The 267,892-nt window shown below is 48.5% G+C and overlaps 3 protein-coding genes across 4 annotated transcripts; all 3 read right to left on the bottom strand.

The window, feature by feature from the left end:
- Nucleotides 1–2,467: 2,467 nt before the first annotated feature.
- NOL4L (nucleolar protein 4 like) lies at nucleotides 2,468–165,965 on the bottom strand. 2 transcript variants are annotated; one of them, XM_084854573.1, is made up of 11 exons: nucleotides 165,139–165,965; nucleotides 104,250–104,405; nucleotides 88,178–88,289; nucleotides 80,929–81,038; nucleotides 36,497–36,638; nucleotides 14,478–14,749; nucleotides 12,305–12,490; nucleotides 11,816–12,007; nucleotides 10,077–10,199; nucleotides 8,163–8,364; nucleotides 2,468–5,441 (listed from the first exon to the last, which is right to left on the bottom strand). In XM_084854573.1, exons 1-11 carry the CDS (start codon nucleotides 165,469–165,471, stop codon nucleotides 5,224–5,226), a joined length of 2,046 nt encoding a protein of 681 aa, XP_084710699.1. In that variant the 5' UTR covers nucleotides 165,472–165,965; the 3' UTR covers nucleotides 2,468–5,223. The 2 variants fall into 2 exon arrangements, with proteins under 2 accessions (XP_084710699.1, XP_084710701.1); XM_084854575.1 differs by lacking the exons at nucleotides 80,929–81,038; nucleotides 88,178–88,289; nucleotides 104,250–104,405; nucleotides 165,139–165,965 and adding an exon at nucleotides 62,568–62,693.
- Nucleotides 165,966–209,506: 43,541 nt separating this feature from the next.
- LOC146349063 (uncharacterized) lies at nucleotides 209,507–219,106 on the bottom strand. The gene is made up of 4 exons (XM_084851821.1): nucleotides 219,043–219,106; nucleotides 216,342–217,516; nucleotides 211,182–211,250; nucleotides 209,507–210,203 (listed from the first exon to the last, which is right to left on the bottom strand). Exons 1-2 carry the CDS (start codon nucleotides 219,104–219,106, stop codon nucleotides 216,582–216,584), a joined length of 999 nt encoding a protein of 332 aa, XP_084707947.1. The 3' UTR covers nucleotides 209,507–210,203; nucleotides 211,182–211,250; nucleotides 216,342–216,581.
- Nucleotides 219,107–236,993: 17,887 nt separating this feature from the next.
- On the bottom strand, nucleotides 236,994–248,827 carry COMMD7 (COMM domain containing 7). Its single transcript, XM_084854576.1, has 9 exons — nucleotides 248,691–248,827; nucleotides 245,746–245,799; nucleotides 244,794–244,896; nucleotides 244,321–244,377; nucleotides 244,200–244,237; nucleotides 242,012–242,102; nucleotides 241,840–241,889; nucleotides 240,414–240,462; nucleotides 236,994–238,652 (listed from the first exon to the last, which is right to left on the bottom strand). The coding sequence occupies exons 1-9, from the start codon at nucleotides 248,760–248,762 to the stop codon at nucleotides 238,576–238,578; spliced, it is 591 nt and encodes a 196-aa protein (XP_084710702.1). The 5' UTR covers nucleotides 248,763–248,827; the 3' UTR covers nucleotides 236,994–238,575.
- Nucleotides 248,828–267,892: the final 19,065 nt, after the last annotated feature.

Genomic DNA, 267,892 nt, shown 5'->3' on the forward strand with positions numbered 1-267,892 from the left:
GTTTAACCATGCACTGCATGAAGATACCCTTCCTTTTAAATAAGTGGTGGGAGCATAATATTCTTTTGCTGAGTTTACTCCAGCGTTTGGATCATCTGTGGCAAGGTGTTCTCTCCTCATGCTGCAGTTTTGTTTTATTCTTTGTAATAGTGGGGACTGCTGCTGATGGCAGGAATAGTAGACAGGACCCACCAGTTTAGATCTAGTAATGCCACTTCAACACTGTAGTTCACTTGCTTGTAAGTCACTGGTTCTGAGGCCCAGCCCAAGACAGGTTGCCTTAAGTAGGTGCACTGCATGAGCCGGTGTTCCGTGCTTTGTTGCTGAGGATTATGATATGGAGCATGCGAGTGTTTCGCCCTCGTCTGCTATTTGCACTGAAGATCCCACATCAATCTCAGATTCCACACTAGTTCACACAGGACCTCCAAAACCACCACCACCCTGAGTAGTTGCTGGAGCTGTGAAGTGAGGCTAGCCTTTTTTCAGCCAGTGGGTCTGGTCCCCCACCCCCTCCAACTACTCCAGCATCCAGAGTTCTCTGTCCCCTTCCAGTGGCAGAGATCCTTAGGAAAAGGCTAACTAGGCAGTAAGTCCTTCCTCTTGTGACAAAAAGCTATTCATAGAAATGGTTTCCTCCCGAGTGCTACCAACTACCCACGTGGCAGGTACTGTGAGGTACAACTTTGCAGGCTGCTGCCCAGGTGGGGACCATCTGTTGTACTTTGTTGTTCCATCCAGTTTATTGTGGCTGGTGTTAAACTGATGGACTGTGGGTTGAGGAAAAAGTTAATGCATGTGCGTGTGCCATACATAAGGCTGCAACTCCACCATGAGCTCCTGGGCATTTAAATGCATGCATATGCCCTCCTAAAACTGGCGGGTTACTGCAGTTTTGAACCCAGGTAAAATGGGCTGCCCTACTCCACAGGAGTGGCATGCTAGGTGTGTGGGAACAGTGGTGGGTTCTGCAGCCAGGATGGATGGGTTGGGCTGCTTTGCAGGCCTTCAGGTGAGAGTAGTCTGCAGGTGCCTGGGAGCCAAGGCAAAAAAGCCGCTGCAGCCATGGTCGAAGGTGTGAGATGCATTGTTTGTTATACAGTGTTTATTAAGTAGATTCAGTCTTATAATATGATATACAGACTCAACCCCCCCCACACACACATACTTATGAAATCAGTGCATTTAGCAAGTAATACCATGGATGGAAAGAACCGCTTGATTTAAACAGCTCATTGGTCTTTAAGTGAATGGGGACAAGGAGGTTGGCCTGTGCTACTCATTTCACAAACAGAACAGAATTAAGTTGCATCACGTAGAACAAACACACGTTCTAAGAATTAAAATATTAAGCCACATTTACTGGAAAAAGATCCACTGTTTATAACACAAAAGTATTCCATAGCACATGGAGGAGGAAGTGCCCATCTGCTTAGAAGAGCCACATGAAGTTGCATAGGTGCCTGTCAGGAAGGTCTTTTTAGAAGAATTCAACTGATTCAAGCAATAAAGTGTTACCTTCTCCAGCTGGTTTTAAGTGCCATTTGCTTCCTGTGTAGCGTCTAGGAAAATATGGGTGACTCTTGGGAGTTTTAAAGCACTGGACTCCTACCAGGCCAGGTTTGCATCTGCACTACAGGGCCAGTTCCTTGGCCTGCCTTCTTTCCTTGGTCATACCTTACAGCAGCCTCTGTCTCTTGTGCCTTGGTGATCAGGGAGCAGAAGCTAGTGAGCCACATAGTGAATCATCCTGTGAGTCAAATGGTGAGTGAAATCCTAGTTGTTTTCCTCTTTTCCTATGAGAGCTTGATGGTGAACTGGCCATAAGGAAAATAGGGGTGGCTTGTGTACAACCCCTTTTTCTTGCAGTACATCCTGGGAGCTGTTTGTGTGGTTTTTGTGTTCAGAGCTGAACGGGATACAGATTAGAGAGTGCGGCTTTACTAAGCAGATGAACAAGGGTGAGGTGTGTCTTCCTCGCCAAGAACAGGTCTTGCAGAACACAGAGGGGGGTGCTGGGAGTTCTGTACATGTAAACAGTACACTTTCACTGAGTCCAAAGTCAGGAGCAAAAAGTACAAAGGTTCACATTGGTCTTAGGTACATAGAGGTGAAGAACTGAGCTGTACAGCTCTGAAACAACAACCAAACCAAACTTTCTAAAGCACCACTAAATTATATAAAAATCAGACCATGGTCAGGATTGTAGTTGGTATTCTGGTGAAATTGCTAGGCTACCTTGTAAAAAGTTTTACAAAAAATTAGAAATCAAAATTTTATTTAACCCTCTGAGTTCAAAGCAGCATATCTTGTAAATGAACTGGTACTAAATTTATAGCCATCTAGGAGAGGAAAATGGCCCTCAGGGAGATGGGGTGGGTGGGGTAGGGTCATTTCTGCTTGGGATTTTTGGCCATTGGCCAAAATGCTGCTATGGGGAAGACGGGGGGGGCGGGGGGAGAAATACAGGGTGGAGATTTCTTCCTCGGTTTTTTTTTTTTTTTTAAAGAAGACCTGCCAACCCACAGCATTCTCCTTGGAGAATGGAGAACCCAGTGGATTCCATTCCTGCTCATGTGAACAGGAGAGCTGGCCTTTGGCATTAAGAAGGGTCCCTAGGATGTCCTGGGATGATTAGGGCTCTAGTTCACAAAAAGTGATCCAAATGTGAAGTAGTCACAGATGCTATCCTTGCCAGAGCTCCACACAACCCAGATGTGGGTTGTGAGCCCTAGTGGGCTTGCCGTTGGTCTCTTTAGCCCCTTATCAGTCTCAAATGTTCTACCAGTGGTTTAAAAATCAAAAGCAGCAACTTACACACATTAAGACAAGTTCCAAAGTGATCTAGTGAAGAGGACTCAAAAGTTACACAAAGGGACCTTTTACCTAAGCAGCCTGTTCTGTTGTAAGCCTCTGGGTAACCAGCCCCCCATCTCATGGCTATGTGTTCCTGGTGGTGCCTCCAGCAAACCAAAGGCTACGCACCAGGAATTGAACATCATCAGGATTTTAAGGACAGCGATTGTCTCTGCCACTCTTTAATGCTAAGATTTTCACAAAGGGGGTGCACAGTAAGGGTTTTGAACTAGGGCTGTTCCTTGCCAGTGCCTTGCACAACAATAAATATTTACACAAAAACGAAGTGGGAAGAGGAACAGCAGGCCAAGCACACCCAGGCTGTGGTTGGCTGAGAAGATCAAGTGAAAATGGGCTTGACAGGAGGCCCGTTAGCCAAAAGACTAATCCCAGCCTCCCTGAAACCCCTAGGATATCACTTTGTATATTCAAAATTAAGAAACTATAGGATGTGAACTAGGACCAGCAGTTCTCATATGCAGCAAAGCTCCACTGTCATAGGGGAACAGCCTGGTCATGAACATTGGCAATTACTAAAAACTTCCTCATGAGCGGCTCTGCAGTAGTTTGTGCCTGAGAACATATTTGTGTAAGATGTGGCTTAAAACTGATAGCCTGACCCCCCCCCCCCCCAGCAAATGTATGCAGAAGGAAATTCTGCTCAAACAAAATTTGCTTCCATGTAAGTGGGTTTTGGAATGGAGTGTTACATTTTCTCACCTTGTGGAACAAGGCAAACACAAGCTCTAAACAGCCACTCAGGGCAGGAAAGGGAATGGTCCAGCGCACCAATGCAAGTTGGCCTTGTCAAACTGGCCCTTAACAGAGGAGCTTCCAAAAAGCTGAGGATGGGGGCTGTCCCTTTCCCTGGTGAAGCTGGTGTGTTGGGGAGACTTGGGAGCAGTCAGAGTTGGCTAGCTATGAGTGGAGAGGAAGGGAAGAGAATTCATTCAGCTTGCCAGACTGGGGGATTTCTCATTGCTGCTGCTGCTGTTGAGAAGGTTGCATGGCTGGGTTTTGCTGCCTGAGCTCCCCCGTTCCTGATTTTAGCAGCGCTGGAAAATATTGCACTGAGCAAAAGCAAGTGCATTACATGGGTGGGGTGGGGGGAGTTTGAGGAGGAAAAAAGTGGCTCAGTCTCTTTCCACACTTCAGAAACTCAGCTGCTTGCAGCAGTGCTTTGCCTGTTGAGCTGCAAAATGCCTTCTTAAAAAACCTTACAGGAATGACAAACAGGAAGATCTGTTCTGCCTCCTTTTGTCTCACGCTACGCGGCCCTCCCCACTCCACACACTTCCCATTTGAGTGGTTAATGCAACGTTGACTTGAGCAAACTCCACCTAAAGACCACTGGGGGAGAGTTGCCACCTGCAACAAGGAAGAAGAACGGTCTGTTAGCTCAAGTGGCCCCTGAGGGTTAATGGTTGGACTCTCCCCCCCCCCCCATTGCTGCACCAGCAAGAGCTGATTCTGGGGGGAAACTACAATGCAGAGTGAGGTAGAGTGTGGAGGAGGAAGACCAGGCAGCTGCTTTTTTCTTGGGCTGAGAGGCTTTTCCTTTAAAGTGATCAGAGCAAGTCCTTCCGCCTAGACATGGCTGAGGCGGGTCTTATCTCTGAGCCAGGTGGACGCCCAGGATTGTTGGCAAAGGGCTGCTTGGCAAAAAGATGAGAAAAGCAACAGAAGGGGAGGCGTTCTGTAGCTGCCCAACCTTTTCTGCAAGCTCCAGAGCCTGCCTGGCAAATCTCATCATCCTGACCTCCAGCCACTGGGAGCAGAACAGTGGGACGGAATGTGTGACCATGTAGAATTAAACCTCTTCCTCCTCTGACAGACACAAAAAGTGGCAAACCTGTACAACTCAAGAATCCATTTTCAGAAAAAAAATAAATTAGGGTGGTAGGGAAGAGATCCTGGAAAGGAAGGGTCCATTTCTCAATAAATATGCAATTCCTAAGACATGGAAGAGGCAGGAGGGGGGTTGGAGGGGTGGGGGGTGGGAAGGAAGGTCTTGAAAAGGGCTCTACCACGGCTGGGTTCCACCAAGCAAATTCTGACTGTGCCTGAAGCGCCATCCCAGCCTGGCCTCCCTGCTCCTACTCCCCCAAACAACAGTTCTACATCTCTCCAGGCTGGGTGGAGTACTCCGGTGCAGGTAGGGTGAAAAGGGGCTCCTGGGCCCCAGGCTCCTCGTCGGAGAAGAAACAGATCTCTGTGGGTCCCACCTTACAAAAAGCAAAGGCCGGCGCCAGGCTGGTGGTGGTGGGCAGGCAGAGGAACAGCCAGTCCTGAGCAGATTATCAGAGAGAGCCTCGTGCGCATGGTGGGCAGTGTCTCCGGGTGCAGGAGCCCCAGGGAGGCGAGCAGTCAGTTCTGCTGTAAAATGAGGTTTTCCAGTTCATCTGCAGAGCGGAGGAGGAAGGCTGCAGACTCTCGGTAGCCAGCAATCAGCTGCCGCACCGCGCTGATCTCCGTGGGGCTCAGCTGGGCAGCTGGCACCCCCCTGTTCGTGCTATTGGCAGGGGTGGTGGGGGTGGGGGTGGTGGTGCTGGACACGCCACTTTTCATGCTGAGGTCAGTGGGGCCTGCAGGCAAAGAGGGAGAAGGTGGTCAGGAGAAACAAATGATGCTGGCAGAAGACCTGAAAATGAGCTGCCCATCCTTATGGGCTCAGCCCCAGAGAAGAGACTTCCACAGACGCAGGGGTCTCTGTCACTCATCAGCCTCTTTACAGCAGGGGCAGGCAGAAGCCCCTCAACCCACATCCTGGCAAAACCGCTTCAGTCCTTGAGCAAAAATCCAGTCATCGCCATCTTGTCTCAAGCACATGCAGTTTTCTCAAAGGCTCCAGAACTGGGCTGAAGGGTATGTCTACTGCAAGAGCTTGGGGGGGGGGGGGGGCGGCGCTGGAGAGTGGGGAAGAAAAACAAAGATGCTGCCTAGGTTGAGGTAGCCAACTGAAAATGCCAGATATTCTTCATAAAGGAGCAAGTTCTTTGTACTCACAGCTGTATGAGAGACTGGCTTCCTGAAACATGCACCTCTAGTCCGTAGGAACTTCCATCTGAGAGCTGACCTGTGGTCTGCCCTTGAACTACTCCCTGGAGCTCCAAAGAAGGCCCTGCCTTTCTTGTGGTGAGAGGACCAACATCTCATCTACAGCTGGGGGGAGAGTTTAAAGGACACCAGCGCAGAGATCAGGATGCCCCCCCTCCTATCCCACTGCCAACGCAAACACATTTGAAGCCACTCAGCTGCAAGCCTCTCCTCCCCCAACCCCACTCCCACCACCCGCTCTTGCAAGAGATCTTGTGGATGTAAGAACAGGAGCTGGTCCACTCTGGAAAGCAGATGCGCCATGGTGTTGGTACAGGTTTAATCTTCTCTTAAGAATCGAGCTCACGGGCAACAAATTCTGGTTTGAAACAGAATGGGCTGAACAGAGCGCTGAAACAAAAGCACTCTTCTTCTATGCTCCCCAGGTCATTTTTTTTGGCTTAAAAACAAAATACTGTGTTTTAAAAAAATAATTATCAGGTACTATATGGTTGCTTCAATGTATAATCAAACAATGCTTTAAACAAAACCAACCAAATGGGAACAACAGAAGGCAGAAAGCCCACCAGAAGAATTGGGGGGAGGGGGGCAAAGCTGACAAGGGAACCAGCAGGCACTGTGGAGGCAGGTGTATGCGCTGTTTGAAGAGGCTCCCCTCCCCCAGGAGAGGCAAAAGAAAACCAAGCTGGCTCCTGTATTCATGCACACTCCCTTCGCAGCATGGTTAATCCAGCAGCACGCAGGAGAGGAGTGTGTGGTATGCAAACTATTTTCACAAGCAATGCCTCATGGCTACTTTGAAAGACAATGCTCTGGACACTCAGGTAGGAGAACCAGCACATGGACCTAACCTGCTCAAACGTGGCTTTGCTGCAGGTGAACGTTTGATAAAGAGGAGGCAGAGAGGAGCCTTGTGTTCTGTGGAGCCAGTCAGTGCCAGGATGGGGGCTGAGGATGAGGGCGCAGTGCAGGCTTGGGGTCACGTCTCTGTATCCCTCCGCAGGGCCCCTCCTGTGCCAGTTCAGGAGTTAAAAGACGAGCAGGAGCCAAGCTCAGGGGCCAAAAAGTGGGGAGAGCCCTGGATGAGAGAAAGCAACCAAGGCAGGAGTCTGCCAAGGGGAATCTCTAAGCGGAGCCCCAAAGACAAAAGGCCTCAGGCCTCTCCGGCAGAGAAAGGACACATTCCCTCCCATATGGGGAGAGCACTTCAGGGCCTACAGTCTCCAGGGAGAAAAAGGCATCGCCCTGTTGTCTTGCTTGAGGGGATTAGACTTCCATGGTGGGAGCCCAGGGTGAGATTTTTCTTAAGGGTTAAGAAGCATTAGGAAGGGATGAGAACCATTAATCCCAGAAAGGCATCTTTCAGGACTCCAGAAACCACATCCTTCCAGTAAGGGCAAGCTGGGAGTCAGAGCCAACTAGGGAGCGCCTCACTCAGCCACTGGCCAATGCTGGGGAACTCGGAATACTTGTCACATGGGAAGACGAATTACCAAGTATCCCCTTCCATTCTCAGTATCAATGGGGCAACAAGTTTTGCTAGGGGGTTCATGGATTTGGGAGACTCGGTTTGTGCATGTGAACTAGAATCCACTTCATTGGATGTATGACGTCTTATCCTGCAGGTACATATACCCATGATGGTGTATGAGTATGACCCATGAGTAAACAATGATGTCAGAGGGAAATGAAATGCAGAAAGTACAGATAGGGACAACTGCCTTATTAACAGTAGCCACTAACAAAGAGCTCTTGCTGAGCTGAGCAACCCTGTGTGTGTGTGTGTGTGTGTGTGTCTACCTGCAGCTCAGGATAACACCTCTTGCACTGGATGAAGTGGACTCTAGTCCACAAAAGCTGGTGTCATAATCAATGTGTTGGTCGTTCAGGTGCCACAAGACTATGTGTGGTTCCTCCTGCAGCAGGAAATTGCATTCCTATGGGGAATCTAGAACTGCAGTGGCAGAAGCCCCCATGAATGGCAGATGCACAGGACAGGGTGGCAGGGTCAACAAATCAGCCTTGTGTCCTAATTTAAATAACTAACATTGACTTATCAGATCCAAAACCATTTTCCTAACTTAATTTTGCTTACGGTGAACCTGCCAGGCTTGGCTGCGGCCTAGACCTGCCCCGAAAGACACGGCTGGGGCCAAGCAGGAAGGCGGCCTAGTTACAGGAGGGGATGGGGTGTCCCTCACCCCCCACTGCTCCTGCAGCCCTGGCTGCCCTCAGCTGCTGCTGCTCACCATTGCTATGATTCCCTGCCTGGAGTGCAGACGTGGGCTGCAGGTTCCCTCCCAGGCTCCCATAGTTCCGATAACTGTAGTTCAGGCTCCCATTGATGTAGACAGGATCCTGGGAGAAGGAGGATGCTGGCAGTGAGTAGGATGAATGCGTGATGGCGGCTGAATCCCGGGAATGCTGCTTATCCAGAGCAACTGGCTCATCCTAGAGAGAGCAAAGGAAGCAAAGGGTTACACCAGCCGGCGGGACAGTCTGTGCCTGACCTCTCTGCACACTGACTGGCTGGGAGTCCAAGTCCCACCAGCCAATCAAGGCCGAGAAAGAGGATGCCCTTGAGGAACACGCCCAGAACCTGGATCTTCCCTCCAGATCACTCTTTCCAGACCTGGTGCCCTCCAGAGATGTTGGAACGCAACGCCCAGAATGCCCCAGCCAGGGCAGCCGGTTGGGAAAGGCTGCTCCAGATTACTGCCACCCTTGTTGGGTGCTCAGCCACTAATACAAAACGCAGCATCTGCTCTGTGGAAGCTGGAGGTCAACCAGAAAGATCAGCGGCCCACCTAGCCTGCCATCCTGTTTCCCACAATGGCCGGCCAGAGGCTCCCGGAAAGCCCCCAAGTCCGGCTCCATGGCAACAGCCCTCTCTTCCTCCTTGCCGGAATTTGGAGTCTGATAGCGCCGTCGTGGCGTGCAGTCCAGAGTCGCCATTGCTGTCCTCCTCCTCCACCACCAGCACCACGGGTTTGTCTAATCCCCTTTTAGAACCACCTAAGTGAGCAGCCATCCTCACAACCTGTGGCAGTGAGTTCCATAAGCGAATTAAGCACTGCTGAAAAGAGTTGTCTTTTTGCCTGTTCTCACCAATCTCATTGGTCATTCTAGTATTATGAGGGATGAAAACATCTCTCTATCCACGTTCTACGCAACATGGCATATTTTCAAAGTTTCTATCACGACCCACCCACGTTTCATCTTTTTTCTAATCTAAACCCCCTGGAATTTAGCCTTTCCTGGGAAAGATGGTGCTCCGGTACCCTGAACATTTTGGTCGCTGCTCTCTGCACTAAAATCTATTAAATTAAAATGAATTTACATATTATTATAACCTTTGTATAGGTTTTTTTCTCTTTTATTAATCATCAGAAATTATTGATACAATATAGGTCCCTTTTTGAGATATCAAAGCAAAATATTAAAGGAAGTTTAATATACCAAACTTACTGTTAAAAGTGGTTTTTTGCATTCCCTAGTACAACATGCACATTAGGCAAAACAGCCTCAGAACATTAAATGCGCATGCCCTTAACTCTTAGCCCATCAGATTTATGTTTGCCATCACTGACAAATCAACTTACGTTTCAGTTGATTAATCTTGTGATTACTTCAGTACAACCATGCAGCCCTGAGTCAAGTTGTGTGCGCATGGGGGGAGGGGGAGCTGTCTCTCTGTGTTAAGCCAAGCCAAGCCAAGCCAAGCCAGCAATACAGTTATCGCTGAGCCACGGGTCCTTCCCAGTGCAAGGCAACAAGCAACGAAAAGTGCTGAAGTCCCCACATCTCTGAGCACTGGGGGTCATGCCCAGCACTTCCCTCTGGCTCCCCACATTTCACCAGGCCTGCTCCCATGTTTTCAGGCTTCTCTTGAACAAACAGAGCCACCTCTTTTTGTAAGCGCAAGAAGATGCGCTTCCACGCTTCTGAGTGTGGGTACCGTTTTTGAGAGTAGACAGCCATAGGATGGAGGCAACGTGTCCTGTGCCATATGCACTCATCCCTTATGTCTCACTGCTACCTCTGGCTTACCTGTGAGGAGAGGCGAGAGTGGGTGCAGGTGTACACTGCAAGCAACGAGAGCTTTGTCACACCACCTTCAGGGTATGTAATTCTGTGCCCAGTGCCAAATGTTGCACCCATACCTGTGATGTCTGGTAGATTTCCAGCCGCATCCTCTTGGCTGCTTTCCGTGTCTCACTCTCGCAAGCAGCTGCCAGGATGTTCTCGGCCATGGCTGAGGTCAGGTGGGGTGGGGTGGGCCTGGTCTGAGGACACAGAGAGTCAGAAATGTTAGAAGCTGGAAAGCAAGGGGGAGAGTGGGCAGGCAGGAAGAGAGAGAAACAGGCACTGAGTTTATGCTGGCCCAGTCACAGGATCACAGAAGTCTGGAGTTGGAAGGGACCGTGGAGGTCTTCAGGTCCAACCCCCTGATCTTCAAGCAGGAATCTTCAAACGGACAAGCTGAAGGACAAGAACCGCCAGCCCAAGGGTGGAGCATTTATTTACTAACTTAAGCACAGTCAACAATGGAAATACCTAAGCCATAGAAGGGGAAAGAAAAATCAAAACAGCGCCAAAGCATGGCAGAACAAAAGGCCATAACAATATGCTGGAAAGCCAATGAGGAGCTGGCCACTCAGGCCCCCTGCGTGCTGCGATGGGGACAAGCTGGTCCCGCACCCCTGCCAACCAAACCCCTGGTGGTGGCAGAGCACACCACAGCAGGTGCTCATGTGGGAGAAGGCACTGCTTTAAGCATCCTGGCTATCACCCATTTAGTGCTTTAAAGGTGATAACCGCCACTTTGAATTGTGCCCAGAAACAGACTGGAAGCCGACGGAGATTAAGCAATGTCAGATTAAATGATGCGCTCCATAACACAGGCCCCAGCCAAAGCCAGAACTGCTGCACATTGCATCAGCTGAAGTTTCCATCAGTTTTCAAAGGCAGACCCAGGTGAAGCACGTGGCAGTAATCAAACCTGGGTGTGACCAAAGCATATCCAGCAGTGGCCAAATCTGCATTTTCTAGGAAAGGGGGATACACAAAAGCACTTCTGGGCACAGACACTGCCTGGCTAGCCAGGAGCAAAGCCAGGTCAAGAGGACTCCCAAGCTGTAAAACTGGTCCTCCAAGGGAAAGGCCACCCAGCCCAGAGCAAGCTTCACAGGCAACCCCAGATCAGCTCTCCTACTGACCAACAGTCCCTCTGTTTTGTCTGAATGGATTCTCAGCCCCCTGTACTGGTCCAGGATCCCCACAGGCTTCCCAGAATCAGAATTAGGTGTTGTCAGCATACTGGTGACACCAGGCCCCCAATCTCTGGGCAATTTCTCCCAGCAGCTTCACGGAGATTTGAAGAGCATGGTGGAAAAGATGGAATTGTGTGGGACCCTTAGGCCAATGCCCAAGGGGCCCAACAGAAGTTTCCCAGCACCACCTCCTGAAACCTTCCCTCCTGGTAAGACTGGAGCCACCGCAAAATGGTGCCCACTTCCAGCTGGGGGGCCCAGAAGGGCCTAATGGTCGACGATATCAAAAGTCACCAAGAGGTCCAACTTGAAAAACTTGCTTGCAAGAAGCGGGCTCTGCCCCAGTGACGTTCTATTCACAATCTATGTGGAATGGAATGATCTGTGGACAGAGACCTGGGTTGCAGTTCTACCTCTGCCTTCGCGAAATTGTGCGGCCAAGAAAAATGGAGTAACAAGGACATGCCACCCCACCGAATGGGTACAAGGACCTAGCCTAGGGTGGACCTAATCCTGAGGAACAGTGGCAACAGGTGCCAGGAGGGGGCCTTCAGCTCTGCTGGAGGGAAAGGAAATGCACAAAGAAACTGCAGTCAAAAGGCCAGCAGAGTAATGACGGGAAAACTCACCATTTCCATGCCGTTCTTCTTCATGCGGCGGCAGGATTTGAGGTAAGTGCGGATGCGTTTGCGAGCTCTTTCCTGGAACTCCGGGAACTGCCTGCTACAGGATTCGATGATGGCCTGGATTTTCTCTTTGGGCTGTTTGGAGATGGGAACCATGCGGTCCAGGTTCTCATCCACAAAAAGGCGTACAAACATCTGCAGAAATAACAAGGAACGCAGGACGCTGCCTTATGCCAGGCCAGATGATGAGTCTATCTTGGCCAGTACCAACAATGCTGGCTGGCAGCGGCTGCAAGGGCTTCCCATCACCTGCTGCTACCTGCTCTTTTTAGCTGGAGATGCCGGGGGCTGAACCCAGGACCTCCACTCCTGAGCTATGGTCCCCTCCGCTAGGGAAGGGTGAAGACAGGGGACGCTGCTGAGGCCACCCCTCTCCCCGCAGGACCACCCCCACGCCCCTGCCACGCCACGCCACAGGCTTGCTGCCCATACATTGAAGGCCTTCAGCCGCTCCGGGTCCATTCCTTCCGAGTCGTTCATCTTGTCATTGTCCTCGTGGTCGTCATGGTCGTCGTCCTCGTCATCAGCAGTGGGAGCCCTGCCAACAGTCAGGTCTTCAGGACAGCCGCTGACCTCGGTCTTGACAGAGTCGTAACTCCCAGAGCTGTATGGAGGCGACTGAAGGGCAAGACAGGGAATCACCACTTTGCACCCTCCTCCGCCCATCCACATCTGTCTTATTCAGCCTGCTGGGGACTTCAGATCTCTCCCTGGAGGCAGACTCCTCTCTCCTCCCTCTCCACCCCACATTTAAGTCTCTGTAGAGGGATGAGGAGACAATCCCCTTCAAGAATCCCATCAAAGGCTCTTGGATCATGTCTGCCTTACAAATGGGCAAAGCAATCCTGCCCCCTGCAGAAGCCCTCCCAGTACCACAACAGTGGCTATAGAGACATCCCATGCATGCCAAGAGAGGCAGAGTTGGAGAGAAAGGGCCCAATTCCTTGGAATAGCTCTTGCATAGCACTGGGCCATCTGACGTCCCCGCTCAGCGCCACCCTTTTCTCACCTTCCTGAAAAAGCCCCTTGACTCCTGAGTAAGAATATGAGACAAGAGCCCAGCTGGGTCAGAACAAAGGCCTCTCTAGTCCAGCATCCTGTTTCCCACAGTGGACAGCCAGATGCCCCACTGGGAAGCCCACAAGGAGGACATGGTGGCAAAAGCCCTCTCCTGCTGTTGCTCCTCTGTGACTGGTATGCAGAGGCACACTGCCTCATCCTGGAGCCATCATGACTAGTTGCCACTGATAGCTGTAGCCTCTATGAGTCAGTCTAATCAATCTCCTTTGGAAGCTGCCTCAGTTGGTTGCCATCACCACATCTCCTGGCAGCTAATTCCATAGTTTGTGTGGAGAGTCCACGCTGCCCACGCCAACTCCTCCCCACTCTTCTCCCACACTGAAATCTTCAAATCCAAACGATGTTCTCTGTTGTGCTCGCACAGGCCTACACTAGCTCGCTGATTTTGTTCTTAAAACACCACCTTTACCTGTACCTAGTCAGGGAACTTTGGGGCCAGCATATATTTCCTCCTTCCCCAAATTTTAGTTCTCCTTAGTTTAGGTTCATGTTGGTTGTTTTATTTGTTACATGTTAAACAAGTACCAATTATTGCAAGAAAAAAGTCATGCCTTCACCTGGGGTTGGGAACTGCAGTTCAAACAAAATTACGGATCTCTAACAGAGAGTTCTCAATACACTTGCAAAACTGCACATCCCACGACGTTTCTGGGAGACCAGTTTTGGTTTGCAGTGGAGATGGGCCCTTAAGCTGAGGAAGGAATCAGCGCTGGCTCGGCTGGCTCTTCTAAGCACCATCAGGCTGCCTCTGAACATGGCGGGTGCCAGTCAACTATCGTGACAACAGCCCTTGGAAGACCACGTCACCAAGAGAACAGAGCTACAGCAAATCCCAGGCATCTTGGCAGCAGGTTTCATAAGCAGAAGGCTACCTTGATGCATTTTGTGTGCCAGCAACCTCATCTATGAAAGCTCATGCCAAAGTCAACTTGTTAGTCTTCAAAGGTGCCCCAAGGGCCCTTTCTTGTTTATGCTCCAGATGGGCTCCTCTCCTGAAAATTGGGCCACCAACACAGCTTTTCACGAACAGCTCCAACCCCCCAGAAGGGGGGCGTCAGGCCCGGATCTCTCAGGGCCAGCTGCTCTGCTTCCCTTCTGCCCTAAGAGGAAATGTTTCTAGAGGTGGGTGGGGAGAGAAGAGGCACCCGATTTAGTAGTTTCCTGGCCTTGGCCCTACCACAGCTGGTGAGTGAGGGAGCACAAAGCCTCAGGCCTCCCCTAGGGCAGCCTGCCCCAACCTCCAAAGGTTAGACGACGACAACTCCCATCATCTCAAGCCTGCCTGGCCTCTGGGCATGACGGGAGTTGCCTGGAGGGCACCAGAGTGGGGCTGGATGCCCTGCGGCCTCCTCAGCAACCCCGCGGGCCCCCATTCCCTGATGGGCTGCCTGCTCTTGCCTCCGATGCATGCCACATTCTCCTCCTGCACCACGCCTTGGGAGCTCAGCCTTGTGGCAGCCCACAGCCATCTCGTGGCGGGCCCTCCCCTTTCCTCCCCTTTCCTCCCCTCCTTCCGCAGACACACCTCGGCTGTGCTTTTGGCCCCATACTTTGCACGGCTCCGCAGGCCGTCCGCACTACAACTGTCCGACGGGTAGGAGGGGGCGATGTGGGCAGGTGCCAGCTTGTCACACAAGTTGATGGGCTGGTCCTCCGACGAGGCGCTGAAATCCATGGGGGCAGCGGCTCCATTCCCGTTCATCTCTGGGTAGGTGGCATCCCCCTGAGTGCTGCTGGAGGTGGAGGGGTTCAGCGTGGAGGAGCCATTCCCACTGCAGCTCTCCGAAGAGGAATCATCTGCAGAGAGAAAGCTGCGTCACCTCAGAGCCCACAGGCCAGAACCTGCTGCAGCCCCAACGCTGCACTCCGCTTAGCAACAGGGAGGGTGGGGCAGTTCCTGCAGCATCCCACCCTGCGCCCCCCACAATCCCTCTGCAAAGGTGAGATACAGCCTGGCCTTTCCAGCAGGCAACCATCCTGAGCCCCTAGATGATAACAGCCATGCTGAATGAGGAAGCTGGGGCCAGTAAGAATGGCAAGAGTGGCCCTTCTCACCTGTGGGGGCAGTTAGGTGGGTGAGTAAACAAGAGAGGGCCTTTTCCAGAGTGGCCCCCACGCCTCTGGAGTAAGTTGCTATTGGGGGTCCACCAGGCTCATAACTGCAGGCTTTTCAGAAGGCCCTGAAGATTTACTAGTTTACTCTGGCCTTCCCCATCTATGTTTTATCAGACTGGGTTGTAGCTGAAGTTGTGTTGTAGGTTCTGTCTTGTGCTTGTGTTTGCTGTTTCTTGGAACGTTTCCTGTTTTTATTACCACATTGGTTTTTTTATTATATGAATGTTTTTATATGAATGTTATTGTTGTACACCGCTTTGGGAGGTCTCCTGTCCTGATAGGTGGCCTAGAAAGATTCTAAATAAAATTAATTAAATGCTGTGGGGCTAAGATGGTGGGCCACTGTGAGCCTGGAAGCTGCCAGGTCAGTCTTCAGCATCACAAACTCACTCTTCTCTCAGCATCAGCACCCACCCCACCAAAACTACAATGTGAGGATAATAATGCTGGCCTTCTTTCCAGATCAGCTGTCGGTTAGTGATATAATGTACACAGAGCACTTTTAAGACTTTAGGGCTGTAGTGAGTGTGGATGGCGCTTCTGGTCCTGCGCCCCGTCCGCCTGCCTTCAAATGCCAAAGCTCGGACTGCTGGTCCTTGGGAATATCATGTGCTAGCCAGCACCCATAGTGGATACCTCCACTGGGGAATTTCCCATTCTCCACCAGTTTTAAGCAAGGAGCGGCCCCCTCCTTCCAAAACGCAAGGGATGGCTGAGGATACATCCTTAAAAGATGAAACTCTAGAGAAGCTGGGGTGGGGGGTGGGTGACAGAGGTCAGAGGTCCCCACACGGGTGGCTGTGAAAGGGTGGTCTTGCTATGCTGGTGGGAATACTTAAGCCAAAGACGGAAAAGGAGATGAGTGCAATGAAAGAGGGATCTCTGCTTGTGGTGTGTACACCCGTTCCACGTTTATCTCTGGTAAACCAGTGTGGCAGGTTCTCTGTACTGTTACAAAACCTGAAAAACCTGTTTGACCAGACATGTCAGTGAAACAAAGAAATGTGCATCTCGGCCATGAAAGGAAGGGAAGCTTCTCTCCAAACACTTTCAGCACTCTTATAAAGTGGTCTCAGCTCTGGGACAATAGATTCTGAGGGTGGCACTTTATTTTTCTACAAGCCCGTCCTGCCCCTGGCTTTCCTCAATCAGCCTCTTGCTGGATCTGCTGTAACATGGTGTCCAAGTGTCGTATGTTTAAGGGGCGTGGAGGTGACCTGCTGCTGGTCTGCACGGGCCTGCCGGGAAGGTGGCAGCTCAAAGAAGAGGGCTGAGCATGCATGTGCCTGACGTGGGACCCCCGGGCTCTGGCAAGCACCCCTCTGGTCCACAGCAGGAGCTCTGGCTTGCTTTGTAACTCCAGTCCCAAAGTCATCATGTGGTCCTGGGCCAAGCCCTGCTCAGCTGCCGTTCCCCATCTGTTGAACGAGGCCAAGGCGAACTTCGCCTACCAACAGCCGCTGTTTGTGCTGCTTCTGGGGACAGCGCCAGACCTGCTCTCCCGAGTGACCCTGCCTTGCCTGCGGATGTCCCGCCACCTCCTCCTACCTCTCCCACCGTTGCCAGGCTCTGCTGCTCCCCTGGTTCCCATGGAGATCGCCTACATGTCTTGCCTCACCTCCCCCTGCCCCGACACTCATTTGTTCCAGCCCTGGCATCCATCATACAGAGCAGGTCTCTCCGTGCGCGCAAGCGCGGGGGCCGGATGCCATCTCACCCCTGCTGGCTCAGCCTCCTCACAAGCACGGCCCCCCAGCAGCCCTGTGAGCATGAGGCTGTGCCCTCCCTCCCCCTCAACCGCGGGGCTGTGTCTTGGGGCACCACAGAAGGGCTCACGCTTGAGGTCCCCCTCACACACCTTCACGCCTCAGGAAAGCGCCTTCTCCTTCCCCTCACAAGTGGAACTCAACTGGGAGACATTCCTGGCCTTCCGTTCTCCTGTCGTCCTCCTCTGACTCCAAGGAAGATGCAAACATGGGATGGTGTCGCTCGCCCTGTGCTTGTCCACTCTGGGGCCTCAAATATGGCGCTAGTGGGGAGACCTTTTTGACAACCACAGCCCTCGTCCAGGCCCCCCCACACACACACACATGCAGGGCAGAGCGTGCCGCAGGGCTGAGCAGGAGACATTTCAGCACACTCCCTCCCAGACCCAGCCCACCTTGCTGCCTTCTGTGCCACACTAAATCCTTGGTTTCACAAGGTGCTATGCGGAAAGAGAGGAAAGGGCCAAGGGCTTGCCGAAAGCTGCTTCCTGAGCAAACGGAGAACTGAGTGCCAAACAAAGGAGCTGCAGATGGCGGCCCTGAACTTCCTCTTGCCTGCTTCCTCGCCCGGGTGGCAGGACAATCGGGGTCAGGCTGCTGGAGGTGGAGACAGCCTGTGTCCTTATGACAGATGGGAGCTGGGGAGGAGGGGAGGAGGAGAGGTGCTACTGCTGCTCTCTTCTCCCTTCTGCCCTCCCCCCCACACCCCCCACACCCCGGCAATCTACAAGGAAGCTACAGAATGGCTTCCCTTGCCACGGCTCTCCAGTCCTTTGCAACACCCTCGCCCACCCCACCAGCCTGCAAACACAGAATGGGGCTACCCCGATTGAGACTCTGCTGCAGATGGAAGCTCCAACTCATTTCTTCCTCCTGTCCCAGTGCCCAACATCTTGTGTCTCCCACACCAATCATTCCCTCATAGCTGGCATCTTTGCCCAGCTGGCCTAACCCACTCACTGGCCTGATGCCACATTCCCCTGTACTCTGTGGTTTAAAGCAGGGGCCCCCAACACGGCACCTGTGAGCACCTCCAGTGGCGCCTGCAAAACTCTTCACTCCCTGCCCTCCCCAAAAACATTGTTTATAAAACACTGAAAAATGTTAGGCACCAGCTACTCCTTCCTGTTCCTGAACCTGCCAGTGATCCACCGTTCAACAGGCAGGACGCAAGGCAAAGGGGTAGAGGGGAGAGAAAGGGCAAGACTAGAGGCTAGAAGAGGGGAGAAACAGTGAGGGAAAGAGGTTGAGGAGGGGAGATAAAGAGCAAAGCTAGAGGCTGGGGAGAGAAAGAGAGCAAAGGGGAAAGGTCCCCCAGCCTCTAGCCTTGCTATTTCTCCCCCCTGCCCGCCCTCCACCAGCAGCAGCAGCAGCAGCTCTCGGCTAGCCAGGGCCCCACAACAGCCACTGTGTGACTGGCCACATCCTCCGTGGGAGCCATTTCGTGGTGGTGCCTACAGCAGTTTCTCACATTTCCAAATGTGCCCACAGCTCCAGAAAAGGTTGTGGACCCCTGGGTTAAAGGTAACTTAACTGGGCTAAGCAACCCTGACTGCACACTCCGACTGATGAAACAGAGCTGCTGACCTGACCCCTCATTCCTTCGGCCTGCAGCCACAAGGGCGGGGAGAGGAGAGAGACACAACTACGTCCAAGTCCAGAGGAGAGGATCATGGCTGCATGCTGCAAGAGAGTATTGTTTATAGCTAGCAATTCCCCAACCTGCCCCCCCGCCCCGAAGAAATCATCCTCTGGCAAAATTCTGCCCCGACAGACTTTCCTCAAGTAGCCTCAGGGTGACCCTTATGGGCATATACCCATTTTAGCACAACAGCCACCTTGTGAGAAAGGCTGAGAGATGGTGGCTCAACAACCAAGGTCACCTAGGGGACTTCACACCTGAGAAGAGAGTCTGATACCCCAATTAGTTGCACCAAAGCAGTTGCATCCATGCATTCCCAACTGAACCCCAAGATCCAGGATTTTGCTCCTCATCCCCAACCAAGAGGCCCATTAAGCCAGCAAGAGAAGGCAGCATCTGGGGCACACAAATGGAGGGAGCCCCCAAAGCCCTCTGATCAGACGACTCATGTAAGTAAGCCAAGCTACATGTCAAATGAAATCACATGATGGAGGTGTGTGTACAAATGTGGCATCCATTTCTCCAGCAGAAGGCAACAGGCTTGGTAGGCAAGGCTGTGGGGGAAAAGGGAAGGCCAGATGGTGGTGCCCCCAGAGGCAGAAAAAGACCACAGCCCCACAGAACCAGTTGTCAATGGAAAGAGACCATTGGCCCCAATTCTCTACGGTTACAGCAGGCCCTGGCATATCTATAGTGCACAGGAAGAAAACTAGCTCCATCACAGAAAGGCAGCGCCACTAGGACTGTGTTGGAGTTGCACCCTCCGCACCTGGGGCTGCCAGGATCCCTTCCTGAGTCACAGATGATGGGGGGAGAACCATCAGATGAGCCCCTCCACATCACGTGCCACATTGCCAGAGGCCCTGGCAGCATGCAGCTGCTTCAGGGACTGCCCCACCCACATCCCACCACTCCCCCAAACTGCTGCTCGGGGCTGCTTGCACAGCTGGGGGCTGCAGCTCCTCCTTAGAGCCTCTGAAGAGAGTCCGGCCACAAATCAGAGTCAGGAAGCCGCTGCCTCTACAATCTGGAGCATCCACATCCGCACTTATGCCTGGTAGGGAATCACAGATTAGAAAGAGTGTCTGTGGGGTCCAGTGTGGGGTGGAGGAGAGCCCCAGGCTCAGATCTCTCCTCAGCAAGGAAGAAGCTGCTTTTCAACCACCTTCTCTCACCCGTGTGCAAGCGAGTGAGATGGACAGAAGACACCACGCCAGGAGTTGAGGCTCTGCCCGCTTTGTCTACCTGCTCTGCCAGTTCTGGTTCCATGAAGGGCTGCCCCTTTCCGTTTGGGGCCCAGTGCCTGCTGGGACCCCTCCCCCTGATGTGCTGCATTGGGGGCAGACTTCCCCGGGGGGGGGGGGGAGCCAGGCTGACAGCTTGAGAGCCTTTCCCTCCCCCTGCTCAGCTCCCTCCTGGAGGCTCCCAGCTTTATCCAATGATGCCTCTCTGAAGGATTAAGGAGCATTATTCCTGGCGGCAGAGGCACGAGCTGCGCAGCCAGCCCAGGCATTGCCACAGCAACAGAGCCGCTCCTTCGTGCACAGCCAATGACAGGCCTCCCCTCGGGCCAATGGGAGGACGCGTGGGCTGCCTTGGGACTGCCCCTGCCTCCTTGGCTTCTCCGTGGATTAGCGGTGGCCCCCACGCTGCTGCCACCACTGCCAATGGGCCACCAAGAGCACGTGGTGGCAGCAGCTGTGGCTAACAGCATCACTCAACAGTTCACGCTCTGCGGCACAAGTTGCCAGAGGAGATTCCCTGGCACCCTTCCCTGCAGAGCTGGCTCACTCCACTGCCAGAAATAATCAGATATGGTGGGAAACTGCAGGGGTGGCGCATGGCAAGTTGCAAGCATCTCAGAAGCTATCATAGAAAAAGACCAAGGACAGAACTTGCTGGAAACGTCTCCTATGCAAGCCCCTCTTGAACGAAATGGGGTCTTTCCTCGCACTGCACCTTAAAGCCACAGCCCAGGTGTCAAAAATGGGGGGGAACAGATGCTCTGCTTTCCCACCCTTTCAATGCATACTTAGCACAGAAGGAGGGGCAGTCTTAAGCCATATTTTTGGCTGCATGGAACCAAGGGATGAGGGGATTAACTTTTCTAGATTAACTAACAATAGTTAACTGAAAGACCACCAGGTAGGATCCTGCTTTGCACACTGGCTTTTCAGACTGGCCTCTTCTCTCTTCACACATTGTTGTTATCATTTCTACAGCACCATTTAATGAATGTTTATACATCATTTATATAGCGGTACATAAACTAACACAAGCAAAAGAAAAGGTCTCTGCCCATAGGAGCTTACACTCTAAATTTAGACTAGGGGGTGGGGGAGAAAGGGGAGGGAAAGATAATGGGACAAATGTGATCTATGTTCCTAACCCGGTAAGGGGGGGGGGCTCTCAAATATTAATATAAGAACAAACTATTTAAATTTCTTTGATTTATTTATTTGATTTATTAGCCACCCATCTGGCCGGCTACCCGGCCACTCTAGGCTGCGTACAATACTAATAACATGAAATACAACGAATTTACATAATCAACTGAACAAAACAACATAGCAAAACAACACCACTCTAAAACACCCTAACCTACCCCAAATGACCGCCTGAACAGCCAGGTTTTTAAAGCCCAGTGGAAGCTCATCAAAGAGGGGGCATGGCGGAGGTCACTAGGGAGGGAATTCCACAGAGTGGGGGCCACCACAGAAAAGCCCCCCTCCCTAGTCCTCACCAGCCTAGCTGTCCTGACTGATGGGACAGACAGAAGGCCTTCCGAGGCTGATCTCGTTGAGCGGCATCCCTGCTGTTGCCAGAGGTGCTCCTTCAGATAGACTGGGCCAGAACCATATAGGGTTTTAAAGGTCAATGTCAACACCTTGAACTGGGCCCAGAAAACAACTGGTAACCAGGGCAACTCCTTCAGCACTGGAGTGATGTGGTCTCGCTGATGGCTGCCTTTAATCAGGCGGGCCGCTGCATTCTGCACCAACTGCAACTTCCGAACTGTCTTCAAGGGTAGCCCCACAAAGGGCACATTACAGTAGTCTAGGTGAGAGGAGACCAGGGCATGAACTACTGATGGGAGATGGTTAGGGAGATAGGGGCGCAGCCGCCATATCAGATCGAGTTGGTACAGTGCCGCCTGGCTCATGGCTGACACCTGAGCCTCCATGAACAGCTGGGAGTCTAAAATGATCCCCAGACTGCAGACCTCGTCTTTCAGGGGTAGTCGCACCTCATTAAACACCAGGTCAACAACCCCCAACCTCCCCTTGTCTACCACCAAAAGTACTTCAGTTTGTCGGGGTTCAGTTTCAACTTAGTCCTTTCCATCCAGCCACTCATGGACTCCAGACACTTGGACAGGGTTTCTACAGCCAACCTTGGCGAGGATTTAAATGAGAGGTAGAGTTGCGTGTCATCCACATATTGGTGACACTGCACCCCAAACCTCCTGATGATAGCCCTCAGTGGCTTCATATAGATGTTAAATAACATCGGGAAGAGAATAGAACCCTGTGGCACCCTGCAAGTGAGCAGCCAAGGGTCTGAAGTCCGCTCCCCTACAGCTACCCTCTGGTACCTGCCAGAGAGGAAGGAACGGGACCACCATAATACAGTGTCCCCTACGCCCAACCCCTTCAGGTGGTCCAGGAGGATACCATGGTCGACAGGAACAAAAACCTCTGAGAAGTCAAGGAGAACAAGGAAAGAGCATTCGCCCCTATCCAGAGCCCTTCCCATATCATCTACCAAGGTGACCAAGGCCGTTTCTGTCCCATGCCCATGCCTGAAGCCCAGCTGAAATGGATCCAGATAATTGGCCTGAAACTGCAAAGCCACCACCCGCTCAATCACTTTGCCCCCAAACGGCAGATTCGAGACCAGGCAAAAGTTGTTCAAGTCTTGGGGATCCAAGGAGGGCTTCTTTAACAGTGGTCTTATCACTGCCTCCTTGAGGGCTGATGGCATCACTCCTTCCTTGAGGCATTCACCACCACCTTGATCCCCTCCCTAAGTCTCTCCCTGCAGCTGATAATGAGCCAAAATGGGCAAGGATGGAGTAAGCAGGTGGTCGGCCTTAAGGATGAAAGCACCTTGTCCACTTCCTCAGAAGGATGAAGCTGGAACCGATCCCACACAACTTGTCTGCCACTGGCTGCCCCTGGTTTACTAACTGTATCCACAGTGCATGGAAGAGCACTCCTGATCCGGTCAATTTTATCTGCAAAGTGCTTTGCAAACTCATCACAGCAGGCCTTAGAATGCTCCATTGGTTCCGGAACAACTGGACCGACCAGGTTCTGGACCACTTGGAACAGTCTCCTGCGGCAGCACTCTGCAGACATAATAGAGGCAGCATAAAAATTCTTGTTTGCTGTTCTTATTGCCATGTGGTAGTCTGAAGCTACAGCTCTGTGTCCAATCGTCTTCAGAACAAGATTTCCGCCACTGGCGCTCTAGCTATCAAACCTCCGGCTTCAGAACTTGCAACTGTGGGGTGAACCATGGTGCAGTCTGAGCTCTATTACTTTTAAATAATGGTTTGTAATCCAGAATCCGGACCTTCTGGTTTGAAAGTGTACCGGGTTAAATGCTATATTCTAGCGCATGCACACAGAAACATACATCGCTCCCTCCCACAAAATAAGGAACATGTGCTAATCTACATAAGTTATTCATCTTGGGGAATGAGGCACTGAGCACTTCTTGAGCTGGGGTGAACACAAAGAACTCCAGCACTGGCTTTATCAGGGCTTATTATGGATTGCTGGGACCTGAACCTCTCTGTCATGGGTGCACTTTTTTCTCATCCATCCTCACGAGAGAAGATGGCCCACAGTCCTATATAAAGCCCAGCTCACCCACCACATCTCATCCAGTGTCTAACAGCGGCCAACCAGATGCCTCCAGGGAGCCCACAGCAGGGCATGGAAGCAACAGCTCTCCCACACTGCCTGCCTCCAGCACCTGGGATCCCAAAGGTACAATGCCTCTGAACTTGGAGGATCCACTTAGCTGTCATGCCTAAGAGCTGGTGACAGAGCTGTCCTCCATGAATTTGTCTAATCCTTTTTAAAATCCATCTAATCTAGTGGCCATCACCTCATGTCGTGCCACTGAATTCCATGAATTAATTATGTCTTGTGTGAAGAAGGACGTCCGTTTGTCTGTTTTGGATCTACAGCCGATCAATTTAATTGAGTTACTCCCAAGTACTTGATTTATGAGAGTGGCAGCAAAAGCATGTATCAGAACACCTGTGGCATTTTTTTTCCCTTTAAGGGAAATGGCACTTTTAGTGATGGGGGAGGGCTGTTTTAGAGCAACCCAGCAACCCAGGGGTGCCCCCAACTCAGCACTCCAAATCATGCCCTCCCCCAATGCACACACACTGCAAGGCAGCTCCTCATCCTACAGCCTTCAGGTGTGTTTAAAATTCAAGATGGGCTGGGAGGGGAGATTTTGAGTGCCTCCCAGCCTCATCTCTTTTTTAAAAAGGGGGCTGGGACGCCATGACACACATCCAGTGTAACATGTCATTACACCCGACTTCTTCCTTGGATGAGACCCAGAGCAATTCCTCTTGTGTGAAACAGCCCAGGGCCTCCTCCAGTACTAATTCCCCATCCAGCTCACAGGTAACCCCAATTTGGGGGTGGGGGACAACAGCAAGGATTCCTCAGGAACTACATTGAGGGCAACCTTGTTTTTTCACTGCCATTCCCAAGGTTTGGGAATGTTTGGACATGACTCAAGAGTGTGAATCCCCACCCTCCTGGTTCAACTTCTGCTTTGGAAGCTCTTCGGGATGTGGAGCACAGTAGTCTAAACATGTACTGGGTGGTCCGCACAATGGATCATCCCACATCTCCACCATGTAACTCACCGTGCTGGCAGTCACTTCTAGCTGCAAGGCTGCTTGGATGAGAAATCCTTGGGCAGGCAAGCAAGTGGTGAGGAACAGCAGCCCAGGACAACTGATGCCAAAGCAAAGATGTGCTCCGGGATATCCAGGCGGCCTACTCTGCCGCTCTAACAGCCCCCTGCCTCACCTACTCCCTGGGAAACCAGAAGTGCCTCTGTTGGTGAAACTCACTCTCTTTCTCGGCTGAGAGTATCAGAGGCAGGACACTCCAGAAACAAGAGCAACACGTTGGGACAAGCCAACAGTGGGCCCAAAGCTCTGTAGCAGAGCGCATGCTTTACATTCACAAGGTGCCGGGTTCAAACACTGCACCTCCAACACCCTTCCCCGCTTGCTTGGTTCCATCCATTCTGCCAAGCGGTGAAGACCATTGCTGCCACTCCCTGCAAACATTTTCTCAATTTCTGGCCAAGTGCAAAGGGTGGTGAAGCATTCTCTCCACAAGGTGTCGGAATGAGACTGCTGACTGGCTTATCCAGTGGCTACGTGGCAGGGTCGCCACGTGGTGAAGGCAGTCTTCTATTTGCCCACATTTGCACAAAGGCTGAGCAGCCGATGATGTGGTCCTGGGCAAAGAAGAGCACAGGAGTGGGGTTGATAATGAGAGCCAGGCTCAAGGATGCTTTAAACTGGACTCCTGCACTGAGGTGTGTGTGTGGGGGGGGATTGGACCCAATGGCCTAAATGGCCCCTTCCAACTCTACGATTCTATAAAATGGTCAGTCCACCTATGCTGAGTGAGGAACACCACAAGTCAGGATTTTTTCAAAGGAAAAGCAGTATATAAATATTGCTAATAAATAAAGCCCACACACCCATGAAGTCTAATCTACAAGGGTAAAGCCATGTGGTTACTCCACACACGGACAGGAGGAATAGGGTCAACATCTGAACTGCTGACCCGGAGAGAAAACTGCAATTCTGTGGGTTGAATACTAGTGTGCACAACTCCCACTTAAGGGGTCAGGATAGGGAGGGACAGTGAGCACGACTGAGCCAGCAGGGTTGTTCAAAACACTGCTAAAATCTCATATTGGCCTGGTCTGACTTTTTGGAAATAAAACATTAGCAGTTTCTCCCATAATCCTCTTTGGAAGCAGGTCCAAATACCAAAAGACACACTGCTGCCACTCCAGGGTTGTTGTGGAAGCAAAGGTGCTGTGATCCAAGGGGGAGAAGGAGCCCAGCCTTGTGCTGGGAGTTCCCTCCAACACCAGAGGCACCTGCGCTGCCCTGATGGGAGGTTTAGCACTGGAGGGGCTGGAACATCCCTCTTGTGCTCAAGGTGATGGCAGACACACGCCAGCGACAAAGTCCAACTTGACTTGGCCGGGGGGAGGAGGACGAGATCTGGCAGAGACATCCACATTGCAGCCCTGCCCTGCATGTGACACTGCTGGGAAAAACTGTGGAGGAGGCACAGCAAAATGGCTCTCGGAAGCCATGGAAATGGTGGCAAAGGGCAGGGGGACAGCAGTCATTCATTTTGCAAACTACTCGGGGATCGGCCTTTTGCTTTTGGAAGAGGCAGCTGGCTGCTTATCGTTTCTACAGTGCAGGATTTGCAGAGATCACGGAGGCTACGGGTGATCTCCAGCACCTGCTCCCAGACAGCAAGGGCTCAGGGTCTGGCTTGAAAGGAAAGGGGGTGGGGTGGGGGAGGGAAGCACATGGCCCTTGCAAGAGGAAAGTAAAATTATCTGTATGGAGCAAGTTGTTCCTCCTCCTGCTGTCCCTTCGCCAGCAGGGAAACAAAAACCTCTTTTGATTCCGGAGAACAATAAGCTTATACAAGAGCTCATGGCCCACTCATGGCCAAGGAAAACCCTGCAGTAGGACAACAGGCCCTCCCTCTGTGGCAGCCCCACCAATCACCACCCAAGGTTCTCAAGGGCTGCAGAAGAATCCACCAATCACCACTAAGGACTCTCTGGAGGGGGCTTCTTTCCAAGTATCTCACCTCGCCCCAAGCACCCCTGGAGGAATCTGGGCTTGGCACTGCCTGGGGTGGCCGGCAGACAAGCCTAACGAAAGATGGGTCACCATTTGCAGCCCAGACTCCTCAGGAGTTGCTCTGTCACCTCCGGCCAGTCCTCACTTCTGAAGGAAAGGGAAGTCACCCCTTTTCCACAGAAACAGTCTTCCTCCTGGCCTGGTTTAGGACTGTGCCTGGCTTGCAGCAGACCACCGGGAGCTTCCAAAGCATCCCACAGACATCTTACTGTAACAACAGCCAGCAAGATGTAAAATGCCATAAATTATTCACTGGCAGAAAGGATGAGAGCAGGAAGGAGGGAGGTGGTAAAGAATGCAGGCTCAGGGCAGGTTAGGGAAAGGAAATCTGGGGACCTCAAGGGGAGCCACAGGTGTGGGGGGGTTACGAGCTTTACCGAGAAGCATGAAAGATCCTTGCCAATAGTGGCTCTGACCACAAAGTTGCTGCCCCTGATTAATAGGTGGCAGCTGAAAAGACCCATTTCATCTAGGCCCCACCAGGGTGCCTTCCTTCAAGATGCTCCTGGACACCACAGGGCTGTCCAAGGTCCAGCTAAGGCTCCTTCCTGACTTCCTTTGCTAATGCAAACCTTGTTACATTGCAGACAAAATCCCAGCCCTCTCCCCCAATGAAAGCCTAAATACTCTGGGTGTCCTTATTGAGACAGAAAGCTGCTTATTGTGCCCCCAATGTGACTACCAGAGTCGGGAGGTGGGAGAGGGGACAAAAAACCACTGTCCTGGGGGCTACGCTCTGTGTGTGAAAGGTGCCTCCCTGCACCGGCCACCTCGCTGCCCATCCTTTCTTGCTGCCGGTGCTGGAGCCACCAAAGCGCACAGTGCCATGCTACTCAGAGGAGCGACGGAGGCTTTTCATTGGTGCAAGCAACAGACGCCTTCCTACCCACCCAGGGCCCTGACAGAGACTCCAGTTTTGCTCGGCTCCCTGAATGGCATAGCATGGCATGCCTCCCACCACCACCACCACACACACACACACACACACACACACACACACATATCCCCCAACCACACTGGAGCAAAAGTACAGTAATTCTCTCCTTTGTAAACTCAAGAGGTACTGAAGCTCAAGCAAGCTGAAAAACCACACCCTTTGTCCTGGAATCTCTTCGCCCTAATCTCAGAGGTGCAGGAACTAGCTGCACCTACTCAGTGGCAACAGAAATGAGTTTTACACATGCTCAAGGGTACTCTCATTCACCTTATTGCTTTCTTTGTTCCAGGACTGAGACCTGGTATTGAGAACAGGCTTGACGGCTGAGCCAGAAACCCTGCAACCACCCATTTCAGAAACTGAGCACAGCTTCCTGCTCACTATATAACCCCCAATACACACACACACTCACCCTTGGAGTTGTCTATATTCTGTACAGCACCTTGCATGCTATAGCTGCAAAATAACTCTCTTTTTTAAGCAGGGAGTTGAAAATACTGTAAACTGAATGAAGAATAATTTCCTTTAATGACAACTCGCAGCTCAATTTCTGGGCCCTTCATTCCCTCCTCATCCTCAAATGTACCAAAAAATCAGAATCCTTGGTGTAATTTATTTTGCTTCCATCGATCGGCAAGTTCTCAAAGAAAATATGATTGATTTACATAATGTATGTTTCCTCTAGGCCCAGAATATGCATACTGCGGGGCAGAATATACTTCGTGCTGCCTGGAACACGCTGAGGAATGTTCAGATTTCAATCAAGAGAAAGAGGCTGGATCAGGAGCAGCAGGGAGGCCTTGGCCCAGCCCAAGAGGAACAGCAACTGCTACTTCTCTTGAGTTAGCAGGAAGTGGTGAGGGAGCTCCACCCCCGCACTCCCTCCATGCTTTGGGAGATTGGACATTGCTTTTTCACTTGGTGAAAAAGACAGAACACTCTTGCTTGCTGGGGAAAGGCAGGCCTGCAACCACAGCAAGGAACCACGCCGTTGGTATTTCAGGACCTCAAAGAATCTCAGCCTGGGTCTTTGAAGATCCCACCGTTGCCGCTTCACCTGGCAGGGAACTGGGCCATTCACATGGAGCTCCTTCCCACGAGATCAGTCACTGTTCTTGCCCATCCCAACCCTGTTTCCTGTGCAACATGGCAAAATATGGCCATTCCTCTCTCCCCCTTTGACAAGATCTCTGGTCCCCTCCTGCCTTGACCTTTTCTCCTCTCTGGCCTTCTGTGGTCACACCTCAGCCCTCTCATCTCCATCCAAACGCCTGCCACCAAAACAATTTACCATTCAAACTGTGCAACTGTTAATTAATAATAACCAAATAGGAGCTATTAGAAGAATACCAGTTAAGAAGAGTGGAGGAGCCAAAATTCCTCTAGTCCTGTGCCTGGCTTCTAGGAAGACCACAGTCAGGGCATGAAGGCAATCACCCTGCCCCACGGTGTGCCCCCTGACAACAAGTCTTCAGAGGCAGACTGCTTCTTGTGCTTTCCTTTGTGCATTTCTGTCTTCCTTTAATTTTATATTTAAAGTTTGGTCTTATTTATTTTTTAAGAAAGATCAGTTGAGTACCATTTTGCACTATACACATAAACCAATTCTAATGATAATTGTTGAGAAACAGTTAAAGCTAACCAGCAGGAAGAAATGCCACAGGAGGGTTTCAAAGGAGCCATTTAGAGGAGGGGTGAGTTTGTGGGCTAGGTCAGGAGGCATTTCAGTGTATCTGGGGCATCAGCTATGTCCTTTCCTGGAGAGAGATGACCTGGCACCAACAAGGCATGCCCTAAAAACATCCAGGCTGAATTACCATCATGGATTGTGCTGTTGGGTTGTTTTAGGGTTCTGGGGTGGTTTGTTAACCATGGCAGCAACCCATCCTTGCTGGGTTCGGACAACACACTAAGCCGCGCCAGCAAGGGTAATTAAGCAAATCAGGCTGGAATGTGACCAGCACACACACTGTGGTTAAGAAGTCACCGTGGCTTCTTAACTGCCTGGCGAATGTGCGAACCAGCCCATTGTGACGGTACCCATGTCCCAATCCCTGCATCACCTGACATGAACTCTACCTGCCCTGCAGTCTTTTCCTAATGCCTTTTTGCTATCCTTCTGTGCCAGTCCATTAGCACTAATTGGCTCCCTTCTGCGGCTTTGAAGTTTTATAAGGATTCTTGCAGCAGGATGACACCTGGCCAAAGGCTTCCAGGCAGTTACATCACATGGGTTTTGTTTTGTTTTTCAGTTTGGGTCACCTATGCTCTCTAACACTGCATACAGACAATAGCTTTCTTAAGACTTAGAAGTGGTAGTGAAGGGCTGCCACATCCTACACTAATCTTTATTTTTTCTGCCCTGGTCTCTGATTTTGCAGGGGGGTAGAGCACTTCAAGCAGAACCTCCATGTTTGGAGGCAGGATGTACCTCTGAATATGAGGTGCTGGGTTTCCAGCTAATCACAATTAGAAGAAGGATGCTTGACTAGATGTACCTTGGGTGCGGTCCAGCAGGGAACTTTTCACTCTCAACATTGTCCCTTTCCTGCTATCAGTGCCTCCTTGGAGGAGAGTGTGGAGGAGAGACAAGGGAACCAGCTGTGAGCCATCTAGCCCCTTCATGAAGTGTTTGAACAAGGCAGCTGTGAGTGGCCTTGAAAGGGATGTCCCCTTTTGGTAATGCCACTTTCAAGGTTTGCCCAAGGGCAAGCACAGCACCCTACTTGACTTATGGATAATGAAGTGTTGAGGTGGTATTTTTCTTGAGGATCCCTGGTGAGAGGGGGGGAGGGGAGGGATAAAGGCAGGGGGGAACTGTGGGGGGAATGGGTTCTGAATGAGAGGCAGGCCAGTCTCCATCAGAGTCCATGTATTATTATTCTTTCTTTTGGTGTGGAGTTGGTGAAGGATGTAAGGATGTTTTGGGTTTAATGGGCTGGGAATAGGGCAAGACAAATGCACTTTAAGAATTTATAATTTTTATAAATTATGCACTGTACGGTGATATTGTGAGATTTGTGTTTTATACAGCAACTCTGGAGATATTTGTGGAAACTGTTTTCAGTTATTTATTTTTTGCTATTTTAGTAATGATAGGGTTATTGCCGTGAAATATATTATGTCTCAATTCTTTGAAATTTGTAGTTATGTCATGCCTTGCTTTGTTACTACGCTAGTTACTCCTTTTTGATGAAGTGTTTTTATTGGATGAATTATTTCCTGAATGGTAGCTATGAATTCTTATTCCATTTCTTTGAAGCACTGGCATGATGATGATCTATTATAGATTGTCGTTTTATTATTACTGTTACTTATGTTTGCTGTAAACTGCGTTGAGAGCCATTTTATTGTCCAAAGGTGGTGTAAAAAATAACATTGATTGATCCGATGTCCCCGAAGAAAGCCAAAAATAATAAATAAATAAATAAATAAATAAATAAATAATAATCAAATCAAATAAAAATAGTTCCCTGGAATGTTACGTGCACTAGGTATACAAAGCTGCCATATGACTTCGTAAGTCTGTTGCGACAGTGCATGTCACAGACATATTTCCCCAACCTAGTGCCCTCCAGATGTGTTGGGCTACAACTCCAAGCATCCCCACAACTGACGGCCATGCTGGTGCGGGGAGCTGGGAGCTGTAGTTCAGCATATCTGGAAGGCATCAGGCTGGAGAAGGCTGATCTAGATGAAGCTTTAAAAAAACAACCTATGTGAAAGCATATGCACTTATCCATATATGTAATTTTTTTTTTAGAACAGGAAAGGGAGGACACCAGCTGTGCAAGTTTACCACTCCCTTTGAGCGATGCTCTGCCATTCAAGAGCATTTGCTTTTCTTCCCTTAGGAGTAGAACTGGGTAGATCAAAAGCTGCTGACTATCCAGAATAATCAATTTCACTCCCTCCATTGGCTTGCATGGGAGTAGGAAAAACTACAGCAATTAGGACAGGAATGAGCAGCCGTTGCCTTTTCTACTAGGCTCCCCACACCCATTCCAAAAAAGTCACACTCTGAAAAACATCTGTTCACAAAAAGGAACAGCAAGTGAATTAATTTCATTAGTTAGGATCTGCCAGAGCTAGCGCTAGTGACAGACAGCATAATGCACTGGGATAAACAATTAAAAAAAATTCTAAACCAGTTGCAGACCGGCTCCAGGGATTGTGTTCGGGTGTGTGTTCTGTGGAGTAGCGATGTCACAGTCACTAGCCAACAGGCAGCCACCACAGCTGGCTTTTCCCTGGTGCATACTGAACTGCACCAAAAAGAACATTTCCCCCCACTCCACCGTTTGTTGGGGAAAGGGGCGGGGGGATGGGTTCAAGGGTAGCAATGGGAACCATTCCTTATAAAATAGTATGTCTTATCTTTATTCTATTGTCGGTTATTGTAGGCTGGCTAGCGACGGACTCCCCTCCACGTGCACAAAATTGCTCGAAGCCTCAAATCATGACAAGCCTCTGGTATGCCACAGAGACGGCTTTCCTTTATTCAGGGCCAGCTCGACTGCACCACCAGTCCAAGCAGTCACTTGGGGCGGCAATATGCTTATGGGTTACCAAAGCAGCACCAGTGTACTATCCAAGGAGAGCACCCCAGGACAGCCACGTCTTAGAAGATACTGGGGCACAACTCTCAGAGACTGACAGAGAGACCGGCAAAGTTCACACAATCTCACACCAGGTCCTTATCCACTAGCCCAACCCACCCAACGAGCACCAAACTGTAAGGCCTCCTATGGATTTCAGGACATCAGCCCCTCTCTCCAGATGTTCCCCCTCACCCTGCCCCACAGCTCTTCTTCCCACAACCACATCTACTCTCTGCTTTCACTTCTGCTTTTGGCAGGATCTTCACATTCTTTTGTCTCTGGTAAGCTCATTCTTGGATGAAAGCAATGCAGGTCTTGGCCTCCAAAGTCTTCTAGCCCCATTGGAGAACTAAATTGTGTTGCACTGTACCACCTGAAACTGAGTCAAACTGCAAGGGGCAATCCCTGCCTTGTCCCCAACTCCAAGCTCTTGTCACCTTCATCAGGAATGCTTGCCACAGTAAGTGGACTTATGGACTGCTGGATGTTCCTCCCACCATCCAGCGGTCCACAAATCTACTTGCCACCTTTTGCTCTAAGCCAGGACCCACTGGGCTGAGTGTAACCCCACCAGGGGATCAACAAACCTCCTGCTTTTGCTGGCTGCCTGGGGCTGCAGAAAGAGGAGAAGTTGTCATGCATCAGGAAGGCCACCATACGTGGCTCAGCACGTTAGGTCACGGGACTTGCAGGTCTGTCCTAAGCCTAGAGCTGCCAGCTGCTTCTGTTATTAATTTCATCAGCCATTCTATCAGTCTCTGGGCGACATATAAAATAAAAACAAACTTGGCTTGAAATTTCTTCAAGACCCCAACCGGCCTTTTGTCAGAAGCGGGAGGCTTTGGAACAAGCCTCGGTGTGGGCAGAGGCAGGAAGGGCTGTGCCCCAGCACCCTCCTCCCGTGGGCCCTGCCTAGGAGCAGTGCTCGGACAATAGGCTTTTCTTGCTCTAAACATAGGGAGGTTTTCTTCCTCCCCTCGCCCCTGGCTCACAGCAGCACAAACCAGTGCTGGGTGCTCCCGGGGACCAGGCGTTTCTTGTGGGGCTTCTGCAGCTGCCTCTGCACAGAGGCCCCTGGGGACAATGAAGGATTCAAGCACTCCAGGAAACCAGAACAAGAGTCAATCCAGTAACTCTGCCCAAATGCCATGGAGACGAACTTTGACCCACGCGCCTCAACTTCCACCCCCTTATTTACTCTCGAAAGCTAACAAGTTTTGCAGAGTTAACACAACACCTCCCCATCCCAGCTGGCTGCCTCCTACGCATCCCACACAGCTCACCTTTGACCCCTCTTAATTACCTGCACTCCCCTCCCCAAAGCAATTGGCCCTCCCCTCCCCGAACACACTTCCCTCCTAGAAACCATTCAAGCCACACCAAGCTGCAAGTCCCACATGGCATCTGTCCACACCCCCCAGGAATTGGTCCTTCCCCTCAGTGGCGATTGGGGAGGTTAGAGGAACTTCCTAAAGCAAAGCCAGTCATGCTCGGGACCCCACTGGACCCCTCAGTCCTGATGGGGAAGTCACAACTACGGCTGGGTCACAAGTGCCCATCAGAGTCTACCTTGCCCTGTAGGTGGGAAAATGCCACTGTATCCCTTCCACCTGTTCTTTCCAAGAAGCTGACGATGGAGGGGGGAAGATGCATAGCACAGAGCCTTCAAGGCATTTTTTTATTTTAACCAAGCAACTGCCAATGGAACCGAGGAGCAGGAGTTTTCGTTTTAAGACTAAGATCCTAGCTCTCATGAGAACAAAAGAAACATTACTGTGAAATATGTTCTACATGTGCAGGAAGTGCTTTTTTTAAAAAAATGCACATTTTAAAATCTCAAAGCTTGTAACTAAACCTTAACATTAATTTGGCATTTAATGGGCAAGAGTCCTTGGCAGGAGAAAAACCCTAAATCTCGCACAGCAACAGCAATCCAACCCAAACACAGCAGTTTGGCTTATGAAATCCCCAGACCTATCAAATTTGGCTAGTACCCTATCAGATCCTTGTTCTATCCAGAACAGTATAAGAGGCCAAGAAGGTAATTCGTAAACATCAGGCATAAACATTATTTGGAAATGTAGCAGCAAAATACAACCAATGTTGTGGTAGCTCACGGGGAGTAACAAGGCACTGGACATGGAGCTACTGCCGCTCAGCCTCTTTCCCTTTCTTCCTTGTAATGTTTAGCTACAGGCTGGGATTAGATGCTATGTTTGACACATGATGATCTATCCTGAGCTTGTGTTTTGGGGGTCCCCCCCTTTTTTAAAGAAATAGCAGCTGCAGGGGCTCCTGATCAGGACTGGGACTGCAACTTGCGCCACGGAGGGGGAGGTTGACTATGTTGTTTTCCCACCCAAATGTGCCTCTCCCCAGCTGGTATTTGCCCCTAAAGGTGGCACTTTGTGTATGGTGGGGGGGGGGGATTTTCTGTGGGGAAAAAGCACAAGGGAAGGGTCTGGCCAACCCACCCACTCCTTGCAAACCACAGTCCTGATCCGGACCAGGAACCCCACAGCTGCTATTTCTAAAACAAAACAGAACACAAGCCCAGAAGAGTGCGCCGAAGGCCAAAAGGTGTGCCATGCTGTCGCCATGCTGTGTGCTGCCCTGTCCCCATCTCACATCATCGGCTGTTGTAACACCTGGTCCCACCCTTAAAGGGTGGCTGGAGGGGGAATTCAGTAGAGACTTTCCAAGGGCTCACTCTCAGAATCATTTTTCCACGGCTACCTTGGCTACAGGGAACTGCCTCAGACCAAAGGGGCTTCCGGATGGACAGCTCCTAGCACCACTAATCAGAAGACATTGTGTGCCTATTCTGTATTTTCCTCCTTAATGGATTTTTTGTGGAAAGAAAGAAAAAAGACAAAAACAGTAATGGGAAAACACAGGAGGGTTACAAGCAGAAGACAATGTTGTTTGGCCCTCCGGTAAAATTCTGGAAACGAGGCAGGGTCATTGCCTGACAAACGCCTTGATTTGAAGCACCGCCAGTCAGGTCATCGGCCCACCTAGCCTGCTCTCCTGCCTACCCTGATTGGCAGTAGCTCTCCAGGTGCAGGAAGGGTCTTTCCCAGTCCTGCCATCTCAGGTTCTTTAGCCAGAGAAGACAGGGATTGGACCAGAAGTCCTCTGCCTACAAAGCACATGTTCCAGCCCTGAGCTATTAGCACTTTGCTGTGGAAGTCACTGGTCACTGCATTGCACTTTCCAGAATCGTGGACTCCAGCCACCAGAGATAACAATCACGCTACTGTTCACATCAAGGATGGCCATATTCTGTGTTCTTGTGGACTATTCTACTCTCCAGACAAGTCTGGAGGCCAGAACAACCCAACCCCCTCAAGGATGGCCAAATTCTGTAAGGAAGCTGGCAACATCTAGAATGCAGTAAGACAACATGCACCAGGGCAGTATGAAGTCATCAAACAGAGGGGTGGCCTAGGAACAAACATGCTTCCTCAAAGATGCCATGAGCTGACAGTTCAACAGTAGTATTTTGCTGGAGAGAGCAATGCCGTAACATCCATATGAAATCTACATGGTGTCTTGTATTTTTTTTTCTCCTAACAAATGAAATGGTCAGCAATACACATACACACACAGAGACCAATTAATCATATCCTGATTAACATTTGGTAGAGCTACTAGGGGCCAGATGAAGCTTGGTTTAGACAATGACTTCAGCTTGGCCTACATATAGGGAAGGACGAAGTGCTGTTTCACCTGGTGTGGATTGTACCACTTCAGGTGGAAGGTGGGGGAAATCACATTTTTAATACTCTACTGAATTTACTTTTGAAAAATCTCTGCAAGAAGAAAACTAACACATCAAGGAGCAGACTGGGTTAGAAGAGGCTCCCTCCTGCTGTGCTCATTTTCAACTGGCAGAGAGATCTTTACACAAGCGGGAACATTTAAATACGGCACCCCCTGAATGCAGCATGAAGTGGCACAGCCCACTGTGCCACCAACTCATATTGTTGCATGTGCATAGCAGACCTTAACTCGGAGTGGCAACCTTACTATTCTATGAGGGGGTTGGACGCGATGGTCTTACAGGCCCCTTCCAACCCTACTATTCTATGGTTCAGATATTGCTGGGGTGCCTGCCTCTCTCTCAACGCACTTTAAGCTCCAATTTACCCCTTCACCTAAATAAGTCAGAATTATTTTTTTAAAATGTGATTGTAATTGCAGGATAGGAGTTACTGAATTACCATCAGAGAAGGATTCAGGCTATGATGACATTGCTGCAAGGATGCCCTCCGTCACTGGCCTAGAGTCAGGCACATGACCAAAGAGCACTAATTTCATCAAGAGATGCAGAATTTGCATTTCCTACATGAGTGGTCAAGGGGTCAAAGGGCAGAGGGACCCATGCCCACTCCAGATGCCCACAGTCTCACGACCTCTGCCCTGTGAGCGGGGTACTTGATCGAAATGGTGCAGTGAAAGATCAGTGAGTTTTGAAGAGGATTTCCCTGCCCCATCTCCCCAAAAGGGCACAAACTGCCACTCACCATCCTCCTGGCTGGGGATATTCTGTGGGCTGCGCATCCCTTCCTCCTGGCTTGGGCTCAAACTGGAGTTAAGATGCTGGTCAGCTGACATCCATGTGGAGTCACTCATATCAAAGTCCTCACTGCTCACCGATGTCTCATCCTAGAGGTAGACAAGAAAGGGTTAAAAGATGCAAGAAAGGGAGGGGGTGAGGAAGCCGCTGCCTTTCTATCACCCCTCCCCCTCCTTTCCCCCAAATTGTGGCTCCAGACTTCCCCAACACAGCTCATTTCCCGCTGGGGCTTCCTGTTTGAAGACGTGAAGACGAGGAATGGCACAGACCATAATTAAGGACAATCAGACAAGGCCTGCTCCCAGGGACAGATGGCTTTTGCCCTGCCCAACATTCACCCCTATCTCCCTCCTCATGGCAGAGTGCCGCCTACACCAGCCCAGCCCTATGAGCCTATGCTGCTGGGGCACAGCTTGTACCCATATTGGCTAGTTCAACCGGCTCGGCTTAAATTAGTTACTAAAAGCAGGGAGCAGACAAGGGGATGCTTGTAGGAAGTTGGTGTGGAAGAAACACAAGCAGCTATGGACGGAGATCCCGATACACACACCACAATCAGGAGATTCTGGGTCTGGCCATTCTTTATAGTCTCCGCAGCCTTTTCCCCTGGCATACACAACACTCATGTCTAAGTCTTATCTTATTTATCCTCCCAACCACCCCAAAAGGCAGGTTAAGAAGGGGTGACCTGCACAAGGTCACCAGGGAGCTTCTCAGCCAAGTAAAGATTTGACTCCAGGATCTCCCATGTCTGAACACACCCTCCCGCCATTGCGTCTCCAACATTGTGCTTCTCTTCTGCATCCACTGTTTGTCCTCAGGGTGCCAGGGGATTCAAAGACGGCAGAAGAATGCAGGCCCTGCCCCAGAAGGCTCAGCAATGTCCAAGAGAGGGACAAGGATGTTTTAGGCCTATCTGGGTCAATGTATCAACATATAAATTTGAAAAATAGAGTAGAATGAATAAAGCAGGGAGAGGCGAGCATTCTGGGACTGATAGGCAAAGAAAATACATATTAAGAGAGCAATGCAGGTAAGGCACGGCTAAAGCATTAACAATGGTACCATGTTATATTTGGGGGCAGAGTAGAGGGAGGCAGACGTGGGGCATGACAAAAAAAGTATTTGCATTGCTGCTAGGTTTTATTCTGGTTGTACTGTTATATGCGGTTTTAAGCTTTCATTATTACATTATTTTATGCTGCGCTTTGTGGTTTTAATTTTTGTGAACCGCCCAGAGAGCTTCAGCTATTGGGTGGTATAGCAGTGCATTTTAAGACCTTTTGCAGCAAAGGGATTTGTGCCTTTGGTACACATGAGGAATACATAGTCTCATTTGTATTGCATGTCACCACAGTCGCTCAGTGTAGAATCAATGAACTGCCTAGAAATTGAAATGCTCCTAAGGACAAAATCACACTTGGCCTGAAAGCAGGTAGAGGGGTACAACCCACATCCATCCCCACCCTCAAGGCGCCCTTGAGAAGTGGGCCTCTGAGGCAGATATGGAGGGGAAACCCGTCCGTGCGTAACAAGAAGCTTGGCCCACAGTCCAGAGACAGGAATGGCAGAAAGTGGGATCACGAGGAGAAAAAGAAGGATCGCTGCCACCTCTGCCTGACTAGGTGATAAAGAAACCCTCAAATTGATAAGCAACATGGGGTGACAGTGTACAGTACATTCTGCACTCACACAGAAAACACACTTCACATCAATTCTGAAGCCCCAAAGCTGGAGAATGAACTTGGCACTCCAACACCACTATAATATAAATGGGGAACCTTGAGAGAAGAGCAGCTAAAGTAAAATTGGAAAATGCCTATAACATGCCCCCATTATAATGCTTTTAAAATCCAATTTAACAAATTATTTTTTCAGACACTTATACCAATATTTAATGCTATTTCCAGCTGCTCCAAGTGCTTCACATATGTTATCGCAGTAATCTTACAGCAACTCTGTAAGATAGGCTGGTATTACTACCGGGGGGGCGGGGAGAGATGGGGTGCACAGAGAGAGAGAGAGAGAGAGAGGGAGGGAGTGGTTTGCCTAAGGCAACCTAGCGAGTCAATGGCAGAGAGAAGATTTCAGTGGGGGCCGCTCTAGCACATTCTCCCACTTCAGGCATCTGACCAAGTGATCACTAGTCCACAAAAGCTTCTGCTGCAATACATCTATTAGCTTAAGGTGCCACTGGTCCTTGTTGGTTAAACCACAAACTTTCTCTACTTCTTTCTAGAGACAGAGGTAGTAAACTTTGTTCATGCTAAGTAACAGAATGCGACTCTCCCCACAATGGCCTGCAGGTGAAAGCGGTCCTATGTGATGAATTCTTTGCTGTATGTACACTGCTGCGGGAAAACAGCAAACACACAAAGTATAAATGGCAATACACCTCCTCCTTGCACATGTTGGGGAGCTGTGGGGCTCAAGGGGCATATGCATGGGTATTTATGAATGTCATTCACACTGTGCTGCTCCCACAAACCCAGGGTGAACCTGTGGCAAAAGCCCTTTGGTCTGGTCCTGCAAAATAGTTCTTACATTCTCATGACCAGAACACCTGTTCTCACGTTTTCATGTCCCCAAATCTTAACACAACCAGAGGCAGAAGAAATGTAGTGGGACAAGATTGGCCCCTTGCACTGTTAAAGCTTCCCAAAACCTCTGGATCTGTGAGGAGGAGGAGGAGAACAATTCATCTCACCAAAGAGAGACATCTTGCCAGGAATGACTCGGTACATGCAAACCTGTTCACTGCAAAGGTCTCCTGCACAAGCGCCATTGAAATTAACAAGAAGCGTGCACTTTCACATTCCCCGTTTATAGAATCATAGAATAGTAGGGCTGGAAGGGGCCTACAAGGCCATCAAGTCCAACCCCCTGCTCAGTGCAGGAATCCAAGTCACAGCATCCCCAACAGATCTCGTCTTGAATGCCTCCAGTGTGGGAGAGCCCGCTACCTCCCTAGGGAATGGGTTCCATTGTCGTATTGCTCTAACAGGAAGTTTTTCTTGATGTTCAGCCGGAATCTGGCTTCCTGTCACTTGAGCCATTCTTCCGTGTCCTGCACTCTGGGATGATGGAGAAGAGATCCTGGCCTTCCTGTCTGTGACAACCTTTCAAGTACTTGAAAAGCGCTATCATATCTCCCCTCAGTCTTCTCTTCTCAAGGCTAAACATGCCCAGTCTCTCTTCACAGGGCTTTGTTTCCAGTCCCCTGATCATCTTTGTTGCCTTTCTCTGAACTCTCTCCAGTTTGTCTGTATCCTTCTTAAAATGTGGTGCCCAGAACTGGACACAATACTCCAGGTGAGGCCTAACCAGTGCTGAGTAGAGGGGAACTAGTACTTCCTCAGATTTGGAAGCTATGCAGCCCAAAAGAGCATTGGTCTTTTTTGCAGCCACATCACATGGTTGGCTCATATTCAGCTTGCGATTGACAACAATTCCAAGATCCTTCTCACTTGTAGTGTTGTTGAGCCACGTATCGCCCATCTTGTAACTGTGCATTTGGTTTCTTTTTCCTAGGTGCAGAACTTGGCATTTATCCCTATTAAATTTCATTCTGTTGTTTTCCGCCCAGCACTCCAGTCTATCAAGATCACTTTGAATTTTGTTTCTGTCTTCCAAAGTATTAGCTATCCCGCCCAATTTTGTGTCATCTGCAGATCTGATCAGCGTTCCCTGCACTTCCTCCTCCAAGTCATTAATAAAAATGTTGAAGAGCACTGGGTCCAGGACTGAGCCCTGTGGTGCCCCGCTCGTTATTTCAATGGACTTATGCAAGAGAGGTAAATGTTGCTTTTTACCTTCTTCTTTTGGTACCACAGCAAATTGTTGTGGGTGCTTCCTGCTTATCTCTCGGCTGAACTATATTCCATCTATGGATTCTTAGTTGCTGGAAGCGGAGCAAACACACCCTCTCAAAGGTCGTGGAAAACCTTGCCTGGCATCTCCGCAGCACTTCCTATGGCATTGATCGCATTCCTGTCTCCCACTCCCGCCATCAAGAGGACATTCTCATGTACGCACACTCTCCCCCTCTCCCTCCTTCCTAACCTTCACTGTGCTTTAAGACACAGGCCTTGGATGGCTTCCAGAGCCGGAAAGGTCAGCCACAAGATTTCAAAATCATCAGCATCGCTATAAAGGCAGTTGTTGAGAGCCTGAATGAACGGAAAAGTGGGGGGACCCCTCCCTAAAAGGCCCCTGCGGCAAGGGCTGACAGAGCAGGACTCCATGCGATCCCCTGTTCCCAAGCATTCACTTCAATGGGTTTTCTGTCTTGCTTTTCCTTGCTGAAATGAGAGACAGACCACATCCCTAATCATGGGCTAGAGCCGATGCGCATATGAACTGAGACTTCTCTGCTCTGTCTGGCCTTGTCTTTGATTTAGAACAGTCTTTCAAACGCTGCACAAAAGGAAGAACAAGGCCACCACTGGCCCACCTAAATTCACAAACTGACATCTGACCACAGCCAGCCAGATGATCCAGTGAAGGTCCTAGGCTGGGCATGGGGACTGAACCCTGACTGTTAGCATCTGGTAGTCAGAGAGGTATGGTCTCTGCACATAGATATGCAGTCTCTTGACCATCAGAAGTCACCAATAAGCTAGCAGTCACCGATAAGCCCATCCTCCATTTATGTATCTAACCTGTTTTTAAAAGCAGTAAGCTGGTGGCTTTCTCAACATCCTGTGATAATGAGTTCCACAGGCAGAGCTGGAAAAATCCCAGGTTCTAGGTTACCTGGGCTAAAGGACTGATTTTAGCACCTATGAACCAACCCCTTCCAGCCCTAACCAAGGCTGCTGCCTAAAATCTGATATCATCTCCTTCAGAAAAATGAGTTCCGCAATCCCCTGCTATAAGTCATCCACGTACTGGGTAAGGAAATGCTTCCTTTTCACTTTCCTTCCATCTGCTGCCTATCCATTTCAGGAGGACACTCAAAGGCGGTGCATTTTATAAAGACATTTTTGCTCCCTATGTACTCTCTTTACACTAGTCACAGCTTTACAAGCCTACACCATATTCCACCCCATTTATCCCATAATGGGATAAATCCCATTCATAATCTGAAGTCTTTTTCACAACGAAAATTACAACCCACCCACCCCAACCCTAACTTTTGAGTTGTGTTTTCTGTGTCCATCCCTCTGGGGCAACAAGAACAAGAATACATAGTATTCTAATGGAGAAACACCATCTCCATTTTAATTTCCCATCCCATCCCATCCCATTCCAGACAATTCTTTCCAGAAACAATGAGGGTCTAGGGGCTTGGGCTCCCCTCCCCAAGCAGGCATCTTTGCTGTGGAAAGCAGCTCTGTTCCCCACCTCCCACTCACCCCTGTATTTTTATTGCAGACAAACATCTTCAGAGCAGGCCCAGGCACTCACTCTTCCTCTTCCTGTCCTGCTGGCTGCAGACAGACCTGCTCAAACAGGGCAGGAAGTGCTGGCTTCATCCTGCCTCCTTCCCCCACCCCAAATCCCCACTGAGATGCGCCCTGCAGGGAGTTTCCTGGAATTTATTGCTTCTGTACATAAGACTGCCTGGCTTATAAAAGTGGATGCAGAACACAATGACCTAAGGAAGCTCCTTCAGATTCATATTTGCATGAGGAACAGCCACTAACTAACCTGTGTAGACTTCCACAACAGAATCAGCACGTGTGGCCTGTTATGGAGCACAAAGACAACACAAAGGACTCTGCTCATGATGAGCACACTTTTTATTTTGGCAAACACAGGGCAAGATCAACAAGAGGGACGCACACAAGCTAAGATGTCAGGGACATTAATAAGAAATGGGTGAATTATACATGGTGTGGAGAAAGTGGATAGGGAGAATTTTTTCTCCCTCTCTCATAATTCTTGAATCCAAGGGGTCACCCCCTAAAGCCGATTGGTGGGAGATTCAGGACAGATAAAAGGAAGTCCTTCTTCACACAGCGCAGAGTCAAACTATGGAATTTGCTACCACAGGCTGTAGTGATGGCCACCGGTTTGGATGGCTTTAAAGGGGGACTGGACAAATTCATGGAGGATATCAAAAACTTCTACTCCTGACAGCTATAGGCTACCTCCAGTATGAGAGACACTATGCCTGTGTACACCAGTTGCTGGGAAACGTGGGCAGGAGGGTGCTGTTGCACTCGTGTCCTACTTGTAGGTTTCCCACAGGCAGCTGGTTGGCCACTGCAGGAACAGAATGTGGACTAGGTGGACCCTTCGTCTGATCCAGCAGGGCTCTTATATTTTCATGATCTGGCACACCTGGTTTAAATCCCTGTTCAGCCATGAATTTCCTGGGCAGTCATGGGCAAGAAAAAGTCTCTCCACCTCAGTCCCTTGTCCATAAAAATGGGAATAACAGCGCTGTGTGCATGCAACAATTCCATGAGAACACAAAGAAGTCCACAACTGGCATTGGCCTCTTATCCAGTTTCCAGAGAGTCTCGGCTTTATTTATTTTTTGAAGCAAATTCCTACCATTCTGGATGTAAAGACAGGTTTGAAAGTGTGTGGCCAGTGCATGATGAAATCTCAAGAGATGGGGGTGGAGCTGCACAAGGTTTCCTGTGGTCAGAGGTGGGGCTTCTGCACCCTGCATAGTTCCTTGCCCTCCTTAAGAGTTGCAAAACCAGAATAAATTATGCAAAAGAGAAATTATGCAAATGTGTCCAGTTTACACATGCTTATACAGGCTTCAGCATTCTGCATTTCTTGATGCAGACATTGCCCTGATAATACCAGCCTACCTCACAAAGGTATGAGAAGTGACTCTGCGTACTGGAAGTGCTACAGAAATCCATAATAAGGAACTCTGGCACAGTACCAGCAGCAACTTTTTCTGGTCTATACAAAACGATCCCATCCTGAATGCATACAGGAAACAGACGGGCACATTTTGCCCACCTCTTTCACTGCCAAACCCATAAACCTTAAGAACTTTAATTACTTCAGCCGTTCACATGATGCCCAACACTACAGCATCTGGGCTCTATTGGGACTTGCCCAGGTAGCTCTAATTACAGAATTAAGACCAAAGTAGACACAGTGGTGGCAAACCCATTCATCAGAATCCAGTTACCACTGAATTCCTCTAAAGTGGGGGAGGGATCGATTTGAAATGCAGCTCAGGAGGGTGGGAGAGAGATGCCAAATCTTTAGCCCACCTGTATCATGTCATTTCTGCCCCTGCTCACAAACACTTCTCTTCCACTGTTTTTCTCCTGGTGAACCACTAAGGCAATTCCCACCAAGAGAAAAATCATTGTGGAAATGTGACTTTGGGGAGAAAGTGTGTGTGTGTGAGAGAGGGGGGGGGAGAGAGAGAGAGCGCGCACGCACGCGCGTGCATTCAGCACACATACCCTCCCAGGCCATGACCATGCGTTATCAGAGTTCAGCACAGCATGTATCCTAACACACAGGTTATGGTACTGTACTGTGCAATTTGATTCTCTTGCTCTTACAGGGCTTCCAAAATCCATAGTCTCAAGATATATTGGGTTGAGAACGTAAGAAGAGCCCTGCTGGATCAGACCAAGGTCCATCTAGTCCAGCATTCTGTTCACACAGTAGCTAGCCGGCTGCCCATAGGAAACCCACAAGTAGGACATGAGTGCAACAGCACCCTCCCGCCCATGTTCCCCTGCAACTGGTGTACATAGGCTCACTGCCTCTGATACTGGAGGTAACATATAGCCATCAAAACTAGTAGCCATTGATAGCCTTCTCCTCCATCAATTTGAGACCTTAGCCTGAGACCTATCGCTCAGTCTAATCTACCTCGCAAGGTTGTTGTAAAGATAAAATGTTATAATTTATATCTATGGCACCTTTCAACCAAAAGAAATCCTCAAGGCACCTCACATAGGGTAAATTAATGGGGGGTGGGGACACACGACAACTGTGTGTGTCACCCTGAGCTCCTTGGAGGAAAGTTGAAACAAAAATGCAATCTATCATTTTTGGAATACAAATGCAATCAATCACTCAATCAGACAAACAAACATCAACCTCCACAGGTCCCTGGAGGCAGTACACAACTAGCAGAAGCCACCTTGTACTGAGTAGCTCACCCAGCTTACTTTCCATGCTTGCTGTAGGTATGTTCTAGAGGGAAAGGGTACCTACCCCATTTTCTGTGGGGTGCTTCTTATACAAACTTAAAGAAAGGCTAGAATAACACAAAGCCTGCACATCTGGTTCTCCTTTCAAAGCTGCGTGGGGGTGGGGTGGGGTGGGGACACAAGACCATGATGCAGACAGGGAGACACATACTGCGCGCCCACGGGCAAGCCCCATTCATCACCACCGGAAGAGCTGCCTTCTGTTGGAAACAGAAAGGACTGCATTGGAACTGGGACTCTTTGATTTCCTCCCTCACCCCAGTTGTGCCCTAGAGTGCCAAACCAGGAGCATGGGAAGCTCAGTCTTCTTAGCACGAGGCCCTGCACCTCTAGGTCACCTCCTGCCCTCAGTTGTTCTTACCCAGCAGCCAGCACAAGTCACTCCAGATCTTCTGGAATAGGGAGAGGATTAATCCAGAAGCGCCTCCTACTGCCCGTAATCAATCATAAAGCATTTCGACAGCGCTTAATAGTATTTTGCATTTATACAGCACTTCTGAATGTCCAAAGCACTTCACATACACTGTCTTGTTTTAATCCTTACAGTAACCCTGTAAACTGGGTCAGCTACTATCCCCATACTGTAAACGGAGAGGGCTGAGAGAGAGCAGCTTGCCCAAGGCTACCTAGTGAGCTCATGGTTGAGTCAGAGGCTTTCCAATTCCCCAGTTCAGCCTCCCCCAGAAGGAAAGATGGTATCATTAGGGGCATCCCCACACAATCACTCCACCATGAAGAGTGTGCAGCCCACACTGGTCCTGCTACTGCCCGCATCAGTCAAGCAAATGGGCAGAGATGAGCTTGGGCTCAAGATACGCAGGGCGTGGACCACAGGATTCAGATGTGCTGCGTAAGTCCCTATGTTCTCCAAAGAAAGGTTGGGTGCAGATGTGCCCCAAAATTCAAGGTCTTCACAAATATGCAAAGGCATGTTAACATTCCATTGGGGGAAAATAATTGCTACAAGCCCTGCAAAGCATCATCCACCGGGACTGGAAAAGTCCCAGAGGCCTATGCAATGCCTCTCCATCTGCTGATCAACACACATCCCAGCCTGGGCATCCTGGATCCCAAATAAATCACAGAAAGAGAGCCATCCTGGGGATGTGAACTTATGCAACTGGTGCTTGTCTAACCTGCTCTTAAAGGCTTCCAGAAACAGTGATCCCACCACACCCCAAGGCAAACACCACTCTGGCAGCTAGAAACCCTTTCCTAAAGTCCAGCCTAAATATTTTCTGTTGAGGTTTATGCTGAAAACTTTCAGCATCTTTTCCCCTCTGCAAAGGTGAGAGCCCTATTAGAATGGTCCAACCCCAGAGGTTAACGGATCCTAATGGTTTCCAGTGGGCTCTGGGGGATTTTTTGGTTGGCATGGCTGATGCTCTTGTTGAAGCCCTGGTCACTCTATGGGACACCGAATTGAGTCAGGTGGTTGACACAATCATTCCCAAATGCCCTCTCTCCCTTGTCAGAGCCAACTAGCCTAAGTATACCTTGGAAGCAGAGGGAAAGGAAGCAAGCGGGATGACAGCTGGAGCACAAACGGTGAAAGAGTATTGCACAATCCAACTGAACACAGGTTAGAGCTCATTATCAAGCCTACTTTGTGGTGGTGAGGATAGCAAAAAAGGAGTCTGTTTCCATCTCTATTGTATCTTTACAGTGTCGTCCAGCAGATCTGTTCTGGATGGTGAAGGGTGTATGATGACCTGTCCCTGAAAGGGAATTGGTCACTCCCTCGACAGCTTGCTGTGTCAAATTTGCATGACATTTGCAGGGTAAAATCTCCCATATCCAGCATGACTTGGACTCCATGGTTAGTGCAGTTCCATTAATAGAGGTATCCAGAACATTGTCTGGTCCAGTTGTATTGGATAAATTCCAGTTGCTTAGGCCCAGGGGTGAAGACAAGGTCCTTGGATAAGTTCGATCAATCACTTGTATGACCAACCACTTGTATGAATGAGTTTGACCAACCTCTTGCCCATCTTGGCTTGTTACACCTAATAAGGAGGGGATGGCCCAGTGGGTCCAGGAGATTATAAGTTCCTCCCTGAGAGAGGGAGCAGTACCAGCTTCTCTGGAAGAAGCAGAACTCCGACCATTCCTGAAGAAACCAAACTTGGACCCAGTCAGTTGCTAGCATTCCCTTCTTGGCCAAGGTCCTTGAGTGAGTGGTTGCTGATCAACTCCAGGCACTCTTGAATAAAGTTGATTTTCTAGATCAATCCAGCTTTAGGTGTGATTTTGGGACAGAAACTGCCTTGGTCACCCTGTGAGATGACTTTTGCCAAGAGAGAGACAGACAGACAGACGGACGGACGAACAGAGCGCAACCCTGATGTTTCTCTTGGATCTTTCAGTGGCTTTAAATACCATCAACCATGGTATCCTTCTGGATCAGGTGTCTAAGTTGGGGGCATTTTTTTTTTTGCAGTGGTTCCATTCCCACTTGGATGGCAGTTTCCAGGTGGTGGTACTGGCAGATTATTGCTCTGTTCCATGGCAATTACATCACAGGATTCCGCAGGCCTCGATTTTATCCCCCATACTATTTAGCATCTACACGATACTGCTGGGAGAGGTTAACCAAGGATGTAGATTGAGGTGTCATCAATATGCAGGTAACACCCAGCTTTACGTCTCTTTTTTGTCTAACTGTGATGAGGCAGTTAATGCCCTGAATCAGTGCCTGAGTAGGGTAATTATTGGATGAGAGCCAATAAATGGAAACTTAATCCAGGCAAGATAGAGACACCGTTTGTGAATGGTTCTGTTGAGAAGTGTTCACCCTGTTCTGGAGGCGGCTGCATGAAGGAGCAGGTGTGCAGTTTGGGGGGTGCTCCTGGATCCAACAATGTCACTTGAGGCATTGGCTAGAACTGCTTTTTATCAGCTTAGGTTGATATACCAGCTCTGATCTTATCTGGACAGAGATAGCCTGGTGATAGTAATCCATGCTCTATTAACCTCCTGGCTGGATTACTGCAATGTGTTATACCTGCGGGCTACCTTTGAAAATGGTTTCGAAACTTCAGCTTGTCCAAAATAGAGCTACTAACTGGGACTGGTCAATATGATCATGTGACATCAGGGCTTTTTCAGTTGCACTGGCTTCCTGACTATTTCTGGGCTCCGGCCACCACAAGTGTCGGTGTGGACCTTTAAAGCTCTAAACAGCTTGGGGCCAGAATACCAAAAGGAACATCTCCACCCACATTTACTGGCCTGGACTCTCAGGCCATCTTCAGAGGCCCTCCTCTGGGTACCCCACCAAATTAAATTTGGTGGGTGGCTACAACAGAGAGGGACCTTCTCAGCTGTGGCACTCGGCTTATGGAATGCTCTCCCAAAGGAGGCTTGCCTGGCGCCCACACGGTGACCTTTTAGCACCAGCCAAAGACATCCCTTTTTTCTCACGCATTTAAGATTCTAGATTTTATAGTCTAGATTTATCAGTAGAGCACTGGAATGGCTGCTTTTATATATTTTATTTTGTATTCCCTATGCCAATTACTGTTGTGTTTATTGCGTACTGTTCTTATTATTTTATCACGTAATCTGCCCAGATAACTTTTTGTTACTGAGTGGACCCAAAAAAATAATACATAAATAAATCCTTGGCTAAACCCACCCCACATTTGGATTTAACCAAACTACTGGCAGCTACCCCACGTAGCAAAGGCATCCAAAGCTCCCAGAAAATGCTTTGCAGGGGTGAGCTGCACAACTGAGAAATCAGCTACCAAACCCATCTCTCTGTGAGCCTCTTTGTTGTTTTCAGAAGCAGCCTGTCTCTACCAGCTAAGCTCTGCACTTGCCAACAGGCTCACCAGAGTGCTTATCATAGCCGGCAAGAGCCCATGCCAGGAAGATTCACTGTGAAGCCCTTCCTGTGCCAGCCACAACACCCGGCTGTGCCTTCTTCATGCCACAAGGATCCCCATGATAAAAGGCTCAGCCAGGAAGACGCCTGCACTGGACTCACAGTTGCCACCAGCTGTGTGGTAAAACAGGGGGACCCGAGTGAGATGAAGCACAGGTGCATGCAGACCATGGGAGCTGAAAGTGCATCAGCTGTGCATACCACCAACATCTCTTCAAACCTCTCATGTGGAGAAGTGTAGCTTTACCTCACAAGTAGGCAAAAATACACAAACCCTCCCCTACTCCCAAACATTAGACTGAAGAAATAGAAAATATATAAAAACAGAGAACTGCAGGCTCAGAAGTAACTCAGTAGATCATGCAGAGCAGCCCCCTGTCCAGAGAAAGGACATTCTTTGTCTGACCATCCTTGGCAGATGCAGGACCAACATTCTCTTAATATTCCACATCCTCCCTCAGCAGTGTATTCCAGCATAATAACTCTTGAAGTCAGAAGGTACTTCCTAATGTTTCACCAAACTCAACCTCCGTGTAATTTGAAAAAAAGACTTACGTTCACAAAATTTAATGGCTCACAATATTTTTATTTACTAGCCACTTGCCCAGACATGCCTGTGCTAGACAGTTGTCATGTGTTGATGGCTTGAAATAAATACAAGACCAGCTCGCTTTCTACTTACAAAGGTTTCCCTTCCTGGCTGTCTGGAGCCACTCTCACTTGTCACAGGCCACCACACAAACGTCTGTTCATAAGCCTGTTTAAAACCTTTGTTCCTTCTCTTATCCTCAGTAGATAAGTGAACAACTGTCTCTTCCCCATGCCTACCTGCAATCTCAGATCCTTTTTAAAATCTGAAAACTATCAACGTATGCCACACCGGCACACAAATACAAAAAAGCAGCTGGAATTTAGTTTAGATTTGAAATATTCCACCTTTCACCAGTTCTCTTCAAAGGCAAAAATCACAAGACCTGTCTGATGGTGGGGCCCTAGAACAACACAGTGACCAAAGTGTCCAGTGTTTGGGACTCCTTCACAAGACCATATTCTACATGTTTTCCACAAACCAGGGCCAGGGAACGTGGGAGAAGAAATACATCTTCCATCATGTGAATTGGTCCATTCTATCTGGCTGCCCCAGCTCTACTCACGGGCTGCTCAATCTAATCTGCCCCCCTCGACTTCCTTTCAGCTTGAGAGCCAGGCAGCTCTTTTCTTTTCCTCCCGGAGTTCTCAGGAGATTTCTCTCTGCTAATTCCTTCTTTCCTGTAAACAAACTACAAATGAAACTTTCATTAGAAAATAGAGCGCAAATCCATTACGGCTGCCCCTCTCTGGACTGGCCTCCTCAGCAACCACACCACGCCAGGGATGACACAGATGACAGCGACAGCAATGGCCCTAATCAGCTAGCACAACCTCTCGCCCGGCCTCTCCCAGCCTAAACTTCCTCCACCCTCTCCTCCAGTTCCCTCCCCCTTCCAGCTCATAGGAGAGATCCTCTCAGCCTGCAGTAAAGTTCCACTACTAACATTCAATAGACTGAAGGTTTAGGGTCATGGAATATTTACTCAGCTCCTTTTCCGAAAGAGCTACCAAACCCCTGGCAGGTACGTTCAGAAGGCAACACCCAAAGAATGAAGCAGGCACTCCTTGCACAACTCTGCATCCGCAAAGACACCTTGCACCTGCTCCGGCACGTCTCACCGGCCCAATATCCCCACCTGGTCCCACCTGTCACGACTGTGCGTTGCATTTGCAACACTCCCCTCCCACTATGGGAAAGAGCTTTATAAACATTTGTTAAGGCTTCCAGCTTTCATGAGAGCATAAAAGATAATGCAGACACAATGTATTTATTGACTGGTTCACTTTTTTGAAGGGGCCACTGGCAGTTCTGAAATTTAGAACCACAGACTATGCCTGGAATGTGCCCAAGGAAAACATCCTAACTTAGGATTTGCACTCCTCCATTTTTAGCCCTCAACTCCAACCACTCTTCTTTCTTTGGAAAACAGATCCCCCCCAAAACCACCCCGTGACACAGTTTTGCTACCAATGACAAGTTAGAGAGCTCTTGATGTAACCCTGCCTGGTTGGTGTAAGAAGCCAGCACTATCAATAACCTCATTCTTTTACAGACAGGGTCAGTTTCTCTAGCTTGTGTAAGATTCCAAAGTTGCCAACACCCTGGTCCATCTCCTTCCCCCACCCCAGAATACTAACACCATATCCTTCCAATTTTGGTGTTCAACTTTAATGCAACTAACCTTTGCATTGCCTATTTCACCATTAACAGCCCTTTTATGGAATAAAAACTGGGGGAGAGGAGGAGGGAAAGCACAGCCACACCAAGAATTTTACATTAGAGGGGGCTTGCTTTTCACTACTCCTAATACAGATTTCCTGCCACTCTGCCCTACACCTACCTGGGTCCACAACACCAATGAGGCTGGGCTGGACTGTGTCTGCACTGGAGCATCTCCAAAAGAAAAAATATTTGGGTGAAGATCCAAAGAGCTACTTTAAGTATGAGCAAGGGCTTCGGCACACCCAGTGCGATTTTAACTCTTTTTTTTGGCTTTGAATTAGATCACAGCCACAAGCTGCTTTGCTTGGACATCTCCTCAGTTTCAAAAGCAATTTTCCAAATGGCTCATGGGGGCAGCGGGGAGATGCTGTTCAAGATAGGTAAGCCAGAGCCTGGCCTTTGTTTTTAAATACACAGTCCTTTGTTGTGCAGCCTGTATGGTGTCCTCTATTTACAGTAAGCCCAAGTGTCCTCCACCCCTCCCCATTATAAGATTTTATTGTATTTATTGCCAGCAAGAGGTCCGCCATGTTTGACAGGCAGTATGTGTATATTATTAGTGGAAAGGCCACGGCCACAGCCTGAGCAAAGCACAGAGCCAGGCCTATTTTTCAAGACCTGGCTCTGCTCCCATTCTGACCATGGCCTCCCATCCTGGGGAAGGTGGGGATATACCCCCACACTTCCATTCTAAGTGTTGTGTTTCCTCCTTCCACCACCTGAACTTGACTCCTGGGTTTGGAGGAGGGAGAAATGTTCAAGAAAAATGTACCCACCCCAAAAGTCTGAAGCTGCCTTCAAAAAAGAAAGAAGGATCATAGAATCATAGAACAGTGGGGTTGGAAGGGGTCTATAAGACCATCGAGTCCAACCCCCTGCTCAGTGCGGGAATGCAAGTCAAGGCATCCCTGACAGATGGCTGTCCAGCCTCAGCTTGAATTTCTCTGGTGTGGGAGAGCACACTACCTCCCTAGGTAATGGGTTCCATTGTCGTATTGCTCTAACAGTCAGGAAGTTTCTCCTGATGTTCAGCCGGAATCTGGCTTCCTGTCACTTGAGCCCATGATTCCGTGTCCTGCATTCTGGGATGATCGAGAAGAGATCCTGGCCTTCCTCTTCATGGAAACCTTTCAAGTACTTGAAGAGTGCTCTCATATCCCCCTCGGTCTTCTCTTCTCAAGGCTAAGCATGCCCAGTTCTTTCAGTCTCTCTTCATAGGGCTTTGTTTCCAGTCCCCTGATCATCTTTGTTGCCTCCTCTAAACCCTCTCCAGCTTGTCTGCATCCTTCTTAAAGTGTGGTGCCCAGAACCGGGCACAGTACTCCAGATGAGGCCTAACCAGTGCTGAGTAGAGGGGGACTAGTACTTCCTGGGATTTGGAAGCTATACTTCTACTAATGCAGCCCAAAAGAGCATTGGCCTTTTTTGCAGCCACATCACATTGTTGGCTCATATTCCGTTTGTGATCGACAACAATTCCAAGATCCTTCTCGCTTGTGGTATTGTTGAGGCAAGTATCCCCCATCTTGTAACTGTGCATTTGGTTTCTTTTTCCTAGGTGCAGAACTTGGCATTTATCCCGATTAAATTTCATTCTGTTGTTTTCCGTCCAGCGCTCCAGTCTATCAAGATCACTTTGAATTCTGTTTCTGTCTTCCAGGGTATTAGCTCTCCCACCCAATTTTGTGTCATCTGCAAATTTGATCAGCATTCCCTGCACCTCCTCATCTAAGTCATTAATAAATAAGGAAGTCATTAATAAGGAGGAACACTGCTCCCTCTCAACAGGGTCCCTCTTCGTAGGTCATCTAATATCCCTCTCCCTCTCTCCCTCATAATACTAGAATCCAAAGGGGTCTTCCCATGAAGCTGATTGGTGGGAGATTCAGGACAGAGAAAAAGGAAATAGTTCTTTACACAGCGCATAGTTAAACTATGGAATTCGCTACCACAGGATGTAGTGATGGCCACCACTTTGGATGGCGTTAAAAGGGGGTTAGACAAATTCATGGGGAAGAAGGCTATCAATGGCTACTAGTCTTGATGGCTATGTGCGATCTCCAGTACCAGAGGCAGTGAGCCTGTGTACACCAGTTACTGGGGAACATGGGTGGGAAGGTGCTGTTGCACTCATGCCCTGCTTGCGGTTCCCTGGTCGACAGCTGGTAGGCCACTGTGTGAACAGAATGCTGGACTAGATGGACTCTTGGTCTGATCCAGCATGGCTCTTCTCATGTTCTTATATACTATCCGATTGTGCGGAAGCAGGATTGGCCCTGACTGCAACATTACCACCCAGCTGCTGTGCCTTAACTTTACCCACAGGAATGAACAGCAACTATCAGGCCCAGTCCAAGGCAGGTTGCTGCCTGCAGTTAGCCCTCACTGCTGCTACCCCACTTTTCATTGTTCTGGCTGCCTCCAACCTGATCTGTTTGGTTGCGCCCACTCACTCATCTTTTTGGCGCATATGCACACACGTCTCACTGCCGCTCCCACCCATCAGCTGGCTTCCACCTTGTGCAGCAACCGTGGGACACCTGCGAGAGGTCAGCTGAGATATCACAAGAACTCTGGGACTGCACCTGTGCAGGCAGGCACAGCCAGCTGGGTTGGCTGGCCAGCCAGCTGGCTGCCCAAGCACGTCAGGTGGGCAGGAGGCACACGAGTGAGAGAGCAGCCACTTCTTGGTCCTGCTGGCTGGCTGGCTGGCTGGCTGCCTGCATGGAGGGGGAGAGCGGCGCAATCTGCCACTCTTCCCATATTCCGCCACCTGATGCACCCACATCAGGCTGCTTCATGGTATGGCTGGCCCTGACAGCCATTCACCTATTAGGGAATAAATGCACTTGGGAATGGGGGTAAGCCTGCAACCCGGGCCTCACACATCCCAAGACACTGAAAAGCAATCCAGCTGCGTGTTAATCTGGACAGCCCACCTCATCCTCTGCAAAGCCCCACCCTATGTTCTGTTTCTTTCTTTTTTGAATATATTTTTTATTTTATCTTTATAAATGAAATAAACAATACCAAAATTACCAACAACCTGATCAATACTACAATTTCCCAATAATACAATATTCTGATGAGGACACCACAATAACAAAAAGAGAAGGAAAAAGGAAAAAAAAAGGAAAAGGGAGGAGGAAAGGAAGTGAAGTAAAAAGAAGATTCTTTCCCCTTCCCTCCCTCTCTCCCTCTCCCTCCCCTTTAAAGAATTAAGTTTTAACTCCAATACCCCCCGGCCTCCGATGCCATTCTATTTTAAAAACTATATAACCTTAACAATCTTACAGTTTAATAAACAACCTTACATTTCAATATCATATCATCAATATGATCCCTGTCCAAAAGTCTGGAGAATCATAGAATCCCTGTCCAAATGTCTGGAGATGGTGAGTAGCTGGATGGGGAGGAACAAGCTGAACCCTGATAAGACTGAGGTACTTCTGGTGTGAGACAAGAGGAGGCTGGGGGATGTTGACCTGGTGTTGAATGGGGTACAGCTACCCTTGAAAGACCAGGTCCGCAGCCTGGGGGTCATTTTGGACTCCCAGCTGTCCATGGAGGCTCAGGTGGCAGCTGTGAGCCGGACAGCACTGTATCAACTCCATCTGATATGGCGGCTGCGCCCCTTCCTTCCCGACCATCTGCTCCCATCGGTAGTACATGCCCTGGTCTCCTCTCGTTTAGACTACTGTAATGCGCTCTACATGGGGTTACCCTTGAAGACGGTTCGGAAGCTGCAGCTGGTACAGAACGCGGTGGCTCGCCTGATTAAAGGCAGCTGCCGGCGAGATCACTCCAGTGTTGAAGGAGTTGCACTGGTTACCAGTTGTTTTCCAGGCCAAATTCAAGGCGTTGGTTTTGACCTTTAAAACTCTATATGGTTCTGGCCCAGCCTATCTTAAGGAGCGCCTCTAGCAACACCAGACAGGCCGCTTAACAAGATCAGCCTCAGATGGCCTTCTCTCTGTCCCATCAGCCAGGACAGCTAGACTGGTGGGGACGAGGGAGAGAGCCTTTTCTGTGGTGGCCCCCACTCTGTGGAACTCCCTCCCTAGGGAACTCCGTCATGCCCCCTCTTTAATGAGCTTCCGCTGTGCATTAAAAACGTGGTTGGTCAGGCAGGCATTTGGGGTGGGTTAGGGTATTTTAGAAAATGTTTTTACTGTAGAATTTTATAGTTTGAAACTGTTTTATTATATACACTTTGTACATCGCCCAGAGTGGCTGGGTGACCAGCCAGATGGGCAATTAATAAATTTAATAAATAAATAAAAAAATCAATCTTATATCAAAGAAACAGGTCTACAATTCATTCCCAGGAGCCTATATTATTATTATTATTATTAATAATAATAATAATAATAATAATGGTGTTATATAATAATAAAACTTAATATAAACCTTCAACAGTCAGTAATGTATTTTATACTAGATATATAAGTACACAATATACCCTCAAACAATAAATTTAAATACAGCATGCCATATCTATTTTGAAATAAAAACCTAGGTTCTGTCTCTTGATCAGCCCAGAGTGTGTCCAAATGCTGGGAACTGGCTTTTAAATGTGAAATAACAACAAATATTTGGATAGCACTTTCAAGTATACATTATCTAGTAATGCTTAAACAACCCTAAAGTAGGTGAATATTATTATCTCCATATTACTGTTGGCAGGGGGGGGGGGGGCAGGGAGACAGAGTTAGGACCAAAGTAGAAGTGACACTAAATGTGTCAATTGCAATCATGTCCTTTTTCGGTTTGTTCAAATTAAGAGCAGGGGTGGGAGAGATCTAACCCATTCCTTCCCCCATTGTGATTCCAATAAAAAAGAGATTCCCTTGCATCTGCTATCAGCACATGGGGATCCTCCTCTGGCAAAGGCCATTTAGCAAGTTCATGGCAGAAGCAAAATTTGAACCAGGAACATCCTGGTTCATAGTTCAGTCTCTCAGCCACTACACTATGCCAGCTTTCTGGTGTACAATTGTATTTATGAAATGCATTAGCCACCATTACTAAAAATAGCACAAGGCAACATGCAATGTTTTTTAAAAATACAATACTAAGTTACCCGTGCCCCTTTATACACTGGTAACTTACAGGGGGTGGATATAGTCTTGAGGAAAGGGGAAGGAGAACTTGTGAAAATGAGTGAATAAGTAGATGTGCACAATCTAAGCATTTAGAAAGCTATTTTAAAACTCAATGCAGGAGGAGGGTGAGATGCAAACAACACTGCAAAAACACATTCCAACCTCTTCTGTAGGGTACTCGTTTTAGTGTTTAAAAACAAAAATGGGATAATACAAAGCAGCACTAGACAGGGTGTGGCCATCACAAGCTACGACAGTATACTCTAGACTAGAAGGCAAGGCAGAAGTTGGCCACTGTGGACACATCTTATATAATATTAACCAGAAGAGGAAAGCAACCTCAGGGAGTATTCCACCTCAACAGTGACCCACAACCCTCTTCTCCAAGTTACCAAGCATTAAACACAGCTGTGTGAGCATGCCTAGAAGGTGCTGAGCCACATTTGTCCTCAACTTAACTACTTCAGCCCACAGAAAAGCATTTTTAATGGAAAGGAAAACTCTTCTCCTTTGCAGTACGGGGGGGGGGGGGGGCAGTATTCCATCAATCAATATTGCACCTGCAAGTCCAACTGCATCACTGATGAAACCCAGTGGCCATACCCAAGGACCACACAAAAGGACAAAGGATGGTACCTGCTTTTATACCATACAAATCACTTGCAGTGAAAGCCATTCTGACAGGTTGGCTAATGTGTGCTGCTCTTCACAGCAAGCCCTACTCTCATAATGATCCATTGCATGAAACTGTACCCCTCTTGGGTGTAACAGGAGAGAAGCCGCTCAGGCACGTTGTACCAGCTAAGACATTAAAATATAAGAAATGGAGCTGGAAGCATTACTTGATTAATCAATTACAATACATTAGCTGCAGATGTATTTTAATCAGAGCTGTCAGCCCTAAAAGAATGTTCAGTGCTGATAGCCTTATTGGGAGAAAGGGGGGGGGAATGTTGCAAGAATCTACATTCAACCCTGGATTCAAACCATGCTTCTAAACTAAAATTTTTGAAAACAATATATGATATGCCTTTCATTTATTATACAGAAATAATCACTTCCATTAACTGATATGCTCAAAACACCACCTGTGCTGAGACAGAAGTTGCTGTTCTAATCAACTTAATATTAACGGGTGATTAATTACTTAAAAACAAGATTTTTTATTATTTGACTAACACCCCTTGATCCTGAACACTTTTACTTAAGAGACCCACTCATTGTAACTCATTTTATTTCCAAGTAAACATACTTACAGTACAATTCTCTGCACATGTCTATACAGAAGCACATCCTATTATGTTCAATGAGACCTACTCTCAGGTAAGGTTTACCTAAGATAAGACTTAGGGTTACACTGCCAGGTAAGCATGCTTGGAGTGAGATGCCTGAAAACTCCAAACCAATGGGCAGCCTCGACATATATTACACATATACACATAAGCTTCCTCAGTTTCCTGAAATATGGGGTGGAGGGGAAGAGAAGAGATCTAAATACATATACAGGCTTCACATGAACATCCTTGATATCTACTAGATTGTCTGTCACCCTCAGTTCCTGTTCTTTTCAAGATCTAAAAGAGACAGTTATTTAAACATGAGAGTGAATTCCATATGTTGCTGCTCCAGGCAAAAAAGAGCAAAGTCTATAGAAAAAGGGTTCCAAATTTATGCCTCCAGGCTTGTTTAAAAAGGACACTGTGGGAGGAAAAGCAGGGCTACACCAAGCAACTGAAAATTGCTTTCAGGTAAGCTTTTAAATGTCTATTTCTGCTTCATTGACTACGCTAAAGCCTTTGATTGTGTGGATCACAACAAACTGTGGCAAATTCTTAAAGTGATGGGAGTACCAGACCACCTTACCTGTCTCCTGAGAAACCTGTACGAGGGTCAAGAAGCAACAGTAAAAACCAGACATGGAACAACCGAGTGGTTCAAAATTGGGAAAGGAGTACGACAAGGCTGCATATTGTCACCCTGCTTATTTAACTTATATGCAGAGTACATCATGAGAAACGCCGGGTTGGATGAATCACAGGTTGGAATTAAGATTGCCGGGAGAAATATCAACAACCTCCAATATGCAGACGATACCACCCTAATGGCAGAAAGCGAAGAGGATCTAAAGAGCCTCTTGTTGAGGGTGAAAGAGGAGAGTGCAAAAGCTGGTTTGAAACTCAACATTAAAAAAATGAAGATCATGGCATCTGGCCCCATCACTTCCTGGCATATAGACGGGGAAGAAATGGAAGCTTTGACAGATTTTATTTTCTTGGGCTCCAAGATCACCGCAGACGGTGACTGTAGCCATGAAATTAAAAGACGCTTGCTCCTTGGAAGGAAAGCTATGGCAAACCTAGACAGCATAGTAAGAAGCAGAGACATCACCTTGCCGACAAAGATTCATATAATCAAAGCTATGGTTTTCCCAGTAGTAATGTATGGCTGTGAGAGCTGGACTATAAGGAAGGCTGAGCGCCGAAGAATCAATGCTTTCGAACTGTGGTGCTGGAGAAGACTCTTACGAGTCCCCTGGACTGCAAGGAGGTCAAATCAGTCCATCCTAAAGGAAATCAACCCTGAGTGCTCATTGGAAGGACAGATACTGAAGCTGAAGCTCAAATATTTTGGCCACCTAATGCGAAGAGAAAACTCCCTGGAAAAGACCCTGATGCTGGGAAAGACTGAAGGCAAAAGGAGAAGGGGACGGCAGAGGATGAGATGGCTAGATAGCATCACCGATGCAATGAATATGAACTTGAGCACGCTCCGGGAGAGAGCGCAGGACAGGAAGGCCTGGCGTGCTATGGTCCACGGGGTCACGAAGAGTCGGACATGACTGAACGACTGAACGACAACAACAAGCTTTTAAAAACACCTTTCCTGAAGCCAGTAAGCTTTGTGGAGCCTTCGGAGGCAGAAAACTGGCAGCCTGTTCCAAAGTCCATTAGAAAGCCAAGAAAGATGGATTCATTTATTTGGATTGCTAACCCCTCCACACCCCTCATGTTCAGAACAGATTACTTTATTAAAAAATCAGCTGAAAAACAATCAAGCAAAATAAGCCACATACAAAAAACCCATCCACACTCCACATTCAAGGCTTAACTATGGCCACCAAAAGCCAGCTCAGAAGCACATTGGACACTTGAAATGTGTTGAGCATTACACAAAAAGACCACACAACCTACCCAGAAGTGGCCCAGGCTTTGACATGTCACCAGGGGAAGGGAATCCTACAGATGTGGAGCACCAACTGAAAAGACCCCTTTATGTGCCCTCCTGTAGAAAGCTGGTTCTCAAGAGGGTGTCCTCGTAACATCTAAGACTGTGAGTCTATCCACACAATCTTTGCTACTATACACCAAGATACCATGCAGTCCAGTTAAGATTAGGATTAGCCTGAGTCCTCTGCCATAGATTCATCAGGTAGCATTGGGCAAATCACTATTACACAGTTTCTATTAACCATGTGATGAATTACAGCAGCAAACGCCTCACCTCACAGGACTTTTGTGATGAAATGGACTATAGACCACTAATGCTTATGCCATAATAAATTGTTTAAAATGTCATAACGTTCTTTATCGTAATATGAAGGCTACAATCCACACACTCCCCCGAAAAGTCCTGCAACTTCAAATGGACTTCTCTAAAGTAAACAGATCACTTGTAGCCAAAGACTGATTGAAATCCTACATGTGTCTTACACAGAAGTACATCCTATTGAATTCCCATAAATATGGGATTTATTTCCACATAACATGGCATAATCTTCACAGCACCTCTATAAATGAGAAAAAGGACACAACATATGCATTGTAGATTGGAGAGAATTAGTCTAAATCAAAGTGGCACTTGGTTCAAAACTACAGAGGAAGAAACTGATGAAGCCTGCTATGTTTCCTTCTTGGACGCACAGGAAAAAGGGGCTATTTGGTAATCAACACACGCCCTATCCTACTCCACCTTTACAGCCAATGGAAACAGTCCTTGCCATTCCAGGTCCAAACTCTCCCCTTTGCCCAACCTGTAACCTGCCAGCAGTCGGCTGTATGTTCAACCAAATATTCAGGGAAGAAACATTGCCAAGAAACTATTAACCAGTGACGCCAGTTCCATTGTTCACTCGCCCTGCAGGAAGTAAACATCTGGCCTGAGAAAAGGTTTCCAAAGGCAAAGAGAGAGGGGGGGAGAGAGAGATTTCACACTAAGAAAACTACTCTTAGCAACACATTATGTCATTCAAGGCTTTTTTTTGGAGAACTTTCTTACCCCCAGATAACCCATTCCTCAGACCCCCAACTAGGGAGTATTATCCTTCCTCTCCTGCACCAACCCTTTCTCTTCCCACCCACCACCCACCCCGGTCAGGCAGGCAAATCAAATCTTAAGAGCGTTTGCAACAGAGCTGGTGCCCAGAGGCTGCAGCCTGAAGCAGGGATTGACCCATAAAGCCTGGGGAGAAATCTATTTCCAGTCCAGCCCTCCCACCCCCACCCAAAAGGGAAGATCTGGAGAAGGAGCAGCAGCAGCAACACCGCCATGGTAGAGAAGAGATCCCTCCACCACCACCCCTCCTCCTCTCCAGGTGGAAAGGAGATGATGGAGGGGAGGCAAAGAAGGAGGGGGTGTCTCTCCTTGCGCCCAGGGTGGGAACGGGAAATCGATGCTGGTGAGGAGGAGCATCAGCTCCCAGGGCGAATTGATGGGTCTGGAGCTCCCCACTGATCCGCCTCCAGGGCCGCCTCCCCCCCACTTTCTTCTTTCTGAGCTTTTGTACTCTTCCGGGGAGGGGAAGCTGCTGGCGAGGGAAGGGAAAGAAGGAAGGACGTGCTAACCTTAACCTTTCTCCAGGCATCGGGCTCATTAGAGACGTTAATGAGAGGCCGTGGGGGGGGGGGAGATCTAGGTGCTGGAGGGGGGAGGGGGCGAGTCAGACCAGACGATTCGGTTTGGGCAGCTGACTGGGAAGGCGAGTCGGTAGGTCGATCAGTCGTGGGGGCCGGTCTGGAATCAGAACGCACGAGGGAGTTTTCAAAAACGGCGAGATTCTGCCCTCCTCCATCTCTCGGGCCAACGGGGCCCGGGGCCGGCCAAGCGCTCCGCGCGGCCCCTCACCGCCGGCATCACAGCTCCGCACGCCCCGTCCAACTCTCCCATAGCCCCTAAAGCACAAATCCGACGCGAGGACCCCACGCCGAACTCACTCCTTCCCTCCCTCACGCTGGCCAAAAAGCCAGTAAAATGTCAAGCCCTCCAGCCGGGCACACAACACCGGTTTTGCGCGTACACGCACACCATCCAGCGTCCAACTTGAGCACGCCCCCACCCGCAAGCTCGCACGAGGAATTGCGATGCACTACCGCTCATTCAGTGGATACACACGTTCCAGTGGGGCAGGTCCCTGGATCGTGTACACGCGCGCGCAACTCTCCCAGCAAGTACAGCAACCCTCATCAGACAAGTGACCATGCGTACACACGTATCACCCACTCCTACCAATAAACTCCTCGCAACTTCCCGGCTGGAGACAGGCGTATCAGGCCATTCTCCATTGTACACACGCAGCGCAGGCGTTACACGGAGCACCGACACGGCCACACACCAGCCCCTCCTCCCACTGCCCCCCCGCCTCCTGCCCTCCCTTTCCTGTACCAGTGCAACCTGTCAACAATCGCAGGACGCGCGGCTTGTCCACGAGTTCAGTCCGGTATTCACACGCCCCCTTCGCAACACTCTTCCTCGCCCCCCACCACCACTCCAAGCATCGCTGAACACTCTTCCTTCCACCTCTTACCGTTGATCCCCCTCCCACACGCCCCCCCACGTGCATTCCAAGCGCACCGTGGATGTGGCCCGTTGGCCAACTCCAAACGAACACACACAGGCACCCACACCCCTTCCTGGAGCGCGCTTCTCACCAATCGGATCTTAATTCCACCCCCCCCCCCAAGAATCTCAAGGAATTCCTGCAATGGCAGGCAAACAAAAGCCCCCCCCAAGGACGCGCCCCTCTAGCGGCAGACTCTGTTTAGTGCTCCCACAAACTTACCCCGCCCCTTCCAGAAGCGGGTCCACACGTGCCCACCCCCCGGTGGCCTGCCCACGCGCGGAGCCGCCCCCTAAAAAAGGGGCCCAGGAGCGTGAAGCACTTGGGCTGCAGGAAAGTGACTCGCGCGAGAGAAAGCGCGGAGGAGCCCCTTCAGCCCAGCGCGGCCACCTCCGGGGGTCTTTCATCCGCACGCCCAATTGTCGCGCGCGCGCCCCCCATCTCCGGCGGGGCTTTTCTCGCGCTCCTCCTCCTGGCACGCGCGCCCCCCTCTCGCCTCTGGCCCCCATGCCAGGCTCGCCCCGACCTGCCCCGTGCGACCCGCTCTGCACCCCGCAAGTTGACCCCCCCTCCAGCGCGCGCCCGATCGACCGGCTCCTCCTCGTCCGCTGGTGAAGCAGAAGCGGCCGGCGCGTCCAGGAGCGCCCGGCCCTCCTCCTCCTTCCCCTTCCCCGCGGCCGAGCTGGCCCGTCTGCTCTTGCCCCCTCCCGCCCCAGCCGTTGCCTACCTGCTGCGGGGCCGCTGCGGCGCCCGGGGCCCGCCGCCGGCCCGCGCCAGCCCTGGCCAGGAGAGAAGGGGGCGCTCCGGAGAAGGCTGACAGCCAGCTGCTGCCGCCCGAGGAGGAGCGCCCCGCCGGGAGGGGAGAGGAGAGGAGAGGAGGAGGGCTGGCACTGCGGAGCGCGTCACTCCCAGATCGGGCGCTGGGGGGGGGGGAGCCGGGGAAGAGAGAACGGGGGGGGCAGCCGGAGCCTCCTGCATGCACCCCGGGAGGGGGGAGGAGAGCCAGGAGGAGGAGCGCACGCCCTGTAGCGGACCAGAGATACACACACACACACACACCCCCCGAGCGCGCAAGGAAGCGAAAGCCAGAGGGAGCCGCTGTTTTGTGTCGCCGGAGGGTGGGGAGAAGGAAGGCGGGGGCCGGGGAGGGAGGGAGAGGAGCCCGTCCATTTTCTAAAGAGCGGCCTGGGGAAGGATGATGGAAGGCAGGTACGAGACATGCAGGAAGAGAAGCCTGCGCCCGGGAAAGGAGGAGACCGGCGCTCCTGCCAGATGAGCAGAGGCCTGCGCGCGCCTGCGCGCACAGAGAGAACCCAGGGGGCTCCTGAAGCGCCTCCACAGTCAGGTCCGTGCTTACTTGGAAGCATGTCTGGCTCAAGACAGTTGGGTGGACAAGGCAGGAAGCCCAAAAGGCCTTGCCCGCCTGCCCCGTATCTCTCTCGGGGCACGATCTCTTGTGCCCGCCTCAGTGGAGCGAATGGGAGCTCTCATTATTTCAAGGAGTCTTGCTGAGGAGCGCTTCTAGATGGATTGTGTCCCATGGGACCAGATCTGCTCATCTCCCAGTTTGCTGCATGTAGGTCACCTCTGTTTTGAGGGTGTTATCTTGGATGAGAGGCTGTGGCTTGCTTAAGGGCACCCAGGTGGTTGGATGAGGATTTGTTTTAACTACTGTTTCCACAGTATTTGTTTTAAAATAAGTTCATTTAAGTAAGACTTTCAACTTGCCACAAATCAGAGAGATGAAGCCTCTTCTTTATAAAGAAAGGTGAAACTGGGCAGTGCAATTTAAAGCAGGAACGAAGAACTCTTCTACACTACAATTTTTAATTTAATTTATATGCCTCTCAACAATCTTGGGGGACAGGGCTGAGCAGCTGTTAGACACACCTGGTACTTGCCAAAGAGCACCCAAGAGCTGAGCAGGGCTTTGAAACTGTATCTTGTTTGATCATCAAAATCCAACACTATCCACAGTACCACCCTGCTCTCCATTTTCCCAGTAACATGGAGACTTTCCCAAATCCATGCTTCTATTTCCTTGTGCACTGCACTTCCAGTATGTCTTCCACAAACAGATTACAGTTAAAAGGGCTGACTGCCTATTCAACAATAAATTAACTAACCGATTACGGGGGGGGGGGGGATTAAGAGCTGTAAAGTATTCATAAAAACATCATGACATATATAGTGTAACATTACTACAAAACTAGTATTTCTCTACTTTTTTCCATTTCCAACAGAACTCTGGAGGCAGTGTGAACAGATACCAAGTGATTCAGTATGGTAACATTCCAAGAGAACCGAAGAGCTTTCTCCAAGTTGGGTAGCAGAAGGATAGGCAATGGTCAATGTACATGCAAAGTACATGAGACAAAAACAGAGTGGCAAGGTTAACTTTGCTAAAATTAGTGGGTGGAAGGAGGAACACAGGAACTAGCACCAATATGCATTCCAGGGGAGGTGGAGAATCGTACCAGGAGACACAAAGCACTGTTGAACTATCAAGCAACTCTTGATTAAGGCGGTGACCGAGCAGGGAAACTGCACTTCTTCCAAAAATGCTGTACTTATGGGAGGAACCAACGGTACCTAGCAAGCAGTACCTAGCAAGCCTTTACAGCTGCCACTACCGAGGGGCACATGGGCTCAGATCAAAATGCCACTTTGTGCAAATTTATATAAATGATCCCATCACTCCAGAGCTTTTAATCACCCAACCTTTCTCTCCATGGCAATCTCTCCTCTGTGGTTGTTATACTGGCTGCCAAAAAGGTGTCTCTTCCACTGCCACCCAAAGGCATAACACTTGACTATGGTCACCCCAAGCCAAGAATTCAAAACCAACCCATTCAGGCAATTCTCACTTTAAAAAGGACTGAGCTCTGCATTCCAATATAAAATACCAAAAAGTTTTAAAGCCGCACAAACAGAACTGGTTTTTGGAAGCTGGGAGGCACCCATGACAGAAGTGGCAACAGTAAAAAGGTAAAGGTAAAGGTGTCCCCAACCAGTCGTGTCCGACTCTAGGGTGCGGTGCTCATCCCCGTTTCTAAGCTGAAGAGCCAGCGCTGTCCGAAGACGCTTCCGTGGTCATGTGGCCGGCATGACTGAACACCGAGGTGCACGGAACACTGTTACCTTTTCCGCCAAGGCAGCACTCGGGTCTCGAACTGCTGACCTGCCGACCTTCCAGTCTGCAGTTCAGCATCTTAACCACTAAGCCACCGCGGTCCCTTGTGCAAGCACCGGGTCATTACTGACCCCTAGAGGGACGCCGCTTGCGCTAGCATTTTTGTGGCAGACTGTAGCAGGGTGGTTTGCCATTGCCTTCCCCAGTTGTGACTACCTTTCCCCCCAGCAAGCTGGGTACTCATTTTACCGACCTCGGAAGGATGGAAGGCTGAGTCGACCTGAGCCGGCTACCTGTGACCCAGCTTCCGCTGGGATCGAAGTCAGGTCGTGGGGAGAGCTTTGGTTGCTATACAGCCGCCTACCACTCTGCGCCACACAAGGCTCTGTGGCAACAGTAGGCCCCCTTTGAAAGGAACTTTCTACAGTACCGTCAGTTCTGGCTAGCAATGCAATCTCCACCCTGCAGAACAGTTCCAGTTTTAAATGGGTGGGCATGGCAGCCCATAAAACAATTAAGTGCATCCTAAGCTTGAGAATCCAGACCCCCCACCCAAAAAAACATACACACAAACACCATTCCATAAGCCCTTGGAGTATTTGATTCCTAGTCCAAGTATTCATAATTCAAAGGAAGAAAAATACGGAGCTAAGCCCTGCTTGCTAACATCTAGAGTGAAAAATCTGGACATGGAGATGTGATAACTCTACACATGGTCAGACACACACTCCTGCCTGACAGGTGCATGGGGAAAAACAGTCAAAGCACGAGTAAAGAATTCAGGTTCTGAGCTCCTGCTTAAATTATGCATCATCTTCAGTATGTCCAGGCCTCTCCGGCCGTGGCTCTTTATTAAAAGCAGCCTTCCCTAACCTTGTGCCCTCCAAATGGGTTGAACTACAATTCTCGGTGTCCCCAGCCAGGTCTGGGGTTGGGGAGGCTGATTTAGAGTTACAGAAGCCTTGTGTCAAGTTCTCATAAACAGCAGATAAGGTGGCAGAAGGGCTGTACCACTCCAGGCTGTAGGTGCAGGCTCACATGATGGAACATTCCACTATACCAAATTAAATATCCCTGTACACATAAGACTGGTCGCCAGGGAGAAGGGCTCTAGCCTATCCTTCCTGACATACACATTTTATGAGGGTAGGAATTCCCTGCTCTTCAGCCCCACCCATGAAAGAGCATTCCATCATGCCAGCCTCAGCTGCAGTTTGAAGTGGTCCAGCCCAGACACAAGTCTACCACATGCTGTTTACAAGGGTAGGTCTAAAAATCTGTCCAGTCTACACCCATTGCCAAGAGGCAGGACCACCAATTCACCAGCTCCTCCCTCTCCCCATCTACCAGATCAAGCAGAGAACATGTGCACAGTAGAGAGGAGGACGCAGAGCGAATGCCTCTACACAACTCAAGCAAGGGAGCCAAGCCATGCTACTAGGGAAGACAAAACACACCCATGATGGCTGCATGGTACGACCTGAGGAAGAATTCCTCCCTGGCCCTGTAGACCATGAGCTTGAGCTTAACCCAGGGCTCCACAAAATGTTTGGCCCCAAGGGATGACTGCTGGGGCTGCACGTGAGTGCTCACATACACCCCATTCACACACACATATGCATCGCTAACCCATGCATGAGGTCTTCCCAACAGCTCCACGCTATCTAACATCCTGTTTCTAGTTCTGAAGCAGATACTGTAAACTTAATGATGCACAGACACAGTGTAGGTGTGTCCAGACTATCCGGGTCACTTCAACAAGCATAATTTCTAGTGGGGATGAACACAGGAGAACAGCTGTTCAAGCTTGGCTCACCAAATAATTGGGCCTTGAAGGACAAGAGTGAGGCAGTAAGACAAACAGACAGCACAGGGACCAGCACAGCAGAAGGCACAGTGACGAGAATGGGTGGAGGAGACAAAAGGGGCTGATGGTAAGAAATAAATCTGAGAGAAGGAATGTGAGGAGTGGAGGGGACATTAGCATAGCACTCGGGTGGAGGAAGAGATGGGTTGACTTGAGGAGTTGGGCAACACACTGCCTAGCAGTGCATTCATTCCTTGGTGCCAGAACCTACTAAGAGATCTGAGTTTCAGGCTGGGGAAGTCCAGACTGCCCACTTGCTTTCTGGCTGAGCTGCTATCTCCTGACAAATCTCGTTACAGGTTTTTACAAGCACCCTGCTGCCATTCTCCATGTTGCCACTGCTTCCTGCATACAGCTGTTCTCTACTTCAAATAGCAGCAGCCTCTTTCCAAGGTCTTTCCCAGCCCTACTAGCGGACATCCTTTATGATGGGAGATGCCAAGGAAAGAACCTGGGATCTTCTGCATGATCTCAGCATGTACCAACACTTTCCCCTTTGGCTTACTCTCACCAGCAGCAGCCCTGAACTGGATTCGTTGGCTGCATTTCTGGTTACTGGCCCTTTGTTGTTTCTAGGTTCTAACTGGCAATAGCCCACTCCCTTGGATATAGTGTCCAGCACAACGAGGAAGGAGCAACGGACTTCTTTTGTGCTTTATTTGGGGGTCAATTTTTCAACAGTTTGCACTGCAGAAAATTAAGAGCATAAGAGCAGCCTTGCCAGATCAGACAAAAGCTACATCTAGACCAGCATCCTGATCCCAACAGCAGCCTCTGGAGGCCCACAAGCAGGGAGGCTTCAAGGCAACAGAACCCCCACCCGCATCATTTTCCCCACCCCCTTTTACTTGGAGAACAGGAAGGCCTGGCGTGCTATGGTCCATGGGGTCACGAAGAGTTGGACACGACTTAACAACAACAATTCTGCCTCTGAATAAGAGTTCAGACCTCCATTTAACTATCATGGCTAATTTGTTTAATCCATTTTTGAAGCCCTCCAAGTAAAGGCAATCACCCATCTTCTGGTACTGTGTTCCATGTGAAGTACTTTGTGTTGTCTGTCCTGAATCTCCTGCCAATCAACTTATTGGGAGATTCCTAGTCTTAAGATGGAATGAGGGAGGGAGGAATGATAGCCTCGCTTTCTACATGCAAAGGGCCTGCACACTCCTGTTCACTAGCAGAGTGCTGGAATGCACAAAAGGTGCACTTGCCTTTTCGGTTTCCTCTTATTGGTTTCTGTAGACTCAAACATGAATTTTAAGGGACCTGCATATTTAAAAACAGGAAGTATGGGTCACCAGGGTGGGTGGGTGGGTGGAGGCTGAAGCAGGGACAAGAAGGAATTTTGCATGCATCACTGCAAATAGGTCATCTACAAACACAGTTCAGGATCCCCCAAATTGTTGTTCAGTCGTTCAGTCGTGTCCGACTATTTGTGACCCCATGGACCATAGCACGCCAGGCCTTCCTGTCCTGCGTTCTCTCCCGGAGTGTGCTCAAGTTCATATTCATTGCATCGGTGATGCTATCTAGCCATCTCATCCTCTGCCATCCCCTTCTCCTTTTGCCTTCAATCTTTCCCAGCATCAGGGTCTTTTCCAGAGAGTTTTCTCTTCGCATTAGGTGGCCAAAATATTTGAGCTTCAGCTTCAGTATCTGTCCTTCCAATGAGCACTCAGGGTTGATTTCCTTTAGGACTGACTGATTTGACCTCCTTGCAGTCCAGGGGACTCGTAAGAGTCTTCTCCAGCACCACAGTTCGAAAGCATCAATTCTTCGGCGCTCAGCCTTCCTTATAGTCCAGCTCTCACAGCCATACATTACTACTGGGAAAACCATAGCTATGATTAGATGGACATTTGTCGGCAAGGTGATGTCTCTGCTTCTTACTATGCTGTCTAGGTTTGCCATAGCTTTCCTCCCAAGGAGCAAGTGTCTTTTAATTTCATGGCTACAGTCACCGTCTGCGGTGATCCTGGAGCCCAAGAAAGTAAAATCTGTCACTGCTTCCATTTCTTCCCCTTCTATATGCCAGGAAGTGATGGGGCCAGGTGCCATGATCTTCGTTTTTTTAATGTTGAGTTTCAAACCAGCTTTTGCACTCTCCTCTTTCACCCTCAACAAGAGGCTCTTGAGATACTCTTCACTTTCTGCCATTAGGGTGGGATCGTCTGAATATCGGAGGTTGTTGATAATTCTCCCGGCAATCTTAATTCCGACCTGTGATTCATCCAACCCGGTGTTTCTCATTATGTACTCTGCATGTAAGTTAAATAAGCAGGGCGACAATATGCAGCCTTGTCGTACTCCTTTCCCAATTTTGAACCAATCGGTTGTTCCATGTCTGGTTCTTACTGTTGCTTCTTGACCCTCGTACAGGTTTCTCAGGAGACAGGTAAGGTGGTCTGGTACTCCCATCACTTTAAGAATTTGCCAGAGTTTGTTGTGATCCACACAATCGAAGGCTTTAGCGTGGTCAATGAAGCAGACATAGACGTTTTTCTGGAATTCTCTTGCTTTCTCCATGATCCAGTGATTGTTGGCGATTTGATCTCTAGTTCCTCTGCCTCTTCGAAACCCAGCTTGTACTTCCGGTAGTTCTCGGTTCGCATACTGCTGAAGCCTAGCTTGTAGGATTTTGAACATCACCTTGCTGGCATGTGAAATGAGCGCAATTGTGCGGTAGTTTGAACACCCTTTGGCATTGCCCTTCTTTGGAATTGGAATGTAAACTGACCTTTTCCAGTCTTGTGGCCACTGTTGAGTGTTCCAAATTTGTTGGCATATTGAGTGCAGCACTTTAACAGCATCATCTTTTAGGATTTTAAATAGCTCCGCTGGAATACTGTCATCTCCGCTAGCTTTGTTGTTACTAATGCTTCCTAAGGCCCACTTGACTTCACTCTCGAGGATGTCCGGCTCAAGTTCAGTGACCGCACTATCATGGCTATCAGGGACATTCAGATCTTTCCTGTATAGTTCTTCTGTGTATTCTTGCCACCTCTTCTTAATCTCATCTGCTTCTGTTAGGTCCCTGCCTTCTTTGTCCTTTATCATGCCCGTCTTTGCACAAAACGTTCCCTTGAGATCTCTGATTTTCTTGAAAAGATCTCTAGTCTTTCCCATTTTATTGTTTTCCTCGATTTCTTGGCATTGTTCATTTAAGAAGGCCTTCTTGTCTCTCCTTGCTATTCTCTGGAACTCTGCATTCAGTTGGATATATCTTCCCCTTTCTCCCTTGCTTTTCACTTCCCTTCTTTCGTCAGCTACTTGTAAAGCCTCATCAGACAGCCACTTGGCTTTCTTGCATTTCTTTTTCTTTGGGATGGATTGAGTTGCTACCTCCTGAACAATGTTATGGACCTCTGTCCATAGTTCCTCAGGCACTCTGTCTATCAGGTCTAATCCCTTAAATCTATTCCTAACCTCCACTGTATATTCATAAGGGATATGATTTAGGTCATACCTGAATGGTTTAGTGGTTTTCCCTACGTTCTTCAATTTAAGCTGAAATTTTGCGATAAGAAGCTCATGATCTGAGCCACAGTCAACTTCAGGTCGATTTCTAAGTGGTTTTAAAATTTAAACTTAAAAAAATTATTTTAATACAAGTATTTACAAAAACCGCAGATAGGAAGTGCTGTCTTAGAAGAAGCATTCCCTCCTATGCAAGAGAAAAAAGAATTCCTCTTCTAAAATGATACCTGCTACAAGATGTGCATCATCTACAAGCATCTTCTTTTTCTTTAGAACTTTATTCTCTCATACATACATTTATGCAGATTTAGGCTGCAATCTGAGACACGCTTACCTAGGAGTAAGTCCTATCGAATTCAATGGGGGTTACTTCTGAGTAGAACTGTATAGGATTGCACTGTTAAACCATCAATTAATCAATTAATTAAGACATCTTTAATCAAGTGACACCCCTAAACAAATGTTCATTTTTCTCTTTGGGTGGAAAACTGGCCACTGGCTTATTGTTCTGAAATTTAGTTCTTGCTTAACGGCATTGTTGTTGTTGTTGTTGTTGTTATATCCTGCCTTTTCCCCCAATACTGGGACTCAAGACAGCTTTACAACATCAAAAACTTGTACAGTTAAAACATATAAATAGAAATATACAAAAGTTAAAAATATAATTAAAGCAGCAATAATATTAAAATTGTATAAAATATCAGAATTTTAAAAGACAACAACAGTATAAACAATAGTACCACTCCATTATGTTCCCACAGGTCCAGACTATCTATCCCCAAAGGCCTGCCAGAACAAAACAGTTTTTGCCTGCCTGTGGAAACATGGCAAGGAGGATGCCACTCTCGCCTCCCTGGGAAGGGAGTTCCAGAGCTTTGGGGCAGCCACCAAGAAGGCCCTCTCCCGCGTTCCCGCCAGGTGAGCCTGTGACGGGGACGGGGCCACGAGAAGGGCCTCCCCTGAAGATCTTAGGGCATGCGTAGGCTCATAGGAGAGAATATGGTCTTTCAGATAACCTGGACCCAAGCCGTACAGGCTTTGTAGGTTATGACCAGCACTTTGAATTGTGCCTGGAAACAGACTGGGAGCCACTGAAGCTGTTTTGGCAGGGGAGTTGTATGCTCCCTGTAGCCAGCCCCAGGCAACAGTCACGCAGCAGCTCTTTGAACCAGCTGAAGTTTCCAAATACTCTTCAGAGGCCCCACGTACAGCGCATTACAGTAATCCAAACGGGATGTAACTAAGGCATGTGTCACTGTGGCCAAGTCAGACATCTCAAGGAACGGGCGCAGCTGGCGCACTAGCTTTAACTGTGCAAATGCACTCCTGGCCACTGCTGAAACCTGGGCATCCAAGCTCAGGGCTGAATCCAGAAGTACACCCAAGCTGCGAACCTGTGTCTTCAGGGGGAGTGTAACCCCATCCAGCACAAGTGGAATCCCTATTCCCTGATCTACCTTTGACTGACCAGGAGCACCTCTGTCTTGCCTGGATTAAGCTTCAATTTGTTTGCCCTTGTCCAGTCCATTACTGCCGACAGACACCGGTTTAGCACCACAACAGCTTCCTTGGAATTAGATGGAAAGGAAAAGTAGAGTTGGGTGTCATCAGCGTACTGGTGACACTGAATCCCCAAACTCCGGACAACCTCTCCCAATGGTTTCATGTACACATTAAATAGCATGGGGGACAAAACGGAACCCTGAGGAACGCCACAGGCCAATGGCCAGGGAGTCGAACAGAAGTCCCCCAGCACCCCCTTCTGAGTCCGCCCCTCCAAGAAGGAATGTAGCCACTGTAAAACAGTGCCTCCGTCCCATCCCGACGAGGCAGCCCAGAAGGATACCATGGTCGATGGTATTGAAAGCCGCTGAGAAGCTCATGTTATTTAAGGTACTCGATGGTGCCTTTCTGTGTGTATGATCAGTTACCTTGGATCAACACTGGATCTGAAAGGCAGGACATAAATCAAATAAATAATGATTTTGAAGAGGAAAGTTTTGTAGGAATATCATATTATGTAAGGGGAAGGACAGTTTGTGTTGTTTGACCCCATAATAGTTATGAATAGTTATGTTCCTGTAATGAATAGGTATGCTCCTGATGGTTCCACATGGACCTATGGTATGATTGGAGTCCACCTGGAGAAGAGCCTTCAGTGTGGTGGCCCCCCCTTTTTGGAACTCCCTGCCCCTGGAGGTCAGGCAGGTGCCAACGCTGTGTTGCTTCCAGCACCTCTTGACAAGAGCACTATTCCAGGAAGTGTTCCTTAACTGACCAGCCGCGGTTTTAATTGGCATTCTGTTGTTAAAATCTTTCATTGTTTTAATCTTTTTATCAATTTACTATTTTACCTCTTAAGTTCACTGCTCCAGAATATGTTTTAGATATGGAGTGATATGTAAATTTTGTAATAAATACATAAATAAAATTATTGTAAACTGTTCCGACGTCATTTGTCAATTAGCTGGCATATAACTCAAACAGATAAATCAACATCAACTGTTTTACACCTGTGTTCAGTTCAACACAACATACACCTGGCACAAGTAAATGTTTAGTAGGAATCACAGAATCAAGACTCTCCCACACACACTATAGAAGCACCTTTAGCCTTGGGGGGAGCACGAGGCATTAATCATCACCACCACGAAGCGATGTTAAGCACCCACTCACTTCAGTAGGCTTCTGGGGTATCCAATCTTCCCACTCTCCCTGTCTCAAGTGTGATGCCCCTCCTGTCTTAACACACCCCAAATTTCTACAGAAGTCGGAGGGGAATTTAGGACAGGGGCAGGGAACCTTTGGCCCTCCAGCTGTTGATGAACTACTACTAGGAGCATCCCTTACCACTGACCAGGCTGGCTGGGGCTGATGGGAAATGGAATCCAACAACATCTGGTGGGCCACAGGTTCCCAAGCCCTTAGTTTAGGATTTAGGAGAGGAAGGGCCAGGACCTGCTGTGGCAATTCTGTCCCTTAAAATAGCACTCATGGGACTTGCAAATCCATAGCAACCAGCAGGAAGCCAACCAAGGATATAAGGTATTTGAGTTCCAACAGCAGCTACTGCCATATGCCGACAAAATGACCTCATCTTGGCTGCCACTGAAGAAGGCTTCAAAAATGTTTTGATATTCACTTTAACTTTGATTTCCAAACTCCAGACTAGAATGCAGCTAATATACCACAAAAGCAATAATGGGCTCAATCCTGCACAACCTGTACTGAAATGAGATGCACAAGCGCACTAGCCTACTTCTCATGGAAGTGCAGGACTGAAGGGATCAAAAGGCCACTGCATCCGTTTGCCCACAATAAGACAGAACCACCCAACCACCAGCCCTTCATAATCCCTTGAACGCCACCATTAAAAAGCAGGTGCACAGCAGAATGGGGGGGGGGGGCGGTTACTCCCCATGACTCAAAACAAGTGAGCCAATCCTCACATCAGAGGAGGGAGAAATAGAGCCCCCATGGTCATGATGCATCCTGACACGGGAGAACAATGTCTTCACTGCCCCAGATATGATCTTTCACTCAGATTACTGTCTAAGAAAAGGTGTTACTCGGTTATGTTTGCGCACTCATAAGAATATAAGAGTCTTGCAGGATCAGACCAAAGTTTGCTCTTGTCCAGTGTTCTGTTCTCAACAGTGGCCAGTGAGATACACCTGGGATGCCCACAATCACAGCATGAAGGCAGCCCACTGCTCGCCCCTGACCCCAAGCTCTGAACAGGGAGGCCCATTTAGCATGGAGGTCATTAGGTTGAACATTAGGAGACACTCCTTAACAGAAGGGGCCCTACAGCAATGGAACCAATTACCTGGAAGGGGGCTTTCCCTTGCTGGGAGATCTTCAAGCAGGAGCTGGACGGCCATCTGTTGGGGTTGGTCTAGCTCTGGTTTCCCTGCATAGAGCAGGGAGTTGGACTAGGCGGCCTAGAATGACCACTCTGACTCTCAGATTCTAGCTCTTGTGACCTACACACATTGACAGAGCTTTCCCCTGCAAATCTGTCTAATCCATTTTAAAGCAATCTAAGCCAATGGCCATCACAACATCTTGTGGACCAGAATTCCATAAGTTAATTACTTGTTGCATGTAATTAACTTATGGAATTGGGAATTAAATGACAGAAGTGGGTGGAAATATCATATTATCTCTCTGATCCCACTGGGCTACACTCAGACATTACAATAGAAGACCAAAACCTTCATACATTTGTTCAGCTCTGTCTTGAATCTAGCAAAGATGGGGTGGGGGTGAGTGGGTTGCTCCCATAATTGTTGCACAGAGACTACAGAAGCAAGCAAGCTCCCAGAGAGAGTGATCAGAGCAAGCAAACAGGGGGAGCAAACAGGAGTGGGCCAGGGGAGGTCAAGGGGGAGGCCCCTAACATTTTTTTATTTTTCATTTTTTTATTTATTGTTTTTATCCTTTTTTTCATTTTTTTTTTAAATGTTTGTCTAGTTACACACACTTCCATACCAGTGGGACTCTGTTTTTAACCTCCAGTGAGTAGAGAACCAGGCACAGGCTACTCTAGAACAACCAGAAAGCTAGACACAAAAAGGGAAAAGAGACTATGAAAGGACAAAACTCTCCAGTGGTGGTGAGCTGCAAGGTGTGTACCATGTTTGTTTGATTGCCTGAGATCAACATGGCCTACACCTGCAACAAGTGCAAGGTGATCACACTGCTGGAAGAAAAAGTAAGAGGACTGAAGCGCTGACTGTCGACCCTCCAGGGAATAAGAGAACACGAAGAGTTCTTGGACAGAATGGTGGAACTACAGCAGCAAAGCGAAGTACAGGAGTTAGAAGAGCAACAGCAAGCTGAGGCAGAAGAGGAGACTGCTGAGGTGAGGAAAAATGCAGTAGAGGATACTCCTTGGAAAAGGGTGACAGTTAGGAGCAGAACAAGAAGACACTCAGCACCAGTGGAGGCAGTGGAACTAGGGAACTGTTTCCAGGTACTTGGGGATGAGACTGGAGGACAGCCTGCAGAGGAAGAATTACAGGGGAACCTGCATGAGAGCGAGCAAGAGGCTGAAGGTCAGTGAAGCAGAAGCGATGAAACCAAGGCCTACAACAACAAGAAGAGTAGTCGTAGTGGGAGACTCCTTGATGCATGGGATCGAAACCCAAGTATGTCGCAAAGACCCGTGGACTCGCCAGGTATGCTGTCTCCCAGGAGGACGGATTAGAGACGTGACTGAAGGGTTGCCTGCAATCATAAAACCCACTGATAAATATCCCTTTCTTCTCATCCATGTGGGAAGTAATGATACCGCCAAGCAGAGCTATGAAGAAATCACGTCAGACTTTGAAGCTTTGGGAAGGAAACTCAAGAAAACTTTGGGGCCCAGATAGTTTTCTCATCCATCCTTCCAGTAGTTAGAAGATGGATAGAAAGGGAAAGAAAAATACTCCAGGTGAATGACTGGCTACGAAGGTGGTGCCGACGATAGAGCTTTGGATTCTGGGACCACGGGCTATACTTCCTGGAAGATGGACCGTTGAAGGGACGGGTTGCACCTCACAAAGGATGGGAAGAATGTGTTTGGCCACAGCATGAAGAACTTTATCAGGAGGGCTTTAAACTGAATCCTATGGGGAAGGGAGACGTAAAGTTGGGGGTAACAATGGACAAAGGCTCATGCACCGCAATGGAGAGAACAGCTCTAATAGTGCCCAATAATAGTCTTCACAAACATGTAGGAAGAAAGCCAGACCATGAAGCACATGGTCTTCGATGTCTATATACTAATGCCCAGAGTATGGGAAACAAACAGAACGAACTTGAACTCTTAATACAGGAGGGAAATTATGACTTGATAGGTATAACTGAGATTTGGTGGGATGACTCTCATGACTGGAATACAGCAATTAAAGGATATAACTTGTTCAAAAAGAACAGAAGGAACAGAAAGGGAGGTGGGGTTGCAGTACATGTTAAAAATACAGATTTCTGCACAGAAATGCAGGAGGATGAGCTTGGTAGCCCCATCGAGAGCATCTGGGTTAAAATAAATGGAGCAAAGAATAAAAGGAACGTGGTGGTCAGAGTCTACTACCAGCCAACCAATCAAGGAGAAGACGAGGATGAAACTTTTGAAAAGCAAATAGCCAATGTTTCAATAAAGCATGATGTAGTGGAAATGGGGGACTTCAATCTCCCTGATATTTGTTGGGAGACAAATTCTGCAAAACATGGCCCCTCCAGGAAATTCCTGACTTGTGTGGCGGATAACTTCCTCCTACAGAAAGTAGAGGAAGGAACTAGAGGACTGGCTATGCTTGAGTTGATCCTAACCAACAGAGATGACTTGGTGGATAAAGTAGCAGTTACAAGAACTCTGGGGGAAAGCGACCGTGTTATACGTAAGTTCTTGGTTCTAAAGGAAGCAAAAGTCGAGTGTAGCCAAAGGCATACCCTGGATTTTAGGAAAGCCCATTATAATAAACTCAGAACAATGATAAGGGAGGTCCCATGGCAAGCGACTCTAACGGCAAATTGAGTCCAAGATGGGTGGGAGTTTTTAAAAAAGGAAATTCTCAACGCACAGTTACAAACAATCCCAACAAGAAAAAAAGGTGGAAGGCAACGGAAGAAGCCAATGTGGCATCACAAAAAGCTTAGAGATGACCTGAAAACAAAAAAGGACACATACAGGAAGTGGAAGGAAGGCCAAGCTACAAAGGAAGAGTACAGGCAGGTAACATAGAATTGCAGGGATAGCATGAGGAAGGCTAAAGCTGAGAATGAGCTGAGGTTAGTGAGGGATGCTAAAAACAACAAAAAGGCTTTCTTCAGCTACGTGCATAGTAAAAGGCAGAGGAAAGAAATGGTGGTTCAGCGATTAAATAAGGATGGCAAAATGATAACAGATGACAAAGAAAAGGCAGTGCTCAATTCCTACTTTGGCTCAGTCTTCTCTCGAAAGAGGGTCTATGACTCCCCTAGAAAAGGCGAAGTACAGGCTGAAGGAGCAGGATTGCAGCTTGAAATCGATAGGCATATGGTCAAGGAACACCTAATTACTTTGAATGAGTTCAAATCTCCAGGGCCAGATGAACTGCACCCTAGAGTAATAAAGGAACTGGCAGAAGAACTCTCAGAACCACTGTCTATTCTCTTTGAGAAATCATGGAGGACGGGGGAAGTGCCAGATGACTGGAGGAGGGCTAATGTTGTCCCTATCTTCAAAAAGGGTAAAAAGGAGGAACATGGGAACTACAGACCAGTCAGTCTGACATCAAGCCCTCGGAAAATTCTGGAGCAGATTATAAAGCAATCCATCTGTAAGCACCTTGAAAACAATGCAGAGCTTTGGCTATTGGGCGGTATAGAAATGAAATAAATAAAAATAAAATAAAATAAATGAAATGAAATGAAATGAAATAAAATAAACTGCAGTGATTACTTGAAGCCAACATGGATTTGTCAAGAACAAATCCTGCCAGATGGATTTGATCTCATTTTTTGATCAAGTAACCTCCCTTGTGGATTGTGGGAATGCTGTGGACATCATATACCTCGACTTCAGCAAAGCTTTCAACAAAGTGCCCCATGATATCCTGATGAGCAAACTAGCTCAAAGTGGGTTAGATGAAACAATGATCAGGTGGATTGACAGTTGGCTACAGAATTGGACTCCAAGAGTGCTTATCAATGGGATCTTCTCAAACTGGGGAGAGGTAACGAGCGGGGTACCGCAGGGCTCAGTCCTGGGCCCAGTGCTCTTCAACATTCTTATTAATGACTTGGAGGAGGAGGTGCAGGGAATGCTGATCAAATTTGCAGATGACACAAAATTGGGCGGGATAGCTAATACTTTGGAAGACAGAAACAAAATTCAAAGTGTTCTTGATAGACTGGAGCGCTGGGCAGAAAACAACAGAATGATATTTAATAGGGATAAATGCCACGTTCTGCACCGTGGAAAAAGAAACCAAATGCATAGTTTAAAGATGGGCGATATGTGGCTCAACAACACTACAAGCGAGAAGGATCTTGGAACTGTTGTCGATCACAAGCTGAATATGAGCCAACCATGTGATGAGGCTGCAAAAAAGGCCAATGCTCTTTTGGGCTGCATTAATAGAAGCATAGCTTCCAAATCCCGGGAAGTACTAGTTCCCCTCTACTCAGCACTGGCTAGGCCTCATCTGGAGTACTGTGTCCAGTTCTGGGCACCGCACTTTAAGAAGGATGCAGACAAGCTGGAGAGGGTTCAGAGGAGGCAACAAAGGTGAGCAGGGGACTGGAAACAAAGCCCTATGAAGAGAGACTGAAAGAACTGGGCATGTTTAGCCTTCAGAAGAGAAGACTGAGGGGAGATATGAGAACACTCTTCAAGTACTTGAAAGGCTGTCACAGAGAGGAAGGCTAGGATCTCTTCTCCATCATCCCAGAATGCAGGACACGGAATAATGGGCTCAGGTGACAGGAAGCCAGAATCTGAAAATGAACAAAAACTTCCTGACTGTTAGAGCAATACGACAATGGAACCAATGACCTAGAAGGGTAGTGGGCTCTCCCCCACTGGAGGCATTCAAGATGAGGCTGGACAGCCAACTGTTGGGGATGCTCTGACTTGGATTCCTGCATTGAGTAGGGGGTTGGACTCAATGGTCTTGTAGGCCCCTTCCAACCTACTATTCTATGATTCTATTCCTAAATGTTGTACTTCAAACATAGTACAGGGAAGGTAGTGAGGGGATGAGAGAGGAAAGGGCATCATACATCAACTGGATAGACTCACTGGGCAGGACTACAGAAAGTGTTATTATTTTTAATATTTTTTGATTGACTTTCTCCTGATTGTATCCCAGCATGTAAACATGGTGTGATTCTAATATAGGAGTTCTGACTGGAGCAGGCAACCAGACGGTATTGAGCATAGCCTAGTCAAAGCTCTCTACCAAAACATCCAGGTAACCTAAACAACCAGCCATAGCCCAGTGAAACGCCTCCCCCACATCTTTGTGGGGAGGGAAAAAGACCCCACAAAACATGCATGGGTCTCACTCATCAGGACACAGCAGTAAAATGGGATGCTTAACAAAGTCTCAGACACAGCAACCCCTCAGACAGAAACAACCAGTTTCAGAGCCTCAGTTTCAGAGTTTCAGACACCAAATGGACAGGTTACAAATAAGAGAGAAAACAACAATAACATTACAAACATTTGGTTGAAACTCAGGCCAAGGTGATTGAGAGGGATCGGTCCATTTTAACAGATTACCTCTCTGATACTTTCTGCGCTTTTCATCCTAAACAAAATGACCCTCTTTAAGCCTGGCTTGGCTTATTATGTGCTTCAACAAAAAAAAGGAGAAAGTTCTCTTCCTTCCTACAAATAAATGTGAAGCTTCATGGAAACCCAGAAGTAACAAACCACATTCCTTCCAAACATACACCATACATTCTTGCCAGCTCTCATCAGGCAAAAAACAGAACCTTGGCAATTTCCTATTTTCTTTCAGTCACTGCCCTTGATCCATTGTGTTCAGATCCATCAAGTTAAAAAATGAACAAACACTAGGACATACAAGTTCTCGCCTGCTCTATGGCATATTTTCAGGTACGGTAAATTCTGGTCATAGGAAACAACCTCTCACACACATATGTACACACACAGTGCTATCATAAATGTGTTAGATTTTAAGGTGCTACAAAATTCTCTGCAGTTTTTCCCAAAACAGGCAAACAGAGCAGTCCCCTCTCCATGAGGAGAAAAGCAGCTGGGAAGGGGATGGATTTGGAGAGGACAAACAGCAGGAAAATAAAAGGTTAAAAGCCCTTCCCCTCCACTGATCCTCTGCTCCCAATTAGAGAACTGTCCAACATGTGTAGTTTGGCCTCACCTGCTTTAAATGTGGCTAAATTACACTTTAGTTTAAAACATTTTGTGCCCTTCCATGCCCCCAGAAACATAACTAAAACTGCTTCTGTTGTTTAGCTAAATCCACCCATCGGCTCTTTTCACTTTAAAAGTGTATATTAGCTTCAGTCCTTTCACATTTAGCTTTAGTCTAGGTTGAGCTGCAGTTAATTGGACTTATCTGTTACAGCAAAGTCGAGAAGAAGGTTGAAATAGTCAAGAATATGCCATCCAGTCCTTTTGCCACACAGAGAGATGGGACTCAGTCTAAAGGTGAACAAAATCCAGCCCTCCAACTGATCCCACTTCGATCAGCTCAGAACCTACTATGTTTCACTAAAGTTATTTTCCAGCTTTGTTCCACTTACTACTAGAGACAGAGTCAGCTACCTGCTTGTTTTCATATCTCCAAAGAAGAGAACTCCATTTGCTTCTCTTCTTGGTGGAGCCCGAGATCTTTTGCACAAGGCACAGTTTTAGTCCAATTAGCCTGCAAGAACATCCCCCTGTGAACAACTTAAGACTGAGCTAAACACCACAACTTCACCCGGAACACAGCTATTCCTTCCTTCCATCCAGCCTGTTCTGTGTGGTTTAAAGGACTGCATAGGGTTTAGTCCTAATGAGGGTATTGGTGAACTGCCATGATATACTTTCCACATGCTTGCTGGAATAAGACCGCTTTGATAAGATGATGAGAAAAAGCAGCTCACCTGCTCCTGGGAATTCATGACCCGCAGCTTCATTTGTTTCAAATAGGTGGAGGTGAGGGGCATGTTGTAGTCAATGATGCCAGATACTAGAGAGGAAGGAGGCTCATTTTCTATAAGTAAGCAGGAGAAGAAAAATGTATTTTGTGAGCAAGGCTGAAAAACTGCTGCATCGTCACCTGTGCCCCAAACGTAAGCCCCAACCTAGGCACGATGACAGCTGCCACATTTCTTTGTTCTCATGTCTTCCCTGTTCACATATAAAGCCTATGCCTCTATGTGTGCATGTGCACAGGGGTGGGGGTTATGTCTAATCTTTGCAACAAAAGGTGTATTAGGGGAACAGAACCGTCCCACATTGTGCTCCATTGCGTGTGCTCCATTGCGTCAGGTGCTTTGCTCCCTGACCCTGACACACTTCCAGTATCGGTGTCGGGCTAAGAGAAAAGCACTTGGGTAACAGACAGCAGGCAGGGATCATGAGAACAACCAACATGGCTACCCCCGTTATATCCAATTTGGCCCTAGGGCCAATGCAATGCAGAACGGAGCATCAGAAAATGCGTCAGGCCAGGTCAGGCAGCTTCTCCCTCAGCCCAGGACTGCCTATTCTGCCAGACAGGGCCTTTCTAGGCTCACTTGTTATTTTTCAAAGTAACAATGAACAGTAACACATTTCAGTACACCACATGAGTCAATTTCTTTACAGTCTTTCTGATCACTCAGGATCTCTATTTCATACAAGTAATATCATCTGATAAAGTTATCACTCATCATCCTAGCAGATCACACCATAGAGTTCCATGTGTCTTAGGAGGTTGTCATGTATTCTTCTCAGTATCAGCAAATTGAATAAATGGATAACATATTCCATAAGAAGTGTCAATTTCTACCTGGCCTCTTTGTACCTGAAGATGTTTCCTGAGTTTCTCCATTAGTGCAAGGTCCCAGATTTTCTGTTTCCATAGGATAAGAGAAAGTTCATTTGCTGATTTCCAGTTAGCAGCTATGACAAACCTGGCTGCTGTTCAGAAAAAAGTCAGGAGCTCTTTATGTCTTATTTGAGTGGTAGAGTCCATATAAAGAGATAGTAGTCCCAGCTTTGCAGATAGTGCTATACTGGTGAACGGAAAGACCTGGACTCGAAACCTTTGCACCAGTGGGCAATTCCACCACATATGCAGGTAGGCGCTTCTGGTGGCTCCCCTGCTCCAACAACTAGGGTTCAAATCACCATTAAAATAGATCTATTTTAGAGCCCACCAATCTTAAAGGTGGTCTGAGGAGAGGGCCTCCGGTGCTGATCTCAAGACATGGGCAGGTTCATATGGGTTTAGGTGGTCATTCAGAAAACAGATCAAGACAGATGGTATGTTTCACTAGCTAACATGCCATCTGTGCTCCCGATCCTTTTTTAAAACTGGAGATGCCCCAGACTGTAGTTGAGATCTTCTGCATGCAACCCTTCTGCTTTACCACTGAACTACAGCCCCTCCCAAGGGTTTTGACAGGCCAGGTATGGACATGAAGCCCTAAGATCAAATCCCAGTCTGCTACAAAAGATGTAGCAGACCATCAGATGCTTTAGCAAGTCACCATCTCCCAGCTAAACCCACTTCACAGGATTATTATTTAAAAGTATGCTAGGTGTTGTACAAGATGACCCAGAAACTTCAGCTGGTACAGAATGCAGCTGCTCAGGTGCTCTCTGAGGCTAGGCAGTCTGAACACATTACACCAATTCTGTACCAGTAGAGTAGGTCACCAGTGTGTTTCTGGGCTCAATTCAAAGTGCTAGTCTTGGTCTTTGAAGTCCTAAACGGTTTAGGGACCAGTTGAATGAATGACCACCAGTACCCATATGAACCTGCCCATGCCTTGAGATCAGCACCAGAGGCCCTCTCCTTGGACCACCTTTAAGACGGGTGGGCACCAGAGGCAGGACCTTTTCAGTAGCAGCCCTTCCTCTCTGGAACTCCCTCCCAAGAGGTGTACTGTTGGCTCCTTCAGTCTTGGCATTCAAAAAGGCTTTAAAAGCCTCTCTCTTTCAAGTGGCTTTCAACTGATGTGCTTTTATTGGACACACTGCTGAAAAATTGTTTCTACTGGCATATATATAGAAATTATTTTAGGCTGCCTTTAAGGGTAGAACCCTATACTACTGCTGCTTACTGTTGTATTTTTGGAAACGTTAAAATTTTTAATATAATGTAATATTATGATTTCATTGTAATGTTTATATTGTTGTTCACCACCTTGAAAAGACTTTTTCTAGAAAACTGACTTATAAATATTTAAAATAAATAAAATAAGCAAAATAAAAATACAACAGGCCCCTGCCAAAGTCTTACCTACATATTGTATCTGTAGACAACAAACAAAAACGACCAGAGGATAGAAGGGAAGGGAGGTAGTTGTTTTGATGTGGGGGAACCAAGCTGTGGCAAGACGCAGCAGGATTCTTGGGCCAGGGCCCCCACTCAAGCCTCAGGCAGCAGGGCCCCACATTTCTCTCCCATCTTCTCTCTTTTTCCTCCCAGGCTCAGCTTCCAGGGACCTGGCCGAGCTCCAACAGAACCCTCCCTCACCTGTCTGCTTCTAGCCCAGGCTTCCCCAACCTGTTGTCCTCCAGCTGTATGGGATCATAAACCCCATCATCCACAGCCACCACAGACATTGGGCCTGGCGATGATGGGGGTTGTAGTCCAACCCTGCTGGAGGGTGCCAGGTTGGAGGTGGCTGCGCTAGCCCTTGAATGCTGCCTGCCTCCCTCACAATGCCCCACGAGGCCAGGGAAAACGCCGCCATCGCCTGGCGACTGGGCTGCCCTTCCGCTCTCGGCCTCAGCCCCTGCAGCACATGCACACACCTGGTGTACGAGGAGAAATGTGAAGAGGGCTCTAACATGCTTTTGCAAACTGAAGATGATCATTCATTCATTCAAGCTAGTAATAATGTATAAATCCCACTGTTTTTCTCAGCATGGCCCTGGGGACCTGGGTTTGAATGTCAACAGAATGTCTTTCTGCTCTGACTTCTGTGTGCGATGGGAAATCAGCATCAAAGCCAGTAACGAGTGCTCAGTGGCATTCTCTCTTCAGCAGATACTAAACAAGGACTCTGGGCCTGAGGCTGAGATTGAGCACAGTGAGTTACTGGGGACCGTCCACACTCAGGAATCAGAGCCACCCTCAGGAAGAGAAGGGAACAGTGGTGTGCAACATCAGCCCCTTTGATTGGTAGGGAGTATAAAGCTGCTGGATTGTCTGGGTCTGGTATAAATATTAGAAGCCTTTCAGCCCTGTTTGGTCAACACAGCAGTACGCTTCACCTGCTGCCCTTCAGACTCTAGAAACTGACTGCAGGGCCTCTGGTTTAGAGAACACACCCTCTATGGCAGGGCTGGGAAACTTGTGGCCCTCCAGATGATTTCGCCTACAATTCATAGAATCATAGAATAGTCAGGTTGGAAGGGGCCGATAAGACCATCGAGCCCAACCTCTTGCTCAATGCAGGAATCCAAGTCAGAGCATCCCTGACGAATGGTTGTCCAGCCTCATCTTGAATGCCTCCAGGGTGGGAGAGCCCACCACCTCCCTAGGTAATTTGTTCCATTGTCGTATTGCTCTAACAGTCTGGAGTTTTTCCTGATGTTCAGCCGGAATCTGGCTGCCTGTAACTTGAGCCCATTATTCTGTGTCCTGCATTCTGGGATGATCGAGAAGAGATCCTGGCCTTCCTGTCTGTGACAACCTTTCAAGTACTTGAAGAGCACTATCGTATCTCCCCTCAGTCTTCTCTTCTCAAGGCTAAACATGCCCAGTTCTTTCAGTCTCTCCTCATAGGGCTTTGTTTCCAGTCTCCTGATCATCTTTGTTGCCCTCCTCTGAACCCTCTCCAGCTTGTCTGTATCCTTCTTAAAATGTGGTGCCCAGAACTGGACACAGTACTCCAGGTGAGGCCTAACCAGTGCTGAGTAGAGGGGAACTAGTACTTCCCGGGATTTGGAAGCTATGCTTCTATTAATGCAGCCCAAAAGAGCACTGGCCTTTTTTGCAGCCACATCACATTGTTAGCTCATATTCAGCTTGTGATCAACAACCATTCCAAGATCCTTCTCACTTGTGGTACTGTTGAGCCAAGTACCACCCATCTTGAAACTGTGCATTTGGTTTATTTTTCCTAGGTGCATAACGTGGCATTTATCCTTTTTAAATTTCATTCTGTTGTTTTCTGCCCAGCACTCCAGGCTATCAAGATCACTTTGAATTCTGTTTCTGTCTTCCAGCCCTCCTCCAGTCATCTGGCACTTCCCCCGTCCTCCATGATTTCTCAAAGAGAATAGACAGTGGTTCTGAGAGTTCTTCTGCCAGTTCCTTTATTACTCTAGGGTGCAGTTCATCTGGCCCTGGAGATTTGAACTCATTCAAAGTAATTAGGTATTCCTTGACCATATCCCTATTGATGTCAAGCTGCAATCCTGCTCCTTCAGCCTGTACTTCACCTTTGCCAGGGGAGTCATAGACCCTCTTTCGAGAGAAGACTGAGCCAAAGTAGGAATTGAGCACTTCTGCCTTTTCTTTGTCATCTGTTATCATTTTGCCATCCTTATTTAATAGTTGAACCACCTCTGTCTTTTACTATCTGAAGAAAGCCTTTTTGTTGCTTTTAGAATCCCTCGCTAAACTCAGCTCGTTCTCAGGTTTAGCCTTCCTCATGCCATCCCTGCAATTCTATGCTACATGTCTGTACTTTTCCTTTGTGGCTTGGCCTTCCTTCCACTTCCTATATGTGTCCTTTTTTGTTTTCAGGTCATCTCTAAGCTTTTTGTGACGCCACATTGGCTTCTTCTGTTGCCTTCCACCTTTTTTTCTTGTTGGAATTGTTTGTAACTGTGTGTTGAGAATTTCCTTTTTCAAAAACTCCCACCCATCTTGGACTCAATTTGCCGTTAGAGTCGCTTGCCATGGGACCTTCCTTATCATTGTTCTGAGTTTATTAAAATGGGCTTTCCTAAAATCCAGGGTATGCCTTTGGCTCCATGGGCTTTTGCTTCCTTTAGAACCAAGAACTCAAGTATAACATGGTCACTTTCCCCCAGAGTTCCTGTAACTGCTACTTCATCCACTAAGTCATCTCTGTTGGTTAGGATCAACTCAAGGATAGCCAATCCTCTAGTTCCTTCCTCTACTTTCTGTAAGAGGAAAGTATCAGCAACACAAGTGAGGAATCTCGAGGGGGGGGGGCATGTTTTGCAGAATTTGTCTCCCAACAAATATTGGGGAAATTGAAGTCCCCCATTACTACTACATCATGCTTCGTTGAAAGATTGGCTGTTGGCTTTTCAAAAGTTTCCTCCTTGTCTTCTGCTTGACTGGTTGGCCGGTAGTAGACTCTGACCACCATGTTCCTTTTATTCTTTGCTCCATTTATTTTAACCCAGATGCTCTCGATGGGGTTACCAAGCTCATCCTCCTGTATTTCTGTGCAGAGATATGTATTTTTAACATATCTGTTCCTCCTGTTCTTTTTGAACAAGTTATATCCTTCAATTGCTGTATTCCAGTCACGGGAGTCATCCCACCAAGTTTCAGTTACACCTATCAAGTCATAATTTCCCTCCTGTATTAAGAGTTCAAGTTCGTTCTGTTTGTTTCCCATACTCTGGGCATTAGTGTATAGACATCGAAGACCATGTGCTTTGTAGTCTGGCTTTCTTCCTACATGTTTCTGAAGACTGTTATTGGGCGCTATTAGAGCTGTTCTCTCCATTGTGGTGCATGAGCCTTCAGTTACCCTCAACTTTATGTCTCCCTCCCCATAGGATTCAGTTTAAGGCCCTCCAATTTAAATTCCCATCATCCCTCACCATTGGTTATGCTGTCTAGGGCTGAGGGGAGTTGTAGGCCAAAAATCTGGAGAGCCACAAGTTGCACAGCCCTGCTCTAGGGTAGATGCTTAGTCACAGCCCAGATCTGACATTTCCTCTCACCCATAACATTTCATTGCTTCATTCACATTTATTCTCCAGCCTATGGCGTAGACTAAGTGCAGTTTATGAACTTGAGCACGCTCCAGGAGAGAGCAGAGGACAGGAAGGCCTGGCGTGCTATGGTCCATGGGGTCACGAAAAGTCGGACACGACTTAACGACTGAACAAGAAAAGTGCAGTTTACTAAGGCTGCTAACACTTGACCTTGAAGTGTTGGCCACCTAGGCCCTTGTGCCTAAACAACACCATTCTTTACTGTAGAAAGGCTACCTGGTGTCAGAAGTATCCTCTCAAACCAGTGAGAGATCAAGAAGGCAAGCAGCATTGCAAGAGAACATAGAGGACTAGTTCTGTGTCTAGTTGGAGTTCCTTGGGTTTCCCAGTAGGTGAATGCTACTGGAGCTAGCCAATGTCCTTTGTGAAAGTTGATAATCAAATAAAATCTTATCCATCTCTCCTCCACAGGTGACAAGAGTGCCTCCATCATCACCTTCTCCCTGCACGGACAGCATGAAGCTTTAAAACAAAAAGGCATTTGTTTTTCCATGTCCCTTCTGGCAGTGGCAAAAGCTTGCATATGAAGGATTTTTTTTTTTTTTAAGTGTGGGCTTGTTTGGTTTATTTGTAGGGGCTCCTATTGCAGAAGAGGCACTCTTGCCAAGGTTTTTCTTGTGAACTGTGGAGGATACAAGCAATGTAGCCCCTGTCTGGCCATAACAGCTGTAGCCAGATTGTTACTGCAATGGGCAGAGGAAACAGAGCAAAGGAAGAAGACTTGCTCAGGGCTAAGGAGCACAATATATCACAAGGCAGAGGGCCACTTTTATTGTGCAGATTAGCTTTGGTCACACAAACTTAATTGCAGATCCTTCTCATGAACCTTGGCAAATGCCAGACTAAAGCTGGCAGGTGGGCATTCTGCACGAATCCTAAAATATTCTTCTGAAGTTGCAGCTTTCAAGATGTAAAAATCTGAGTCAGCCTTTAAAATAGGAGTTATTTCTCTGGGACATAACGATCTGATCCTGCAAAGTGAAGACAGTTATCTTGAGTAGGCCACTATGTTCTCCTCTGCCAGTGCTGCCCATTTAAGCTGTTACGTTTAAAGCCTTTGGGTGATCACAAGTACAGAAGCATGCAGAGAAGGTCTTAAGAGGTGTAACTATCCCATGCTAAATGATTTGAATATATACCCGCCAAAAGCAAGGGAGTGACAGGGCCACCCCACTGTTTTGAGGCAACTGCTTTCCCGGGCTTTACCTTTGGGCTCCACGCCATTGGAGTTAAAATGCATCCTTTTCTGACACTCAGTGCAGCTCATCAGGAACCTGGTCACAGCTTCTCTTGGTAGGAAAGCATAGGTTTCCGCAATCTGGAGGAGGAACAAGATGATATCTGTGTCTGTCCTGGATAAGAGAGTCAGCACCACATGAAGAACCTGAAAAGCATATTAGCCTTCCTGTTTTGGTATAGGTTCAATAGAAAGAAAATGTCCATTAAAAAAGAGTGTCTAGATATATGTACAATGCATGGTGATCCTTAGTCTTATTAACATGAGACACTTTGAGAGGCATGTGCTAAAGCAACTAGCTGCGAAGGAATCTACCAGCTGCAATTTTTAATTATTATTATTATTTCTTATGCTTCTATTCCATCCTTCTTCCCAAGAGCTCAGAGTGGTGTGGGATTGCCCTCATTTTATCCTCCCAAAAATCCTGCAAGGTGGAGTAGACTGAGAAACAGAAACTAGCTCAAGCTCACCCAGTAAACTTCATGGATATAGGGCCTGCTCCAAAGTAAGCTTCATGGATACAGAGTGAAGAAACCTGCTCCAGGCAGCAGGGGGTGGGGGATGGATGAAGGCAGGAACTAGGGCTCCTTCACACCGGGCTTTTATCCTGTGACTAAGATTGCTCCTTCATGGAAGTTTGCGGGCTCTTTACATGCTCTTTATGTCATTCAAGGTGTCTTCTGCACTAAATGACCTTTGTTCCATTTTTAAATAGATCGCAGATAATGAGCTATCAAACTATCCTGTTGTATTCCATTTCAATTTCCTCCGTGAAAAGAGTAAAAGTGCAAGAAGAGGAGTGAAATCAGTGAAAGATAATGGAAGACTCAGATATGGGGGGAAGGGGCAGGGGAAATGGAAGCACGTGAAAAGGGGAGTAGTGTGATCCTGCATTTAAAACGGAAACAGTAAGCCCTGTTTTAAATGCGGAATTTTAGGCTGGTGTAGAGATGCTGCTAGTGTCGGAATGTTCATCAATTATTTTTTTTAATGACCTATCTCCTAAAGCCATTTCCAAGGATCTCCATGAGTGGAGATGAAAATGGGCAGTTCTATCTTTACCCAACAAAGATATTTTAGATGGCTTGCTGCTGGCAGGAGGATGAGCTTTATTACGTTAAACCTTCCAAATCTTATTTTCTTTTATGTCTGGAGGGGAACCCACCCATATTTCAGAGGTTGGGCTTCGTTGAAGGAGAGAAAGAGAAGTTCTTTGGTGTCAGGGTCTACCTGTACAGCACCATGCACGCAGTTGTTGGTGCAATATACATTCAAGGTGGTGACTCAATCCAAAGTGCTGGTTTTATCTTTTAAAGCTCTAAATGGCCTTGGGCCAAGGTATTCTCCAGAACCATCTCTTCCAGAATGAACTTGCCCAGGAACTCCGCTCCACCTTGGAGGCCCTCCTCCATGTCCCCCACTCCCTTGCCCTCTGAGGTGGGTCTTCTCAGTTCTAGTGCTCAGGCTGTGCAACAGCCTCTGCAGGTAGGTAGGTACCCCATCACTGCCCACAGACTTTTATTCCAGCAACTCTGCATTCTTTATGTTATTTCAATGATTTCCTTTGTTTTGTTTATAATTTTGGTGTTTCTATTTTTAAATTGTAAGCTGCCTTCAGTTCATTTGCTGCAGAAAGGTGGGATATAAGTTGTTGTAATAAATCATGATAAAGTATGAGTCACAAAACAGCAGTGACAACAGGGAGGAACCTTGAGACACAACAGCTCCGTTCTGTCATGAGCTTTGCACGAACAGGATTCATAAGATGCTCTATGCCCACCTTCCCCAACCTGGTGCCTCCCAGAGGTGTTGGGACTACAACTCCCAGCATCCCCCAGCCAGCATGGGACAAGGCTAGTGTACACAACACAGGACCCACCCTCTGGGAATTCCAGAGAATGACACTTTCCAAGTATTCAGCACTTCCTCCAAGTCTGCAACTGCTTGTCCCTTGTCTCAGAGCAAGGGACTTTACAGGCAGGCTCAAATTTCCTTCTTGCTTTCTCATCCTTTCAACCTACTCACCCCTCCAAGAACAATTCATTATTTTGCCTACCAAGGTTATGGCTAACAGTGACAGCATGGTTTCTGCAGGGAACTGATAATGCTTTTGCAGATATTAACGAGCAGGGTTGTTCATACACTACACACACAAAAACCTAAGCGTATTCACACACAAACCTCACTAAGGAAATACTAATTTTGTGCCAAAGAAACTCAAAATTCCACACTTGAAGTGATTCATATTGATACAAAAGAGTCAATTTGTCTCTGTCGATAGATTGCTAGGCATATATTTACAGCTGCCCATTTGCCACCATTAGGAATTTGATTCATAACACGCCCACCCAAAGGAAAGCTGAGATTCTGCAAATTCTGGGCCAACTTTCATGATTTCTAGGATGGAATCTGCAGCTGAGATTCATGGGATCCCAAGTCTATACCAGGCTGTGGGTAATTAAATGTGTGAGGAACAAGCATCACAGAGGCAGCAGGTGAGTCCTTGTTTGGGGGAGGCAAAGGTGCAGCTTTTAAGCATAGAGTTTCAAGAAATTCCTAGACTGGCTAATTTATAATTGCTGGAGAGCAGTTGCTGACCATGAGGATGCCTAAAACTTTTACCACAAAGTAGCATCATGGAAGCTACCAGACTGGCCAGAGACCTTTTTTTTTTTCCTGTTGCTCCATTTCTTTCTGTATTTGGTCCAGTATACGATTTCCAAGACTGATTGGTTGGCTGGCTAGCTGGCTGGCTGGCTAATTGTGAACATGGCAGGCTGGACTTGTTTCCAGCCTAGCCTGGAGTGCCAGATGTCTATAAGCAGCCATGAAGATGGACCTCTCTCATTATTATCATATAATGGGTTGGATCCAGACTTAGTCATGCTTAGCATAGCCCCACTGGAATTAATGGGACTTAAGTCAGTCATGTCTAACTTAAGTCCAACTGATTACAATGAGTCTAATCTAAGCATGACTAAGTCTGGATCCAACCCAATATCATTCTTTACCATCACTAAGTGATGTCATTTATTTATTTATTTATTTATTTATTTATTTATTTCTATACCGCCCAATAGCCGAAGCTCTCTGGGCGGTTCACAAAAACTAAAACCAAACAACACACAATAAAACAATTTAAAATATATAGAACATTAAAACCACAATATAACAATACAACCACAATAAAACCTAGCAGCAGTACAGGAATTTAAAATACAGATTTAAAACAGCAAAGATAAAAATTTAGAAAGCTAAAATGCCTGGGAAAATAAAAAGGTCTTCACCTGGCGCCGAAAGGAGTACAATGTAGGCGCCAGGCGAACCTCACTAGGGAGCTCATTCCAGAGCCGGGGTGCCACAACAGAAAAAGCCCTCCTCCTAGTAGCCACCCGCCTCACTTCCTTTGGCAGGGGCTCACGGAGAAGGGCCGCTGATGATGATCTTAAGGTCCGGGCAGGCACATATGGGAGGAGGCGATCCTTCAGGTAACCTGGCCCCAAGCCGTTAAGGGCTTTGAATGTTAACACCAGCACTTTGAATCGGGCCCGGAAATGGACCGGCAGCCAGTGCAGCTGGAAAAGTACTGGCGTAATATGAGCTCGCAGGCCAGTCCCTGTTAACAATCTTGCTGCCCTATTTTGGACCAGCTGAAGTTTCCGGACCGTTTTCAAAGGCAGCCCCACGTATAACGCATTGCAGTAATCCAGACGAGAAGTTATCAGAGCATGGATAACTGTAGCTAGGCTATCTCTGTCCAGATAAGGGCGTAGTTGGTATACCAGCCTAAGCTGATAAAAAGTGCTCCGTGCCACTGAGTTCACCTGTGCCTCAAGTGACAGTTCTGGATCCAAGAGCACCCCCAAACTACGAACCTGATCCTTTAGGGGGAGTGCAACCCCCTCCAGAACAGGTTGATTATCACCTAGCCGGGCAGACGAACCACCCACTAACAGTACCTCCGTCTTGTCTGGATTGAGTTTCAGTTTATTGGCCCTCATCCAGTCCATTACCGTGCCCAGGCACTGGTTCAGAACAGCCACTGCCTCACCTGGTTTTGATGAGAAACAGAGGTAGAGCTGGGTGTCATCCGCATATTGATGGCACCTCAGCCCACACCTCCGGATAACCTCCCCCAGCGGTTTCATGTAGATGTTAAACAGCATGGGGGATAGAATAGAGCCCTGTGGAACCCCATGGCACAATTGCCATGGCACAGAGCAATAATCCCCCAGCACCACTTTCTGGAATCGGCCATCCAAGTAGGAGCGGAACCACTGTAGTGCAGTGCCTCCAACTCCCAACCCAGACAACCTATCCAGAAGGATACCATGGTCGATGGTATCGAAAGCCGCTGAGAGGTCCAGGAGAATCAACAGGGTCGCACTCCCCCTGTCCCTCTCCCGGCAGAGGTCATCCCACAGGGCGACCAAGGCAGTTTCCGTTCCAAAACCAGGCCTGAAGCCCGATTGAAATGGATCTAGATAATCCGTTTCATTCAAGAGTGCCTGGAGCTGTCCTACAACCACCCGCTCAAGCACCTTGCCCAGGAAGGGGATGTTGGCCACTGGCCTATAATTGTTAACATCCTCTGGGTCATGTTCACAACCTCCACGTAAGGGTGCTGAGGCTTCTAGCTGCCCCATTTTAGAGGTAGAGAAATGAGCCAAAGGATTGGCTACTTGCACCCAAAGCCATTAAGCAAAGTCAGGACAGAGGGTGCTTCCAGGCAAGGCTGTGATTGTGCAATTGCCCTGCCTCATTCACAGCATTTTATGGGGGCTCCAGACATGGTCGTCTTCCATTTGTAACCCTCCCTTGTTTCCCCCCACCTATCGCTCCTTCCCTCTCTTTTCTTACTACCAAAAATCTGCTAAGGAAGGGAAGGTGGAATTGCTGCGCAATGCCTTTGGATGAGTAGCACTAGGAGCCTCTGTCTGGAAGTACCCCAAGTGATGGGGGGCATGCTGGGAGTTCTGGTCCGGCACATCTGGGAGCACCAAGCTGAGGAAGACTGGCCTAGAAGCTTTGAAAGCCACACCTTTCCTTGGAAGAGAGAGGAGGACCCCAGCCAGGAACAACTGCAAGGTGGAAGGAGAGGGAGACTGCTGCTTGCTGTGACCTCTGCTTCTGCCCCTGGGACTCCTGATCCACCACATCACTGTGAGTGCTGCCTCTTCGCAGGATTAAGGCCTGACTCAGCAGCTTCTCCCAGGACTGCCACCCCCTCCCAGCCCAATTGTCTCATCTTCCTGGGCTGGGAGCATAAAAGCTAGGCTCCTGCAGGGGCAAAATGGCCACCGAAGGGGCAACACCAAAGGCGTTCACCCCTTTGGGGGAGCCACTTCAGGGCAACATGAGGGTGAAGGCCTGCCCCTTGTCAACGGAGGGGTGGGGGGGTGTTGGGAGGAATGTGCTTTAAAAAAAGGGGAGATGAAGGGACACAGGGAGCAGCCATCACAACTATACAGGGCAGAGGGAGATATGGTGGAAGGAGACATTTATGTGTTCAGGGGAGAAGGGACCATAACAGGGTCCTGGTTGTCCCCAAGTGGTCCCGCAATACAAATAACCTGGATAGCCTTGGCAGCAGTCCCCCTGGGTTGAAAATACTGTTGGAGAATGCCAGGTCGGTGAATGGTAAGATTGCTGCCATCCAGGACTTGATCCTGGATGAGCGTGCTGACCTGGCATGTATTACAGAGACCTGGTTGGATGAAGCTGGGGGTGTTAATCTATCTCAGCTTTGTCCCCCCAGGGTTTTCTGTAGTACAGCAGGCTAGACCTGGAGGGCAGGGGGGCGGAGTTGCAGTCATCTATTGTGATACTATCCCCCTCACCAGGTGCCCTGGGCCACAGTCTACTGGATTTGTGTGTGTTTATTTAAAAGTGGGTGCTCAGGACAGAATGGGGATTCTGTTGGTGTACCGCCCACCCTGCTGCCCAACAGTCTCCCTTCCTGAGCTAGCCGGGGTGATCTTGGTGGCGGTGATGGGAGTCCCCTCGGCTTGTTCTGCTGGGAGACCTCAACATCCATGCTGAGGTTGCCCTGTTGGGAGTGGCTCAGGACTTCAGGGGCCAACTGCACCCGTTCCTGGAGATGTCTGATCTGGCCATGGTGACATATGCCTTAGTTACATCCCATTTGGATTACTGCAATGCGCTCTACGTGGGGCTGCCTATGAAGAGTGTTCGGAAACTGCAGTTGGTTCAAAGTGCTGCTGCCAGACTGTTGACTGGGGCTGGTTACAGAGAGCATACAACTCCCTTGTTAAAACAGCTTCACTGGCTTCCAGTCTGTTTCCGGGCACAATTCAAAGCACTGGCTATGACCTATAAAGCCCTATATGGTTCTGGTCCAGGTTATCTGAAAGACCGTATCCTCCCTTATGAACCTGCCCATGTCCTGAGATCTTCTGGGGAGGCCCTTCTCTCAGTCCCACCACTATCACTGGCATGTTTGGTGGGAACCCAAGAGAAGGCCTTCTTGGTGGCTGTGGAACACCCTTCCCAGGGAGGCTAGGATGGCTGCTTCCTTGATGTGTTTCCGGAGGCAGACTAAAACATTCTTGTTCCAGCAGGCCTTTGGGACATAATTGGAACCTGGGGGTAAGCTGCTAAAATGCTGTTTTAATGTTTTAATATATTTTAATTGTATTGTTGTTTAATTTATATTTTAACTTTTGTGTATTTTCTTAAGTTTTAATTGTATATGTTTTAATTTTTGTAAGCCACCTTGTGTCCCAGAACTGGGAAAAAGGCAGGGTATAAATAAATATTATTATGATTATTGTGGAGGGGCTGTAGCTCAGTGGTAGAGCACATGCTCTGCATGCAGAAAGTCCCAGGTTCAATCCCTAGCATCTCCAGGTAGGGCTGGAAAGATCCCTGCCTGAAACCCTAAAGAGCCATTGCTGCCAGTCAGTGTTGACAATACTGGGCTAGATGGACCCAGGGTCTGACTCGGCACGAGGCAGCTTCCTGTGCTCCTAGGACTTGAACCAGGATCACACATCCAGTCAATCCATTGGTCCTGCAGCCCAGTATCGTCTCTGACTGGCAGGAGTTCTCTCCACCCCTTAAAGCGTGGGGTGTTTCCCAGCTCTGCTACCTCAGCTCTGTTCGACTGAACTTGGGACCTTGTGCATACAAAGTGACACTGAGCTACAGCCCTTCCCAGGCCCACTCACTGTGGAGTTAGAAAAGCCTTTTCAGTTTTCCCCTCCTGATTCTCTGCCAAAGTGCTGCAGTACATACCAACTAGTCCTAAAACAGAAGTGTAGGGTTTTACACATTTGAAAACAATAATCTGTAAATTTTGTCTGAGACCATGTTCTGGAATCAAACAGTAGTGCCACAAACAAAACCTTGGAAGAAGTCTATCTCTGTCTGGTTTCAAAGGAACCATAAGAACTCCCGATGGGGGATCAGACCAAGGGTCTATCTAGTCCAGCACTCCCTCTACAGGTGGCCCACCACCAGATGCCCCTGGGAAGCTCACAAGCAGAGCAAGATGGAAGCCACTATCCTCTCTTGCTTGCCCTCAGCATCTGGTATTCAGAGATACACTGCCTCTGATCATGGAGGTTCTATTTAGCTGTCATGTCTAATTGTCACTGATAGCCCTACCCTCCACGAAAGGGCTGGTTCACAAGTAACATGGCTAAAGCATAACGGAGCATTGTGTGTACGAGCAGGAATGGGCCCACGCAAAGTGCTGGGCTCGCGCATTCCCCCTCCTCTTCTCCTCCCACCAGAATTTAGTTTTGCTTTAACAGATTCCTGATTTGTCCATATGTATGAATCATTTTTAAAAGAAACTCCTGTCTGCTAAACAAACTAGACTTTGTCTTTGGTTTGTTTAGCAATTGGCTAGAGTTTCTTTTAAAACACAATTCCTGGTTCACACTTAATGACAAGTAGGAATCTGCTAAAGTAAAGCTAAATTCTGGTTTATTCCTTCTCCAGACATGCAGGAGAGAGGTAAGGGCTAGAGCCCCTGCTTCACGTGAGTGCTTTCCTGCTCATGCACAAAATGCTATATCTTGGCTTAGTATTACATGGGAACCAGACCTTTGTCTTCATCCCTTTTGAGAAACCATTGAAGACAGAGGACATTTCCACCTGCTAGAGTAATGAATTCCATGATAAATATGACTTGTCTGAAATAACACTTGGGTCAATCCTGAACTTACTGCCAATTGGTTATCACAAACAATCCTTAAGTCAATGTCTTCATTTCCTATTTCTGCGCAATGACATCACAGCAACCTACATCCGACATGTTTACATGTTAACATTTTCACACGTGTGCACTCCTAAATAAAAGATAAGTCCACTTGGTGCATAAACTTCACATTTTGGTTTGGCTCAGGCATCATGAAAACGCAAGGTTTTTTTTTAAAACTTGGGGTGTCGAAAGCGAGCAAGCAGGCTGGTGCATGCTGCCCAGTCACTCCCACTCCAAGTGGCAGTGGCTAAACAACCTGGGAACATGCCATCTCTGGGTTGCTTAGCGTTGTGTATGAACCAGGATCTCTGGCTGGTCAGGGGAGGGACTACCCAGAGTTGGAACCCAGGGTTTAACTAGGTTGGAATCCAGGGTTTAGCAGAGTTTCCCTGCGTGTTTAGCACCAGCGCACTCACTTACAGCAACCCAAGTTTAAAAAAAAACCTGGGTTGTTGCGACATCTGAACCAGGCCTTTAAGATAGCTTCCTATGTACAAACTACAAGAGGCCAGGTAATATCAGGAAGACTGATTTTATTTAGGAAAGGAGCCACATATTTTATACACAGAATGTCACAGATTCATTCCCTGCTACTTCCAGCTGAAAGGGTCTCAGGTACCTGAGACAGTGGAGAGCTGCTGCCGATAAGAGTAGGCAGCATCGACCTAGATACACCAGTGGTCTGGCTCAGTGTAAGGCAGTTTCCTGCGTTTTGGACTGCAGCTTCAGAAATACCATGCCCCATTTTCCACAGTAGGAGAGCCATACCTCCGGAAGGAGACTCACACGATACCTATGCAAAAATTGGCATCAGCATGTGATAATGTACACCATTACGTCTATGTCTCCACACAAGCCCCCCACCCCTACCCCAAACCTGCCCCAAATCCATTCACCAGATCTTTCAAATTAAATAGCTACATTATGGGAAGAGCGACCATTCAAATAAATAAATAAATAAATAAATAAATAGCCGATTCCCATGTGACATGCAGCTTTAACCATATTAGTAAGTTAAAAGGAAGAGGGGGTGGGGAAAGGCACGTTAGAGGCGAAACAACATGTTTAGCAACACTGCAGAAAACACCCCCTGTCCTGCTCCAATTAACCCTCTTCAGTTTGCATGTGAAGAAAAACGTTTTTTAAAAATACCAAAGCATTCAACATCAGCAAAAGGAAAAGTGGGACACAGATCACATGAGATTGCTCTTAAAAATCAGGAAAAAAGAAGAAAATGTCTGAATCCTTGAGTGAGATAGTGTGTGTGCATGTGTGCGTGCACGTACTGAGAACATAGTGGGTTCAAAAGGAGGATTTCTACAAACAAGAATCAAACCACCCTGATTTCTTAAAAAAAAGAAAGAAAAAGATAAGTATCTCCACTGAGTGGCAGCATAACCCCATTTTTTTGCTGGCGAGCTTAGAGTAGCAGGGCAAAGAGCACAGAGGGGGACTTGGTCCCACATTGCTAGAAGATGCCAAGACGGCTCCCTGGGCACTTGCCACTTCTCTCAAGGCCAAAGGCCTCACACAGCTCCTCCTGCCTTTTGGCGGTGTGATCAGCCTGCCTAACCTTCTTCTCTCAAGGAGCCCACCGGGCATGCGTCAGCAGTTCCCTTTTAGGAGCTGCCCAATTCAGGCAGCATGAAGAGGCTGCTTGGCTAATCGGAAAATGAGCTGAGAACGGCATCCCAGCCATGCCTTATCTTGCTTCTTTCAATTTTTAGTTCAAAGCATCACAAAAACAGCAGTGTTTTATGAAGCCATTTTGACATGGAGACAAAGTCCTTCTGATTCGAAAATGTGGCCATCAGTTAGATAAAATTCACATGCTGCTTTCTAACACTTACATCCTCTTTCTCTACCCTTGCAGGGGCTATCTATTCTTGAGGGCAGTGTGGCATCAGCTGGAATTTGACTTATTTGGGCAGTTAGATCACTTCGATGATCAGAAAAACTCAAAAATGCATTTAACAGACCACAAAAGTTGCTGTGGCTGAAATTCTCCAGTTCCCAGCTCATTAGTACCCCATTCCTGCTGTGAGCAGGCCACTCACATGATTGGGAAGGAGAACAAGCAGGGGCAGTGTATGAATTGGCCCTTAAACCCTGAGTGTGATGCTCAACCTACTGAATCTCCTTTAAGGGAAATTTCGACTGGTATGCAAAACCATCTCACCCACTCTCTAGCAGTGGAGGTCCTGCCATTATTTATTTAACACAAGAAGGTCAGGTTAGCATATCAATGGGTTTACCCTACTTTTAGCCTAACAACAACCCTGTGATGTAGATTAGGCTGAGAGGCAGCAACTGGACCAAGTTCACTCACTGAGCCTCATGGCTGAGTGGGGAGCTGAATCCAGGATGACCAGGTTCAAGCTGGTCATCCTACTCCTTTACACTGGCTCAATCAAATCCCACAGGAAGGTGTGAAGAGAATCCCTTAACATTTGAAGCTGGGAGAAAGAGCTTTACACAGAATAATGGTCACAGAATAAAACTCCAAATATGTTTTTCTTTAATGGAGCCAACTCTGTCCTGGACCTGGCAAGGTTCTTTGACCCCACAATAATTTATTTTCTATTGTATTTGAGGGATTTATACCCCACCGTAACATGTTCTAAACATTATATGGAAAAATATGCCAGAGTCTGACAGCTCAGTTGCAGAACATGCGCTTTGTATACAGAAAGTCCCAGGTTCTATTCCTAGCATCTCCAGCTAAAAGGATCTCAAGGAACAAAAATGTGTGGGGGAAAACCCTGCCTGAAATCTTGGAGAGCAATTATCAGTCAGAGCAGACAATATTGGGCTAGACAGACCTGCAGTCTGAATTAAGGCATTTATGTCTACATCATCTGATTTCCAGAGTGAATTTGTAAACAGGCAACTGATAACCATAAGCTCCTCTAACTATCATATTGATGATCCTTCCTCCTCCATCACCTGTCTGTCTATAGCAGCCTTCCCCAGTCTGGTGTCCTCCAGATGTGTTGGACTACAGCTCCCATCATCCCCCAGTTCTGCTGGTTGAAGACTGGTCTACAACATGGCCATGTCTGGACAGCAGGTGGGAACTTAACCCCGATGGTCTTGGAGTAGCACAACAAGACTTCCACTTTCATTTTTTGAACTCCGAAGTTCATTCAGGAACTGGGTTTACTCCATAGACTAAGCGAACCTTGTGCTGAGAATACTACTGTCCTAAAATACCTGCCAAGAAGCCGGGGCAGGGGGATTGTAGGGCTTAATTCAAGCCAGATCTCACAATGGCTTAGGCTCAAAAAAGCTATTTTCAGTCCCAAGGCTGAGTCCTGGAATATATGCAGTAATAGTTCCTTTGAGCATGTGTAGTTTCTTGCCCTTATCAGTGAATAAACACAGCCACTCCTCATATATCTGAAATTAGGGAGAAGGGCTTCCAGTTTGGAAAACATGACCAAGCAGTCTTTGAGTCACAGCACATCTTGTTTTAGAAACCAAGTACTAAGTGTTAGTCAAACCATCCAGAAGACAGCCAGATCATGTTTAGGGGCTAAGTTCTTTGTGCCTGTGTAGTTTATCACACAACCCACTCCTGAGGCAGGTGGCCATGCCGCTGTGCCACCTACTCCAGGAAGAGATAGTTTCTCCTCATCTGCTGTTGTTGTTTTTTTAAAGGAAATCACATACCATTTTTGTGATTTCTTTTGAAGAACTGCCTTTCTCACACTTCCCCATATTAGGGACACCAGACTGCAAAACACTTCCATCTCAGCTTTTCACTCTAGCAGCCCCCAAGGCACCTATCTTGCAAACATTCAGCTAATTTATTTCTGATGCTCTACCTAGCACACAGTGAATTACCTCCCCTTCCAAGTTCTCAACCTGATTGGCTGTTCTCTGGAGGCGACAGACAAAGGCAAACTCTCCAGTGACTCCGGGTGCTCACATGTCCTACTTGTGGGCTTCCCACAGGCAGCTGGTTGTGTGAACAGAATGCTGGACTAGATGGCTTTTACTCAGCTCCAGGATGACTCTTCTTATGTTCCGGCCTAGTCCTCACAGAGGTGGAAAACCTGTGTCTGGGCTGCACCACTTCAGCCTGTACGGTAGGAGCTCACATCAAATGCTCCTCCTTACAAGAATTTGTGACATTTCAGAGAGAAGGCTTGCCTAGAAATCTTCTCCCTGACTTTTAGCTTGCCATATGCAGGGATTTTTTTAATGTTAAAGAATGTGTGTGTGTGTGTGTGTGTGTGTGTATGTGTGTGTGTGTGGTGTGTAGGATCATTCCATTGTATGAAACCTCTGAAGTGGTTCAGTCCAGATACAAGTTGACCACTGCAGTAAGAAAGAGGCTGCCCTTAACACAGAAGGGGTGGGCAAGCACCAACAAGGTGGCAACAGAGTCCCTCCTAGGAGACAGGATTCCCTTCAGCGCATCACATTGTTCCCTCCTGAGGCAGGGTTGTAACGCAGGGCACTTGCCCCCTGAATCTGACACCCCAGATTAATTCTGGTCTAGTGCAGCATCCACGTGGGCACCAGAGAGGGAAGATGGTTAAGAGTCCTGCCAGGTCAGAAGGGGATACAAGCCTGCTAATGTGATGAGATCAGCGCAAGGGGGGTGGGGGGTGGAGCAGAAGCCCGGCTGCAAGCAGGCCTGGGAAAAGCAGACATATCCCGCCTGCTCCCCTGGGGTTGTGCAAGGCAGAGATGAGCACACCCTGGGGCCAAATTGAAGGAATTAGGGGAGGGCCAGGCCTGTCTGTTGTAGAAACAAGCAGAAAGTTTTCTGAATTGTGGTTCTACTGGTGGCCTTACCCTCCACCATTATGGAGAGGTGACCTGCCAACAGGCAGGGAGAATCGGCTCACACAATAGATTTGCTAGCCTTGTGCAGAGGCAATGACAGGGGCAGCCTCCAGGCTGTGCAGCCTGCAGCTGCTCTTAGGGACAGAGGAGATGCACACAAGCTCCTTGCTCCCTGGGAATGATGCCAGAGGCAAACAGAGCCCAGCTGGGAAAGGGAGGGACAGGCCTGCATTGCAGGACATCAGGCAGCCATGCTCCCTTTGGAGGATGGGCTTCGGTGTAGAAAGAGATTCTCCACATAAGAGCATGCGTGCATGCACGCACGCGCACACACGCATGCATGCAGACACTGAGGCAGAGACTCCAGCTGCACATATGGCCCCACTGGATCTCCAGAGCAACCAAGGTGCTCACAGATGGGACCTTTTCAAGCAGAAATCCAAATGTTACTGGAAGCCAGAGTGCAAAAGCTGCAAGCTGTCCTGGCCTACAAATACCTCAGTTGCTGCATCTAGCTCCTCTGTGCCCCAGGAATAAACAGAGCAGGAAAGAATAAGGCAAGAGATTCTAGGCCCCAAGTTACAAATGTGTCAAAAGAGGACACGGAGGGAGAGGCCACCCCAGTCATCTGCAGTAAGCGAGCCTGCGGGAGCCAAATCATCTCCAGTCCGAAAGAAGGACGGATGGAGAGAAATGGGGATGCTGGATGGGAAGGAACTGGAAAGCACGTGTTATCATCATTACTAATAACTGAATAAAGAATATAAATTTAAATGCATAGCTCACCACATTGGGGCAGGTAGCAATAACGGTTAGGAAACAAATATAAGATGTCACCTTGACACTCAAGCAAAAACTCCCATTTTACAGTGGAAACATGATAAACGCTAGATTCCCCAACCTGTGGTCCAAATTTGTTTGTTTTATTTGGTCATTTCTACCCCGCCACAAGACTCCATAAAACCTTGAGGTCCACTTAAAAAGGTACTTAGGAAGCTGCCTTCAACCCAGTCAGATGACGGATCCATCCAGCCCAGGACTCTGGCTGGCAGCAGCTCACCAGGAGCTTGGGCATCACATGAGACTTGATCCTTTCAACTGGAGATGCCAGGGACTGAATCTGGGACCTTCTATCTGCAAACCAGGGGCTCTGCCACCAAGCTATAGACTCTCCCTCAATGTCTAGGAGTTTGTAGTGTGGCAGCCATGCTATGAACTGAGGACCTCTAGTATACATAGTGCAGCTCTGGCAGGATCAGAAGAACTGGAGCAGAATTTTAAGGCATGGAACCTAGCTCCCCATCCATCCAGGACAACAATTTCCTGGAGCCAGATGCCTCAGGGAGGTTCCGCAGGCAGCAAGTGTGGCAGTATCCAGGGATGTGTGTCCTCAGTCCATAAAAAGCTAACATCCTGGGTCCAGGAAATTCTACAACCTGAATAAATGATGTTAATTTAGCCCATCTGCAAGTACCTGCTTAATCTACAGAATGCCATCTTCTCCTACTTCTGAAGAGGGTGGGCAAAACCCTCTCTGGGAGATGCTCAAGTCCTGTCTTCTGCTTCCTAGAAAATCTGCTAAGCTCCCCTAGGAAGGCATAGGAAGTGGCTTTCTACTGAGTCAGATCATCGGTCCATCCAGCCTAGTATTACCTACCCTGGCTGGCAGCAGCTCCCTGATCCCTCAGGCAGAGAAGGGCCTCTCCCATTACCTGAGGTCATTTTAAATGGAGATGCAAAGATTGGGACCCTCTGCCTGAAAATCACGTGCTCCATCACTGAACTTCTGAGATTTCATGCCCACACATCTTCAAAGCTATATCTGCAGATTTACAGGCTAGAAACATGTAGGGGTTTATTTAAACACAAAGCTGAAATTCACAGGATGCTGAGTTCTGCAAATAATACCCCATTGCATGCTTGTGAGGCATGAAACATGCTCAGCCTTGATTATATCCTGCCCCTTATCAGAACATGAAGTATGGTTAGCACACTAGTCCAAGAGCCACTGACTGTCTTGAAAAGGAATTAGGATAAATGTTAAAGCCATTAACATATTACAATATCCATCACAACGGAGCTAGAGCAGCACATGAGCTACAAGGACATGAACTCACTAGATGGCCTTAGGCAAGCTGCCATCCTACCCCCCTCCATCTGCAATGTAAGGATGATGATAATAATAATACTGACCTACCTTAAAGGGCTGTTGAGAAGACCTGAGGTACTGGCTGCATTACTAATATGAGCCTAACCTCTCCTGGATTTGCACCCTCCTTCTCTGGTGCAACTGCAAGGAGATCAGAAGCTTCCACTTCCATTTTAGAATAGCTGCAATTTAATGTGTCATCTTAACTAATTAGTTAATATTAGTTAATCCTTAATTAGTTAATCATTAGTTAATCTTAACCAATACAAACAAGTCCAGTTAATGAACTATGGTTTGAAGTTGGCTTATTTCCACTAACCATAGCTACAATTAGCCACAGTTTGTCTGGGTTCAGATGATGTGGCAAGCTACAGTTAATCTTCAAGACAGAAGCGAAAACTTCCAAACTCCTCCTTGCAGCAGCGCCAGAGAAGCTGTGGGGACTGGACAAGCCCAGGAGGATGCTAGGCTGCTTCCACTCCAATGTATGTGAAATGCTTTGAGTGCTCAATAAGTGTTAAGTCAATCCTAATTATTGTTAAGCTGTGGCAACGTGTTCCATAGGCTATCCTTTGTTTATCATAAGGAGTGTTTCCTTTTGATACTGCGTGGCTGGCCACTGCCTCCCCCACATCTTACTGCTCATGCCTGGCCCCTCCCTTCTCTGAGCAAATCTGCCATGGCTGCCCTTTCTCGCTCTTTCTCTCATGCCCACTCTGCTCCCTCCTATCCAGTCCTTTCTCCCACTTCTCACATGCAGGACACAGTTCCCTATTCTGCCCACCTCTGGGGTGGGGTGGGATATTGTGGGAGGCAGCCCCAGGACCACTTATGCCTCCTGGGAAAATCAAAGACAGAGTCTCACCGCTCGGTAGGTTTTCTTCTGCCCGGCATGTTTGGGGGCTTTGCCTGGCTCTGCTGAGCTCTCCACATGCATCGAGTAGATGATGTCAAAGAAATCTTCCACCACCGCAACGCGCTTGAGAGCGATGCCCTCAGGCTCCGACAGACCATCTGCCCCCTACAACAACACAGGCAAGTCAAGTTAGTCTCAGGAATGGGTGACAGGGGTGAAGGCAAGGGCCACGGGATAATGCGAGTGAAAAGGGCATTTGGGAGGGAGGAAAAGGGGGAAACACAATGTCCCACCCCTGCCGTGGTCTGAGCACGTAGGGGAAGGGGGTGGCGGTTCTCTGAGGAGGTTCCTATCAGGACAAGAAATGTGATGTTTGCTGCTGCTGCTTCTGCTAGGAATCAAAGCCAAAAGGGGAGAGGCCAGAGCAAAAAAGAAATCAACCATTTTTCCCAGTTACAGCAACCTCATCAAAAGACTGGCAATCTTTTCTGAGCTCACACACATACACATGCACATGCACTCTGACCCTTTCCTTGCTGGCTATTATCCCCTGAAAAAATTTATAGTTGTTAAATTCCAGCTTTTCAATTGATTAATTTAAATAAAGTTACATATTATCAAAACCTCAACAGAAATGCCTGTTTGAGAGATTGAAATTTATGTCAACTTTAATAGGCAAATATCTACCACTCATTGTTAGAAGATAAATGACATCTTTATGAGGTTTTTTTCATTCCCTACTACAGTAACATAGCCCTTACCCCAGCCACAAATAAATGAACAGGTGCCCTCAAATCATAGCCCCACCAATTAAAATATTTCCTTTATACATCCAATATTAACCTCCATTGATTCAGAAAGTCTAGCTTTAGTTGCGCGATCTACCAACTAAATAACATTATTTAAATGTTTTCAATAGATAAATTAAGCACTAAACTACGGGTGCTATGCTGCAAGGCCTCCCTTATACTGTGCCACCTATATTGACCCTACTCAGGCAAGAAATCCTGTACTGTCTGGGAGGGGGGCACCAAGTGAATACTGAAAAGGCATTCATAATTCAGTGCAAAAACGTGTGTGGGTATATATTCTCTCTCTCCCCCTCCCTCTCTCTCCCTCTCTTGTGCGCATGACTTTGTTCACTGCACTCATTGGCCAGAACACTGAAAGCTGAGTTTCCTTGAATTTCGATAAACATAAGGGCTAGTAACACACTTTTGAAAAAATAAAAGCTGAAAATCCCAGAAAGGGGCCTAGGAGCCCTTCTCATTGCTACAACTCCAACCTACTCATTGACTGCCATTTGGACCAGCAATGATCACATTCCCCATGTGGCTTATGGATGTCCATTCAGTATGCGTGACATCCAGACATATCATGGATATGCCTGATAAGTGCAAACACTGCACTTGTCTAGGAGGATGCTTTCTACTTGCAAGCCAACAGCAAGGCGTGTGCTAGAGAGGTGCATCCATCACAATCCACACACACACACACACACACACACACACCCTAGACCAACAAACAGGGCACAGTTTCACCTTGAGGCCTGCTTCACTGAAGGAACAGCACTGAGTCCTTCTCCTCCCAGGCTCTGAACTTTCCCAGATTTCACATTTCTCTCTCTCTCTCTCTCTCAGAGACACAGCGAGCAGTAGCAGTGCTACTAAGATTGGAATACAAGTACAAGATGCTCTAACCCAGCCACATGGCAGCAGGACAGAGAGGACAAACGCTGCCGAGACTCTTATCTGGCTCACACAAAGGGTTCTGGCTCATCCTGACAAGGCATGCCCAGGGAGAGTAGGCATCCCTTGGTCCCCAGGGATGGGTCCCACCTACAGCTACATGAGCCTCATGTACAGCTCCTGACCCAGGAAAGCTGATGGAAAACAGGAGCTTGAAGGGATGAGGCAAGGATTCTGTGTACAGAGAATTGTTACTGGGCTGATTTTTCAACAAGTCAGATAAGGGTACAGAGGAGCTCAAGATTAAGGCGCAGTTAAGGTGCTACTGCCTGCCACCTACAGCCAGCTCAGAGTTTGTGTGCACACATGAGTGTGCAGTTGTCTGCTTTCACAAAAACTTATTCATTCACACAAATGGCACATACTTCACTACCAGGACATGATTATGTCCACTAGCTTGGATGGTTTAAAAAAAGATTGGACAAATTTCTGGAGGGTGTCAATCAATGATTATTTGCCATGCTAGCTACATGGAATTTCCACATTCAGAGCCACAATACCTCTGAACACCAGATGCTGGAGACAACAGCAAGGGCGGGCAGTTGCATTTCTGCCCTATTTGTGCACTTCCCAAAGGCAGCTGGCTGATCTTGGAGACAGGATACTGGACTAAATAGACCTTTGGTCTGAGCCAGGAGGTGTGTTCTTATGTACTCATGCAAACGGTGTACACAGACACATATTTAATTACTCATTTAATGGAGTTCTGTACTTTCATACTTTATGTATTTAATGAACACCTATCTTAAACAGCCCCCTAAGAAATGATTTTTTTAAATCAGTGATTTAATGCAGGCCTTTCATTTTAGTAGCAAGTGAAGCAAATTGTGCCATAGATGAGAGCAAGTTCTGAAGGTCATATAATCCCATCCCATGCCTTAATGCAGTATCTTCCAGGCATTCACTCTATATGCGCTCCAGGGAAGGGGGTGTACAGACCTATCCTATGCAGAGTTGGGCACAATCATTGATTTCAATGCACTTAGATGCACTTAACTCTGCACAGGATTGCCCTCTTATCTGCTTTTACATTGTAACTGATGGAAAGTTTTATGTAACCTAGAAGCTTGCATATTCAAAGAAGTTAAAGAAATAACAATACTTCTACTTCCAAATTAAGCAGACCAATAAAAAAATACTGTACCTACTTTGTGTTTATTTCTGTTATTTAAATAATATTTTATAACGGAATAGAGGAGCTAAAGTCTAGAGAATCCTAGATTTGTCTGTCCCATACCAATAATGTAGTATTATTGTACATGACACTAGTTTGGAAAACTAGACCCAGTTTTTGGTCTTGTGTGTTGAACGTGGATGAAATGCAACAGCAACAAGTGCAAAAGAAAGTAGCTATTATGTTTAATGAGAGTTTTTAAAACCCTATACTACTACTGACCCCTTCATGGATCACTGCCTTGTTGTGGCGAAGGGGCTTGCGTAACTCAGTGAAGCCATAACCTATGCCGTGCAGGGCCACCCAAGACGGACAGGTCATGGCGGGGAGTTCTGACAAAATGTGGTCCACTGGAGAAGGAAATGGCAACCCACTCCAGTATTCTTGCCAAGAAAACCCCATGGAACGTATCACAAGGCTAAAAGAGATGACGCCGGAAGATGAGCCCCTCAGGTCGGAAGGTGTCCAATATGCTACTGGGGAAGAGCAGAGGGTATTTCCAAGTAGCGCCAGAAGGAGTGAAGTGGCTGGGCCAAAGCCGAAAGGACACTCAGCTGTGGATGTGTCTGGTGGTGAAAAGAAAATCCGATGCTGTAAAGAACAATATTGTTTAGGAACCTGGAATGTCAGATCAATGAATCAAGGTAAGCTGGAGGTGGTCAAACATGAGAAGGCAAGACTGAACATCGACATCTTGGGAATCAGCGAACTAAAATGGACAGGCATGGGCGAATTTAATTCAGGTGACCATCATATCTACTACTGTGGGCAACAATCCCTTAGAAGAAATGGAGTAGCACTCATAGTCAACAAAAGGGTGGGAAAAGCAGTACTGGGGTACAATCTCAAAAACAATAGAATGATCTCAGTACGAATCCAAGGCAAACTATTCAACATCACAGTAATTCAAGTCTATGCCCCAACCACTGATGCCGAAGAAGCTGAGGTTGTTGGGTTCTATGAAGACCTACAACACCTTCTAGAACTAACACTAAAAAAAGATGTCCTCTTCATCATAGGGGATTGGAATGCTAAAGTAGGAAGTCAAGAAATCACTGGGATAACAGGCAAGCATGGCCTTGGTGTACAAAATGACGCAGGACAAAAGCTAATAGAGTTTTGCCAAGAGAACATGCTGATCATAGCAAACACTCTTTTCCAACAGCACAAGAGGCGACTCTATACATGGACATCACCAGATGGTCAATATCGAAATCAGATTGATTATGTCCTTTGCAGCCAAAGATGGAGAAGCTCTATACAGTCAGTCAAAACAAGACCTGGAGCTGACTGTGGCTCAGATCATGAGCTGCTTCTTGCAAAATTTCGGCTTAAATTGAAGAACGTAGGGAAAACCACTAAACCATTCAGGTATGACCTAAATCATATCCCTTATGAATATACAGTGGAGGTGAGGAATAGATTTAAGAGATTAGACCTGATAGATAGAGTGCCTGAGGAACTATGGACGGAGGTCCGTAACATTGTTCAGGAGGCAGCAACTCAATCCATCCCAAAGAAAAAGAAATGCAAGAAAGCCAAGTGGCTGTCTGAGGAGGCTTTACAAGTAGCTCACGAAAGAAGGGAAGCGAAAAGCAAGGGAGAAAGGGGAAGATATATCCAACTGAATGCAGAGTTCCAGAGAATAGCAAGGAGAGACAAGAAGGCCTCCTTAAATGAACAATGCAAAGAAATCGAGGAAAACAACAGAATGGGAAAGACTAGAGATCTCTTCAAGAAAATTGGAGATCTCAAGGGAACGTTTTGTGCAAAGACGGGCATGATAAAGGACAAAGAAGGCAGGGACCTAACAGAAGCAGATGAGATTAAGAAGAGGTGGAAAGAATACACAGAAGAACTATACAGGAAAGATCTGAATGTCCCTGATAGCCATGAGAGTGCGGTCACTGAACTTGAGCCGGACATCCTAGAGAGTGAAGTCAAGTGGGCCTTAGGAAGCATTACTAACAAGAAAGCTAGCGGAGATGACAGTATTCCAGCGGAGCTATTTAAAATCCTAAAAGATGATGCTGTTAAAGTGCTGCACTCAATATGCCAACAAATTTGGAACACTCAACGGTGGCTGCAAGACTGGAAAAGGTCAGTTTACATTCCAATTCCAAAGAAGGGCAACGCCAAAGAGTGTTCAAACTACTGCAACCCACTTACTAAGAGGTAAGTGGGCTGCAGGAAGCCCAGGGCGCCGCCCTTTATCCTTCTGACTGGCTGTGAGCTCACCAGGAGCTTCTGAGAGCTCCAACTGAATTGGAGGGGTGTGGCCTGAGTACTCCCAGCAGCTGACTGGGCGGGAAGCTTCAGTCTGTTTCCCGCCTCCCAGCTGAGCAGAGCAGAGCAGAGCAAGCTGCTCCAGCTGGTCCAGGGACTACAGAAGCAGGCAAGCTCCCAGAGAGCGAGCGAGCAGAGCGAGCGGTCAGGGGGAGCAAACAGGAGTTGGCCAGGGGAGTTCGGCAGGGGAGGTCAAGGGGGAGGCCCCTAACATTTTTTTTTTAACTAACTTTTTCCCATTTATTTGTCTTGTAACACACACTTCCACACCAGTGGGACTCTGCTTTTAACCTCTACTGAGTAGAGGAGCAGGCACAGGCTAGTCTAGAACAATCACAAAGCTAGACACAAAAAGGGAAACGGGGCTATGGAAGGACAAGACTCTCCAGTGGTGGTGACCTGCAAGGTGTGTGCCATGTTTGTTTTCTTGCCTGAGAACAACATGGCCTACACCTGCAACAAGTGCAAGTTGATCACGCTGCTGGAGGAAAAAGTAAGTGGACTGGAGCGGCGACTGTCAACCCTCTGGGGAATAAGAGAACACGAAGAGTTCTTGGACAGAATGGGGGAACTACAGCAGCAAAGGGCAGACCAGAAGCTTGAAGAGCAACAGCAGGATGAGGCAGAAGTGGGAAATGCTGAGGAGAAGAAAAATGGAGTAGAGGATACTCCTTGGAAAACGGTGACAGTTAGGAGAAGAAGAACTAGACGCCACTCTGTGCCAGTGGAAGCAGTGGAGCTGTGGAACCGATTCCAGGTACTTGCAGATGAGACTGGAGGACAGCCTGCAGAGGAGGAATCACAGGGGAACCTGCATGAGAGTGAGCAAGAGGCTGAAGGTCAGTCAAACAGAGGCGATGAAACCCAGGCCTACAAGAAGAAGAAGAGAAGAGTGGTAGTAGTGGGAGACTCCTTGCTGCGTGGGATCGAGACCCAAGTATGTCGCGAAGACCCATGGACTCGCCAGGTATGTTGTCTCCCGGGAGGACAGATTAGAGACGTGACTGAAAGGTTACCTGCACTCATAAAGCCCACTGACAGGTATCCCTTTCTTCTCATCCATGTGGGAACAAATGATAGCGCCAAGCGGAGCTATGAAGAGATCACGTCAGACTTTGAAGCTTTGGGAAGGAAACTCAAGAACTTTGGGGCCCAGATAGTTTTCTCATCCATCCTTCCAGTAGTTAGAAGAGGGATAGAAAGGGAACGAAAAATACTCCGGGTGAATGACTGGCTACAAAGGTGGTGCCGACGAGAGAGATTTGGATTCTGGGACCACGGGCTATACTTCCTGGAAGATGGGCTGTTGGCTAGGGATGGGTTGCACCTCACAAAGGCTGGGAAGAATGTGTTTGGCCACAGCATGAAGAACTTCATCAGGAGGGCTTTAAACTGAATCCTACGGGGAAGGGAGATGTAATGTTGGGGGTAACAATGGACGTAGGCGCATGCACTGCAACGGAGAGAACAGCGCTGATAGCGCCCAATAATAGTCTTCAGACACATGTAGGAAGAAAGCCAGACTATGAAGCACATGGTCTTCGATGTCTATATACTAATGCCCAGAGTATGGGAAACAAACAGAACGAATTTGAACTCTTAATACAAGAGGGAAATTATGACTTGATAGGTATAACTGAGACTTGGTGGGATGACTCTCATGACTGGAATACAGCAGTTGAAGGATATAACTTGTTCAAAAAGAACAGGAGGAACAGAAAGGGAGGCGGGGTTGCACTGTATGTGAAAAATACATATCTCTGCACAGAAATACAGGAGGAGGAGCTTGGTAGCCCCATCGAGAGCATCTGGGTTGAAATAAATGGAGCAAAGAATAAAAGGAACCTGGTGGTCGGAGTCTACTACCGGCCACCCAATCAAGGAGAAGCCAAGGATGAAACTTTTGAAAAGCAAATAGCCAATGTTTTAAGGAAGCATGATGTAGTAGTAATGGGGGACTTCAATTTCCCCGATATTTGTTGGGAGACAAATTCTGCAAAACATGGCCCCTCCAGGAAATTCCTGACTTGTGTGGCGGATCACTTCCTCCTACAGAAAGTAGAGGAAGGAACTAGAGGATCGGCTATCCTTGACTTGATCCTAACCAACAGAGATGACTTAATGGATAAAGTAGCAGTTACAGGAACTCTGGGGGAAAGCGACCATGTTGTACTTGAGTTCTTGGTTCTAAGGGAAGCAAAAGCCAAGTGTACTCAAACGCGTACCCTGGATTTTAGGAAAGCTGATTTTAATAAACTCAGAACAATGATCAGTAAGGTCCCATGGCAAACAATGCTAGCGAGAAAAGGAGTCCAAGATGGGTGGGAACTTTTAAAAAAGGAAATTCTCAAGGCACAATCACAAACAATTCCAACAAGAAGAAAAGGTGGAAGACAACAGAAGAAGCCAATGTGGCTTCACAAAAAGCTTAGGGATGACCTGAAAACAAAAAAGGACACATATAGGAAGTGGAAAGAAGGCCAAGTAACAAAGGAAGAGTACAGGCAGGTAGCACAGAATTGCAGGGATGGCGTCAGGAAGGCTAAAGCGGAGAACGAGGTGAGGTTAGCGAGGGATGCTAAAAACAACAAAAAGGCTTTCTTCAGCTACGTGCATAGTAAAAGGCAGAGGAAAGAAATGGTTGTTCAGCTATTAAATAAGGATGGCAAAATGATAACAGATGACAAAGAAAAGGCAGAGGTGCTCAATTCCTACTTTGGCTCAGTCTTCTCCCAAAAGAGGGTCTATGACCCCCCTGGCAAAGGCGAAGTACAGGCTGAAGGGGCAGGATTGCAGCTTGAGATCGACAGGCATATGGTCAAGGAACACCTCATTACTTTGAATGAGTTCAAATCTCCAGGGCCAGATGAACTGCATCCTACAGTAATAAAGGAACTGGCAGAAGAACTCTCAGAACCGCTGTCTATTCTCTTTGAGAAATCATGGAGGACCGGGGAAGTGCCAGATGACTGGAGGAGGGCTAACGTTGTCCCTATCTTCAAAAAGGGTAAAAAGGAGGAACCTGGGAACTACAGACCAGTCAGTCTGACATCAATCCCTGGGAAAATTCTGGAGCAGATCATAAAGCAATCCATCTGGAAGCACCTTGACATCAATGCCGTGATTACTCGAAGCCAACATGGATTTGTCAAAAACAAGTCCTGCCAGACAAATCTGATCTCATTTTTTGATCAAGTCACCTCCCTTGTAGACCGTGGGAATGCTGTAGACATCATATACCTCGACTTCAGCAAAGCTTTCGACAAAGTGCCCCATGATATCCTGATGAGCAAACTTGCTCGAAGTGGGCTAGATGAAACAACGATCAGGTGGATCCACAGTTGGCTACAGAATCGGACTCAAAGAGTGCTTATCAATGGGACCTTCTCAAGCTGGGGAGAGGTAACGAGTGGGGTACCGCAGGGCTCAGTCCTGGGCCCAGTGCTCTTCAACATTTTTATTAATGACTTGGAGGAGGAGGTGCAGGGAATGCTGATCAAATTTGCAGATGACACAAAATTGGGAGGGATAGCTAATACTTTGGAAGACAGAAACAAAATTCAAAGTGATCTGGATAGACTGGAGTGCTGGGCAGAAAACAACAGAATGGCATTTAATAGGGACAAATGCCAAGTTCTGCACCTAGGAAAAAGAAACCAAATGCACAGTTACAAGATGGGGGATACGTGGCTCAACCACACTACGAGCGAGAAGGATCTTGGAATTGTCGTCGATCACAAGCTGAATATGAGCCAACAATGTGATGTGGCTGCAAAAAAGGCAAATGCTATTTTGGGCTGCATTAATAGAAGCATCGCTTCCAAATCCCGGGAAGTACTAGTTCCCCTCTACTCAGCACTGGTTAGGCCTCATCTGGAGTACTGTGTCCAGTTCTGGGCACCACACTTTAAGAAGGATGCAGACAAGCTGGAGAGGGTTCAAAGGAGGGCAACAAAGATGATCAGGGGACTGGAAACAAAGCCCTATGAAGAGAGACTGAAAGAACTGGGCATGTTTAGCCTTGAGAAGAGAAGACTGAGGGGAGATATGATAGCACTCTTCAAGTACTTGAAAGGTTGTCACAGAGAAGAAGGCCAGGATCTCTTCTTGATCATCCCAGAGTGCAGGACACGGAATAATGGGCTCAAGTTACAGGAAGCCAGATTCCGGCTGAACATCAGGAAAAACTTCCTGAGTGTCAGAGCAATACGGCAATGGAACCAATTACCTGGGGAGGTGGTGGGCTCTCCCACACTGGAGGCCTTTAAGACGAGGCTGGACAGCCATTTGTCAGGGATGCTCTGACTTGGATTCCTGCACTGAGCAGGGGGTTGGACTCGATGGCCTTGTAGGCCCCTTCCAACCCTACTATTCTATGATTCTATGATTCTATACCGTACAATTGCGCTCATTTCACATGCCAGCAAGGTGATGTTCAAAATCCTACAAGCTAGGCTTCAGCAGTATGCGAACCGAGAACTACCGGAAGTACAAGCTGAGTTTCGAAGAGGCAGAGGAACTAGAGATCAAATCGCCAACATTTGCTGGATCATGGAGAAAGCAAGAGAATTCCAGAGAAACGTCTATTTCTGCTTCATTGACTACACTAAAGCCTTTGATTGTGTGGATCACAACAAACTGTGGCAAATTCGTAAAGTGATGGGAATACCAGACCACCTTACCTGTCTCCTGAGAAACCTGTACGAGGGTCAAGAAGCAACAGGAAGAACCAGACATGGAACAACCGATTGGTTCCAAATTGGGAAAGGAGTACGACAAGGCTGCATATTGTCGCCCTGCTTATTTAACTTATATGCAGAGTACATCATGAGAAACGCCGGGTTGGATGAATCACAGGTCGGAATTAAGATTGCCGGGAGAATTATCAACAACCTCCGATATGCAGATGATACCACCCTAATGGCAGAAAGTGAAGAGGATCTAAAGAGCCTCTTGTTGAGGGTGAAAGAGGAGAGTGCAAAAGCTGGTTTGAAACTCATCATTAAAAAAACGAAGATCATGGCATCTGGCCCCATCACTCCCTGGCATATAGAAGGGGAAGAAATGGAAGCTGTGACAGATTTTACTTTCTTGGGCTCCAAGATCACCGCAGACGGTGACTGTAGCCATGAAATTAAAAGACACTTGCTCCTTGGGAGGAAAGCTATGGCAAACCTAGACAGCATAGTAAGAAGCAGAGACATCACCTTGCTGACAAAGGTCCGTCTAATCAAAGCTATGGTTTTCCCAGTAGTAATGTATGGCTGTGAGAGCTGGACTATAAGGAAGGCTGAGCGCCGAAGAATTGATGCTTTCGAATTGTGGTGCTGGAGAAGACTCTTACGAGTCCCCTGGACTGCAAGGAGGTCCAATCAGTCAATCCTAAAGGAAATCAATCCTGAGTGCTCATTGGAAGGACAGATACTGAAGAAGAAGCTCAAATATTTTGGCCACCTAATGCGAAGAGAAAACTCTCTGGAAAAGACCCTGATGCTGGGAAAGACTGAAGGCAAAAGGAGAAGGGGATGGCAGAAGATGAGATGGCTAGTTAGCATCACCGATGCAATGAATATGAACTTGAGCACGCTCCGGGAGAGAGCGCAGGACAGGAAGGCCTGGCGTGCTATGGTCCATGGGGTCACGAAGAGTCGGACACGACTCAACAACAACTACTACTACTACTGAGTATTTATATATAGTATTCAGAGCACGTCACATCTATTACCTCAGGAAGCCTTACAGCGACATCTTAGGTAGCTCAGTGTTATTACCATCCCTAGAGCAGTTATGGGCTCACCTAAGGTCATCTACTGAAGTCATAGCAGAAAAGAGATTACAACCAGAAACATCCTGGGTCACAGCTCAATTTCTTAGACACTCACTAACTCTCAGACTGGGGAGTGGGGGCAGGGGGGTTGCGAGTATGCTGACACTTTTCCAGGCCACTGCAAAATCCCTAGGCTGAGTCTCAGTCACCTTTGCCACACCCTTAACAGTAGCATTAAAGAATTCAGCATTTGGAACTGTATATCTGCACCTCCTCTCTGTCTGTCTCATTCTCACTCTGCAAGGTCTACGTCTCTGTTCTTGGGCTTTTATTCTGTCCCGTTTTAGTTATTTCACTCTAAGAGAAATGGTAAATGTCACAGAAGGAAAACAAATGGGCACAAAAAGGAAGTCTCCTGTCATTTTTTACATATATGAGGAAAACGTGTCTTGAGGGGGGTGCAGTGGCCTGATCAGCACTGAAAAACAAATTGTCCCACAACAAATTCTTTTTTCCCTCCCCACTTCAACAGGCAACATTTTGATTATATGGTCTTTGGGGCAGGAACCCATCTTCTTCTCTCTCTGTCTTTTGTGAGTGTGTGTGTGTGTGTGCATATGCACGTGCTTACGGTCCTCTGTAAAGCTTTGTTCTCCTGCGCAAGCCACATCAAATGGAATCAACATCCAATTTATCAGCATCCTTTGCCTCCACTGGCAACTGACCATTCTTGCCTAGGACGGCTTCAGTCTTGCCTCAAGCTCTTGGAATCACTGATCTAGCTCAGGAACCTTCTTCACATTTCTGGATTCCCTACACATAAGTCATAATTTGTAGAGGTTTCTCTGTTCTCCTGAAAAGCCTCCAGAAGAGATTCCATAACTAGCCTAAGCAACCAGTTCAATGGTGGCCCAACTATGCTTCCCCACTTCTAAGATAATCTTCGTTGGAACAGTTAATGTTACAAATAGATTTATTGGTTCTGCTCTTCTGCCTTTAACAGAGCCAGTCATCCATAAATTTTACAAGTGAGGATTTTCCTGGCCTGTTCCTTTTAAATTTTGATATGTCAGGCTCTGTTAAGAGTACTGTGGGAAATCAGATCCCCCTAAATCAGAGCCAATAACAAGTGCTCAGTGACACTGGATCAGGGCATTTGTTTGGGGGTTGTTGTTTTTTTTAGAAAATCAGGTACCTTCCCTACCATCAACTTGAGCCCATCAATCTTTCCTTCAACTAACCCTGGTAAACAGCTTTTCTCCCTCCTCTTCAATGCAGCCTTTCACATTTTAAAAATCCACTATCACATCTCTCAATTTTGTTTCTCTCTAAGCTAAACATACTGTCTAGTTTACTGCCTCCTCCTCCAAATGCAGCAAGCAACAGATACTTCTACTGAGGCCTACCATATGCCAAATAGTGCCTATGCCAAATAGTACAGTCACCATCCATTGCACTAATGATTTCTTCATGCAACCCAAAAGTAGAATTTGCTAGTGCCCAAACTTTCTGTCCATTTCCTCCCCAAGCTCAGCCTCCTCTTATTCTTGTACAGAGGATTTGGGGTCCTCTGTACAAGTGACAGACCTTTTGCACTCTCATACACAAATACACAAGAACTCAGGCTTGCTCACTGCTGCACTAATTTTGGTCCCACTTATAGGAGCATAACACCAAAGCAGATCCCCCTGCAGCTGCAATACCTATAATGTGTGTGTGTGTGTGTGTGTGTGGATAGATGGATGGATGGATGGATGGATTAGATAGATAGATAGATAGATAGATAGATAGATAGATAGATAGATAGATAGATAGATAGATAGTCAGTCAGTCAGTCAGTCAGTCTATTTATGGAGGGAATGTATGGACTGATTTTCACCTTGCATTCCCAATGCAGGAATATATGGCCAGCAAAGGGGGCGAGGGCAGGGGGGCTTCCCTGCTTGTCTGAATAAACCAGGCAGTTTCTATTTTGCAGCACAATGCTGGAAGTGGGGTGGAAAAGGCTAAGAGAAGAGGGACCCTGCCATCCCTTTATATTAGGTTAGCTGCAAGTGGCAGTGCATAAACATGGGTTGCTGCTGCTTCCCGAGATGAAAAGGTGCTGAGGAACGGGGCTTCTGGGGCTAACTTGAGAGAAAGGGTAGAGGGTGTCAGAGTGGGCTATGGTTGGAATCATTCTTCCTGCAGATGAGAGTTCTGTTCCAAAATCAAGAATCTTGATGCTCTGGTGCAAGAATGCTAAACTGATAATCTGGCAACACTGCCAGCTCCTCACATTTTTGCACTTCACCATCGTTGTCATTCGTATCTTCCCTGGATATGCTCAAGTTGGCCATGGGGGGGGGGGGGTTAGCCCTTCCACTACCATCACTGCACACTCTTATTTCCACCATCCACAGGCTCTATTTGTAGAACAGCAAACCTAGACTAACTTTCAACTGTTTCCCCAGCCAAGGCTTCTCTCTGGGGAATGTTGGGCACTGTAATTTTGTGAGGGAATGAGTAGACAGGCAGCCTCACTATGGAATCCTAAGCATGTTTACTCAGAAGTAAATCTCACTACTGGTACTTACGCCCAAGAAAATGTGCTTAGGACTGTAGTCTTATGATGCAATCTACTTTTAAGTGCGGCCTAAAAATAATTTTAATAAAATTAAAAAACAAATCCTATATGAACTTACCTGCAAGTAAGCCCCACTGAAAACGGTGGGACTTACTTCTGAGTAAACATGCATAGGCCTGTGCTGTTAGCTATCTTTCAGAGACACAATTCCCTGGACTTCTTGGCACAGCTGACAGCTAAACCAGCACCAGTTTTATTGTGCCTGTACATGCCCTCGGTCTCCCTATGTCTTTCCCTGCCAGTCTCCCTTTTCTTGCTTCTACTCCCTGTCCTGTCGTATTTTCCTTCCACCCACCTCACTCTAGACTGACAGCTATTCCTATCTGGCCTCCGCTTAATTTGAGAAGAGCCAGCGTGGTTCACCCACAGGCAGCGCGTTACACTTGGGCTTGTGGAGGCCCAGGTACAAACCCCGCCTCTCTTATCCCACAGGCTTTTTGAGAGGATAAACTCCGTGTAGGCTACCAAGCTGACAAATACATAAATCAAGTATAGCCATTCGTGGGACCCATCTTGAACGGCGGGGGTTTCGCTGCCACACACTGACTGTGGTAGCTGTGGTGGCCATTTTGAAAAGGGGCGCCTGACTTTGGACTCACTAAAAGACAACATGATGATCAACCTAAGTTCAGTTCTGACAACGGTGATGAACTAGTGTCTGGGCTGTACCCCTTCAGGCTGCAGGTGGGGGCTCAGATGACAAACGCTTCTCAATGCAGGAAACCAGCACATTAAGGAGAAGGCTAGCTTTAACACCTTCTTCCTGACAGCGTATTTTCTGTGTACCGCAATTTTTATTTTTGTATGGAGGAGCAGTCACGTAAGCCCCCACCTGCAGTCTGAGCCCAGACTCAGGCTGACTCTCTCACTGATTGCTAAGCCTCAGATCTGGATACATCTGCATGTTCAAAGGCAAGAATCAGAGATTACATGATTTTTTTAAAGTACTTTTGACTCAAAGATAGAGAATTTAAAAAATGCTAACACCTTTTTCTCTCCCAGTCTTTCTGAAAAGCTCACCTCCTTTGCGATGTCAAATCGCCCGGCAAAATATAGGCTACTTATGGGGGTGGGGAGGAAAGAAGTCGTTTACACAGGAAATAGGGACCTGGCAACTAGTTCTTCAAAAGCGCTCCTCTAAAAATGGCAGCTGTGCTATTCTATACATCATTGTGGTGACACGCTTGCCAGAAAGTCATCTGAGAAAGCAAGATGCCATCATTACGTCATACCTAATCATTCTTGAAGAATGAGTGATGTGCAATTGGAGGAAGGTGCCAAACAAATGGCCAAATATTGATGCCTTGATAGGCCTCCTTCCAGGGCCAGCTATACTGTGAAGCAAGAGTAGCCATTTTCCTGCTATGACCCCCCGCTAGGGATGTTGGAGACATCCAGAACAGATTCATGTGACTCCCAATTTCGATGAATCTAACCCACAGATTCCGCAGCGGACCGACATCTTCCAACTTGCTCAGATTCCACAGACCATTTTTTTACTTTCGGGAACTGTACGCAAATGTACATTCCTACAAAAATATGAACGTTGCTTGGAAATATGCTAATATATATTCCCCCTTTTTAAAAAACCTACATTTTATACATCTCTGATCTCTCTTCACTGCTGTGCTGTGTAGCAATCTTTTGTGTGTTTGTGCTGTTTATTGATTTTACACAGAGCGAAGAAAAATACAGTGTTATGCACCAGCAAAAGTAAATTGTGTCAGAATTTCTTCTGTACTTTTTAGAAGCGGGAAGAAAACCCAAATCCGTCAATGAGCAGACAGCGGAATGAAAGACACCTGACAATCTGTACTTGCCTACCCCTGGCCTTGGCCTGATTAGAGTGACCCCCTCACCAAACAGTGGACAGTCTCCCATTTCCAACCCCCACCCCTCTGGCCTTGAAAATGTGGAAGGCAATATTCATCACAGATAATACTCCAAACCATAAGATGTCTTATTTGGGCTTTAACCTTCTACAGGTCACATTCTCAAAATAACTAATAATTTATCCACATATATGATTTAGTTACTCCACTGTTCAAACTATCAGGGTACTTGAAGAGCAATGAAATGATGGATTTTGCTACGCAGGGACATTTATGGGTCAAGCTGAGATTCAAGTCCTCACAGACCATGAAAACCAAGGGAAGGATAGCAATTCCAGAGAATTAAGAGAAGAATACAAGGATGAACAATAAAGTGTTATGACTTGTTAATTTTTTAAGGTATTTTTATTGTTGATTTTATATGAGTGGTGTTTTAGGTTACATGTTGCTCTAAGCCACTTTAACTTTTTTAGGAAAAAACTGTGTGTGTGTGTGTGTGTGTGTGTGTATATATATATATATATATATGCGCTAAAAGTAACATATAAGAGTCATCTTGTGTCTGTAGCATTATGATTCCACGTGGTCTTTTGTCTCTTACTCTTCAGCCACCTCCCTTTCTCAGGCCCGATGGCCCCTTCTCCCTCCCTTTCAAATACAGTCCTCCCAGCATATTTCTCCCATATAGTGTCCTCTCCCCCTACCCACATGATATATATTCTCTTATCTCCTTTCATGTCACTTCACCATTTCTCCAACTGCCTCATCGTCTCTCCTCCCATTTCCTTTCTCCCACTGCCCTTCTCATACATATTCCTCTCCCACTTACGGAAGGAGCGTCTTTTCCTCATCCTTCCTCTCCTAAGTGCTTTGCCCTACTACCCCCCCAAAAAAACCTTTCCTCTCACCTCTGCCTGCCACAGTGGAGATGCCCTTTCTCTTCTACATCCAGTGACCTTCCTCAATATCCCCCCAAAGTCCAATGGTGACCTCTTCCCAACGCCATTGCCCTCTCCTCCTGCCCCCAATAAGGACTGAGCATACTCAGTGACCACATAATGCTGCTGGGGAGGAAAAAGCAGGAAACTGTGTGGAAGGGGGAATGGAGTAGATTCGAAAGGGGCATGGCTGGCTGGCACCCTGAACAGCACTCTCCACACTGCAACATTTTGTTGCAGGTCTCACTTATCATGACTAGCCATTAAGAGACCCCAGAGTGGCACTCATGATCTTCTCCAGCTCTCAATCCCCAAGTAAAATTCCCTTCTTTATTCTCATAGGGCACTTGTCCAAACTGGAGGCTCCTTCCTCCCAGTGCCACTTCCACATATGCCACATTTCTGAGAGCAGCGCTGCTTCTCATCCACCAGTTTGCCACTGTTCTCTCCCCCTCTCTCATGCAGGGTTCCCACCCAGCCACAATTTTACAGACCTATTTTTATTTATTTGACTTATATCCTGCCTTTCCACCAAAAAAATGGCACCCAAACTGTAAACACATTTATTGGTCTCCCAGGGGATTCTGCCACTTCAGAGGAGAAGCACTCTCTACATGCTCAATGACACTTGAGTAATTAAGCACATTTCATTCCCATCCTTTCCTCAAGGCTACCCCATTTTAATCCTCCCAACAACCTTATGAGATAGGTTAGGCTGAAAGAACCCCTGGTGTAAAGTCACCCAGTAAATTTCTTGGAGTGAGGATTTGAATCCAGGTTTCCCCAGTCCAAGTCGGGTACATTACCCTGACTGCTTGCCCTTACAAGTATTTTTAAACCATACTCCTTGTGGGGAAAGAAACTCTGTCCACACTCAAAAGGCACTCGGACTAGGGTCCTATTTCTGTAAAATCTGGCAACTTTACGCACACATGGTGCCAGTGTCCATCTCCTGCTTTCCTTGCTCTTCCAGTGCATGGTTTTTCCCCTTGGCACCACTGCCTCCACAAACAAGTGCTCTCTTCTTCCCGCAACCCCCGGTAATCCAGTCCTAGCTGCCCATCCCAAATAGGTGGTTCCCTTCCCCAAATCCTTCCCCCGTTCCTCCCCGCAGCACACATGTCCCCTGCCCCTAGGATACCAGTCTTCCAGTGCCACGCTGTATGTGGTCTACCTGACTCTGTGATCACAGTGCCCTCTGTTGTTAGCATCAGAGCTTTCCTTTTCCCCCCAAAGCAGGGAAAGCCCGTCCTTTCCACTTGCTGTAAGAGTTAGGATTGCATAGCTACCAAGACAGTATGAACACCAATGGCTTTTCTTGTGAACAGGCCGCTCTGTTCTCATCTTGTGTATATTTGGGCTCTGCATAAGAAATGTCTGCAGTTCACAGCCCTCGGGCCTCAAGCGTTTAGTAGAAAAAAAAAATTCTCTGTACCCATCTTCCAATAAAGGATAGCATTTCATGTATCCAATGAAGTGCAGTCTACTCCACAAAAGCTCCTGCCATAATTATAGCTCGATCCTATATGTCTACTCAGAAGTAAATGCCATTGTTTTTAGTGGGTGAATGTGCATAAGATTGCAGCCTAAATCTATTAGTCTTTAAGGTGCAACAAGGCTCCTTGTTATGTTTGCTGCAACAGATTAACATTACTACCCCTCGGAAGAAAGGGTCAGGCAGATGGCCTCTTTTTCCCTGGGCTCTGTGCTTTACCTAGAGTCATGTGCTTTTCAAAGGGAAGACTGCCCCCCCCCCCCGCCCCAGGCTTAACCTGAGCTAGAATTCAGACACAGAGCACTTGGAGGAGTAATAAAAAAGACCAGAAGCCAAAGATTTGGCTGATACATTACAACCAATATGTGAAACACAAGCTCCTCCAGCTACAACCCACCTCTCTGGGCTTCCTAGGCTCTGGGTTACAGTCCCACCCCCATATTCAAAAATGTCAAAAATTGTATGTCAAAGCCTTGGGATGGAACTTATTGGCAAGAGAGTGAAAGGAAACCCTGTGGTGAGACGTCTCCCATAGCAACAGGGCAGCAGGAACTGGGAATTGTTGGCTGCTCACAACTCTGTAGAACTGAAAAGCACTTACTTCCCAGTAAAAATGCTTAGGCTGTAAAAAGGTGTATGTGGAAGAACAGAGGAAAGGGTAGCTCGTTGTTTTTTCTTCCCTTGCTCACTACAAATACCAGCAACTCCTAAGACTCTGAAAGAAGGGCAGAAGGAACTGAGGCAGCCCAGGATATGTGCAGAGTGGGCAGCATTGTATACAACTGATAAACGCTGCCCCCGCTTGCCTGAATCCCAGGTGAAAATTCTCCCTTCCAAGTTGCCTGCCTGTGCTTCAAGCACATTACAATATTGATGACACCTCCGGGCATGTTCAGAATGTGCTTTGCCAGTGAGTAAACATGTCTTGGGAGTAGGGGTTTCTCGTCCTGTGTTGACATGAGCCGCCCCACCTTTAAAGAAAACACGCTCCTCTGCTGCCCATCCCAGTCCAATCCCTTTCAACAGCTATCCAGACACCAAGTTTGCCCGCTCCTTGCACATCCGGCCAGATGCACTCTGGCCCACTCAAGAGGTGATGGAGGGCAAGCCTGCGTGCAAATCTCGCCAATATGGCATTCCTGATCCCAGGGCATTTGCTGTGGTCGCTGTGGTAGTAAATCTGTGTCCATTTCCTTCCCATCAACTCCGTGGAGACTTACTCCCAAGTAAGCATGCAGAGGCCTGGGCTGGCAGTGGGGAGACAGGAACCCGCCGGACTGTGGCTCAGGAGCTCCCTTCAGGCTAATCAGCTCCAGAACTGCAAGGCTGAGCTTCTCCCCGCCCCCGGGCGGTGGGTGCCCAAACAGGTTCTGGGGCTGAGAAGCCTCGCGCCACAGGAAACCCTGCAGCCACGGGCCGCGGAGGAGGGAGGCAAAGAAGGCGCCCGCCCAGCAGCAGCGCAAAAGCTGCCGGGGCGCGGAAGGGAGAAAGCGGGCCCAGCGCAGCGGCTGCGCCGCCGGCTCCGAGGCCGGAGGGCCCGGGCAGCGCCACCCCAGGCTCTCGCCGAGCAGCGGGTAATGACGGTAACCATGGGAACCACGGAGCGGGCCGGGGAGGAGCAGGCAGGCCCTGGCAGCCATCCCTCTCCGGCTGTCCCAGCCTGGGACTGGCGGCGGCTCCCCCTCCTTGCGCGCAGGGGGAGGCACTCGCCAGCTGGCAGCGCGGGCGGGGCGGGGCGGGGCGGGGCGGCAGCTGCGGAGAGGCCTCTCGCGGCGGGACAGAGGCCCGCCCGCCCGCCCGCCCGCCCGCGACTATGGGAGAGGCCCCCCTCGCCCGGCGGCTCCCGTTACGCACCCGCCTGCCCCGGCGCACCTGCCCCGCCCTCCCGCCCTACTGGTCTCCCCCCCCTCGACGCGCGCTGCCCCGGCGGACCTTCCCGCCTCGACACAGGCCTGCCGCGTCCCCAGCCGCCTCTCCCCGCGCCTGCCCACCCGGCCGCAGTTTAATCTCCGCACCATCCCGGCGGGGTTGCGTGTTGCCAGGGCGTCGTACTTAAAGGCCGCTCCACACGTTACCCAGCAACCAGCTCCGGATGGCCACGGGGGGGGGGGGAGCGGCGCTGCGGCCCACCCCTGCGCTCTGGCGGGCTGAGCACGCGCGATTCTACATGTGTTTGCCACAGTCATAAACTACATGTCCACACGTTGAAGGGAGAGGCAGGGTTGCCCCCAGCCCCTGCGTGCCACACTCATCCTGGCTGCGCATACAGTGTGCATGAGAAGGCGCCCGACCTACATACCAATGTACGTGCACAGGGCTCCTCCACGCACATGTTGGCTGATGCGCATGTAGAGCCCTTTCTTATACATGCGGGGGCAGGTGGGGAAGCAGGGGCTGGCTTTCTTTAAATGCATGACAGGATTCGTCTGAAGCCCCTTATATTCAGGCATGTATTTTATAAACCATAGGTACACACCTAGCAAAGATAATGCATGAAGTGACCCCGGCCTCATCATGATTCATTTGGGGAAATGTTCATAATTTTAAGTTCGGTATTCCTTATTTTTCCCATCCCCCCCCCCTTTTATCATAGCCTCAAACCCATACGCCTGTTTCCTTTTTCACTGCATTTGAGACGAGGCTTAGCCCCAGCACCTGTTTGCCAAGCCAACATGCAGCCTTAGAACAGGTGATTCTGAGGATGCGCAGAGTGCCTTTCCTCACCATACTTGGTTTTAAACTAACGGCTTTATATTATGTTTTAGTATGTTATTGTATTTTATGGTTTTAAGCTTTGTCTTGTAAACCACCCAGCCAGCTTTGGCTAATAGGTGTTACAGAAATGTAATAAATAAATATAATAAAATAATAATATCATCTCCATGTTGGGGGAAAGTTGCACCTGTTTAATTTCAGTAAGGTTCCCCTCCCCCCAAAAAACACCTTCCAGGGCTCAGCCCTATAACCTATTTTCACTGCCAAGTCCAATTATGGAACATGCACATTTTTTACAATAAAGAGTGCCTTTCAGCATCTACAGAGTACTTTCCCCTAGGGATGTCAGAGAATTCCGCCACGGATCTTGGTGAGGCCGAATGCCAGTGCATTCGGCCCCCCAAACTCCATGGTGGAACGGCCTGCCGCCCCCCCCGCGGATCCCCCCCAGGACGAGACTTACCTGGGGCGGATCTTCCGGGTGGCGGAGGCTGGTCTTCTGACTGGCTGCCACCGCTGCCATTTGCAGTCTTGTAAAACAAACAACAACGACGTGATAGGCTACATAAAGATTTACGTAGCCTATCATGGTTGGGTTTAAAAAAAAAACACCGCGTACGCAAATGGCGGCGGCTACGGCCGCCACCATTTGCGTTCCTTATTTTTGGCCGTCTTAGTCTACGTAAATATTTACGTAGACTATGACGGCGAAAATAAAGGGGAACGCAAATAGCGTAGCAGGCGCTATTTGCATCCCTTTTTGATTCACCGTTTTAGCCTACGTAAATATTTACGTAGGCTAAAACGATGAATCAAAAAGGGATGCAAATAGTACCCGCTACGCTATTTGCGTTCCCCTTTATTTTCGCCGTCATAGTCTATGTAAATATTTACGCAGATTAAGACGGCCAAAAATAAGGAACGCAAATGGCGGCGGCCGTAGCCATTTGCATACGTGGGTTTGTTTGTTTCCCCCAGAGCCCTCCGCAGCCGGAAATCCAGCTGCGGACGCCTCTGGCCTGGCTGGGCCTGGCCGGCTGCTCCACGGAACTGCCGCAGAGCACAGCCGGCCATGGAGGATTCCGGAAGGGAGGAACGGATCGCCTCCCCCCCCCCCCGACCATCAACATAATCCGCGGAAAGGTAAGTGACTTTCGTACATCCCTACTTTCCCCTCACCATGAGTAACCACAATGAATCACCACAAATCTAGGAAGGGCACTTCCCCCACAAACTTAAAATTCAAACACAATATAGATTAATAATAATATGGATTGTGTCATTTTCAACTTTTTTTTAATCAGTGCACTATATGACTGGCCAACTCCAGGAAATGAGCTCTGTTTTTCTTTAGTTACACCAACTGCTTCTTGTTCTAAATTTCTCGATGCTCTTTCCCCCCCCGACATGCATGTATATCTTTGGAAACTATTTGTTTTATCCGCCTTTCACCATCTTTTATCTCTGTTAAATATACCTATAATCTAGACTTTTCATCACCCCGCATTATTCTCTCCACAACCAGCCCCTTGGGGCAGCAGTATCTGTACAAGTGCCAAGGGAGAAGTATGTATCCCAAAAAGCCCACTCCCTTGCGGTATCTCAGAGGATTCTGGGTCACACCTCTCAGATCACAAACGTGTTGGGCCTTCCCTGCTCCCCTGAATCCTCTGCAACTTTCTGAGTGACTCTGTACAAGGAACCTACATGTATCCAGCCCACATGATCTATATGATCATATGCTTCTTTCTAGATTACTCCAGTCTTGAGTGAATATTGTCACCTTAATTTATTCTCAAAATGATTAGCAGATTAAAGGCACAATCCTATGCAGATTTAGACAGAAAAAATCCTACAACTCCCAGCATTCCCCAGTCAGTCATGCTAGTTGTAGGACTTTTTTTCCATCTAAACATGCCTGGATTGTGCCCTAAATCGCCGCACTTATAAGAGTAGCTAAGGATAATAAAGTGGGGGTTAGTTCTTCCATTGCTTCAGTGTGTGGTTTAAGGACATTTTCAATATTAATCCTCTGCTCTTATTCTGAATTTGGAGAAATATCTCTAAAGTAACTTTGCATCATCACTTTTTAAACTGGGTTGGCAAGAGCAGAAAATGCACACCTTTTTAACTGTTCTTTAACCACTCCCAGTGTGCGAACTTGAATGCTGATTAAAATATCCTGGGATGCAAATATCTATTTTACAGACTTCCAGTAGGAACCACAATGCTATGTGCACACTGAAATGGACACAGGTGGCCCAGAGCACCAACTCCCACTCATTTCAGTGCAGTCGGCACAAGAGATGCTCCCATCAGGGGAGACCTGCTGCCATCCCATCCATTACCCTCTGCAGAGAATCTTGCCCTCTTTTATTAGCCATGCGGAGAGGTGATTTTTGGCAACCTGCTCATGGAAGCTGTAAAGTAAGAAAGAGCTCTGAATCTACTCTGAGGAAGGGGTTATTACAGTGCAGTGGAGGGAAGAAGAGTACAAGCTCTCCTTTAAAAGAGCAGAGGGCAACAGCCTCCCCCCCCCCCGCCCCTTATGCCCGAACAGCTTGTTTTTTCTACAGTCACCAACCCTTCCCAGGATGTCTCTGTCTGGCCACCAAGAGAAGAACCACCTCCTATCTAGAAAGCAGAAGCACTCCGCCTTGTGGGAACTTTACGTAACAAGAGCACAATAGTAAGGCACACCTCCTGAACCACCTCTGCAGAAGTCCCCAGCAAAGGTTGCCTTTGTTTATATGAACACAGCCTTAGGTGCTGCAAGCTAAATCTCATTTTCCTCTAAAATGGGCATACCTCTGCCATATATCTCTCCAACACTGCTCTGCCAGTGGACCCTGCACAGATTATGCCCCCCTCCCCAGGCGTAACAAGAGCCCCTCTAATTCCCCAAGCTAAGAGCATCTCCTGAAAGAGACAAATGTGGTGAGTGCCACCAGCCTTTGTGTAAATGAGTAACTTATGGGCCAGAGACCTCACCTTTCCCATCTGAGGCGAGTCAAACAGATCTGCAAATCAAGACTTATGCAGAGTCACATGCACACACCTTTGGGCAAAGGGTTTTGCTCTCTCTACGCCCTTTGAAAAAAGCCAATGAATTAGTGCCCCAAGGACACAGTTCAAGGGGTGGGGTCCTGGCCTGATGCCCAGTGCAGGCAGCCACAAACGGTGCTTCTGGGGCACAGATGGCAACTCTCCCTAGGGAGCAAGAAGGGAAGCTCTCAGCCAGCTCTTGCACTCCACAAATGAGAACCCAACTTGGAGGGCTGAGAAGAGAGGTCCGTAAGAGGCTTAGCAGGGCATGGGTTACGACATGGGGGCGGGGGGCGGGAAGGGGCTTACAGCTCTCCCATCCGTGGCTTCTGCTCTGCGGGACTCCAGACATAACAGGCCTTTCTGGCCCTCAGGCGAGGGGCTGATACCAGCTGGATTCCGCTTCCTGTCAATACAAAAAAATCGCTTCCTGACAGTGAACAGACCCTCTTGTTTTCTGACCACAGTTTAAACTCCCATCACTGTGCTGGCGAGGGGGGGGGGGAGGAAAACCACCCATCTTCCCCAGGGTGCCTGGCTCTTCCACATAATTTTCTTCCCCTCTGCAATGAGTCAAAAGTGATATTCTAATTGTCACCAACAAGAACAGGGTCTCTCCTACAAGAGAGGTGCAGGGGCTCAAGCGTGCCTGGAAGAAGCTGCAGACTTAATCCTATTCCTCCCTCCAATGAGCAGGTTTCTTTGTGGTAAGGGGAAAGCACTCTGCACATCCTCAGAGGAACTCTCTTCTTTATTAGCAAATTCACTTTTTAAAAATGCTTTCACATAATTTAATTTCACTACCAAATAGTGAAAAGTTCAGAATGTCAACTTCCAGTGCATAGTAGAAAATCACTGGATGCCATTCCCAAGTAAATCAGATGCTGTTGTCCCAAAATAGAGACAGGAGATGGTAGGCTACAGAATGAGGTACAAATGCACTACAGACTAGCAACTTACATGAACAGCAAGAAATAGGTACCTATCACATGGGTACAGCTGGGTACCTTGAGAATATTCTAATTCATATTTGGCTAATTATCTTCTGTATCTCAGAAACCTTTGGTCTTATTATCTTTGTGGATTTTAATCTTGGTTTTGTGTGCATATGAAACTTTAGCTTATGTCTACCTGAGGCTCCTGCGGGGGCCATATAGCCGGATTAAGTTTAAACTATTTATTTAAACTATTTATTAAAAACAACGATGAGTCCCGAGGCACCTTAAAGACTAACCATTTTATTTGGAATTTCCCTGGACACAGAGATGGACAAACTCGCCTGTGCCCACGCTTGCTGGGCACTCACCAAACCCTCACTGCCGCCTGCCCCCACTCACCACGCCACACACTCGCCACGCCATGCCACGCCCCCACTCACCATGCCTGGACGGCCCGGCAAGTGCCCGATGAGCTCCACCCAGTCCCCTAGCAAGCCACCATTTTGCATAACAATGATAGTTCATAATTCTGTGTAAAGTCTTTTACGCAAATGGCAGCTGCCATTTGCGCAAGATTAGTGGTCACCCTAAGGTCATTGACAGAGTGTCCTGGGAGTTTGAAATGTCCCCTCGCCAACTGGTTTCTGAACACTGCCATTCCTGATGTCAGATTTGTCTCCATTTATTCTTTTGCGCAGAAACCAGCCTGTTTGTCCACAAAAGCGTATGCCAGAATAAACCAGTTAGTCTTGAAGGTGCCACAAAACTCTTTGTTTTTGCTGCAACAGACTAACACAGCTACCCCTCTGAAAATTATATTTATAATTAATCCCCATATTACAGATAGAGGACTGAGGGGGGGAGCCAGTGAGTTCAAAGCTCAGGCTTGGAGCTCAGGCTCGCAGCTCAGGCTCTGCCTTGACCATTACACACATCACCCCCTCTCATAACTGTGGCCATACCTCTCTCCCACCCTGAAAGAGAGAGCGCGCCACTGCTCATCTGCATGTTCCCATTCGTTTAGATGCAGGCCAATTTAAATTGGCCTGTGCCACTCTTACAGCTGAAAAGTCAAATGTTCAAAATCTGCTGAACTGGAAAAGAATCACTTAAAAATTTGTCAGGTGGCAGCAAAATTGGGGGCTAGCATGTAGGAGCCTAACCTTTAAAAATAAAAACCTGAACTACTCATCCCACTTTTGCCTGAGAGGGTACCGTCTCCTCCTCCTCCACCACTGGCTCTCCCATCTATACATGGGATGATTCCAGACAGGTGGTTCCTAGTGCCAGTAAATCACTGCTCTTCCGCTACAGACAGAATTGCAACTGACTGCCCATGGTGTCGGAGGATATTGTGCATTTTTCTGTGTGTAGCCCCACTATGTTCCATCCACCCTTGGCACCACTCTTCCATCTTTTTTAATGGGCTAGTTTCTGACGTGGGTAATGATATATCAGGCAACTGAACCTATCACAGCTCAGCACATTCACTGTACCTTGGCAGCGGGAGCACCATTTTTATCATCTGTTTATTTTTTAATCTCTCTTTAAACTAGTGCTAAAACACCTTAATGACCATATTTCTATATTTTAGATATTTAAATATATATTTAAAATTTTAAAATATTCATAACATAACGCTATCCTTTTTCTGTAAAATAGTATGATATACCCCTATATATATGGTACAGTGCCATACGCTTATCATGCACTTGGGGATTCTTTGGAGCACGCAAATGGCTGCTTGGGCGAGACTCTGGTGGATGGCTGGAATGCTGCAATCACTGGGCCATTAGACTGTCTGGCTCCGAAACACCCTCTCCCCCTGAACAGAGCTCAGACTGCTCCATGGTTCACCCCAAGGTTGCGAGCTCTGAAGCGCGAGGTGAGACGGCTAGAGTGCTGGTGGAGGAAATCTGACTCCGGTCCGAAGACGACCGGACACGGGTTTGAGCTGTAGCTTCAGCCTACCACGTGGCAATAAGAGCATCAAAAAAGAATTGTTATGCTGCCTCTATCGCATCTGCAGAGTGCTGCCCCAGGAGGCTGTTCTAAGTGGTCCAGAACCTGGTCGGTCCAGTTGTTCCGGAACCAATGGAGCATTCTAAGGCCTCCTGTGATGAGTTTGCAAAGCACTTCACAGATAAAATCAACCGGATCAGGAGTGCTCTTCCATGCACTGTGGATACAGTTAGTGAACCAGGGGTGGCCAGTGGCAGACCGGTTGTGTGGGATCAGTTCCAGCTTCTTCCTTCTGAGGAAGTGGACAGGTGCTTTCATCTTTAAGGCTGACCACCTGCTTACTCCATCCTTGCCCATTTTGGCTCATTATCAACTGCAGGGAGAGACTTAGGGAGGGGATCAAGGTGGTGGTCAATGCCTCCCCCAAGAAGGGAGTGATGCCATCAGCCCTCAAGGAGGCAGTAATAAGACCACTGTTAAAGAAGCCCTCCTTGGATCCCCAAGACTTGAACATCTTTCGCCCGGTCTCGAATCTGCTGTTTGGGGGCAAAGTTATTGAAGCGGGTGGTGGTGCTGTAGTTGCAGGCACACTTGGAAGAAGCCAATTATCTGGATCCATTTCAATCGGGCTTCAGGCCTGGGCATGGGACAGAAACAGCCTTGGTCACCTCGGTGGATGATATGGGAAGGGCTCTGGATAGGGGCGAATGCTCCTTCCTTGTTCTCCCCAATCTCTCAGCGGCATTTGATAATGTCAGCCATGGTATCCTCCTGGACCACCTGGAGGGGTTGGGTATAGGGGATACTGTATTACAGTGGTCCCGTTCCTCCCTCTCTGGCAGGTACCAGAGGGTAGCTCTGGGGGGGAGAGTCTTCAGACCCTTTGCTGCTCATTTGCGGGGTGCCACACGGTTCTATTCTCTCCCCGATGTTATTTAGCATCTATACGAAGCCGCTGGGGGGTTATCATCAGGAGATCTGGGGTGCAGTGTCACCAATATGTGGATAACATGCAACTCTACCTCTCATTTAAATCCTCGCCAAGGTTGGCTGTAGAAACCCTGTCCAAGTGTCTGGAGTCCGTGAGTGGCTGGATGGAAAGGACTAAGTTGAAACTGAACCCCAACAAAACCAAAGTACTTTTGGTGGGAGAGAAAGGGAGGTTGGGGGAGGTTGACCTGGTGTTCAATGGGGTTTGGAAGTTGCAGCTCGTGCAGAACGCGGCGGCCCGCCTGATTAAAGGCAGCCACCAGCGTGATCACATTGCTCCAGTTCTGAAGGAGTTGCACTGGTTACCAGTTGTTTTCCGGGCCCAATTCAAGGTGTTGACATTGACCTTTAAAACCCTAAACGGTTCCGGCCCAGTGTATCTGAAGGAGCACCTCCAGCAACAGCAGGGATGCCACTCAACAAGATCAGCCTCAGAAGGCCTTCTGTCTGTCCCATCAGCCAGGACAGCTAGGCTGGTGAGGACTAGGGAGGGGGGCTTTTCTGTGGTGGCCCCCACTCTGTGGAATTCCCTCCCTAGTGACCTCCACCATGCCCCCTCTTTGATGAGCTTCCACTGGGCTTTGAACACCTGGCTGTTCAGGCGGGCATTTGGGGTGGGTTAGGGTTTGGGTTTTTTTTAGAGCAATGTTGTTTTGTTGGGTTGTTTATGTAAACTTGTTGTATTTTGTGTTATTTGTATTGTATAGTGCCTAGAGTGGCTGGGTAGCTGGCCAGATGGGCAGCTAATAAATCAAATAAATAAATAAAATTTTAAAATCCTTTGAAAAATGGCCTTTCTGGTCACCATCATTAACCACATGGTGGTGAGGTATATATAGTGGTATAATGCTATAACACTCTTTCATTTAAGTGACATTTATAATATTATTCATTTACTGTGTGAGCTACCTGAGAACCTTTTGTTATAGGGTGGCCTATACATATCATAAATACATTTCACTATTCATTTAAAGATAGATAGATAGATAGATAGATAGATAGATAGATAGATAGATAGATAGATAACTGAGCACTACCTAAGACAGGGGTCCCCAATGTGGCACCCATGAAGCTGGCCAGTCTTCTTTCTCTCCCTTTCTAGACACTAGCCTTGCTCTTTCTCTCCCCTCTAGCCCTTTGCCTTGCTGTTTCCCCTAGCCTCGCTATTTCCACCCCATCTCTGTAGCTCACTGCTTCTCCCCCCACCCTCAAGCCTTGCTGTTTCTCTACCCGTTTGCCTTGCTGTTTTCCCCTCCCACCCCCCACCCAGCCTCTAGCCTCACTATTTGTCTCCCCACTCCTCCTCTTTGGCTCAGTTTGACCAGCCAGGCCCCCACAGCAGCCATTATGTGACTAGCTACATCCTCAGTAGGAACCATTTTGTGGTGGCGCCCACAGCAGTTTCTCAAATACCCAAATGCGCCCATTGGTCTAAAAAGGTTGGAGATCCCTGACCTAAGAGATCAATTTTTTTTTTTAAGTCATCAAAATGGAGCTGACCGCAAAAGTTATACTGAATATGTGCTGACCTATGGACGGGTTCACTTGCTTGATAGATCACTGACCACATTAAAACCACACCTCTTTAAAAAGACAGAGAAGTACATAAGGGCACGTATACCTATGGAAATTGCGTTACTCTTCCATTCATCTTTAAAATGTTGGAAGCAGCACTGGGAAAACATGAGAGGATTACAAAGGGATGGTGCTGTGTGGACCCCCCATAAAATGTGAGTGAATGGGCCTGGTGATTCCACAATAAATGCTCATCTGGAAGCAGCCACGGTGCTGATTCTTGTTACTATGATTAGTTCAGGGAGGACAAAAATGAATGTCATCGTTTTTTAATGCAATAGTTTTATTTCTGTGCCCCATTTTTGAAGCAGTGCTTATTCTTGAGAATACGCTCATGCGAATGAACCGAGACCGTGCTTCACCACTGCCGATTCCACCCAAAATCATTCCATTGGGCAAAGGAGCAAGGGCTGCAGAGACCTTGCTTACCGCTCCCTGCCTGAAAGAACACTGGGGCCCTACTGCCAGTGCCTGGGACAGCAAAGCTGAAGAGGCCAGCCTAGGCTCTGCCATCGGCCAGTGGACCAGAAAGGCCACTGCAAGGCTGCACCCCCCACAAGGGGGAGACCAGCCTGGCCCCACCAATCAGCCAGAGGACTACAGGCTGCTGGGTTATGTACCTTTGTGCACTATTGTAAGCCGCCTTGAGGACCACGTGATCAAAAGGTGGGACTGAAATCTAAATGCATAAAGGTTCTGCAGGAGGCAATGAGTGCCAATCAACACCATTCAGGCTGTTTGCAAGACTGGGGGTTGCCAAGTTTTCAACCTGCCATCGTAACTGTGTCTTTTAATATGTGCCAACACCTTCATTATCAAGTAAGAGAAAGCCAACCCAGAGCTTTTTCCCCTGTGCAACTGGCAATGAAAACAGGACCTTTTATAGTGCGAAAAAGCCCTCGTCATCATATAACTCATGTGTAGTTGTTTTTAAAAGCAAAATATAATGTGAATCAGCACAGTGACCTAGCCAATATTAGGACCTTTTCATAAATAAATGAAATAATGGTAGTAGACACCCCCTTCCCAAAAAATCCAATGTGCTAACAGCCCCTGGCCCCAAGAGGGATCTGTATATAAATGGACACACCTTCCTAGTAAGTTTTCCCCCATAATATTTAATCTGGTTGCTAGTGCATGGGGAAAAATTCCCTTCAGCAACTGGAATGGAGAGGGTAACAAAGAAACATTCATAAGCCCAGCTCTGATGCCACAGGAACAGATGGCTCAATCAAATGGCACAGAATCACGACCCCACAAGCCTAGATGTAAAAGATCAGCCTGGTGTGGTGTGTGCTTCGTGTCCTGTACCATGAACTTAACTAGCCCCAAAACAGAATCAGGGTGCAAAAATCTCACTGCTTCCATAGCTGAATGAAACAAGGCCCTCTTCTCCTAAAACCTCATCCTTGGTTGTGAAAATTGTAACAGATAAATTTAAAGACTGGAAAGGGGAGAGAGGTGGGTCAGAGAAAAATATGTAGAAAGCCTGATCTGGGTTTTAGAAGCAGTTTTCTTTTTTAAAAAAATCACTTCTACACAGCTGAATAGCCAAAGCTCTCTGGGCAGTTCACAAAAAGCAGTTCCGCCCACCCTAATGCTGCAATCCTCTGTACATTTCCTTACGAGTAAGTCCCATGGAAAGTCAGTGCATCTTACTTCCAAGTAAACAGGCATACGTCACACTGCGCATATAATTTATTCCACCCCAGTATCCCAAGGCAGGAAGACCTTTTTCAAATGCCAAATTGTGTGTGATCTGACCCCAGATCCTTTGGGCCTAGGAGCAGGACATTTCTTGCCCCAGTTCCTTTAAGCTTCTTGGCCTTAAAAAAGAAAAAGAAAAAAGCAGAGCGCCTCCTCTTGTGCTGTATGTATGCCTCAGACCATGATCAGGTGCCAGTCTGGCCTTCTGATTGGCTAAGACTTGTTCCTCCTGGCAATCTGGATTGCCTTACACCTGTCCTCCTTCTACTCACCTTAGCGCTGCTCCTGCCTTGTCTGGTGTGCTGGTGTGCACCGCTGACTGCTTCTCTGTGTACTGAGATCTATGCAGCATTACCTGATAGATTGTCACTGGGTCTGGACAGCCTATCAGGGAGTTCTTCAAGAATTCTACTATGAAATTGCTGATTTTCTAACAAATATATGTAACTTATCACTAAATTCATCCTCCTTACCAGAAGGTTGGAGGCAGCCAAGATGACACAGGTTTTAAAAAGGAAGCCAGAAGGTTATACATCTGTTGACCTAACATCTGTCCCAGGTAAACTGGCAAAAAACATGACTAAAGTATGAAACATATAGAAGAACAAGCCTTGCTGAGGAAATATCAGAATGGCTACACTACTTCTCACCACCCTTTAAAACTCTTTGACAGTGCCAACGAGTATGTAGATAAGAGAAATCTAATAGTCATTATATGTGTTGACTCCCCAAAAGCTTTTGACAAAGTCCCTCACCAAACAGGATGCTGGACTAGATGGACCCTTGGTCTGATCCATCGCACCTTGGATAGCTCCTTTAGAGTTCTGACTGAAAGCTGGAGCTGATTCACTGCCCCACTGACGTTGGAGCCACCAGTCTCCACTGTGTGGGTCCATATTTCAGTGGGGCTTAATTAGACTCCAGACCTATAACAAACCTTACTGGCAACTAGACTGTGAGAAGGGAAGCAACCTCTCCCATCCTAGTGGGCTCCAAATCTGTTGGGACTACAATTCCCATTGTCCCCAGGCAGCACAGCCACTGACATTGCTAGCTGGGGATGATGGGAGTCCAACACATCCAGAAGGCACCAGGCTGGGGAAGGGTGGCTTGGAGGAATCAGCTGAATCTTCTGTATCTGACTGGCATCCATTTAGGCTCTAACGTTACGAGGGCAGCTCCATAAGCAGGTCGTTGTTGTTGTTCAGTCGTTCAGTCGTGTCCGACTCTTCGTGGCCCCATGGACCACAGCACGCCAGGCCTTCCTGTCCTCCACTCTCTCCCAGAGCGTGCTCAGGTTCATATTCATTGCCCCTAGACATCTGGATATAGCTCCCTTTCCAAAATCATTCCCAAGACAGAGCAAAAGAGAAGATGTGTCTATCTCTGCTACAACTTGCTGTACCATTGTTGTTGTTCAGTCATTAAGTCGTGTCCAACTCTTCGTGGCCCCATGGACCAGAGCACGCCAGGCCTTCCTGTCCTCCACTCTCTCCTGGAGCGTGCTCAAATTCATATTCATTGCATCGGTGATGCTACCCAGCCATCTCATCCTCTGCTGTCCCCTTCTCCTTTTGCCTTCAATCTTTCCCAGCATCAGGGTCTTTTCCAGGGAATTTTCTCTTCGCATTAGGTGGCCAAAATATTTGAGCTTCAGCTTCAGTATCTGTCCTTCCAACAAGCACTCAGGGTTGATTTCCTTTAGGATGGACTGATCTGACCTCCTTGCAGTCCAGGGGACTCGTAAGAGTCTTCTCCAGCACCACGGTTCGAAAGCATCAGTTCTTCGACTCTCAGCCTTCCTTATAGTCCAGCTCTCACAGCCATATGTTGCTACTGGGAAAACCATAGCTTTGATTATATGAACCTTTGTCGGCAAGGTGATGTCTCTGCTTCTACTATGCTGTCTAGGTGTGCCATAGCTTTCCTCCCAAGGAGCAAGCGACTTTTAATTTCATGGCTACAGTCACCATCTACGGTGATCTTGGAGCCCAAGAAAGTAAAATCTGTCACTGCTTCCATTTCTTCCCCTTCTATATCTCAGGAAGTGATGGGGCCAGATGCCATGATCTTAGTATTTTTAATGTTGAGTTTCAAACCAGCTTTTGCACTCTCCTCTTTCACCCTCAACAAGAGGCTCTTGAGATCCTCTTCGTTTCTGCCATTAGGGTGGTATCGTCTGCGTATCTGAGGTTGTTGATAATTCTCCCGGCAATCTTAATTCCAACCTGTGATTCATCCAACCCGGTGTTTCTCATGATGTACTCTGCATATGAATTAAACAAGCAGGGCGACAATATACAGCCTTGTACTCCTTTCCCAATTTTGAACCAATCAGTTGTTCCATGTCCGGTTCTTACTGTTGCTTCTTGACCCCCATACAGGTTTCTCAGGAGACAGGTAAGGTGGTCTGGTACTCCCATCTCTTTCAGAATTTGCCACAGTTTGTTGTGATCCACACAATCAAAGGCTTTAGCGTAGTCAATGAAGCAGAAATATATTTTTTTCTGGAATTCTCTTGCTTTCTCCATGATCAAACGAATGTTGGCGATTTGATCTGTGAAATGAGAGCAATTGGACAGTAGTTTGAGCCCTCTTTGGCATTGCCCTTCTTTGGAATTGGAATGTAAACTAACCTTTTCCAGTCTTGTGGCCACTGTTGAGTGTTCCAAATTTGTTGGCATATTGAGTGCAGCACTTTAACAGCATCATCTTTTAGGATTTTAAATAGCTTAGCTGGAATACTGTCATCTCCACTAGCTTTGTTGTTAGTAACGCTTCGTAAGGCCCACTTGACTTCACTCTTTAGGATGTCCAGCTCAAGTTCAGTGACCGCTCTATCATGGCTATCAGGGACATTAAGATCTTTCCTGTATAGTTCTTCTGTGTATTCTTTCCACCTCTTCTTAATCTCATCTGCTTCTGTTAGGTCACTGCCTTCTTTGTTCTTTATCATGCCCGTCTTTGCACAAAACGTTCCCTTGAGATCTCCGATTTTCTTGAAAAGATCTCTAGTCTTTCCCATTTTATTGTTTTCCTCAATTTCTTTGCATTGTTCATTTAAGAAGGCCTTCTTGTCTCTCCTTGCTATTCTCTGGAACTCTGCATTTTGTTGGGTATATCTTCCCCTTTCTCCCTTGCTTTTCGCTTCCCTTTTTTCCTCAGCTATTTGTAAAGCCTCATCAGACAGCCACTTTGCTTTCTTACATTTATTTTTCTTTGGGATGGATTGAGTTGCTGTCTCCTGAACAATGTTATGGACCTCCATCCATAGTTCCTCAGGCACTCTGTCTATCAGGTCTAATCCCTTAAATCTATTCCTTATCTCCACTGTATATTCATAAGGGATATGATTGAGGTCATACCTGAATGGTTTAGTGGTTTTCCCTACGTTCTTCAATTTAAGCCGAAATTTTGCAACAAGAAGCTCATGATCTGAGCCACAGTCAGCTCCAGGTCTTGTTTTTACTGACTGTATAGAGCTTCTCCATCTTTGGCTGCAAAGGACATAATCAATCTGATTTCGATACTGACCATCTGGTGATGCCCATGTGTAGAGTCGCCTCTTGTGCTGTTGGAAAAGAGTGTTTGCTATGATCAGCGTGTTCTCTTGGCAAAACTCTATTAGCCTTTGACCTGCTTCATTTTGTACACCAAGGCCATGCCTGCCTGTTATCCCGGTGATTTCTTGACTTCCGACTTTAGCATTCCAATCCCCTATGATGAAGAGGACATCTTTTTTTAGTGTTAGTTCTAGAAGGTGTTGTAGGTCTTCATAGAACCGATCAACCTCAGCTTCTTCGGCCTCAGTGGTTGGGGCATAGACTTGAATTACTGTGATGTTGAATGGTTTGCCTTGGATTCGTAGTGAGATCATTCTATCGTTTTTGAGACTGTACCCCAGTACTGCTTTTCCCACCCTTTTGTTGACTATGAGTGCTACTCCATTTCTTCTAAGGGATTCTTGCCCACTGTAGTAAATATGATGGTCACCTGAATTAAATTCGCCCATGCCTGTCCATTTTAGTTCGCTGATTCCCAAGATGTCGATGTTCAATCTTGCCATCTCATGTTTGACCACCTCCAGCTTACCTTGATTCATTGATCTGACATTCCAGGTTCCTGAACAATATTGTTCTTTACAGCATCGGACTTTCTTTTCACCACCAGACACATCCACAGCTGAGTGTCCTTTCAGCTTTGGCCCAGCCGCTTCACTCTTTCTGGCGCTACTTGGACATACCCTCTGCTCTTCCCCAGTAGTATATTGGACACCTTCCAACCTGAGCGGCTCATCTTCCGGCATCATATCTTTTAGCCTTGTGATACGTTCCATGGGGTTTTCTTGGCAAGAATACTGGAGTGGGTTACCATTTCCTTCTCCAGTGGACCACAGTGAACTCTCCACCATGACCTGTCCGTCTTGGGTGGCCCTGCACGGCATAGCTTATGGCTTCACTGAGTTACGCAAGCCCCTTCACCACAACAAGGCAGTGATCCATGAAGGGGAACAAGCAGGTAGCAACCCCATGAAAGGAAGGATGTTCTTGGGTTGATGAGCCAGCTAGCAACTTGCCTGAGACTATGTTTTACCAGAAGCCCATGTGGGGGAGTTCTGTTCAATCTAATTTTATTGTTTTATCCACTGGACATAGAACAGCAACAGCAAAAAATTAATAATAAAATATCTTTAAATACTGTCAAACGTCCATGATACAGTCAATTACATTCTGCTTGGCAAAACTCACTCATGATTTATCTAGGCACCAAAAAAATGTAGCAACTCTACCCGTAAGTCTACTCATAGACTTTACAAAAAAAGAGTCGAACAGAACAACCTTGGTAGAAGCTTTTAGAAATATGTGAGACTCAAAGAAGAAGATAATAAAGGAATGAAACAGGATGAATATATTACCCTGGAATAGAAACAGAAAATAAAGGAGAAGAAGAATCCTGAAACTGTTTGAGCTGGGGGAGGGATTTTGAATCAATATTAATGTGTTTTTATAATTTCTTTTGAAAAATAAATAAAGAATATCCTATGAGGTAAGTTAAAAGGAAAAAAAACTCTACTCCTAATACTAAAATCATTATTAAAAAGTATAAAAGAAATCTTCTAAAGGGCAGATGCGTTATCACAATTCCTTAAAATGTCAGCTAGGTATTTTTCTCTTACACCTGTAATAACTATAGCATTCTCCCCACAGAAACCTGAACCTCATAATCCAATGTCAAGGTGAAAAGGATGCTACTCTGATGGGAAACACCTGGACATTTTGAGCAAGAAACTGTTCTTGAAGCTTCCCCATCTCAGAAAGCTGGTCCTGGACTGCCTTACCCATGGAGACTTCTCTCAAGGCTTTAAGGAGCTCACTCTTCCTGGTATTTCCTAGGTGTGGGATGAAAGCAGCTTTTGCTGCTGGATCTACTCCACCCCACCAGGATACCTCTTTCTAATGAACCAGCTCCCTAAAAGGGTTCTTTGAAAACACAGAGCATCGCAGCATTCACCACTTGCTACAGGAAATCAGGTAATTCTCTGGCACTCGAGGCCAATACTGTTTTCGATTGTATGAACAGAATTGTCTCCAGTTATTACAAAGCAATATTGTCATTCTAGTCTGCCCAAAATCCATAGAGTAGAATGCCTTCATTAGGCCAATTCAAAGATCACAAAAAATGTGCACGCTTTCAAGATCTGCAGATCTTTTCATTAGACAAGATGTTACAGAAAGCAGGTTGGCGGAGCAGGTGGGAGGTGGCGGTGGGGGGCTGACTAGATGATGTCTGCATAATCAGAATGTGAAGATGATAAGGAAGAGGAGGGTTTGCAGACATTTAGACTGGGCTCTCCCAGGTGATGGGCTGGTTTCAGGTTTCAGTGCCCCTTGGATCACCAGGAACAAGAAAGTAGCAGACAACGCTTGATCCTTCTCCTTCCCAGTGGTCCTAGGGGCACTGAAACCTGAAACCATCACATCACCAGGCAGAGACTAATTTGAGTATCTGCAAATCATCCTCCTCCATAACATCTTAAGACTCTGCCTATGCAGACCTCATCCTGACTACAACATCCAACCAGCTTCCCCATATCCCATGGGGCAGCAAGGGCCAGACCCTGGGGCCCAATAAGCACCCAGGGAGTAGCAGGTGATGAGGCAGCAGAAGAAACTCCATTTTATTCCTGCAGTCATGATAGTGCTATGATTTAAGTGTCTTTAAAATGCAACATTGCGCATGCTCAAAGGATATTTTTTAAATCAGGGTTGGCAAATGGTTTTGCTGTGGTTGTTCTAACGTAACGGAAATGTAGAACAGGATTTTCTCTTGGCCTTTAAAAAGCATGTGCAGGCCCATCTTTTCAATGTAGCCTTTTAAAATATGTAGAGTTAATGTTTTTACTGTTTTTAATGTTCTTGTTTTTATTGTTTTAAGGTTTGTTTTAAATTTCGGTATGCCACCTTGATGGCTTTTTAGCACATAAGGCAGTATATAGATGTTATTACATAATAAAATAAATAGAAGCAGCTTTAAAGCATGAAATGGGAGTTGGTAGGGGGGTGGGAGGGGAGAAGAGAAATATTAATTGAGTGCTTCCAAACTGAAGTAAGGTACAAGGCCAGAAGATCATTAAGTCCAGGGTCTAAAATTACCTTGTTTCACCATTGCCCTCCCACCTACTCCGCCCCCATACACACGCAGACACACCTACTTTTTGTAACATCTTGCCTGATGAAGTCATAGACTCATAGAATAGTAGGGTTGGAAGGGGCCTACAAGGCCATCGAGCATCCCTGACAGGTGGTTGTCCAGCCTCGTCTCGAATGCCTCCAGTGTGGGAGAGCCCACCACCTCCCTAGGGAATTGGTTCCATTGTCATATTGCTCTTGCAGTCAGGACATTTTTCCTGATGTTCAGCTGGAATCTGGCTTCCTGTCACTTGAGCCTATTATGAACTGCCCAGAGAGCTTCGGCTATTGGGCAGTATAGAAATGAAATGAATAAAATTATTCAGCGTCCTGCGCTCTGGGATGATCGAGAAGAGATCCTGGCCCTCCTCTCTGTGACAACCTTCCAAGTACTTGAAGAGCACTACCCTATCTCCCTTCAGTCTTCGCTTCTCAAGGCTAAACATGCCCAGTTCTTTCAGTCTCTCTTCATAGGGCTTTGTTTCCAGTACCCTGATCATCTCTGTTGCCCTCCTCTGAACCCTCTCCAGTTTGTCTGCATCCTTCTTAAAGCGTGGTGCCCAGAACTGGACACAGTACTCCAGATGAGGCCTAACCAGTGCTGAGTAGAGGGGAACTAGTACTTCCCAGGATTTGGAAGCTAGGCTTCTATTAATGCAGCCCAAAAGAGCATTGGCCTTTTTTGCAGCCTCATCACATTGTTGGCTCATATTCAGCTTGTGATCGACAACAATTCCAAGATCCTTCTCGCTTGTTGAGCCACATATCCCCCATCTTGTAACTGTGCATTTGGTTTATTTTTCCTAGGTGCAGAACTTGGCATTTATCCCTATTAAATGTTGTTTTCTGCCCAGCGCTCCAGTCTATCAAGATCACTGTGAATTTTGTTTTTGTCTTCCAAAGTATTAGCTATCCCACCCAGTTTTGTGTCATCTGCAAATCTGATCAGCATTCCCTGCACCTCCTCCTCCAAGTCATTCATACAAACGTTGAAGAGCACTGGGCCCAGGACTGAGCCCTGCGGTACCCCGCTCGTTACCTCTCCCCAGTTGGAGAAGATCCCATTGATAAGCACTCTTTGAGTCCGACTCTATAGCCAACTGTGGATCCACCTGATAGTTGTTTCATCTAGCCCACTTTGAGCTAGTTTGCTCACCAGGATATCATGGGGCACTTTGTCGAAAGCTTTGCTGAAGTCGAGGTATATTATGTCTACAGCATTCCCATAGTCCACAAGGGAGGTTACTTGATCAAAAAATGAGATCAGATTCGTCTGATCTCCCACCCATCTTGGGACTCCTTTTCTTATTAATGTCGCTTGCCATGGGACCTTACTTATTGTTCTGAATTTATTAAAATCAGCTTTCCTAAAATCCAGGGTACACATTTGACTACACTCGGCTTTTGCGTCCTTTAGAACCAAGAACTCAAGTATAACATGGTCGCTTTCCCCCAGAGTTCCTGTAACTGCTACTTGATCCACTAAGTCATCTCTGTTGGTTAGGATCAAGTCAAGGATAGCCTATCCTCTAGTTCCTTCCTCTACTTTCTGTAGGAGGAAGTTATCCACAACACAAGTCAGGAATTTCCTGGAGGGGCCATGTTTTGCAGAATTTTTCTCCCAACAAATATCGGGGTAATTCAAGTCCCCCATTACTACTACATCATGCTTTTCAAAAGTTTCGTCCTCGTCTTCTCCTTGATTGGGTGGCTGGTAGCAGACTCCGACCACCATGTTCCTTTTATTCTTTGCTCCATTTATTTTGATCCAAATGCTCTCAATGGGGCTACCAAGCTCATCCTCCTGTATTTCTGTGCAGAGATATGTATTTTTCACATATAGTGCAACTCCACCTCCCTTTCTGTTCCTCCTGGTCTTTTTGAACAAGTTATATCCTTCAACTGCTGTATTCCGGTCATGAGAGTCAAGTGATCAAGAGATCTCCAAAGCATGCACGTTTTTGTGATTTTTGACCTTTTGGCCTATAAAGGAATTTCACTATATGTATTTTGAATTTTTTCTTATGGCTAAAGTGGCTGCTTTTCTTTTTAGTCTGCCCAGGTAATGCTCCATTTGGAATACTGTGTTCATCTCCCATGTTTACACCCCATCCCCAGCTGAAACGAAACATCCATACATGCAACTTCAATTGCTTGCCCTCTTGCAAGCCCCTCGGGACTATTATTATATTAATATTTCTGTGTATCACAGTTAAAGGAGGACATTGACAGCTTGGAAAAGATTCACAAGAGAACAAGGGCAATTATTTTTAACACAAGTGAACAATGGCCAACTCTTTCTGCAAAAGATGCGATTCGAACCCAACATGGCACATATAATTTTAAATGCAGAGTAAAAGGAGTTGAGTACAGAACAAACTCAAGATTAGTTGTGCTTTGGGTCTAGAGCCTGGGATGACAAGAAGGTTTCATGATGCCCATCAAACAGGAATAAGAACAGGCTAAGTTCGTGGGGGGGAGGTGTATGTGGTGTATTCTATGATTCTATGAGGGTTCACACTTCTGGCCCTTGTAGAGTCAACTTTCAGTTTCAGCCCCCCTCCTCCCCTCCTCTGTTATTAAAGCATATGCAGTGCAAAGCAATTTCAAGGTATGGCAAGAAAGATGCACCTGCTAAAAACTGACCTGACTGAGCAGAACTGAGCTCAAAGTATTAACTGATTAATCAGCCCAGCACCCAACAGGAGGTAGGCAGCTATTATTAAACCCCAGGGATAGGGGAGATCTGCCATCCCCAAAGCACTTACTCTTGATTAGTCCTATGAAGAGAAATGAGACTTGTCTGGGGTTGTCCCTTTCCCCCCTTCTGTGCCTTTAACAGTTGCATGATAGGCAGAAAGTCAACAGGTGCAGTTTCTCTGCATGGAAGTGCCATGAGGAAGAAAGCTGTACCTGTTGTATTTCTGCTTGCTATGCACCTGGTAAAAGCACAGTGCCTCCATCCAAAATAAGAAGGCAACACTAACTCTTGAAGATTCAACAGTTTCATGTACTTTCTGAAAAGCAACCAGGAAGTCTTAATATCCTGCCTTAACCCTACTCCCAAATGCAAAGGGCCTAGCTGTGGTTAAACACTAGGGAGAAAAAGGCACTCTGCTCATACTCCAGGGCCAAGTCCAGGCTAGGTTTGCCATCTTTAAAAAAAGAAGATTTGCATTTAACAGTAGCCTGAAGGGGAGAAATTAAGCAGGTGACACTTTTCCACCACTTATCCCCATGCTATGAAAAGCTTCACCTGCTAAATTTCTGCCCCTCAAGCTGCTGTTAAATGCACAGCAGCAGGGACAGTCAAAGAAAAATGGCATCTTCCGTCATGGCTCAGATTAAGCCATGCTTTATCATTCCCCGCCATAACAAAGTCCTGCAGGCTTTGCTCACATTCATCCTTGTCAACATGGTGTCTCCCATCCTGTTCGCTGTTCTCTCCCCAGTGTCAAACTTTGCTGTTCTCTCCCCAGTGTCAGACTTTGGACTGTAGGCTGCTTGAGAGGCTGGTGGCCAAACTTCCATCCTTCCCTCCCTCCCTCCCACGCACACATACACACACGCTGTCAAGCTATGTGCATTGGTGGCATTGCATTATTATTTAATAAAAATATACTCTTTGAAACGATTATTTTAAAAATCCACCCGTTCCTGTGATTCAGGGTAGAATTACAGGGCAGACATTTCTAGACACCCCACCCTCCATGCCAGTGACGAAGTCACTGTGAAGAGACAATGAGAAGGACGATGCTCAGAGGAATAGCCACACTTGGGACAAGCAGAACAGTCAATGATCAGTCACTGTGCCTGAGCTTTAGGAAACAAAAAGGGCATTGCCAGCAGCAAATCTCTAATCAGATCCAAGGCTTCAATGACTCTGTAAAAACACGATGCATTCAGGTCACATCTATACTATAAACCTAAACCGGTTTAACTCTGGCCTAGCAGTCACACCTTCTTCCCCAAAACTCTGCCAGCAAACATAAATTAAAATGCAGCCCTGGGCAGCATCATTCTTACTCAAGGTATTCCTAAGAGATCGGTGTACTTGGAATCCTCTAGGTTATACAGAGAGAAGCAGGAAGCAGAGGGCTCAGGTGTGCCTTGCTCCAGGGAGGGGTATCAAACAGGCCCTGTGGCTGAGGAAGCCCCCTCCCCTCATAAAAGGCATCTGGCTGGCTCTCAGCCCCTACCCTGTGTCAGTAAGTGCCTGGTGAGTTTTACATTTCTGGATGCTTTAAAAGTTGCTATACTCAACCATCTCAAATCACATTTTTTTGAAATGGAGGAAAATAATGCGTTTTAAGGCTTCTGTGATAGATTTTTAGCCAACTATGCAAGTGTTTGTTAAGCACCTCTATATTTTGCTCTTCCTTCAGCAAACGCTCAAGAGTCCCTCATGCGAGGCTCCCACTGGGCTCTCATGCAGGTGCTAATGAGGCCCACCTCCACACCAACCTCACTTCAACACAGCGAAGGCACAGCCTTCGCCAATCGGGTGCACTCCAGACAACATGCTAGTGGAGCCAGGGCTCTCAGGGTCAAGGCCCTGAGGCTTTTGAACAGCAGGGACAATTACTTCACCTGCCACCGCTCCTCAGGATTCCCTGTTCCCTCCAAGCTTTGCTGTAATCCTCACAGTAACTGGGGGAAGGGGGGGATGAATCTTCCCTGCAGCAACATATTGAGCTATTCCATGTGCACAGACATAATACAAACACACATATGTAGATATGGAGCAACACAGCTACCTGCATTTTGGGACTCTCTTTGGTGGTGTGGGGAGTGTCACAGGCATTTCCAAATTTACTACTGCCCACAAATGTTTTGGGTTGCAACACCCATCTTTCCCAGCCAGCATGGGATATAGCATCATCTGTTTATTTATTTATTACATTTCTATACTGACCTATAGCCAAAGCCCTCTGGGCAGTTCAAAAAAATTAATGGTCAGTCCTATAGGACTGACTGATTTAAATCATGGCAAATTTCAATCATGATTAGAATTCCAACTAAAATGACCTATTTAAAGCAAGTTTCCCATTTTATCATGCATGCCAGTTGGTTGCTCAAACAATTATTAAAACCAATCTTTTTGCAATGAAATGGGGGCTTCGGTAGGAGCATAGTCCAAAATATTTAGTCATGTAGCCCACATGCCCTTTGCATTACAAAATTTATATGTGCTTAGAGACCCAGGACACAGAAAAAGGGGGAGGGGAGATCGTGCAATTAATGGGTTTCTGTTTATGTGTCCATTCACATTCAAGGACACTAAGCAAAATCACTTACTTGAAAACAAAGGACACAATCCATTTGAAAAGTGGATATGCAGGATTGTGGGTTATATCAGCACAATCCTCTTCATGTTTACTTGAAATCTGTGTCTGGTGAGGCTTACTCCTAGGAATGATGCTGTAATCCTATATACAAAGTGCCCAGAACTTTCCAGAAGCCAAGTTAGTTATTACTGGGCAAAACAGAGTTTCTCCGTGAAATCGGAAGTAATGTCCATATTGTTCGTTTGACAGTCATAAATATTAATACTTCATCACTGGAAGAAGTACCATACATGAAATATTGCATCACCTTTTATAATGACTGACCTCAAAAGTAAAAAAAAAATGTGTGTGTTTTTTATGTTTACATAGAAGAATAGGCTTGAAGTCAATGAGTTTTGTTAACAGGGTCATGAATTGAGTTTTAACATATCTGTAGTAAAGGCAGACCCTTTAAAAGCTGTATAACTGAAATTCTAAAACAAAAATGATTTTAAAATACTGTATCCACCCTGAATCACAGGGTCCATAATTCTTGCAGACAGGCAGAACTGTCTCCTTAAATCAGCCCTCCCCAAGCTAGTGACCTCCCAATGTGTTGGATTGCAACACTCATAATTCCCAGCCAGCATGGTCAAAGGCAATAGGAATTATGAGAGTTGCTCTCTGACCCATCTGGAGGGCACCAGGTTATCATAGAATCATAGAATAGTAGGGTTGGAAGGGGCCTACAAGGCCATCGAGTCCAACCCCCTGCTCAATGCAGGAATCCAAGTCAGAGCATCCCTGACAAATGGCTGTCCAGCCTCGTCTTGAAGGCCTCCAGTGTGGGAGAGCCCACCACCTCCCCAGGTAATTGGTTCCATTGTCGTATTGCTCTTACAGTCAGGACGTTTTTCCTGATGTTCAGCCGGAATCTGGCTTCCTGTAACTTGAGCCCATTATTCCGTGTCCTGCACGCTGGGATGATCAAGGAAGTTGGGTTGGGGAAGTCTGCCCTAAGGAATCTCCTGGAAGGGACCTCTTAACAGTAGCATTCAGGTGCACAGTTTGGACCGAAGCTTCCTCTCAGCACCACAACCAAAAAACTCCCTTCCCCAGGGAAACTAGCCAAAGCTCACACCTGAGCATCTTTTATTATTATTATTTATTATTATTTATTTCATTTCTATACCGCCCAATAGCCGAAGCTCTCTGGGCGGTTCACAAAAACTTTTGGAAGTTTATCTATTAATATTGTATCAGTTTTATATATGGCTGGCTTTCAGGGGCAGGACTTAAACCTTAGGTGGTGTGTTTTTGACATGCTCGGAAAAAGGATGGACTGAGTTTGTTGTAGGGCTAGGAATACATTTAATCAGATGTATGCCAGAGGATCAGCTGTATTCGTCAGCAAAAAAAAAAGGAAGCACCATGAATCTTAAAGAGTAAAGGTGCTTCCTCACCTTCACAGAGTTTCTCCAATACATAAATTTTAAATCCAATTAATCAATCAGCTAAAAGCCAGAGAGTTAGTTGATTAAAAATCTCTAATTGGTTCACAGCTCTAACTATTAGCAGACACCCACACAGGCCTCTTGCTTGCAAGGTGATTAATGCACAATTTCAAGTGATAGAACGTTCCTACTTTGGGACTAAGCAAATCTAAGCAATGTGTCCAAGGCCAGCCTAGCACTACCACCGGCTGAAGCTACTAGGTCTAGTCCTCTTTAATCATGGCAGCAGTATCTTTGTGCTGTGTCAGAGCAGAACCTCCACCAGCAGCTTCTAGACATGATGGCAATGCGCTACTTCCGGGATCAGAGGCACTGAATACTGGTTTCTGGGGAACAACAGCAGGAAAGGGCTCTCAAAAAGGCATCTGGTTGGTCACTATGGGAAACAGGAAGGTGGACTACATCGGCATTTGGTCTAATCCAGCAGGGCTTTTTTTATGTTAACCTTCCTTACAAACTCAAAAAATACTATAAACTAGAGTAGCACAGCTGTAAGAAGGCAATGCACTTCCAACAGAAGGTTGGATAGTAATTTTAAACAAACAGCAACATTTCTTTAGTGGCTTTGGTCAAGTTAGGAAACTCTAGAGCTCTCACCCCAAGGAGAGATTGGAGAAGTTCAATAAAGAATGGGCCAAGATGGGGGGGGGTCTGCTTTCCTCCCTCCCCACAGCTTCTCTGCTCATGGCATTTAAAAGGGTTGCCAACGGATCAGTTAAAAAGTTAAAAGAAACCCTTGACATGGCCCATTCCTGTGCCTTTTAAGAATAGCATGATCTGGTGAAAGAGATCAGTTAGCGGGAGGAAGTTAGCAACCCCATTTCCTGCCCTTGACAGCCTTGCTGCACAACCACATTTAGGCCAGGATACGAGTCCAGTTGGTATGTACAGCACATGCACGCCACAAATAATAAAGGCAGAAGAATGGCACACTTCTCAAGCCCTTCATAAGAGTTTCAGATATCAGGAATATGGCCACAAACAGGTGAGTGGAAACCTCCGGTTCAAATCCTTTCTCAGCCCTGAAACTCAGTAAGGTAGCCTTAAATATCAGCCTTCCCCCAACCTGGTGTCCTCCAGATGTGTTAAGACTGCAACTCCCATTATCCCCCAGCAGCATGTAGAGGATGGACAGATCTCTGGGGCATTTTTAACACTGTGTCCACACAGTGAACAAAGAAATTGCACCTGTTAAATTTCTGGTTTTCCTGCACCTGCTTCAAGGGACAGAGACCCTACCAGGAGAAAATACTGTAATCCCAGTTGGAAGCCATTCTGGCTTGCCTCATCTTTTAGTTGCTGAGACTCTGCTGGAATTGGGCTGGGAATTTAAGAGCCTGTTTTGGTGAGGGTTTACAGTTTACTCTCCCATTTACAGTTATTTTTGTGAAAGCTTGTTTTATGGTTTAAAATGCCAGGAAACTTTTCAGGAAATTTTGGTGTGTAATTAATGAAGTTACATGTATTTGAGCAATGAAACATTAACCTGAAAAAAAGAGACGAGTAGCTTCAAGGAAGAGAGAGGTGGATCCAAAAAGGCAGAGAGGAGTTCCAGCCATCTGCCCTACTCTTTCTCTCTCCTTCCCCCTCCCCCCCACGGGGAAAAAAGTTGGCAGCCAACAGGTTAGACTTTTGTACAAACAGAAGCTGAGACTCCAGTGGGACCAATTGCTGGGTTATTAATTAGAAGGCTGAAGTAAGGGATTTTTAAAAATAAATAAAAGTGTGCAGATTTTAAAATGGAGGCTTTGATTGCTGGGGGACAGCACCACTTGTCCAGACACTCCCCAAGCAGAGTAAACAGCTTTTGGGACTGCCAAGAGGCTGGAAAGCAAGAGGGGAAGAGGTCAGAGGGTGAACCCAAGAGCCCAGCAGTGGCTTTCTGGGAAGATGCAGGCAACATCCCTCACCCAATAGGACCAGAGGCATCAATAATGCAAGATCGCTCCTCTCCAGGTAGCTGGCACAAGACCTCCCGCAGCCAGCCAACTGGCTATCTCTACCTCGAAGAGGCAGGACAGGCAGGAGAGAAGCAATTAAACTGCAGCTCTGATTAGAGCTCAGGCAGACAACTCTGCTTGCATTAGCAACGCCTGAACATTTTTAAGTGTCTGAAAGGCTGGGGGAGAGGAAAGCGGGGCTGGCCTGATCCCTCCACCCGCTTCATCATCAGTGTTTTCCTGGTGCAGCAGCAGCAGCACAGCAGTGTGTGACGGATGCGCGGTGTCCCGCACAAGGCTCAGAGGCCGGATCCGGTTGCTAAGAGACAGGAGTGTGCTTCCCAGGCCACACTGACCTTTGTCACCGCCACCAGCTCAAGGGCTTTTGCTGGAGCAAAAGGGGGCGGGTGGCTAACGCTTGTGCAGGTGAAGGGAGGGAAGCCAGTGACAGCTCCACTGTGCAGCCAGCTGGGCCCAGACACAGAGCTGCACACCTCCAGTTAGGGGAGAGGTGTCCCACAGGGAGCAAGGTGCGGCTTGCTCGGGGAAGGGACAGTAAAAAACAAAGCACCTTAAAAGCCTTTCTGTGCAAGGGAGGGTTTGGGGAAGCCAGGCGGAGGCAGCCTTGGCTGCAGAGAGAGGCTCTGTGGGGGTGCCGAGTATGGCATCACTGCCCATCCTTGGCATCTGAGCAACAAAAGGAGCGATGCCTGCAGCAGTGTGGAGGAGGAGGGAGGCCGCAGAAAGCGAGACAAAGGAAGCAACTGGGAGACAGATCTGGTTCTAGGGCACACGCTGTAGCATCTACTTGCAACTGCTTTTTGTCATCGTTAGTTGAACGATGATCCCATTTGGGGGGAGACTTTGACTTGGAAGTCTCCAGCTCAGAAAATGGGATCACAGAATGATCTTTCTAAGAAGATCAAACACTGTCTAAGCACAGCCTTCCCCAACCTGGTGCCCTCCAGAGGTGTTGGACTACTACTCCCAGCATCCCCCAGCCAACACTTCTGGAGGGCACCAGGTTGGGGAAGGCTGATATAACACCTCATTAAAAAAAGCAGCCAATGTGATGTAGCAGCTGTCAGTCTAGGACCAGGGAGATCTGGGTTCCAATCCCCACTCCGCCCTGAATCTCATGTTATTAGCTCTCGGCCTACCTCACAGGGTTGCTGTAAGGATAAAATGGGGCAAGAGAGAAGGACCAGGTATGCTGGGAGAAAATGTAATAAACAAAACCAAGCCAGGATTCAAGCAACCCATCTGTCTAGCCCTGGTCACCAAAAGACGGTCCAAATAGTAAATGTTTTTCGGCACTCAGGCCTGGTTCACACAGACCATCATGTGATCTATCTATATGCATGACTACCTTGCACTTGATGATTGGCAAGTGAATGTGTGAAATGACCTCACTGAAAAGCACTGCGTTTAGGGATGTAGGCTAGAACCTGATACCAGACAGACCATCGAGGCTCAGTAACGTTTGCTCTGACTGGGATCTCCTGCATACTAAGCAGATCCTCTTCTGCTCAGGCACGACCTCTCCTGGAGGACTTCTGATGGATGCAAGGAGATGTAAATGTTCCCTCTGTGACGGCCCATTCACACATATAGGGCATCACTTGCCATGGTGTTCATGAAGTCATCACCAAGAATCTGAGCACTGAACACAACATACAAGCATTGAGAACTGCATGCTGACAGACAGCTTATAGCAGCCTTTCCCCAACCTGATGCTTTCCAGATGTGTTGGGGTGCAACTTCCATCATCCCCAGCCACTATTTATTTGTTACATTTCTATACCGCCCAATAGCCGAAGCTCTCTGGGCAGTTCACAGCAATTATGGACGACAGCAGTGCTGGCTGAGAATGATGGGAGTTGCAGTCAATTGATCTGGCGGGCACCAAGTTGGGGAAAGACCGGTTTATCATTTACAGTTTACACTTAAAATTGAAAGGGAGAGCAGGAAGGTGGTTCCAGGGATGGTTTAGGACAGCTTTCCCCAACCTGGCATTCTCCAGATGTGTTAGACTACAATTCCCATCATCTCCCAGACAGTAGAGCTTGTAGTTTGACACATCTGGAGGACACCAAGTTGGGAAAGGCTGGGCTGGGAGATCAGTTGGCAACAGAGGATTGGAAGATGAAAGATAGCTCAGGAAAGGTTTATTGAAGAGCTGCTCCTATAGTTAAAGAGCTTTACTTAATGTTCATGCTAAAAATTAAACCCACAGCTCCTTGCCTGATCCCTCACATAGAGTTACCTTTTACCAAGTCAGCCCGTTGGCCCATCTAGGCCACTGTTGTCTACTTTTCACTAGCCAGGCTCTCTGCAGGAGACAGACATCTTCCCCAGCCCTTTTTTTTTTTTTACATGACTCCTTCTTAAACTAGAGACAAATGGATAAGGCAAGCTGCTGCATTTTGGTCTCCCACACTTTTTAGGTACTAGATTGGTTATATATTTACATCCCTCTGGAGAGAGGTTGTGACGTTTCTTCCTCAGAGTTTCCAAAAGAAGACTGGACTTGTATAAAAACTGCTCTCCTTGGGCAGAAGGTTGGGCTAGATCAGCCTTCCTCAACCTGGTGCACAGCACGTGTTTTGGGCTACAACTCCCATCATCCCCAGCCAGCATGATGGCTGGGGTGGTGGGAGTTGTAGTCCACCACATCTGCAGGGCGCCAAGTTGGGGAAGGCCAGACTAGATTATCTCTGAGTTCCCTCTAGCTTTCTGACAATGCAATCTTGGACTTACTCCCCAGTAAGTGTTTTTAGGACTGCAGCCTCAATTGGTGGTGCCCTTTCCCCCCAGATTCACTTCTCCCTGCTGCCTGAGACCTGAACCGATTGGCCTGACAGAAAACATCACTTCAATGTTATATAGAAGTCTACTGCACATCAGCATGTAAAACTTCATGTGCAAAGCTTTGCTCATCGCCTCACATCAGAGAGAGCTAAACAAGTCACACCAATGGCAAGTCCAATGATCTGAGGAATGGAGCATTTTCCTATAAGAAAGACATAACTGGCACTGTCGCTTGGGCACGGGGAGATGACGGAATTTTCTTAAGAAAAACAAGCAAGGAGAAAGGCAAGCAGGGGGAACGTATTTACTCCCAAGATGCAAAGACTTGAGAGCCTCTGTTCCAAATGACAGGCAGCATCTTTAGTAAAGCCACAAGGAGGTGCATCTCCAGGCAACTGACTTCGGGAACTTCTTCCCATGGGATTGGGTGATGGACACCCAGCCGAAGTGGCTATTAAGAAAGGCTTCAATAAAAAATATGGGGAATGGTCTACTGGCAACTATTAACCACAATGGCCAGAAACCCAACTTCTAATGTTCACCTCCTGCCTGGGACCAAGAAAAGGGATGGTTGTTATTCCCACTACATGTGGGAATAATGTGAATTTCCCCGTGGCATCTGGCCAGCCACCACCTGTAGCAGCAAGGATGCTCAACTGGATTGGCTGTTTGTGTTGCCATACATGAGGAATTCCTATGTTCATAGCAAGTAAAGAAAAATGCCATTTTGTACCCCACATACCAGCAATCTCTCCCACCACTGCAAAACTTGCACACTGCTCACGCTCACCCTAAGAAGAGCATGGCTACCGTTTGACTGGCAAGCATCCTGCTGATGCACGACCAGACTCAGCAGCCCTTGCAAGAAAGGCACCGGCTGGCTCTCACAGACAGGGCTCCTGGGCATGCCCTATTGCGGCTCCTACCTAGTGGGCTGCAAAAACAGCGAAGTGCCCCCCCCCCGGTGAGTTCACCTTGGGCGCTACGCCCTACTCTCAAGGGAGGGAGGGAATAGGTGCAGGAACCATGAGGGAATCCAAGGAATATACATTTGCCCCTGCACCAAGTAACACGTAAAAACAGCTTAGAATTTTAAAATGTTCTATCTCAGTCATCCTTACATGCTGAAGGGGGCGTGGCGACCGTCACCTGTTGTCATTTGCTAGCTGGCTGAAGTCCCAGGCGGATCTTCCGCCCACGCGTGGATCAGGGAACAGGCTTCGCTGCGCACGGGCTTTCCTATCAGGGAAGCCCCACGTCCAGTGAAGCCAAGCTGGCCATGTCCCCTTCGCTTCTCCAACGGGGACAGCTCAGCCTCAGCATTACCTGCCCTGCCTCCTTCCCACAATGGGAGAATGAGGTGTGGCAGGCAAAGCTGAGCCAGCCAAGTTCCCTTTGCTCCTCTGAAAGAGAAGCAAAGGGGTCTTAGTTGGCTCTGCCTTAGCTTTGCTGCACATGGGCTTCCCTGGTCAGGGAAACTCCAGGCTCACAGCAAGTAGGGATGTACGAACGTCACTTACCTTTTCAAAGGGTGACATTCGTGGGGGGGGGGAGGCGCTCCGTCCCTCCCCCAAAAATTCTGGCCGGGGGGGAGGTGCTCCGTCCTTCCCCCCCTGAAATTCTGGCCGGGGGGGAGGCGCTCCGTCCCTCCCCCCTGAATCCTGGCCGGCCAGCTCCGCAAATGGTCGCGGCCATAGCTGCCGCCGTTTGCATCCCTGCAGTCAGCCGTGATAGGCTACGTAAATGTTTACGTAGCCTATCACGGCTGATTTAAAAGGAAAAAAAAAACGCGCGTACGCAAATGGCGGTGCCCATGGGTGCTGCCATTTGCGTACGTGCGTTTTTTTCTTCTTTTAAATCAGCCGTGATAGGCTACGTAAACATTTACGTAGCCTAGCACGGTGTTTTTAAAAAATCTAGCCATGATAGGCTACGTAAATCTTTACGTAGCCTATCACTTTTTTTGTGTTTTTTTTAACTGGAAATGGCGGCGGCGGCAGCCAGTTGGAAGACCGGCTGCCGCCGCTGCCGCCAAACCGCCGCTGCAGCTGCCGCCGCCAGGAAGATCTGCCCAAGGTAAATCCCGTCCTGGGGGGGGCGGGGGGCAGACCATTCCGCCACCGATTTCGGGGGGCCGAATACGCTGGCATTCGGCCTCCCCGAAATTCATGGCGAAATTCTCTGACATCCCTAACAGCAAGGGAACAGCGCAGGAGAACCCCTGCTGTTATTTCCAGTCTGTGATAGGAGATAACTAGGGGGATTGCGCTCCCCTCATCCTCCACAGCCCCAGGGAGGGCTTGCGGGAGCAGAGGGGGCGGGGCCTGCAGAGGTAGCACAAGCCTCCGCAGGCTGGATTAGGCCCAGAGGTTCTACACCCCTGCTGTAAAGTATCCTCATATTGCAGATGGACGAGCTGAGGCCAAGAGGCTACCTAGGATGCCCAGGGCTAGAAGCATGATTTAAGCTGACACTTCCTTATTTGTAGGTCTCGCTTTCTGGCCATTATGCTGTACCACCTATGAAGTCATTCTAAAGTGAAAGGACCAACAAAGCTAGATACACAGAGCCCAAGCCAAGATCTCTTCATCCGTCTTCGTAGGTTCCCAGGCATCTGTTTGTCCACAGAGGAAATGTTAAGACACCATTCCATGTTTAAAGCAAAAAATGGCCCGAAGTTTAGCAGGACGATCGTGTCTACAGTGGCTTAGCTCAGCGGTGTCGAACCTCTTTCAGCCCAAGAGCCAAATTCAGTTTCAAAGCGGGGGAGGCCAAAAGCAAAAGGGCAGGGCCCAAATACCATGCTGGCTTTTGCTGCCAGTAACTAAACATTAGGAGAGGAGAGTCATGTGATGTAAGAACAGCAGCAGAGAAAAACAAGCTAAAGAAGGCAGAAAACAACAATCACAAACTGGTTAGGTGGATGACTTCACAGTGAAGGCCCCTTAAATAAAGCTGTCTTCACTAGCCTCCAAAGCCCCCAAGGGCTAGGTGGGCTTCCAAAGTCTGGGCACCACAACCAAGCAGCGCCTGCTCTTCACAGCCACCAGCCATACTTCTGATGGTGGCGCAACACGGAGCAAGGCCCCTTTGGCAGATCTCACTGGGTGAGCAGGATCATGCACAAAGGAGCAGGATGTACATCAGCTTGTTTTGGTATCGTAGGGAAAAAAACATTAATTCAAAAAGGCGGCATTGTAATCATTCCCTGATCAAAAAGCTCAAGAATATAACCTAAGAAGAGCCCTGCTGGGATCAATCCAAAGAGTTGCGCATCCCCATCAGATAAAGTAATGAAAATGGGAAGAAAGTTGATCGCAATTCTTATTTTAATTGCCAGCCCAACCTAACAATACCTTTGATCCCAGATATTTATGTATGTAGTTTAAAAACACAACCCTGAGCAAATGTCAGATGTTTGATTTGCAAATGGGCAACTTAAGCACAGTTAACAGACCACTGACAAAGGGCATCTCAACATTCGACATGCCACACTAAGGATGAATTCTACTATCTGAATAGATGGTGCAAATGAAACAGAGCTGACCATTCTTACTTGTCACCTATGTGACCTGATAAAAGGTCACTATCTCCAGGGTGGGAACCAATTGCTTTTTCATGACTACTAGAGATAGCACACTTAAAAAGCTAGTGCTTAAAGAAAGCTATGGCTTAAAAAGCTGCAGCACTGACATGTGGTGGTGGGAAACCAAACAGACTCAAAGATCCTATCTTTCAACCCTTTTCTCTACAGTGAGATACTCAGTGCCCTGAGCCCCAATCCATCCCATGCATTAATGTGCACTGATAGATTATATTCTCCTCCCAACTTTTGATTCTTGTGCCCCAGAAGCAGGGAGTAGGTGCCCCGTGCCACAGGAGCTTGCTCAATATGATAGCACTCTTCAAGTACTTGAAAGGCTGTCATAGAGAGGAAGGCCTGGATCTCTTCTCGATCATCCCAGAATGCAGGACACAGAATAATGGGCTCAAGTTACAGGAAGCCAGATTCCGGCTGAACATCAGGAAAAACTCCTGACTGTTAGAGCAATACGACAATGGAACGAATTCCCTAGGGAGGTGGTGGGCTCTCCCACACTGGGGGCTTCAAGATGAGCCTGGACAGCCATCTGTCAGGGATGCTCTGACTTGGATTCCTGCATTGAGCAGGGGGTTGGACTCGATGGTCTTGTATGCCCCTTCCAACCCTACTTTTCTATGAGTCTATGATAATTCAAAAGTAGTCCCATACAACTAAAGAGGCAGCTCAAGCAAATAAGCCCAACCACATGCTCAAAGGGAACAGAAATAACATATAGTAATCAACCTAGCTAGCAAAATTACAGGGTCCAAAATAAATGAGATTGGTACGGGGAAATCTGAGTATTTTTTTTCCAGCCACTGGTTGGGTGGGCACTTTTTGCTGGCTCCTGATAGTTTGAAATTCTTTCTCCCCACAGCTGGAGGAGAAATTCCATCCTGACCTCAAAATATGGCAACTAGATTCCGAGTATGAATCAAAGGTCTTCTATCTCACTTCCCCAAAAGAAAATGTTCTTAGCCCTCAAGGAGCAAAGGCATAAGTGTGTTGTACTCAACAACCTGCCTGTGAGCTAACAACAAATTCTGGTGAGTTCCGGGGGGGGGAGCCCATTTTCAACTCCAGAGCCTTTTCAACTCATTTAACTGGATATGCTACCCACTGAACCTTGAACCTTATACATGCAAAGCAAGTCTTCTCTCACTACTAATGAGTGATGTCCCATTTCCTCCAGCACCAACACCCCCCCCCCACACACACACACACATTTTTTAAAATTGAGGGTGGGCAGAGAAGATTCTTAAAATGACAGCCTGGATATTCACAGGGACCACCTCAAAAAACTGCTCAATAAACCCCAATGGGAACAATCATGTTTAAGAGTGGACCAATAGTCAGGCTATAAAACTGTGGAGGTTTCTAAAAAAGCAACTTCAATAAGCATACAGCCTGGATGATTAGTGATAATTAAGAATTCTACTTATAGGCAGAACAGGAAAACCCTTCCTGTTCTAAGAAAAAAAACACCTTTACTCGTCTTCTCCCCAGGTTTAGCTCTGCATTCATAAATATCCCAACTCTGTCTTCCTCCCTCTTCACTACATGTCTTGAGGTCTAGTATCTTATTTTTTCCATTTGCTATGGTATATGGCCCTGTCTATGCCCTGACTTGTAATTGGAAAATAGTTACAAGTGTTAGCAGCAATTTTTCTACTTAGAGAGATCCGTCCACATGTATCCCTCTTTGTTTATCATGGTCTGTGTGTTTTCTGTTTAATTTACTGGTACATTACATAGGAGTAATAATGCAACAACTTCACTCATATTCCACGCTTTCCAAATGTTCCAGAGCCAAAGCACAAATTGTATGAGAGGGCTACAGTGAACACTCTGGCATAGGGTACAGAACTTCCTTGGTTTCACAGCTATAATTTGCAGCATTAATACTGTGGCAAAATGCACCTGTGCTTCTAGAGAGAGAGATCCAGCTCTTTACCTCTAGGGAAAGAATCCAGACTGAGCCATTTCGCCTCCCCCTACCCACCCTGGACAGACATTCTGAGCCCCTTCCCTGAAACTGACTTACTTTTTAAAGTCTGTACCCAAGGGATGAGCAACTGGGGCCCCAAGGCAAATCCAGCCCACTGAGGAGTAACAGCTCCCCCGCCACTTGCCAATCCAAAGGTAAGAGAGAGGTGTGGAACAACTGGTGGCCCATGGGGGTCACAGTCATTCCACTTTGCAAGAATGGGGGGGCAACTCCTTGACCCACCATTTTTCATCTCCTTTTCAATGAGGCCATCCGTAAAACTAATTGCTCACTAGCAACGAAAAATTTACTGAACTTACTCAATAAATCATGTTTAAACACCGTAACAGGCTACACGTATTTTGGATTTTTGCAGCTTTGCATTCATTTATGATCTCCTCCCACCCTGTCACATATACCCTCAGCTCCCCAACCATCAGTACAATTTTGACAGCTGCTGGCCTGAGCCCCCCCACCCGCATCAACCAACCCCCCTCCCTTGAGGAGAGCTCTGTGGCAGACAGAGAGAGTTCTGGAGCCAGGATGACAAGAGGGAGAAAGAAGCAGAGTCCACCATACAACCGCCCAAGTCCGCTCAGCTCAGCACCCACAGGGCCCATCATGAAGCCAGGCCCTCACCGTGTCTCGTCTTGCAGTCCAGTTTGACTCACCCTGCAAGCTCGCATCACAGGCCACCAGAAATATGAATCTCTCCTGCTAGGCCGGTCTGTGTTCTATAACCGTGACAAGCTGACATCACCCATGCCAGGTGAAATACAGCATCAATCCAGGAGGAGAAGCACAGGCATACTAGCCATTCGGGCAGAGAATGCTCAGGTGAGAAGCTTGGGGTGGGGGTGGGAAAGACCTCCTCTGGAGGAAACCCTTCCTCAGGAAACACTAAACGTTTCAGAGACTCACCCATTAAGACAGCTTGTAAAAGGCTCCAGAAATGAGCCCACCAGCCATCCAAATAACAGATCCAAGGTTTTCAAAAGCTAGTTTCAGCTTTACCAACCCCACCTGGGTTTACCCTAATTCAAAACAGTGGTTTCAACAGCGAAAGGCTGGATCTGAGAAGGTAAGCTGGATCTGAGCCATGCTAACCTTTGGGATCTGTGACGGTATAACAACAACAGTGCCTCTACACATGTACAAGAGAGCTTCATTTGAGCCAAGGATTGTAAGATGCTATTATTATGCTAATGTAAGGCATGCTATTTATTGTACTTCATAGTTTTAAGTCTCGTCTTGTGAACTGCCCGGAGTGCCTCAATTATTGTGTGGTATAGAAATGTAACAAAATAATGAACAATTAATATGGAAGAGCTCAGCCCTAAACTGTGCAAAATCAGCTAGCAGTAACAGAATGAACCAGGTACCAGCCTGGGAGGATGGGGTGAAAGTACCTCTGAGCATACACCGAGTGCACTTCCATCTAACCTGAGCAACTCCAGCCTGTTGCTACAAATCTGGGATTTTAGCAGAAGAGCTCTAGGGACAGAGGATGTCATGAGCAAAATGCCGTTTGTCCCACCAGAGCCTCTGTTTTGACACACGAAGAAGCACAGGCTGAAGGGTGACTAAGGGGCCTCCTGCGGGCCTCTGTGCACCGGATCCTGTGCAGCACACAGACGGGGTGGGAGGGGAAGCAGGCTCCAGGCCTGACCAGGCCTTTGTCTGAAGCTCTTGCAGACCTCCGTCTGGGAAAGTGACATCCACAGAGCTTCAGTGCCAGACACAGCCCTGGCTGCCTGTCCCGCCCCGCACCACACGGCCATCTGCTGCCCCCAGAGCTCAGCCAGGCACAGAAAGCTGCCAGCCAGCAGCATCCCAATCGACCTGAAGCAGATTAGGGCCCTCTCAGCTTGGGGAGGACAAGGGGAAAGTTCGGCCAGGACAAACAGGAAGGAGCTGTCCTGGGGATGAGACGCTTTCGCCGCACGTCAGGCCGAAAACATGTTTTCTGCCCTGCAGAAAGAGGCTTGCCCCAAGCACACGCAAGGCCTCCCTTTGCCTGCAAGCCGGGCCAGAGCTGTCATTAGGAGGGAAGATCTTATCCTTGCCACCACCGCTGCTGCCGGGTTCCCTCCGCACATTCTTCTGTCCCTCTCCTATTGCTCTGGACCTCGGCTTTCTCCTGACAACCTGCAGACACTGAACAGCGCCTTGCAGAAAGCCCTCCCTCCGGGCACAGCAGCCCCGCCTGAATTTCAGCCCCTTTGTCTGCAAAACTGAAGGACCCTCACTCTGGGTGCCAGCTCTGAAGTAACATGGCCTTTCCCTGTGGTGACAGTGGGACTGGGCTACCCCAGAGCAAAGCCACAAAGCAGGGGGGGGGATGCTGGCTGGAAAGCTCCATGGCAACCTCCTGCGCACGACTACCGTTTGTGCTACTAATTGGCAGAGCTAATTGCCCCAGTCAGCAGCATCTGACAGCATTCTGCCCTCACAGACTCCCTCTCTCTGCAGCCCAGCAAGCAAAAGGCAATGCAGGCACTCTTGAGCAACAGGTGCCAGAGTGGGGCAGCCCACAGCAACCATCCAGCAAGGCCGCCATGCAGGGACAGGCATTTTTGCCAAGAAAGGTGGGATACGCTGGAAGGCGTCACAGTAACAGAGGAGCCCAAGAAGGAGGCGGATGGCCAAACCCAGAAGCAGAACCACCACCACCCACCCAGAGAACCAAGCCTAGAAGAGCGAGGAACACAATACTGGCATGGCAAACGAAAGGCTTCTTTTTTGCCCCCCTTTTCCCCAGTCGCTTGGTCAGCTTGGGAAACCAGACACTTCTCACATTGGGAAACCACCCACAAGACCTCAGGGCATAAGCATCACGAAAGTGCCCCCTTTTGAAAGGGAGACCCAAGAACCAGTTTCTAGGTTTGTAGATCAATCTCTCGGTTTGTAGAGTGGGAGGTAACATAATGGGGGGAAATAGTATCAGAATATTCGTCTGCAGACCCTATGATGTGGACATTTAAGTTGCTGAAGGAGGGCGGCGGGCAGGAGACAGAACAAATTCTAGTTGCTTTGAACAGCAGATGATTTGGGCCCAGAGGTGCATGGCAGGTTTGGGGGATGTAACTGAAGGCTGCAGAGTTGGATACAGACACATCTGATTCTTAGCGTACAATCCACTGTGTTATTCGCCCATGCCAGCCTCACTGAAATAAAGGAGAGCCGTGCAAGAGCCCCATCCAGTCATCTCAGTGGCCAGGTTTACATGTCACAACAACCCTCTCAACAACCCCAGGGGTTTTAAAACCCTGGTTTGTCGTTCCATGACAACCAGCCAACGGAGCTCATGCAGGAGAGCACATGAACTATGCCCAGTGTTTATTAAGGGGAGGAAAAGGGAATGCTGGTACTTGGATTGCCCCTGTGTGGGGCAGCCCTAGGAGGGCTGCTACTTAAATAAAAATGGCTCCTTTACATATGCAAACTATTTTATAAAGGCACGCAAAGATGGCTATATGCCCTCTGACTAACACTGAGGTTAAGTCAAAAGCAAACAACAACAACTATAAAAACAAATAGTGGGAGAAGGGCATTTAGAAGCCATGTGGGCAGCAGAAAAACTGGCCAGGTGGGTTTAAGATCGTACAGATGGCGAGGCTGTCAAGGGGGCAGGGGCCATTTTGAGCCACATTCTCCCCTCCTTGCAACCAACCATCTCTTGCTTTCCTTTCTACCGGCTTGCAGGCACTGCAATCTCTGGGAATTAAATGGGCTAGTCTGTCCCTCTAGCAACTCCTCTGAACCTCAAGAGGCCACGGCTGTGCTTGTTGATTTAGAGGAGTCGAGGTGTGTAGTGTATCCTGCAGGAAAGAGAAGCAAATATTGGGCCCAGGGACTCATGCTTGTGCTCTCTCTCTGTGCATGTCTCTCTCTCCTCTCTCTCTCTCTCACACACACACACACACACACACACAGTGGGCTGGCTTCTGCTTGTCACTATGCAAAACAGACTTAGATTTGGGAGTCCCAAATGACATGGCGGCAGGATATGGGTGTGTGCGCCCCTGTGCAATTACACAACCTCACAGCAAGCTCTAGGGAGGGAGATGGACCAGGCCTCTTGGGAGTCCTCAGACAAGCGCCTCATTTGGGAAAGCAGGATGTGTAGCAAGCAAGGCCGAAAACAAGCAGAGGGGTGATGGTGCTTTGGATGGTAGGGTGGGTTCGCACATTTGCACAATTTGGGGAGGCAGAGAAGATATGCATGGCAGTGGGGTTGTTTTATGCTTACCCCTCAAAGGAAACCAAAAAACCCTCATTCAGTATAATACACACACAAGACAGTTCAAAAAATCTAAAAAACATGAAAACTGCACCCTGGAGGGGGAAAAAGATACTAGAATGACCCTCCCCCCTAATAAGAGAGCCAGATGGGAGTAAGAGAGCCATGTCTTTGGAGCCATTTGCCACAGATGGGCTGCCCTCCACATCCCCCTCACTTGGAACACCCTCCCAGGTCCTCCGGATGGAAGCAGCAAAGGGGGGGGTATGAAATAAATAAGTAATCCTCCTCCTCCTGTGCTAGACACTTTTCATCCCTGCGTGTGGAGAATTCTCCCTGCCAACCCTTGAGCCCAGCAGCAGCAGAGCTAAGCTGGTGCCTCCTTCCTGGGGAGGGAGGGGAGAGGCAGGCGCGCACACGCACGCAGAAGACACACACACACACACACACACACACACACGCGCACAAGTGCACTTTTCCAGCAAGGCCACCTCGACCAATTGTCTGCCAAGCGCCCAATCTCCTGGGCAGATGGTGCAAGGGGCGGGAGGGGGGGCCGGGGATGCTTGCTCAGAGCTAGCTGGAGAGAACCACCCCCACCCCTCTTTCCAGTGTGCCAAACCCCACCCTGGCACAGCCAGCTGAGGAGAGGAAAAAGGATGGATGTAAAAAGGAGGGGGGGAGGATGCACATGCAAATTGCCAAAGGCACGAGGCAATTCTGCCCCCCCCTCCTCCCGCCTGCACGAGCAGGAAGTTTAAATAGGTTCGGCTACGGGCGAGGGCTGGGCTTGGGCGGGGGGGATCCGTCCGGTCCGGTCCAAGGCCGGCCAGCAGAACAATGAGGCCGGGACGGAGGAGGGCGGCGGGAGGGCTGCTCGGCGGGCCGCGCCTTCGCCGGGCCGGGCCGGGCCGGGCGCCTGCTGGGGCTGAGGCGAGGCGGGGGGGCTCGGCGGGCGGGCGGCACAGCGCCCTCCTCCGCGCCCGGGCTCGCCTCTGCGGCCGGCTCAGCGCGGAACAATGCGGGCTCGCCTCCTCCGGGCGCTCCTGCCAAGCGGCAGCGGGCTGCGGGCGGGGAAGCGGCTCGGCGGGACAGGCGGCGGCGGCGGCAGGGCGGAGGGGGGAAGCCGCCCGGCTCGCGCCAGCCGCCCCGCCACCCGCGCTGTGACCTGCGCCCCGCCGGCCCGGGAGAGGCGGCGGCGGCCCGCGGCCCCAGCGCTGCCCTTGGCCGCCCCCCGCCGCCGCGAGCAGACGGCGGGGCGGGGCGGGGCGAAGGGGCGGGGCGGGCGCCCTCTCCGCTCCTCCCGCGAGCAGGCCCGGGACACGGGCGGGAGGCGCCCGCCGGGAGAGCCCGCGAGGCGCGCCAGCCCGCGTGCCCCGTGACCGGGCGGCCGGGGGCCACCCAGGCGCCCCGCGCCCTCGCGTCCGCCCGCGCCCGGGGGCAGGGCTTGCCCAGAATTCGGTGCCACGGCGGGGCGGGCGGCCAGGCGCTGTGGGCGGTGACGTGCGCCGAGCTGCCCCGAGTGCGGCGAGCCAGGCAGCCGACCCCCCCGCCTCCTGCAGAGCTCGAGGAAGTGGGACATTTGGAGACGGGGGGAGACGAGACACGCGCTCGTCTTGCGCCCGGGCTCGAGGAAGGGGGCGCCTCCCACGCTCGAGCGCCTTCGCTCCCACCCAAATGACCTCACGAAGCTGGGGAATGGTGGGGGTCTCCTCTGGGCAGGGGCCGTCCGGCGGGGGCAGGGGGAGCGCTGGCCAGCGGGTGGGGCGGGTCGCCGACTCCGCACGCCCGCTTCTCGCCCCTCCGCTGCCCCCCACCGCGAACGGCCTCCTGCAGTGCCGGGGGAGGGGGCGTGGGCGTCCGGCGGGATTCCGCGCACCCTCCTCGCCAGGCAGCGCAGGACGGGGGCGGCGGGGCCGCTGCTCCGCTGAGCGCGCCCGGGCAGCCCCTCCACCCACGCGCCACCCTCCCGGGGCAATGCAGTGCCGGGACCCGGGGCGGAGGAGACACAGACACGGCACACGGACGGACGGACGGACGGACAGACAGGCGCGGGGCGCACTAACCGTTCCCGTTTTCACCGGCACATAGACCACCACTTGAGCCATCTTCGCCGCCGCGGCCGGCGACTCCCGGGTGCCGTTGCCCAGGCGGAAGCCCTTGGAGCGCACCCAGAACTGGAACTTGCCTTTCTCCCCTCCGCCGCCGCCGCCGCCGCCGGCTCCCCCCTGCAGCACCTCGGCGATGCGCTGGTACTTGCTCCGTGTCACCGTCTTGGTCTTGGCCGAGTCGCCGTAGGTGCGCAGGCACCAGTCCCGGAACTGCCGGCCCAGCTCGCTGTCCCCGGGGCGGCTCCCGCTTGCGGACCGCAGCAGCAGCGGAGGCGGCGGCTTCGGCATGGCTGGCGGGCGGGCGGGCGGGCGGGCGGGCGGGCGGGCGAGCGAGCGAGGGCGCCCCTGTCCCGGACCGAGCGAGCGAGCGCGCGCTGCTGCGCCCTGCTTGGCGCGGCGCGAGCGAGCGGGGAGGGAGGAGCCCGGCTGGCGAGCAGGGCAGGAGCCGCGGCGGGCGGGCCGGAGGCGCACGGGAGGCGGCCGGCCAGCCGGCCGGGACAGCGGCGCTCGGGGACGCACCGGCGGCGGCGGCGCCAGCAGCCAGCAGCAGCCGCTCCTGCGGCGGTGACACCCGCTCGCCTGGCAGGCGGCGGCTCGGGCTCGTCCCCTCCTCCTCCTCCCGCTCCTGCCTCCTCTGCCCCCGCCCGCCCGTGCCTGCTCGCCTGCCTCCAGCCCTCCGCCCCTCGCCGCGGGATCCCACCTGTTAGAGCCGCCGCCTCCCCTCGCCGCGGCGTCGCCCGGGGCGCAGCGCGCAAGGACGAGCCGCCGGCGCCGGGCCCCTCGAGGGGCTGGGCGGGGCGGGCGGGCGAGGGACGGGGCGCGGCGCGGCGCTGGGGCAAGGACGGGGAGAGGGGAGAGCCGCGCGGGCGCCCCGGGGGCACCGCCGCGCGGCCACAGGGGGCGCTCGGAGCCGCCCGAGCCCGCGCGAGGGCGTCCTGCTGGCTGGACCGGGAGGCGGCGACAAAGCCGGGCAGGCTGCCGGCCGCGGGGGCCGCGGGCTCAGCGCCGCGGGGAGGGCGGGCGCGGCGAGCCGGGCGGCGAGGCTCGAAGAGGAGCGCGCGCGGAGCGAGGCTGGCGCCCGCGGTGCCCCCGCCCGCCGCGGAGCTGCCCCGCCGTTGCCGCCGGCCTCCCTCCCTCCGTCCCCCGAGTCCCGGGGCAGCACGTGGCCCTGCTCGCTCTTCCGGCAGCGAGGCAGAAGCGGCCGGGCCGGCGGGGGGGGGGGGGGGCGGACAGCTGCTCGTCTCCTCCGGCAGCTCGAGGGGGCGTCCCCACGCGGGGTGAGGGGGACGCCCCCCTCAGCCGCCCCCGCGGGAGGCTCCTACTGGCCCGGGGCATCTCGGGCTGGGAACCAGTAAAGTAATAGCGAGGCAGCCGGAACCTACAAGCATGTGCAGAATGCCGTCGCCACCAAGCGAGGTCGGGGGAGTGACGCCACTCTGGGGAACGTACAGAATAAGAATAAAAGGTGCTGGCTTTGAGCGTGTGTAGAGTGCTTCTCCCTCACCGCTGAGGCTGGGCTGGAGGGGAGGGGCCGTAGCGCACTGGCAGAGCCCCCGCTTCGCATGCGGAAGGCCCCAGGCTCAGTCCCCACATCTCCAGGCCGGGGTAGGAGAGAATCCGGCCTGAAACGCTGGAGAGCCGCAGCTGCCAGGCCCCGTCGACAAGGCTGGGTGGATGGACCAAGGGCCTGACGCCGTAGAACGCAGCTTCCGACGGTCCTATGAGAGTCGAGGGACTCGGAGCCCAACTCGAAACATGTGCAGCAAGAAAGGACGCCATGGCCGTGAGCGCTCACAAGGAGCCTATCCAACAGCATTGACTTGGGGTTAAGGCCCCCAACAGTGACTGTTTTATGTGCACTACAGTCTTATGCACACCTACTAGGGGGTACATCCCATTGAAATCAGGGTGGTTTACCTCCGAGCAAACTTGCATAGGATTGCGTTGTTAATCATAACATTGGTAGTGCTTCTCTGGGCATGTGCAAAGTACTTTGCCTTTCCTAGTGAGTCTGGAATTAGGGGTGGGCTTGCCTGATTCTTGACCTTTTATCTTCCATTTTTGGAATTGAGCAGCTGGCACCATCATCTCTGAAAGCGTACAGACAAGACCGAGGTACTTTTGGTGGGAGACAAGAGGAAGTTGGGGGGTGTTGGTGTTGAATGGGGTACAGCTACCCTTGAAAGACCAGGTCCGCAGGCTGGGGGTCATTTTAGACTCCCAGCTGTCCATGGAGGCTCAGGTTTCAGCTGTGAGCCAGACAGCGCTGTACCAACTCCATCTGATACGGCGGCTGCGCCCCTTCCTTCCCAACCATCCGCTCCCTTCGTTAATACATGCCCTGGTCTCCTCTCGTCTAGACTACTGTAATGCACTCTACATGGGGTTACCCTTGAAGACGGTTTGGAAGCTGCAGCTGGTACAGAACGCAGCAGCTCGCCTGATCAAAGGCATCCACCAGCATGATCACATCACTCCAGTGCTGAAGGAGCTGCACTGGTTACCAGTTGCTTTCCGGGCCAAACTCAAGGTGTTGGTTTTGACCTTTAAGACCCTATATGGTTCCAGCCCAGCCTATCTTAAGGAGCGCCTCCAGCAGCACTGGACAGGCTGCTTAACAAGATCAGCCTCGGATGGCCTCTCTGTCCCATCAGCCAGGACAGCTAGGCTGGTGAGGACGAGCGAGAGGGCGTTCTCTGTGGTGGCCCCACTCTGTGGAACTCCCTCCCTAGGGAACTCTGCCATGCCCCCTCTTTAATGAGTTTCCGTTAAAAACGTGGTTGTTCAGGCAGGCATTTGGGGTGGGTTAGGGTATTTTTAGAAATACGTTTTAAAGTAGAATTTTATTGTTTTACAATTGTATTGCTGTACATCACCCAGAGTGGCCGGGTGACCAGCCAGATGGGCAACTAAGAAAATAAATAAATAAATGCAGGTGTATCCCCCCCAAAAAAAAATTGAGTTGGGGGAGATTTGCCATTGCTAAATGGTTTACACATCCTGTCCACTACTGCCCCTTCTCCACTTACCTTCCCTTTCAAAGCAGTGAGGAACCCACCAGCTGTAGCCAGCGCTGGCTGGAACTGGCCAGGGCTGGGTTTTCTTTGGTGAATGATGCCAGGGGTTGGGGCGGTGGTTGCAAGGCCCTCCTCTCAACAAGACAGAATGGTGGAGACATGAAGGGTGCTTTGAAAATGCATTCTAAGCCCCGGGAGGGAGGGAGATGTTGCCATAAGAAATGGTGTGGGATTTCCCCGTTTCTCTTACACATTTCCTTTTTAACTGGGGAAGGCGGGAGGGGTCACTTGTAAAGCTCTCTTTTCCCCCATGTTCCTTATTTCTAGAAATGTGAAGAATCCCACAAGAAATACTGCTAATCTTCTTAACATTCACTTGATTTCCCCTAAAATTCCCACAGGTATTGGAAATATGTGCTATGCGCATTTGGGGCTGTATGCGCGACCTCCCCAGTTTGCCTTTGATTTCATGTTAGGGAAAACTCAGCAGTAACTCTACCTAACTCCGGTTCAAAGAGGTTGTCATTGCTGTGTCAAGGCGTATTAGTGTTTCCCTCTGACATCACCATTTACAATCTGATGAAGTGGACTGTAGTCCATGAAAGCCCTGCCGCTGAAGGAATCCACGGAGGCTCCACAGGCCAGAGATTCCCCATCCCTGGTCTACACGAACTGGCAGCAACTCCCCAGAGTTTCAGACAGGAATCTTTTCCAGGCCTACCTGGAGATGGCAGGGATTTAAATGGAGAACTTCTGCATGCAGACACCATGGTCCTTCCTCTAAAAATAAAGTACAATTCCAGTCTTTATGGTACTGAATAAAGGGCTGATTTAAAAGCGACATAGGAGGCTGCCTGATACTAACTCAGACTATTATTCAATTTACCTCAGTATTATCTACTCTGGCTGGCAGCCATGGCTGTCCAGGGATTCAGACGGGGGGTCTTTCCCAGCCCTACCTGGAGATACCGGAGATTGGAAGTGCATGCACAGCTGTGGTGCTTCACCAGCTATATAGGTGGTGGAAGGCAAGGAAAAGCAGATACTTAGGGCAAGCCCAAGCACCCAAGTGGGCAACTGTGCCCAGATTCAGAATGGACCAGAACGTGGGTCCACCTAGCCCAGGATTGTCTGCTGTAACTAACTGCGGCTCTCCCCTTCCCATCCCTCCTTCCTGGGATCCTTTTGACCAGGTATGCCAAGGACTGGACCTAGGACCTTGGCCATGCAAAGCATGGGCTCTGCCACTGAATTACAGCCCCTCTTCAAGGGTCCCAAACAGACTGTGGTCTCTGATTTTGTGGACAGCCTGCCTAATTCCACACATTCACTACTGGTAGTAGTACAACATGCTACTGACCACGACGTTTCCACACCTGTAAAACGAGAACACCAGTCTCACCTCACACAACTCGCCCTGGTCCGATCGAGTGGCTCACATGCAGAAAGGGCCAACTTGGAAACGCTATTGCCACCAGCAGCGGCAGCGTATTAATTTTTATGTTTTCTTCAGTATTTTCCACTATGTAAGGTTCATTGCAATTATTATTTGATCTGTTATTTGTATCTTACCTACCTAATGAAACATTAGAGCCACTATATCACTCATGCAACACAATGCTGTGTATGTTTATTCAGAAGCAAGACCCATAGAGTTAAATAGGACTTACTCCCAGGTAAATGGGACTTGCTCCCATAGAATTGCAGTCTCTTCACCCCATATTTTGGGGTGGGATATCACTTGTGGGATATTTCACCTAAAGTTCTACAAAGGGGCTTTCGTTAAGGATCAATTGGCACGTAAGATGAGCTTTGTAAGAGCTGAGCTGCTAAATATATTTTGGAAGAGCTTAATACCCTGTCAGGGAAATGAGGACAAAGAAGGTCATCTTTGTAAGAGCTGAACTACTAGATCAAAGCCAGCCTTCTGGCAGAATATCTCTAGCATTCCCTCCTGGACTGGGACCCCAAGAGGCCCCTGTGCATCTTCTGCTTCCTAAAACCAACAAGAATGGCACTCTTGACAGCCATTCTTTGGCCAAACTACACATGATAACAAGACAACCATTTGTGCTCAGATAAACGGTGCTGAGCACACACCCACCTGTGCGCAGCTTGCCTCCAGCCATTTCCCCCAGTACTTTTCTCCCCACGGGTCTTACTTGCAGTGTTGCTTTATGTGAAGTTGGGGCAGCCCCAAGTTTAAACAAATGGAGCTATTGCTGTCACATGTAACTTGAGCAGTTGATATTGGACATGATCCACTGCAAAGTTCTTTTGTATACAATAGTGGTCTTGTGCAGCTGCCATTCATTTCAATGGGACTTGCATGGGGGAACTTCCTGGTGATTGTGCACCGTACAGTGCAATCCTATACATGTCTACTTAGAAGTAAGCCACATTGAGTTCAATGGGATTTATTCTCAGGTAAGTATGTATAGAATTGCAGCCTGAATGTTCCAGATGAGTCACAGGAAATATGGCAGTCTCTAGGAGAAATATGATCCAAGCTGGTAATTAACTTACTGGTAGCAAGCTTTGCAAGAGGTCAACTGCAGATTTTTTCATTAGAATTTCTCTGAGTAAATGCAGATATTAAAATGTAATAACCGATTAATGTCTGTGCCTTGTGGGTCTGAGGGCTTCAGGGCAAGACATACTGGGCACAGCATTAGTTTCTAGGTCAAGGGGAATTCCCTACAACATTTTTTGAAATGGAGGGAAATCATAAAACCATGGATGTGATGCTGCTTATTTTACCCCTCTGCAGGAAGCAACCGAGCGGTGCATTTATGCTATGGGGACAAACACTGGATGAGCCGAGGTTCTTCTGAAGTCCAGCTAGATAGGATACAGTCAACATCTGGAGTACGATTCCTCTATGGATTTTGTCATGGGATGGAGCCATGCTTTGCTTACCCCAATAAACCTTGGGTTGTTTATTTACACTGTCATGTCAGCAGGAGGCGTCATACAATTCCTTTTGGTGACAAATAACCTGGTGGAGATAGATTGCTCCCCTTTTTGTCTGGCAGCATAGATATTCAAGAGTGGGGCTCTCTCACCAACAAGTGTGGGGAAGGAAAACCCTTGTCTCTTATTCCCCTTCCCTTCTTCAATACTTCGCATTTGTGTACATTTCTCTTGGATCACCTGGAAAGATCTTCCCCTCCCCAAGTAGGAAGCTGGACCTTTCCAAAGTCATACACTCCAATTGTCTCGGGTTACCATAGACAATGTCACTATTTTCTGAAACCTGTCCCAGGTGTATCATGCTTTGTCTTTTGCATCCAGCTCCATCCCTAAGCTCTAGAAGTCACACTCAGACTCCGTGTGTGTGTGTGTGTGTGTGTGTGATGCACATACATGTAAATGCTCACCCATGAACACCAAGGCATCATCTAGTGCTCAGCCTGCCATTTCACATGAGAAGCTTATTTGGAATGGTAGATTATAAAACAAAAATCCTTCTGGGCTTTTACAATAGTGCAGTTCAGGCTGTTGTAAAGTAAATTAGCACCACAGAGGGGAGGTCTTCTGTAGTGTGCGTTGGGAAGGGAGGATGGGGGCTCCAGCACTGATCACTGATGTAAGAATAGGAATGTTGAAAGTGTGTCCCATCGATGGAATGCTGGCAGGTATGCAGGTAGGTGATTTCTCACAACCAAACTACAGGGGATAGCGCTGTAGGTCCATTGCAGGCAGGCAGAAGACTTGTTCTCTGTTACTAATGCGATTACTTGATAGTGAAGAACTGTGGGCAGTTTGCTAACTTTTCCATGGCACTGTTCAGGTGTTTGAGCACAGGTGACAAAAATGCTACAACACCGCTGTGTTAAGTCTGTTGCAGCAAAAACAAGCACACAAAACAAATTTGGGGGCTCCTCAAAGTCTAAGGCATCACCAGTGTTTGCAGGCAACAGCCTACTTAATTAGAAGGTCCCCCCGCTGCCCGTGATTAGCACAGCCTCTTGCCCCAGTAAATCTAAGCAGTGCAGATAACTTAAGAACATAAGGAGAGCCCCGCTGAGTCAGACCAAAGGCCTGTGTTTTCCACACCAACCAGGTGCCTATGGCATAGCCTTCCCCAACTATGCAGGCTGGGGGATGATGGGAGTTGTAATCCAACCCATCACCAGGCTGCAGAAGGCTGCTATGGCATTTTGAGGTGAAAAGGAGCCAGGGGGCCCCCGCAATTGCCAGTCAGATCAGAAAGAGCTTTTCTCTCGACTTTGACTTGCTGGAAGGCTTTCTTTCAGCCTCAGCCCACCAGTTATAAATTATGGGTCACTGCGAGTAGATGGCCATGAGGGCTGTAATGTCTGTAGCAGCAAACCCTGCAAATTGATGCTGCAGGAGATTACAAGGTGGGAAAAAAAACACTTCACCAAGCACTGCAAGTTGTACAACAACATCTGATCACAAAATGGCTGCTGTCCTAGGTTTATTTCCCTGCTGGTGTTCCACAGAATGATTTCCCACCAGGCCCCCACTCACAGGACATTTGGGATCCAACTATCATCTGCAGAAAGAGTAGAAAAGGGAAGTTACCCTTCTAGTTACCCAAAACCTCCCCCCCCCCGTTTTTACTGATCTCTCATTCTGTTGTTAAATCTTAATCTAAAGATATTATCATGATATCTTGATAAGCTTCGTCTGCTGGTTTTGTGGATCAAATTGCTACAAAAGGCAGAAGAAAAGGCCTGCCCAAATTTTCTCGTAAGTTGGGACGGCTTCCTGAAACTGGCCATTTTCTTTCTCACGGGCAGCAAGCAGATGAGGTGGTCAGCCTATGCTTGGGCTGTAGGGTGACCATGTGTCTTCTTTTACAGTCCTCTATTTGACGGAGTTCTCTATTTCAGGGGTGCAGAACTTCTTGCAGCCCAGGGGCCAAATCCCATTTCTGAGAAGTTTTCAAGGGCCACATTCTGCTGGTGGGCGAGGCCAAAATTACAAACAATATTTAAAATACCAGCATATTTAAGATTAAAGCTCTTGCTGCCGCTAATGCAGGAGAGGCATTTCAACCTTTTAGAATGGGGGGAAAGTTGCACAAAAGATGGGGAAACCACCCAACAATAGGTGGTTGGGGGGAAAGGGGGAGGAGTCATCTGAGGAATGCAAAGGGTCAAATTTGCCCCTCACCCCTCCCTCCCTCCCTCCCTCCCCGGTCTGAGATTCTTCCCCTCTGAAGGGCTGCCCTGTGCAATTCCAGTGTAAAAGTAAAGAATCATAAGAACTGTTACCAGTTAGCACCTGGACAGCAGACTGACAGGAGCACAATGGGTCACCTGGTCGCAGTCTTCCACACTATGGTGAGATGCACTGCATTTCTATTTAAAGTCTAATAATTATTTCTAAATTTGCAGCTATACATATAAATCAGCACATGCAAATTTTAAACAAATCCGCTGTCTTTTGCCCTCTGTTAATGACACAGATCCTCTCTTTTGGCAATCCATAAGGAGCCACCCTAACCACGTCAGGCTGCAGGTGTGAACTAAAATGAAAGGACGCTCCTCCTCCATGCTCAAAATGCCTTGCGCACAGAACGCTGCCACATCAGGGAGAAGGATTGTACGTTTCCATCATGTGCGCCCTCACCTGCAGGTTGAAGTGGTGCAGTCCAGAAAGAGGTTGACCATCTCATCTGCAGCTCTTAGTAAAGGCTCTGGTGGTTCCACATGGACCTATGGCCCAGTTGGAGTCCACCAGGAAAAGAGCTTTCAGAGTAGTGGCCCCCATCCTGTGGAATTCCCTGCCTGTGGAGGTCAGGCAGGTGCCAATGAGAGGAGACCAGGGCATATATTACCGATGGGAGCAGATGGTCGGGAAGGAAGAGGCACAGCTGCCGTATCAGATGGAGTTGATACAGCGCTGTCCGGCTCACAGCTGACACCTGAGCCTCCATGGACAGCTGGGAGTCCAAAATGACCCCCAGGCTGCAGACCTGGTCTTTCGAGGGTAGCCGTACCCCATTCAACACCAGGTCAACATCCCTCAGCCTCCTCTTGTCTCCCACCAAAAGTACCTCGGTCTTGTCAGGGTTCAGCTTCAGCCTATTCCTCCCCATCCAGCCACTCACCGTCTCCAGACATTTGGACAGGGATTCTACGGCCAACCTTGGTGAAGATTTGAACAAGAGGTAGAGCTGCGTGTCATCCGCATATTGATGACACTGCACCCCAAACCTCCTGATGATAGCCCCCAGCGGCTTCACATAGATGTTAAATAGCATCGGGGAGAGGATGGAACCCTGTGGCACCCCACAAGTAAGTGGCCACGGGTCCGAAACCTCCTCTCCCAGTGCTACCCTCTGGTACCTGCCGGAGAGGAAGGACCGGAACCACCACAATACGGTGTCCCCAGTGCCCAACCCCTCCAGGCGGTCCAGGAGGATACCGTGGTCAACGGTATCAAAAGCCGCTGAGTGGTCGAGGAGAACAAGGAAGGAGCATTCACCCCTATCCAGAGTCCTCCTCATATCATCTACCAAGGCGACCAAGGCCGTTTCTGTCCCATGCCCAGGCCTGAAGCCCAACTGAAATGGGTCTAGATAATCCGTTTCTTCCAAGTGTGCCTTCAACTGCACCGCCACCACCCGCTCAATCACCTTGCCCCAAAATGGCAGATTTGAGACTGGGCGAAAGTTGTTCAAAACTTGAGGATCCAAGGAGGGCTTCTTTAAGAGCGGTCTTATCACTGCCTCCTTGAGGGCTGATGGCATCACTCCCTCCTCAAGGGAGGCGTTCACCACCGCCTTGATCCCCTCACCCAGTCTCTCTCTGCAGCTCATAATGAGCCAAGATGGGCAAGGATCAAGTAAGCAGGTGGTCGGCCGTACCAATGAAAGCACCTTGTCCACTTCATCAGGAGGAAGAAGCTGGAACCGATCCCACAAAACCGGTTTGCCACAGGCCGCCTCTTCAAGGTGTTGGTTTTGACCTTTAAAACCCTATATGGTTCCGGCCCATCCTATCTTAAGGAGCGCCTCCAGCAGCACCAGACAGGCCGCTTAACAAGATCAGCCTCGGATGGCCTTCTCTCTGTCCCATCAGCCAGGACAGCTAGACTGGTGGGGACGAGGGAGAGGGCCTTTTCTGTGGTGGCCCCCACTCTGTGGAACTCCCTCCCTAGGGAACTCCGTCATGCCCCCTCTTTAATGAACTTCCGTCATGCATTAAAAACGTTGTTCAGGCAGGCATTTGGGGTGGGTTAGGGTATTTTAGAAAATGTTTTTATTGTAGAATTTTATTGTTTTAAACTGTTTTTATTGTATGCTGTACATCGCCCAGAGTGGCTGGGTGACCAGCCAGATGGGCGATTAATAAATTTAATAACAAATAAATAAATAAATAAATAAACATTGTGTTCCTTCTGGCGCCTCCTCATTATTTCAAGAGGCTTTTTCCAGCCATGGTTTATTATGTTTAGAATCTGTTCTTTTAAAATGTTTTAATGTTTTTACTTATGGAGTTTTATTCTTTTATCTTGCTGTTCACCACTCCGAGATCTTTGATATGGAGCGGTATATAAATATTGTAAATAAATAAATAAAATGACGCCCACCTCATGCTGTGCCGAATTTCTCAAGCAGGCCTGCACAATCTGGGACCTGCCAAAGTGAACATTGTGCTGTCATGTCTGTTTACGGCCTTTACGGCCTTTTGGTTTGTCATCCCAGACAGACAGGGACCGGGGCTGGCAGGGAAGCAAAAGGTTCATTGAGCCCCTGGCAGGTTATGATGGGTGCAGATCTGTTCTAAAGCAAGAGGCAGGGTTCGTCCGCACATGGCATCCTCAGGCTGTCGCTGGGGCAACTCCAGCAGCAGGGCAGGGCAGGGCCCACCACTATGGTGCTGCCTGCTGTCGCTCCCCTTTGGTGTGTGTCTTGGAGCTGCCGTTTCCATTTCCCACAATGTGCCTGATGTGAAGCAGTGTTGCTTTGAGACACTGTGGGACATTTAAATGGAGGCTTCAGGCCACCCAGCAAGGATTGCTGTGCTGCTTCTGCCATTGGCCACCTCTGTCACCTCCAGATAAACCTGCCAGGGCCCGCTGACAGAGGAGGGGATTTTGCTGAGGATCCCCCTCAAACCCGGAAAGAGGTGCTGTGGGGAAGCCAGCTCAGAAATCAAACTGTCTAATCAGTACCAACTACGTAGAGGGTCATTGTGGATATTCAGTGGGAGGAAAGAGCACTCTGCACATGTTCAGAGGCACATTGTTACTGTTGTTGTTATTCCACGTGTTCCATGGAGGGGATCCAGGTCATTGAAATGACATTTCTGAAAGTGATGGAATTATGCTTCCACCGGCTGCTTGGCTTGCAGCTCAACCCTCCCCCTGCCTTTGCCACACTGCCATTTTTGCCAACCATCATAACCATACATGGGCTCTAATTGGGGCTGCCCTTGAAGACTCACTGTTGGTGATTTCACAGTTGTGAGACGATGTCGTACACCATTTTACAAAAACCATAGTTATTATCAATTCGTTTCAGGCCACTATTCAAGATGCTGGCGAGGTCGGCTGACCTTTAAAGCCCTTTAAAGGTGGGCTGACCTTTAAAGCCCTAGATGGCTTGGGTCTACATTACCTAAAGGACCACCGCCTCCTGTACCATTCTAATTGCCCTCGGTCTGGAGAGCAGAAGGAAGCACACGCTGGCCCCTGCCATCAGCCGCGGACCAGAAGGGCCACTGGGCGGCTGCACCCCCTGCCTTCCAAAATAACATCCTGGGAAGCAGGAAACCAGCCTGTCCAGTCCAGCAGTCGGAAGACTGTGGGCTGCAGGGCGGTGTGTGTGTGTGTCTATGCAGGGCCGGCATCAAGGGTGGGCCTGGTCGGGCTCCTGCCGAGGGCCCGCACTTGAGCAAGGGCCCACTGGCAAGAGCCCGCTGGACTTGCTCCTCCTCTTTCTCGGTGCCACCTGCTTGTTCCCCTGCCTCTCGCTCTGGCCCAGGCAGCAGCGGTGGTCAGGAGCAGGAGCAGGAGCAGGAGCAGGAGCAGGAGAGGGCCCTGCCGACTTCCCTGCTGGCTCTCTGCCTGTCAAGCAAGCAAGCGGCAGCCATGACGAGCGAAGAGGACGAGGAGCGAGAGCAGCTGGTCACAACGGCGGTGAGAAGGGAGCCCCCCGGAGGGAGGGGCCCACTGAAGGTGTCTTGCCCAAGGGCCCCCCAGAACTTCGAGCCAGCACCGGGCGTGAGTTTTGTTTTTTGTGTGATTACCTGTTGCTGGTAAGCCACTGTGAGAATCGAGTGATGAATAATAAATGAAATGAATTAATTAATAAATCCTGCCTGCTTCCCAAGATCTGACGAGGAAGTACAGGAAGTATCTTTCTGCTTTCCTGACTGTAGCTGAGGCAATTGGCCAGAACGCGTGAGAGAGCCTTCTCTGTGGCCACATGTAAACTTGGAACTGGCTTCCGCAAGAGGCCAGGTTGGCTTGCACCTTCTATGCCTGACTTCCATCATCTTGTGAATATTTTTTTTTATTTTGACAGGCTTTTATCTGTTTAAGAACTTAACATGCTGAACCTGTTATTTTGAGTGACTTTTATCTGCCGTGGTCTCTGTTTTATTGATGTTTTGTTAAGATATTGTATATTTTGATTGTAAACCTGATGTGAGCCACCTTCACTCACTGCTATTTTGAACAGAGGGTTGGCAGGATATAAATCTTCTAATAATAATAATTAAAAAAAACCTGAAAACAGAGGTGCAACGACTGTTGATGAAGCGGGGAGTCGGGTGCGTTCTGAAGCAATCCCATGATAGCTCCAGCATCAGCCAAATGTAGTATCCATTTACGGTATGACAAAATGGGCATCAGAAGACAATTGAGCAAAGGAAGTCCTTTCCAGGACAGATGGAGGGAGATGGGGAGCCAGGACAGGGAGCTGGAAGGAAAGAACAAAACTGGGGAGAGCAATATAAATTTTTTTATTAATCTATAATTTCCTGATATCTATCTATCTATCTATCTATCTATCTATCTATCTATCAGCAGAGACAAAGAACAAGGCATCACTATCAAAGAGCCATTGATGCATTGTTTCGTGCTTTGCAATTAATACAATTGTGTAGAGTTATTCTGTTTTTCATAGGGATTTGGAAGTGGAATAAAACAGAGTACATCATGGCAGTATAGTCAGTTTTTGTAAAGTCTTTATTAATTTTCAAACTATAATACTATAACATTAACAATAAACATTGTCCCCACTTCTTATTAAATGTTGGATCAATAGCATTTTGGCTACAGGGCTATTTCTGCCCAAACATTAAGATCTTCAGGGGTACTCTATTTTCTAGTACTCTGAGCAGGGGCTTCTCTGTAGTGGTTGTGCTGTTGCGCCTTAGGATCCCCCTTGGCCTTTGACATGTTAGAGAATTGTGTACACTTTGTCTCTTTTCTCTTTGTCTGGTGCCGCATTTGGTTTCTTATTTTTATTACTGTTTGAATGTTTTCAATAGCTCATTGTACACAGTTTGGGTTTTTTTGTGATACAAAGATGACTGATACTTTTTGTAAAGAATTAAAAACCTGTAAACATAGCTGGCTTGTGGGATCATGGGAGCTGTAGTCCAACACATCTGGAGGACTGAGCTAAGTCTGAGGCGGGGAAAGGCTGTTCTAAGCTCTGAGAGCTGGTGTAGCATTGTGGTTAAGGCTCCTATCCTATGCATGCTTACCTAGGAGTAAGTTCCATTGAACACAGTGGGAATCGCTTCCAAGTAAACATGCACAGGATTGTGCTGCATAAGCCTGAGCTATAATTCCCTGGTTGGAATCTCACCTCTGGCATGAACTCACAAGTCAGCCTGAAGCGAGCCGCTTTTCCTCTGCCTCCATCGGCAACATGGGAATAACAAGAATGGTCTACTTTACAGGGTGGTTGTAAGGACTGCAAGAGAATGTCACAGCTGTCTGAGAGAAGAGCTGTGTGGCAGGAACAGCCCTGGCCTTGTGACCTGGACACTGTTACCTGCTCTGCTCCCAGATCTGACTAGGGAGTGGGTGAGAGTGGACCTGTCATTTCAGGGAGGGGTTGCTCTTTCATGAGGCCAAGCAAGCCAGAACTGTCCCTGACATGGACCAAGGGGGAGGGCAACGCCAGGAAGGAATCCCCCTGTGAGGATCCAGCATGGCTCTTCTTATGTTCTTATGATTCCAGCTGCCGTCAAGTGAGCTGAGGGCAGAACTGTGTAGCAATGGTGCAGCTAGGGTTGGACCTCGAGGCTGAAGCCCAGGGCCCCTGCAGCCAAGGGGGCCCCCAGCTCACCAGCCGGAGAGCAGCATGTGATGGGGACAATGGCAAACAGGCCCTGTATCAGCACCTGAGGCAGCCCAGGCCTGCCAGGGACCACCAGGGCAGGTGTTCCTCCCCTTTGCATCCTTTCTTCTTATTTTTTAGACATTTTAGAATTAGGGAACAGCTGGCCAGGCAGGTACATTTATTCATTCATTCATTTGATGTGATTTATATTCCACCTTTCTACCAAAAATGGCACCCAAGGCAGCTTGTACATCGTTACAGATGTTCATTTTATTATTATTTACTCTAAACATATAGTATCCTTTTCATTCATTCATTTCATTCATTTATTAAATTTCTATACAGCCCAGTAGCCAAAGCTCCCTGGGCGGTTTACAAAGATTAAAAAACTTTAAAACTCAATATTGTACATAATATAAAATCATTTCCATACAAACATATAAACAGATAACACACACACACCTATATCTAAACAATGTTTACAATCAACAACAAGAAATACAACAACCCCATTAAAAATATTATATGCTGTGAAATGCCTGAGAGTAGAGGAAGGTCTTAACCTGGCGCCGAAAAGATTACAGTATTGGAGCCAGGCGGGCCTACCTGGAGAGACTATTCCATCATCGGGGGAGCCACCACTGAGAAGGCCCTCTCCCTTGTTGCCACCTTCTGAGCCTTCTGAGTTAGATGATGAGTGTACTATATGGGTAGGTTCATGCTGGAAAAGGCACTCCATCAGGTATTGTGGTCCCAAGCTGTGTAAGGCTTTATAGGTCAAAACCAGCACCTTGAATTGGGCTTGGAAACACAGTCAGCCAGTGCAAGCAGGCCAGAATTGATGTTATATGTTTGAACCTTCTGGTCCCCATTATCAATCTGGCTGCAGCATTTTGCACAAGCTGCAGCTTCTGAACTGTCTTCAAAGGCAGCCCCACACAGAGTGCATTGCAGTAATCTAACTTGGGGGGTGTTTCCACCAGTGATTTACTCTGAGCTGGCTGCTTGTTGGGGTGGTTAGGGATACATGACGTTGTGGTCATCCAGCAGCCACCCTGGAGCTTATCACAGAAAAACCGGATTTCCTGAGACTGCTTAAAGTCCGATTCTTTTCCTTGAATCAGGTTCTCCGTGGTATAGTTGTTGTGTGCCCCAACCCCCGCATTTAACCTCAGGTGTGCTAGCCCTGCCCAGGGGTGTGCCTTTCACTGTGGCCCCGGTCAAGGGGTGTTTCCTGTGTGTTTCCCATCCCTGCACAAACCACAAACCAATTAGTCTCCTCAAAAGTAGCTCCCCTTGTGCTGAATGAGGCTTGCCCTCTGAACGCCCACATCAGACCTTACAGAGATCCCTCTCAATTGACATGGCACAGTTTAAAGCCCATTTCCCTAAGTGCGGTAAAGCACGATCTCGAGGCTCAGATTCTCCTTTGTTTGGTTTAATAGAGATCCTGCAGGTTCAAATGGGAGCTGGTTTCCGTCTTTGTGTTTACTGCTCTTTCCCACAACAAACCCATTACTGTCTCCTCAGAAGTAGCTCGCCTTGTGGTCAGTGAGGCTTGCCCTCTGAATGCCCACATCAGAATTTCTTACAGAGATCCCCCTCAACTGACATGGCACAGTTTAAAGCCCAGTTCCATAAGTAAGGTAAAGCCCGATCTCAAGGCTCAAATTCTCCTTTGTTTGGTTTATTGTCTTAGGAAGTAACTACTTCCTAAGACAATAGGAAAGAGTCTGTTTCCTGTCTCTTAGCTGAGCAGAGCAGAGTAAGCTGCTCCAGCAGGTCTAGGGGCTATAGAAGCAAGCAAACTCCCAGAGAGTGAGCGATCACAGCGAGCGAACAAGGGGAGTAAACAGGAGTTGGCCAGGGGAGTTGCAATGGAAGAGGAGACAAAAGCAAAGTGGTGAGTCGGCTTGGAGTAAGTCCAGGGGGCTGTCCTTTCCATTCTGAGTCGCCGTGTGCTCACCATGTGCTCCTGAGAGCTCCAATTGAATTGAGGGGGTGTGGCCTAAGTAATCCCAGCAGCTGTGTGGGCAGAAAGTTTCAGTCTGTTTCCTGTCTCCTAACTGAGCAGAGCAGAGGAAGCTGCTCCAGCTCGTCTAGGGGCTATACAAGCAAGCAAGCAAGCTCCCAGAGAGCGAGCAATCAGAGCGAGCAAACAGGGAGAGAAAACAGGAGTTCGGCAGGGGAGGTCAAGGGGGAGGCCCCTAACATTTTTTTTATTTTTTTTTATTTATTTTTTTTGTAACACACACTTCCATACCAGTGGGACTGTGTTTTTAACCTCTAGTGAATAGAGGACAAAGCACAGGCTATTCCAGTGCAATCAGAAAGCTAGACACAAAAAGGGGAAAGAGGCTATGGAAGGACAAGACTCTCCAGTGGTGGTGACCTGCAGGGTGTGTGCAATGTTTGTCTTCTTGCCTGAGATCAACATGGCCTACACCTGCAACAAGTGCAAGTTGATCACGCTGCTGGAAGAAAAAGTAAGAGGACTGGAGCAGGGACTGTGGACCCTCCAGGGAATAAGAGAACATGAAGATTTCTTGGACAGAATGGTGGAACTGCAGCAGCAAAGCAAAGTACAGAAGCTAGAACAGCAACAGCAAGCTGAGGCAGAAGAGGAAAATGCTGAGGTGACGAGAAATGAAGTCAAGGCTACTCCTTGGAAAATGGTGACAGTTAGGAGCAGAAGAACTAGAAGCCACTGTGCACCAGTGGAAGCAGTGGAGCTATGGAAACGTTTCCAGGTACTTGAGGATGAGACTGGAGGACAGTCTGCAGAGGAAGAATTACAGGGGAGCCCGCATGAGAGCGAGCAAGAGGCTGAAGGTCAGCCAAGCAGAGGCGATGAAACCAAGGCCTACAACAACAAGAAGAGTAGTAGTAGTGGGAGACTCCTTGCTGTGTAGGATCGAAACCCAAGTATGTCGCAAAGACTCATGGACTCGCCAGGTATGTTGTCTCCCAGGAGGACGGATAAGAGACGTGACTGAAAGGTTGCCTGCACTCATAATGCCCACTGACAGGTATCCCTTTCTTCTCATCCATGTGGGAACAAATGATACTGCCAAGCGGAGCTACGAAGAGATCACGTCAGACTTTGAAGCTTTGGGAAGGAAACTCAAGAACTTTGGGGCCCAGATAGTTTTCTCATCCATCCTTCCAGTAGTTAGAAGAGGGATAGAAAGGGAATGAAAAATACTCCGGGTGAATGAGTGGCTACGAAGGTGGTGCTGACGAGAGAGATTTGGATTCTGGGACCATGGGCTATACTTCCTGGAAGATGGGCTGTTGGCTAGGGACGGGTTGCACCTCACAAAGGATGGGAAGAATGTGTTTGGCCACAGCATGAAGAACTTCATCAGGAGGGCTTTAAACTGAATCCTACGGGGAAGGGAGATGTAATTTTGGGGGTAACAATGGACGTAGGCGCATGCACTGCAACGGAGAGAACAGCTCTGATAGCGCCCAATAATAGTCTTCAGACACATGTAGGAAGAAAGCCAGACTATAAAGCACATGGTCTTCGATGTCTATATACTAATGCCCAGAGTATGGGAAACAATATGTCTATATACTAATGCGAATATACGTATATACATATACGAATATGGGAAACAAACAGAACGAACTTGAACTCTTAGTACAAGAGGGAAATTATGACCTGATAGGTATAACTGAGACTTGGTGGGATGACTCTCATGACTGGAATACAGCAATTAAAGGATATAACTTGTTCAAAAAGAACAGGAGGAACAGAAAGGGAGGTGTTGCACTGTATGTGAAAAATACATATCTCTGCACAGAAATACAGGAGGAGCTTGGTAGCCCCATCGAGAGCATCTGGGTTGAAATACATGGAGCAAAGAATAAAAGGAACCTGGTGGTCGGAGTCTACTACCGGCCACCCAATCAAGGAGAAGACAAGGATGAAACTTTTGAAAAGCAAATAGCCAATGTTTTAAGGAAGCATGATGTAGTAGTAATGGGGGACTTCAATTTCCCCGATATTTGTTGGGAGACAAATTCTGCAAAACATGGCCCTTCCAGGAAATTCCTGACTTGTGTGGCAGATAACTTCCTCCTACAGAAAGTAGAGGAAGGAACTAGAGGATCGGCTATCCTTGTCTTGATCCTAACCAACAGAGATGACTTAGTGGATAAAGTAGCAGTTACAGGAAATCTGGGGGAAAGCGACCATGCTGTACTTGAGTTCTTGGTTCTAAGGGAAGCAAAAGCTGAGTGTAGTCAAACGCATACCCTGGATTTTAGGAAAGCTGATTTTAATAAACTCAGAACAATGATCAGTAAGGTCCCATGGCAAGCGACGCTAACGAGAAAAGGAGTCCAAGATGGGTGGGAGCTTTTAAAAAAGGAAATTTTCAAGGCACAATCACAAACAATTCCAACAAGAAGAAAAGGTGGAAAACAACAGAAGAAGCCAATGTGGCTTCACAAAAAGCTTAGGGATGACCTGAAAACAAAAAAGGACACATCTAGGAAGTGGAAAGAAGGCCAAGTAACAAAGGAAGAGTACAGGCAGGTCGCACAGAATTGCAGGGATGGCGTCAGGAAGGCTAAAGCTGAGAATGAGCTGAGGTTAGCAAGGGATGCTAAAAACAACAAAAAGGCTTTCTTCACCTACGTGCATAGTAAAAGACAGAGGAAAGAAATGGTGGTTCAGTGGTTCAATAAGGATGGCAAAACGATAACAGATGACAAAGAAAAGGCAGAGGTGCTCAATTTGACTCAGTCTTCTCCCAAAAGAGGGTCTATGATCCCCCTGGCAAAGGCGAAGTACAGGCTGAAGGGGCAGGATTGCAGCCTGAGATCGATAGGCATATGGTCAAGGAACACCTAATTACTTTGAAGAAGTTCAGATCTCCAGGGCAAGATGAACTGCATCCTAGATTCATGAAGGAACTGGCAGAAGAACTCTCAGAACCGCTGTCTATTCTCTTTGAGAAATCATGGAGGACGGGGGAAGTGCCAGATGACTGGAGGAGGGCTAACGTTGTCCCTATCTTCAAAAAGGGTAAAAAGGAGGAACCTGGAAACTACAGACCAGTCAGTCTGACATCAATCCCTGGGAAAATTCTGGAGCAGATCATAAAGCAATCCATCTGGAAGCACCTTGACAACAATGCCGTGATTACTCGAAGCCAACATGGATTTGTCAAAAACAAGTCCTGCCAGACAAAACTGATCTCATTTTTTGATCAAGTAACCTCCCTTGTAGACCGTGGGAATGCTGTAGACATCATATACCTCGACTTCAGCAAAGCTTTCTACAAAGTGCCCCATGATATCCTGATGAGCAAAGTAGCTCAAAGTGGGCTAGATGAAACAACGATCCGGTGGATCCACAGTTGGCTACAGAATAGGACTCCAACAGTGCTTATCAATGGGACCTTCTCAAACTGGGGAGAGGTAAAGAGAGGGGTACCGCAGGGCTCAGTCCTGGGCCCAGTGCTCTTCAACATGTTTATTAATGACTTGGAGGAGGAGGTGCAGGGAATGCTGATCAAATTTGCTGATGACACAAAATTGGGTGGGATAGCTAATGCTTTGGAAGACAGAAACAAAATTCAAAGTGATCTGGATAGACTGGAGCACTGGGCAGAAAACAACAGAATGACATTTAATAGGGATAAATGCCAAGTTCTGCACCTAGGAAAAAGAAATCAAATGCACAGTTACAAGATGGGGGATACGTGGCTCAACCACACTTCAAGCGAGAAGGATCTTGGAATTGTTGTCGATCACAAGCTGAATATGAGCCAAACATGTGATGTAGCTGCAAAAAAGGCCAATGCTCTTTTGGCCTACATTAATAGAAGCATCGCTTCCAAATCCCGGGAAATACTAGTTCCCCTCTACTCAGCACTGGTTAGGCCTCATCTGGAGTACTGTGTCCAGTTCTGGGCACCACACTTTAAGAAGGATGCAGACAAACTGGAGAGGGTTCAGAGGAGGGCAACAAAGATGATCAGGGGACTGGAAACAAAGCCCTATGAAGAGAGACTGAAAGAACTGGGCATGTTTAGCCTTAAGAAGAGAAGACTGAGGGGAGATATGATAGCACTCTTCAAGTACTTGAAAGGTTGTCACGGAGAGGAGGGCCAGGATCTCTTCTTGATCATCCCAGAGTGCAGGACACGGAATAATGGGCTCAAGTGACAGGAAGCCAGATTCCGGCTGAACATCAGGAAAAACTTCCTGACTGTAAGAGCAATACGACAATGGAACCAATTACCTGGGGAGGTGGTGGGCTCTCCCACACTGGAGGCCTTCAAGACGAGGCTGGACAGCCATTTGTCAGGGATGCTCTGACTTGGATTCCTGCATTGGGCAGGGGGTTGGACTCGATGGCCTTGTAGGCCCCTTCCAGCCCTACTATTCTATGATTCTATGATGATTCTATGAACCTTTGTCGGCAAGGTGATATCTCTGCTTCTTACTATGCTGTCTAGGTTTGCCATAGCTTTCCTCCCAAGGAGCAAGCGTCTTTTAATTTCGTGGCTGCAGTCACAGTCTGCGGTGATTTTGGAGCCCAAGAAAGTAAAATCTGTCACTGCTTCCATTTCTTCCCCTTCCATATGCCAGGAAGTGATGGGGCCAGATGCCATGACCTTAGTTTTTTTAATGTTGAGTTTCAAACCAGCTTTTGCACTCTCCACTTTCACCCTCAACAAAAGGCTCTTTAGATCCTCTTTGCTTTCTGCCATTAGGCTGGTATCGTCTGCATATCTGAGATTGTTGATAATTCTCCCGGCAATCTTAATTCCAACCTGTGATTCATCCAACCCGGCGTTTCTCATGATGTACTCTGCATATGAATTAAATAAGCAGGGCGACAATATGCAGCCTTTCCCAATTTTGAACCAATCGGTTGTTCCATGTCCGGTTCTTACTGTTGCTTCTTGGCCCTCGTACAGGTTTCTCAGGAGACAGGTAAGGTGGTCTGGTACTCCCATCTCTTTCAGAATTTGCCACAGTTTGTTGTGATCCACACAATCAAAGGCTTTAGCGTAGTCAGTGAAGCAGAAATAGACATTCTCTTGCTTTCTCCATGATCCAGTGAATGTTGGCGATTTGATCTCTAGTTCCTCTGCCTCTTCAAAACCCAGCTTGTACTTCCAGTAGTTCTCGGTTCACATGCTGCTGAACTCTAGCTTGTAGGATTTTGAGCATCACCTTGCTGGCATGTAAAATGAGCGCAATTGTACGGTAGGTTGAACACTCTTTGGCATTGCCCTTCTTTGGAATTGGAATGTAAACTGACCTTTTCCAGTCTTGTGGCCACTGTTCAGTGTTCCAAATTTGTTGGCATATTGAGTGCAGCACTTTAACAGCATCATCTTTTAGGATTTTAAATAGCTCCGCTGGAATACTGTCATCTCCGCTAGCTTTGTTGTTAGTAATGCTTCCTAAGGCCCACTTGACTTCACTCTCTAGGATGTCCAGCTCAAGTTCAGTGACCACACTATCATGGCTATCAGGGACATTCAGATCTTTCCTGTATAGTTCTTCTGTGTATTCTTTCCACCTCTTCTTAATCTCATCTGCTTCTGTTAGGTCACTGCCTTCTTTGTCCTTTATCATGCCTGTCTTTGCACAAAACGTTCCCTTGAGATCTCCAATTTTCTTGAAGAGATCTCTAGTCTTTCCCATTCTGTTGTTTTCCTCGATTTCTTAGCATTGTTCATTTAAGAAGGCCTTCTTGTCTCTCCTTGCTATTCTCTGGAACTCTGCATTTAGTTGGGTATATCTTCCCCTTTCTCCCTTGCTTTTTGCTTCCCTTCTTTCCTCAGCTCCTTGTAAAGCCTCATCAGACAGCCACTTTGCTTTCTTGCATTTCTTTTTCTTTGGGATGGATTTCGTTGCTGCCTCCTGAACAGTGTTATGGACCTCCGTCCGTAGTTCCTCAGGCACTCTGTCTATCAGGTCTAATCCCTGAAATCTGTTCCTCACCTCCACTGTATATTCATCAGGGATATGATTTAGGTCATACCTGAATGGTTTAGTGGTTTTCCCTACGTTCTTCAATTTAAGCCGAAATTTTGCGATAAGAAGCTCATGATCTGAGCCACAGTCAGCTCCAGGTCTTGTTTTGACTGACTATGGAGCTTCTCCATCTTTGGCTGCAAAGGACATAATCAATCTGATTTCGATATTGACCATCTGGTGATGTCCATGTGTAGAGTCGCCTCTTGTGCTGTTGGAAAAGCGTGTTTGCTATGATCAGCGTGTTCTCTTGGCAAAACTATATTAGCCTTTGTCCTGCTTCATTTTGTACACCAAGGCCATTCTTGCCTGTTACCCCAGTGATTTCTTGACTTCCTACTTTAGCATTCCAATCCCCTATGATGAAGAGGACATCTTTTTGGGGTGTTAGTTCTAGAAGGTGTTGTAGGTCTTCATAGAACCGATCAACCTCAGCTTCTTCAGCCTCAGTGACTGGGGCACAGACTTGAATTACTGTGATGTTGAATGGTTTGCCTTGGATTCGTACTGAGATCATTCTGTCATTTTTGAGATTGTACCCCAGTACTGCTTTTCCCACCCTTTTATTGACTATGAGTGCTACTCCATTTCTTCTACGGGATTCTTACCCACAGTAGTAGATATAATGGTCACCTGAATTAAATTCGCCCATGCCTGTCCATTTTAATTCGCTGATTCCCAAGATGTCGATGTTCAATCTTGCCATCTCATGTTTGACCACCTCCAGCTTACCTTGATTCATTGATCTGACATTCCAGGTTCCTGAACAATATTGTTCTTTACAACATGGGACTTTCTTTTCACCACCAGACACATCCACAGCTCAGTGTCCTTTCGGCTTTGGCCCAGCCGCTTCACTCTTTCTGGCGCTACTTGGAAATACCCTCTGCTCTTCCCCAGTAATATATTGGACACCTTCCGACCTGAGGGTCTCATCTTCCGGCGTCATCTCTTTTAGCCATGTGATACGTTCCATGGGGTTTTCTTGGCAAGGATACTGGAGTGGGTTGCCATTTCCTTCTCCAGTGGACCACATTTTGTCAGAACTCTCTGCCATGACCTGTCCGTCTTGGGTGGCCCTGCACGGCATAGCTTATGGCTTCACTGAGTTGCGCAAGCCCCTTCGCCACAACAAGATAGTGATCCATGAAGGGGACCATAAATGGTGCTTATTCCCAAGTCAATGTGTTCATCATCAGGGCAGCAGAATCAAATGCCATGGCGTTCCTGGAGTCATGATAGTGCCATGCTTCAATTAATAAATGTATTATTCAAATTTATATACCACTTTCCATAAAAGTATCAAAGCGGTGAACATAAAATACAGTGGTATAAAGACAACAATACATATAACAACAAGAACAACACAATCCAAATTAATCAGCAATAAAAGAGTTCGCTGTGTTGAGCGCTACAATCCATACCTGACTGGGTCACACTTCAGGGAAGTTTAAAATGCAAAACTGCACATGCTCAGAGTATTTCTTTTTGTAATCAGAGTTGGCAAACAGGTTTTTGGGGGGTTTTGCTCTAACATATGGAATGTAGAACCAGTTGTGAAGCATGGAAGGGAGGGGAGGGGAAGGGAGGGGAGGGGAGAAAAGAAATGTTGGTTGTGTGCTTCACAACTGGAGAAATACACGTGGCTGTCTAAAGCGCACACACACACACATGCGCACACCCACCAAAACCATTAAGTCCAGGGTCTAAAATGACTTAGCTGTACCACTGAAGTGTAGTGCCTTCCTGACCTGGTCATTAATCTGATCTATTCCTGCATCGGGGGGGTGGGGGGGAGAGAGAGAGACCTGTGCTTCTCCAAGACAGCCAGAACCTGCATAGACAGTCAGGCCTGAGGTGAGAGGGAGTCTCTTCTTTTGTTTGAGGTAGAAGATCGAACGCCGGGCCCTGCTGAGACTGTAAACAATTTTACTGAAGCATGTTTGTGAGCCACTTTATAACTTGTAAACCGCTTTGGAAACTTTTGTTTGCAAAGCGGAATATAGCCAGTCACATTACAATAAATGAATGAAGTGCTTTTAAACTTCAAAAACACCATATAAATAACACTATTATTACTAAGAATAAATCCGTGTTCCAGAGAGAGATTCTCAGTTTGCTGCTGCTGAACTACAAAACATCCTCTCTCTTGGGGTTCCAAAAAGCACAACTGGAGTTTTTGTTAGGGCAAACTTGAGATAAGTCAGAGGTTTGCTGTAGTGATGCATTTTGATGTTCATTTATAGTTTATAATACATTCTATTGTTTATGAAGGCCGTGACCGGCCAGGATCCCTCTTGCTTAGATTATGGCCTCCCCTTCCTTGATCCAGGGCAAAGGGAAGTGTTTCTCAGCCTTTGCAAAGCCAAACCAACTGCACGTGTAGCCCATTCAGCATTGAAGCGCCATGTACAACCCATCATCCTTTCTTTTCATGTCACAAAGGATGTTGCTGTGCTACTAGCATCGTCTGTGATGACGTTGCAAGGGACTATTGGGTGCTGTTACCGTGTATCCTCATTCACACGGACACGTAACTTGTGTGTATACATGTGTAGTGACCAACACAGCTCTAAGGGGGTCTTTAACCAGAGGTGTGGAGCACACACAATGGATTGATGCAATATGCTCTTACTAAAATAGGAAATAGCTACAGCTAAATGAGGAAATTAGCTCAAAAACAGAATTGTTATTTTTACAGATGTTTATTCTCAAAAATACACACGTGCACAGGCATTACAGAGGACAGAAAAATGTTTGGTTCGTAAACCCAGAGTATACTAGTTCTAAAAGAGTTAACTAAAAAAATAGACAAAGATGAGGATTGAGAATTTAGCATTTGTCAGGTAAGGAGGGGAAGGTGACACTATGGAAATGGGAGAGGAGGGCATTGAAAGCCTATGTCAGCCTCCCCACGCTGGCCCCCTCCAGAGGTGTTGGACAATATGACCAAGGAAGCTGGTGCTGCTGAAAATGAGGGGCTGAAATGGAGAGATTCAGGAGGAGGAGAAAATAAACAGAGCAGGACCAGCTAGAATTAACTGACTACAGAGGAAAGAGGACTTCACTTTCCGGCTGATTGCCCACAATTAGAAAAATTCTGTGGGTACAGATACACTCAGGTTTCTCACATTCAAAAATGGGGCAAATAGCCTCAAGTTGCTTATGCATTGTTGAGGAGTATCCAGTTGTCCAGGGACAGCGAATAGTTGACAAACCCAAAGGTAGTCCTGACACAACTGTACTTGTAGCAATGATGGGGAGACCAAACAGAGGCTATGCCATTGTTAGGGACCCCAGGAGCACCATAACATGAGAACATGAGAACAGCCCTGCTGGATGAGGCCCAGGGTCCATCTCGTCCAGCATTCTGTTCACCCAGTGGCCAACCGGCTGCCCACAGGAAACCCACAAGCAGGACATGAGTGCAACAGCACCCTCCCACCCATGTTCCCCAACAACTCGTGCACATAGACATACTGCCTCTGGTACTGGAGGCAGCACATAGTCATCAGGACTAGTAGCCACTGACAGCCTTTTCCTCCAGGAATTTGTCCACCCCCCTTTTAAAGCCATCCAAGTTTGTGGCCATCACTACATCTTGTGGTAGATAATTCCATAGTTTAACTATACGCTGTGTGAACAAAAAGTACTAAAAGAATAAAACAATAAAAAGTACTTCCTTTTATCTGTCCTGAATCTCCCACCAATCAGCTTCATGGGATGACCCCTTTGGGTTCTATTATTATGAGAGAGGGAGAAAAATGTCCCCCTATCCACATTTTCCTAATGTGAAAATATCCACATTTTCATATCCTAATGAATATGCAGTGGAGGGACTAGATTTAGTAGATAGGGTCCCGGAAGAACTATGGACAGAAGTTCGCAACATTGTTCAGGAGGCGGCAACAAAAAACGTCCCAAAGAAAAAGAAAACCAAGAAGGCAAGATGGCTGTCTGCTGAGACACTGGAAGCAGCCCAAGAAAGAAGGAAAGCAAAAGGCAACAGTGATAGGGGGAGATATGCCCAATTAAATGCAGAATTCCAGAGGTTAGCCAGAAGAGATAAGGAATTATTTTTAAACAAGCAATGCGCAGAAGTGGAAGAAGATAATAGAATAGGAAGGACAAGAGACCTCTTCCAGAAAATTAGAAACATCAGAGGTAAATTCCAGGCAAAAATGGGTATGATCAAAAACAAAGATGGCAAGGACCTAACAGAAGCAGAAGAGATCAAGAAAAGGTGGCAAGAATATACGGAAGATCTGTATAGGAAGGATAATAATATCGGGGATAGATTTGACGGTGTGGTCAGTGAGCTAGAGCCAGACATCCTGAAGAGTGAGGCTGAATGGGCCTTAAGAAGCATTGCTAATAACAAGGCAGCAGGAGATGATGGTATCCCAGCTGAACTGTTTAAAATCTTGCAAGATGATGCTGTCAAGGTGATGCATGCCATACGCCAGCAAATTTGGAAAACACAAGAATGGCCAACAGATTGGAAAAAATCAACCTATATCCCCATACCAAAAAAGGGAAGCACCAAAGAATGTTCAAACTATCGAACAGTGGCACTTATTTCACATGCCAGTAAGGTAATGCTCAAGATCTTGCAAGGTAGACTCCAGCAATTCATGGAACGAGAATTGCCAGATGTACAAGCTGGATTTAGAAAAGGCAGAGGAACTAGAGACCAAATTGCCAATATCCGCTGGATAATGGAGAAAGCCAGGGAGTTTCAGAAAAACATCTATTTCTGTTTTATTGACTATTCTAAAGCCTTTGACTGTGTGGATCATAACAAATTGTGGCAAGTTCTTGGTGGTATGGGGATACCAAGTCATCTCGTCTGCCTCCTGAGGAATCTGTATAACGACCAAGTAGCAACGGTAAGAACAGACCATGGAACAACGGACTGGTTTAAGATTGGGAAAGGAGTACGGCAGGGTTGTATACTCTCACCCTACCTATTCAACCTGTACGCAGAACACATCATGCGACGTGCTGGGCTTGATGAAGCCAAGGCTGGAGTTAAAATCGCTGGAAGAAACATTAACAGTCTCAGAAATGCAGATGATACCACTTTGATGGCTGAAAGCGAGGAGGAGCTGAGGAACCTCATGACGAAGGTGAAAGAAGAAAGTGCAAAAGCTGGGTTGCAGTTAAACCTAAAAAAAACCAAGATTATGGCAACCAGCTTGATTGATAACTGGCAAATAGAGGGAGAAAGCGTGGAGGCAGTGACAGACTTTGTCTTTCTAGGCGCAAAGATTACTGCAGACGCTGACTGCAGCCAGGAAATCAGAAGACGTTTACTTCTTGGGAGAACGGCAATGACAAATCTTGATAAAATAGTGAAGAGCAGAGACATCACACTGACAACAAAGGTCCACATAGTTTAAGCAATGGTATTCCCCATAGTAACCTATGGCTGCGAGAGCTGGACCATAAGGAAGGCTGAGTGAAGGAAGATAGATGCTTTTGAACTGTGGTGCTGGAGGAAAATTCTGAGAGTGCCTTGGACTGCAAGAAGATCAAACCAGTCCATCCTCCAGGAAATAAAGCCAGACTGCTCACTTGAGGGAATGATCTTAAAGGCAAAACTGAAGTACTTTGGCCACATCATGAGAAGACAGGATACCCTGGAGAAGATGCTGATGCTAGGGAAAGTGGAAGGCAAAAGGAAGAGGGGCCGACCAAGGGCAAGGTGGATGGATGATATTCTGGAGGTGACAGGCTTGATCTTGGGGGAGCTGGGGGTGGTGATGGATGACAGGAAGCTCTGGCGTGGGCTGGTCCATGAAGTCACGAAGAGTCGGAAGCGACTGACCGAGTAAACAACAACAAATCCACATTTTCCACACCATGCATCATTTTGTACACCTCTATCATGTTCCCCTGACCCTCCTTTTTTCCAAGCTAAACAATCCCAGCTATTGTAACCTTCTCTCAAAGGGGAGATGCTCCAGTCCCTTGATCATTTTAGTTGCCCTTTTCTGCACTTTTTCCAGCTCTTCAATATCCTGTTTTAGGTATGGTGACCAGAACTGTACAAAGCATTCCAAGTGTGGTTGCACTATAGATTTGTATAAGGGCAGTATGATATGGCAGTTTTATTCTCAATTCCTTTCCTAATTATGCCTAACATGGAGCTTTCCTTTTTCTTTTTTTTTTACAGCAGCCACCCACTGGGTTGACGTCTTCACTGAGCTGTTCACCACAACCCCAAGTTCTCTTTCCTGGTCAGTCACCGCTAGCTCAGATCCCATCAGGCTATACTTGAACTTGGGATTTTTTGCCCCAACATGCCTCACTTTACACTTGCTTACATTGAACCGCATTTGCCATTTGGATAACCATTCTTCCAGTTAGGAGAGATCCTTTTGGAGCTCCTCACCATCTGTTTTTGTTAACCACCCTAAATAATTTGGTGTCATCAGCAAACTTGACCACTGCACTGCTCGCTCCTAATTCCAGTTCATTTATTAACAAGTTGAAAAGGTCCCAATACAGATCCCTGTGGGGCCCCACTACTTACTTCCCTCCATTGGGAGAATTTACCATTTATTCCTACTCTCTGCTTTCTGTTCTTCAACCAGTTACTGATCCATAAGAGGACCTGTCCTCTTGTTCCATGACTGCTAAGTTTGCTTAGGAGTCTTTGGTGAGGGACTTTGTCAGAAGCCTTCGGGAAGTCCAAGTAAACAACGTCTACCAGATCACCCCTGTCTGCATGTCTACTGCCACTCTCAAAGAACTCTAAAAGGTTGGTAAGTCAGGACTTACCTTTGCGGAAGCCATGTTGATTCTTTTTCAACAGGGCTTGTCCTTCCATGTGCTTACTAATTTTATCTTTAATTATGTGTTCAACCAACTTACCCAGAACAGACGTTAAGCTAACCGACCTGTAATTTCCTGTATCCCACCTGGATCCCTTTTTGAAAATTGGTGTTATATTGGCCATCTTCCAGTCCTCTGATACAGAGGCTTATCCTAGGGACATATTGCATATTTTGTAAGAAGATCAGCAATTCCATATTTGAGTTCTTTGAGAACTCTAGGATGGCTACCATCTGCGCCCAGTGATTTACTTGCTTTCAATGTATCAATAAGGTTGAAAACATCATCTTTTGTCACCACTATTTGCCTCAACAAACTTGGATGAAGACCCTTGCCAATAGGGCTTCTTTTTAGAGTTCTCAATAATCGAAGTTGTGCATTCCACTGAAGAAGTACCTTCATATTGCTTTTCAGTACTTTAACCTCACTTCTTGATCACCTAATTTGGACAGAAAGCTGGTAACTGACGCAGAGGTTACAGAGTGCCAGTGTAACCTCACAGGTCAAACTGCATCCCTGTATGTAGGAAACCTAGCTTTGGGACTGAATGGGTACTTTACCGGGGTTGGTAAAGCTTTCTCTCTTGGTGTACAATATAAATGGAACTCTCTGCGTAAATGCAGAAACAAAACACTTCAATCAGAGCTCAAAGGGTAATTTTGGTCCTGGAAATGTAGGAACAGGTAATTAAAGCCGATCAGACCTCAGGCTCTTCTTAGGGCAGGTTTGCATGACCACAGAGGGAAAATAAGCCATGGTGGCACCCCGCATGTGCCGGTCACAAGCTGCCTAATTAACATAATTACCCTTGCCAGGCACGGGTTGTCATGATGTCTGAACCTAGCAAGGGTGGGTGGCTGGGGTGGTTTACAAACCACCCTGAAACCCTAGAACAAGCCACTCACAGGGAGGGAAACTAAGCCTTCTGTTCCCCTCTGTGATCCTGGGAACAAAGGATTGAACAAGGCCTTCCTGTGCTTTAAGGAAGTTATAAGGTTTGAAACAAAGGGAACAAAGAGCTATTTGGCTCAGAGGCTGGACCCAGGATGGGTTAAAACAAAGGGAACAACCATTTGGTTCTGGCAACTGAATAGAAGTTTCAGGGAAATTAACCTTGCCTCTTAGTTAATTTACATCTAGCCGGCTATACAGAATAGTCTGGTATAATATTCAAAACAAAAGGTATCATCATGAGTACTACTCAGGTAGTGCTTGACCTGGCTGGCAGGTGAGGATGCTTCAGGACTGGACCAGTTTCCCCACCAGGACATTTGATTGGCCAGGACAAAGATAACCTCATGGGTTAGCTGGCTGATAACCAGGCAGGCATTTGCAAGTTTTCCCAGAGTTAGGGAATACCCTTCTTTAATCAAGGAGGCAGCAGGGACATTCTATGGCATCTGGTGCCTCTGTGGCAGTTCCAGAACCTCAGCACCGTTGCTGGTGGCTTTTCAGACTGTGCCTTCCAGAAGCACAATGGATTCTTCAGCCAAGCTATCAGGGTAATGCTAGTTAAATCTATAGTGCACAATGTCCATGCCTGGGAGTCAGCATGTCTGTACCTCCTCTGCAACAGAACACCTCTCAGGCCATGGAGATTCCAGACAGGACAGGCCCATCCTGGAGCAAGAGGACCAGGAAAGAGAGCTTGGGGCTGTGGCGGACAGCTCGATGAAGACGCCAGCCCAGTGTGCGGCTGCTGTGAAAAAGGCAAGCGCCATGTTAGGCCTAATTAGGAAAGGAATTGAGAATAAAACTGCCAATGTCATACTGCCCCTATACAACCTATGATGCGACCACACTTGGAATACTGCATACAGTTCTGGTCACCACACCTAAAAAAAGATAATGCAGAGCTGGAAAAAGCGCAGAAAAGGGAAACTAAAATGATCAAGGGGCTGGTGGGAGATTCAGGACAGATAAAAGGAACCCCTCCTTCACACAGCACATAGCTGAACTATGGAATTCACTACCACAGGATGCAGTGATGGCCACAAACTTGGATGGCTTTAAAAGAGGGTTAGACAGATTCCTGGAGGAGAAGACGGTCAATGGCTACGTGCTATATCCAGTATCAGAGGCAGTGAGCCTATGTGCATCAGTTGCTGGGGAACATGGGTGGGAGGGTGCTCTTGCACTCATGCCCTGCTTGTGGGTTTCCCATCGACAGCTGGTGGGCCACTGTGTAAACAGAATGCTGGACTAGATGGACCCTTGGTCTGATCCAGCAGGGCTCTTCTTATGTTCTTATATTCTTAGGAAGAAGCCTGCACTAGGCAGCACTATGAGGATGGAACAGATCAGCACCAGGTTGGGGAAATCTGGAATAGGTGAAGGCAGCAGGATCTGGCGTCTGAATGGTGCAGCAAGACTTTTTAAAGCAGGAGCACAGAACCTCCCGGGCTTCCAGTCCAGCCCTCTGTAGTTCTCCAGATGACCCCACCCCTTCCTCCGACCGTTTGGGGATTTCCTGCCCTTGGAGCAGTTTTCCCCCATTGAAAGATGAAATACCTCTCCTAAGGCTTTGTTCCTGATGGTAAGAACTTCAAGCTAAAACAGACTGGTATGGTTGGCCCTCTCCTTTTTGCTGTGGCCTCCCACCACTGGAATATGGTCCCCGAAAGGCTCTCAGAGATGGAATTCGGCCCTGGGGCTAAAAGAGGTTCAACCCCATTTTAAAGTGTTGGCTCGAGCAGGGAGGTGCCGTTTGGGCTCTGCAGCAAAAATTTCATGAGCCGGTACCAACTCCAGAGGGCTAGGAGCAGTCAAGAGAACAAAGAGGCCTGCGACACCTTAAAGCCTAACAGGCTGTGGCCGAAGCTTTAGGGCTCTATCCTATGTATGTTTAGACAGAAAAAAAGCCCGACACCTCCCAGCATCCCCCAGCCAACCATGCAAAGCACGCATAGGACTGCACCTTTAGTGGGCCAGAGCCTGCTTTGTCAGGTGCAAACACTTATGCCAAGAATGCCGGCCCAGGATTAATGTGTTTGGCTTGACTTTAAGGTGCCACTTAGGCAGCCACTGGGCAGGGAGGGTCTCCGTTCCTTCTCTGCAGATACTGCAAAGCAGCAGGACGGAGAGTTTGCGCCTTAGAGGTGTCCTCCTATGCCTTCCCACCCTTGAGCTGGGAGAGGAGGCAGGCAGGCAGGCCTGGCTTCATCTGCTCATTCCTCCAGCAGCCTTTCCCCAGCCCCCTTCCCCCGTCTGCTGCAGCCAGCAAAGCTCCAGGTGTGCCTCAGCAGAGGGAGGGCTCAGGCGAAAGCAGCGGGAAGCAGCAGGTGGGCAAAGGTGCTGCTCCTGCACCTCCTGCATCCAAAGTGGGTTGAAAGATACAGTACCCAATTCAACCTTTAAGGTGCGGCTGGCTTGGGCCCCTCTACCCAGATTGTCCAGCCACACTGATGTCTCTGTGCAGCTGCCATCTTTCAGAAAGTGAAGCCATCACCAGATTATTGTGTGTTTTTTAAATGGACGCAATTAATTGCCTAGCTTTTAACTGACTGATCAAATATAAATAAATTTGCATAAAACCACATCTTCACCAGGTGGAGCTTTTCACACCACAGCGCTGCTGTGACTACTAACGCTGCATCCCATGGGATTCCCTCCTTTCTAGGCAACCTGTCTCTTAGGGGATGAAGGGATCCCTCCAGTACATTTGAGATGTCTTTGAAAGGCACATTGTTCTGCATACTTCTAATCAGCTGGGGATGCTTAGGCGAAAGCAAGAAACTCAGATCAGTGTGTTTCTATCCGCCTTCCCCACCCTGGTGCTCTCCAGATGGGTTGGACTACAACTCCCATCACCCCCAGCCCATGGCTGGCTGGGGATGACAGGAGCTGTAGTCCAGCACATATCTATATCACACATTGGCTTTGGAGCTGGTTGCTCTCAACAGCAGTAATGACTCCCTTAAATGTTCTGCAGTTGAGGAAGGCCGGGAATCACGACTCAAAGGAGAGGACGGAGGACTTTGGGCACAGGATGTCATGCTTCATCCCGCCCCCCCCACACACACACACTCTTTGTTTGCAGACAAAATATGTGGCCCAGGTCAGATTTCCACCTGACCAGGAAAAACCCACCAGGCCTGCTCTTGCGCCTTTAACAGCAGCTTGATCCACCCAAAAAACAGCCCGTGAAACTATTCATGGCATGGAAATGAGAAACACTGTCCTGCTGATGTCTACAGAGGAAACTGCCATTGAATGCAGGTGAGGTAGATTTTTCCCCCTCGTCAGTTGGCAACCTTACTTGGCTCACGGAAAGGCTGCCTCTGCCCTTACGAGATCAGCTCTCTTGGCCCAAATCCCCTCTCCTACCTAAAGACAAAAGGTGCCCGAGTCCTGCCATCCCTTGCACCCAGTTATTGTCTTCTAATGTGGTGAGTTAAGCACTGGAGTTGCCAAATGACGCTTTGCGCTTGTGACGAGTGATTCAGACACCCGGTTGCCCACACTCACTGCGCAATCAAGGCTTCAAACAACAACAACAAAAAGACAGGCAGCAGCAGAGCTCTGGCGCCACTCAGCCCTAAGATTGCCATCGTCGTGGGTGGGATATGCCTGCACACCACACGCATTCAGCTTGCTCTCTTCCCTGCTACAGGAGGTACACCAGTGCAAGGATGGCTGGAAAGATGCTATTGGGATGAGCCTCCCGGCCAGGCAAACATCATAACGTGAATGGGGGAGCTGCAGGGCCCTTTGCTAGAAATTAGTTTAAAAATTGGCAGCATTTGGAGGATTCTGTCTGCTTTGTTATTTCATTTGCTTAGGTTTTAACCCAAAGCCCCCTCACCCCGCCTCCCCCGGGTCCATCTGGCTCCGTTTTGTTAATTGTTCCAATTTGTTGGCCATACCGGCTGCCCCATACGACAGGCAGAATCCTTCTATTGTTCCTCATGAGTGGGTTCAGGACTTTACCCAGTAAAGGAATACAACAAATGCCTCCCCAGAGAGCTGGAGGCTGCTGGGATGCTCTGGGGATGTGTGAGAAATAAAGTAAAAGGAAGGGATGCTGCTTGTGTAGGGGGATTTCAATTTCTGACAGGGGGTACAGTTTAAGAGCAACATGCAACATATCCAGTAAAATGTGGCGGGTGACTTCTAGGAGGGGGCCTTTTCAGTGTTGGGACCCTGGTTGTGGAATTCCTTCCCCAGAGTGGCTCATGTAGCACCTACATTGTGGTCTTTTCAGCACGAGGTGAAGACTTTTTTTATTTTCCCAGGCTTCTTAGGCTTTCGGTTTTAAAAATTGTGTTAGGATGCAATCCTAGTCAAGCTTAGAGGGGAAAAAAGTCCTACAATTCCCAGAATGCCCCAGCCAGCCATGTTGACTGGAGAATGCTGGGAGTTGTAGGACTTTTTTCTGCCTAAACATGCATAGGATTGCACCCTTAGTACGTTTTTAGATCTTTGCACTGCTGCTGGATTTTATCTTGCTTACTACTTTGGTTTTATTCTGTTTAAAACTTATGGTTTTATATTATGTTTTACTATGTTACTGTATTTTTTGGTTTTAAGCTTTGTTTGCAAACTGCCCAGGGGAGCTTTCGCTAGCTGGGATATAGAAATGTAATGAATTAATTAATTAATAAAACAGTGGCAGTGTTCCCATTGTTCCTGTGTCAGCTTTGGCCTCTTCCGCTGCTGAGTTGCTATGATGCCATGGAATGTTCAGAAGCATTCTAACTGCTCAGTGGGAAAGGTGTCAGCAGCAGAAACGTTGGCAAAACAGCTTGCATCCTTTGAGGGAAGTGAAAGATCTGCCTGCCTGGAAGAAAAAACCTCAGGGAGGGCCCAGTGCCAGGAATGTTTTCAAGGACAAGCAAACAGGACTGCAGGATCATCAGATATACAACCTGAGAGGAACCCGGTGCCTTTAAAAAAGGGAAAGTGAAAATCCCATGCAATGTGGTTTATTTGGCACTGCAGTCTTGTGATGGGATTTGGTGTAGCAGGGTGTTTTACCTCCCCCCGCCCCCCTCTTCTATGCAATTATTGACGATATAGGAGCTCACATAGGGTCTGGACCCGGCAACTTCTACAAGTGAAGGTTTGGAAATAGGGATTGTGGGTCAGGGTTTTGAGTGGGCAGGGAGACCAAAAGGACTGTGGGACAAGGTTCTGAATTTTACATATTGATTTGAATCAACCAGCTAATGCTTTAGTTGCAGGTTTCTTGTTGTTACTAATTCTTCAAGCACTCTTAAGTGGTGCTTAAAATAATGTATTGTTTAATTAATCATTATTATATATATCAACACAACATACATCTTAACAATTTTATACCTATACCACATTTTATTCTACCACTACATATTAGAAAACATATCCTCATTAGAAATACTAATTTAAAGTGAAGGGCAATTACCAGAACATTAGACTGTTGTCACAAATATTAAAATATGAAAATATATTAAACACCACTAAGACATATGTACAACATCATTCACCATAAAACATAAAACTGCTGTAATTTACATGCCATCTTATTAAAAACTGTGAAGTGCTTTTGAGGCCATTCCTCATTTATCTGCACCACTCAGTTATTATTTCTCCCATTTTACAGATGGAAAACTGAGCCCCACCTGACCGCAGGTTTGCTCAAGACTATCTGTTGCCAGAGGCTAAACTGGAACCCAATTTAGTATTCTGTCCTTGAGACCACACAGATGGGGTCACTCTCTTTCCCTGAGGGTGGGGTCTTAACTGCCATTCATGTGTGTGTGTTAGGGTGCAATCCTATGTATGTTTAGACAGGAAAAAAATCCTACAACTCCCAGCTAAGCTGGCTGGGGAATGCTAAGAGTTGTAGGACTTATTTTCTGTCTAAACATGCATAGGATTGCATCCTTAGTTAACTTACATTCACAGGCCGATTTAAAATGGGCTAGTTCTATGGATGAGCTAAAAACAAAACCTGACCATCATATAGCAAACATTTAAGTCTGGCTCATAATACAGAGAACATTTAAGTCTGGCTGGTGAAAAGGACACCTAGGGCTGGCAGATCTGAAATTTTGGAGGCTGGATGTGAATTCCTGATTCCGAGTGCCCAGGGCTGTGTGAAAGCAGAGGGCAGCAAAAGCCAAGATGTTTCTTTTGCTCCATCCCTTGTTGCCAGGGCTCTGTGGGGAACTTGACAGCACCCTCCTGCCTCGTACCTTGTCTCAGCTGTAGCGGGTGCCAATCCTGTCCTCAGTTTTTCAAGGATAATTGTCTTGTTTTCAATAGAGGAGGAACCCAAAACCTTAAGGAACTGCCTAAGCATTTTGGGTGTCTTGCATGTAACTGAGGGGGTTTTCTGGTGAGGCAAAGGCCTCACATTACCATGCTTTGGAGATGCCAGTTTTAACATCAGACTTTTTTCCAGAACAGCCCCAAAAAGGAAGTTGGGGAGCACTGATAATACTTTTACAGTTTGGGAAATCAATCCTCCCTGTGTTACTAACTGGATCACAGGGGTACCAGCCTGTAATGTAGAAGGTTAGGCAAGAACCAGGGTTCGCTTCACCTGCGTATTCCGTGTCTATCCCACCCTTTCCAAACTGTAAATTCCTTCCCAGGGCAAGGGCAAGAGCTGCATCCCAGCATCATCTGTGTCACTGCAGGAAATCCACCTCTGGGATCAGGCAATGTAGCTGCCTTGGATGGCAAAATGTGGTACCCCTTTGGGTTGCCCATGCTTTCCCCCAGGGTGGGGAGCATAGAAGCCCTCTCAGGGTCAAGAAAGCGCTGCACTTTGGATATTGGGAGCCCCGAAGAGGTTAATTTTTGTGCATCTCTCCCTGGCTGGGTTGCGGACTCTGGCTGGGACAGAACATGTGTCTGTTGCTATGGTTGCGCTATACTTGAAGGGGCTGCTTGGATAATTATTGCGAGCATCCGTCCTGCTGTTCCTGGCCCTCCATTGCCCGAACGAGAGGCAAAGGCACAGAAGGCTGCTGGGCAGGCGCTGATAGGGGAACACACCGAGTGAGGAGGGGCCGCTCCAGGCCAAAATGTCTGTGGCACCTTTACGCCTGCATAATTATCAAGGTCTGGGCAGCTGTGCTCCAGGAAAGCCAAGCACAGAATGGAATCCGAAGATGGCATGGGGGGCACCAACAGCCTCTTCTGTGCTGCTTGCAAGATGCCGGCCTTGGCAGGGTCTCCCAGCGGGGGAGAAAGGGAAGGAGTCTTGCCAGTTTCAACTAGCCCAGCATGAGGAGATTAACTCTCTAGTGCCAGCCTTTGGGGCCTGTTCCTGCAAACACTTGAATGCCATCCATGGGGCACATTCTTCACTGTCCTCAGCACTCTGGATCTCTGCTGGGTGGGCTGCTTGGGAGCACCTCTTGTTCTTTTGCTGGCCAGCTCCTGTACCATAAACAGCGGCCTGACATGCAGGGCTCTATCAGGTGACATTTTTCCTGGAATGGAGAAACAGCAACAGGAAAAGCCTCAGCCACTACATTTCTGCAAGGCAGAAGGGCCATGGATAGCTCAGGCATGCAGCTGGGGTGGCCAGACGCAGAAGAGGGCAGGGCTCCTGCACCTTTAAGCGTTGTGCAGAAGGTGGGATTTCAGCAGGTGCTCTTTGCATGACAAGCATCACAAACAATTAAAGGCGAAGCAGCCCTGTCCTCTTTTGCATCTGGCTCCCCCAGTAGAGCCCCTGCTTTGCATGCAGAAAGTCCCAGGTTCAATCCCCAGCAGCAACTCCAGGTAGGGCTTGGAAAACTCCTGCCTGAAACCCTGGAGAACCACAGCTGCCAGTCAGTGTAGTTGGTACCGAGCTAGACAGACCAAGGGTCAGATTCGCTATAAGGCAGATTTCGATGTTTCTGTGGCAGGCTGCTGTTAAAGCAGGGATGGGGGACCTCTCAGCTGGAGGGCCAAACTCATGGGCTGCACTCCAGGGGTGGGCAGGGCCGATGCCAAAGGGGGTGGGGCCGGAAATACAAAAAATACCAGCACATTGTAGCTTCAAGCTCTTCCTGCCACTAACTCAGCCTTGGGAGAGGCATTTCAAGCTTTTAGGATGTGGGGAAACTGCTCAAAAGCCAGGAAACCGCTAAACAATCGGGGGGGGGGGAGAGCCATCTGGGAAACTTCAGAAAGCTGGGGCCTGAGGCTCCCACCCCTCTGTTTGCGGCTCGGGGGCAGCCTTATAAGTATCGCTGGACCTGGGGGTGGGAAAGCCCTCCTTTAACCATGCCTTTTTTTTAGGGTGCAATCCTATGCAAGTTTAGGCAGAAGAAATTCCTACAACTCTCAACATGCTCCAGCCAGCCAGTCATGGGACTTTTTGTCGGTCTAAATATGCATAGGCTTGCCCCCCTATTCATTTAAAATATTTTTACACCGTCCTTCCTTTTGCACTACCATGGTATGCAACATGTAAATGTGCCCTAGTCCCTTCTGTCTTTGGGAAAGCCAGTTTCAAATAGTATTACATAATAGAGAAAAATACCTTTGTGCATGTAAAGAGTGCTTTCCCCTTAACAATGAGCATTGTATGTATTCTCATAGATTTAACATTAAGGAGCTAGACATCCTTCCAGGGCTGAGCTTCCACACAGGCCCTTCCCTTTTCAGGAAACGAAGAACAGCTTTTGCTTCCCTCTGCAGCATTCTAACAACGCACTACAAATTGATTTTTAAAACTTTTTGAGCATATGGCATGCAGCAGTGGTCCCAGAGCCCTGCAAAGCCCAGTACCAGTACTTTATGAGCGTACCTGCTTGCTTTCTCAAAGCCCTCTTCAGCTCTTGCAAAACTATCCTCTTCCTCCGGCCAAAACTCTTCAGTAGCACTAGCCAGATGAAGGACGCTGAAAGGGCCACAGCCCAAACGGATAGTACCTGCTTGGCAGGGAGAAAGTCCCTCTTCAGTCTTCAGCATCTCCAGTTAGAAGGATCACAGGGAAAGGGCTAGACAAGACTTCACCGCACCAGGGTAGATTCCCCAGCTGGGCACCCTCCAGGTGTGTTGAAATACAACTCCCATTGTCTCCAGCAGGACAATGGGAGTTGTAGTTCGATACAACTGGAGGGCACCAGCTTGGTGACAGCTGATGTAGATGGACTGATGGCAGGTGCCTACAGTAACACTGCCACTGTGGGGTGAATTTTTGGGTCTGGTAAGAGTCCCTATCCTTCTCCAGCTCTTCGGAAGGGAGGGGTCTCTCACTGATGCAGTGTTGAGCCTTGTGCCAGCATCGTTTCTCTGGGCCTGGTACAAATGTGTAACATGGCCTTCTTTCCTTCCCCCTCTGTCCCCATTGATGCAATATACATGAAACAGAGGACTCACTTGTAGGCCCAAACAACATGAGGCTGTTTATGGAGGAACAGGCTAACGCTGAACTCAACAGGAAAATTAAAGCAAGCGCAAGCACAAGCTGAAGAGGCAGAGTCAAAACTCCAACCCATAATAACTGGAGACAATATTTAACTTCACAGTTTCCAATTACTACACCCTTTTCTCCCCACCGAAAGACCTTGGAGGATTCATAGAATCATAGAATAGCAGGGTTGGAAGGGGCCTGCAAGGCCATCGAGTCCAACCCCCTGCTCAGTGCAGGAATCCAAGTCAGAGCATCCCTGGCAGGTGGCTGTCCAGCCTCGTCTTGAAGGCCTCCAGGGTGGGAGAGACCACCGCCTCCCTAGGGAATGGGTTCCATTGCCATACTGCTCTAACAGTTAGGACGTTTTTCCTGATGTTCAGCTGGAATGTGGCCCTGGGCCTTACACTTGCCATGTGCTGGGGCTCAGAGGCACTGGGCCAGTTTGCAGAATCCCCACACCCATCTTCCACATGTTTCGGCCCAGGGGTTACTGGAGGGTTGCTTCCCCCTCCAACAGCCCCTTGGGCTTGGATGCCATGGCAAGCTGCACCTGGGTGGTAATTATGGAAATTGCACCCTGCACGCCCTGCGACTTAAATAAGCCCCGGTGGCTTATTTTAACTGTGTGAACCAGAACTTAGGGGATGTCTTGCTGGCTTGCAAGTGTCTCCAAGGGAACATGACAAGGGCAAGTACCCCATCGCCCAGGATGAGCGTCAAGGGTCGGCATGGTTGGGCCCCTGACAAGGGCCCACACCCCAGCAGGGGTCCACAGACAAGAGCCCCCAGACTTGCCCCTCCTCTTCCCCATTGGAACGTGCTTGTTCACCTGCCTCTCACTCTGGCCCAGACAATGAAAGTGGTGGTGTGAGGAGGAGTAGATGCCCCTGCCAACTTGCTTCCTGGCTCTCTGCTTGTCAAGCAGCCAAGTGAAGAAAAGGGCAACTGAAATTATCAAGGGGCTGGAGCATCTCCCCTATGAGAGAAGGTTACAACAGCTGGGATTGTTTACCTTGGTGAAAAGGAGGGTCAGGGAAGACATGATAGAGGTGTACAGAATGATGCATGGTGGGGCAAAAGTGGATAGGGAGACATTTGCCTCCCTCTCTCAAAATACTAGAACCCAATGGGCTCATCCCATGAAGCTGATTGGTGGGAGATTCAGGACAGAGAAAAGGAAAGGAGAAAAGGACTTCACACAGTGCAGAGTCAAACTATGGAATTTGCTACCACAAGAAGTGGTGATGGCCACCAGTTTGGATGGCTTCAAAAGGGGGTTAGACACATTCCTGGAGGAGAAGCCGATCCATGGCTACTAGTCCTGATGGCTATGTGCTACCTCCGGTATCAGCGGCTGTAACTCTATGTACACCAGTGGCTGGGGAACATGGGCAGGAGGGTGCTGTTGCACTCGTGTCCTGCTTGTGGGTTCCTGGTCAACAGCTGGTGGGCCACTGTGTGAACAGAATGCTGGACTAGATGGACCCGTGGTCTGATCCAGCAGGGCTCTTCTGATGTTCTTAAGTGGGAGCCATGATGAGAAAGAAGAGGAGAAGCAGCCGCTGGTGACAACTGTGGTGAGAAAACACTCACTGAGGGAGCGGGGCCATTGAGGAGGCCCTGCCCAGAGCCCCTCCAAAACCTGGAGTCGTCACTGCCATCGCCTGCCCTGGAAGGTGGGCAGTGGCCCCCAGCGGCAATACTCAGGGAGGTGCTCCAAGCACTCCTGAAACTAGTGGGACAGGGATGGGCCCCCACCCCTTGCCCCCGGTTGGATCTCGTCTCTGCATTTGGGCTAGGCGCCAGAAGCTCCTCTCAGAAGCAAGACCTCTCCGCTCAGAAGGAGGGCAGGGCCTTTGGTGAGCCCAAGTCTGGCTGGCTAAGGAAGCCAGCCAGAATTTGTGGATCCCTGGACCGATGCTCTGATTCGTTACAAGGCAGCTGCTTATATTCAAGGTATATATCTGCTTCCCCCATGCAATGGAAGAGGTTGAGATAGCCTTACCATGGCAGTAACTGGGTGCGGGGGGGGGGGATTATCTACATCCAGTGTGAGGGGTCTGCCTGGGGCAGGCAGGGGGCGGAAGCTTCTTTGTTTGGTGTGGATGTCTGTGTTTGACCATTTCAAAAACTTGCACAAGGTGTCTGCTCAAGTACTGGAGGGTGGGGGCCTCCAGAGAGAGACAGAGACTCAAAGACAGGGGAAGAAGCATTCAAAATTGGTGAGGTATTGAAAGGGTGTAGATAGGAGGGGAAGAGACTTGAGGCACACCTCGCCCGTGAAGTTGCAAGCGCCGTGCAAAAGGAGCTCATGACAAGAGTGCACTGATAATCCCCCAGTCTCGGTTGATGCAACTTTTGCACATCACACCAGTTTGTTAGATATTAGCTTTATCAATCATCTTATGTCTCATATTTTTGCACTTCTGTTGTGGCCTCTGGTCAATAGGGAAATAAAACTGCACTGAGCTGTGTGGATCCACCTCCTTGGCAAAACACCCATGATGACTATGACACGGGCGACAGCTCCACAGCAACAGATGTGACGGCAGCGTCTGGGGGGGTTCAGTGGTAGATGCACAGCGGGGGTATTGCTGCCTTTGGAGAGGCTTTGCTTCTCGTGTGCATCAAGGAGGGAAGAGACAGACCATCGCTCAGTGGAAGAGAACTTCTGCGTCAAGAAGAAGGCCCCAGATTCAATCTCTGTCATCTCATGTAAAAAGCATCAGGGAGCTGATGACGGTGAGAACCTCCTTCTCTGCCTGAGACCATGGAGGGCCACCTCAAGTCCAAGTAGGCAACACTGGTCTAGATGGACTAAGGGTGCAGTCCAGTGCATGTTTAGACAGAAAAAGTCCTACAATTCCCAGCATGCCCCAGCCAGCCATGCTGGCTGGGGCATGCTGGGAGTTGTAGGACTTTTTTTCTGCCTAAACATGCATAGGATTGTGCCCCAATAGGCTGATCTGATCTCAGGGAGTTTCCTGCATAATAACGAACAAACGCGCTCCTATGCTGAGCCCACCCACAATATGTTCCTCTCTCCTCTTTGCATGGCGGGATCAGCCAGCCGGCTTAAACCTAACCCTGGGCATCCAGTGACGCGTTTTCCCCCCCGAGAAAGATCAAAGGGGGGTTGAAACAAGGGTCTCCGATTAGGTGGACACACTTCCCCCACTTTCGATTCGTAAACAGGTTTTGCAGGTCTTTGAACGGCTCGGAAAATCCGCAACACCTTTTTGATCCAGGCTGACGGTGGAACAAAGGCAGCGTGTTGCTATGCGCTTGGGAAGCGACGCTTCTCTCCAGGGACTCTCAAGCCTGAAGCACCGTTTTAGGCCCCCTGCCTTAGTAATGCTCCTGACCGCTGTGTGATGCGGCCCGGCACGGTTTCCCCCGTGACGCACAGGGCGGGCGGAGCTGACCCGGGCGGCGAGGGACTTGCCCAAGGCCACGGGATGAGCGCGCGCGGGCGGGAGAGGCGGGCCCGGAGCTCCGCGGCTCACGCAGCCCGGCCTCTCTTCGCCGCTCGGCTCCGCCAGCTCCGAGCCCGCTGAGGGCTTGCTCCGCCCGTTCCCAGCCTGCCCCTCCCCTCGTGTACGGCTCGGTCGCCGGGGCGAAGCGAGAGGAGGCCGGGAGACCCGCGCCGCCGCCCCGGCTGGCGGGACACGCGCGTCGGGAAGCATTTCCAGCGGGGGGGCGGCCCGGCGCTCGGCCGGCCGCGCGCGGCTGCTCGCCCGCGCCAGCCCGGCCCGCCCCAGGCCGCGCGCGCGAGGCTGCCCCCCGGCGCCGGCGCGCTCCCCTTCCGCCGCGCCGCAGGCTCCGGCTGGGGCAACCCGGCGCGGTTGCCATGGCTGCAGTCGGCGGGGGAGCAGTCGCGAGCGTCCCTCGCCCGCCCGCGCTCCCGCCAGTGCCCGCTCCGGCGCCGCGCCGCGCCGCGCCGCGCCTTCCTCCCGCAGAAGCCGGGCCCGCCGAGGGGCGAGGCCGCGCGCGCCTGGCGGCTGCGGGGGCGCGGGGCGCAGCCGGCGGCCGGGCTCAGGCCGGGCAGAGCCCGCCCGCCGGCCCCCGCTGCAGACTCTCCTCCCTCCGGGTCGAGGGCTGAGGCGAGCGGAGCGGAGCCCTCCCCCGGCGCGCCTGCCGGAGCGGGGGCGGGCCCCCGGCTCCGCTTGCTTCGCCCGCTTCTCTCCCCCACCCCCCGTGGCCATGTGTCCTCCGGCTGAAGGACCACCGGAGGACTGTCCCGCATCCGAAGGGCTCTCCTGTCCGACCCCCGCTTAAAGACGGGGAGCCGCGCCAACGGCCGCCCACCCCCGGCGAGCACCCGGGCGGCGGACTGCGCGGGCAGGCGCGCGGGTCCCCCGGTCACAGTCCTCCACGCTCGGGTGAGGTGCGCTGCATTTCTGTTTAAATTCTAATAATACTGTGTACATTTGCATCTGTACCTATAAATCAGCATGTGCGGATTTCACACAAACGTGCATCCTCTTTTTTGGCCGTTCATAAGTAGCCATCCGTTTTGGTACTGGATTTTGCAACTTTGTTTGACAAATCGTGCGCGCCGGAGAAGGGGGCGCGTATCCTTTCCTCTGGTTGCACAGCCCCTAGTGCAACATTCACTTAATCACAGTAGTGCATAGTGCAGTCTGAAATTCTGGGACAGGTTGACATGTGTTAGTATAACTTACTATATGGCTATTATAAATCAGGAGTGTTACTAGGCTTTTTGGACTGCTGATTTTTTGTTTGGGTACAATTTTATATGGTTCGTTATATAATTAAATTTTTATAACTACTTTTTATACTTTGTATTACAGATGAGTTATTTAATTTTATTTTGAAAATTATTTAATGGTAGCTCCATCATGACACACAGGGCAACTTATGTTCAGTGGAAGCGAAATGTAAAAAACAAAGAAGGGTGGGGGAATAAAAAATTGTTTTCTACCCCTAAGCAGGTGCTGGAAAAATGCACATTTTGAAGTAAAGGATGTGGGTTGTTTGCATGACCCCTCAGAGCAGGTTCACTCACACACTGCCAGTTCTCTCCTGCATCTTCCTGGATATGAAGGGCTCGCGTAAGAGAAGACAAGGGCATCCATGTTCAGCCGGCAAATGTGACCTCACATGGGGGCCATTTGGTAAACATCATTCTGGCCATGACTCAGAACTGGCCAGGCACTGTCAGCTCTGCTGGGTGCGATATGTAGGTCTCGGTCACCCAGTCTCTTTCCACTGGGACTGGGGCTTGGAAGGGCCTTGCTGGAACCCCGAGTCCAGCTGGTCCAGGAATCCACTGAACAGCTGGCCTGATGGCTGGCCTGCCTCCCCTCTTTCCAGTCAGTGGCTGCAGCCCAGGCACCCGGGTGCTCCCAGCTCAGAGAAGGAGCTGTTCCCCCGCCTGACCACTTCCCAGCAGGGCTGAAGTGACTGCCAGAGTCCCCGTCACCTCCCTCGGGCCACATAAGACTTCACCTGTTTGAGCCAGGGAAGGAGGCGCCTGTGGCAAAGCGTTCCGCACCCACGGAGCACCGTTCTGAAACCAAAATACATTATGGCAATCATGTGCAAGTCGCAGCTGCTTCTTTTGCATAACTGTGTATGCTGACGTTGAACTGAGACCACAAGGTGAATTATTCTTGCTGGGGCAAGGTGGCGTCACGGATGGAGTGGTTGACGTGGGGCAGAGAGGCCTGGATTTGAATCTCCACTCAGCCACAAAGACCACCGGGTGACCTTGGCCCAGCCACCCCCCCTCAGCCTAGCCTACCTCACAGGCCTGTTGTGAGGAAAAACTGGGGGTAACTTGCAAGTATGCTGCCCTGTGCTCCTGGAGGGAAAATAAAATAAGACTCGTCCTTCTCAAGACGTGCTCAGGAGGCCTGGGGAAAACCTTTTAACAGGTTATGATTGAGTTACTACATCTTTCTCCTACCCCTCCCACCGAGGAAATCCAGGAGACAGACACAGTTCCCTTCCCTGCACCTTTATCCTCACCACAGGCCTGTGAAATAGGTGAGGCTGAGAGAGAGAGAGACTGACTGACCAAGGTCACCCCAGAAGCAGTGGCGGCTGGTGGCTCTGATGTCTGTGGGGCAGTGAATCCCCTCTGGGTTTCAGTTAGAACCAGTCAGACCTCGCACCTTGGATAGCTCCATTACAGTTCTGACAGGCTCTGACCGAGTCCCGGAGTGATTCACCACCCCACTGACATCGGATCCATCAGCCTCCACTGCCTGGAAACTGCGTGGAGATTTGAACTTGGGCCTCCCCAGTACTGGTCCAACACTCTAACCCAGCCTTCCCCTACCTGGTGCCCATGCTGGCTGGGAGATGCTGGGGAAGGCTGCTCTAACCACTACACCATACCACACTGCCTCTCCCGTCTGGTGCATCTGAAATATTGTTCTTGGATGAATGGAAAACAATGTTTTCTCCTTTTCTGGGCCAAGGATCTGGACCCTTTACACTTGTATCACAGGTAGAAATTCAGCAGGTAAACCTTTTTCCATACCTTACAGGAAAAGCTTCCCCTGTTGATTTCCGCCATTCAGCTTTTTGCCTTTGAAAGCTGCAGATCTGTCTATTTGAAAGAAAAAAGGATGAAGTGGCAACCCAGATGGGAAACCCACCCTTTTAGCTGGGCAGCATGTGCTGAGACATAATCAGCCTCTGTGTTAAAACAACATTGCATGTTGCTATTTCTGTTTTGATGGTGCTTTGCTTTTAATTCCATCCTCTGGGTATCTTCCCCACCCCCACTCTCTTTAAAGAGCCCTGAAGTACCCAGTTATCTATTTATTGTTAATTATTATGCATCACTCATCTCCTTTGCTCAAGTCAGACCTCTTCCCCCTGTGCACATATATAACAGACATTTTGCTCCCTAGGAACCCAGTAATCCTGTTTTAACCTTCTTTATTAACTAAACAGACTCAGCACTGCTCTTGCTGTTTGTTTTGTTTTCCTGGCCTAGAAATCACTCCTGTCGCTCTTCTCTGCACCTCCAGGATTAGCCAGATTCATGGAGGAGGTGGAGGACTATCAAAAGTTATCAGCTATAATGACTAAGTGAACCCCCATGTTCAGGGGCAGTATATCTCTGACGGTAGTATATCAGTGTACAACCTATGATTTATGGGAGCCGTCCCCAACTGGGCTCCCTCTAGATTGTTGGACTACAACTCCCAGCTATGCTGGCTGGGGATGCTGGAAGTTGTAGTCCAACACATCTGGAGGGGTGGCTGTTTTATGCGGTAAAGTATGAAGCAGTACCTGCCGCAGCAACAGCAGCAGGATAGGTCCCTGCTCCAAGGAGTCTGCAATCTAAATTTTTATAGTGGGGGAGGCAAGACAGGAAAGGAGGAGGAAGGGGCAGCAGCGGTGACTGTAAAGCACATTTCAATTCAGTAGCCTCTTAGTAAGTGTAAATCTCTCTCTTCAATGTCACTTGCCAGTGCCTCACTATTGACACGTATTTGTGTATCAGATTTATTTATTCCTATTTTTTTCTTTACTGACTCAGATGGGTTCCTGGAGAGGTCTAAGATACAGCACAGTCGTGGCATTACCATGAAGTCACAAGATGATAATCCCAGTGCCCAATGAAATCTGTACAGAGCAGGGAGCTCACTGGGGGCCCTCAAGCTGCTCACCATCTCTCCGCCTCCGGTGGGGTTGCTGTGAGGATAACACCGGGGAGGAGGAGACACTGCCAGGGCGGCAGGTGCTCAGTGGTGCTGGCGGGGCGGAGGGCAGGGCAGAGACTCAATATTCCACCGAGATTGTGGGAGAGGGGCAGAAGAAGATCGGGTGCGGCAATCGGCAGCTGCATGCTGTGCTTTGGAGCCAATGTGCCTGGCTGTGGGGGGTTTCTCTGCCACAAGTGGGGGGGAGAGGGAGAGAGTCGCCCCCGTTCGCCCCGGATATAGAGCCGCCTCTGGACCAGGCGCTTCACTCTGAGCGTCTTGGAGGAAGAGGGCTTTTTTGCAGGCAGGATGCTTCTGCATACCAGTTGCTGGGGGCACAAGTGGCAGGCGTGTCCTTGCGGGTTCCCACAGGTGGCTGGTGGGCTGCTGTTGGGACAGAATGCCGGATGAGCTGGACCCTCGGTGTCATCTAGCAGGGCTCTTCCTATTTCCTTAGGGTGGGGTAAACGTGTAATAAACCAGCAACTATCCATAAAACAACTTACAGCTCAGCAGAACTAGGTCTCACGCCTATGGCCCTAAGGCACCCACCCCTCATAGGAAGGCCTTCGCTTGTCTTCCAAAGGCCAAGAGGGAGTGGGCCCAGTCAAAGCGCTTCCCTGACGGGGGAGTTCCAGGGAAAAGGTGCCACTGCTGGAAAGGCCCTGCTCCTACCCTTTCCTGTTCTTATCTCCTTCATGAGACGGGGCACTTTGAGCAGAGCACTTATGAATATTCTTAAGTGGGGAGGGGGGCTTATATGATAGGAGGCAGACTAAGAGATAAGCAAAGCCCAGGTTGTGAAAGGTTATATTGGTTGTGGCTCAGTGGTAGAGCCCCTGCTTTGTATGCAGAAGGTCCCAGGTTCAATCCCCAGCATCCCCAGGCAAGGCTAGAAAAACACCTTCCTGAAACCCTGGAGAGCTGCTGCTACCAGCCAGTGTCAACAATATTGGGCTAGATGGACCAAGGGTCTGACTCTGTATAAGGCAGCTTCTTATGTCTTTGCTCAGGTGGCCACTTACCAATTGCCAAAAAGTGGAGAGGCATCACCAAAGAGAAGACAAAAGAGGATGCACATTAACTTTGCATATGCCAATTTATAGCCAGAGTGGCAAATTTAGACATTATACTGGGAACAGAAACACAGTGCATCTCAGCAGGGTGTAGAAAACTGTGGCCAGGTGATCCGTGTGCCCACCTGTTCCATCTGTCAACGTGCTGCTGTTGATGGGCCACCGTGCCTGTGGTGCTTTATCTCGAAACCAGGATTGCGCTGGTCAGCCCTGCAGAGAGGGCTGTCCTTTGTAAAAGAGGACACCTGGCTACCCTGTAATGCAATACCCTGCAGAAGTGGGGCGCCGTGGGCTGAGTGCACTATATTACGTGGCCCTGTGCTCGGGAACACCCTCCCAGTCTGCGTAGCCGCTGCTGGCTTCTAAAAAGACATGGAAGGCTCACCTGGGTGTTCTTAGAACCTCTATCCTGATGGATGGCTGTTTGTTTTGGGTTTTGTGGGAAGGGTTACACCAGCTTTCCCCAACTGGTGCCCTCCAGACGTGTTGGACAACAACTCCAAGCACGCTCCAGTCAGCTTGTTGGCCAGCAGCAAGACTGTTAACGGGGACTGGCCAGCGTGATCATAGTACGCCAGCACTGTTCCAACTCCACTGGCTGCCAGTCCGTGTCTGGGCCCGATTCAGAGTGCTGGTATGAACATTTAAAGCCCTAAACAGCATGGGGCCAGGTTACCTGAAGGATTGTCTCCTCCCATGTACAACTGCCTGGATCCTAAGGTTGTCTTCAGCGGTCCTACTCAGAGCGCCCCCGCCAAAAGAAGTGAAGTAGGTGGGTACCAAGAAGAGATGCTTTTTGGTGTGGCACTCGGCTGTGGAATGAGCTCCCCAGAGATGACGCCCGACGCCCACATTGTGCTCTTTCTGGCAGCAGGGAAAAATGCTTTCCCAGCAATTTAGTCTTTCAGCTTCTGTTGTTTTAAACTTGTTACTGTATTTTAAATCTGTATTGCTGCTAGGTTTCATTTTGGTTTTTATTTTATACTGTAGTTTTAAACTTTTATATTGTATTTTATCATATTGTATTTTATGGTTTTGATTGTTGTGAACTGCCCAGACAGCTTCAGCTGTACAGAAATGCAATAAATAAATAAATAGGTAAATAAGTAAACAAATAAATAATAAACTAGCCCTGAGCGATAGGCTGCCTCTGTCCATGGAGGTTCCATTTAGCCACTGTTGTTAACAGCTGTTGATAGTGCTGTCCTCTAGGAATGTGCATCATCTCCGTTCAAAGCCAAATAAATGGATAAGCATTTCTCATCCATATCTTGTGGCTGTGAGTCAAACTGCCAGCCATTCCCCCACTCTGCAGTCAGTGTTCCCGGTGGCACAGGGTGGAGGGGAGGCATCCCTAACCTGGCACCCTCTGGATGCATTTGGACTACCATTCCCATCATCCCCAGCCAACAGCCATGCTGGCTGGGGATGATGGGGAATTGTCATCCAACACATTTGTAGGACACCTGGAGATGGAGCACCCCTGCTTCAAGCCCTGCAGTGGCTGACAGGGAAGCCAGCACGAAAGGGCCAGGCAGGAGCGCAGGGCGCCACCCGTCCCTCCAAACTGCTTCTCTGCTTTCCCCCAAGTCCATCCCAGCAGAAGGTTGCCACGGACCGCAGGAGGATGGTTGGTTCCTTAACCACCCGGTCGACTGTACTTCTCCCCCCACCCCAGGGCATCCGATAGCAGAACCTGTGCTTGATGGGCCCTTGGCCTGACTGTCTGATAGCTGTGGAGTATCACCCAGCGCCTGGCGCAGCGGGACTTCTCTGCAGCAAATGAAATGTGGTTGCGAAGGAGAAAGGCCTTGCTGAGGCCAGGGGGTGCCCTGTGCAGCGGTGTGGCAAAGCGACGCTCCCGCAGGGAGTGTGTCTTGGTGCAAAATGTTCCCTCTACGTGGGCTTCCCTCCCCCCCAAACACACACAGGGCTGAGGCTGCCAGTTTCTCCCTGCCCCACAAGTCCAGATGTGGGCTCCCCCCACCAGCTGATTAGCTACCCTTTCCTTTTGGCCAGGTAGTTCTATATGCCTGAGCCCCTGAGAGCAAGGAGGCCCCAGTGAACTGATGCTGCCCCAAATATATGGCAGTGCCGATGAGCATGGAGAAGCCAGAACCACAAGAGGCAAGGGCCCCGGAGAGTCTGGCTGTTTCCCAGGCTCGCTTGGACATTTAGGGACAGACCACTTGTCCCAGGTTCCTCAGGTGGGTTCGCCACAGCAGGTGGAGCCAACGGGGTGATAAAATCTCATCTGTGGCTCTAGGGAACATAGGAAGCTCCCTGATAAGGCGTCAGAGCCTTGGTCCATCTGGCTCAGTATTACACAGACGAGAAGCGTCTCTCCAGGGCTTCCGATGGGGATCTCTCCCAGCCCTCTTTGGAGAGGCTGGGGATTGTACCTGGGATCTTTGGCATGCAAAGCAGGGCTCTGCCACTGAGCTACAGCTCTCCTGTGTGGTCCTGGACTATACCATCTCAGTGCCTGGATAAATACATCCAGAAACAGTTTTTCTGCCTTGTCCACTGTTTGTGTGTGAACTAGGCTGGTATCCACGTAGGATGGTGGACTACAGTAGTGGAGGGGAAGTTCCAGTCTATAGGCCTAATCCTGCCTGTGGACATTCCTCATTCTACCCACAGATGCTTTGGCCCCCTCCCCCTTTCCCCAGGGGTCTACTGGGGGCCTGGGAAGGGGACAATAATCCCTGTTATTTCCGATAATTGATTGGAGATAACAGGGGGATAGGGGCTGCAGTGGCTTAGTGGTTAAGATGCTGAACTGCAGACCAGAAGGTCAGCAGTTCGAGACCCGAGTGCTGCGTGACGGAGTGAGCTCCCGTCTTCAGGCCCAGCTCCTGCCAACCTAGCAGTTCGAAAGCAAGGAATTGCAAGTAGATAAATAGGTACCGCCTCGGCGGGAAAGGTAGCAGCGCTCCGTGCACCTCGGTGTTCAGTCATGCCGGCCACAGGACCACGGAAGCGTCTTCGGACAGCGCTGGCTCTTCGGCTTAGGAACGGGGATGAGCACCGCACCCTAGGGTCGGACACGACTGGTTGGGGACACCTTTACCTTTTGACAGGGGGATTCCCTCCCTGCCTCCCCCCCCCCGAAGGCGTGGGGAGGGGGAGGAATCCCCACCCGCCCCGTTATCGCAGGTCGTGGTCGGCGATCACGGGGATTCCCTCTGGCGCGCCCCTTCCCCTCCCGCTCTGCCCCGCCGTGCCTTCCCCGCTGCCTGGGGCGGGCAAGGCGCCCGTCCCCTGGGGGAGCCGGCCGGGAAGCGAGCGGTGCGCCGCGCGGCTCCGGAAACGCCCTGCCCAGCAGGGCCCGGCGGGCCAGTCCGGCGCCCGGGCACAGCGCCCGAGCCCTGCGCGCCTGGGCGCGCGGCAGAGCAGCCCCGGCTCCCGCAGACGCAGATCCGGCGTGCACGCAACGCAACGCGTCCGGGGGCGTAGAAATGCAAGGCCGGGCTCCGGCGGCGCCCGGCGCTCGTCGCCCCGCGCCTCGGCACGGCGCCTCCGCGGGGGCTCGCCGCCGCCCGGCCCCCGGGAACACGCGCGGCTGCGGCCCGACGGCGCAGTTCCGGGGGCGCGCGAGGAGCGGAGCGGAGCGGACGCGGGAAACGCCCGCGGCGGGCCGGGCTGCCCGCTCCGCCGCCCTTCAGCGCGCGTCGCCGGCCGCGGCTCCAGCGGGCTGCCGAGCGCGCCGGCGCGCCCCCGTCCCGGGCCGAGCGCGCGCAGGCCTGGGGCGGGACTCTGCCGCGAGCCGCGCGGTCCTTTGGCGCCCCCTGCAGCCCGTCTGCCCGCGCTCGGAGCCCCTGGGCCGGGCCGGGCCGGGCCGGGCCGGGCGAGACCCCGGGGAGCCGCTGCGCTCGCCGGCCGCCCGGGCAGGATGAGCCGGCAGCCCGATGCGCCGGGGGGTTTCGGCGCCCCCCGCCAGGCCGTCAGTTTCCATGCCCAGCGAGAAGCCTCCGCCCCCTCGGGCTGGTTTCGGGGCCCTAAAGGTTCCTTTGTATTTCCGCAAAACTCACGGGCCCCCAAACCTGCGGACACCGTCTCGTGCATGGGTGGTGTCGTGTTGGCTACATAAAGATCCCCAGGCGGAGCGGGAATGTGCTGTCAGCATGCAGGATTTTATTTCCTACCTTTTATTTCCTCCAAAGAGTGCAAGGTGGCATCTGGGGTTCGCCCCCGTTCTGTCCTCTCAACAGTCCTGTGAGGTAGGGCAGGCTGAGAGAGAGTGACTGGCCCAAAAGGTCACCCAGCGCGCTTCATGGCTGAATGGGGATCGGGGTCTGGGTTTCCCTAGTCTCTAGCCTTCCCCAGCTGGCTGCCCTCCCGATGTATCAGACTACAACATCCATCATTCCTAGCCATTTGGGCCATTTCAGTAACAAAACTGAACAAAGAGTGGCTGGTGACCAGCCAGATGGGCAAATAAATAAATAAAACAACTGAGACCAAGAAAAGATGGGATGCATTAGCAAAACAACTTTGTTCAATAAAGTTACCAGCTTATCAAAAATCCAGCACCAAATATAAGGAAGATTTAGAGCAGGCTTCCCCAACCTGGCTGGGGATTCTGGGAGTTGTAGTCCAACACATTTGGAGGGCACCAGGTTGGGAAGGCTGTTTTAGCGGAATGGGAGCCAGAAGTCATAGACTTGTTTACTTATATTTATTAGAAGAGGTTTCTTTCACTTTATTTCTTTGAATGTGCCATTATTTGCCATTATTGTGTGATTTAAGTACTAAATGAAGAGGAGACAAAAACTGCGTTGATCTTCTCAAATATTTATATGTACAGTTTGGTTGCTTCATTTCTGGTATGTGCAAAAATGGCTGCATTTTTAAGTGGCTGTTACTAGTCCTGAGCCTGAGGGATACAGTGCAAGGGCACTCAGGTGAATGAATTACAGTGCAATCCTACACAGGTTTACCCAGAAGTCAGCACCACTGAGTTCCATGGGGCTTACTCCCCGGTAAGTGTGTATAGGATTGCAGCCTTAATAAAATCAGGAAGGTCGGGTCGTTTTCTAGACGACAGTGTCGTACAATCTCAGAGTCATGCCAGGATTTGCTGTTACTTTGCAAAGGATTCTGGGACACATTCTTAGATTATACAACCCTGCTGTGTAGAGTGGCGCAAGGACTTGGGGCAGCCCTGCTTACAAAGGCACGAAGGGCTGTCTCCAGAACTGAATCTATGATCTGCATGGAAAGAAAACCATGGTTATACTCCTACAGCGTTCCCCAACCTGGTGTTCCTGAAGTGTTGGACTGCAACTCCCATGGCCAATGGCTGGCTGGGAATTATGGGAGCTGCAGTACTGGATGCTTATTCTTCCCCTGTTTATCCTCACCCCCACCTTTGTCCTCTCCCTTTTTGGCCTCCCACTTCATTGAATGTTACACTGTAAGCTCTTTGGGGCAGGAGCCTGTCTTTCCATTTGTTGTTCTGTAAGGTGCCATAGACACTGATGGTGAAACGATAAAGACGATAAAAACTACACAGGGCCAGCCCTACCATTAGGCAGAGTGAGGCAGTTACCTCAGGAGGGAAATGTTGAGAGGCGGCAGCAGGGCAGCGTCTTGAAGAAAGCTTCACCTGCCAGTCCAGTGGGTGGAATGGGAGGGGACGAGGGCTTGTTCTTTGCCTCAGGCAGCGACATGTCTTAGGCCCCCCCTGCAACCACACAATAATAGCTGAGAAATACTGACAGGTGCGAGTGCTTGTTCTCCAAGGGGCCGAGTACGAGGCAAAGGTCTTACCCAGCAAGTCCTGGCTTTTCATTTCATTTCAGCATTTATGTGTACCCCATTTTTCCCTCCAAGAGGAAGCCCAAAGCAGCTCACAGCATCAAACAAAGACAATAATATCTTCCTGATTGTCTGGGAGACATAGATAAAGGCTTCTGGACAAGGGCTCTTGTGGCCTCTGGCTAAGAAACAAGGTGGACCCACCCCTGCATGACCAGTTCTCTGCAGCTCTTGCTCTGCCACATAGCTGCTTCCCTGATTATTTGCATTTGTCTGCGCATGGAATGCATCTCAAGCCCTCCCACGAGAATGCTTTTGCTGGGTCCAGCTTCCAGTGTGAGGGTCGGGCTTCAGCTGATCACTCTTTCGATCCCGGTTTCCATCTCAATCTTTTTTTTTCTGCCCCTCTTACTTTCTGCCACGAGATCCTTGCCAATACATTTAACTTTCTCCCCAGCCCTTTTTTTAGAAATCTGAATCTCAGAAGCAGAATGAAGTTGAGCAAAGCCATTTGCCCTGCGTTGTTCTGAATTTGCCTTCTTGAGACCAAGTGTAGTTCCTCAGTGCAGGATTTTGGCATAGCACACACATGGCTTAGTCTGCCAAAGAGAAAGAAATCAAAGGTAAATGGAGAGTCCTGTGCTTGCTAACATATCAATTATGGCATAAGCTTTCATGAAATACAGTCCATTTCATCAGATACATTGACCTGGTTCACACAATCACCACAGCTTAAACAACAAGCCATCCTGCCTGGGTTCAGATGACATGATAAGCTGTACCAGGGCGGTGATTATTTAAATTGTGCTAAAGCTGCAGTGATCATGCAAGCCAGCCCATTAAGTGTTGTCCTGAGTTACAGGGGGGGGGGGTGTGCGTGTGTACACACACACACACACACACACACACAAGGGTGGGTGGGTGGGTGGTGTAAATGGTGAGGTCAGAGAGAAATGAAATGCAGAAAGTCAGTCAGTGACAATCACGTTATTAACAGTCACGCTATTAACAACACAACAGTTGTTGCTGATAATAACATTCTGGCATTGGGTAAGTCAACTAAAGTAGTGTGATAGAGAAAACGTAATCCTGATTCAAGCCTTAGGAGACAAGGAGATAGAATTGAACCTCTTGCAAATTGTAACTCCACCATCTCTCATTCTAATCTCCCTTTGACATTTCATTACTCAAGTATGGACACTTTAAGGTCAGTGACAAGAGTCTCCTGAGAAGCTGAAACATTCCCTCACCAGTTTTTTTTTTTAAATTCCCATTTCTGATGTCTGATTTCTGTTAATCTTTTGCGCAGGGATGGGCCTGTTTGTCCTGGGTAGAATGCAGAAAGCCACTGATGGCCTATATCACACTGGAAGATGACCAAGTGAATGAAACCCTGATGTGGGTGACATTATTAGGCCTTGGAACAGTGTTGCCAAAGTAGACATGGGGCCATAAACAACATCTGGGCCTCCCACAGGATCTGGTCCTTGTGCCCATATCTCATTCACGTGGCCTGCTGTTGCTGGGAAGGAGCTGCTTTTGGTTGGGCGGATGTCTGTAAGCAAGTTCTGCTAACCAGTATTTGTCAAAAATAGAATGGACACTGCATTAATGTGGGGGTGGGGGTGGGGCGACTATGCTCCCTTGAACTGCAACCTCAAAGTACCGGGGCAGGGTTTGACCAACTCTGCATGGCTTTTTTGCATGTGTGCCCGCTATACAGAGACTCCAGGCGGAGTGGTAATTCAGAACAATTAGTTAAGCAAAGCTGTGATGGTCTCCTGCTGCTCTCTCCAGCTACTGCTGCCCTCCTGCCCTTTCTGTGCCAGATGATTTAGTTCTAAAGCCCAGATGTCTGTGTTTGAGAGAGCCCCCTCCTCCTCCAGCCCCTCTCCCCAAACACTTTTTCCAAGCATAAAGAGCAAGAGCAAACAGACTTGGCAGCACCAGGATGTGAGTTGAATGGTGCTCGTGGGCCACTGGCACCTTATCAGCTGCAACTGGGCCTACTTACTCCTGGTTTTGCTACCTGTCCTGGGTAGCCCCTGTTTTACCCTTGGGGGTGATGTTGAGGGTGTCTTTTACAAATGGTGCTGCCTGCACAAATTGGCAGCAAAATGGTTCAGGGTGCAGCCAGGAAGGGGCATCACAAGAGGGGTGAGGCTGATTCAACTCTAATTCACTTGCATGTGAATGCCCCATATGGACACAAAGACAGAGTTCTGCTTTCCCTACCCTTGGGCTTGAATCAAAATGATAATTAAGACAGCACAACTAGGATGACTGCATTATCCGCCATGACTGCCCTTGTGCATGGTTGCCATGCTTATCTTGTATACCTTCAAGCTTTACATAGGATTGTCCCACGTTTGCTTGTGTTGATTTTGCATTTCGCCGCCAGTCGCATTTCACACAGTTTCCATTTCCCCTCCCCCATGTATACCCCTGTGTGTGTCTGTCCTTCTCTCTGTGTATACATACACAAACCTGTTAGTCTTACTTTTTAAGGTGCTACAAGACCCTTTTTGTTGTGCCCCCGCCCACACACGCACGTGTTCTAGAACAAACCAGAGGGTAATTACTGCTGAAGGTGTTGAGTTGTAGCTATTTTGTAGTAAGGGCAACTAGATACACACCTTAATCTAATGATTTTATAGGTTGTATACCTTGCTTCAGAAGCCAGTGCTGGACAGGCTGTTGGAAATTCTTTAGGTCGTATCCAGTGTTAAGCCTACTTAGACTTAGATCCATTTCATTTCATTTATTATATTTCTGTACCCCATAGCCGAAGCTCTCTGGATGGCTTGAAAAGAATTGAAAAGAAAGATCTATTGAAAAGAACATTATTTAAGTTAGACAACCAGCCAGGAAAGTATCTTCTGCAATGTGCATGTAGGAGGTATAAGCCAATTAAAGGGCTCATGGGTGTGGCCATCTTTAGGCTGCCATCCTGTGCATGCTTACCTAGGAGTAAGGCCCACTGAACACCATGGGATTGCCCTGTTATTGTTGAAAGAGCAGTGCATCCCCATTTTCACGTGTAAAACATTGGCGTGTATGGAAAGCACAGAAATGGCAGGATTCACCTGCCTGGCTAAGTATTTGGAGACGGGTGCAAGAAAAGGAAGAGCAATGCAGAGGTCAGAATTCCAGCAAAGTGGATAAAGCCAACAAACACACAGGACTGATTTCGCTCACTCCAATTGTTTCCAAAAATATTGCTGGGTTAAAAAGCAGATGCTTTTATCTGCTATGAAATCTTTCGTGAGTTGGCAGTACTAAGAAGAACCCTGTTGATCAGGTCAGAGATCTCTCTAGTCCAGATTCATGTTTCCAAGCAGCTGCCTCCAGGAAGCACATAAGCCAGGCACAAACGCAATAGCCCCACCCCTCGCCCCAGCGATTGTTTGCCTCCTAGTAACCTGCATTCAGAAGCACATGGCCTCTGCAGCGTAGAGGGGCCAGAGAGCAGCTTTCCTCAACCTGCTGACCTCCAGGGCCCTGTTCACATGGAACGGTAGCCCATCGATTTAAAAACCGCTGGGTTGTCATGCAGGAGCAGGTGTGCTGGCTGCTACACACCCACCTCTCCCACTTTAGCACACAACCCACAATCAGCTACTTCATAGGTTGTGCAGCACAAAGTCTGAACCTGGACTGCTGGGTTAACTGGGGGCTGAACAACCCAGCCGTTAATCTAACAACAAACCATGGGTTAAGCACTGGGTTGTTTAGGCCCTAAACAACCCAGCAGTTGAGGTTCTCACATCACACTCCACAGGTTGGAAGAAGCTGCCATAGAGCCACTACAACCAGTAACCATTCATAATAACATAAGAAGAGCCCTGCTGGATCAGGCCAAGGGTCATAGAATCATAGAATAGTAGGGTTGGAAGGGGCCTACAAGGCCATCGAGTCCAACCCCCTGCTCAATGCAGGAATCCAAGTCAGAGCATCCCCGACAGATGGCTGTCCAGCCTCGTCTTGAATGCCTCCGGCGTGGGAGAGCCCACCACCTCCCCAGGTAATTGGTTCCATTGTATTGCTCCAACAGTCAGGATGTTTTTCCCGATGGGCTGGCATCTGACTTCCTGTCACTTGAGCCTATTATTCCGTGTCCTGCACTCTGGGATGATCGAGAACAGATCCTGGCCTTCCTCTCTGTGACAGCCTTTCAAGTACTTGAAGAACGCCATCCTATCTCCCCTCAGTCTTCTCAAGGCTAAACATGCCCAGTTCTTTCAGTCTCTCTTCATAGGGCTTTGTTTCCAGTCCCCTGATCATCTTTGTTGCCCTCCTCTGAACCCTCTCCAGTTTGTCTGCATCCTTCTTAAAGTGCGGCGCCCAGAACTGGACACAGTACTCTAGATGAGGCCTAACCAGTGCTGAGTAGAAAGGAACTAGTACTTCCCAGGATTTGGAAGCTGTGCTTCTATTAATGCAGCCCGAAAGACCATTGGCCTTTTTTGCAGCCACATCACATTGTTGGCTCATATTCAGCCTGTGATCAACAACAATTCCAAGATCCTTCTCGCTTGTAGTGTTGTTGAGCCAGGTATCCCCCATCTTGTAACTGTGCATTTGGTTTCCTTTTCCTAGGTGCAGAACTTGGCATTTATCCTTTTTAAATTTCATTCTGTTGTTTTCTGCCCAGCGCTCCATTCTATCAAGATCACTTTGAATTTTGTTTCTGTCTTCCAAAGTATTAGCTATCCCACCCAGTTTTGTGTCATCTGCAAATCTGATCAGCATTCCCTGTACCTCCTCCTTCAAGTCATTAATAAAAATGTGGAAGAGCACTGGGCCCAGGCCTGAGCCCTGCAGTACCCCGCTCGTTACCTCTCCCCAGTTGGAGAAGATCCCATTGATAAGCACTCTTTGAGTCCAATTCTGTAGTCAACTGTGGATCCACCGGATCGTTGTTTCATCTAGCCCACTTCGAGCTCGTTTGCTCATCAGGATATCCTGGGGCACTTTGTCAAAAGCTTTGCTGAAGGTGAGGTATATTCTGTCCACAGCATTCCCACAGTCCACAAGGGAGGTTACCTGGTCAAAAAATGTGATCAGATTCGTCTGGCAGGATTTGTTCTTGACAAATCCATGTCGGCTTCGAGTAATCACTGCATTGTTTTCAAGGGTCCATCTAGTCCAGCATTCTGTTCACAAATGGCCAACCAGGTGTCGACTAGGAACCCACAAGCAGGACACACATGTAACAGAACCCTCCCATCCATGTTCCCCAGCAACTGTTGTACATAGGCTCACTGCCTCTGGTACTGGAGGTATCAAGACTAGTAGCTACTGATAGCCTTTTCCTCCAGGAATTTGTCTAACCCCCCTTTAAAGCCATCCAAATTGGTGGCCATTACGACATCCTGTGGTAGTGGGTTCCATAGTTTAACTATGTCCAGTATCATGGAAATATGTTGTACTCTCTGATTTTAAGAACATATTCTATTTATTACATTTATATCCCACCTTTCCTCCAAGGAGCAATACGACAATGGCACCAACTACCTAGGGAGGTGGTGGGCTCTCCCCCACTGGAGGCATTCAAGATGAAGCTGGACAGCCATCTGTCAGGGATGCTTTGACTTAGATTCCTGCATTGAGCAGGGGGTTGGACTCAATGGTCTTATAGGCCCCTTCCAACACTACTATTCTTTGAACCCTACTATTCTATTCATCCTCTCCATGAATTGGTCGAAGCACCCATTTAAACCCATGCTCATCGCAGCCCCATCTCATGTTCCCTCTGGAGCATCATTCTCAGACTCTGACCCACAGACTGCTTGAGTTGCCTCTAAGCCTCTTTAAAATGGTCCCGGTACCTAATGAACATTTTAAAACCAGTGTGGAATAATTGTACCTTTAAAAAAACTTTACTACACATAATAGTTCATTTTGCATGTCTTGATTCCACCCCCAACCCCCTGCGCTCACACGATGCTGATACCAGAACTGAGCAGCAAGTTTTCTTGTGCTAGCCCCATGGAAAGGCATCCATCTCTGTTCTGCAGTTCAGTGGGGTGTGCGCAGAGAAGGCCCTGCAGGGTTTTGCCCAGAGTCAGTTTAGTCTTTAGTAGCAAATGTTTCGTAGCTTGGAGCAGCCTCCCTTGCCTGCCATAGCTTTGTTGTTTCACCACAAGATCCTGCTCAGCAACATATTTTGAACAGGGGCTGTACTTGGAAATGAGCAAGAAGGGCTGACAGTCCAGCAAGGCTGGCTCCTCCTGCTGAGAGGCAGGCAAAGTGCTCTTGGGCCTGATTCCCAGCACCAAAGCCACCACCTTGAGCTGGAGCTTTCTATGCACCTCTGCTGCCCCCATCCAGTTTCCGGTGTCTTCTTGGATTGGGCACGGTAGGAGAACTCTCTGCTGTTCACATTGGGAGATGGGGAAGAAGAGGTTAAAGATGCCTTGGACCACAGTCTCAGCATCAGAGAGAGGGGCCAATACTGTGTGTGTGTGTGTGTATGTGTATGTGTGTGTGTCTAGGATACTGGGTTTAGGGGCTGTGCTGGGGTCCATAGAGGGAGCCAGAGGGGCATGGTGAGGCTGGATTTGGCCTTTGGACCTCCTGTTGCCTAACCCTACTAGATGTATTCCAGGTTTCTGCTACTGGGTGAGCCTGTGTTGGCAAAAGGCTATGCAAACTGTTGAGTGGGACAGAATTCCTCAGTGGGTAGCATGTTTTGTGACTTACCCAAAGGAAATATGGAAAAGAAAGACCTTTTTGGATGATCAGTGTGTTTTGCAAAGCATATGTAAAATCCATATTAGTGTAACACCTTGATTAGGCCAACTGAAAGATCATCCCAAATGGGCAAGCTTTCAAGTTCTCCAGATCTCTTCATTAGGCAAGATATTACAAAAAGCAGGGGAAAGGAGGTTGATACTGGAGAAAAACCTGACAATGGTGAAGTCACAGTACCTGCATTTTCAAAAGCCCAAAATGAAGTGGGAACGAAGGGGTCTGCAGAAATTCAGTTTAGGCTCTGCAAGTATGTGATGGTTACAGGATGGACCAGGAGCTGCTGTTTTTTAACCTAGTACTGCATTGAAAATTCTCTCCACCTTGGTTAATGTGAAGGCTGCCTAGTTTCTGTCATCCAGCTGGTAAAAGGTGCCTGTGTGGTTCGCTCAGGATGGAAGTACTTCTGAGTAACAGCTGGGTTTTATATTTCCTAAATGGGGGATCAAACATTCTTCCCTTTCTGGTTCCCAGCAACCCTCGGGGCTCCTTTGTGGCTCTGGGATGCACCCTGGCAGCACCCCAGTAGCCATTTTGTTGAGCCGACAGCTGAGAACAGGGCCGACAGAAGCGCTGGGACTCTCTGCCTCCTTGGCCCTCAGGATGGCATTTTAAAAGGGCACTCGGCCTCGACTCTTGCCGCAGCAGCTCTGTCTGTTTCTGGCACTGGACAGTGTGTCCCTGCCCCCTGCTTTGACCCAGTTTAGGGGAATCTGTGGGGGACGTACAACAAAGGTTTATTCAGAAGGAATGAACCAGAAAGCAGAGCTCCACCTTTGAACTGGCCTGGGGCAATGTGGCAAAAACAGTGGAAAAGGCAGGTCGAGTCCTTTCCCTGCTGCTGCGGCTTTGCCTCACCCCATGAACCAGTAGGGGAGATGCTGCCGGCGTCCTCGGCATAGAAGTGCAAACAGCCAGACTTGAGAGCTGCACTGGCACTGCTAGGCGGGGTTCTGTTGCATGGAAAGTGCGATGGCCCCGTCCAAAAGAGCTTCCAGTGTGACACTGAGGGGCATGAGGCTGGAACAGGTCATGCTGACATGGCCTTTTGTAGCGTGTGGACGCCCTTGTCCTGGAGGCTGTTCTGCCTCATCTGGGTACAGCCTCCTTTGGTAAGTGGACCATTCACGGTGATTTAGGGTGAGTGCACACGCACACGTTCACCGCATGGCAGCTCGTCGAGTGATGACTCGCAACCGTGAAGCTGTCATCAGATCAAACAATTCAGGCGAAGCTTTCGTGCCGTCTCTGACGCAACACTGCTCAACGGAGACCATTCGCACATGCAACAATGAGTCTTGCAGTAATCAGACATGGAGGGATGTGTTTCTGAGCACTCACCGGGCTTACACTGCTGTTTCATAGAAACACAAAGTGGTCAGTCTGAGCTTTCTATCCCAGCCTTGGGGGTGGGGGTGGGATGGGGGACTACCTGCACCTCTGGGTTGGTCACTGTGAAAACAGAATGCTGGACTAGTTCAGCCCTTGGTCTGATCCAGCATGGCTCTTCTTACATTCTGCAGATGCTCAGAGGCACATCATCCAGGGTACAGGAATTTTCCTGAAAACAAAAGAGGGTGGTGGGTGTGGGAGGAGGAGCTTTCCGCTGTCCTCATTGGATGCTGTAAGACACGCTTTAGGCTCGCAGGCTGGAGTGCTCTGAGATGGCTGGATTCTGGAACCTGGCACAGATTCTTTGGACCACCAGCAGCTGAGCCTGCTACTGCTGCTGGATTCTTGTCACACTTCCTTCCAACAGCAATTTCTCTCTGTGGTCCACCAGTAAAAGGAGCCCATGTGCTTTGCCCAGGATGGAAAACACTTCTGAGAATGGCAGGGTTTTATATTTTTGTCCCACGGACAGCAACAGGCCCTTCCTGTAGCCCTCACATGACCCGCAGAGCCGGATCTGAATGACTGCAGAGCTCCCCCCTCTCCTTCCACCTTGGGACTCTGCACATGCAGACAGTGACTCTCCCCGCAACTCAAACTTGCTTGCTGTAACATCTTTCCTAATCTGGAGATCTCTGCGTGATCTTCTGGTTGGCCCAATAATGGTATTGCACTAATATGGATTTTGAGGTTCTCACAAAGGCATGTTCTAGCCAGTGGTGGGCAACTTGTAGCCCTCTGTAGATTTTTTGGCCTACAATTCCCATCATCCCTCACCATTGGCTATGCTGGCTCGGGCTGATGGGAGTTGTAGGCCAAAAACCTGCAGGGGGCACAAGATGCCCACCCCTGTGCTATGTCATTCATCAGCCTCCCCCCACCAGGTGCCTTCCAGATGTGTTGGATCGCAACTCCCAGCATTCCCAGCCAGCAGAGCCAATGCAGTCCAGCACATCTGGAGGGCCCCAGGTGGGGAAAGGCTGCTGCACATAGTATGCCTCCAGTGCTCTTTCCACCGAGGAAACAGGCTTGCCTGCAGAGGCTGCCCTGAGCTGCAGGTTACTTGCGGAAGCAAGTGCTGCAAAAATGACCGGTGGGGTGTGGGGGATGGACAAGGAAAGAACAACATTTATTGGGTTGCACAACCTGACAGCAACATATACTGAAACATGGAGGGAGGTGGGTGGATGGAAAAGGCGTGGAGGGAGGTGGGTGGATGGAAAAGGCGCAATCTAAAGAAAGGATCCCTCCCTGCTGTGGTTGCTGTGTCTTCAGAGAAAGCGGGAGGGGGACTCAACTGTGAGAGCCAGTGTGGTGTAGTGGTTAGAGTGTTGGACTGGGACTTGGGAGATCTGGTTTCTATTCCACCCTCGGCCATGAAACTCACTGGGTGGCTTTGGCCAGACACTGACTCTCAGCCTAACCTACCTCACAGGGTTGTTGTGAAGGTAAAATGGAGAGGGAAGACCATGTAAACCGCCTTGGATTCCTTGCAGGAGGGAAAAAAGGCAGGACATAAATGTAATAAAAAATAAAACACTAATAATAATAGTAGCAATAACAATAACACAGTATATAGTGTGTTGCAGACTTCTGTAGGCAAAACTAGACAGGTCTCTGCCTTCATGGAGCTTACAACCTGGAGCGTGGGAAAGCCAGGGAGGGCAGTAAGGGCTGAACATGGGGAAAACTCTTTTAGGCTGCACGTAACCTTGGCTACTACAGGCAATGAGGATTCATGCATGCTTAGAACTCTTTCTAAAGCTGGCCTCCCGGCTTTTGACGACTCAGACTTGAGGGTTTATTTAAAGCAAAAACCAAAATCCAAGATTGCTGGGGAAGAAAAGTGGACAGACAGCCAAGCAAGAGCAAAAGGCTGCAAGGAGAGCGCTGAGCTCCGCCAGGAAACAGGCCGAGGCAGAAACCACAAGGCCCAACGTGGTGACACTTTCCACCCGGAGCTCCGAGGGGCCCTCACTTCCCCCCTGAGCTTTCTGCCTTGTGGAGATTAGCCCTCGGCTTGGTGGGCTTGAGTGGCAGCCGGAAAAGGCAGGCCCGCGCCCCATACAACGGGCTTTCTGTGTGCGTATGCATGTGTGCGCATGCTGGTTTAGTCAGCCTTACCCACCAGGAAAACATCCATAAAACTGACACCCAGCTCCCCTCCCCCTTGGCCAAGGCGGCCACTGCCTCATGGGCTCAGTTCCTCTAGTGTTCTAGCCACCCTTTCCCCTCAGCGCACAAAACCCCCAGGCCTGGTCCTGCCAGGTGCTTCTTGAAAACCAATTTGTGGTTTTGGGGAAGGAGGAAGAGAGGCACAATGTCAGCATCAGCATCATAATTAACATTTACACAGCTCTTATTACTCCACAGATTTTATTGGCAGAATCCTTACAACAGCCCTGCAAGGTGGCCAGTATTCTTGTCCTCATTTTATAGATGTGGGGACAGAGAGCGAGAGACACAGAGAGAGAGAGACCTGTCTGAGTTCATGGCAGAGGTGGTGTTTGAACAGGGGACTTCCCTCTTAAACCCCACATCCCAACCGTGGGCCTAAATATACATGTAAACAAACAGGCCTATAAAAGTATTTGGGACTCTTGAAAGCGGGACCTTGGAGCAACTTCTGAACCCAGAATTATACTGCCCGTATACAAATCTATGGTGTGACCACACTTAGCATACTGTGCGCAGTTCTGGTCATCGCACCTAGAAAGGATATTGTAGAGCTGGAAAAAGTGCAGAGAGCAGTGACTAAAATGCCCAAGGGGCTGCAGCATCTCCCCTTTGCGGGAAGGTTACAACAGCTGGGATTTTCTAGCTTGGAAAAAAGGAGGGTCAGGGGAGACATGATAGAGGTGCACAAAATGATGCATGGTGTGGAGAATGTGGGTAGGGAGCCATTTTCCTCCCTCTCTCAAAATACTAGAACCCAGCAGGGTCCTCCCATGAAGCTGATTGGCGGGAGAGTCAGGGCAGAGAAAAGGAAGGGCTTCACACAGCGCAGAGTCAAACTATGGAATTCACTAGCACAGGATGTAGTGATGGCCACCAATTTGGATGGCCAAAAGGGAGTTAGACAAATTCCTGGAGAAGGCTATCCATGGCTACTAGTCCTGATGGCTATGTGCTACCTCCAGTATCGGAGCCAGTGAGCCCATGTACAGCAGCTGCTGGGGAACATGGGCGGGAGGGTGCTGTTGGAGGGTGCTTGTGGGTTTCCCACAGGCAGCTGGTTGCCCACTGTGGGAACAGAATGCTGAACTAAGCAAACCTTGGTCTGGTCCATCATGGCTCTTCTTATATTCTGATGTTTTTAAATAAGGAGCCAAGCTTAAGGGTTTGTTTGATGGCAATGTCTGGGGTGGGATGGGGTGAATTTGCAGCTTGGGCCTGGTCTCTATTACATGGAGGACCAAAGTAGCCCTTGCTCAGTGCCAGAACGCACGGACATTTTCTTAGTACGAGTAGGTCCCTTGGTCGAGTTAGCCCACCATTATCTAGTTGGGCCCTCCACAGCCCTTCCCTGTTACCCAAGAGCTTGGCTGACTAGAAATGCCAACCAGGGATAGCATTTGGGAGCTTCTGGATGCAGCGCTGGCGCGCTAATTGCTGGGCCACAGCATTCTTCCTCTTGCCAAAGGAACCTTTGCAAAATGCTGCATGTCCCAGCTTGTCCATGTAGCGTGTTTTCCAATGTCGTTCCATGCCACTGGTTTAAAAAAATAGCAACAGCAACTTCCCCCTTCAGGGAATCCTTTCCACGTTGGCTTGTCTGTAGAGGAACTCCTCCATACCTGGCCCATAACCCCCTATATTGCAAAGGGTTCTGGGGAATATTCTGGGACACACAGTTAGTAGTTAGTACATGCACAATGTTACCTGAGCCTCCTGGGCCCCACTCTCACACCCCTTGGAAACTAAAAGAACAGAACTGGAAAAATGCACACTGAGAAAACTATCCTCTGCCATGATGGATCTTCCCAGGTTTCAGACTGGTCACTCTCTCAGCCCAACCTACTTTGCAGGGTTGTTGTGAGGATAAAATGGGCAGGGGGAGGGAACTGTGTACACTGTCCTTTGTAGGGGGAGTAGGGAAGAACAGGATAGAAGTGTAATACCGCTACTGTGTAATACTGCTATCACTGCTACTCATAAAATAACAATACATTATCAGTAGCAGCAGCATCACTGCTATTAGTATTACATACATCTCTGAGGAGCACATAACCTGCTTTATTTAAAATAAGTGTATCTCAATCTAGAGCTGCAGCTTTCGAAAAAGGGAGCTGCAACACCCCCCCCACCCCACCCAGCCCGGATATCAGACCACTTTTCTTGGATTGGGGCTGCTGCTAAAACTAATGAATCTGCCCCTGTGTCCCAGAGTCCATCTTGCCTGGAAAGGCCTTCGCCCTTGAGAAACTCAGAAACCCCAAGGACATGAAGCGGTTCTGCAGCAACAAGGCGCTATCCAGGAAGCCATGCTCTGGAGACAGAAACCTCCATTTCCCTTTTGGGCTTGAAAGGGAGGCAAAGCAGGCGGGGGCCAGAACCTTTCAAAGGGGCACCGTGAAGCCAACATTTCATTGCAAATGTGTTGTTTTTTTATCTTTGCAAGTGCATTTTTGTTGTTTTTAGATCGATTGTATCAAGGCATGAAGTCATTCCGGTACAGCAAACAATGGAATAATTGCATGCTCCAGCATCATCACAGAAATCTGGGACTCCTTCTTTTATCCTCTTTGAAGGCAACCCCTTTTTCACCAGCAAGAGCTTGAGGTGACAGGCAGCAATAGAAAAAAAAAAAAGCCACTTTGCCTTTTCCTACAAGTTAAAAATGAAACCCTTGGGGACATAAAGGATGATTGGAGGAAAGAATCATAGCATTTGAGGTTACCTCAGAGATCATCTAGTCCACCCCCTGCCAATGCGGGACATCCATGATTACAGCACTCCTGATAGATGACCACCTGCCATTATGAGGCTATTTTAGCACCTGTGTAACAGGGTGATAACTATCATCATCGTCATCACCCCGCCTTTTCCCCCATATTGGGACTCAAGGAAGCTTTACAACATTAAAAACTTGTACAGTTAAAACATATAAATAGAAATATACAAAAGTTAAAAATATAATTAAATCATCAATAATATTAAAATTGTATAAAATATCAGAATTTTAAAAGACAACAACAAGACAACAATAGCACCACTCCATTATATTTCACAGGTCCAGACTATCTATCCCCAAAGGCCTGCTGGAACAAAACATTTTTTGCCTGCCATAGCAAGGAGGATGCCACTCTCGCCTCCCTGGGAAGGGAGTTCCAGAGCCTTGGGGAAGCCACCGAGAAGGCCCTCCCGTGTTCCCACCAGGCGAGCCTGTGATGGTGGCGGGACTGCGAGAAGGGCCTCCCCTGAAGATCTTAGGGCACGAGCAGGCTCATAGGGGAGAATATGGTCTTTCAGATAACCTGGACCCGAGCCATACAGGGCTTTGTAGGTCATGACCAGCACTTTGAATTGTGCCTGGAAACAGACTGGGAGCCAGAGAAACTGTTTTAGCAGGGGAGTTGTATGCTCCCTGTAGCCAGCCCCAGGCAACAGTCTGGCAGCAGCTCTTTGAACCAGCTGGAGTTTCCGAACACTCTTCAGAGGCAGCCCCATGTAGCACGTGTTACAGTAATCCAGACAGGATGTAACTAAGGCATGTGTCACTGTGGCCAAGTCAGACAGCTCAAGGAACGGGCGCAGCTGGCGCACTAGCTTCAACTGTGCAAATGCACTCCTGGCCACCGCTGAAACCTGGGCATCCAGGCTCAGGGCTGAATCCAGAAGTACACCCAAGCTGCGAACCTGTGTCTTCAGGGGGAGTGTAACCCCATCCAGCACCAGCAGAACCCCTATTCCCTGATCTACCTTTGACTGACAGGAGCACCTATATCTTGCCTGGATTAAGCTTCAATTTGTTTTCCCTCGTCCAGTCCATTACTGCCGACAGACACCAGTTCAGCACCACAACAGCTTCTTTGGAATTGGATGGAAAGGAAAAGTAGAGTTGGGTGTCATCAGCATACTGGTGACACTGAACCCCCAAACTCCGGACAACCTCTCCCAATGGTTTTATGTACACATTAAATAGCATGGGGACAAAACGGAATGGCCAGGGAGTTGAACAGAATTCCCCCGGCACCCCCTTCTGGGTCCACCCCTCTAAGAAGGAATGGAGCCACTGTAAAACAGTGCCTCCAAATCCCATCCTAGCAAGGTGACCCAGAAGGATACCATGGTTGGTGGTATTGAAAGCCACTGAGAGGTCCAGCAGAACCAACAAGGACACACTCCCCCGTCTAGTTCCCGGTGCAGGCCATCCACCAAGGTGACCAAAGCTGTTTCTGTCCCATAACCGGGTCTGAAGCCAGATTGAAATGGGTGTACATAATCTGTCTCATCCAGGAATCCCTGGAGTTGGGAGGCCACCACTCGCTCCAGTTTCTTGGAAATACTGAATATATTCCATTTCTGAATTCCAGAATGGAGTATTGGAGACTGGCCAATAATCATCCAATATGGTGGGGTTCAGGGAGGGCTTTCTTAACCAAGGTCTCACCACCGCCTCCTTCAGGCAGGCTGGAACTCCGCCTTGGCTAAGGGAGGCATTAACCACTCCAGGGACCCACTCGGCCAGTCCACCTCCGGCTGCTTCTATGATCCAGGAAGGACAAGGATCTAGGACACACGTGGTGGCTCTCACCACTCCCAGGATCCCGTCCACATCCTCAGGCTGTACAAATTGAAAAGTATCCAGCAGCACTGGACAAGCAGGGGCCAAAGTTACATCCACTGGGTCTGTATCAACTATAGCGTCCAAGTCAGAGTGGATCCGAGCGATTTTGTCTGCAAAGTGCTGTGAACCCATGGGCGCCGCCATTTGCGTACGCGCTTTTTTTTTCAAAGTCAGCCATGATAGGCTATGTAAAGATTTACGTAGCCTATCACGGCTGACTTTGAAAATCTAGCCGTGATAGGCTACGTAAATCGTTATGTAGCCTATCACATTTTTTTTTTTTTTACACTTTACTGGGAAATGGCGGCGGCGGCAGCTGGTCAGAAGACCGGCCGCCGCCCCCGCCGAAATGCCACCGGGACCCGCCACCGAGAGGGACATTCGCACGAGGTAAGTCCCATCCCGGGGGGGGGGGGCGGAGAATTTCCCCACCAATTTTGGGGGGCCGAATGCATTGGCATTCGGCCTCCCAGAGATTCATGGAGAAATTCTCCGACATCCCTAGCTACATGTGGTCCCCACTACCTGCCACAAGCTAAACGGTACCAGTTTTCAGTGGCAAACAGCAATTTGTTTTTTGCTGTTTGAAGGAGTGGAGCTCACATAGGGGTCTGAGTGGAGAATGGGCCCCCAGACCACCCAAAGTTGCCCATTCCTGTCTTCTAGTGCCATTTTCTCCAGGCCCAAGTGGCCAGTCCGCACTCTGCTGCCTCTCAAGCCCCTGGCTCCTGAAGGGGAAGCAAACCGGTCCCTGTGTCAGCTTTATTTATTTATTTATTACATTTATTAATCACCCATCTGGCTGGTCACCCAGCCACTCTGGGCGATGTACAGCATATAATAAAACAGTTTAAAACAATAAAATTCTACGATAAAAACATTTTCTAAAATATCCTAACCCACCCCAAATGCCTGCCTGAACAACCATGTTTTTAATGCACGGTGGAAGCTCATTAAAGAGGGGGCATGGTGGAGTTCCCTAGGGAGGGAGTTCCACAGAGTGGGGGCCACCACAGAAAAGGCCACCTCCCTCGTCCCCACCAGTCTAGCTGTCCTGGCTGATGGGACAGAGAGAACACCATCCAAGGCTGATCTTGTTAAGCAGCCTGTCTGGTGTTGCTAGAGGCGCTCCTTAAGATAGGCTGGGCCAGAACCATATAGGGTTTTAAAGGTCAAAACCAACACCTTGAATTTGGCCTGGAAAAGAACTGGTAACCAGTGCAACTCCTTCAACACTGGAGTGATGTGATCTCGCCGGCGGCTGCCTTTAATCAGGTGAGCCGCCGTGTTCTGTACCAGCTGCAGCTTCCGAACCGTCTTCAAGGGTAACCCCACGTAGAGCACATTACAGTAGTCTAAACGAGAGGAGACCAGGGCATGTACTACCGATGGGAGCAGATGATCGGGAAGGAAGGGGCGCAGCCGCCGTATCAGATGGGTTGATACAGCTCTGTCCGGCTCACAGCCGACACCTGAGCCTCCATGGACAGCTGGGAGTCCAAAATGACCCCCAGGCTGCAGACCTGGTCTTTCAAGGGTAGCCGTACCCCATTCAACACCAGGTCAACATCCTTCAGCCTCCTCTTGTCTCCCACCAAAAGTACCTCGGTCTTGTCAGGGTTCAGCTTCAGCCTATTCCTCCCCATCCAGCCACTCACCGTCTCCAGATATTTGGACAGGGATTCTACGGCCAACCTTGGTGAAGATTTGAACGAGAGGTAGAGCTGCGTGTCATCTGCATATTGATGACACCGCACCCCAAACCTCCTGATGATAGCCCCCAGTGGCTTCACATAGATATTAAATAGCATCGGGGAGAGGATGGAACCCTGTGGCACCCCACAACTGTGTGGCCACGGGTCCGACTTACGGAGTTCTCCACCCCCTTCCTTAGTCTATCATGTTCTGCACAATTAACAGGTCTTTGCTATGTCCATGGCTGAACAAGCAACTCTCCCAGCAGAGTAGAACATGGCAAGCCCAGAGACTTGGTGAGAGAGTGTACACCTTGCCTCCAGTGGCAGTCCTACTAACAACCCCACTGTCAGGGTGGAAACTGAGCCCACAGAGCCCCAGAGCAGTTCCGATTCTGAGGAGGAACAGCAATCCGTTGGAGAGGAGCTCGCTCATCTCTCACAAGCACAGCAGCTGGCAGAGATTCCTCCTGCCAGCATTCCTGGGATAGATAGTGACCCTGGCAGCGAGAGAGCGCTGGAGGGGGGCTTGCTGGACGCTCGGCGCAGATGCAGGGAGCGGCGACAGATGGAGGGCGCCAAAAGGAGGCGTAGCGCTCACTTGGCACGCAAACAACTGTCGTGTCCCGAGGACCCAAGGGAAAGAGGGAGTATCTCTCCCTAGCCCATAAGTTCAGGGTCTTCCCGTGGTTCTCCTTCAAACGGGGACCAACTGCCTTACCTGGAGCTTAGGCTACTCTGCTATCTTTCCCCAGTGCTGTTCCTTGCTTTGTCGCTAGTGACTAGTATCTGAGTCATAAAGTAGTAAAGGAATAAAGTATTGGAAAGAATTCCTCGTCATCTGTGTCCTGAGTTGGCTATTGGTGGGGACTGCAAGAGGCAGCTAGGGCGCTCCTGACAGCCGCCCCCCCTCTGGCTGAGACCATGGAGAGCTGCTGCCAAGTCTCTTTGAGGAGCAGGGCTTTTCTCTTTTTTTGGGTAGTGGCCCAGGCTGCCTCCTCTGGGATCCCCCCCAAGGGTAACTTGTCAGGCTGGCTGGCATTTGGTTCATGCCTATTTTGGAAGGCCTTTGAGGTAAACTGTGGTTTTCACCAGTTCAGCAGGCTGCTGGCTCCGAGTTTCTGGCTGATCACACTGTGGTTTTTAGAAATGATTTTACCAAGTTTTTTTAAAGGGGTTCAAAAGTGTTTATTGGGCTTGGAAACGTTATGGGTTTTTCCACGCTTGTTTATTCTTCGAGCCACCTTGTGGGCCTCCTCCGGACCAAAAGGTGGGATATAAATGAATTGAAACAAGAAGAAATCAAAGTAGGCCACAGCAGCCTGCAGGTTGCTGGGAGTTGTAGTCCAGCACATCTGGAGGGCACCAGGTTGGGGAAGGCTGCAGTAGACAATACTGATGGGCTGGGGAGAGATGGTGGGGAATAATCAGCAGCTGATTATGCAAACTCTTGCTCAGACTAAGTGGAGAGGAGGAGGGGGAAAACGGGCTAACGGTGCATCGGGAATGCAGGTGAGTGGAAAGCACTGCGTTGCTCCCAACTGTGAGGCGCGTTCCCAGACCACAACTACTCACTGCACCCATCAGCCAGCCACCATAATGTATGTTAGTTTGTGCAACTGTTTTTTCAGCGAGGGGAAAAAGTACACACGCCGCATGCCCAAACGTAGGAGGCTGCCTCATACCGAGTCAGTACAGGCATCAGTCCACATTTTAAAAAATCCACCCACATGGAACACTAGCATGCCAGAAAGGAAAGGGTTAGCCTAGCCTTCCTGATAGGCCAACTTTTCTTCATGCAGGGGCTTGTCATGTGTATGGAGCATTCAGTCATGGGAACAGAGGAAGCTGCCTTACACTGAATCAGAGCCTTGGTCCATCAAGCTGTGTTGTCAACACTGACTGGCAGCCATGGCTCTCCAGGGTTTCAGGCTGGAGTTTTTCTAGCCCTACCTGGAGATGATGGGATCGAACCTGGCATGTTCTGCATGCAAAGCGGGGACTCTACCACTGAGCTACAGCCCTTCCCCTAAACATTATTTAGAACAAGGAGAGGGAAACCAGAAAATTCCACCGACATAAAGGTTTCATATACCCATGCTCCGTCACTGCAGACTTTTAAGGAGGCCTTGAAAACATATTACTTTACCTTGGCCTTCTCATAATATGACTGCTATTGTTGCTGTTAATGCTGTTAATGTTGTTGCTGGTTTTATTGTTGGCTTTTATTGTTGTTTTTATGACTTTTAATATCTTAACTGTTTTTATGTATTTTTTTGCTGTTAAGCCGCCTTAGGAGGGCTTCTGCCCTGAAAAGCAGCCAAGGAATATTTTAAATAAATAAAAATAAAATTGTCCGACATAGCACATGGGAGATTCATGTGCTCATGTGTGCGTAAAGAGGTGGGGGAGAACTGAAGAATCCTTCAGTTCCAGGTTCTTCCTCATTTCAAAGGAGACCTCGTTTATTTTTCATTTTATTTTTTTGCTTGCTGGATTTTCTCTCAACATCACAATGGTCAGCATAGGCCCAACAAACCTTTTGCACATCCAGCCACACAAATTCTGGACTTGGGCAAGTTTTTACAGAACACTTCCCTCCCCGACGTTTTTAGGACACAAGCGGGCCCAACTGAAGTAACTGCGAGGGCTGGCCACGTTTCGGAATTAGAACTTCTTGGCTGAGAGGTGAGGACACCCTGCCCAGCCGCTTCTGGTCTCCTGCGGTCTAGGCAGCAACCCAACGGGCAGGTCAGCTGAAGCACTCCAGGCTAGTTTTAATTCTTTCCATCTCGTGAAGGAAGCTGTAAAACTGGGGCAGCGTTAACTCTGGGGGGGCGGGGAGAGAAAAACAATTCAGGACTAGTGAAACAAGAACACTTTCATGCATAATTTACAGAATTCACTGCCACAAGATGGCCAGGAGAGCGATACACAGAAACTTTACAGACACAGGGAGTATATGGCGGAGTAGCAGGTCCTGGGGACAGACAGCTGGGGAAAGGCCACTGCCCTGACACCCTGTTTGTGGCATCTTGCTCCAGAGACATCTGGCTGGCCACAGCTGGAAACAGGGTGCCGAGCTGGAATATAGCAACAGTCCTCCTGCCTGCAAACTGCACAGCTCAAACACTCTGCAACAGAAGCTAGCAGGCCAGATGGGGAACCCCCCAAGCTGCTCCTTGCCTGCAGACCAGAAGCTCTCCATCCCCGTGTTAGATGGATCTTTAGCCTGACCCAGCAGGGCAATTCTGGAAGCTTAAATTCCAACAGATCATTTTGCTCCCACCCTATGGAGGAGTGAAGACAGGTGGCCAAGTCTCTGTGCCTGGCAGCCTAAGGAGGTGGAGGCTGCATCAGCGATGACATCTGAGCCGTCTCTTCTCCAAGCTGAACATCGCCAGCTCCTTCAAACTCTCATCAGTCACATCCTATGACGAAAGGCTGAAGGAGCTGGGCATGTTTAGTCTGGAGAAGTTATGATGAAGAGGCAGCATGACAGCCATCTTCGAATATCTGAAGGGCTGCCACATATGAGCCAGTGCGGCGTAGTGGTTAGAGTGCTGGACTGGGACTGGGGAGACGTGGGTTCTAGGCCCCACTTGGCCACGAAACCCACTGTGTGACTTTGGTCCAGTCACTGACTCTCAGCTTAACCTACCTCACAGGGCTGTTGTGAGGATAAAATGGAGAAGAGGAGGGCTCTGTAACCTGCCTTGGGCTCCTCTGAGGAAAAGGTGGGATGTAAATGTAACGAATAAATAAACAGCCGAAGGGGCAAATTTTTTGTCTGATGCTCCAGATTAGGACACAAGCTAATGTGCCCAAATTCCATGAAAGGGGATTTCGACTACATGTTAGGAAGAACTTCCAGTATGAGCTGTTTGACAGTGGAGCAAGCAGCCACAGAAGGTGGCGAACTCTCCTTCGTTAGAGGTTTTCAAGCAGAGGCCGGATGGCCGCCCTTCAGGGATGCTGTGGTGGCGGATTTCCTGCACTGGCCAATGGCTGGACTACAACTCTATGATTCTGCAGCAGGGGTGCACAACCTGTCTTAGGTGCGGCACCCCCATGGGTGCCCTGAGCCCAAATCCTCCCTGCCCATTTCTCACCCACCGATTTTCATGCCATTGTCACTTCTCTCCCAAATCCCAGCAATCCCGCTTCTGAGATCACTGTTTTCCCGACGCTAGCAGCAGCAGAGAAGCAGCCACCTCAGTGGAGATCGCTGGGGAATGGGAGAGGCATCCACCTCCCCCCTGCCCCAGCCCAGCCATTGCAAGATCTCAGTGGGCAGGGAGGGAGGGTGGCATATGTGGTCATGGGCCGAGACCCTACAGAAATGCTCAAGAAGCAGCAGGTCATCCCCTCCTGCACCACAAAATAGCGATCCCTCCCCAATGTTTTCACAGACATTCCTGCAAGGAGAAAGCTGTAGTCTGACTAACGTTCTTTAAGTGCTCACTGAATTTCAGCAGGTACAACTAAATTTGCTCTCATGGGATGAAACCTTGGCCATAGAGTTAGTTAGGCTTCAGTTGCCTCCCTCTATTTGCAGAACTCCCCAAGAGATCATTATGGCTCACTCACCCATGTACACGGGCTCCACTTGGCTTCCTTTTTTAACCACCAATTTCAGCTGGAAACAAAATCAAGTTTAAAAGTCTATTGAGTTTCAGCAAAGAACTCCTGAAAAGTTAAGAGATCTCACTTCTGCAAACTGACAATCCAGGTTCTTTCACCACAGACATCCCACAACTCGGCAGATGCAACCGCTGACGCAGGACTAGGGTTCTAATTGCAGGGAAAGAGCAGTTGTGGGGGAATCGTAAAGGGAAACCAGAAACAGGCGATCCAAATGCAGATGGACAAGTGGGGGAGGCAAGGGAATCAAGGCTGTGACCCCCAGAGAAGGACGTAGATTTGTGAAGAGGGAGAAACCACTCCCCCACTGCCCAAATGGGCACCCCAACCCTACAGAGGGAGAGAGGGCTTCATCCAGTCCTTACAGCCAGGGCTCCTGGCATGGCTAAGGAGAGCCAAAGCCAGGGTATGGGCTGGGCCCTTCCAACTGTGCTGGCCCAAGGGCTTGAGAGATGAAGAGGTACTGGCCCCCGGCCCCTGACCGCCCCCATAACTCATCATCGGCCATTAGCGGTTCTGGGCAGGTGGATGCTCTTGGGGCTCGAGGAAGACTCCACAGACCCCGATGCAGGAGTGGCGGTTCTCACCATGTTAGCCTCCATCCACTCCATCCTCATGTTCTGAGTCCATCCTCCCTCCACTCATAGCCCCCATTCTACATGAGTAGAAGGTCAGGGGTACGTCACCACTTCTGGGCATCTGCTCTGGCCACCACCCCTCACTGTCCTTTGTACAAGCCTGCTCTGGGTTGGTCCCTGCTCCTGAGATAAGGAGGAGCCATCAGAGGGACCGGCTTCTTTGGACCCTGCTCCAGTGCTGGAAGTCAGAGATAAAACACTCTGGGGGGAGGACGCTCCACCCAGCCCTGTCTTTTCCCACCGGACACCTCGGACCTGCAAGCCCCGTCCCCCTTCTCCGCACATCCCAGCAGATTCATGGACCCAAACTCAGGGTCGTGCACACTCTGCGTTAATCCTACTCCCATCAAAATCCTTCACTGTTAAATCACATTCCAAACCAGAATTCTGCAACCTTTATAAGTTATGCAACCAAGGCAAAGATTCTGAAGCCCCGTGACCTGTCCAGACCACTAGAAAGCCCCCTCAAGTCCCTGGCTAGCTCCCCAAATTGCACTGCCTCAAAATCTCCATGTTACCATTGCCACCCTAAGGACTGTGAGCTTGCTGTTAGAAATCAAAAGAAAAGCAGAGATCCTCAGAATGCCATATTCTGCCTGATACCCATTCCCGCACAGCGTGAGTGCAGAATACACGCCATCCTCACCCACCCCGTGCCACTGCCAGCGCCTAATCCTTGCCCTAAGCTCTACCTGTTGTGCCTTGCCAGAACTCTTGCATTGCGAGAGGCTCACCTGCAGGAAGATGCTTCCCACTTTTCCCAGTTCGCTGCTTCCTGCCGTAACTGCCGGAGAGAAGGAGAAAAGCGATCAGAGGTGCCCAAAGCATGTGCAGAGGAAAGGGAGGGCACAGCGGGTGGGGCTTGCCTTGATCTCCCATATCGTCCAGCTCAGAAAAATTGCCTACCTCCAAACTTCCACTCCATGTCTATGAGCTGGTTAATCATCAGGGTCTGCCCCACAGCCAGATGTGAGAGAGTGGGGGAATTTTCTTTCCACTGGAGAGATTACAAAAAAGATGTAATTCGTGCGATTTTTTAACCTAAATCCACCTACACTGAGCCAGACTTTGGCCAAAGTAGTATGGACTTCAGGATATAAGCAGAGCCCTGCTGGATCAGACCATCTAGTCCAGCACTCTGCTCGCACAGCGGCCAACTAACTGCCCATGGGAAACCCCCAAGCAGAACATAAGTGCAACAGCACCCTCCTGCCCATGTTCCCCTGCCTCTGATACTGGAAGAAGCATACAGCTATCAGCACGGGTAGACATTGCTAGCCTTCTATGACTCCATATATAATAAGTATTCTAAACAAGGTCAGTTTCCACAATAGTGAATTAATAGAATAAGGTTCTAGTCCTCAATGCTGAAGTGTTTATCTATTGCAGTCTTCTCCAACCTGGTGCCCTACAGATGCTTTGTACTACAACGTCTGGCGTTCCTGACTACTGCCCATGCTGGCTGGGGCTGATAGGAGTTGAAGTCCAAAATTTCTGGAGCTTGCCAGGCTGGGGAAGGCTGATCTATTGTCATCTCCACCCCTGCCAACTTTGCTGCATTCCTTCTGGCTCACGTGGCCCCATTCCTGTCTTTGATGGGAACTCTCTGGGAGATGACTCATCGCATTCTACGTCTGCATAGCACCTAGCACACCAGTGGTGCTCTATCAGTTATGAGGCAGTCAAGTGATGATCTTTCGCTAAGGTGTTTAACCTCCTTTTATTGAAGCATTACATTTTTATGACTTATTTTGTACTTCTGAATTGTTCTAAGCTATTCGGAGCACTGCAAATACAGCAGAAGTGTGAGACAGACATTGTATTAAATAATTAAGCTAGATCTGTCAAACTAGTTGATTATTTATCTCCTCTGTGATAAATTCTTTTATTACTTAAGTATATAACCCATTTATATGCAACTTATGAAGTAGATTAGTTCATGAACGCTTATTCAAGAATATATTTGTCATGCCACCATGACTCTATGGTCTCTATCTGCCACGCAGCGCAATCGTATACATCTACTAAGAACTAGACGCTGTGTTCAGTCAGATGGACTCCCAGGTAACTGGGTGTAGGATTGCAGTCTTAGGGCTGTATCCAATATTAGTTTTAACTTTCATTTCAATGGGTCTATTCTAAGTAGCCAAAACATACAGATAACTGCCTCTATAAGATTGTCAAAGTAAATTAGAATTAATTAATTACAAGGAGAGCAAAAACTGATTAATGAGATACCAAATTTTAAGTTGTATCTGAGAACTGATGTTTGCTATTGTTGATCTTCTGCTGCATTATTGTAATGGAGAATAAAAAGAGAAAGCTTTAAAAAGATGGCATTTAAAACAAATGGCCTTTTGCCTTAAGAGTGTTTTTAAGAGGTAAGGGCAGTCTTTTTAAATGCCATCTTTTTAAAGCTTTCTTTTTATTCTCCATTATGAACAAACTTCATAATTAAAATTTGCTATCTCTAGTCAATCAACTTCTGCTCTCCTCTGTTAATCAGCTAAAGATTCCATTGCTTAATCTACTGATTGAAGGTTACAGCCCCGATTTAAGATGTGCTGGTGAGATTTCTAAAAGCCTTATTAAAGGTGATGCACAATTAAAGTACCAATTCCTCCCAGAAATTCTCCTATGAGAGTCCCACTGATTTAATGGGGTTCACACAAGAACACTTCCAGGAGCAACCACACACTGTAAGTCAACAGTAAAACCAGATTTTCAAGCTCTTTCCTTTGCATCATCTTAAGAAGGTTTCCTACACAAAAGCTGCTGCTTAAAGCTGGTCAATGAGGCAGTTTGGCAGGCCTCTCTGGAGAGGATATTCCATAACTGTGGGGCTACACCCAATAAGGCCCTACCCTAAGTGTTACATAGCCTTAGTCTGCACTAACATTCACACACACACACATGCGCGCGCAAAGTTGTAAAAATGGGATATGCCTTTTCTTTTTTTAAAAAAAGCCTTGATTCAATTTGCAATTTGTGTTTTGTTACAAAGCAAAAGCTTTCTTTAGTGAACGGGCAGTCCAGAGGATGTATTCCCTACCCAGAAACTAAAATACAGTAGCAAAAGGAATGTTACTAGTACCTGCTCTTCAAAATAGCTGGCCTTTTCCTCGTTCAGCCCTGCAGGAGAAACTTGACACGGTTAAACAGGAGAACTGTGGCCACCTTCAAGAATTACCAGAGGCATATTAAAAGAGACTTACCCAGCGTGATAAGATCTGCTCTAACCTGCTCTGCAGACAGACTCCTCTTTAGGGCACCTAGAATAAATAGTGTATAAAACAGAAGGGTTGTGAAAAAACAGCAAAACAGCCCAGTTAGACAACATTGCTACCGTGTAGATTATAAAGACAAAAAACAAATAAGGTAAGAAATGTATATACACTAAACCAAGGTGGGAAATGAATGATGGGCAGAACACTAGCCCCTTTCTTTTGATGGCTATTGGCTTCTTGCCCCATGTGAGAATTCCCCAAGTTAATCAAAGGGTGGCTTCCCTTTGCCTGCCTGAACCTACTGTCCACTTTCCCCAAGCTGGTGCCCTCCAGATGTGTTGGACTACAACTCCCAGCATGCCCCAACCACACAACCAACAGAGGGAGAAGAATATCTCTTTATGCAACATTTCTCTCTACAACAGACACCCCACCAACAGACCCCATGTGCTCACACTCACCATTTGGCACCAACAACAAGCTTCTGACAATGCTTTTCAGAGGACCGAGGGTGATTTTATTTGTGGTAGCAAAATCGGAGAGCTGAGCTAGAAACCTTTCAGCCTGCAAGCGAAGAAAAGCAGATGGAGTGACCCACTCCAGTGCCACACTTCCTTTTGTCCAAAAGGAGCAAATCTTCAGTCTGAATGCACTGCAAACAAGAAATTGGCTTTCTGGTGCAGAATTTGGCGCCCCAACAGTGCAATCCTACAGATGTCTATCCAAAAGTAAAGTCTCATTGAGTTGAATGGGACTTATTCCCAGGTAAAGTTTATACAGGGATGCTAACACAACTTTAAAATTAAATTCCTAGCCCTCATTGCTCCTAAGACAGGCTTGAGAACAGGGGTGAAGAAGCCTAGTGAAAGCTCAAATGCTGGATGAGAAGGTGGGTGGGAAAGCACAATTTACACATGAGGGAGGTTGGGCAGCAGAGTTTCACCAGCCTGAATAGCTTCTTTGCCTTTGCCATGACTGGAGAAAGTAGAATGAACAACAAGAATACACAAGTTTAGGTTTGCACCAATTATTTAGGATGCAAAATCTGGACTTTTTTTTACATAATGCATACACAATGTGGGGCATATTTAATGGATTTCATTGCATTTTCTATTCTTTTTATGTAGAGTTACACCCCATCCTCTCCTCGAGGCTCAGAAACAGTAATCACTTTTATGTCATCACTATTACTTTAAAAATTATAAAACAACCCCTAAAGGATATACAGACTTTTAAAACGGTGAGCCTGAGGGCAGGGCTTATTCTTTCATTTAATCTTATATAAAATAATGCTACAATAGTTATTATGACTGATGATTAAAATCTTCACCTCATGTAAAATTATAGTCAAAAACAGCCTGACTTACACTTCTGACTTTTTTCTTACACACACCCCTGCAGATGGCTTATTACCTCTTTAGGTTCTCGAAGAAATCGGAAAAGCACTTCAGTTAGAGTGGAGAATTGCTGGGAAGAGATAAAAAAAATCAATGTCAGCAAAACAAGATTTGCCAGGGAATTTCCCTACCTCCCCGCCTTGCTCCTTCCACACCCAGGATAGACTCCTTGGAAAGGGCTCTCCTACAATCACAGGGATCTGGTTCCCCTAGCAACACAGTTCCTTGATGCCTGGAACCCAATTACATGGTTGTCCATTTAAACATCGATTGCTCCAAAACTTCCTGCATTGTGAAAGCAAATGGAAGAAAGGACGGTTGTAACTTAAGAAATTTTACCCAACTTGAATAACCGTATGAGTTTTAATGGCTTAATATAAGCCTGTATAGATTTTCATTTAATTCATGAAAATAGTTTTGAAGAAAAAGGGAATCGCTTTTTACATTTAGGCAATTCATGCATACGTTGCAGTGGGAACCATCTTGGAAGAGGAAATCCCCTCCTAAGCGGGAGAGGAAAAGGCAGACCCCTGCCTGGCACCACCGCTCATGTGATTGCAAATACTTACAAAGTAATAAAGGGCACAGGCCCATGCATACTTACAGAACACAAGTCCTACAGTTCCCAGCATTCCCCAGCCAGCATGGAATGCTGGGAGTTGTAGGCCTTTTGTTCTGTCTAAACACGCATAGGCTTACGCCCCAACCTTTCTAACAAAATAGAAGTCTGCTGCCGTATTAGACAGGAGTGCCCTGAAGCTCAAAAAGGTTTTAGGGTGCAATCCTATATGTGTTTAGACAGAAAAAAAGTCCTACAATTTCCAGCATGCCCCAGCCAGCATGACTGGCAGAAGGGATGCTGGGAGTTGTAGTTTTTTCTATCTAAACAGGCATAGGATTGCACCCTTAGGCTACAATACTGTATGCACCTACCCGGGAGTGTGTCTCACTAAACTGAGTGTAGTTTACTTCTGAGTAGACATACACTGGCTGGACTATAAGGAAGGCTGAGCGCCGAAGAATGGATGCCTTCGAACTGTGGTGCTGGAGAAGACTCTTACGAGTCCCCTGGACTGCAAGGAGGTCAAATCAGTCCATCCTAAAGGAAATCAACCCTGAGTGCTCATTGGAAGGACAGAGACTGAAGCTGAAGCTCTAATATTTTGGCCACCTAATGTGAAGAGAAAACTCCCTGGAAAAGACCCTGATGCTGGGAAAGACTGAAGGCAAAAGGAGAAGGGGACGGCAGAGGATGAGATGGCTGGATAGCATCACGGATGCAATGAATATGAACTTGAGCACGCTCCGGGAGAGAGCGCAGGACAGGAAGGCCTGGCGTGCTGTGGTCCATGGGGTCACGAAGAGTCGGACACGACTGAATGACTCAACAACAGACATACACTGTATATCAATTTAATTCCCATTGACTAAATGTTACAGTCTTGGGAGAATACCGCACTCTGCACCTCCAACCTGGGAAGTTTAGGGAATGCCCGGTGCGCGCAAATGGAGACTCACAGTGCCTTAATTGAGCCACGTCTCCGGATTTACAAAACTGAAGCGTTTCTTCCAAGCCCCAGCAAAAATGAGAATAAACTGGACTGTTGTGGTACATATATGTTACGTTGCCTAGGCCAGGCATTTCCGACGTGATGCGCTCGAGATGTGCTGGACGACAACTCCCAGAATCCTACGCTGGCTGGGGGATTCTGGGAGTTGTCGTCCAACACATCTCGAGCGCATCACGTCGGAAATGCCTGGCCTAGGCAACGTAACATATATGTACCACAACAGTCCAGTTTATTCTCATTTTTGCTGGGGCTTGGAAGAAACGCTTCAGTTTTGTAAATCCGGAGACGTGGCTCAATTAAGGCACTGGGAGTCTCCATTTGCGCGCAGCGGGCATTCCCTGACGCCAGAAGAGAAAGCGGCAGCCCCGCGTGGACCGGAACAGGCCCAACGTTGCTGCCTTGCGTTCGCACACAGGGCTCCGGCCCTCAAGAGTCGAGGAGCCGCGTAGCGGCATTAGAATCATGGCGCTATTCTAAAGCTCACAGAACAGCGCGGCCGGGAGAGTTAACAGGCTGAGGGAGAGCCGAGGCGGGAGTGCGGCGGTCACACCCGGAGGGCGCGACGACCCCGCGGCAGAAGCCACGGCCGCGAGGCGGGAACCCCAGGCGCGCCAGCCCGCTGGCCCGGCAGCTGCGTGTTCACCGGGCTCCGAACCAGCCTCTGCGGGGGCCGCGGCACCCAGGCCTTTCCCGAGTGCTCCCGGCGCGGCGCGGCGCTTAACGCTCGACCGGGAGCAACCCGAGGAAAGGCGGCGCGCCCGCCGGCCCGGCCTCCGGCAGCCTTCCCTGCCCGGCCCGCCCCGCCCGGCGTCCCGGACGGCCCTCCAGCACGCTGGCCCCGGCCACGCTGCAGGGGCTGATGGGAGCCGTCGGGCAGCACACAGGAAGGGGCCGGGCCGGGCCGGGCCGGGCCGGGGGAGGCCGGCTGGCGAGGCGTGAGCAGCCCGGCGCAGGAGCCGCGACGCGCGCGGGGCGGATCGCGCGCGCCTGCTCGGGGGCTGCTCGGCGGCACTGGCGCGACGCGGGGAGGCGGCTCGCGGGGCGCCATCGCGGGGGACCGGCGCGGGGCCGACTCGGCGGGCCGGCCCTCCTCGCCGCGGAGCGACGCAGCTCCCGCCGCAGGCGCCGCGCCCGCCAGCAGGGCCGGCGCAGAGGCGGCCCGGGCCGCCGCCGGTGCCGCCGCGCCCGGGACGCCTTGCGGGCAGCCCCGGGGCCGCAGGAGGAGGCGCGCCGGCGCAGCCCGCGTGCCGGGCTCGGCCGGCTGCGCGGGCCGCGGCCCCCCCGCGCCCGGGGCCCGCCGCCCTCCGCGGGCCCGCCGGCGGCCCCGCCTCGCCTCGCCTCCCGCCGCTGGGCGCCCGAGGGGCGCGCGGGCCCGGCGGCGGCGGCCCACCTGCGCGCTCAGCTGGTTGAGCTGCTGCATGTCGGCGCCGCCCGCCTCCCGCGTGAAGCTCAGCCGCCCCATGGCCGGCCCGGTCCTCCGCCGGCGGCAGCTGCGCGGCTCCTCCCCGGCGCGCCCCGCCCTTCCCCGGCCGGCGCAGCCTGAGCATCGGCGCTTTCGCCCCGGCCCGGCCCGGCCCGGCCCGGCCGCGCCCCCTCCGGCCGGCTGCCGCGGCGGCGCGCCACCCCGCCGTGCCCGGCTGCCTCCGGGCTTACTCGCGGGCAAGGCCCACCGAAGCTGGGGGGCCGGCTGTGCTCGCACGGAAGCCTCCGCAGGGCGGGCGGGTCAGAGCTCCACGCGTCCTCGCAGTTCGTTCCGTCGCATTCCCAGCCACTGGGTTTACACGGAAGTAAGCCCCGCTGAATTCCAGACGCCTTCCAGATCCGTAACCAGGACATGAGGGCGACCCGCCCCCATTTGCTTCCCACCAAGGGGTTCTTAGAGGCAGAGTGATCCTGCATGGGGGGATTCTTTTTAGCGATTAGAGCGCGATCCTATGCCTGTTTAGACAGGAAAAGCCCCACAACTCCCAGCATCCCCCCCGCCAGCATGCTGGGAGTTGTAGGACTATTTTTTTCTGTCTAAACATGCATAGGATTGCACCTTTAATCTATCCTTTAAAAAACGCAGCTGTGCTACTGTTGTTTACATGAGCAGTGAGAATTTAAATGTGCAGTGATGGTTGTACGTAGAGAACTAGAGGGTGATTGTGTTACTCCAGGTTAGTTAAGCTGGAGAACCGGGGTGTGATTCTGTGGAAGTGGAATGATAGTAGTGAACATGGAAAGAAGGTCACTCATCATTCACGTCCCACTTGCCTGCCTGCTATAGTTAGAAGCAACAATTATACTGTTGTTGTTGTTTATTCGGTCAGTCGCTTCCGACTCTTCGTGACTTCATGGACCAGCCCACGCCAGAGCTTCCTGTCGGCCGTCGCCACCCCCAGCTCCCCCAAGGTCGAGTCCGTCACCTCCAGAATATCATCCATCCACCTTGCCCTTGGTCGGCCCCTTTTCCCTTGGCCTTCCACTTTCCCTAGCATCAGCATCTTCTCCAGGGTATCCTGTCTTCTCATTATGTGGCCAAAGGACTTCAGTTTTGCCTTTAATATCATCCCTCAAGTGAGCAGTCTGGCTTTATTTCCTGGAGGATGGACTGGTTTGATCTTCTTGCAGTCCAAGGCACTCTCAGAATTTTCCTCCAGCACCACAGTTCAAAAGCATCTATCTTCCTTCGCTCAGCCTTCCTTATGGTCCAGCTCTCGCAGCCATAGGTTACTATGGGGAATGCCATTGCTTTAACTGTGCGGACCTTGGTTGTCAGTGTGATGTCTCTGCTCTTCGCTATTTTATCAAGATTTGTCACTGCTCTCCTCCCAAGAAGTAAACGTCTTCTGATTTCCTGGCTGCAGTCAGCGTCTGCAGTAATCTTTGCGCCTGGAAAGACAAAGTCTGTCACTGCCTCCACGTTTTCTCCCTCTCTTTGCCAGTTATCACTCAAGCTGGTTGCCATCATCTTGGTTTTTTTGAGGTTTAACTGCAACCCAGCTTTTGCACTTTCTTCTTTCACCTTCGTCATGAGGTTCCTCAGCTCCTCCTCACTTTCAGCCATCAAAGTGGTATCATCTGCATATCGGAGATTGTTAATGTTTCTTCCAGCGATTTTAACTCCAGCCTTGGCTTCATCAAGCCCAGCATGTCGCATGATGTGTTCTGCGTACAGGTTGAATAGGTAGGGTGAGAGTATACAACCCTGCCGTACTCAACAAACTTAACCTTTCTGCTTTATCAGGTGTTTGGTAAGAGTATGATGGGATGGTGACTTAAAGAACAGCCATACCACAGGGCTTTGCCATTAACATTTTTTGAAATCTCTGAGCCTCTGGGGGAGGGAAGGATGTACAGACATAGCCTAAAATATCTGTTTTCAGAATTGTATATACAGAACCAGGAACTGGTTGGGGCAGTTATTCCAGATTAATCCAGGATAGAGTTTTCTCATCCCTTAGGGTCTTAGTTAGCCGTCCCCAACCTGGTGCCCTTGACATGTGATGGGCTAGAGCTCCCACAATCCCCAGCCAGCATGGCCACTGGTTAGGAATCCTGGGAGTTGGAAGTCTTAAAACATCTGGAGGGGACCAGGTTGGGGAAGGGTGTGCTACGGTATTGCCCATAGCTCAGTGGCAGAGTGCATGCCCAAGGCCCCAGGCTCAATTGCCAGCATCTGTTAAAGGCTTTCAGTGGCAGGGCAACTGCCAGTCAGAACTGGCATCTTTTTCTGGAGCTTTATGAACAAAAAAGAAAGCTCCAAATGGCTTCCAGTCTACATCTTGGCAGGCATGGTCAGGAAAGGGAGAAGGAAAAGGAAGGAGGGATGCATGGACTATCACTGGATGCAATGCAAGCAACAAAGAGTCTTGTGCCACTTTGAAGATCTAATATGGCAGAAGCTTCCTTAGGATGGACCCACTTGAATGAAATGTTATCCTCTGTTGGCAGATAATATGGATTTAAAAACTGTAAACAGTGGGGTCAAAGAGCCACAAAGTGCAAGAGGTGCTGTAGGTCTGGTGACATTTTTGTGCAAACCTCAGATGATTTGAGATAAGAACAAGGGATCCACCGGCCTCCATTGGAACAAGGACCATTCTCCACGGGAGTGGCTGGTGACAGTACTATCTCCCCAGGTTTGCAATGATGATTCAACACCTCTAGGGAGAGAGGAATCCGTGGTCATAGGGCAGAAATCCTTTTCTAACTGGGCACCCTCCAGATCTGTTGGACTCCAAAGTCCATAATCCCCAGCCAGCATGGCTGCTGGGCATGCTGGCTGGGGATGATGTGAGTTCTAGTTCAACATAACTGGAGAGCACTTGGTTGGGGACGGCCAGGATAGACTTTGCAGATAAATTCTAGTTCAGCAGTTTCATGCTGGAATTTCTATTTGAAATTTCTCTTTTCTTTGATGGCTGTTTTTGTGTTCTGAATAATGATGACTTTAAGAACATAAGAAGAGCCCTGCTGGATCAGACCAGGGGTCTATCTGGTCCAGCATTCTGTTGACACAGCGGCCAAGCAGCTGCCCACAAAAAACCCACAAGCAGGACTTGAGTGCAACAGCACCTTCCTGCCCATGTTCCCCAGCAACTGATGTACATAGGCTTACTGCCTCTGATACTGGAGGTAGCACATAGCCATCAGGACTAGTAGCTATTGATAGCCTTTGCCTCTAGGATTTGTCTAACCCCCTTTTAAAGCCAACCAAATTGGTGGCCATCACTACGTCTTCTGGTAGCAAATTCCGTAGTTGAACTCTGCTGTGTGGAGAAGTGTGAAGAGTACTTTCAAGTCCTCAAGTGGAGACTGAAAGATTCTCCCACTGGTTTCTGAAGTTGTACTTTTAAGGGAGCAATCCTATGGCCGCTAGTCAGTGGCAAGATGGCCACAGGATATGTGGTTTTCTGAGAACCAACCTGAGTTAATAAACGCAGAACAATGATCAGTAAGGTCCCATGGCAAGCGACACTAACGAGAAAAGGAATCCAAGATGGGTGGGAGCTTTTAAAAAAGGAAAATCTCAAGGCACAATTACAAACAATACCAACAAGAAGAAAAGTTGGAAGACAACAGAAGAAGCCAATATGGCTTCACAAAAAGCTTAGAGATGACCAGAAAACAAAAAAAGACACATAAAGGAAGTGGAAAGAAGGCCAAGTAACAAAGGAAGAGTAAAGGGCAGGTAGCACAGAATTGCAGGGATGGCGTCAGGAAGGCTAAAGTGGAGAACGAGCTGAGGTTAGCGAGGGATGCTAAAAGCGACAAAAGGGCTTTCTTCAGCTACGTGCATAGTAAAAGGCTGAGGAAAGAAATGGTGGTTCAGCTATTAAATAAGGATGGCAAAACGATAACAGATGACAAAGAAAAGGCAGAGGTGCTCAATTCCTACTTTGGCTCAGTCTTCTCCCAAAAGAGGGCCTATGAGATCCCTGGCAAAGGCGAAGTACAGGCTGAAGGGGCAGGATTGCAGCTTGAGATCGATAGGCAGATGGTCAAGGAACACCTAATTACTTTGAATGAGTTCAAATCTCCAGGGCCAGATGAACTGCACCCTAGAGTAATAAAGGAACTGGCAGAAGAACTCTCAGAATCGCTGTCTATTCTCTTTGAGAAATCATGGAGGACGGGTAAAGTGCCAGCTGACTGGAGGAGGGCCCATGTTGTCCCTATCTTCAAAAAGGGTAAAAAGGAGGAACCTGGGAACTACAGACCAGTCAGTCTGACATCAATCCCTGGGAAAATTCTGGAGCAGATTATAAAGTAATCCATCTGTAAGCACCTTGACAACAATGCCAACATGGATTTGTCAAGAACAAATCCTGCCATACTAACTTGATCTCATTTTTTGATGAGGTAACCTCCCTTGTGGACCGCGGGAATGCTGTAGACATAATATACCTCGACTTCAGCAAAGCTTTCGACAGTGTGCCCCATGATATCCTGATGAGCAAACTAGCTGAAAGTGGGCTAGATGAAATAACGACCCAGTGGATCCACAGTTGGCTACAGAATCGGACTCAACATGTGCTTATCAATGGGACCTTCTCAAACTGGGGAGAGGTAACACAGGGCTCAGTCCTGGGCCAGTGCTCTTCAACATTTGTATTAATGACTTGGAGGAGGAGGTGCAGGGAATGCTGATCACATTTTCAGATAACACAAAATTGGGCGGGATAGCTAATACTTTGGAAGACAGAAACAAAATTCAAAGTGATCTTGATAGACTAGAGCGCTGAGCAGAAAACAACAGAATGACATTTAATAGGGATAAATGCCAAGTTCTGCACTGTGGAAAAAGAAACCAAATGCACAGTTACAAGATGGAGGATACTTGGCTCAACAACACTACAAGCGAGAAGGATCTTGGAATTGTTGTCGATCACAAGCTGAATATGAGCCAACGGTGTGATTTGGCTGCAAAAAAGGCCAATGCTCTTTTGGGCTGCATTAATAGAAGCATAGCTTCCAAATCCTGGGAAGTACTAGTTCCCCTCTACTCAGCACTGGTTAGGCCTCATCTGGAGTACTGTGTTCAGTTCTGGGCACCACACTTTAAGAAGGATGCAGACAAACTGGAGAGGGTTCAGAGGAGGGCAACAAAGATGATCAGGGGACTGGAAACAAAGCCCTATGAAGAGAGACTGAAAGAACTGGGCATGTTTAGCCTTGAGAAGAGGAGACTGAGGGGAGATATGCTCTTCAAGTACTTGAAAGGTTGTCCCAGAGAGGAAGGCCAGGATCTCTTCTCGATCATCCCAGAGTGCAGGACACAGAATAGTGGGCTCAAGTTACAGGCAGCCAGATTCTGGCTGAACATCAGGAAAAACTTCCTGACTGTTAGAGCAATACGACAATGGAACCCATTCCCTAGGGAGGTGGTGGGCTCTCCCACACTGGAGGCGTTCAAGACGAGGCTGGACAGCCACCTGTCAGGGACGCTCTGACTTGGATTCCTGCATTGAGCAGGGGGCTGGACTCGATGGCCTTGTAGGCCCCTTCCAACCCTACTATTCTATGATTCTATGAGCCTGTGCTCCAAGGTCAGGTCCTGGAAAACCGACACTCCCACCCTTCCGTGCTGCTTCACAGGCAGCATGAAACAGCCCTGTGCTCTGCACTCGGAAGAGGAGCGTGGAGCAGCGAAAATGGGGTTCCAGGGGGCTTCCAGGGTGGGGTAGGCGGAAATTCCGGTACGACCCATCCTATGTGTCATCCAGCAGCCTCCTCCCCCTCTCCGCCTTCCATTGGCTAGACAGCTGAAATCGGCTGTCTAGCCACAAATGCAGGGCAGGAGAAGCGCAGAGGGAATGATCCCCTCCTTGCTTCTCCTGCCCTGCACTGGATAGGTGGTCGCCACTGAGTTCGGAGGCAGCCACCTATCCCCATAGGATTGCACTCTAAATGTCATATTTGTGTCTGTTCAGAGGCCCTCTTAAAATAAAGAAGCAGAAATCCTAAAGTGGGGTGTGCATTTTTCAGTAAGCATGTGGCAAAATGATCCCTGCAAATGTATCTTCTATTTGATCCTTTAGTTTATGTCTGGATCTAAAGCCATGGGATTGCCTAAAAAATACAGACAGTTTTATTTCCATAAACGTTTTGGAATACTTTCTATAAAGACAAGACAGTACAATCACATTAAAAAGCAATGTAAAACTAACTGAGAAAAGGGGAGAGAGTGGGGGAAATATGTGTAAGAATTAAAGAAAAGCACAAAAACCTGCAGGCACTTAGTAAATGTGAGAAGCAGGCAATAACAATGATAAATGAGCTTCCCCTTGAGGGACCCCTGCCTGCAAAAGCCCCAGCAGTAACAGTTTGCAGGGTCTGATCACAGCTGGGGGCAGAATCCAGAAGTTCACAAACAGGGTTTATATACACTGTAGTACCTGGCAGTACTTTTAACAGCAGCAGTGGCAGGCAGAAATTCAACACGCAGCCTCCCATAGCTCCATGTTGGAAGGAGAGATGCAGCCATTGGATTTCTGCCTGCCATACAGCAGTTAAAAACATGCAGGTGTAGGGCTTTGGTTAACAACAAGGCTCTTCTTATGTGCAAAGTTAGCATTCAGCTAACATTTCCAGAGCTATCTTGAATGTCAAGAATCAGTCTTCTCAAGGCTAAACATGCCGAGTTCTTTCAGTCTCTTCTCATAGGGCTTTGTTTTCAGTCCCCTGATCATCTTCGTTGCCCTCCTCTGAACCCTCTCCAGTTTGTCTGCATCCTTCTTAAAGGGTGGTGCCCAGAACTGGACACAGTACTCCAGATGAGGCCTAACGAGCGCTGAGTAGAAGGGAACTAGTACTTCATGGGATTTGGAAGCTATGCTTCTGTTAATGCAGCCCAAAAGAGCATTTGCCTTTTTTGCAGCCACATCACATTGTTGGCTCATATTCAGCTTGTGATCGACAACAATTCTAAGATCTTTCTTGCTTGTAGTATTGTTGAGCCAAGTATCCCCCATCTTGTAACTGTGCATTTGGTTTCTTTTTCCTAGGTGCAGAACTTGGCATTTATCCCTATTGAATGTCATTCTGCTGTTTTCTGCCCAGTGCTCCAGCCTATCAAGATCACTTTGAATTCTGTTTCTGTCTTCCAGCGTATTAGCTATCCCACCCAATTTTGTGTTATCTGCGAATTTGATAAGCATTCCCTGTACCTCCACCTCCAAGTCATTAATAAAAATGTTGAAGAGCTGTGGGCCTAGGACTGAGCCCTAGGTAATGCTCATTACCTCTGCCTAGTTTGAGAAGATCCCACTGATAAGCACTCCTTGAATCCGATTCAGTAGCCAACTGTGGATCCACCGGATCATTGTTTCATCTAGCCCACTTTGAGCTAGTTTGCTCATCAGGATATCCTGGGGCACTTTGTCGAAAGCTTTGCTGAAGTCGAAATATATGATGTCCACAGCATTCCCACAGTCCACAAGGGAGGTTACCTGATCAAAAAATGAGATCAGATTCGTCTGGCAGGATTTGTTCTTGACAAATCCATGTTGGCATTGTTGTCAAGGTGCTTACAGATGGATTACTTTATAATCTGCTCCAGAATTTTCTCAGGGATTGATGCCAGACTGACTGGTCTGTAGTTCCCAGGTTCCTCCTTTTTACCCTTTTTGAAGATAGGGACAACATGGGCCCTCCTCCAGTCAGCTGGCACTTTACCCGTCCTCCATGATTTCTCAAAGAGAATAGACAGCGATTCTGAGAGTTCTTCTGCCAGTTCCTTTATTACTCTAGGGTGCAGTTCATCTGGCCCTGGAGATTTGAACTCATTCAAAGTAATTAGGTGTTCCTTGACCATCTGCCTATCGATCTCAAGCTGCAATCCTGCCCCTTCAGCCTGTACTTCGCCTTTGCCAGGGATCTCATAGGCCCTCTTTTGGGAGAAGACTGAGCCAAAGTAGGAATTGAGCACTTCTGCCTTTTCCTTGTCATGTGTTATCATTTTGCCATCCTTATCTAATAGCTGAACCACCATTTATTTCTTCTGTCTTTTACTGTGCATGTATCTGAAGAAAGCCCTTTTGTTGTTTTTAGCATCCCTCGCTAACCTCAGCTCATTCTCAGCTTTAGCCTTCCTGACTCCATCCCTGCAATTCCGTGCTACCTACCTGTGCTCTTCCTTTGTAGCTTGACTTTCCTTCCACTTCCTGTATGTGTCCATTTTTGTTTTCTGGTCATCTCTAAGCTTTTTGTGAAGCCACATTGGTTCCTTCTGTTGCCTTCCTCCTTTTTTTCTTGTTGGAATTGTTTGTAATGGTGCCTTGAGAATTTCCTTTTTAAAAACTCCCACCCATCTTGGACTCCTTTTCTCATTAGAGTCGCTTGCCATGAGACCTTACTTACCATTGTTGTGAGTTTATTAAAATTGGCTTTCCTAAAATCCAGGGCATGCATTTGGCTGCACTCGGCTTTTGCTTCCTTTACAACCAAGAACTCAAGTATACAATGGTTCCCCAGAGTTCCCATAACTGGTAGTTTATCCACTAAGTCATCTCTGTTGGTCAGGATCAAGTCAAAGATAGATGATCCTCTAGTTCCTTCCTCTCCTTTCTGTAGGAGGAAGTTATCTGCCACAGAAGTCAGGAATTTCCTGGAGGGGCCATATTTTGCAGAATTTGTCTCCCAACAGATATCAGGGAAATTGAAGTCCCGCATTACTACTACAAAACTCTCTGGAAAAGACCCTGATGCTGGGAAGGACTGAAGGCAAAAGGAGAAGGGGACGGCAGAGGATGAGAGGGCTAGATAGTATCACTGATGCAATGAATATGAACTTGAGCACGTTCCGGGAGAGAGCGCAGGACAGGAAGGCCTGGAGTGCTATGGTCCATGGGGTCACGAAGAGTCGGGCACAACTGAACGACTGAACAACAACATTACTACTACATCATGCTTCCTTGAAACATTGGCAATTTGCTTTTCAAAAGTTTCATCCCTGTCTTCTCCTTGATTGGGTGGCCGGTAGTATACTCCGACCACCAGGCTCCTTTTACCCTTTGGTCCATTTATTTTACCTTAGATGCTCTTGATAGAGCTACAAAGTTCATCATCCTGTCAGAATACAAAAAAGCGGTACTCTTGTGCAACCCTCATTCACTGTAATGAGGCTTGTGCAGGAAAATTCCCTGCTGGAGTTTTGTGTCCTGGGAATACATTACAGGAAGGAGAACCCAAGCTGCTGGGAGTAAGGCAAGTGAGGGCAGACATGATGAAATTGTACAAAATTATGCCTGGTGTGGAGAAAGTGGATAGGGAGACATTTTTTCTCCCTCTCTCATAATACTAGAACTCAATGAGGTCATCCCATGAAGCTGATTGGTGGGAGATTCAGGACAAGTAAAAGGAAATCCTTGTTCACACAGCGCATAGTTAAACTATGGAATTTGCCACAAGATGTAGTGATGGTCACCAATGTGGATGGCTTTAAAAGGATATTGGACAAAGTCATGGTGGATAAGACTGTCAATGGCTACTGGTCATGAGGGCTATGTGCTACCTCCAGCATCAGAAGCAGTATGCCTATGGACACCAGTTGCTGGGGAACATAAGCAGGAGGGTGTTGCTGCATTCATGTCCTACTTGTGGGTTCTCCACAGGCAACTGGTTGGCCACTGTGTGAACAGAATGCTGGACAAGATGGACCCTTGGTTGGATCCAGCATGGGTATTCTTCTGTTCTTGATTCTCTGGCATTTAGAACGAAGGTTCCATTCAAATCTTCCAAAACAGAAGAAGGTTCCAAAACAAAGAAAAAACAAATTGCAATAAAGCTGGAGAGAAGCAACAAAATAGCTGAGAGCAAGGGAGGATCAAGGTGGGCGTTTTGGTATAGTATGCACCCAGCTAAGTTTGCTGGGAGGAATGAGACCCAACCAATGGCTTGGATATTGCACATTGAAATGCAGAAGGACTGGTCCAGTAATCCCTACATATTCAAATCTCCCTTTGCCATGAGTGATCTTGCAGGAAATCACCTTCTGAAAGGACTTTTTGTCATGAATATCAATCCACAAGACATTGGGCCATTAGGGGTAAGCAGATGGGACTGAGGAGAGGGAGCTGCCCATTAGTCTGTTGCAAGAAGCGACCATCAGTAAGACAACATTCTTTGTCTAAGCAAACAAGAAACAAAAGGGGGCATCCCCTACCCCCTTCTCTGGGAAACCAATCTGATTGAGAGTGAAAAGCAGAGATTGAAGTGTGTTAAGTGGAGATGTAATCTGTCCTGAGTGACCTTGAGTATGGACTATAAGGCAAAATAAATAAAACGGGGTGCAATTAAATCAGGGAAGACAAATAGTTATCAGAAAAGCGACCATACATATCTTAACCATATCTTAACTGGCCATTTTGCCTTGAAGAGTCTCTTTGAACGTGTGAGTTGGATGCAGGAATTCCACCTAGCGGGGGTGGGCAACTCACGGCCCTCCAGATGTTTTGGCCTACAACTCCCCCATCAGCCCTAGCCAGCATAGCCAATGGTGAGAGAGGATGGTCGTTGAAAGCCAAAACATCTGGAGGGCCACACTGCCCACCCCTGAAGGGAGAGCAGCTAGTCTGGAAGCCTCTGCAATCAAAGGTCCCTTTTGATCAATGTCTCTCCCCACCCCAAACTACCTCCTCCAGGCCTATAGAGCTCAAACACTTGCAGTTGGCCAGTAAAAAGTGTCGGCCAGTATGAGGTATCACGGCCCTTTTTGCAAGTGATGGACTCTAGTCCAAGAAAGCCTATGCCTTCTTTCCAGAGGGGCAGCAACCCCTCCCCCCCCCGGAAGTGTCTTGTGTCACCTTAAAGACTAACAAATGCATTCTGGCATCAGCTTTTGTGGATGCTGCCCACTTCATCAGAAGCATGCTGGGGATGATGGGAGTTGTAAACCAACACATCTAGAGGGGCCCAGATTGAGGAAGGCTACTTTAAGGAGGTGCAGTACAGGGCCCTTTGCTGCTTTTGCTATGAAGCAGACCTAACAACTACCCATCAGTGCGTTCTTCCCTCCTTTGGCACTGGTGCCAGGGCAACCATAATGGGACCCTCCTGCCCAGGGTTGTGTTCAGAGGCGGAAGGATGAGTTCAGGAGCAGTGCGATCCATCCTATGCATGTTTGCTCATAAGTGAGTCCCGCTAAGTTAAATAGGGCTTACTCCCCACAGGATCTCAGCCGCTGTGTGCATATGTACACAACGGGCAAACTCCTTTGAACTAAATTGGATTTTCTTTTGAGTAGATTGGCATTGGATCATGCTGTGAGCTCTCTTTTTATGTGGCGAGCTGAAGCCATCTCTGTTGGACTTCAGGGAAGGGCCGTTGCTGAGTGGTGGAGCCCCTGTGTCGCACACAGAGGGTCCCAGGTTCAATCCCTGGCTTCTCTAGGTAGGGTGGGGAAAGAATCCTGCCTGAAACCTTGGAGCACCATTGCTGCCAGTCAGTGCTGAGAATACTGGGCTAAATGGAGCAAGGGCCTGACTCCATATAGGGTACTTCCTGTGTTCCTATGACTTGTGCATGGTGGAGGTGTTATAAATGTGGCCCGTAATGAGATCAGGATGCATCATATTCTGACCCAACTTGGTTTCTGACATTTTTCTCCGACATGGGAAGTTCTGGTATTGTTGTCAGGATCTGGGTTAAGAGACTGGAATTCCCTCACTGTAGGATTGAGGTTTGAGCCTCATCAGGGTCAGGCCAGTCTAAGGAGGCAGCTCACCATTCAGGAGAAGAGGAGGCAGAGGAGGACATGGAAGACACGGTATGGGGAACTCATGGGTCCGCAAGATGTGGTGATGGCCACCACCTTGGATGGCTTTAAAAGCGATTTATACAAACTCATGGAGATGGAGGACAAGGCCACCATCTACTGATAGCACAGCACGGTGGCTATATAGAACAGACAGGATCTGAGGCACGTCAGTTGCTGAAGTCCAATACTGGTTCTGATCTGTTGCCCTTGCATCCTGCTTGTTGGCTCCCCAGAGGCATTTGATTGGGGGAAGCAGGAGAGAGAGGGCTGATAGATGCATAGCAGAGCTGGGCATGTATAAGGTCCCAGGTTCAGCCTCTGATATTTACTGGAGTTTAGAGATGGGAAGGTTCCTTAGCCAAAACCCCTGGGAGCTGCCACCCACCAAGACAGAATCATAGAATAGTAGGGTTGGAAGGGGCCTACAAGACCATCAAGTCCAACCCCCTGCTCAGTGCAGGAATCCAAGTCAGAGCATCTCTGACAGATGGCTGTCCAGCCTCGTCTTGAACACCTCCAGTGTGGGAGAGCCCACCACCTCCCTAGGGAATTGGTTCCATTGTTGTACTGCTCTAACAGTCAGGAAGTTTTTCCTGATGTTCAGCTGGAATCTGGCTGCCTGTAACTTGAGCCCATTATTCCGTGTCCTGCACTCTGGGATGATCAAGAAGAGATGCTGGCATTCCTCTCTGTGACAACCTTTCAAGTACTTGAACAGCATATCTCCCCTCAGTCTTCTCTTCTCAAAACTAAACACACCCAGTTATTTCAGTCTCTCCTCATAGGGCTTTGTTTCCAGTCCCCTGATCATCTTTGTTGCCTTCCTCTGAACCCTCTCCAGTTTGTCTGCATCCTTCTTAAAGTGTGGCGCCCAGAACTGGACACAGTACTTGAAATGAGGCCTAACCAGTGCTGAGTAGAGGGGGACTAGTACTTTTTGGGATTTGGAAGCTATGCTTCTGTTAATGCAGCCCAAAAGAGCATTGGCCTTTTTTGCAGCCACATCACATTGTTGGCTCATATTCAGCTTGTGATCGACAACAATTCTAAGATCTTTCTTGCTTGTAGTATTGTTGAGCCAAGTATCGCCTATCTTGTAACTGTGCATTTGGTTTCTTTTTCCACAGTGCAGAACTTAGCATTTACCCCTATTAAATTTCATTCTGTTGTTTTCTGCCCAGCACTCTAGCTTATCAAGATCACTTTGAATTCTGTTTCTGTCTTCCAGGGTATTAGCTATCTCGCCCAATTTTGTGCCATCCGCAGATTTGATCAGCATTCCCTGTACCTTCTCATCCAAGTCATTAATAAAAATGTGGAAGAGCACTGGGCCCAGGACTGAGCCCTGTATTACCCCGCTCATTACCTCTCCCCAGTTTGAGAAGATCCCATTGATAAGTACTCCTTGAGTCCAATTCTGTAGCCAACTGTCGATCCACCTGATAGTTGCTTCATCTAGCCCACTTTGAGCTAGCTTGCTCATTAGGATATCTTGGGGCACTTTGTTGAAAGCTTTGCTGAAGTCGAGATGTATTATGTCCACAGCATTCCCACAGTCCACAAGGGAGGTTACCTGATCAAAAAATAAGATCAAATTCGTCTGGCAGGATTTGTTCTTGACAAATCCATGTTGGCTTTGAGTAATCACTGCATTGTTTTCAAGGTGCTTACAGACTGATTGCTTTATAATCTGCTCCGGAATTTTCCCAGGGATTGATGTGAGACTGACTGGTCTGTAGTTCCCAGGTTCCTCCTTTTTACCCTTTTTGAAGATAGGGACAACATAAGCCCTCCTCTAATCGTCTGGCACTTCACCCATCCTCCTGTATTTCTGTGCAGAGATCTGTATTTTTAACATATAGTGCTACTCCACCTCCTTTTCTGTTCCTTCTGTTCTTTCTGAACAAGTTATATCCTTCAATTGCTGTATTCCAGTCATGGGAGTCATCCCACCAAGTTTCAGTTACACCTATCAAGTCATAATGTCCCTCCTGTATTAAGAGTTCAAGTTCGTTCTGTTTGTTTCCCATACTCTGGGCATTAGTATATAGACATCGAAGACCATGTGCTTTATAGTCTGGCTTTCTTCCTATATGTTTTTAACGACTATTATTGGGTGCTGTTAGAGCTGTTCTCTCTGTTGTGGTGCATGAGCCTTTGTCCATTATTACCCCCAACTTTATGTCTCCCGCCCCCATAGTTTAAAGCCCTCCTGAAATTCTTCATGCTGTGGCCAACACATTCTTCCCAGCCCTTGTGAGATGCAGCCCATCCCTTGCCAGCAGTCCATCTTCCAGGAAGTATAGCTCGTGGTCCTAGAATCCAAATCTCTCGCATCGGCACCACCTTCGTTGCAAGTCATTCACCCAGAGTATTTTTCTTTCCCTTTCTATCCCTCATCTAACTGCTGGAAGAACGGATGAGAAAACTATCTGGGCCTCAAAGTTCTTGAGTTTCCTTCCCAAAGCTTCAAAGTCTGACATGATTTCTTCATAGCTCCGCTTGGCGGTATCATTTGTTCCCACATGGATACATGAGAAGGGCTTTATGAGTGCAGGCAACCCTTCAGTCACATCTCTAATCCATCCTCCTGGGAGACAGCGTACCTGGCGAGTCCATGGGTCTTTTCAACATACTTGGGCTCGATCCCACACAGCAAGGAGTCTCCCACAACTACTACTCTTCTCTGCTTGTTGCAGGCCTTGGTTTCATTGCCTCTTGACTGACCTTCAGCCTCTTGCTTGTCTAATTTATTTATGATTATATTTCTATTCCACCTTTCTGAAGCCATTTTACCAAGATTTCAGAAAAGAACCACCATAATCAAATATAAACATAGTAACACATTAAAAACAACCCTAAGAAACCACCACAACCATAAAAACAATTTAAAAAGCCAAGTTAAAAACAGTTTGTCTTGATACCCTTCCTGAATGTAGAGAGAGTGGGGACCTGATGCATTTCAGAGTTTGGGAGCAACACAGGAGAAAGCCCTTTCCGACGTGCCCAGCAAGCGGGCCTCTGCAACGGGGTGTGTGTGTCTGTCTTTAAAAGGGCCTCTCCTGCTGATTCTAATAACTGAACAGGTTCATACCGAGATAGGTGGCCCTCAGCCTTCCTGGAGGAGGCTCCAAATATCCCCACTTGAATCCAGCAGAGAAAACAGGGCAACGTTTATCCCAGGCCGGCTGAAACCTACATCTCTTGTTTCAGTCTTGTGAGAGGTTTCACCTGGGACATTATGTACCCGTTCAGATAGCAACAAGATCAGTGACCACCATGTCCCCAAGTGCCTCGTGTGGTGGCCGTAATGTGCACCAACGTTACAGCCCAGGTTCAATACCAGAAGAGCGGGGAGGTAGCTCAACCAATAAATGGTGTGAAGGGTGTTTGGAAAACTAAACCATTATGCATGGGAACACTGGCCCCGCAGAATGAAAACTGGGGAAAGACAGATAGGACAATCCCTTCAAGTGGCCCACCAAATCTGAAATGATAATTGCAAGCAGCAAAATTGTTCTGAATGCAGATGGCTGAGGAAACATTCTGTTTATTTCCAGAGTTTCTATCTTTCAAGGCTGATCCTTCTGATCCTTCTTGCTCTGATTTCTGGTTTGACCCATGTGCTGCAGAACATCTATTGGAGTCTTTTCAGGACTCAGTTCTATTAGCATCATGTTCCAAAGTGGGAACTAGTGGAACAATGGATCTGAACTATGAGCCAGGAAACCCCTGGGACAAATCTCATCTCTACCACAAATTGCTCAGAGAAGCTGTTCTCTCTCAGAACCTGTTCCCACCCCCCAATCCACAATTTGGGTATAATAATACTGACCTACCTTACAGGGTTGTTGTACTTTCCAGTTTCTATTTTGGATGTCAAGCTCTCAGTTCTTTTGTACGCCAATGATATTGTTATGATTTCCACCACATTAATTGGGATGTGGAGGTTATTGACCGAATTGAGTACGTTCTGCGCAAAAGAGCACCTATTCATAAATTATACAAAAACAAAATTGGTAGTATTGGGGAATCAAAAAACCCATATGTGGAAATTGGATAATAAGCCCATTGAATAGCAGTGTAATTTTTAATATTTGGGTCTCGAGTTTAATGCTCAGCTTTCATGGAATCCTCATTTGAAGGCAGTTAAATTGAAATCTTCCCACTCTATAGAGTCCCTGATGTGTCTTCTTAAATTTCAAGGAGGGAGTTTGCTCACTTCAGCAGTTGAGGTATTTCTGAAGAAGGTATTTCCCCAGCTGTTATATGGTGCAGATATATGGGGGTATACCAATGTTTCCATCTTAGAGGTGGTGCAGAATTCCCTTATTAGATTCCTGCTAGCTGTCCCTTAAGGCATACTCGTTCCCTTTCTAAGGGCAGAAACAGGAATACTCTCCATAGAAACATGTGTTCATCTTGCACTTGCCCTATATTGGCTGAAGTTGTCTTGTATGAAGGATTCCTGCCTGCCAAAAAAATGTTTCTTGGAACAACTGCAAATTCCAATGCAAAGTTCTTGGGTAAAATCTATAAGACATCCTGCATATTTATGGGATTAGCAAAGAAGTCTTACCTACCTACTCTTCCTACAGAATTAAAACAGTTGTTCAAAGAAAGAATTCATCTATATTCTCAGTGGTGGGGCTTATATACCATCACCCAAATGTCATATTCAATTTGGAATCCATTATATAAAATGACATTTGGTCTGGAGCAATACTTTACAACTCTTACTGGGGCTCCTTTAAGAAAACCATTCACAGCTTTAGGCTTGTCCTCTGCTTATCTGGAGGGGAGGTTTGACAATACTCCACCTCATTCATGACTCTGCATCTGTGAGTCTGGTGAAGAGGATATTGAGCACTACTGACTTTGCTGCCATTTGTATGAGTCTCCAAGATATAAATTTCTCCACCATATCCTTTGTTTTCTGTCAAATAGACCTCCCTTAGATGAGATTTGTACATTGCTTACAGGCAACTATGTATATTTTATGACCCAGGTGGCAAAATTTGCCCCGGCTGCCGGAAAATTAAGAGCCAGGCATCATACTGTACCTGGGAAGGACTTTGCAGCTTTGCTCTGGAGGGGAAGTGAGATGCAAATGTGTCATTTTAATTATTGTTTGTGTACTGTTTTTAAATTGATTTATATTTTTATTGTATTCTGTTTTTTAAGTTGTGATGGCCTATGGCTTTGACCAATAAAGGTTCATTCATTCATGGTTGTTGTAGCAGCTGTTGAGAGCATGTGCATGAATACTTTGAACACTCTTTGAACACTGCAATACAATCTATGACTACTCAGGAGAAAGTCCTATTGACTTCAATGGGGCTTGCTTCCAGGTAATTGGGTATATGATTGCAGTCTAAAGCACTATATTAATGCCAAGTTTTGTTTGTATTTAAAAAAAAAGCCTGCCTAGTGTGAAAGCAGTGGGCTAAGGGTGATCTAGTAGACACTGTGTATATTGACTTTTGGCAGTGACCTGGTTTGGACAACATGCTGCGGCTTACCATGGGTTATTTAACCTACGATGAGCTGTTGCGCCCATGAGCATCATTTTGCATATGTCGTATCATCTGAACCTGACCACTGCAGGTTATGTGAGTTAAACAACCCTTGCATAGCCCTCAGCTTGTTGTAGGCGTATGTGATGCCCCGGTTTGATTGGGGGCTGCGTATTCAAAATGGTGGCTGGCAGACACCATGGTTCCTCGAGGGTTAATTAACCCACGATGAGCTGTCCGGTTGTGCAAACAAGCCCAAAGTCTCTCCCCAAAGCCTCCTGAGTAAACTTAGCAGAGATGGGATAAGAGACTGGGTCCTCTGATAGATTAGTAACTGCTTAAAGAACAAGAAGCAGAGTGTATGAGTAAATAGGCAGTTCACACAATGGGAAGTGAATTGTGCGGTTCCCCAAGGGCCTGTATTGGGGCCAGAGCTGCTGTTTAATGTATTTATAAAACATCAGGGGTGAACAGAGTGAAGTGGCCAGATTTGGAGATGACACCAAATTCTTCAGGATGGTGAAAAACCAAAGTGCACTCACTGTGAAGAGCTCCAAAAGGATCTCTCCAAACTGGGTGAATGGGCAACAAAATGGCAAATGACGTTCAGGGTAAACAAGTATAAAGTGATGCATGTTGGGGCACCCCCCTCCAAATATAGATTGATGGGGTCTGAATTGGCAGTGACTAACCAGGAAATAGATATTTCGGTCATGGTGAAATGTAGCAGCTGTGAAAAAGGAAAATTCCATGCCAGGGAATATTAGGAAAGGGATTGAAAATGAGATGGACACGATAACCATTTCCTTATACAAAAACTACGGTTTGGCCGTGTTTGGAATACTGTTTGGGTGGCTCAAAAAGGATATCATATTGCTGGAAAAAGGTGCAGAAAGGGAAAAACCAAGGTGATCAAGGTGCTGGAGCAGCTCCCCTGTGAGGAAGGGCAAAAGCATCTCAGAGCTCTTTAGCTGAGAAGATGACTGCTTGTGTTTGCTCCTATGGCTGCTACCCTGTGCTGGGCCACCGTGCGGCCTTGTGGAGTCCGCGAACAACGCAAGGGCCTTTAGGATGATCCGTTTGAGAATCTTCTCCAGAGGTGTGTGAGGCTGTTGCCGCAAAAAGAACAAAGAGTCTTGTGGCACCTTCAGGACTACCCGGTTTATTTCGACATCAGCGTTCGTGGACTGTAGTCCATCAGATGCGTGAAGTGTTAGCCACAAATCGGCAGATTTATCGACACGTGCTGGCGTGGGGAAATGTAAACTTGTCAGAGGGTGAATCTTTTTTGTTTTGGCTTGACCATCCCTTCCTTCATTTTTCGTACTACAAATAGTTGATGGGGATGGAAACAGCACCTCATCCTGGCGCTCACCCGTCATGTTTCCCTGGCACGGTCCGGGAGGCTTTGTTCGGGGCCCTGCGTCTCACAACGACGGGACTGCATAGGGCTCTTCCGCCCCCCCCCCCGTTTCTCCTGCCTCCGGGGTCAAGGCCGTACGCGCCCGGGGGCCAGGGAGCGCCCCCGCCACGCTCCGCCAGGTGCCACGCGCGCCCCTGCCCTCGCAGAAGCAAATACAAGTAACGTTGCGGTGCACTGAATGCGAACATCCCTCGCGCGCCCCGGGCCCGGGCCGCGCCGGGACAAGGGAGGCGCGGGGCTCCTGGAGGCGGAGGGGAAGTGCGCTGCCCGGCTGCAGGGGCGCGCACCCCGCGGCGGTCTCCGGTTCCTGCTTCTGCGGCGCGCGGAGCCTGCAGGGTCTCCAGCCGCGCCGGCCGAGCGCCCCGCGAGGGGGGCGTGGCGTGCCCGGGCCGTGCCCCGCCTGGCCGGCC

Source organism: Heloderma suspectum, chromosome 4 (genome assembly GCF_057233095.1).
Source record: "Heloderma suspectum isolate Gila_16-S chromosome 4, 16-S_ref, whole genome shotgun sequence".
Taxonomy (NCBI): domain Eukaryota; kingdom Metazoa; phylum Chordata; class Lepidosauria; order Squamata; family Helodermatidae; genus Heloderma; species Heloderma suspectum.

Bases quoted from the DNA above. Each gene is read 5' to 3' on its own strand.
- NOL4L (XM_084854573.1), bottom strand. From the start codon at position 165,471: ATGCCGAAGCCGCCGCCTCCGCTGCTGCTGCGGTCCGCAAGCGGGAGC. The intron at 104,406-165,138 runs GTTAGTGCGCCC...GTGTTGTTGTAG, and splicing joins TGCCGGTGAAAACGGGAACG to GGGGCAGATGGTCTGTCGGA. The intron at 12,491-14,477 runs GTGTGTCTGCGG...CTTGCCCTTCAG, and splicing joins GGGCCAAAAGCACAGCCGAG to TCGCCTCCATACAGCTCTGG.
- LOC146349063 (XM_084851821.1), bottom strand. From the start codon at position 219,106: ATGTCGCTGCCTGAGGCAAAGAACAAGCCCTCGTCCCCTCCCATTCCA. The intron at 217,517-219,042 runs GTGAAGCTTTCT...ATCTTTATGTAG, and splicing joins TCCACCCACTGGACTGGCAG to CCAACACGACACCACCCATG.
- COMMD7 (XM_084854576.1), bottom strand. From the start codon at position 248,762: ATGGGGCGGCTGAGCTTCACGCGGGAGGCGGGCGGCGCCGACATGCAG. The intron at 244,238-244,320 runs GTAAGTCTCTTT...TTTCTCCTGCAG, and splicing joins AGCAGATCTTATCACGCTGG to GGCTGAACGAGGAAAAGGCC. The intron at 240,463-241,839 runs GTGAGCCTCTCG...TTTTGTTTCCAG, and splicing joins TGGGAAGCATCTTCCTGCAG to CTGAAATTGGTGGTTAAAAA.